Source organism: Eschrichtius robustus, chromosome 4, assembly GCF_028021215.1.
Source record: "Eschrichtius robustus isolate mEscRob2 chromosome 4, mEscRob2.pri, whole genome shotgun sequence".
In the NCBI taxonomy this organism is placed as follows: Eukaryota; Metazoa; Chordata; class Mammalia; order Artiodactyla; family Eschrichtiidae; genus Eschrichtius; species Eschrichtius robustus.
In genome coordinates this window covers 62,258,598-62,472,518 of record NC_090827.1, presented here as the reverse complement: position 1 = coordinate 62,472,518, position 213,921 = coordinate 62,258,598, and the positions used below count along the sequence as shown (strand labels likewise).

At 35.7% G+C, this 213,921-nt stretch overlaps 1 protein-coding gene, 1 long non-coding RNA gene and 1 other non-coding gene across 12 annotated transcripts; 2 read left to right on the top strand and 1 right to left on the bottom strand.

Moving 5' to 3' along the window:
* Positions 1–3,974: 3,974 nt before the first annotated feature.
* Positions 3,975–166,184, bottom strand: ANKRD17 (ankyrin repeat domain 17). 9 transcript variants are annotated; one of them, XM_068542828.1, is made up of 35 exons: positions 166,136–166,184; positions 165,420–166,025; positions 91,769–91,922; positions 85,481–85,637; positions 81,749–81,896; positions 81,339–81,486; positions 79,956–80,189; positions 77,028–77,122; positions 74,858–75,095; positions 73,305–73,496; positions 72,815–72,948; positions 70,559–70,646; positions 68,899–69,026; positions 68,505–68,648; positions 67,867–67,969; positions 65,620–66,372; positions 61,164–61,312; positions 52,932–53,043; positions 52,654–52,799; positions 48,694–48,836; positions 47,951–48,164; positions 47,266–47,441; positions 46,006–46,168; positions 43,593–43,688; positions 42,180–42,296; positions 32,092–32,263; positions 30,484–30,931; positions 29,884–30,039; positions 27,855–28,004; positions 24,856–26,492; positions 18,793–18,990; positions 7,327–7,575; positions 6,641–6,819; positions 5,758–5,922; positions 3,975–5,038 (listed from the first exon to the last, which is right to left on the bottom strand). In XM_068542828.1, the coding sequence occupies exons 2-35, from the start codon at positions 165,828–165,830 to the stop codon at positions 4,979–4,981; spliced, it is 7,857 nt and encodes a 2,618-aa protein (XP_068398929.1). In that variant the 5' UTR covers positions 165,831–166,025; positions 166,136–166,184; the 3' UTR covers positions 3,975–4,978. The 9 variants fall into 9 exon arrangements, with proteins under 9 accessions (XP_068398929.1, XP_068398928.1, XP_068398930.1 ...); XM_068542827.1 differs by lacking the exon at positions 166,136–166,184 and having other exon boundaries at positions 165,420–166,106; XM_068542829.1 differs by lacking the exon at positions 166,136–166,184 and having other exon boundaries at positions 61,164–61,309; positions 165,420–166,106.
* LOC137764515 (U6 spliceosomal RNA) lies at positions 16,384–16,490 on the top strand. Its single transcript, XR_011074017.1, has one exon. It is a non-coding gene; the product is annotated as a U6 spliceosomal RNA (small nuclear RNA).
* A 77-nt stretch (positions 166,185–166,261) lies between the features above and the next one.
* On the top strand, positions 166,262–211,290 carry LOC137764124 (uncharacterized). Of its 2 annotated transcripts, XR_011073918.1 has the most exons (5): positions 166,262–166,901; positions 170,554–170,799; positions 197,237–197,328; positions 207,048–207,104; positions 211,219–211,290. It is a non-coding gene; the product is annotated as an uncharacterized lncRNA (long non-coding RNA). The 2 variants fall into 2 exon arrangements; XR_011073917.1 differs by lacking the exons at positions 197,237–197,328; positions 207,048–207,104; positions 211,219–211,290 and adding an exon at positions 172,255–173,175.
* The last annotated feature ends 2,631 nt before the right edge of the window (positions 211,291–213,921 follow it).

Sequence of the window (213,921 nt, the reverse complement as noted above, 5' to 3'; positions counted from 1 at the left end):
AAAACGAAGGCTCCAACCAATGTTGGGGTAATGTCAAACTGAAGCTACTGTTCTTGCTTCATTATGCAGCTACCCAAAGGTACCAGATATACCCTTTCCTCTGGATTCTGGAAGTCATCTTCCTTCAAATTGGCTGATAAATCCATGCATGAATTTTTGAATGTTAACACACACATCCCAATATATGTTATACATAGAATTTCCTTTTTAAAAGTAAAAACCTATCAGTCTATCTCCCTATCCATTTGTCAAGTTAAAACAAGCAACCTGTTGCTACTGACTACTGATTTAAAGTGGAAAGGAATTTTAGAGGGAAATATCTTGGCCTAAAGATTGTGAGTAAAGAAGCAACTTCTATGCTGCTGCATTCCTCTCCTCCCAGAGAACTGATGACATTAGGAGTTGGCCCTTCCACAGTGGCACATAAGCTTAGGGAATCTGATCTTTTGATATCCAGGAGAAAAGGAGTTGATTAAAGGATAAAGATCCTAAAGTGAAAAATTCATATTTATGCATTCACTGTTCATATAATTTAAATCAAGAGTTTGTCAAGCTATTCCTCAAACTCCTAAGACTTCCTTCTGTTGAGCTGTATCAGTAGTCGGGACTGGGACCTCTTCAACCAGTGTAGGTCCACCCTTTCTGCTACATTTTGGGGTCACAAATTACATTCTCATTTACAAATGTTCCATTGTTTTAAGTTTGAATATTGTGAGGTAAATAAAATTTATGAATATTTAACTTGCTAATTTCATATACATAAACATACATTTTAAAATTTAGATAATGGGGATGATCAGAACTGGCTGCCTACTTGGTAGAGAATGTCAGGAAAAGTATGTCAATTATAAAGCCCAATGCAAAAGAAGTGTTAGCACTCATGTATATGTATGTACTGGTAACAAACATTGTGATACCTTGTATCTTTTGAGTTGCAGAGTACAGTACAAAATGACCATGCAAGTATTGGGCAAACCAACCAACTGAAATCACGTACTTTGCAAATGGACATACTAAACATATTTTTAAAGTTCAACATTATTAGCCTATTCCTGTCTTTTATTCTTACTACATCACACTTTTTTCTTAATTTTATTTAAACTCCTTAAAAACAAAGACTATATATTTTATTTACTTTCTAAAGTTTCTGAAATTCTTATCCATCGCTGTGCTGAACATAGGAATGGAGGTCAAAATATGAATGTAGGCTATTACACATAAACTGTATATATGTAAAGTCATTTAAATTTCTCATTTCCCATATATGCCTTCTGAAATGTTTGACTTTAAAGGATATTTTCACAAGGAATTGTTAAAGTGTTCCCTGGGAATCAGATTTAATTTCTTCTCTTTTTCCTACTTCTTTAATACATTACTTTTTAAAACCAAAGATACCTAATGTAGAATTAGCTCTTTTCTCTCATTAAAAAATATCCTCTCGTATTATCTTATCATTGATTTTTAACTATTGAGCATGCAAAATTGGCTTTTACTTTTCAAAAGTATGAATTCATTTAAAGGTAGAAGTCTAATATGAGACCCCTTGTAACACATCTATTAGTCCTACATTCCAAGTGTCACATAAAGAAATTCTTATTTCTAAGAATTTCTAAGCCACAGTGGCACACTTTTCTCTATATTCACTTACCCAAAATGGTAAGTGATGGTATTTTTGCAATCAAGGTGTGTAACACAGTAGATTAAGTATTAAAGCACTAATGGTGCTCTCACCCTAAATTCCAGTCACCTGGAATTAACACCAGTTGATTCACAAGAACACCAGTTAATTGAGTGTTGTGACTTGTTTAAGCATTTATCAATAGGATATATATATTTCTAAAGAGATTCAGGAGCATCCAGAATTTACAAAGTATAATGTAAGTGTCCCAAACGTTAATATTAAAAGACATCTGAATAGATACATTTATCTAAAGTAAAAATACATTGAGTACTGGAATACTGAATCTCCATATTAGCAATGAAAAACAGTGTAATGGTTTTCCTTTGATATTTTAATCATTTTGAAATAATCCTGATTTTAAAATTTGTTATTTGAAAGTTTTGTCATTCTTTAAATGTTCTGTTCTGTAATGCGAGATTTCCAGTTTAATCTAACACTGTTAAAACTAAAGTGAATAACATATTCACTATTGTGCAAACTATTGTGCAAAATAGTTTTTATGAAATGTGTATTAGGTCATTTGAATCAAAAGAAAAATGGAATAATACTTTCATGAAAAACAAGACAGGAACAGTTAGTGAACTATTTACCTCCTTCTTTTTCCTGAGAAGAAAAATGACTGTAAGGTAAGTATAGTAATTACCAAAAAAAATTAATTTTCAATTACTAATAAAATGATTTAACTTTACAGTAACAGGGAACAGAAGGGGAAAATATCTTTCACATGAACACTAAAATTACTTTTTTTGAATATATTGGTATATGTTGAAATATATGTTGAAAAGGCATAAAATGGGGATTCTCTTGGCACAAGTAAACAAAAGTATCTCTAAAATGGAATGGTTGGTATAAACAGATTACACAATAATTGGGATATTAACTATTTTGGGATTTAAGGTGCGAACTAACCTAACTGCTATGTCCAAGAGTTAAGCTGCTTCTTAATAAGAGAAAAGAAAGACCTTACATAGTCTGCAATTATACATACCACATACTTTCAAAAAGGGGGGGAAAAAAGACCTGCATGGTCTCAAAAGATTATGTTTTATTGTTCAAATAAAAGTGCACTGCATTACATCTGAAATATAAAAAATGTATTTGAAAAATTTTCCTACTACAGACTTCTAAAACCATGGTATTGTGTTTAACAAGCCTGAGCCCCAAAACTAAATAAGGAACATTCCAATCAGTACTCCCCTGTCCTGTAAAGTAAAAAATAAAGTAAAAAATATATATACAGGGTTTTTTTTCCTTTTCTTTTTTAGTAAGACACCCTATCTTAAGAAATTCACTTTTGTGAGTCAACACAAGTCATGTGTTTTGATAAATACTGGCTAGTATCTGTTATCTAGCAAGATTATTTTACTTAGAAAATAAACTCTAGTAAACAAAGAAATTAAGCAAAAAATTATAGGATGGTGGCAAAAGTCATACATAAAATACTCTTAAATAGCATTATACCCCTTTCTTAGTAAAGTGCAATCATTTTATGTCATAAGTGTATTTATTTGTAGGATATCATTTAGCTGTTCCTTTAAATTTGGTCATATCAATCAAGGACAGGTAGGAAAACAAATTTATATATTTTAAGACTACCTCCTAAAATAAAAGATATAAATGTGTTGTTTACAAACTTCTGGATATGTTTGAGAAATCCTCTTTTTACGCTTTACTCAGGCTAACAGAGTAAAGAAATCATTTCATTTACTTGAACAGCCAAGGAACCATATTAATATTGTCAATTGTGGGTGATCTATCTGAATTTTAGTTAATGTTTATGTTTCAACAGTGAGGAATTTAGGTCTAATTTTTTTAAAAAAAGACAGATTGATATATATATTACTTCACTTTTATGCTTACTTTCTTTTACATTTCAACCATATAATTTATTTTTCCACATGAGATGGTAGGACACATATTCTTCTTGGATATGTTACTGTTTATTGTTTCAAGTGAACTGAATAGATAAATTCCACTGAGTAGTTTAGTGTGGCCCTGTGTCTTATATAAACAGGTTAAATGGAGACTTTATTTTGTAACCTGTGTATTCCTGTCTACCATAAATTGTCTTAATGAAAAATGCAAAATGTATTTTATTACTTGCCCCAAGTTAGCTGTTGATCCCTTTCACTTTTAATATACAAGTGTAGAGATTACGAAGCCTTTAAAATTGAAAAAAAAAACCAAAAAAAAAAAAATCCAAACACCTTCCACTAAATTACTGAAAATTGGAATTTTTATGTTGACTCCTGATGACTAGAAAGCCAATGTTAAGAATCAATATTATCCAATATAAAATAGTACATTGAATTGTTTAATAATAAACAGTATATTAAGAGCTTATATATGCTGACTGGGAACCAGTGGTGGCTTTTTAAATTCTCAAAAAGACTGTATGTTTTATGGTTAGAAGAAACGACACGTGATGATGAAGATTCTCTATCTCTCTGTAGCAGCCATTAGAGTAAAAATCTTTACAGAATTATTTCACTATCAGCAAGAAAATTTTACCGGTATTAGTGGTAAGGGTGAGGAGAGAAAAAAGAATGAAGAGAGAAGTGTGTATTAGTTTTAAAAGTGTGACAAGGTAATAAAGAGACATGAAAAAGTGATAAATTTCTTAGTCTATATGTGCCTTGCTGCAAACAAACTCAAAAGAGAGAAGCATGGGTATTTTAAAAGCCAACGTCGGGAAGCATTCACTGATAATGCCCATTGTTTTACTTTATACTTAAATTACACAAGCAAAAAAGTTGTACTTATTAATAGTTTAATGTATGAAGGAAACATCCAGATTTCTGAATATGAAGGTACATATCTCACATTAATTTAAGTCTACATAAAGTAGAGCCTCTATACTGACATATTGAAATTTACTTTCTGCTTAGCCTTTTCTGTTATGTAAACAATTGTACATTTATTTGCCATTCTAAAACTTCAGGATCAAGTTTACATAATTTTGCTAAATTTCCGTGTTTGCTCAGAAGCAGTTTACAGTACTAAAACCAACCAGCCAAAGAACAGCTTCAACAGAAAGTTATGTCCAAAGGGGAAGAGGGAAAGAAAAAAAGAAAAATGATAAGAAAAATGCTAACTAAGGTAAAACAGATGATGATGGGGAATGGGCAGTCACAAATGTTCACAGAAAATAGGTCAGTTAGTAAGTTCTTCTGCAAAAAGCCTACACACTTCAGTCAAGCACATCAGTAGAATGATTTGGGAGCATAAATTTTTTTTCGGCCACTTGTGATTTCCTCTGAATGAAAAGGAATCTGCAGGCTAACAAGCTGATCCTCATCAGCCAAGCTGGTTCATATGCACACTGTTCATGTGAGGTGCCCAGGGTCCAGTCCACACCTATGAATACAGAGCACACATTTTATTAAATATGTATTGAACATATATTTGATTAAAACAAAACTCTTAAACACTAAGGAAGTGCTCCTAATATTTATGAACTAAAATAGCTAAGTCTCAATCAGTTTGCAACATGCTGGGAAACAATGAAGAAAAGCAGTGATAAACCACTTTTATCTGTCGTTTTCCTGCCTCTCCTCTTATTCCTCAAACAGGATCTGAATTATCATCGTTTTTTAAAAACCATTATCTGAGTACATACAGGTTGATGATTGTGGAAGGAAAATGCATCAGGTATTAAACATATACCATAATAAGCTAAAATATACAACCATTTCTGTGCATTTTCACAGTTATATACTGTTTTGACATTTATAATACTTTTAATAAATAACCTCTAGATGGCCCTTTTCACACCACTAGTAAATTTTGATACAGAAAATTACATTACAACACTTTGCAACTTAAAATCTTTTACTTACCACCCGCTACCCAACAGAATATATTATATTATGCCTTTCATAATTTTAGCCCCAAACCACTACCTTTAGTACCATTTTCCATATCACTCTGCTGTATTTCAGCTATATTAAACTTCCCTCAATTTCCTCAACTGCCCATATTCACCATACTCTCTCACAACAATGATTTATCTTTATCCCATTTGTCTTGGCAGCTCATAAACACTAAATAAAAGTTCACTGAATGGTCAGCCTTACCGTTTGAGGGCCATTATTTTCTGTGGAGCTTGAAACCATCTTTATCAGGGAATTCCAAGAGGGGTCCGCAGCATGAGGGCCATTAAATATGGGTCCTCCAGCACCATCAGGAATAGGTGCTACTGGAGGAATCATTGCATTCCCATACACAGAAAAAGGCATACCCTTAAAAGAGGAGAAAACAAAGATTATGGACATTCAAGTCACTGGTTACTTCTCCCAGTATAATCAATAGCCTTAAAATTGATATTTGAAACTTCACCTCATTTTGGAAAAGTGTAAGTTATCTAGGTGATGTAAAAATTATTTTCCATAATATGATTTCTTCTAGCACTAAACAGAAGATACTATAAGCCTAGTTATATGAAGTATTTTGTCAAAAAACATTTCTCTGGGGGCTTCCCTGGTGGCTCGGTGGTTAAGAATCTGCCTGCTAATGCAGGGGACACGGGTTCGAGCCCTGCTCCGGGAAGATCCCACATGCTGCAGAGCAACTAAGCCCGTGTGCCACGAGGACTGAAGCCCATGTCCCGTAGAGCCCGTGCTCTGCAACAAGAGAAGCCACCGCAATGAGAAGCCTGCGCACCACCACAAAGAGTAGCCCCCACTCGCTGCAACTAGAGAAAGCCCGCAGGCAGCAACGAAGACCCAATGCAGCCATAAATAAATAAATAAAAAAAAAACAAAAAAAAAACATTTCTCTGAACAACTGGGACAAAATCAGAATTTATAAATGTTTATATTTTAGCCAGATTTTGACCTATAATTCCAAGCCAAAGCTCCAGCCATCATTTCAGAAACGCTTATACACTGGTAAGTGAAATAAGGCTAATAATCAGAAAATCATTTCGAAATAATGAAAATGCTTTTAAATCACCATTACCCCAACTTTAGGAAAGTCCATGTATCCTGCAGGAACATGCTGATGGAATGTACCAGAAGGAGTTACAATTCCTGTACTCTCTCGCTCCATTGCTTGATGCTGTGAAAACACTCCTGGATCAGACATTGGCCTGTGCATCATAGGATTTCCCATCCCAGGGTTACACCAGTCTACTTTGTCTGAGGGAAAATGAAGAGGCAGAAAAAAACAATTGGTGATATTCAAAATCAGAAAACAGCAAAAAAAATTTATATATTTTGAATATTTTCCACATTGAATTGTGAATTCCTTCAGAATAATGACCTACTTTTATATATTTACCACAGTATTTCCATGTTTGTAGGTAGTGACATAATAGCCTAACAAAGTAACATAAACACTTTGTGTTACAAAACAAAAAAAGCTAAGATAAAAGCTTAAGAGACCCAAAAGAAATATTAATATTTCCTTAATATGAAGAAAATAATATGCTTGCATTAAACTATCTTCAGAAAGCAATGATAAATTCAGTAAGAGCTCACATGGGAACAAAAAAATGTTTCAAACTCTTAAATAAATTGATTAGTCAAAACAAAAAGATACGAATACAGATTTTTTAAGAATGCCTATGATAATTAAATACTGCTTACAATATTTTAGTTAAATGCATAAACTTACTTTCCAGTAAGCAGAATAGCATATCATACCTTGATTGCCACCAATCCCTTCAAAGGACCAGATGCCACTATGCCCTACTGATGTGGACAAATTACTCCCAATAACAGATGGAGCTGAAGTTCCAGTTTGCCTGATACGTGCAGAACGTTCCGTCCCAATAGGGACTGGAACTTTTCTATCCTGAGAGACGTTGCTGGGCTTTTCTGACCCTAAAGGTACTGATGATGGGGCAGGAGAAGGTGCACGAACTCCGGAGGATACCGACTGTGCAGGAGAATCTAGAGAAAAGATATTTTCAAATAATATACATGTCAACTATACAGCCTGTACTTTTGTAAAACAAAATCTTAAATTCTAAAGACACCTTAAATATGCATTCTTTGAGGAAAAAATGAAATTTCAGTATAATGCTTAGATAATAAATTATGTATATTAAAATTTGGTTAAAGTTCTATGACTTTGCAGTTTTTAATTTGGCTCACAATTTTCCCATTTAGTTTCATGATAGTAGAATGGGAAGATGTGAATGCTGCAACTACACACTAATTAATATTTAAATAAATTTACCCTTGACAGTGAGTAAAATATAACACCAGAGCAATGAGAAGACAATGTTTAAATTAAAAAAACAAACAACAATGACAACAACAAAATGGAGGTGGGGAAAACCACTGCCTGTATTGGCAATTCTCAAACTATTTTCCTTGGGAACATTTGTCCCTTGGTATGTTATGATGAAAAAACAAAGATATTCAGGTATCTAACAAATTTGGAAGATCAAGCTTAAGAAAAAAATAAGTTTCTTTAAATCAGGACTTCACAGAACTTTAATATGCTGATAAAATACCAACAGAAGGCTATGCTTCATAACCCAACTGTTTCACTGTATCTTGTGGGTATTCCACAGAACACTTTTAGAAATGACAGTTTAAGCTCTACTTATCAAAACACGGCTAGTTCTTAATATAGGCAATTTGGGAGCATTCATTAGTGATTTAATCTCTTTACACACTACAGAGAAGAAGGATAAACAAAAAAAAACAAACCTGTATTTCTTTTTTTTTTTTTTTTTAAAGATTTATTGATTGATTGATTGATTGTTATGTTGGGTCTTCATTTCTGTGCTAGGGCTTTCTCTAGTTGCGGCAAGCAGGGGCCACTCTTCATCGCGGTGCGCAGGCCTCTCACTATCGTGGCCTCTCTTGTTGCAGAGCACAGGCTCCAGACGCACAGGCTCAGTAGTTGTGGCTCACAGGCCTAGTTGCTCCGTGGCATGTGGGATCTTCCCAGACCAGGGCTCGAACCCGTGTCCCCTGCATTAGCAGGCAGATTCGCAACCGCTGCGCCACCAGGGAAGCCCCAAACCTGTATTTCTTATGAAAAGTTCAAATCTCAAGCACATTTAAATTTAAATAGAGTCTAAATTGTGGAGGAGCTTGAAGCTTAAAAGTCAAAACAGTTGGGCTTCCCTGGTGGCACAATGGTTAAGGATGCGCCTACCAGTGCAAGAGACACGGGTTCGAGCCCTGGTCCGGGAAGATCCCACATGCCGCAGAGCAACTAGCCCATGTGTCACAACTACTGAAGCCTGTGCTCTAGAGCTCGCGAGCCCCAAGTACTGAGCCCGTGTGCCACAACCACTGACGCCCACGAGCCTAGAGCCTGTGCTCCGCAACAAGAGAAGCCACCGCAATGAGAAGCCTGTGCAAACGAAGAGCAGCCCCCACTCGCCACAGCTAGAGAAAGCCTGTGTGCAGCAACGAAGACCCAATGTAGCCAAAAATGAATAAATTAATTTTTTAAAAAAAGTCAAAACAGTTACCTGCATAGATAAAATTTATTCATAACTGTCTAACTCTATGCCCTAGTGATAGTCATTAAATATTTTTTCATTTATCTTTGCATTTAAGTTTTCTATATGTATGTGTGTGCATGGGAATGTGTGTGTGTGTGTGTCTGTGTGTGTGTGTATGTGTATCTATCCAAAAGGACTCAGGTAGCTAATAAATTTACAAAACCAATCAATCTATCTATCTGTACACACAAACATAGTGATTCTATATCCTGAGGTACTTTTCAGGGAACTTGGAAGACAAAGAAAATTCAATAATAATATTGGCCTGAACATGTTTTTTAGAAGACTTCTCACATATATTTTAGAATCATACAAAATTGGAAAGTACTGTGGAGATCAATTCCATCTTACAAGTACTTGCAGAGGTCTATTTTGGTTAAATTGATAGTACCGTCACTCAATGAGATGTAGTGACTATTAACTAAAAGGAATGAATGCTAAAGTACCTTATAAATTATAATTTATTGTATGGATACTGATTTCATTGGGGAACAAAAACATGAAACATGGACTTAACTGTAAAAGTAAACCAAGAAAACTATTACCTTCTAAAAATTAAAATATATTTCCTGTGGTCACGGATCCATTAGCATTACTTGACAGCATTTACTTTTAACAAATGATAAGAAAATGGAAAAGCCACATGTGTCTTTAAAAAAATTATAAATATTTAAAAATTCATCTTACAGTGGTATAAGAAGGAATTCTAGGATGATGGAAGTAACAGTAGCACAGGTTTTGATTCTTCCCATTAAAAAAAGCCACTAAGTTAGCTAAGCCCAAAACCCATGGATAACATCTATAACAAAACAGACAAGATATCCAAATGAATCCAAAGATACAAGTGAATGGGGACAAATCACCGACAGCTGTAAGGCTCGTGTAGTAGCAGCATCTGTGTGGAAGGAAGCAATTCTCTAGACCTGAGAACAGGAGAGCCACAAAACAGTCAAAGGTATTCAAAGGAAAGCAGGGCACGCCAATCTGAGAACAGCAGGTGAAAGTGGGAGAGTTCTGCCTATGCATGGGTGATTTTAAGGGATTCACAGTAAGGTCTGAAAAAGCTGGAGCAACTTGGGCCCTATGACTTTTAAAAAATATTTATTTATTTATTTATTTATTCGGCTGCATTGGGTCTCAGTTGCGGCACGCAGAATCTTCGTTGCAGCATGTGGGATCTTTCATTGTGGTGCACGGGCTTCTCTCTAGTTGTGGCGTGTGGGCTCCAGAGCGCGCGAGCTCCAGGGCAGTGGTCCCCAACCTTTTTGGCACCAGGGACCAGTTTTGTGGAAGACAGTTTTTCCACAGGGTGGGGAATGTGTGTGGGGGTGGGGAATGGTTCAGGTGGCAATGGGGGTGATGATTCAGGTGGTAATGTGAGCAATGCGGAGCGATGGGGAGCTGCAGATGAAGCTTTGCTCGCTCGCCCGCCACTCACCTCCTGCTGTGAGGCCCGGTTCCTAACAGGCTGCAGACCGGGGGCTGGGAACCCCTGCTCTAGAGCGTGCAGGCTTAGTTGTCCCACAGCATATGGAATCTTAGTTCCCCGAGCAGGGATCGAACCCACGTCCCCTGCACTGGAAGGCAGATTCTTAACCACTGGACCATCAAGAAAGTCCCTGCTATGACCTCTTAAAGGTATCTGCTGATAAAGTCCTACACTGACAAGAAACTTCTGGCAACAGATTCTAAACTGAACAGGAAAGCGACAACAAAAGCAAAGTGAAGAGAATATCCAGTCAAGGGTAGGGCAGAGGTGGAAGTAGGTGGGTAGGTTGGATGGGTGGGTAGGGACAACAAAGCCAGGAGATTTAACAAAGTATAAGACCACATTTTTGCACACTTCCTTATAAGAGGAAATTCTAGAGTCTTTATGCCAGAGAAGATATCCTGATCCACTTATTCCTTCTAAATGTTCTGGAAAACTCACTTCATTAAAAAATGCAAAACAAAATAGAACTGCAGTCGAATTCCATGCAGAGCTATTATGTGAACTAAAGGAGATATGGACCCATAATAACTTGTAGACCAGAGGTCCCCAACCCCTGGGCCGCAGACCGGTACTGGTCCGCGGCCTGTTAGGAACCGGGCTGCACAGCAGGAGGTGAGCGGCGGGCAAGCGAGCGAAGCTTCATCTGCCGCTCCCCAGGGCTCCCGTTACCCCCGTCCATAGAAAACTGTCTTCCACGAAACCAGTCCCTGCTGCCAAAAAAACCAGTCCCTGCTGCTGTCCTTGGGGGCCGCTGCTGTAGACAATAAAAGCATGCCAGAAAGAAAGCTATAGTCTAGTCTAATATTCTAAAAGCACATCAGAAAGAGACTATAATCTAAAATTCCAAAGTGAGCTTAAAGAAATAAAAGCAAAAGATTTGAAAGAACAGCATAATTCAGAATTAGTAAAACTAGAAACAAGATGACAAAACCCAGGAAAGCATTAGAAATGAAAGAATATTCCAGAAAAGACTAAATCAAACTGCAAGGAACACAAGAAGTTGTAAATATGATACACAGAGTTCTATTTTTTGTTTTTTTAAACTACATATTGAAAGGGCACAATTATATACCTGAGAAAAATCAACCCAGAAAACTAACACGAAGACATAGTCAAAGGTGACCGGGAGGAAGGAAGCAGAGATGGAAGGCAAGCAGGAAGGACTGATGGAAGGAGGATGAATGAATCCTACCTTCCCTCAGACTCATCTCTGGGACCCTGCCCTAACTTCTACGTTAGTGCTAATTTTTCACTCTTTTACTGTATCCTTCAAAAAACAAAAGTAAAGCAAAATAACAGAAACCCTCCACATTCTGTTTTTTTTGTTTGTTTGTTTGTTTTATTTTTGGCTGCATTGCGTCTTCATTGCTGCAAGCGGACTTTTTCTAGTTGCGGCGAGCAAGGGCTACTCTTTGTTGCGGTGCGCGGGCTTCCCATTGCAGTGGCTTCTCTTGCTGTGGAGCACAGGCTCTAGGCGCGTGGGCTTCAGTAGTGTGGCATACGGGCTCAGTAGTTGTGGCGCACAGGATTAGTTGCTCTGTGGCATGTGGGATCTTCCCCGACCAGGGATCGAACCTGTGTGCCCTGCATTGGCAGGTGGATTCTTAATCACTGTGCCACTAGGGAGGTCCCAAGAAACCCTCCATATTCTGTTTAAATGAGCAGAATAACTAGGCTTGCCTGCTAACCCACCTCATTTAAGAAATTTGCCCTGGGACTTCCTTTGGCAGTCTGTTTTAGAAAAAGAATGCGAAACTACAAATACAAAATCAGGTACAGGACCTTGGCAGGGCCCCTTGCAAATAAGACTATCCTGAAACTGAAGCTTCAGTAAATCCACCTCAGTTCTGAAATGACAACAGGGTCCTGAATTCAAATTGAAAGAGCAGTGTGACTTACAAATGGAAAAAGTGCTCCTGCAGGAAAATTACACTGTACTTTCATGCTTCAGTTCAGTGTTGGTTAAACTATAGTAGATCATGAGATGAATGTGGTTGGTCATGACTAACGTAAAAAACTTTTTTAAAGGTTAAAGAAAACAGAATAGAAAATACCAGCATGCAACATATATTGTAAGGATAAGTATTGTTTTGTAAATATATTTCAATCACACACAGGTACATGTGTACTGAGTCACGATGTAAAATTAGTTTTTTCCTTAAAAAACTGTAATGCTTTTTTACTGCTTTTTGATCCGACAACAGCTTTGTAAGACTGAATGTCAAAATGGCCCACTGACTAAATTTGCCAAGTCCTGAAACTCACAGACCAGAGCCAGTAATCAGTGCTCAATGCATGGACTGGTTGAATGTTGGTAGGATAGACCTTAGCAGTTTGAGTGGGATAAGGGCCACAGTGATCTCTGCCCAGCCTGTATGCAGAAGGATCTCGGGCATCACCAATCTGCTGTTTGGGGGCCTCAAGGAAGGTTCTTTGCTTTCTTCCTTTTTTTTTTTTTTTTTTTTTTGAAGTAAGGGACCCATGTCCCCCACATCCCAACTTAATTTGCCAGAGTCCTAATACCATGTCCTGATGTCCTAAAGAGGGGGAGGGAAAAGAGAAGTGGAATGTATGGAGAAGTGTTGATAAAACCTGTTCACGTACAGAAACCAGATACATATATTGTGAAAAATAAGCCATGCTTCTGTGGTTAGTTCTACAACAGCACCCAGAATGGCAATTTTTAAGAAAAATATAAATACTAAAAACAAAATTTTAAAAGACTACCATAAATAAACAAAAATATGAAATTACACTCATGTGAACAGATTACCTAAAGAAGAGTTAGAAGTCAGATGAAACAAACTAAATGGTCATTAAAAAGTATTAAGATTTACATTAGGTAAGGAAAATGCAAACTAGTTAAAAACTCAGTATTAAAGGTAAAAGTCTGAGAGTCTTGCCTGAATCATCCTAACAGCTGCAAAATGATGACTCAAATTATAATTCCTCTACATTTATGAGTTGTCATTACACTGTAAGGAGCAACATTCCCTCTTCTGCATTTTAAAATTTTACTTACAATCATTATGTACACATGGGTTCTTGTTTTATTCAATGAGCTGACATTATTCATTTTGATGGTCAAATTGTCCGGAATTTGGCTAGTGGGAGCCCCTTTCAAGCCGCCTCCTGTGTCCTTCTGACATGTCCCAATCATCTGAGCACTGAATTACTTTCTGACACCATAAGACTTTTGCAGGCTCCCCTTATACTTTCCCTGCCCGAGCTCAGCTATTTCCCCAAGAAGACCTAGTTTCTTTTAGTGAACTAAAATATTTAAGAGACAGATCTGGACACTGAATATGCTTATCGCTACTGAAAATTCATTGCTTCTAGGCCCTTTCAGTAGGCAGTGCTGGGGGGGGTGGGGGTGGGGAAATGGCAATTTTATATGATTCAATGCAACACATAACGTCATTTTAAAATTATGAGTTCAGGGACTTCCCTGGTGGCACAGCGGTTAAGAATCCGCCTGCCAAAGCAGGGGACATGGGTTCAAGCCCTGGTCCGGGAAGATCCCACATGCCGCAGAGCTACTAAGCCCGTGCGCCACAGCTACTAAGCCTGCACTCCAGAGCCCGAGCTCCGCAATACAAGAAGCCACCACAATGAGAAGCCCGTGCACCTCAACGAAAAGTAGCCCCTACTCGCTGCAACTAGAGAAAGCCCGCTCGCAGCAAGACCCATCGCAGCCAAAAATAAATAAATAAATTTATTTTAAAAAATAATAATAAAAAAATAAAATAAAATAATGAGTTCATATTGATTCTTTAATTCCAATCCAATTCCATAGGGTTCTTCCTTGCCTTACTCTACTCTACATTTCTCTCTTCTTACAGTGAGAATCCTGGATCACATCATCATCAATATTTTTACTTATTCATTTGCTCAACCTTACAATACACCCCATATAGTTTTAAAATTGTTTATCCATAATATTATAAAAAAACAAATGTCCTAAGTAGAATTGCAGATTTGTCTGAAGTTTATTTGCCTTTAGACTGAAGGGTATACAAAATACTACTGTCTTCAAGAGTTTTTTGGATTGTTTTTCTTTTAGTAGGTTTATGTTAATAATCTAAAATACAGATAGGTTTACTTGTTTCTATTTGCATTCAATTTTAGTGTTTTTCCCTTCATCGAGGTTGGTTTTGTTTTAAATTTATAAACATTAACATGGTTACAAAAATAAAACTATTATTTCTACTGAGGTAAGTGCTACTTCTTCCCCCCCTTCCCTTATATTCTGCCTGAAAGTCTGATGAGGAATAAGAATTGTCTCAAAGCAACTCCCCGCAGATTAATTATAAACTACAAAGGGGAAAATGACAATTTGACAGTGTAGAAATCTGTGCAACCAAGTGATCAAAGTTAACAGCACCAATAATAGCACAACCTGACTTTTTATACCTTCTAATGTCAGTGAGAACGGTGCAATGGTGACTAATACTAATATTTGTGTCAAAAATATATAACTTAAACTTAATCATGAAGAAATATCAGAAAAACAAACTGAGGCATTTTACCAAACAACTGACCTATAATCTGAAAAAAAAAAAAAAAAAAGCTTTCTTTGAAAGATACAGAAAGGCTAAAGAAACAGTTCCAGATTGTCTGAGACTAAAAGACATGGGAATTAAAAGAAATTTGTGATACTGATTTGAATCTTGAATGAGAGGAAGTAATAAAGGCATTATTGGGACAAGTGATGAAATGTGAATATGGACTATACATTAGATAATAATAACGTATCAATGTAAAATTTGCTGAAATTGACAACTGCATTGTAGTTGTGGAAGAGAATGTTCTTGTTCTTCCAAAATATTATAATCTGGAGTATTTAGGGGAAATCAGCTTGATATGTGCAACTAACTCTAAAATGATTCAGGAAAAAAAAAAAACCCTACAATCCCTACACATACTCTACACACACACACATACACAAACACACACTCACTCACTCATACACACAGGGATACATGGTGGGGAAAGGGAGGAATGTGGCAACATGTTAACAATTAGTGAGTGGGGGTGGGGGGATATACACGGGTTTTCTGTGCTACTCTTTAAAGATCCTAGAGATATAATCAAATGCAACATGTTTACCTTGACTGGTTCACGGTTCAAAAGGGGAAAAAAAATCTCTAGTGTACTTCCTAAAGTAATAAACATTAATATCAGTAAGTATGTTTTATTTTATTTTAAAACATTCTCTGCTTCTGAGAATCCATTCTATTTTAAAGATTAACTACCAAAAAATTTCAGGTAACACATTTCAATAGCAATGATGTTACAACTTTAACACCTTTTCTCCCAATTCCTATTTTTTTATGAACATGAAAATCAAAGACTATCCTTATTTTTATATATAAATAGGTGAATATGAATCACCCATATGTAGATACTATAAGGAAGATGTTTTTATTCCTATAACGGTTTAGTTTGAGCTCAACATACTCAGAAGACACTGATCCACATCTGTTATATGCTTAGGAATAAAAACTAATTTTAAGAGGAGTCAAAGAAAAAACTAAGCAGGTAAAATCATTCAAAAATTATGTTTCAGACTTTTTAATCACTGGCTATTTATAAAAACGTTTGCTCTTCTGTTACCATTCCGTTAGTACATTTCTAAAACTATTAGAAAATGGGACTAGCACTTACTGTTCATTATCATCAAAAAGAAGAAAGACCAACAGTAATAGTAGATAATAGCAGATAATAGTAGTAATAGTAGTGCTCGCTTCGGCAGCACATATACTAAAATTGGAACGATACAGAGAAGATTAGCATGGCCTCTGCGCATGGATGACATGCAAATTCGTGAAGCGTTCCATATTTAAAAAAAAAAAAAAAATAGTAGTAATAGTAGATGATAGTAGACCAATAGTAATAGTAGATTATCCCATTTACTCCACATAAACCAATCCAGTGTGGTAGATATTAACAGATCAGAAAATTGAGGTTCACTGAAATGACTTGTCTAAGCTCACCTAACTGTTTATAATAGGATTTTGCTGACAAAGGCAATCTGGGGGGAAAATTACCTTGAAAAGTATCTAAACCTCAGTAAATTAACTGTTGTTACTGTTATTATTATTATCATTTAACATATGGTTATTAGCTACACTACAAACAGAGTTTGTTGGTAATCCTCAATATTTTACTTTTCTGGGTTTTTTTCCTTAATTGTTGTAACTTGCCCTAAAATCTCTTCAAATACACCTCCCTAAAGGGAGAGAATCCTGAATTAATTAGGATAAAGTACCAATTTTTTCTTTTTTTTGCTGCACCATGTGGCGCGGCTTGCAGGATCTCAGTTCCCTGACAAGGAATTGAACCCGTGCCCCTGGCAATGGAAACTCGGAGTCCTAACCACTGGACCGCCAGGGAATTCCCCCCCTTTTTTTGGGCCAACTTTTAAAATAAATTTATTTATTTATTTATTTATTTTTGGCTGCGTTGGGTCTTTGTTGCTGTGCGCAGGCTTTCTCTATTTCTCTAGCTGCAGCAAGTGGGGGCTACTCTTGGTTGCAGTGTGCAGGCTTCTCATTGCGTTGGCTTCTCTTGTTGCAGAGCATGGGCTCTAGGCACGTGGACTTCAGTAGTTGTGGCTCACGGGCTCTAGAGCACAGGCTCAGTAGTTGTGGTGCACGGGCTTAGTTGCTCCGCGGCACGTGGGATCTTCCCAGACCAGGGCTCGAACCCGAGTCCCCTGCATTGGCAGGCGGATTCTTAACCACTGTGCCACCAGGAAAGCCCAGGCCAATTTTTAATATAGAGTGAATTACCTTCCATTCAATACGTACCTATCAATCTTCCTTATAATAAACTAAATAAATAAAACAAATATCCATATTCCTCTAGTACACAGAAATTTATGTTGCATTGAATACAGCTTTAAATAACTGAGGTTATAACCTTTCCTTATAAGCCAGATAGTTAAGACTAAAACGTCATAATCAGTTATTCCTTAGAGTTATATTTAGTTTCAGTGTTCTGTTAATAGCTTATGTTTAGATAAGCCAGGCTAGGTAGCTATGTTATACTATATTCACTTTATCTCAATTATGATTCCTAAGAAATTTTCTAAAGCTTTTTCAATGATGGGTAAAGTATCCTCAATGAGAACTGCTGTAAACTTTTTTTCTTCTTACATTCGTACTTTATTTTCATACTTCTCACTTTGTTTCTGGCAATGTTTTTATCACAGTCACTTTGAATTCTTTCTTAAACCACTTCTTTTCACTTAGGGACACCTGTACAAAGGATAATTAATATTCCAAGTGACAGTCCTTGTTATTTGACAAACACAAGAAAAACTATAAATATGTAAATTCACTATATGCTACACCTTACTTCACGCTTTCACTGGCAATGTACTTTCATATGCATCTCTCAAATACTAATATTTTTTTACTCCTTCATTCAGTTAACCAGTCTCTGTTAACTGGGCTCTAACATTGTTAGAAGAAATTTGGTAGTTTAAAAGAAAATGGATTCTTATTAAAATTTCCTCAAGGTGAAAGCAATTTGATGCCTTTAGCCTCGCTAAATAAATAAATAACCACAAATAATAGCCTCACTATGGAATTCTCTTAATGTGAGTTGAATTCCCTAGTGATGAATGATCTTCCTTGGTTTGAAAAATCTGATCAATGCTTCAAAGTCTGACTACAGTTAAAAACACACATCTGGTAATGTGAAATCAGTTGTATTATTTATGTAATAGATGAGATTTAAAGGTAGACCAAAAGCACATGATATTTATACTACTTTTAAGGCTACAAATCTTTCTTCTTGGGAGCTATATTCTCAAACCTGAAAGTAAATGTAAATCAATAGATGATACAACAAGATTTTTTATTCTCAAAAAATGATCCCTCTTAGAAATTAACTTCAATATAATATGCTAGGTTTGATAGAGCCGAAGTTGATTCTAATACTTTAAAAACCTGGAAATTCTATTTAAATTCCTTCTGATTTCAGATTGCCATGAATACAAATTACATTTTTATAGAATTTAAATTATTAAGAGATTTAAAACTTAAAAATTCCAAACTTTGAAAAACTTAAAAACCTTTTGATTTTTAAGGGAACATACAGACAAACTCTTCCTCTGGAACTACAGTGTATATTACTCACCATTTGATGCTGATGAACATGGAGTCAACAAACTAAGTGGGGAAAAATGTTGTCTGTTAAAGTTAGCAGCTGTGGGTGCTCCTCCAAGGGGTGTCCCAGGTCCATACATCTGACCTCCTGAAAGGTTTGAGGCAAAGTTTCCCAAATGTGTAGAAGAAGGTGTTACAGAACCATATGGTGAGTCCATATTGACAATACCTATAATGTAGAAGATAATCATAATTTATAATAGTTACCCCTAGGAGATATAATTAGAAAAACCTAAAATTCCAAGAGGTCCCTAATGTATCCAAAAATATTTTAGATTATTAAAAAAATTTCTCCTTGCTTACTTCTTCCAGTCATTCCACTCATTATTCCACTCATTGTTTCCCCCTTTATTTTATAAAGATAGCTATAAAAAAGAAATTACCAAGGAAAACATTTTACATTTAATTTTAATTTTGACATTTTATTACTTATTATAGAATACGTATAGATTTAATATTAACACTAGAATTTAAATAGATTTGGTGGCCAAGGAGTTGTATAAAATTCTACCTTTAAAAAACGTATGGGGAAGGGAGGGATGAGTAGGCAAACCACAAAGGATTTTTAAGGCACTGAAAATACTCTGGATGATAGTATAATGGTTACTATACTAGACTTTCGTTCAAACCCACAGAATGTACAGCACCAAGAATGAACCCTCATGTAAACTACAGACTTTGATAAGGATGTGTGACTGTAGGTTCATCGACTGTAACAAAAATACCATTCTGGAGTGGGATGTTGGTAATAAAGGAGGCTATGCCTGTGTGAAGGCAGGGGGTATGTGGAAAACCCCTGTACTTTTCTCTCAATTTTGCTGTGAACTTAAGAGTGCTACTAAAATAAAAAAACAAAAACAAAACCGAAAAACCCCCACAAAACCAAAAACAAACCAGAAAAAAACTATAGGAGAAAAAAAAGATTGTAGCTATACTTTATAATAGAGAGATCTGACAATCAGCATCTTAACTAAGTGGCCATGCTTTCCATAGATAAGAGAAGGACAATCTGTCATTGACTGCCTCCTGATACAATACAGTGTGAGATTCAAACATTACCTATCTGATGTTCCTGCTAGAAATGTTTAACCAGAATGTAACCACAGATTGAGAAAACGGGTGAATCTGAAATGCAGGACATTCTTCAGTACAACTGGACTCTTCAAAGGATTCAATGTCAAGAAGAACAAAAGAAGGTGGTGAGATGTTTTAGACTGTGGGAGATCAAAGAGACATAATAGCCAAAAGCAATGTGTGAATCTTGATTGGTTGGATCAAAAGGAGAGAAAAAAGAAACATACAGGCATAAAGGGTATATTTGGGATGATGGTACTACATATTGGGTGCTATTACTGAGTTAATGTTAATTTCTAGGGTGTAGAAATAGTGGTATAGCTGTAAAGGCAAACATGCCTATGTTGACCTGAATCTAATACTTCCCTCTGATAAACTCTTAAGATAAACTTCATTGCTAATTTTGGCTCTAATCAACTGTACACCCCAAAACCTTACCTCCTGATGGAGCACATCTTTTTTCTATACTTTTCCACAAAACAAGAATTTACTTCTTTTTTCTCTAAATCTTAATTTTAGTCTTTCTTAACACATTACCTAGATTTCACATTTTTTGAAAAGTGAAGTATTTTCACTAAATTCCAACTTCACAAAAATGAAATATAAAAGCATTTCCAATTAATCCCCAAAATATACAAACAGCTCATGCAGCTCAATATCAAAAAAAACAAACAACCCAATCAAAAAATGGGCAGAAGATCTAAATAGACATTTCTTCAAAGAAGACATGCAGATGGCTAAAATCACATGAAAAAATGCTCAACATCACTAATTATTAGAGAAATGCAAATCAAAACTACAATGTGGTATCACCTCATACCGGTCAGAATGGTCATCATCAAAAAATCTACAAACAATAAATGCTGGAGAGGGTGTGGAGAAAAGGGAACTGGCCTACGCTGTTGGTGGGAATGTAAATTGGTACAGCCACTATGGAGAACAGTACGGAGGTTCCTTAAAAAACTAAAAGCAGAGCTACCATATGATCCAGCAATCCCACTCCTGGGCATATATCCAGAGAAAACCGTAATTCGAAAAGATACACGCACCCCAATGTTCACTGCAGCACTGTTTACAATAGCCAGGATATGGAAGCAACCTAAATGTCCATCAACGGAGGAATGGGCAAAGAAGATGTGGTATACATATACAATGGAATATTACTCAGCCATAAAAAAAGAACGAAATAATGCCATTTGCAGCAACATCAATGGACCTAGAGATTGTCATACTGAGTGAAGTCAGACAGAGAAAGACAAATATCATATATTGCTTATATGTGGAATCTAAAAAAAGAGTACAAATGAACTTATCTACGAAACAGAAATAGAGTTACAGATGTAGAGAACAAACTTATAGTTACCAAGGGGTAAGGGGCAGGGAGGGACAAATTGGGAGATTGGGATTGACATATACACACTACTAGACATAAAATAGATAACTAATAAGAACCTACTGTATAGCACAGGGAACTCTACTCAATGCTCTGTTATAGCCTATATGGGAAAAGAATCTAAAAAAGAGTGGATATATGTATATGTATAACTGATTCACTTTGCTGTACACCTGAAACTAACACAACACTGTAAATCAACTATACTCCAATAAAAATTTTTAAAAAATAAAAAAATGAAAAAAATAAAAGCATTTCCAATGTACTAATCAGCATATGAGAAGCTTTTACAACCAAATTATATTGATTCTATTTAGTATTCAAGAGAAAGTGTTTTTGAAAGTACATGAAAATATTTCAGTCAACCCCCAGCGAGGAAATATTTACTGACCATGTTCTTTACATTATATTTATGTTATAGAAATACGTAAAAATAACAATCAGTTCCCATTATATTTAGAAATTTTTGGTCCCAGAATGTCATCTCTTCAATAACAAATAACAAGTTGGCAACCTTTCTGTAAAGGGCTAAATAATAAATATTTTTAGGCTGTCAGCAGAGCATGGAAGCAGCCATAAGACAATATGTAAATGAATGGGCATAGATGTATTTCAATAAAACTTTTATTTATGAACACTGAAATTTGAATGCACTATTTTTTTAAAAAAATATTTATTTATTTATTTATTTTTGGCTGCATCGAGTCTTAGCTGCGGCACGCGGGCTTCTCCAGTTGTGGCACACGGGCTCCAGAGCAGGTGGGCTCTCTAGTTGCAACACCAGGACTTAGTTGCCCCGTGGCATGTGGGATCTTAGTTTCCCGACCAGGGACTGAACCCACATTCCCTGCACTGGAAGGCGGATTCTTAACCACTAGACCACCAGGGGAGTTCCGAATGTACTATTTTTTGTGTCACATATTATTCTTTTTAAAAATAAAAAAAAGTTTTTTTTAAAATCTTACACAATTGTTATGACTCAATTAAAAAAAAAACCACAAATGTAAAATCAGGTAGTATGCCATACTTGGCACATGGACCATAGTTTGTCTATCTCTAGCATGAAATTATCTTTATTTATTCTGATTTTATTATTGCTTTAATGGTAGACTTTTTTTTTTAACATCTTTATCGGAGTATATAACTGCTTTACATGGTGTGTTAGTTTCTGCTTTTTAACAAAGTGAATCAGCTATACATATACATATATCCCCGTATCTCTTTTCTCTTGCGTCTCCCTCCCACCCTCCCTATCCCACCGCTCTAGGTGGTCACAAAGCACCGAGCTGATCTCCCTGTGCTATGTGGCTGCTTCCCACTAGCCATCTATTTTACATTTGGTAGTGTATATATATGTCCATGCCACTCTCTCACTTCGTCCTAGCTTACCCTTCCCTCCTGCCCATGTCCTCAAGTCCATTCTCTACGTCTACGTCTTTATTCCTGTCCTGATCCTAGGTTCTACAGAATCATATTTTTTTTCCGATTCTATATATACGTGCTAGCATACAGTATTTGTTTTTCTCTTTCTAATTACTTCACTCTGTATGACAGACTCTAGGTCCATCCACCTCACTACAAATAACTCAATGAAATTATCTTTAATTATTTGAAATATTCATATTAAAACACAAAGCTCAAAATGCAACTTGGTATCCTGGACACTGCAACAGAAAAAGAACATTATTGGAAAAACTGTGGAATCTGAATAAAGTCTGTAGTCCAGTTAATTGTACTGTACCAATATTAATTTCTTAGTTTTAATAAACATATGGTGTTTATGTAAGAATGTTTAATTAGCGGAAATTGGGGTAATTATAGAAGAACTCTTCTATAAATCTAAAAATATTTCAAAGTAAAAAGTTAAAAAAGAAAAAGCAGTCACTCAAAACCAGATCTTTAGATCCTCTTTAGGTATCAGCACTGTCTAACAGAACTTTTTATGTTAATAGATGTGTTCAATATCTGGGCTCTCCAATATTGCAGCTACCAGCCATTATGTGCTTATTAAGGAAGCACTTGAAATATGACCAGCCTACAGCCACTATGAAAAGCAGTATGGGGGATCCTCAGAAAACTAAAAATAGAACTACCACATGATCCAGCAATTCCACTTCTGGAACTATATCCAAAAGAAACAAAAACACTAACTCGAAAAGATACCTACACTTCCATGTTCGTAACAGCATTATTTACAATAGCTAAGACATGGAAACAACCTAAGTATCCATCCATGGATGAATGGATAAAGAAGCTGTGGTATGTATACATATATGTATATATACCACACACATACACACACACAATGAGACATTATTTAGTCATAAAAAAAAACACACAAAAAAACACGAGGAAATCCTGCCATTTCTGACAAAATGGATGGGCCGTGAGGGCATTATGCTAAGTACAATAAGTCAGACAGAGAAAGACAAAAACTGTATGATCTCACTTATATGTGGAATCTCAAACAAACAAACTGATAGAAATCAGATTTGTGGTTACTAGAGATCAGATTTGTGGTTATACTAGAGGTGGAGGTGGGGTGGGGGGGAATTGGAGGAAGGTGGTCAAAAGGTACAAACTTCCAGTTACGAGATAAGTAAGTATTAGGGATGTAATGTGCAACATAGTAACGGTAGTTAACACTACTGTATGATACATAGGAAAGCTGTTAAGAGAGACTAAATCCTAAGAGCTCTCATCACAAGGAAAAATACTTTTTCCTTTTTCTTTTTTTTAAAAACTTGTATCTATAGGAGATGATGAATGCTAACTAAATTTACTGCCGTAATCATCTCACAATGTATGTAAGTCAAACCATTATGCTCTACACCTTAAACTCATATACAGTGATGTACGTCAATTATATCTCAACAAAACTGGGAAAAAATTTTAAAAATGGCCAGCTTGACTGAGATGAATTTTTAATTTTATTAAATTTAAATAGCACATATAGTTAGTGCCTACCCTATTGAACTATGTAGCTCTATATTTTTCCCGTTATTTTTAAAACAAAAAAGACAGTCGGAAGTGAAATCAAATTTTAAAAATCTTTGGTAATTATTTTTTATTTGAACTAAAAGCAAACTTTTGATGGCATTATCTTATTAAATTAAAATATGAGATTTTTCAAAATTTATTTATTTATTTATTTTAAAAAATTTATTTATTTATTTATTTGGCTGCTCCCGGTCTTAGTTGCGGCATGTGGGATTTATTTCCCTGACCAGGGATCGAACCCGGGCCCCCTGCATTGGGAGTGTGGAGTCTTAACCACTGGACTACCAGGGAAGTCCCCTTTTCTTTATTTTGAGAGAGAAAAATATACCTGATGAAGAAATTTATTTATAGTAAATTTAAGATAAAAATCCATTACAGCTTCTAAAAAGATTTAAAAAATAATAATGCCATACTAGACATACTCAATACTCACAATAGCATTTGAATTAGTACTACAATCTGTCTATCTGACCCAGTCACAGAGTAAAAATATTAGAAAATAACCAAGAGTTTCAACATCATTTGTAGAAATGAGCAGCTGCAGAATGTCAGAAACTACAAACTTACCTGAGGGACTTGGAGCAGGTCTCTGTAATGGTGGTCTAAAACCTGGAGCTTTGGAAGTATCAGACTGATGTAAAGGATCTGAATTTGGCAAATATGAGGATTTTCCTGATAGCATAGATTCTGGTGTTGACTGAGATGAAACAACAGATCCTCCCCAGAAGGCATGAGCAGAAGTAGGGCTATTTTCAAACAATGTGCTAAAGGGCCCAAATGGTAAGGGGGCACTGAAATTGGGAGCAATAGGCTTATTTGCTGGATGTACTGAATTTTGACAAGCACTTTGTGTACTTAAGGTCGAAGGTAGCTGGACAGAAGAGGGAACACTGTGAGGTCTTTTAATGTGATTGACACTGAGGACTGCAACAGATGAATTTTGCACAGGAGCCGGATTCTTGTGAGGGGCAGTTGTGCCATGAGAGGGTGGTCTAATAGTAGGGGGTTCCATTTTAGGCGGAGGCTGGGAGCATCCCATTTGTGTCTGAGGCATAGGGTAAGTCACTGGGGCAGTAGAAGGCACCGCCACTGGAGCAGAACTTGTTGTTACTAAAGGAGGAACAGTCATTCTAACTTCCGGGGGAGGAACCTGAGACTGCTGAAGAGGTGGTCTTGGCTCCTGAGAAACAGATCCCGGAGGTTGCTGCTGAGTAGAATGAACTGATGAACTCCCAGAAGAACTGCTGCTGTTTGGAGGTCTACTGTTTGTTGTTTCTACTACTGGTGGACTACCTGCTTCCTGTTCAGAGGAAGATGCCCCTTTATTTGGAGATGCTGTTCCACAATCCAAAGGGCTGTTTCTAGAAACCCCTCCTGGCTGGGCTGGTGGTGATGGGGAAGATGGGGATGATACTGGGTAGTGTTCTTTGGCAGTAGGCATAGGATATGTGGCATTTGTGGGTGCAGTGCTGTTGTTACTTGCTGTGGTTGTGACTGTTGTGGTGGTGGCATTGGATGTCTTCACAACTGTGACAAAAAGCTGCCTTCTAACAGAAGGTGAACTTGGACTGCCATTTGTAGATGTACCAGGCACCGTTGAAGCTGATGAACTGGTTGTAGTTGTTGGACTTGAAGTTAAAGAACCTGCTGAATTCACCTGAGAACCACTGCTATTCTGATTGCTATGGCGAGGCACCATGTGAGGCTTAGGCGAGTTAGTAGCTCTGGCAGGGCTCAAAGGCCTGACAGGAAAAGGACCCCAAGTGGATTGAGCTGGTGGAAAAGTACCTCCAAAGTGCGTCATGGGCAACCTTGGTGGACGGATCTGCTGGAAAGTCTGAGCAGCAAGCAAAGCATGTGCAAACTGTGGAGGAGGATATGCTAATGGAAGAGAAACTGGAAAACCAGGCCTCACATTATTCACTGGGTTCTTAATGGTTTTGTGAGTAGATGCAGAAGAAATTGCAGGCACAGTGAGTGCTGTGGCAGTCTGAGATGTTGATGACAGAGCTACAGTCGTCATTTTAATCCCCATTAAGGAACTGTTAGCAGCAGTGGTGGTAGGTGCTGATGACCCAATTTTGGAATTTGCTGAGGAGCTTTTCAAACGATTCTTTGGAATAAGTTCATCAATTTCTTTGTCTGGATCCTTGATCAGAGCATTGATCAACTGAGTTGCTTGTCTTGTTGATTCAGTGCCACCCCTATAAGTTGACAAAAAAAAAAAAAAATTAAGTCCAATTTCCCCTTTTCAATATGTAAAGCCTAAATTAATTCGTGTGTGTATGTGTATGTACACACATACAGAGAACAGATAAAAGTTAAGAAGCAATTTTCTGACTATTTTTGAGGTATTATGCAAACAAAGCAATAAACTGTCCTGACACTCCACTATATTTTCCAAAGGAAAAGTAAATGACTTCCTTTCCAAGAAATTTAATTTCACTATTGTTTCCTCAGACTAAGCAATCATCTTCCTACTGTGAAATACATTCTAGACAGAAAAACCATTGCACTTTAAAATCCTATGTAATCCATATTGTTACCATGAAGTTAAACAGCTGATCAATATTAAAAGCAGTACAAATAAGCAAGAAAAATAATACCACTGAGTAAGAAAATAGTATTTTATTTTAAATCCTGGTAGCTAAGATGACCCCATTTATATTTATTAGTGGTTTCTCTATTAGTAGAGTGATTATTATAACTCTTTTGGACAGATGTCTCAAAATGAGAGAAGAATCCTGATAATGACAACAATGGCCATAAGGTCAAACCCCAGTCTTGGATGTTCAGGAAAATATTTGATTGAAAGGAAAGCCTTATGGAGACCCTAAGGGGGAAATTACTTATAAAGGGTATATGCTTCCCCTCTTCTCTGGATAAGGCAAGTTGTGACTACACCTATCCCAGGGGAGGGATAAACAAGATAGGAGAAGTGGATAGGTGCAAAACAGAGCTGGTTAATTGCCTCCTTCCTCTTGAGGCAGGCTAAAAAACTATCTGCCCCTCCATCACTGGGAAGGGCACCTGTCTCTCACAACCAAATTTATGATTTCTTAGAATATCATCTTTACTCTAAGGGTATTCAGGCATAGACATGTTCAAATATTCAATTTAAAACAAACATCCACTTCAGATTTAAATCTATTACTGAGCTCATATTCTAAGGATACAATCTCAGAATAACAAATCTCAAATGCTAATTTAAGAGAAAGATGGAAAACTACAGATTAGAATGTGTTAGAAACCCATTTCTTCTTAAAAACAAGTTTTTAAGAATGTCATATTAAAATTTTATGTAAGGAAAAGATTATTCAAACCTTTGCCATACACACACACAAAAGAAAAATTCCTTTAAAGCCCTTTGAGATACTTCACAAGAGCATATAAATAAGAAAAAAAAACTGTAAAGGTTATCTTAAACATGAATCAAATTCCCATTTAAAAAAGTATGCTATTAAATACAAAGTTCCATTGAAAACTCAAATGCTTATATATATTGATAATTAAGCTCTAGTGCAATAAAATACAAAAGAAAAAAACCGTAAGAGACAAAATTTTGCCTTATAGTTATTATCCGGTCTCCTGTCTTGTCTTTCTGCTTATCAATATCTATGTGTGCACCAGTGAACTCCCGAATAGCGTTAATATTACAGCCTCCTCTTCCAATCACTCTGGATATCACAGTTGATGGAACAGATACTTTCTTTGACCTGTTTAACAGTTGCAAAAATAAATTAAGATAAATCATAAGTATCAGTGGTTGTACTTAAAATAAGAATTATTACTAAAATATGTGTCTGTAAATGCAGAATATTGTCGAATAAGCCTCTTCTACCTACTCTCACTCTAAGTGATAAAAGGCAACTAAGAGCCACAGAAAAAAAGAGAGACAGAGAGAGTGAGCTTTACCACAGCTTCTCATCTCATTACCAGAAACTGTTTGCTTTTTTGACTTTCGTCCTTCATTAATATCTGTGAAGCACATACATGTAGATATACACTGTGTTAATGCAAATACTAATGGCAAATAAGACAGACAGGGGTTCTTGCCCACATACACTGACTATGTAGAAACCAAGTAAGAAAACTACAACACGATGTTGTAAGTGCTCTAATAGGGTATCATAAGGACACATTGGTTGGGGCATCTAATCTACCCCAAGGAGTCAAGAAAGGCTTCTTGTGGGTACCTTTGGGTGTTTGACTCACATTATTGTTTTTATTCCCGAATACATAACTGAAAGGATGATACTACAAATTCATTGCTGCCCTGCATTCTTCTAGAGGCATTAAAATGATTATCCACAAATATGGAAACTTGCTAAGGGATGTTTAGTTGTGTGAGGAAAGAGAAAAGCCTGCTGGAATTCCAAAAAAAGCAAAACCCACCTAACACTTACAAAATTACAATTTTAAACACTCAGATTCAGGAAAGGTAGATATAAATTTCTGACAAGTCTAAATTAAAGAATACTTCTAAAAGAAAAACAGTATAACTCTCAATAAAAAGAAGGAGCCAATTGTGCTTCAATGAATAAGTAAATTATTTATTTAGACTAGATTAAATATGAAATTATACATTATTTTTTTAAATGGTAAGGTATGATCCCTGCCCTTTTGTATACATAACTAAGTTACTTGATAGTTCCTTTTTCCCTAAAGGACATAATAATCAGTCAGTGATCATTATTTTAAGTTAGTTAAGAATTTGCTTGCATACTACAATATAAAATACAAGCAGGAAAACTGAATTGTCTTACTTTTGTACAGAGAGTATTCTGATGTTGTGATTTCAGTTAGTTCAAAAGAATGTGTGTGAGACAGAGAAAGAGATAAAGATAGAGATGGGGGTTGAGGGGAAGTGTTGGCCCAAAATAAGATTAAAAAATGTACAGTACGTCTTGAGATTAACAGTAATAAGCTTGGTTCACTACAGATTTTGTTTTAAAACAATCAGAAGTTTAATTTTTTGATGGAATTTCTGGAGAGTTCCTTAAAATAGGTTATCAAAGATTTATAATGGATCACATCCTTTCTAGGTCTGTGGTATCTTACCACCTTTTAGTTTCTGGGATGTTGTTTTACTTTTTAACACATATTATTTAAAACTTCCAAGCAAAATACAGCAAACTATTTTAGTCCTAAAACCCTTGAAATAAAGGTATCCTATGATTTGAAGACAAGAATAGTTTAAAACCAATACTTAATTCATTCTCCAAATATTTACAAGTTTGTTGTAGACACTACATATTGGGCTCTGAGGTTACAAAGCTGAACAAGACAATCTATCACCTTAAATAAATTAGTTCACTACCAAATACCAATACCCATGGGGGTCAAGCAGACACCACAATGATCTAACTTTTTATGTAAAATTTCCCAATTTTAAAAGTGTTAACATATACTTTTTTTTTTCCGTCTAAAATATAGTATAGGTTGTCTCTGTTGGCCAGATGCAGCCTTGGGCCACCAGTTTGTTTGCAACCTTTGGAAGAGTTAGGAGAATTTAACTGTAAGGTAAACTATGCTTCATTGTGAAATAGAGCACATATAAAAATGAGAAAAACAATCAAAGAAATAATCAGTCACCTTCTTACAACTTCTTTCCATCCTTCTTCCCTCTTTTGTCCACGCTTAGGACTTGCTACTGTTAATTTCCCATTTGGAGAGGAAAGGGGAGATGGACCAGATTTTGTGCAAGTGGAGAGAGAATTACTGGTCACTTCACTGATAGTCTCTGACAATCTTAGACAGGGAGGAAAAACACATTAAATATAGAAGAGATGTAGAATTTTTTAATGATAAAGGCAAACTATTATATGATTTTATTCTTTATTTTAAGAATACTATGATGAATAAATGAGAAATTTATTTTTCACTTTTCAATACTTAGCATAATATGAAGGGCCAATTTTAAGAAGATAATATCTAGAGGTCAAATTTAGCAGAACTGAAATACAATAATAATCCCTGAGAAACCATAATCAATACTTTCCATGGGTTAAGTTTAACAACCAAAACGAAGAAATTATACAGTAATTCTTTAATTCAAATTAAATCATGCCTTCTTTAGAACAAAGACAAATCCTTATTTTGTCAGTTGTTCATCTGCCTGCTTTACTAAAAAATTCAGCAACAAAGTGTTTCATAATGATACTATAAATCATGAAAATGAAAATTGGAACTAACTTTATTGAAGCCTTGCCAGAAACAGATTTTCTCTCTTCCTTTGGAAATGTAACCAGAACTGATGGCTGCTTCTTGCTGGTCACAGTGGTGGTGACCATAGCAGGTGAATGATTGTCACTCTTTCGGCTGCTGTTGCTGTTACTACTTTCATCACTGCAACTGGAAATTCTCATGTTATCACTGTCTCCACTCTCGCTGGTACTGCTGCTCTTGGACTCTCCATTCACCTTCTCTGGCTGACTGTATGAGATTGGTAGTGGATCATCAAATATAATTTGAACATTGTCTGGAGTAATTTTATTTTTCCTGTTTTTCCTCTTTGAACTGGTTGTAGTTATGGTATTGTTTCTTTTACCATGGGAACCTGCCAAAGTGGTCCAGGTTGCAGATATACCTATGGTAGTAGTGGTTGTGGCACTTGGAGGCTCTGTCAAGACTTCAGGCTCATCTGTAGAAGTAGCAATACTGAATTAGCAAGTTCTAGCGTTCTTGGCATATATTTAGCTTTAAGCACTCGACAAAAATAAACGCTGAATTTACTTTACTACTACTATTAGATATAAAGTTATCAGTCATTCCAGCATTCACTGGTAATGAGATGGATATGACTGATCTATTCTCTCTGTCCCTAAGTTCTAAACAACGCATAGTAGGCAGTTATAAAAAATATTTCGGGGACACTTTGGGAAATATGAATATGTACTGTATATTACATATTATTACATAATTATTAAATGTCTTAAGTAATTAAATGTCTTAAATGTAATAATGTTATTGTGGTTATGTAAAATAATGTTCTTTTACTGGGAAACACTGCTCAAGTATTTAGGGGTAATTTCGTATGATGTGTACAACATATATAAGACTATTCAAAAAAAGAGAGAGGAAAAAAGATAAACAAATGTGCCAAAATGTTATATGAATCTAGGTGACTTACAGGTGTTCATTATACTAATCCTTAAACTTTTCTGTAGTTTGAAAGTTTTCAAAATAAAAGGCTGGAGGAGGGGGAAATTAACACACACACACAGCATAAATATTTGGTGGTTTAATGACAACGGTTCTTTCTAACAATATCCTCATCTCAAATAATTTTTTAGTTAGAACCTAGTTAAAAATAATTCCCTCATTTAAGAAAAATCTGAATATGGTCTTGACTGTAGATGAAATTATGGAATTACTGTTAATTTTTTAAGGTATTATAAATGGTATTGCAATTATGTAAGCAAATGTCATTCCTTGGATGTGTGCTGATATTTTATAGATGCAATGTCAGATGTCTGCAATTTATTTTCAGACGGCTTAGGAAAAAACTATGTATATATATTTAGAGAAAAAGATAAAGCAAATATAGTAAAATGTTTATTTTTAAATTAGGTGAAGGGTATTTCAGGTGTTTGTTTCATTATTCTTTCAACTTGTGTGTAGGTTTGAAACTCTTTATAATAAAAAGCTGGGAAGAAGTCAATAAATGAAAATAGCATATAAATACTTAAGGCTTTAGTAACGTAGAGATGTTTTTTCACCGTAAGTTACTGATATTTAAGGAAATATAATTTTGAGTAGAATGTATTACATGAAACAAATTAGATGGTTTAGAGAAAATACCTTCAACTTTATGCTTTTCTTTTTCTTGAGCAGCTTGGAGTTCAAAGTTTTCTTTATTTTTGGCTTCGATCTCTTCTAGTTTTCTTCTTTGTTCTTCTTTTTTCTTTCTTCTCTTCTCCTTTCTCTTTTCTCTTTTTGCAGCCAAAGCCAGCCTCCGGCTTTCTTCCCTTAACTGTTTAAGAATCAATAAAACAGAATTATAACACTGGAATTTACCTTGGAAAAAGGTTGTCATATAATGTTATTTTATCATTAAGGGTACTGGGCTATCATACAATTCAAAGTCATCTTAGTTCAATTCCTTGTTTGATCAAGATCATACTCAAATCACTGTAAAGAGAAAATAATATTTTTAAATGTCAAGATCAACTTAATGATAAAAGACAACCTAATCTCAAAATGGATGAATGATAAAGATATACATAACTTCACAATCACTATGGAAATATAAATTAAAATAACAAGTTACCATGTGTTGTTCATTAATTTGGGAAAATTAAAAAAGATATCAGGTAGCAAAAGTTTGGGAAAATTAATTCGTCCCTACACTGCTGTCAGTATAAACATTAACATTTTTAGAAAGGTAATTTGAAAGCGTCCTATGAAAATTACAAAGTGCTTATCCTAAGAATATATTCTATAAAATGACTACCTCTAGTGGAAAAATATAGGCTCAATACTTTCCATTGCAAAGCTGATTACAATAGTAGTAAATGGAAACTAGGTAAATCCATGGGGTGGGGTCAGGGGTGGGGATAAATTAACAACAGTATACATTCACAGAATACTAGGCAGCCATTAAAAGTTATAAATGTATACCTGGGAAAACGCTCACAATTTACATTTGCTAGGGAAAAAAAGGCAAATTGCAAATCAATGATCTCATTTATGGGGGGGGCAGTGCTTTATGTGAATCTATCGGTGGGAATTTAAAAGGCTAAGAGGATACAAATCAAAGGCTTACTAGTGATGACCTCTAGAGCATGGGCTTGGACAAGAAGTAGCAGAAAGATGGTGACTTTCAATGTTACTTTATATGACTGTACATTGTTTCTATTTGTTAAACTGGATACATATTACTTTCACAGTCAAAAAAACTAGGAATAAGTTTTAAAGTCCAATAACATCTCTTAATAAGCTATTTTAACTATTAAATTTTCCTCTTTGGCTCATAAAATGGTAAAATCATCTACAAACTCTTTTGTTTGCGTGTTCTCTAAATGACATTTTCAAAGTACATATTCCTTGATATAATCTAGCTTTCTATATATTTTATGTGTATTTTAAATATGTGTCAAAACAATGATACTCAGTTTATGGAAAATGTCACAATATCCTAACTACTGAAACCAGCCCTTAAAGACAAACTTATAAGCCAAATCAGACTTACTTTTCTTGAGAAAAAGTCTGACTTTTTAAGTCTTTAGCTTGTGCTAGACACTCCTCCTCCCTTTTGAAATAATCCCAGTTGGGTGCCTAAAAGGTTTTGCCCACCTTGAAAGTTTTCACACCCTGGGGCAATGCACCATAATTACATTCTCTTAGGTAAGAGATATGACCTTTGTTTCCAAAAAGGTAAATAATTAAGGAGAATCTACAGAACACCAGATACTTTCTCAAGCAGATGGATTTTAGGAAAGAACACAAATGGAAACTGGAGATATAAAAATTGTCTGCATAGTACCTACCCCCTAGAAATTTTTGCTGGTCTTCCAGAAGTACCCAAGTTTCCTCTGAAGACCAGTAAAGGAGGAGCTTTTGACCTTTCCAAAGGACTGAGAAGAAAACAGTAATTGGTGACCTTCACACCCTAGTTCACTACAAGGGAGGAGTACTACCTGATTGGTGAGTTTGAAAGAAGGGACTGAACGTGTATGACTCAGCTCATTCAGCCTTGCTTTAATGTAGCTAAGATGCCTGTCCTCAGGAACTGTACTTTCTACATCTTTGCCTGAGCTCCAGTGAGGGAGGCCTGGGGTTGATCTGTTTTGCTGACTTTCACAAAATAAATAGGTTAAGTGTAAAGGGAAGAGAAGGAGTAGAAAGGCGGGTGAAGGGTGTGCCAGAGACATTTTCAAAGCAACTGTGGCTATAGATAGATACTAACCTCTCCAATTTAGAATCAGGAATAATAAAACTGATATTTTATCTATATCACATCTGTATGGACAAAAAAGCCTTGAGAAAGGTACAGGAAATAGCTTTGGGGGGATAAAAATAACAAGTGAGGTTTAAGACTTTTGGCTCGGCCAGATGAGTTATTAATTTTGCTTGATTTTAAAAATGTGTCCAGTGGTAAGAAGTAATTGTGATTGGTATTCAAGGGGGGAAGAACGCTTAAAAATAGAAAAACTAGAAAGCAGGCTTTCCTCTAAAACCATCTGGCCTTAGGGGTGGGTAGAGGTGATGGGCTGGGATAGGCCTTAGTGTGTAGGTGTGGCTGGGTCCTTAGGTATGAATGTGCCTCAGGGCTTACAGAGTTCAGTCAGTGGAGGCTGGCCCGCTGGCAACAGTCTGAATTATGAAATTTTAGAGTTTAGCCCTAAGGGATAAGTAGTTACTCTTATTTCTAAATTTTGAAGTTATAAGGCTGGTATTTTGATAATTTCATAGATCTTACTAACCCTTTAGATGCACTAAAAAGTGAGACACAAATTCAGAGGTCCTAGGGAAACAATTTCTTTCTAGGGGAGAGATCTCAGACTATGGCTGCAAAAGGACCTACAAGGTATGGAGCTCTCTAAAACTAAGCAGAATTTGACAAGATAGATACAGACTTAAGAGGCATTACTAGTTTGCAGGTGGTAGCTGAAACTAATAAATTAAAGGAAATCACCAAAGGTAAAAGGCTATAACAATGTGTTTGTGTGTGTGTGTGTGTGTGTGTGTGTGTGTGTGTGTGTGTGTACACATAAAGAGGGGGAAGGTAGTGGGGAGGGAATATCCGTTATTAAAAGGAAGACCAAATGAGACTTTTAGAAAGGCATATATCAGGCAGAAGAAGACAATCAGGAGAAAGCAGCTTCAATGGGAGAAGAGTTTCATAAAGGAAGGCAAATCGACATTGGTAAGTATCACAAAGTATCAGTAAGGACACAAGTATGAGATGTCTAATCTTATTCTGGATTTGGCAGTAAAATGCCATTGGTGACTTCTGCCATAGTTAGTTCACTGAATTAGTGGAGAAGTAAACAAATGGTCCTGGACGGAGAATTAAAAAGAAAAGTAGAGTCAACAAGACATAGATTATTCCCTTAAAATATTTAGGTAAGGAAACAAAATACTAAATTTGAGGTAAGGTTTCATTAGGATAGTTAACTTCATGAAGTTGTAGAAAGAGGGTAGCAGTTAATGAAACAGCAGGCACTAAAGTATGGGAGAGGTGGTAATAACTGATACAAGATCCGAAAGAAAAACGATGAAAACAGAGTATTTAAACCATGAGACTCGAGTAAGTCTGGAGGTGCAGGTAAACAGGGTTAGAAATTCAGCCTACATTCTATATTTTCTCACAAGGTACATGCCTAGACCTCATTTCACTTACCGGGGAACTACTACATGTTTGTGAGCATATGTGGGGGAGGGTAGAGGTTTTGAAGAAAAGAGTCAAATTGCAGAATAAATAACCTCATTGTGGAAAAGGAAAGAAAGCACACTAGTCCAACTGATTTTTTTTTTTGGCTGCAGGATCTTACTTAGTTCCCCAACCCAGGCCCCAGCAGTAGTGAAAACACTGAGTCCTAACCACTGGACTGCCAGGGAATTCCCTAACTGGTGATTTCTAATTATAGATTCAGGAAACAAATTGATGTTTGAGAGTTAAGCTTTTTAAGATGAGAATTTAAGGATTTAGGGAGAGGCAGTCCAGACTGAAGAAATACCATGTGCAAATTTGTTTTTTTCTTTTTTTGGCCGCACCTCGAGGCATGTGGGATCTTAGATCCCTGACCAGAGATAGAACCCACGCCCCCTGCATTGGAAGCGAGGAGTCTTAACCACTGGACCGCCAGGGAAGTCCCCCATGCGCATATTTGGATGCAGTTATGTGAATGAGACATGTGAGTAGAAAACCATAGTGAGTGAGGAGCCTAGAGAAGACAGGAAGACCTGAATGTTTGAAATTTCCCATGCAGACAATGAAGACAGACTGAAGGATTTCGAGTAGGGAGTAAAGGCAATCTTATCTGTGTATCAGAAACTATGGGAACTGGAAAAGTTACATTGGAACAAAGAAGGATTAAACTGAAGGCAAAAGATGACAGAGGCAAAGGTATTTATTTATAGACAGACTGTTAAGAAGCCCACTGCAATACTTCAGGCGAGAAGTGATAATTTAGGAGAGGATGGAACAGAAGACATAAAGAGACTGCCAAAGCTCAATTAAAGGTGATGATGATGATACTGATACCATTAATATTTAGGGGGTTAATATGTGCCAGATACTGGATTAAGTTAATTTACTACACTAACTTATTTGATGGATATAGAGAATGCGGAGCAAAGATAATTGAGAATCTGAAAACGACATCAAGATTTCAGTTATTTCTGAATAATCAGTAGTGGTATCAATAACAGAAAAAGAGATCAAGGAGTACAGGGGAAGGGAAGGGCAGGATCCAGCGAACATTTTTTGATAACTATGTACTAAGCATGGTTCTAGTCTCTTAGGACTCAGCAGCAGACAAAATATCCCTGCCCTCATGAAGCTTATGAAGCTTACATTTAGTTGCTGGGGCGGGGGGTGGGGGCACACAGATAGCAAACATAATACATTATATAGTTTTTTTAAAAGGTGTTAAGTACAATGTAAAACAGGAATACTGGAGCAGAGGAAGAGAAGTGTGTATATGGGGACATGTAGGGGAACATGAAGGTGAAGTTTAAGTAAACATTTAAAAGATTTGAAGTATAGCAGGCAAAGAGAACAGTCAGTATATAAGCTGTATGTTCAAGTAGGCCTGGAATGTTTAAGTAGGCCAGTCTGGTTGAGAATAATAGAAAATGACTTTCAGAAAGCATATCAGGAGACTTCATCACCTAAGGTCCCACGGGGCATTTTAAAGACTTTTTATCTTTTGCTCTGAGGGAAATGGCACTGTAGGGTTTTGAGCAAAAGAGTGATTTGATTTAAGTGATATAGAGGATCACTCTAAGTGTTAAATAGAGCACAGACTGCAGAGCAATGATGGAATCAGGGAGACCAGTTAAATGACTACTGTGGAAATACAGGTAAAAGATGATATTAATGACTTGAATCAGGGTGAGAAGTGATAAACAGTGACTAGGATCCTAGATATAGTTCTAAGGCAAAGGTAACTAGATTTTCCAACACAATGGAGGACAGAGAGAAATCAAGCATGATATCAATATCTTTAGCCTGAGCAATTACAAGACAGAGCTGTGGGTTTGGAGTGGGCAAAGATCAGGAGTTCACATTTGAACGTAAGTATGAGATGTCTAATTAGGTATCCAAAAGGACATGTTGAGTAGCTAGCTAGATATAAGAGACTGGAATGTAGGGAAGAGGTCTGGGCTAAAGATATAAATTTGGGATCAGCTAGATTATATTTAAAGGTAAGAAGCAGGATGAGATGACCAGTGGATAAAGAAGATCATGTAATAAGCTAAATGACCTGCCAACTAAGAGGGGAGAAGAGGAGGAACTAGAGATACAGAAGGAACATTCAGAAAGATAAGAGAAAAACCAAGAGTGTGTAGTGTAACGGAGGCCAAGTAAATAGAGTATGTCAGGTGTTATTAGGCTTAGTACGATAAGGATAGAGACGTAATCACTGGATTTAGCTAGTGAGAGTCCCCAAAGACCGTAAAGGCATAGTTTTGGTGGAGCTGTAGGAGTGAGAACCTGGTAGGAGTAGATTCAAGACAAAAAAGAACTGGAATACCCAAAATAGACAAGTTTTGCTGCAAATGGGAGCAGGAATGGGCTTGTAGAAAGAAAAGAGTAAAGCCGGTGAAGGGTAGTACGATAAATGGATCCTACAATTTATTGGTAGACAGAATGTTTTTAGGATTGCTGGAGGTAGAATTCTAGAGGGAGTAAAGCTGAAAAGACAAGAGGTGATAATCACAGAATGAAATGTATGAAACTGAGATTGTGAGGTGGGCATATTAATAGCTTCAGTGGTGGCAAAAAACCCAACAGAAAACATCTATGAGGAATATTTTAAAAATATACCGTACATAGCTCCCTAAAAGATTATGAAAGTTTACAAAGAGAAAAAACAATAAGTGATAAAGTAGAGGGGTAAAACATTAAAAATGCAGACCAATAATACCCACTACAGATTCTAACAGCCTAAAATATAACCTAGTTGTTAATGTCCTAAGAGAAGAAGCAATCAACTGCCAGAGTATTCCACAGTTAGACCAGATGAACTGCTCTAAAGCATGGACTCTTCCACATAGTGTTTGCTGCATAAGGAGATAAGGGAATCTGCTGAATATAATGAGCAGTATTCTCAGCAGCAATTTTTACAAACCTGTTACCCAACATTTTCAAATTAGAAAGGTTGATCAAAGGAGCATTTTTACACAAGCAGTAAGTTACCCATGCAGAACATCCAAGTCAAACCAGACAAAACCACTCCAATGATACTTCTAAATCAGAAATGGTGGAGCCAGAATGTACTGAGCCTCAAAAGGCAAAACAGTATATTTTTCCAGATGTAAATCATACATAAAAAATAGTGAACCAAACCCTAACACATCTCAATCTGATAATTTTTCAAATAGAAATAGAAAGGGGCTGGAGTTCAGGAAAGAAGAGTCTCGTCCACAGTCTAGAATTCTATCTATGTACCATCCCCATTCAAAACTGTTTATAAAGTATCAGTGCATGCAGAAGAATTTGCATCTGATTAATTTATGATTAGGAATTAATACTGGAAAATATGCAATGACATTGAAAGAAGTTCCTTTTGAATCGCTTTAAATCTGAGGCTCTGAAAGCATGAACATCTAGGTTAAGAAAGACTGGTGAGAATTCAAGGAAACAACACTTATGTACTGCTGATGGTAGTAGGAAAATATTCTGAAAGTATCAAATTTAAAATATACTGACCCAAGTGAAGAAACTTACTCCATAAAAATAAAAGCACCGAAATATAAAGAAATATGTATAATGATGTTTATTGCAACATTATTTGTAGTGACAAAACTGGAAACAAACCTACTATGGAGTATATTATGCAGTTATAAATCACTATCAGTTGACAATATTCTTCACTTATTGAGAGAGGGAAAAGCAAGTATTAGAGTAATATGTTCCCATGATTCTAATTTTTAAAAAGTACAGTTTTCATATACATGGATATTTATTTGTTCAACAAATGTTTACTAACATGCCAGGCACCATTTTGTAGTTCATACAATCTCGTGGTAGAGAGAGACAAACAAGATAACTAAGTAAAATACAGTATTTAGAATATTAGAACATGAAAATAAAGAAGGGAAGAAGAGTAGGAAGAATGTAAAAGGGAGACTAAAATCTGAGGCAAGTGAAGTGACATTCAAGGCAGAAGGCATAGCAAGAGCAAAAAGGATGGTCATTATGGATAGAGCAAAGTGACCAAGAGAAAGTTGTAAAATAAGAGCAGACAGGCGTAAGAAGTGGTGTGAGTGCGCAGAACATGTAAGGTCTTAAAAGGCTTTAAAGGTTAGAAGTGAGGACTTTTAGTTAATTACCATACCAGGTTTTGAACTTCAGTTACCTTACAATGATGGCGTATGCTTTTCTTTTAGTTATCTTTGCATAGTTCACAGTTTAAACTGAACACATTATTGTAATAAAGAAAAAAGAAAAAAAATCATTGAAGTTGATTGAGAATAGACATGCACAATAGGACATTCCTAAAAGCTGCTTCTTGACTTTGTGATCCACAGGTATGCAGTAAATCTCTAAATGTATTTCATGTAACGTATAAACAACAAAGGTTTGAAACAATTAAAGATTTTATTTAAAAACAGATATCTATGTCTCAGCTATAGAAAGGATGCCTTCTAAGATTTATAAAAATGCAAAAAGAAACAATATTATGAAATAACTATTACTTAGAGATTCTAACATCTAAAAATGAGAGAGTAATGCAAAAACAGGATATTATAATATTATAAGGAGAAAGCACTAAAAGGTAGGTTGACTTCAATTAAGGGAGGAGAGGAAAGCAGGGAATTTAGAATAAAAAAAGTGGATTTAAATCTTAGCCTAGCTTTGGCAAGTTACTTAACTTCCCATAGATTCAGTTTCTCCATCTGTAATAGGAGGGTAATAATATTTCTTACAGAGAAGACTCAAATAATACATAATCTGTCAAACAACTTGGCCCTATTACATTGCCTGGTATTTAGTAAACATTAAATAAATATTTGATGAAACTGAATATTAAAAATAGGTAAAGTAACAGTTACAATAATTATAACAATATCTGTTCTCAATGTGTTCATATTCAATTAAAACTTCAAAGTGGCCAAAAAAGCTAATTTTCATTTGATCAGAATCTAAACTAGAAAGTTTTTAAAATGAAGAACCTCTGATTTTAAATATATTTTTCAGAAAATAATAGTGTATTTTCACATTGACTTTACAACAAAATGTTTAAAATAATTCATCTTTTCTTTATGTGAGATGAAATATATAGCTTAACAAAGTCAGTAAGTCTAATTAAAAAGAATGGACCTGACTCAAATGAAAAATGTTATACATACAATTGACCTGTGAACAACACTGTGCAGGCCCACTTTATGCAGATTCTTTAAAATAAATAAGTACTACAGTACCACATAATCTGTGGTTGGTTGAAATCCATAGACTTGAAACTGCAGATACGGAGGGCCCAAGTGTAAAGTTACACATTGATTTTCAACTGCATGGGGGTGGGGGGCCCCAGCCCCCACTATCACTGCATATCCTTTATAAATCTAAAAAGTATATGTTAAATTTCATAGCATTTTTAACCTTTTTAAAAAAGATGAAATATGGCAGAATATATATTCCATAATATTCAATACCAACCAATTCTTTTCCTACTATTACATTCTAGAGTACAGTTATTGATAGGAACAGAGAGTAAAGAAGCAGCTATGGGACTGCCCAAACTGTACATTGTTTGGAGTGTTTTACTCCCCACGGGAATAAATGGGAATGATACTGTAGTGTGCCTGAAAGAGAAAAATACAAGAGAAGTCATCCATTTAAAAAGGTACGCATTAAGGGGCAGGAAAGGAATAAAGACACAGACGTAGAGAATGGACTTGAGGACACGGGGAGGGGGAAAGGTAAGCTGGGACGAAGTGAGAGAGTGGCATGGACTTATATATACTAACAAATGTAAAATAGGTAGCTAGTGGGAAGCAGCTGCATAGCACAGGGAGATCAGCTCCGTTGCTTTGTGACCACCTAGAGGGGTGGGATAGGGATGGTGGGAGGGAGACGCAAGAGGGAGGAGATATGGGGATATATGTATATGTATAGCTGATTCACTTTGTTATAAAGCAGAAACTAACACACTATTGTAAAGCAATTATACTCTAATAAAGATGTTAAAAAAATAATAGATATACAATAAATTTCATGCATTTAAATTGTACAATTTTATAAAAATAAAATAAAATTAAAAGGTACGCATTAAACATTCCATCAACTGGTTGTATTTCACTAGTTGGTCATGGTTTGGTAGTGTATGCCTTCGTAGTGTATTTGGTACTTCTGATAAATCCGTTGGCAACAAATTACAAGGTCTAGGATCAATGAAGTACAGAGTTGGATGGGGATTAAGAGAACAGTTGAGATAACTGAGCATTAGAGGCTAGGTTCCCTGACTTGCAGATCAATGCAATTCCTACAATAACATTTTGTTAATTTGATTATAAAGAAAACTATTTTAACGATATAGTGATGTTTAAAATACTTATAATTCTCTCCACTATCTGAGCCAAACTTGGAGAGAAAACCATGTACATAATTTAAAGCAAAACCAAAACAAAACAAAAAACCACAGATTACAAATTAGGAGGAAGAGAAGCTGAAAGGAAAAAAGTAGGTATTTTTCATATGTAAAGGTTACCATTACCTTTTCCAAGTCTAACTCCTCTAATAAAATGCTGGCATTTTTGTTTGCTTCAGCAGCCTGTCTATCTTTGGCTTGTACTATCGACTCCATACAAAGGTGACACTTCTTCAGCATCTCCTAAAATGAAAAATTAAGATGTTTCCAGACTCAAAAAACTAACATTTAGAGATTCCTGAAAACATGAAAATATTAATTAAGGTACTTAAATGAACATAAGCAATAAAGATCAGTAGTAGGGCAAAAAAAGAGTGCAAATAAAAACATAATTTAAATGGTATATTTTTAAAAATACATAAGCAAAGAGCCTCTGTTGTTCTTCAAAATAATATCCATTTGACTGGTACTAAAATTATTTACTCCTGTAATTTAAATATGAGAAATCATACTGCAAATAGAGCTGCAATAATCTGTCAGCTGGTTAATGGACTAAAGGAAAAGGTCAGTGTTAACAAAAGAAAATGGGTTTAAAACAATTTAAAATACTTATTTGGCAAGAACTGTTCTCAAATATTTAAGCTTTGTTGCTATAACTTCTTGTGCTAGAATCATTCATAAAAAGCACGTATTTATAGACTTATCTCAGTGATTTCATTCTTAGAACATACACTTTTTGACAGGAAAGGGATGTTTCCCTATTAAGACAAAAGCTTTATTTTTAATCTCTGCCCCCCTTCCATAAGGGGTATCCAGTATTAATTGTCATAAATGAATCTAGAGGTAGGCAAGACAGTGGATTAGCTATGTTAAATAAAACTTATGGGAAAAAGCTGTTCACTATCATGTGATAACTGCTGAGAAAATGAAAGACATTTTTAGATTTTTCAGAGGCTTGTCTTAGGATTTTATTCAAATATTTTGATCTCAATTAGAATTCTAAAGGGATTTATTTTATTTTCCGTACTTTCCCTGCAAAAATCCTAGCAAATTCATTCTTAAACTGACAGTTACTCCAACTTTTATATTATGTTGAACATGTTAAGAGTTTTCTTGACCATAATTAAAAGTACTGTGTTAATTCTTGTTTAGGTATAAAAAAAATCCACTGACTTGTTCCTCTCAGAAGAGATATCTGTCTGGATAGATTATATAGCACTAATGAATAGTAACAATAATTTGCTTTAGATTATTTAGTATTTACATTAAAATTAAATTAGCTTAAGTACTATTTAAAAAGATAAAGTAATTCTAAAACAGAAAATGTTTTATTACTTCATGAGGTAAGTAAATCATCTGAAGAGTTTCTTAAATATTATACTTCATTCCCAAATACTAGATAAATGAAAATTGCTATGTACCACACATTATTGCTCAAACTAAGACTTTTTTTACCTTAGTGTGGAATATACATATATATAAAAAGCCAAATGGGATCCCAAGCTCATATAATGGGGATGAATTTAATCAGTATATTACCTTATCAGTGATCGTTGCTATGTATCTCATACATTCAGAATCTGATGGAAACTGATTGACTTCTTTGACTAAGTAGCGCACCACCTTCACATGACCCTAAAAAATAGATATCAATGTCAGACTGAAAACAGACTCTATCAGGATTCAGTGAATCTAGTCTGTCTTAACGAAGATTCCATTAACATTAGTGCCACAAAATAAAGACTTAAATTGGGTATTATTCGCACTTTAAATGAAAAAGAGACAGGCTTTGGTTCTAATAAGTTAGATAAATCTACATTGTTCATTTTCATCCTACCCTCCAAAAAAAAAAATACAGAATAACTGACTTAAAATTCTAAACCATTCTGAATTTAAAAAACAATAAAGTCAGTGTGAAGAAATGCAGGATATGTGTGAAAGAAAAGAAAAACCTCATCTTTTTTTTCTAGCTAATTCATTAGAATTGAGCATCCTGTTTCAATTTTAAGCATTAAAAGAGTAGAAATAATAATTTTGTTCTTTCTTTGAGATAAAAACTGAATGCATAGCACTATACTAGGTAGTGCAAAAGAAATAACATACACTTCCTTAAAGCTTGAGCGATGATATTATTCACTGTAACACAGTTCACTAAGTTCAAAATCTTTAGACCAGTCTTCAAGAGGCTCTCTACTTTCTCTAATCCACACTATTACTGATACAACACATATAAACAGATGAATAAACATGTTTATATTTAGTACATTTCCTCTATTGAATTTATTTCTTCCTTCTCATCTGCATCCTTTTGAACTATCCCTGTCTTTTAATGAATATCTTAAATGCCATTTGCACCTTTCCTTGATATCTCACCAACACCTCTACAGTATTTAAACTATTTATATGGGACAACTCATACAGCTACCTGACTTTATGTGTGGATCCCTGATTATTACATTTTGTACAAAATGCAACAGTTGGAATCTGTACAATGTAATATGCCAACAATTACAGTTGTATATGGTAGGTACTAAGAAAATAAATAATGGAATGAATACAAAGAGTATAAAAGATAAGTGCCTTTCTTAAGGAGCAAAGTCTATTTGGAAAGATGAGATATATGCATGTCAGATGTTAAGGTAATAACAATATATATTTGTCAAAATAAATGATAAAGATAATAATGAATTGTAGAATTTCTACAACCTTTAAGAGATTAGATATCTCAATGTGAGCTCAAATGGAATGGGAAGAGTTTCTGTAGAAGGGGAGATTTACAATGTACCCAAAGAATGAGTAATTTTGGAAGAATGAGGAAGGACATGGGCATTCCCAAGATGAGAACAAAGGTGCTATGAGAGACAATGAGAAAAGACCAAGCAAGGAGAAGACTCCACATTAGGGACTCAATGGGAGATGAGTTCTAAAAGCACTAGATTGGGCTTTGAATAACAAACTAAGAATGGATTTCAAAGGATTACAGAGACTGGGGAGACATGAAAAGGTACTTGAAGAGGATACTAACATAGTGAAATGGTTTGGATGATAAACTTGATATGCTAGCTTGCTTGGAGAAGAGGTAGGTAGCCACTGAGAATAAGTTTGATTAGCGAGGAAAAAAAAATTCAGAGAGTCAGTGGGAAGGTAGTCTAGAACTCCCAGGGAGGAGGTGGTATAAAGAACAAGAGTCAGAGAGAATAATAAGAGAAAAAGGAAAAGATGATTTTTTACAATTTATATATTAAAAAATTTCAATACAACAAAGTAATTTGGAATCTATAAGAGATTTTACCTACGTGAATGACAAAACTCAAAATTATACCTACAGAATGACAAAACTCAAAATTATAATCCCTGGAATAGTAGTCTGGCTTCCCCAATAACAAATCAGACCTGCATTTAAGAGATCAACCAAAACATTAAATCAAATTACTTATACACAGTTCTGTGCTATGCGTTACAGAAAGTTTCAATTTCACAAAATTTATTTCTACTTCTGAAGGTTTCAAATACTGGCAGCTGAATTTTCATTTTTCCTTTTTTCCTAGAAATTAAAGTGAATAATTAAAAATGAAATCAATTTAAGTTAAATTTTTCTCTGCTGTGCTAATACAAGAAAACACTCATTCATAAACAAGTAATTAATTACTCTTAGTTGGATTTATATTTTGTGAAAGATTAAGCTTGCAACTAGATTTTGAAAATACTACTTAGAACAACTTTTTAAAAGTTTACTTAGCTTTGACATCCAATATGGATACTATTAATGGCTTTTCTGGCATGCCTGTATCTACCTTTCAAAGTTGCCATCAGAGTGATTATTTGCTTATTATTTTACTGCTTTCATCAGTACTGTTAGATCCTAAAATGAGAGTCTTCAGTGGTAATTAAATTATGCACTTCCTAGCCTAAGTGAAAAATATCCAAGTGACTGAGGATGAAAGACTTCTACCTTTCTAAATGCTGCCATAAGAGGAGTTATCTTGCGGTTATCAGCTGCATCCACATCTGCACCTGCTTGCACCAGTAACTGAACCACGTCAAGGTGTCCACCATTTGCTGCCAGCCACAATGGAGTGTTCCCCTTCTTGTTACGTACATCAATGTGAGCACCCCTAAATGAATGACACAAATATCACTTTTAAATGAAATGACACAGATAATAATAAAAATCAACTATGAATTTTGTGAAAATATTTTGTAAAGGAAAAAGTTGTTTAAAATATATAGGACTGAAATATATTTCTCTCTCAGAATTACGTTACAAAGAATTTCCAGTCATCAAATTAAAATCCACTGAATCAAAACTAACGATACATCAATAATTGCTTTTGTTATTTTAAAAATAATGACTCTTTGTGCATAATTCTGAGCTTCAAATCCTGAGAAAATATAAAATTTTCTTTAGTGAAAAATAATGGTACATCCTGTTAATATCATAATATATTAAACAGTATCCTAGAGCATAAACAGTATCCTATGAGGCAATTATATCTTTCAGATTATTTGTATTCATGTATTTATATTATGTGGCTTCATAAAAGAATGAATCTTAAAATAACATGAAGGTTTAGCACTCAGTGGGCATCATGGTAGATAAGACTCATGGTAAATAACTAGTTGACAGTAGCTACTACTAATTACTACTGTTAGGACACCATGAAAAAGTCTTTCAGACTGTTAAAGTAGGAAATCCAATTCAGCATACAAGCAACTTTGAAAGATTGGCAAGTAACTCCTAAGTGACTGAAAACAAAAAATATCCTGGACTCTATCTTATATCTTGAACAGTTCCATAACTGTCTCTTAAAAGCCCTAATTACCATAAAGAACAAGAAAATCAACAATGAAGCCTTAGATTATTGCCAGACTTACAAGACTTAAGGTGATATCTTTGCAAAACTGTGTGGGAGATGTGAATATGGATGACAATAGCTGGATGTTCAAATAGCTTATTATAGTACTTTAAAAGTATACACACAGACAAAAAAGGAAGAAAAGAAGTATTTCAAGATGGTACTGAAATATATGAAACAAAGCAGCATAGCTCTGGATGGGTGGAAAATAATAGAGGTAGGTTTAAAACATAAAAAAAATACACTGCAGTTTATAGAAGTAATCACATTTAATTTTTTAATAGTTCAATTTGCACAGAGAATAGTAATCACTAGTAACACCATGTTCATATATGAAGGGTATGGTAGCATCATACCTGCCAATGAGAAGCTCACAGAATTTATAATGCCCTTTATCTGCTGCTATGGTTAAAGCTGTATCTCTCGAGGAGGGCACTGGAGGGGCATTAACATCAGCACCTTTATCCAAAAGAACTCGGCCCACCTCTGCATATCCACCAGAGGCAGCTTCCATTAGCGGTGTGAGGCCAGTCTAGGTTTAGTGAAAAACAAAAAACAACACATAAGAGACCAGAAAGTACTAAAATGTTAAAGAACAACGATCTGGGGGAGCAATACGGTATAGCTATTACAAAATTCACGACTAAATTTCAGCACTGACACTGCTAACCTCTCTCAGTTACAGTGAGGTCTACTGAAAGCAGACGATTCTACCTAATGTCCATTTGTTGGTAAAAATTTTAAGACACATGTACTTGGCATATAACTGGCACTTAATAAATGCTCCCTCTCTTCTCTTTCATAATACTACATAGTTTTCAGCTGATAACCCCAATGTCATTATTACCTATAAAAATCTATTGCTGAGGTATTTTCAAGAGTTAATGCTTAACTGAGTCATACAGAATGATTTCTGTTTAAATATATATGTAAGAGATAAATGTTACTACAAAGTACTAGAAGTATAATTAGCATATTGCTAATGTACACCTTAAATGTCAAAGCAATAAATCCATGGGTAAATCTCAGACTTTTTCTTACCTTAGCTCTGTGTTCCACATTTGCTTTTCTATCAAGCAGAAGACTAACCACTTCAGTTCTTCCTTGGAAGCAGGCTAAGGTAAGGGCAGTGTTCCGATTGGTTTCTATTTGAGCATTTATGTCAGAGCCCATGTCTAACAGGAGCTTAACGGCAGCTGTGTGCCCATTCATAGCTGCTAGCATCAGAGGAGAAATACCCAATTTGCTACCAGTTCTGGGGGTGGAAGTATGGGGAGAACAAAGGGAAAAATATATTTTTTAAATGTCCCAGAAAAACTAGATGATAATACAGAATTCTATCTTAGGATTTAAGATTCTTTATTTTGCAGAATTATTTAAAATAATCATTCTTCTCAGCCCTACTAAATCTTTGAGATATTACCAAGACTACACTACAAATCTTTTACTACCCAGAACTAGAATACTTTCTGTATCTCATTCAACATAATGACTTGGGCTGAAAAGTGATAAATTATTAAGTCATTATTAAAAATGAACTTTCCATTCTAAAGTATATACTTGCTTGCTTAATAAAAACATAAGACAGATGTGTTTATGTTTAGCATAAGAAATAAAGTAATTGATAATTTTTTCAAGTTCTATGTCAACAGTTTTAAACACTTAAATTTGAATTCTAAATTTGTAATGAAGGCATTTCCTAAATATGGCATTAAAAAAAGTGTTCTACAAATATCTTTAACATAACACTGTTAAGGGACTTGGAGAGAGAGAATAAAACTTGCCTAGAATTAATCTCAGCTCCTGCATTTAGTAATATTTTGATAATGTTCACATAGCCACCAGAAGCAGCCAGGCTTAGAGGTGTGTAATCAGAAACATTCCTGTGCTCTTTATTTGCCCCTCGAGCTAACAAAAGCTCCACCACCTGGAAAAAGAAAAGGAAAAAATGTGTTTTCTTCTTAGGGTGAGACAACTTGCAAGGTGTATATTTCTGATTTCTCTTTTTTTCTGCTTTATTGTATAACAAAAGAAGGGGAAAGTCATTCATCCTTTGCACAAAATCAGTCTCAAATGAAAGCAAAAGGTCTTAGAGGCCAATAAAGGGACAGTTTCTCAAGTAAAATCCATTTTGGAATCTGCTGAAATGGCACAGTGTTTTCATTGAAAGATCTTGACCTCATGTGTTCTTGTGCAATGCTGTTTTGGAAATTAGTATTTCTGTATTATTCTACCACATAGTGGTAAAATAGAATAAGATTTTTTCATTTATACATGTAAATGTCCTTAAAATATTTTTTAAACTTAAAATCAAAAACTAAATGTTAAAAACATTTTTGGAATAAAGCTAACACTTATCTTCCCCCAACATTTTACCATAAACATTTTTAAGCACACAGAAAAGTTGAAAAAAATTTACATACGATCATCACCTAGATTCTACCATTAACATTCTCCTCTACTTACTTTATCACATTTATTCGTCTGTCCATCATTTTTTGATGCATTTCATTTCTAAGTAAATTGCAGACACCTGCAATTTCCCTTAAACACATCAGCATGTGTACCATGAACTAAACTCTTATTTGTTTTTAAGCTTTTTAGGTTTTTCTTTAGGTGAAATTTGTAACTTTCAATAAAGGCACAAAACTTAAGTGTATATTCACTGAGTATCGACAAATGCATAAACCTAATTTAAATCTGTTATTTACTCACGTTCTTTCTCAGTCAATCCTACCCAAAGATTAGTTTCATTTACCATAGATCTTCATATAAATCAATCACACGTGTTTGAGAGTCATCTGTGTGTACTGCGTAGCATTCCATTATGTGAATATGCTGCTTTATTCTATTGATAAACATCTCTACTGTTTCTAGTTTTGGGTAATTCTGAATAAAGTTGCTATGAACATTTCTTGTGGAAATATATTTTCATTGCTCATGGGCTCCACCTAGTAGCAGAATTTCTGGGTGCATGTTTAGTTAAGAAATTGCCTGGGGCTTCCCTGGTGGCACAGTGGTTGAGAATCTGCCTGCCAATGCAGGGGACACGGGTTCGAGCCCTGGTCTGGGAAGATCCCACATGCCGCGGAGCAACTAGGCCCGTGAGCCACAACTACTGAGCCTGCGCGTCTGGAGCCTGTGCTCCGCATCAAGAGAGGCCGCGACAGTGAAAGGCCCGAGCACTGCAATGAAGAGTGGCCCCCACTTGCCGCCAACTAGAGAAAGCCCTCGCACAGAAACGAAGACCCAACACAGCCATAAATAAATAAATAAAAAATAAATTAAAAAAAAAAAACCAAAAAAAAACAGGCATATTATAAAAAAAAAAAAAAAAAGAGAAATTGCCAAACCTGTTCCTAAAGTGGTTGTACTATTTACACTCTCATCAACAAGGAGTTCTGGTTGCTCCACATCCTCAGCAAAACTTGGTATTGTCAATCTTTACAATTTTAGCCATTCTAGTGGATGTGGCTGGTGGTATCTCACTGGGGTCTTAATTTGCATTCCCTGATAGCTAAGAATATTTAGCATTTATTTAAGTGCCATTCATAGATCTTTCGTCCATTATGCCATTTAATGCACGAAACAACTCTTTGACACAGGTACTAGCATCTTCATCTTCATTTTACAAATGAGGCATAAGGAAGTTAAGGATTGTTCAAGATCACAGCACTTATCCTTGCTCTTACTGTTAAAAATATATCTAACTGGGAAACAAATAAATGTTAATGAACAGTGCTTTGCCTTACTACCAGCTAAAACTTTACTCGTTTGAATAAAGCTATGACCAATTTTATTTTTTTTTGTTTTTTGGGTTTTTTAAAGTTCACATTCATAAGCATTTTCTTTTTTAAATTTCATTAAAAAAATTTTTTTTTGAAGTACAGTTGATTTACAAAGTTGTGTTAGTTTCAGGTGTACAGCAAAGTGATTCAATTATACATACATATACATACTTTTTTTTTTTCAGATTCTTTTTCCTTAGAGGTTACTATAAAATATTGAGTCTAGTTCCCTGTGCTATACAGTAGGTCCTTGTTGGTCATCTATTCCATACACAGCAGTGGGTATATGTTAATCCCAACCTCCTAATTTATCCCTCCCCCACTCCTTTCCCCTTTGGTAACCATAAGTTTGTTTTCTGTGTCTGTGGGTCTCTTTCTGTTTTGTATATAAGTTCATTTGTATTTTTTTTTTTTTAAGATTCCATGTATAAGCGATATGATTCTTATCTTCCTCTGAAGCTATGACTAATCTTAGATGACTTTCTATCACATTTTTGCTTTTAGAGCCAGTAAGACTAACTGGCTTATGTAACAAGATCATAAAAACAAGCCCCCAAATTGGCATTAGGCTATTTTATTTTACAAAGAGTCCCTTAAGCAATAAAGTGGAAAACCCTAATCAAATTTCTAAAGTTTTCTTAATTCCTTTATACAAAGATAACTGACCCTAGTTATCTCTCAGAGGGAATGGTCTATTCCCCAAAAGTAATAAACATTCAATATAAAAGAATTATTTTGTGATTTTATAGTAAAATGACTTCCTAATATTTTATTAATTACTTCAAAATACTTTACTGTTCTAATGACACCAAATAAAAGCAAGAGTGTTATAGGCAAAATTATTACCCTAAAAGACTTCTATAATTATTATAACCTCATCTGTTACATTTTAGTAAGAATACATAAAGATTACAGTAGGCTTTAACATTGCTTTGAAAGGAAGAAAATCAACTGATTTCTTTTTGATTCAATATTGAAAAATATTATGAGACAAGTATTATTTCAAACCACACAGTGATTGAAAATTTCAGTTAAGTCAAAATTTTACTTTCATTATATGCCAAAAACAGAACATCTACATTTCTGACTGACAGAATCACCTCCACTGTGGAATACAGAAAATAATTAGAATGGTGAAATAAAAAAGAAAAAGATTTTTAAGCTGAGAGTAGGAAACTCACCTGGAATGACCTAGAGTGCTTCCTAAATATAAGATTCAACAACTCCCTAATTGAGAAGTTACCAATCCATAGAGACAGCACGACTGGTGAATAGAACTGGATTTAAAAAACTGATTTAAAATGAGGTTATCCAACTAATTATTAAATGCCAGAAGAATGAGGTTATCCAACTGATTATTTAATGTCCGAAGAAGACACACAATGGAGCAAAGCTATGACCTCTTGGGCCTACATCTAAGCACACCAGCTGTTCTACCTAAAGAAACTAAAAGGTCATATAACCGAGAACCTTTCCTCCAGAGTTGAGAAGGGCTGGGGAACAATTAAAAGACAAAAGTACTCAGGACAACTAAAAATTGAACACTCTTAATTCCCTACTAATCTTATACATAGAGAGCAACAGAGGCTGAGCTTAAGTACCTTTCACACTAAGTACTCTGGGACGGGAAAAGATGAGTGAATATAGGCCCCACTTATCAGGAACTTGCTGATTTGATTTGGGATGTCTTAATCATTCTCTTAGCCTGAATGCAATATAGAGGGATTCCTATGGCAGTTCGTACTTTTAGATGAGTAGGATAATAAACAATGTATGATTTTTCTGGCAAGACAGCTTATGCTAACACTAATTCTTATCCTTTTGCTAAAAGATTATAGTTTCAGTTACTGTGATAAATCTTAATGTCTGTCCACTGTTACCACAAAATCATATAAATTGAAGTGCACATCTGTTAAACAGAGAGAGAAAAAAAATTACACTTGGGGACAATAATACCTCCTGTCTTCCCCCAGAACAAGCCAAAGATAGTGGTGTGTCCTTGGTTCTTTCTGACTGGGCTTCAATGTCTGCACCATTGTCCAGCAATATTTCCACAACACCAACATGACCAGCTGTAGCAGCCAAGATGAGCGGAGTAAAACCTGGAGTAAAATAAAGATCTTCTTAGCTAAGCAAAGAAACAGTGCTGTTTTCCATCAAAATAGGGCTACAAGTGGTATTTCGTCACAGAACACAAATAATTCAGAAGAAAAGTTAACAAAAGTAGGCCTTACCTTTCTTGTCTCTGTGCTCAATACTAGCTCCTCTCTCTAGCAATGTCTGTACCAGTTCCTCATGACCACCAGCACAGGCAAGCGTTAGCGCCGTGTCATGATTACTCTCAGTCTGTAAAAAATTGTTGATTAGCTCATTAGACAATTAAAAATATTAACATCAATTACATAATATGTACATATACCAAATACACACACACACACACACACACATATACCATTCTACTATATCAAACATTTGGATAGTAAGTTTCTTTTTTTTTTCCACTAATGGTCAACTTGTGATTTTTTTAAAGACTACAAATAATATTTGAACTTTATGGGCAATTGTTAAAGCAAGCAAGAAGAAAAAAAAGTATGATTTTCAACATATGCTATTTTCAACTACATGCTTTAAGAAATACTACTGTGGACTCACTTTCCCTTCTACCCATAAATGGAGTAGCATAGACAAGATTTATCTTCCTATCCCAAATGACAAAAAAAGACAAACTATTTGAAATGATGTTAGTTAGACAGGCAACACATGACAGTGATCACTGAGGACAGAAATGAGTAACTTATTGTATTGCCTGGAGAGTTTCCAGGCTAAAGTGCAGGAAGAGGGTACCCAAACAGAGCCTGGCATTCTCCCTGAGTTGAAAAGAGAGTTTGGAGAAGTGAAGGTGGCTAGAATTCATGGGGTAGACTACTGGAGAGGAAGGCACTACATACAGAGAGTACTCCAGAGATCTGCAGAGGGCTCCCCTTGAGTCTTCAGCTGAGTTCTGATCAACACACGTGCGTAAGAAAAATTACTGGAGGCCGGGGAAAGACTACCAGAAGGGACTGAACAACACCAAGAGCTTACACAGAACTGGGAATAGTTTGGTTCCCACAGCCAGAGCAGAAAGACCCTCAAAACACACAGAATATCAAGAAAAATCCTCAGCCATTAGGCCAACTTAGCTACTCTGGACCCATCTAACAAAGCTGAAAAACAAGTCTTGAAATGAAAAAATTATTTCCAAGTAACTTAACTGCATTCGAGGAACAAAGCCCCTAAAAATTTAAAGGAACAAAAAAATATAATATACAATGTATTTTGAAAGACAAACACAATTATAATTGAGACATGACACTGTTTATATACAGTTTACTTCTGACTTATGCCAGTGATAGTGACCAATAATAGATTTAACCAGTGGTCACACTCTACCATAGTTTAAATACTTATTTAGTGAACTAAGTCCTCATGCTTTTAGTACTCTAAGCTTGTGCTATACAAAAAAGGTAACTACTAGCTACATGTGGCTATTAGTACTTGAAATATGGCTAGTGTGACTGAGTAACTAAATTTTATTTACTTTTAATTAATTTAAATTTAAAATGTGATACTCGATTTGGTTATTGGAAACCTTTCCTGTATGTCTGGAGCAAATTGAGTAATGAAATCTACTTTTTAGCCGTACATTTAATCAAATCTAAATGCAAAACAAGTATTTCCAATGAAGTCCAAGTTGAGATATATTTTAAATAGGGTGGCAAACCATCTGGATTTGCCCAGGATGGAAGGGATTACTGGGATGAGAGACTTTTGGTGCTAGAGTCAGGAAAGTCCTGGGAAAACCAGGATGATCTGACCACTCTAACCTGTAAGTGTAACATACACACTGAATTTTGTAGACTTTTAGTATGAAATAAAAATGAAAAACACCTTAGTAACTTTTTAGTTTTGATTACATGTTTAAACAATATTATGGATATATTAGGTTAAATAAAATATTCTTTAAATTAATTCCTATTTCTTTTTGCTTTTTATTAAAATAAATTTATTTATTTATTATGGCTGCGTTGGGTCTTCATTGCTGTGCGCGGGATTTCTCTAGTTGCGGTGAGCAGGAGCTACTCTTCGTTGCTGTGCGCGGGCTTCAGCAGTTGTGGTGCATCGGCTCAGTAGTTGTGACTCGCGGGCTCTAGAGCACAGGCTCAGTTGTTGTGGCACACGGGCTTCGATGATCCGCGGCATGTGGGATCTTCCTGGACCAGGGGTCGAACCTGTGTCTCCTGCATTGGCAGGCGATTCTTAACCACTGGGCCACCAGGGAGGTCCCTCTTTTTGCTTTTTTAAATGTGGCTACCAGAAAACATAAAATTATATGAGTCTTGCATTATTTTTTTATTGCATAGCTCTGTCTAAGCCAACTTCCCGCTTTTACATATTCACCTCTATTACAGCATTTATCACCAATCTTCCTTATGTTAATATTACTTATGTGTCTATCACCCTCAGGGGACTATAAATTCCTGGAAGGTAATGAACATGTCTTATTTATGTTTGCATTCTCTACCTATTAGTGATGTCTTGCCTAGGAAACAATAAATGATAGTTAAGTTGAATGAATGACAGTAGCTGTAAGGGTCATAGAATAAAAGACTATCACTAATAAAACAAAGGATTACATATATGAAATATATATTTACTGTGTTATATAATATTATATTTATTTCAGGTCTATAAGGAAGGAATTATTACATCTGATTTCAGAGAAAAGGAGACAAAGGTCAGAGAAATAACCTTCCGATGGTCACACATGCTAACAACTGGTAAAGACTGCTGTTAAAAAAAAAACAAGAGGATCATGGATAACAAAATGCTGTTTACCCTCTTACATCAGAGAGCAGCCCTAAGGCACAGCTGACTGAGGTGAACAGAATGCTAAGTCTGTCTGTATTATGTGCTCTCTATGTTAGCGTATAGACAATCAGTAGAAGAATAATCTTTATGATGAAGAGTCAACTTTATGATGAAGTTCATGAGGTTTCTAGAAGCCTTCTAGGGGTTAAAGAGTAATTTAGGAAACTGGTGCCAATCGTAATAGAGAATGAAGAGACAAACAAAACCTGTAAAAGGTAAGCATGGAAAATTTTAGAGGATCAGTAAAATTTGGGTTTTTTCCACATTATAAAACATCAATTCAATTGGCATTTATTAAGCACCTTTTATATTCAAAGTACTCTGCTAGATACTCTAGGGCTGACAAAGTTAAGTAAATATAGTCTCTGCTCACTAGGAGTTTACAGGTTACTTGTACAGGGCAAATTTAGGTTGAAACTAAGAGAGAAACAGGAACAATGTGAGAGTTGAAGGAAAAGATATTTAAAGCTGAAGAAGAGGGGGAGGTTAGTCAAATTCCCTGGGCAACTTGAAAGAAGGTAACTTCACTATATTTCTGCATCAAGGTGAAATTAAAGCAACTAATATTTTACAACAATCTTTTTAAAACAATAATGAAAGAATTTAAAGATTCTGAAGTGAGACTTTCACCACCCTCCCCCCAAATACATACTACACATTCCCAAAATGGTAAGAAATATCCTGATTTGCAATGTATCAAGAAACAATTTAACTGAAGTAGGAGTTTGGGTTAAAATTAACTACTGATAAGATACAGGTAGTTTTGAATTAAAGAAAACAGGTGTTTTGAATATTTCTAATCAAGGAAATGAAATGTAGGTGATGACTTTCTAGAAGGCAAAGTAACACTAAAGTTATGTTATTATACTGGTTACCAAGTCACATTCTTGGTCATATATCTAAGAGAAACCTGGAAAGGAAAAAGATGCCCAGAGCTTTGTTAAGAGCTTTCCAGGTTTATATTCTAAAGAAAATTTCCATTTAGCTCACAATATCATAAAGTATATCATTCTGTATCATAACATGTTATGATGATTCAGGCTTATAAAAAATGATAAAATTATATTCAATGTAAATTAATATTCTGTAAATTACCAGTATGACTATTCAATTTTACAAGATTAAAAAAAAAAGCAAGAATCATAAGACAAATGCAATATTAAAGGAAAAGGCAACTTTTAATGAGCTAGAATGTAAGTGAAAAAAACATATCTGAACTATAAAAAAGGAAGTATATCTATTAATTTCATTTGAAGTAATTAAATAAATTACTTTGAAAACTATTAGGATTTAAAGGGCTGAATATTTTTAGACCTCCGTAGTCCCAAATATCTCATCCTCTAACCATGTTAGGGGTCATATATAAGATTAAAAAGGATGGCACTTTAGGGCATTCAATAAATGAGAAAAATCAGTAAGATAGTAAATAACCTATTTAAAACACTTCATATAAACAAGTAGAATGCATGCATTTTAAAGTAGAATGCTTTAATGGCAGAGTATTTCATATTACTATTATGAGTTAAATGAGTTTTTTCCTGGTCTCCTTAATTTCTCATTAAATCGTGGTGAAACTGTTTTCCACGTTGCAAAAACAGAAGAAGAGAAATACCAATGATATTTATACCATTAAAGGTAAAACATAATTTTACATACTCTACAATTTCAGTCTTGATATGTAGGTTAAATTTAACATCTACCTTCTTTAAAAGATAACGGAGGGCTTCCCTGGTGGCGCAGTGGTTGAGAATCCACCTGCCAATGCAGGGGACCCGGGTTCGAGCCCTGGTCTGGGAAGATCCCACATGCCACGGAACAACTGGGCCCATGAGCCACAACTACTGAGCCTGCGCGTCTGGAGCCTGTGCTCCGCAACAAGAGAGGCCACGACAGTGAGAGGCCCGCGCACCGCGATGAAGAGTGGCCCCCGCTTGCCGCAACTAGAGAAAGCCCTCGCACAGAAACGAAGACCCAACACGGCCAAAAATAAATAGATAAATAAATAAATTTAAAAAAGAAAAGACGACTACTATCTTAAAAAAAAAAAAAAAGATAATGGATACATGTTAATTATTAAAAACAGGAAGAAAAGGCAAAATTACATGAGGAGGTATTTATTTTTCTCATTTATGAGATGTGCTAGAATAAGCTACTCCAAGTTCAAGGAAAGCCTTTAGAAATTTGAGAATAAAATGTCAAGCAGTTCAGAACTGGAACACAAGTTCAGTTCATGCCAGAACACAGGTTTTAGAACCTATGAACAGAACAACTAATTCTTTCTCACTTTTTGTGGCTAGTAGAGTTAATAAAAAGTTCACACTATAAAATACAGAAAATATTTAATTAATTCAGGGGATTCAACTCTAAACTTCAACCAGATTTATTGTTTCATATAAAACCACAGTTCTTAAAAATCTATATGTGATTCCTAATTTCCATATCTAGAGTACCCAGGTATAAGTTTTATTACACCACTCAAGCAAAATAAAAATAGAGATTAGAGCTATGTTATCAGAATGTATAGTAAAACAGTCCCAAATAATTACTTCAAACTATCATTTATTGATGTTTCCTAAAATAAATTTTGGTAACAGCACAGTGTGTAGTATTAATCTTAAAAGTTTTGATAGTATCCAGACAAACTTAATTCAATAAAACCATTACATGACAGGTGGAGAGCCTGTGGCACACAAACCAAGGGTGATTCCTAGTTATAGAACATAAGATTTGAGGAATGTTATAAAGAATGCAAACTCTTACCGTTAGCATTCTTTAAGGGCCAGAAATTACACATATGATTCCAGCTAATCCTTGTTTAAAATATTAGTTCCCTACTATAATGATCAACTAAAGGATCATTTTTCAAGAATCATTAGCATTATAAAAAAGAGACTTACACACTGAGGCATTAAAAAAATCACAATTCTTTTGTTCTTCCTTAAGTGAAGATTTGCGGGAAATATGCCGTATGGCCAAGGAAATATGCTAAACAGATGTAAAGATTAAACACACATGACCCTCTGCTATCTAGGCAGACCCATTTTCTAGATTTTAGACCCAGAGTCTTTTTTTCGTTTGTTTGAAAGCTGGCTCCACTAAAAATTGGCTGTTAGGCAAGGCCTCTTTCCTTACCTGTAAAATGGTAATAGTAACAGTACCTACACTTCATGGGATTGTTACAGAGATTAATTTAAAGAAGTAAGTATCTGTAAAGAGTTAAGAATGTACATGTTAAGTTTTGTTAACTAAACAAATGAAAGATCCAATTATTAGAGGATTTTTAATCTTTCAAAATAGAGGAAGAATATTAGTATTAACTTTTTCATCATATCACCTGTCTGTAATGGCACAGTATTGTCACACATAAACCAAAATATCCATTACGTAAAATCTCATGGAATTTGTATTGAGAACCTAGAAAAAACTTCAGGTGAATTAAGCATAAAAGAATCTTTGTATTTATCACTTTAAGTACCTTCTTGGTATCATAAAAACTAGTAAGTTAAAAAAACTAACACTAAAGGTTAAAGAAAAAATGGTGAACAATTATTTCCAAATAATTATTTTGTATTAAGTGTTCCAAAACAGGAAATTTCTAATTTCTAACTATGCAATTATGGTAAACTCCATGAAAAGTATTGTAACTCATATTAGGCTAACCCAACTGAAAAGCCTCAATGTAAAGACCGGATAAAGAAGCAGATTTTTAAGGAGCCACAGTCAAATCTTTTTACATAAGTATGTCTACTACATTTAAAATGTACATCATTTTTTCAAATTTACTTTTTAAAAGTATTTATATGTAACTTCTCAGAAATTAATTTATGGTTGGTGGAGTGGTATAGTCAGGTAAAATTTCATTATCACGATAATCTCAAATTCAATAAAATCATGATCATACTTGATGGAACCTTTTCTGTAGCTGATTGATTGATTGATTTAATTTTGGCTGCACCGTGCAGCATGCGGGATCTTAGTTCCCCAACCAGGGATCGAACCTGCCCCACTGCGGTGAAAGTGCAGAGTCTTAACCACTGGACCACCAGGGAAGTCCCTGTGGCTGTTCTATTTCAAAGCACTAAAAAAAAAAAAAAAAAAAGAAAGAAAGAAACCCTTTATATTTTGGTGAAGTTTTACTTTTGCTTATGGATCAATTCTTGATCCCACAAAATTAGAAAATATACTTCTGGTTAAAACATTAACAGACTCAGAGCAAAACAGATTAGAGGAAAATAATGCAAATTCAATAAAAAGTTCAATTCAATTCTATAATGCTATCAATATGAAATGTAAACTATTGTGGTTCACCAAATGAATGTCTAATTTTTTTTATGAGACTCAAAATGAAGCTCTATAGTATGGTATTTGGAAGGGTGCCTTTGAAGTCAAACCAACCTAAGTTTGACTCCCAGCCCCACCATTTCTTAGTTAAATGAAGTGATTGTAAGCCAAATGCTTACATTAATCTCTGCTTAATCTCTCTCTTAGCCTAGGTTTCTTCATCAGGAAAATGGGTGTTTAAGATTAGCTACCTTATATGTGTACTCTGAAGATTGAATAAAGTTATTCCTTAAAAAAAACCCCTAACTATTTTAGGTGCTCAAAAAAAAGTTAGCTCATATAAAATAAGGGAAGCAAGTAAGAACAGAAATGAAATTCCTTTTTCATAGTATTACCAAGAAACATCTTAATGAAAAGGAGGCTTTATTTCAATAGCTTAATAGTACAGGCCCTTAAGGATGCAATAATACAAACACATACACACACACGCACACACACACACACTCTCTCTCTCCCCCCATCCCCCCTCCCTAAAATTGATGCTTATAAAGAAGTGATCATTTATAAAACTGCAAGTTTTATAATGTACACCACCACCCTCACACTAGTCTCTCCATCAGGCATTAATCAAAACACAAAACTAAATAAACTGCAAACATTCCTCAGTCCTGAAGAAAGCCATATACCCTTACCTCATTCAACAGTCTTCTAAGCTAGGCTGCTTGGCATTTCTTCAGGACAAAACACAAGCTACCTTCTCTTTTCCAACCTCACTTTGCTCTGACATTTCATGGTAAACGAATTCTTTTAAAAAACTTTTTTTTTAAACTTAACAGTGTTATAGAAACAGACACATAGACTTACTACATATTTCAGTCAGCAAGATCAGAATTTTCAAAGACAATATAAATGCAACTGAGTATATATGCTATATAAATGGAATCCAATATGAATTTTAAAACACATCTTCTAATTTAAGTTTAGAAGAAAATACATAATCTTAAATAAGTTCTTTCTTTTTACATCCCTTTTGAAACTAAAGTTTAAGAAAAAAAGATTACTTGATGACATCAGAAACCAGATCTTCACAATAATTATCAGTAATAATCTGTATTTGGCATTTTATTTCTTTAAATGTGGATTCTAATTTATAACTGTGGTTCAGGTCTTTGCCCAGAGACAAAGCAGTCTAAGATGATTTAAATAACTGATTAATGTTTCTAATGATGATATAATTCCAGTTAAAAACTATCACTCCTGAGTTTGGAGCTTACCTGTGCATCAATATCAATGGCAGGGTAGATAGGAAGCATGGCTGAAGGAGAGATGATAGGACTTGGAGTTGGAGTCTGAGGTTGGGAAATGGAAGCAGCAATACTGTGGGTAGGAGTGTTTGACATTGCAGATGCTCTTCCACTGACTGCTGTTGAACAAAATAACTGTACTTAATGAGGATGAAACGTTGTTAGGTAACAGCAAGAAACAGTTGTCAGAAAATATTTAAATATCTTTAAAAACAAAATATCTACAGGTAGACTGCCATAGCACTAATAACTGATTTTCCTGGTTATTTCTGACACTGGACAACAGACCAAAATTTAAATATATATTGAGAGTAACCCATTTGCTAAACAATAAACCATATGAAAAACAAATTCCCCTCTTTCGGTATGTAATCACAAAACCTTAATTCAAAATAACCCTGAAAACAAAAATATTTTTATGAATTAAAATTAAATATATATGCAAATGGTTACTCATTATATCTTCTTAATCAGAAAAGGAATAAAAGTTAAAATAGTCAAGTTCAGAAGGAGAAAATGTGTCTTTTACCTGCCAATTTCACACCTTATTTTCTAGAACTAATGAAAGTAATATCACTGTTTGGGGACATTCGCTATTGAATATTTAAAATACTTCCTACTCTTTTATTAACTGCAGACAGGGGGTGGCCCTCAGTATAATAGCATATATATATAAAAATTTGATCCTCACACAGAAACAGTTTCTCACATACAGAATTATTCTGAAGGGCATAAAATGCTCACCAATCAATCTAGCAATCACACTGACTTAGGAGGACAAAATTAAAACATTAGGGTAGAAATAAATGCATGCAATCAGCCTTCAAATATAGACTACTGTTAGTTCTTCTAAGTATAATTTTGCCATGATATTATTTTCACCAAAATAAGCAAATTAAGAAGGGGCTAATTAGGTCAGTACTTGAGATGGGAGAAGTCCAAAGGTGGTAGCAGTTGAGGGTACTTTATTCCCTCATCAACTCACTTCTGGAGTTGACATGTGAACATCAATCCTTTTTCCCCCTTATTAAAAATGCTATAGCACTAGAGTCTGGGCATTAATCTTTGAATGATCAACAGTAGTGTGGATGTATGTTACCAACGTAGTTATCAACTACATCAGACAGAAAACAATCATGATTCACAACTGGATCTGAAACCAGGCAAAAGAGGTTATGCTCCTACCAAGAACAAAACTGAAATAGACCTTATCATAACAATTATAAACACAATTGTCAATTAAGAAATCTATTTTACATGAAATCCTTAGTTCAGGCACAAACATACACTATACATTATAGCAACACACATTCTATAATTATACATTTTTAAGTCCACTTAAAAGCCAAAGGAAGAACAAAGGAGGAAACAAAACAAAACAAAACAAAACAAAACAAAACAAAACAAAACAACACTATTTGAATCCTTAGGGATCCAGATCAATAGAAAAGGGCATGTATTCAACACTAGTATGTTAATCATCTAATGATCTTGATATTGTTACTCCACATTGATAGTTTTGTATGTTAAGAAAAAGAGCAAGACAATTCAAATTTACACATTCTAGATATAAATTTCAAAACCATATAAAATCTGTGGCTCTTAAAATGGGTTCCATATTCTCCTCTGATTAGACTGATTTTCACAAATGAAAATGCTAAACACAAAATTAGCTTAAACGGAATGAACACCAATCTGTCCGAAAAACTGAATTTTATTTCATGATACTGAACAAAAAAATCTACGCTTTATTGTTAAATGACTAAATTATAGTTTACATTTCAATTTGAATAAGTTCTTTTAAAGAACATTACTAGTTTTCTTATTTTTGGTCAAACTGGTTGTTCTTATCACCTCTTCTAGAAGGAGATAGGAAAAATCAAATCCCTCATTTAATTCCCTTGGGGTACCTATGAAATTGGTTTACTAAAACTAAATAGCTGCCTGTCACTCATCCATTCTCTACAATTAAAAGTAGCAATTGTAAATATGTAGGTACCTGAAGGAACCATGGTACAGACCAGATCTTTACATGTGGAACTTCATTTTAGGGTTAGAGTTCAGAGAGGGAAAACCAGACGCTCAAAGAAGTTTTAACATCCGGTAAGGAAAGAGGGAACTTGACAGCACAGCAAAGGCAAGTTGTTAAGACTGGTTAAATAGGGAACTGATTTTGCTTTGGCTAGTACAGAAAACAAGGAAGACAGAAGATTCTGACCAGCCAAGTACTAGAGAAAAAGAGACTGAATCTTATAAAAGCAGTCTAATAAATGGGGACTAAGGAATAAAGAACAGAGATTATGCTGAAGGAGAGAAGCAAGACTGAGCCTAATGAAGTTGTAAGATATTAAAAAACCCAAAGAAAGAAATGGAAATGGTCATTAGTCAACTGAAATAACAAGTACTACCATAGAAGAAGTTAAAAGGCTGTGGAAGTGAGTGTATATGTGTATGTTTGTGCACGTACACATGCATGATGCAGGAATGGGTTGCAGGGAGGTAGTTGGATGTTTTTAATCCTGTTCTTTCTTCTGGCCATCTCTCCTCTCCCCATATAAATGAGAATAAACAGGTAAAGTATTTTTATAATATGACAAGTATCTGTCATATTTCCTAAACAGTTATAAGCTTTAAAAAATAATTTTATATGAAAACACCTGGAACACATAGGGAGAATTTAATTGTTTTTGTTTGGTAAACAAATCAACAGAAAAACTACTTTACAAACCTCCGATAATTCTGATCAGCATAAAAATTATACAACTGGCAAATCATTATTGATAACTATGCCCAAGAACATCAGGTAAATTCTGATAGCATATCAAAATTTTTTAAATATTCATTGGTATGGAATGTCCATTCTTCATTTAACTGAATAAATAACACTTAATTCTACACATTCTTTGGTAGTTCAATTGACATAATATAAAGAACACCATTATGATCTAGATTAATGGCCATGAAAGTAATATCAAATTTGGCATTTGGAGCTACTGTGCTTCAATTTTCATAAGATATCTATTGTTTTTAAAATTACATTCCCAATTATTATAACCCACTAATGGTGATTAGTAGTAACTTTCAAATCTATCGGAAAAATGTATACTTCTTAATATAAGAAGCTTTATAGTTCTTACTAACAATTAATAGCATTTTTTCCGATGTAGTTACTGTACCCTCTAAGATTAGCAGAGACTTTCATTCCACATACTATTGTTGAGGTGATACTAAAAGAGGACTGGGAAACTTTAGAGCAATTTCTAAGTACAAAATCTGTCTCATTAGCTGGTTTCTTAGTTTCTGAATGTTAGCTAAATATCTCAACACTATACAATTTCATTTTCTTTTATTCTTTTAAAAGATTAAAGTTAAATTATGTATAATCTCATCATAATATATAATGCTACTTAAACATAGTTTCAAAATAAGAGAAAATTCAATCCACCTTTAAGTATAGACCAAAGAATTAAAAGGGGGGAAGAGAGCAGATGAAAATTATCAAAATTCACCTATTTACTCCCTTTGTTTTCCCTTGTTCCTTCTTTTTCTGGTTTTTTTTTTCTTTACTTTTTTTTTAAATGAAGAAAATTATTCTTTTCAGTACAGTATTCTTATGACTTATAATCCTGTAAAATCTCATTCTACTACTTTGTTACAGAACTCACAAAAGCTAAGTTCCCAAAACTAGAACCATCAAAACAACCCCTAAAGTATTTCTTTTTGCCAATGAAACTAATTAAAATGGAAAAAACTTTCTCTGCCTACCCATTTAAAGATATATCATTTATGATACTATCAGGGGACCACACCTTCTCATAATACAATTAGAAAGAAACTACACATTAACATTCACAGGGGATAAATCACTGACATACAGTATAATCAAACCTTATTTGGTTTGGTACTTTATTATTGTTGTAAAAGTATTTACGTTTTTTGTTTTTTTTAAATATCCATCAGGTTTGAAGTCTGACCCATTACAATATAAAGTATTTCTGTTCACAAATAAGCCTTCTGATATATCCTACTAGTTTTGCACTTCAACTTCTATCAATTTCCCGGTTTATTGGTGTGAATACAGAAGCAAAAAAGCCAAAATTCTATCAGTATTCTGAACTTAAAGGGAAAAAAACAAAAACAAAACAAAACAAAAAATCAAACATCAACCTGACTACTGAAAACCCTAGATTCCCAGCCTACCCACCTAAGTCAGAAAGTTTCAGCCACTTGCATTGAATGAGCTAATCTTTAATTTGACCTGTATCCATCTGAGAACGTCTGAGATTGAACTAATATTTCTAAAGATATACATGGTTCAAGAGTCCAGAAATAGTTCTCAAGTTGGGTAACGGCAAAAAATTCTGGCACACTCTTACTCGCCTTAAGCAAATCATATTTGATACCTGCTCATAACAATATAACCCACCTGCCATGATGTCATCCAGCGTGTCATTGAGGGTCTGAGCAGGGCTGGCTACCATTAACCCTTGTTGTGTTTCTGTCAGAATTCCTTGCCCCAGCCCTGCCAACTGTGCTTGGCCCAGTACTGGCTGTCCAACTATCACTCCTTGCAGTTCTGTAAGATTTGCGATGGACCCTGGAGGCAAGGGACCTGCCGCCAGAGGCAAAGCTTGAGGCATGGCCAGAGGCTGGACTGGTGCAAAACCCATCTGAGCAGCAGTTTGCTGGGGTTCATCTTTAAGCAAAACGGGATCCACTTGCTGTAACCGTGCATAGTCTCCCTCGGAAAGCTGTTCTCCAACCCCAACAGGAGTTAGCAGTCCCAGATGTTGGCAAGACTGTTGCTGCTGCTGCTGAAGTTGAATTCTTTGAGCTTTAACCTCTAGATACTGCTTTTTTAGCTGCTGCTGAGTTTTCAGTTGTAATTCTCGTTCTACTTTCTGTAGTTCCTCCAAAATCTTTTGTTTCTTCTGAATTTGTTCCTCCCTTGTTTTGTTCAGCTCCTCGATCTTCTCCTTGGTAAGTTGGTCAGCATGAGCCAGTTCCAAGGACTGCAGCTGTGCATTCTTTTCTATGGCTTCTTTTATCCTCTGTTCCAGTTCTGTTAACTTTCCCTGAGCCTCTTCTACAATGCTCTCTGGAGACTGATTGGTGATGTAACCCTGTACATCCTGGCTGTTTGCTGGCAAATGGCTGCTGGACTTTTGTTTAGAAGCAGCTGTGTGAAAAAGAAACCCCCTCAGAAGTGCACATGAATGGCATCCTCATTACAGAGTTACTGTTGGGAGGTTTAGTGCCAACAGTTATGCACCAAGTTATTATATCCATAGAAGGTGAAAATGCACTGTTAAGGAGTTAAAAACAAATCCACCTTCTTTATCATAAATATAAAATGTATGTATTTTATGTGCATAGAGTAATCTTTGGGAAATTAATTTCAGAATTTTAAAAATATCACATGGTTAAAATTAGACAATAGAGGGATGCAGGTTTGTGATATCTAAGTGGTACAATTAAAGTAAAATCTAAGGCTATGTGTAGATAGATACCTCATCTGGTCATAAAGATGTAAAAACTTATCATAAGAACAGAAAAATAATGCTAAATTATTAAGATGTAGGGAAAACTTAAACCTCTAAGTCAAGATTTTTCTACATTTAATAGTCTGTGCCTTTTAAACACACACACATACACACAAAGAGTACTCAAACCACTGAGAAGTACCAGGAAATTAAAATCCAACTAAAATATATGTCTTTGTTGGGGCCTACCATCTTCAAGACTGATAAAGGTTAAGATAGAAATTCACATATTCACAAAGCTACCTGGCCAGTAGAGAACTGGGATTCAGTTTCCCTGGAAGAAAAGATGCTGAACTATGACATCCACTGTATCTTCTGACAGCCAGGTGAATAAACATATCTGGCTATCGGTATAGCAATCATTTCCTTGCTATACCTACTGAAAAAGGTGCCAAGGCTCTAGATTGGTAGTGGTGATTGAAAAGAACTGGTGGAAATACTTAGTATTCTTGTTGGTAAAATAATATCGGTAGCCAAAAACCAAAAAATTAAAAAGACATTGGTTCCTCAGGTAAAACTTTCTAAAAGGAAAAACTGATTCAAACTGGTAGCTGTAATCTTTTGGGACATAACTTATGAACATGCATGATGTAACTTCCACAAATCAAATATGGACCTCAGAGTTCTAGAGCAACAAACAACCATATCTGAAGTAACTTTGAATTCTTGGTTGAGAAAAGGTATTCCAGATATAAAATCTACATTAAAACCAGTTATTGTAAAATAAAATTTAATTTTGATCTAGCTTATTAATCTTATGCCTCATATCACTACAGAAATTTTAGTAATTTACAAAAATGTCACCCAATTATACGCAGCCTAACATTTTAACATGAATAGAAATGACTAGTTATTAGAGGAAATCATGGATAATCAGAATTGCATCAAAGATGAGCATCTGAATTTCTACTGCTAATACTTCTGATTCCAGCACAAATTAGTGTTCTTAACTATGTTCTCTCCCAATAACATGGTTTTTTCATTGTTAAAAAAAAAAATCTTCAATTATGCCGACCTAGTAAAATTCATTTTTTGTGGAATAATAATTTTAAATGGCTAGTTTTTGGTTTTTTTTGCAATCTTATCATTTTTACTTGGACAACTTGTAAGTCTTTAGAAGTATAACTGACCTTTATTCCTGATGGGAAGAGTAGTGGCAACATTGGCAGGTGGTTTGTCAGGCTCCTGAGGTGGGACAACCATGGGCAGTGCTTGAACCGGTACACGAGGAGCCTAAGACAAATGAAACTGATTATATATCTGCTTTTCCTACACCTTCCATTATATAATTTGCTTTAAATGAAGAATAAGTTACAAAGATCCATTCAAAATATTTTTTCATATCAATCTCAGGTGACATATTTACTTAAAATGTGCTGGTATCAAATTATTTTCCATGACTTTTTTTTTCGGCCATGCCGCACAGCTTGCGGGATGGGATCTTAGTTCCCCGACCAAGAATTGAACCCAGGACCCAGCAGTGAAAGCGCTGAGTCCCAACCACTGGACACCAGGGAATTTCCTCCATGACATTTTTTTAATGAACTTTGAAATCAAAAGATTATTCTGGCCACAGTAAGAAAGCAAAGCAAAATCATATCAATCTAGAATCTGAATATTACACCAGATGTTCATTAACCATATCAAGTATGTTATCTATAAAAAGAACTACATATTATAACAAAAAACAATCTAGTTTAATCTTGAACTATGACCGAAAAAGGGAAAAAGATGATATAACATAAAATGCTTTAGTTTAGAAGCTTACCCTATTTAAATCGTGGGATGGGGGCGTTAACTGAGTGACATCTGGTGGAGGGGCTGAAAGCAAGTTATTAGGATAGTCCAAAAGATAGCAAACAACGCTTGTATGACCACCTTTTGCTGCTTCTATCAACATAGTTGAGCCATCCTAAAAGAGTGAATACGGAAGGGGAAAAATTTTTTTTTAAAGTTAATTTACAGAAACATAAGGAAGATATAGCCAACAGGCCCCAGACACATTAAAGTTTTAGGTTTAGTAAAGAACACTTTCCTCTAAAGACAGAAGAAAATGAACACATTTAGAATGCCAATACAAGTGGAACTTATAGATAATAATTTGTTATGCTCAAGAGTGAAGATTAATTCACAATGCTACCTGAAACATTTGAGTTACATACTTTTAAACGGTGAGTAGGATCTGCCCCATGAGCCAAAAGTAGTTCCACCACTGCCAGATGACCCCCTGCACAAGCCAGGGACAGTACAGTATGGTCATTGTTAGCTGTGGTTCTATTCACATTTGCTCCTAAAACAGACAAGGCATGAAAAATCATGTTAATAGAGTGTTGTTTCTTAAATTATGGTAAACTTCAAAATCGAAGAGTAGAGAGAACAGTATACTGAAGCCCCACATACCCATTACCCAGCTTCAATGATTATAAACATGGCCAATCTCATTTCACATATACCTACATCCATTCTCCTCTCCCATCTTGAATTATTCTAAAACAAATCCCAGACAAACATGATATAATTTCATCCATAAATGTTTCAGTATGTACCATTAAAAGATAATGATAAAAGTATATATTCCTAATATAATCACTGTTTTAAAAAAGTAAAATATAAAATTTTATCTACATTTTAGTATCTTCAGTGGGAAAGATGACTAAAAACCAATAAAAAATAAACCACACTGCCCTCTATGGGCCAAATATGGAAGGAATTAACAAAAAATAGTAAGTAATAGTAGTATAATCTTTTTTCATTGGGAAATATCTGAGAATGAAAACAGGTACATTTTCCCCTTAATATGAATTCATCCCTGATTTGGAGCACTGTGCTATGCATGTGGGAAATGGAAGTAAAATACCAGGAAGAAACTGGAATCAGATTCATTAAAATTAACCAAAGAAGAGAGAAGATGATAACTGAAAATAATTTCATTCTTGAGAATACTATGTCTTATTTATAAACGTATAACACAAGGAAGTGTTCAAATTGCCTAAAATAATTTGACCAGTAAGTTATTTCTGATTTATTTTCTCTACCTACAAATGATTTCAAACTTTAGTATTTTTGGTAAGAAGGAAATGGCATATGTTGCCTTTTTAATTGTATATGGTCTACACAGTCTCACTTTTACTAATGTTGAATCAAAAATAAAATCTTTAATCTCCTATACTTAAGAATATAATGAAATCTCTAATCTTCTATACTTAAGTTCATGAAAAACTTTCAACTTGAACTTATACAGTGAATACCTAAAAAGTAACTTAAAGGAAGTAATAATATGCTACTTTTGTTATTAAGGATTTTGGTATTCAAAGTAGAATAAATGACCATGAATGAAAATGCATTTTTGGCATATTTGTTCCATTTCAATTTTGATTTTTTTGGGGGGTGCTATATTTATGACCACCTCTCTATATTTTACAAAGAAGGAAACTTAGGCCCAAGGAAATAAAAGAAGAAAAGTGACTTGCCCTCAAATTAATCAGTGGCAGAAACAACATAAAAATCCAGGTTTCAAGATATATTATTACATGAACAGAAAAGACTTCAAGGTATCTAAACCCTCAAAGTTTTTTACATAGAGAAATTTTTCTGTATTGAAATGTTTTTTAACAAGGGTGGTATTCGGTATCAGAACTCTTCACAGTTTGGAATGGTTCTATGTGTTGCAGGATGTTTATCAACTACCCACTCACAAAAATCTCAGTAGCATCCCTCTACCACGTGACACCTCCAAAATGTCCTTTACCTGTAAATCTCTTAATACCCAAGGGCAGGGGATAGATACCTGTGGAAAAAAATTACTGCCTTACACAAACCTACCTTTACTAATTAGGAACTGAACGGTACAAACATGACCAGCTCTTGCAGCTTTCATTAAAGGAGTTCTTCCACCTTCAGATTCATGCTCCTGTTTAAAAAGCACAGACTTACTTGATATTTAATTTCTAATGAACAATTATTCTTTTTCATGAAAATCAAAAGGAAGAGAACTGAACAAATTTCAGAATCTAAATATATTAAATAACATGCTTTGAAGTAAATCAAGGAATACATTCTTTAATTTAAACAATCTCAAATTAGAAACATGTTCTATGGAAATATAGATAAATTAAGAACTGGGGTTATATTCATGTGATTGTTACACCCTCATCTAAATCCATCTGGGTAATTTTTCCTTCTCTCTACAAAAAGGACTGTGGAACTTGAACAATGAATGGCACTCTAGCACAGCCCTCTCCAAACAATCAACATTATCAACATTATCCTAATCCACTACAAGTGATTTTCTTTTCATAAGTTTGTATCCTACGTGTATGAGTTTCTCTAAGTATATCACTCTCTGCCTTTACAGACTTCCCATTATCTCTATTTTACTGTACATAAAAATAACAAGGCTAGTGATATTTAATACCATCAATTATAAGATATTACTAGAGATTTCTGGCTTTCAAAAGGATGGAGAACCAGCTGCATTTTTGCAATTCAGAATATCAGCATAGGAAAAATTTTCAGATCTTACGGTATAAAGGTTTGAGAAAAAAACACCTTTTATAAAGCATTTTATATGTCAATATTTTTTACACTTACATCTGATGATTTTTCTCTTAAGTCATACACTAAGTTGTTTTAATTGCAATTCACTAAGCAAGATTACATTGCTGTATGTTTCACAGTCACTGTAGTAAACACTGGAAATTTAGTTCCTAAGCTGAAGAAGCTCAAAACCTAGTAAGAGGAATATGCGCATGACTAGCTAGAATATAATGTGCGTCATAAGTTCTCCAAGAGTTGTACCAACACAGACAGAGTTGAAGGAGGCCACAACAGTAATCTAATTTAACCCTCTCCTTTCATAAATGAGGAAAGAGAAGTTAAGTAAATTTTAAGTTAAGAAACCAGTTAATTGAGGAGCCTGTTTCTGCCTGCATGTGAGGTTCTGTCATAAACTATGAACTTCTACAGGAAAACACATTTACTTATTAATCTCAGCCCCATGAACACACGGGTGCTTATGTTTTAACTAAAACCTACCTTTCTTACTCCCTCACAGGCTAAACTGGAAGAATGACTATTTTCCCCACACACAATTGCTTTATTCTTCCCTACCTCTCAGGCTGTACTCATACTATTTCTTCCAACTGGAGTATCTCTTTTGTAACAAGAGCACAGTATCTACCTTTCTAAACCTTACCCAGCCCCAAACATAACATCTTAGATGACGTCTTCACCTCTTCTGAGCTTTTTTACTGTCTGTCCTTTCCCTATGACATCTTTTTGTAATCTACCTTAAAATGACCTCAGTAGGGACTTCCCTGGTGGTGTAGTGGTTAAGAATCTGCCTGCCAATGCAGGGGACACGGGTTCGAGCCCTGGTCTGGGAAGATCCCCAATGCCGTGGAGCAACTAAGCCCGTGCGCCACAACTACTGAGCCTGAGTGCCACAACTACTGAAGCCCATGCACCTAGAGCCCATGCTCCACAACAAGAGAAGCCACCACAACTAGAGAAAGCCCGTGCACAGCAACGAAGACCCAACATGGCCCTAAATAAATAAATAAATATTTTTAAAAATGACCTCAGTATTTCACCCTTCTCACTAAATAAAAAGTTATTTGAGGGAAAAATATTATTTACTGAATACTTATCTTTTTAACTCCTTTATTTAATAATGCTTTGAATGGTATAGGTACAATTTATTTCCTAAACGACAGTGAAATGCCACCTGTAAGCCATATTTGCCTTTTTATGACAAATCAGAAAAGCTTCTAAAAATAGCTAAGTACTTAAGAGAAAATTTGTATTAATTATTACGATTAATTATTAACATATCAAACACAAAATTTTCCCTTTTTTGTAGGGGAAAAGGGGTAGTAGACTGGATAGTCCTGCTAACAAGGAAAATAAGAATGGACACCAAACAGCATAGGAAAAAAATATGACTAAATGAGATAAAAGAATGGCAAAAAGGCCAACATAAAATTAGAAGTAAAGAAATACCTTTTGTCTATAATCTCCTTTCAATTAATTTCTTCTCCTAGCTTTAAATATTAAGATTTAGAAAGTGACATAGCTTACCAGATCTGCTCCTGCCTGAAGTAAGACATCTGCTACATCGGTATGACCATTTTCACAGGCGTATGTTAGTGCTGTATCCCCTGTTGCTGTTGTTGCATGAACATTAGCTCCTGCAGTAGTGTTAGATACACAGCCTTAATAAAAGAATCATAAGACACAAATGTGGATACTGAAATTTCTTCTAGATAAGCCATATCTCCTCAAATTAGACAAAACAGCCTTATCCATTTCTAGAAATAGAGAATATTGTCAGCATCTTTAAAAGCAAAAAAGAAAAAAAATTAGAAATAGATTACTGCTTAAAATTAAAACTGCAGATATTTCAAACAGCAGTAAGGTAAATTATTTATTCAGAATACACTAAAAAATTTATCACATTATTTTTCTATACACATTCAGTGCATCATACATCAAAAAAAAGCTATTTGCATTGTAATATTTTTACTTAAATAAATCATGTAAAAAAACTCCCAAATGCAAAAATGCCTACCTGCAGCTAATAAGTATTTAACTAACTCCAAATGACCCTCTTGAGCAGCTTCCATTAAAGGGGTAGAACACCCTAGTTCTATATCAGCTCCTGCCTTAATTAGAAAGTCTGCCACTTCCAGAAAGCCTCCACAGCAAGCCAAAGTCAAGGCAGTTTCTTGAGTTTCTTCTGTCTGTGCATTGATATTTGCTCCTAAAATAAAGATTCTAATTATTTAAAGAAAGTCATTAACTTATTCCAGAGATAAGCAAAACATGATTATTTCCTAGTAAACTATACTTCAAAAATGAACATTTATATTAATTTACTAAATGATGAAGTACCTCTCCCCTATTCTAGGAGGCAGTTAAAAATAAAGAAAACTATCAAAACCACATCCACCAGTCCATATTTGATGTACACTGCTGGAATAAGATTTATTCAGCCAGAAGGTACAAGTCATGTGATTTAAGGCCTGAGAAAATAAACCACATTCCCTCGTTATAAAGATTCAAAATAATGATGATAAAGATGTTGATGAAAATGATAATAGATAATATTTAATATGCTGTTATTTGTCAGGCAATATTTAAAGCATTTTACATATTTTTGTTAGCTCCATTTTTACAGCTATGGAAATTGAGATTAACTAACTTGCCCAAGGTCACAACAACATTATCATCATCACTACTACCACCATCACCACAGTTAACACTTAACAGGCACTATATGACAAACAGTGTTCGAAAAGCTTTATACACATCTATAAACTCTCACAACAACCCTACAGACAACAAAATTGAGGCACAGAAGGTTAGAAACTTGCCTAAAGTTACAAAATCGGCAAGCAGTGGATTTGTGATTCGAACCTAAGAAGTCTGCTCCGAAAACTACGCTTTTAAAATTCTAGTCAATATTACCTCTCAGTAAAAGGTTTTTAAAACATGTGCCATTCCTCTTAAATTTGTACAAACAAAACCTTTACTACTAAAAGAGATATAAAACCAGGCTACCAATATGGATAGAGATGTGAGATTACTTCTAAACTTAAGGTATCTTAATACAGTCAAGTAACTGTTTCACTTTCCCCAAAAGAGAGGCCCACTGTGTACTGAGCTCCTTGACAGATTCTTATACATGCATTCTTGCATTCTCATCAAGTTAGCCCTTATGGCAAGATTTCCCATAGTGTACTTTATGAAACACTAGAAACATCAAATATTTATTAATAGGTATTCTGCCCTAAGAGGCATTCTCTCAATATATTAGCTGCAGAAATGCTGAATCTCATACATGCCCCCACATAACCTACAACCCTATCCCACCCTCACTTCTCTCTATTTTTATTCACACAGCACAAAATGGCTCTGAAAGCTCTTAAATACTAAAGAAGTCCATCTGATTTTATTTAGTACAGTATGAGAGCTGTTTTCAAAGAAAATATTTCATCTTTAATTTTTGTGATAGCAACTCATTACAAATCTACTAGAAAAATGAAATAAATTCAATTTTATAAAATCATAATCTTACATTTTACACATTTATGCGTTAGTGTCTTGATTGGTATTGGTTACCTTGGCCTAAAAGTAATGCCACCATTTCTTCATGTCCTTCACGAGCAGCTTCCATCAATGGTGTATAACCTTCATCATTGACCTCTTCCAGGCTAGCTCCTCTTTCAATAAGTAAAGCCGCAAGTTCCACGTGCCCACCACATGCAGCCAAAGTCAATGGTGATTCAAATGAATCAGCAGGCATGTTCACTTGGGCACCACTGTCAAGAAGTAACCTAGCTACTTCAACGTGGCCATCCTGATTACAATGCAATTAAAAAAACTGAATCAGTACCATTAAAAAATCTTTAAAAATACTTCTCAATTGCTATACAATGAAGTTTGCTGATCTCAATTCAAATAAGAACTAATAAATCTACATTTAACAGGTGAGTAAGCAAGCATTAATTAAGACATATCTACAGTTTACTCTAGTAGTAAATAGCAATTGAGGATATAAAATATGTAGAAAAATACCTTCAGTCAAAAAGCTTATTAACCGTCAGAAAAAAAAAAAACCAGTAAGCACATAAAATAAGAGATTACTGTGAGATAACATCAACACTGCATAGTATAAGCTTAAATGCTAAAAGGATAAAGTTTAGAAAGGGAAAGTAGGATTTTCATAGAAACCTTAAGGATAAGCAAAGTTTTGGCTAGGTAGAAAAAGAAAAATCCAATACTTTTTAGAGGAGTGGGGGAATTGAGCATGATGTGTTAGGGAAAAGGGAACACAATATGTATATGGTAATTCCTTTGTTGTTCGACAATCAAATGCCAGTGAAAATTAAGAAAAAGAGAAAGAAGTTCTCTCTTAATATCTTCCGTCTTCTTTACCGGTCTCCCTTTCTCAGTTTCCCTAAATATTGGCAACCCCAAGGCTCACTTTTCCATTCCTTCTTCCTTTGATACAATTTTTCCTTCTGTATTACCTCACAGACATTTCAACTTCTTTTGAACATGTCATGCCCATTTTTGCCTTGGTACTTGCCATATTACACAACTTTAAAGTCTTATCACTGTGGTTACTTTGCTGTTCCTTTAGCTCAGAATTTTCTCCCTCCATAAGGAGTCAACTCCTACATTTCCTTTAAAGTCCAGTTTAAAACCTCAGTCTCTTAGCAAGTCTCCAAACGTATGGCCCCTACTAGTATCTTTCATTTACTTATAACACTTCCATTGCATGCAGAGTAGGTCTACAGAATATTCCACTTTAATTTTTTAATCTACATACAGTTTGTTTCTCTAATGGGGGTGGCAAGGATGTTTTAAGTTCCTTACACACATTATGTCATTTAATCCTCACAACAACCCTAGAGAAGGATATTATTTTAACAGATGGGGAACTCAAAACACTCCCAGAAAACTTGTTTAATCAAAAGAATAATTTACTAAAGCAAACACTGGTATGGCAATAAGAAAAACAAAAAATAACTCAAGTCTTAAATGGCTACTTAATTTTTTTTTAAATTAGTAATTAAAATTTAACATCCTTTCAATAATTCTCTGAAGGGAAGTTGAGACAAGAAACTTAAAATTAATTTTGGGTCTGTTTTATCTTTGGTGTGTTTTTCTCATAAATCTGTCTATAATGTTATTCTGATTCATTTCTGTGCCACAAGTCATAGACTGAGATACAAAAGTTTAGAGTACTATTATTACGCATTCTCAAGTACAAATTTAAAAAAAAGTTCTTGAAAAAAGGAATTCAGGGCTGAGAAAAGACCACGATAGAGGATCTTTGGGAAGGGAGAATCTTTGGAAAGGGATCTTTGGGAAAGGAGAATGACAGAGGAAGAATTATGTAATGCAAATAATATTTTAATTTCAAATTTTTCATAAACTTTACATTACGGGTTTGATGAACATGTTTTACTTAGTAGTATTATGTGCATACTCTGTGGATTATGTTCTCATTTTTAATATCCTTGATCAATCTTTTAAAAAGTCACTTTTTGTGCCAATTACATAAAACCAGAAAATGAAGGTAGTGCTACAAAGCTTCAGAAAGCACCTCTGATAGAAGTTAATATTGCACAACTGGCTCTTATAACTCAGATAGCTGAGGTTCTGATCCACAAGTCATGATAAACAGAATCTTTCAACCCAAGGAAATGGCACTCACTATACACTGGCTCTGTCTCTACCTAATATATAAATATATTTCATGTATGTATTTCACCAATCTTACCATGCAAGCCTCCATTAAAGCAGTGTGCATTTCATCTGTTTTATGCTCTTGATCTGCGCCTGCTTCCAAAAGAAATCGCACCATCTCTAGATGTCCTAAAGCAAAAGTTTATAAGATTACTTAAAAATATTTTATTATTCCCTGAAAATAAAATTACAATATTTTGAAAAGTTATATTTAACTTAATAGCAATACATTTATTACCACAATACTAAAGTCAGCTACAAGCCACCCTCAACTGCCCAACACAAATTATACAAGTGATCTGTGCTGTTCTACTCCTTACCCTGTTACCCTAGAAACTGCTATTACTAAAATCCTTGCTGTAGGTGAGCAAAGGTGGCCCTAAAATGCAACACCCAGAATAACCCCTCTACAACCTTTTTAGGGCCCAGGCATGCCATAGTTATTTTATTTATACTATAGACTAAATTAGCTTTTGTGAACTAGTAGCCTGGGATGATAATCATCACTGAAGTTATTTCTATGAGGAAATGAGCTTTAAGTTTCAATAACTAACTCACAGACATCTTAGGAACAACCTGCTTGTAAGTTGGAAACCGTATATATAAAAATATTCTTGAAACAACACCATTTATATTTATTCATTTATTTAGATATAAATATATATATACACATACATATATATACACACACACATATATTTATGTAGTTTCAAATAAACCATATGCTTCAGTTCAGATAAAGATTACCTTGTGAGTAGTTACAATGAACATAAATTATATTTTAAAAAGGACTTCAGATACTATGTAAGAAACAGTAGAAAAGTGACTAATTTTTTTCCAACTTCATCTGGAATGAGCTGCAGTCAATTTTCAGTCAACTGGGAATGGAGGAAGGAGTGGATGGCGGAAGGAGTGGATGGCGGAAGGAGTGGATGGCGGAATCATGAACAGTTAAAATTAACTCTGGTGAATAAGTGTAGCACCTGCCATACCTTGTTTTTGCTAACAAACTATCTCTCCTTCCTGTCATTCTCCCTTCCCAAAGATCCACATCAATGTTTAGTCTCAGCCTGAATTCTATCCCTTCCCCATCTCCTCCTTGTCAATCTGTATCCTAAGAGACCTCACCAGAAATAGAGGAAAGTAAGAGTGTCCATGGATCCTTGGAAGTAGTAGAGATGTTCTCCACCAGCTCAGTTCTATATCCAGTTTCTCTAACGAAAGCCTGCAAGCCCCAACCTCAGCAGGGTGGGGCTACAAGCATAGGAGAGAGGTAAGAGTAGTTATACATTGCCCCATCTCAAAGCTCATTGGCCAGCTGGGTCTCAGTAGTAAAATGGAGCTAGTTCTGGTTTCAAAAGTATTTGCTGGAAAGATGAGAGAGAGCCACCCAATCAGCCTGCCCTGGAGAGGCTGCCCCAAGGCTTAATTTCTCCCCTCCCAATGAAGATCAACCTCTGCGTAACTACTAAACAGAACTGGAGAAGTAAGAGACCTCAGCTGTGCTTCCTAAGTACCCTTAATCTGAATTATCTGTAACACGAGATAATCAAAAGTCCTTTAGAGCACATTTTTACATTTAACTTAAATTTTAGTCATTTATGTGTCTAAGGAGTATTTTAGCCATGTTTTTTAAGTGAAGTTATTCCAAAAGACCTAACAAAACCCTGGCCACTCTGAAGTACTGATAGAATGAAACAAAACAACAGGAGGGCCAACGCAAGGGTGAAGGAATCAAAGCCCTGGGTGCAAAATTTAAGGAGACATTCGCTCACAAGCTAGTGTACGTGAAGATTCAGCCATTGAGAGTGAGTGCCTCCTTAACTTTTGTACCTTGCCTTGCAAGAGCTTTTTCTTGATGCCTCTGGGTCAAAAATGTATCACTTATTTTATGATACAATCATGACACAGCTGCAGATGGTAGAAAACATTGAAGTGAATGGCTATGCAGGTATAAAATTTCATGAAATTTTCTTTTTAAAAAGTTTCTTAGTTTATAGCAATTTATCTGTCAAAAAGGTTGATTCCAAAAACTGTCTGGCTCTGTGGCTGTCTTTTTAGAATCTAGAATCTAGATTAACCAGCTGAAGACCAAGTATCTTTCCAGACAATTATCTTGCTCCCCCCAAAAGAAGATATTTTACTCTATTATCAATATTTTCAGGTTGATCGACATCATTTAGAACACTATGTACCCCCTTTGTACAGCTATATATTGGTAGGTATTCTCAATTTCTACCAGCTCTTCCTTCTAACTTTATTAAACATGTTGATACTCTAAAGCTGTTCTTTTGAATACAAACTCCCTCCACACCACTTTTTATTTTTCTTTTCATATATCCTCCTTTCTCTTCAATTTTTTTCCTTTCTTCTTGGTATCATGAGAAATAGCTTAAGCACCTTCTTGTTAATAAATCATTCTAGCTTCTATTTATTTATTTCTTTACTGGCCATATTGCACGGCACGTGGGATCTTAGTTTCCCTACCAGGGATCTAACCCACGCCTCCTGCAGTGGAAGCGCGGAGTCTTAACCACTCGACTGCCAGGGAAGCCCCTCATTGTAGCTTTTATTGCATTTACTTTAAATTTACAGGCTAAATACTTCTGGATTCAATAGGATTCTTTTGTGTAAACCAGGCAAAATACTCTGACAAGCAAAATCATTAAAAAATACAGTGCATATTAAAATTAAATAACTGTTTCTAATAAAACAACTGGATCAATAGTCATTTTTCATTGACAATATTTATAATATTGAGTGTATATTTTAAAAGTTTAATATATAAAGTTTATATATTAAACTTTTAAACTCTAAAACACTTTAAACACTTACTTATAACGTACTATATACTATTACCATATTTTATTTTTTATTTTAAGTGACTAACCATTCTATATGAAGTAACTGTCATTTCATGAGTTTAAAAACTTTGTTTAAAAAAACAAGTTCTTTACTGTACCTTTGTAACAAGCTAACGTAAGGGCACTCTCTTTAAATTCATTGGAATGCGTATTAATGCCAGCCCCATTTTCTAGCAGCAATCTGGCTACTTCCACATGTCCAGCACTTCCAGCTTCCATAAGAGGAGTATGACCATTTTCATTATGGTCCTCAATACTAGCACCGGATTCCAAGAGCACCTTTACAACGTCTACATAACCTCCAGCACAAGCATATGTAAGTGCTGTATTGCCTATTTGAATGAAGAAAAACAAAGACATTAACATAAAATACCAAAATAAAACAGAGGTTTATTTAGTATCAAACACAAAACTGAAATAAGAGACTATAATCTTAATAAATTTAGCTATTACACTTATATATATAATTCTTTTCTTCATTACATTTTATCTTACTGAAATCAACTCCCTATTCTTTCCATTTAAAAATCAGGGTCAAACACAGATACACTTAACACAATTGTAGAGTTATAAAAGAACTGAGCAATTCTGAAACTAACTTCCCACATGAGGAAAAAGTTACAACGATTCTAACTTTAATCAGAGAAATGTTTCCCAAGCTTTATTTTTTCTTTGGATTATAATTATTCATCATATATAGATATACCTCATACCGTTACTTTTGATCATGTACTGTTTTCACTCCAACTTTACACATCAGTTAACTGGTGGCCAGTTAAAATAATTTCAAAAACATTCCCTCATAATGATAAAAATCTCCCATGTTACAGGGGAAAAAAAGTTAACTTTTGGGTAAAATAAGAATTCCTAAAACCCCCTCAAACCAGAACATGCAGACCTTTAAAATTATTTTAAATATTTAATAAATTTAAAAATCTTGCATGAAGGAAATGCACAAAATATATTTTCATATATTTTAGAGCTTTTACACAAATCCATCTATGCCCAAATTTGAAAGAAAAAAAAACTGATTTAGATTAACATTGTCTCTTGTGTAACACAACGTTTTCATAATACTTTCTTTTTCTATAGGCCACAATTTATTAACACTCGGCAATGACAGACCTGCCTTCTGTTGCATATCCTTCTTATTCTCCCTGCCCTCCCTTCCATTTTCCCCTGATAAATAGGAAACTTGGGTTTGAGAGGTGGAGACCATCCTCTCCACTTCCAAGAGGATGGTCCTTTTAACTGGGCCAGTGTTTAATATAAAAGAACCAAGGCCAGTTAATAGCACTCATACACAAAACAGGAGAAATTTCATTCAAAATACATGCTATGTATTTTAAGCCTAATGCACAGATATATACAAATGTGCAGCATTGATAATTGCAAAAGCATCACTAATGATCACTTTCATGTGAATTAATTACTATCAGAGGGTGTTAATATTTAAAAACTGAAAAAGAAGTATGCATAACCTGTTGAAGACTGTGCATTGACATCAGCTTTATGAGCTAGCAGCAACTTCACAATTTTGACATGTCCTCCATTAGCAGCAGCCATTAAAGGTGTAATGTCACCTTTGATCCCCCTATCTTCCACATTGGCATGCATTGCCAACAAAACCTTATGAAAGAAAAAGTTTAAAAGATATTAGAAAATGATATTTTCACCAAAATTTTTTGAACATATATTTATGTTAACACCTACCTAGTTATACTACAGAGCCAATAAGCAAAAGAGCCAATAAATTAAAAAAATGTATCTAACAAAACTATTTCTTGAAATGAGCCTGATGGTTGATTTTATTTTATTATTTCCTTAATACACAGTCCAAATTAAGACAAAACAATCAAAAAACTGTGAGCTTTATTTTGATAATACAAACCTGTGCAAGCTCATAATATCCAGCAGAACAAGCTAAACAAAGGAGGCTCTCCCCTTCCTCAGTGTGTTCATTTACACTTCGCCCTTCAATGAGTAACTTTCGCACAGCATTTACATCTCCTTCTGAACAGGCTTCTGCCAAACTGCGGCTATTGGGGGAAGAATATTGTAATATCAGGATATAAGAATATAAAAAATTGCCCAGCATAAGTGTTGATTTTTGAAATTAATCTGGACAGTAGTGCTAAAAAGAATGATTATTTCAATATGACTCATAACAAAAAGAAAATATAATGATTCAGTTCACTGAGTTTTTAAAATCTACATATAAAAGTCACTGAATTAAAATTATCCACATTACAAAATGTTTTCAGTCATGTAACTGAAAGATGAAGTCTAATTTACTATAAGTAGGGAAAAAATCCAAAATTTTAAAACATAAAATTGTATAGAAAAATCACATGAAGGAAATACAAGTTATAATTACACTTCTGTTTGTTTAGTCACTAGAAAAATTTTATAAGATTTAATGAAATGGGTAAAACTTTTACTAATTATAAATGCCTATCTGAGTTCTTCAATCAGGTAAAGGGAAATCAGATAGGAAAGTTGTGAACATGTAATTTTGACTAATCTATGAATAACTGAGAAGGAGATTCTTTTTTTGAAGTATTTACTTATGCCATCATGTTTTGGGGAAGTATGAAAAATATCCAGGTAAGGCAAAGGCTTAATTCAAGCAAAAGGAGAGTGGAAAAAGTGGTGGAACAACAGAAAGTTATATTTAGAGTAAAGCATTTGCCCTGTAAATCTTCCAAAAGAATTTCAACTATGGACATTTCTAAAGATTCCTTCACTTGCGGCCAAAATTCATTCTTAGAAAAACACTAAATCCAAGTCTCTTCATTAATATTCTCTTTATTTCAAATATACCTCAATTCTTACAACCTCCTCTTAAAACGTGGCCCTGTCACTTCAGGTATTAAAGCCATCATCCATGGATAACCTGTTTTCTACACCCATATTATCACTACCACCCAGTTTTAAGAACATCATCCTCAGCCAAGATTATGGCGAAGTCTCCTAAGCAGTCTCCCTGCTTTTACCCTTGCTCTCCCCTTCAGGCTCTTTTCAGTGAAGGAGCCAGAGAGATCTTGCTTAAAAGGAAGTAGACCTGTCACTCCTCTGCTCAGAATCCTCCACTGGCCTTTAACCTTACCCCCAGTAAAAGTCAGAATCCTTGTAAGACCTGTCCAGTGGTAGGATCTCAAACTCCTCCTTTTACTTCTCTGGTTTCATCAACTACTATTCTCACTTACTCTTTCCGCTTTAGCCAAATTGGTTTTCCCATTTTTCATCAAAAATGCTAATTAAGCTGCAACTCCAAGATTTATGTATCTGCTATCCCTCTGACAAAAAAGCTTCTCCCAGGCGCAGCTCACTGCCTTATCTATTTCAGGTCTTTGCTAAAAAGCCACCTTTTAAATGAGGGTTTCCCTGACTACCCTATTAAAAATGCAACATGATCCCTAACCCCAAACACTGCCTTAGCACTTCCCCATTCAATTTCTTCTGCCCATAATCGTTATCATTGTATGCCATACTATATATTTTGTCTACCTGTTAACTGTACTGTCCCCTGCCAAAGTGAAAGTCTCAAATAGCACTTAATAAGTTTGTCTCTTAATTTCCCATTTTATAGGCAAAGGCAGTCTCTAGACTCAATGTTCTCTATCACCTTTAAGTAAGTTCAGGACAAATCCCTCCCACAAGACATTTCATGTATAAGAACATACTTTTTCTCCCTTTCGGGTGGTCTCTCATTCTCTCTCTCCCCCTCAGGCACACATCCTCCTTTATTTCCCCATTTGAACTTTCATTCAATTTCCTTAGGTGTGTTAGCTTTAAAAGAGCCTTTCAGGAACTACTCTAGCAACAGTTGAACTTCACAACTTCTGAGCAAAGGGTATGTTAAATCTGGCACATGGCACCACACTTAACTAATGTAAAACCTGGCACATAACACCCACTGCGTGCCACTGTTTCTCAAGCTTTGCTGAACAAATATGACTGTCACAAACATGGTCTAGTGTTTTGCTGATCACTTTTAGTAGTGTCAGTGCCAAAGAATCTATGACTCTTTATTTTTCTATTCTATTTCCTGCTTGAACTAGCTTTAATATACTCTTCAAGGTGTCTTGCCAGTCCCAGAAGGCACATTAAAAAATATCTGGAGAATATCAATAATATCGTAGGCTAGAAAAACTGAACGTTAACTAAGGAATAGAACTGGAAGTTAACTAAAGAAGGAGAGTCAATCTATGAGAAGGATGGTAAAATAAATTAATAAAAACAGAAAACTTAGATGAATGAAGACAAACACAGAGTTAAGAGAAACAGCAAATTCACACTCTTGTTAATACTAAAAGATGTTGCATAAAAACACTATTATATAAAAGGCAATTCTTGAATGCTATTTTTTATTCTCTAAACTCATATATAAAAGAGTATTCTCATTTTTTCAACTATTTAAAGGTAACTGCTAAAATACAGTTGACCCTTGAACAACACGGGGGTTAGGGGTAACCACACTCCACTCAGCTGAAAATCTGCAAATAACTTAATCAGTCTGCCCTCCATAAATGCAGTTCCTCCATATCTCTATATCCACGTTTCTGCACCCATGGATTCAACCAACCACAGGCTGTGCAGCAATGTAGTATTCACCACTGAAAAAAACCTGTGCTGGGAGTTCGCTGGTAGTCTAGTGGTTAGAATTTGGCTTTCACTGCCGTGGCCTGGGTTTAATCCCTGGTCGGGAAACTGAGATCCACAAGCCACGTGGCATGGACAAAAGAAAAAAAAAAAAGAAAGAAGAAAAGAAAGAATAAAAACCTGTGTATAAGTGGACCTGTGCAGTTCAGACCTGTGTTGTTCAAGAGTCAACTGTAAATAAAATGGCTTAATGGCTTCTTTTCAGTTAAAGGAAAAAAAAAGAAGCCTCTGAAGGGTGAAGACAGTAACATGTATTAATGGTTCTTTTCCAGCTGCTTCCTTGGCATTGTATTTTTCATTATACTATCCATAATTGTTTTATATACAAGATGGTGTGATTGTTTTTTATTGCATAACATCATCAGAAAAACTTTAAAGGCCAAGTCAGAAAATATTTACTGAGTTCTTACTAAATGTGAAATATTATATAAAAGGAATTATAGGACAAATAAAAATAACATCCCTGGAACTCACTTACATTCAAGTTACGGAAACTAGATCTTTGACGTTTTTGAACATTCATAAAACAAATAAACAAATAAAAACCCTGCCCTTTAAAATGGTCAGAACTATGCACATGAAGTAGAAAATGGCATGACTAATTAGAAATCATTTACTTCTTTGTCACCAAAACATTAAAAGAAAACAAAATCTAAATAAGCAAAAGGTCTTTTATAACATATTGGCTAAGAAGTCAGCCTTGTAGTCAGACACTGGTGTCCTGCCTCTGCTACTTGTTACCTATTCAATCTTAAGTTGCTTCTTTTCAGCTTTTCATGAGTAAAATGGGAATAAAAACAAAATCCATGCCTAAGGCTTTTTGTGAGTATAAGTAAGATATCACAGGTAAAGTGGTTAGCATAGTGCCAGGCACAAAATACATGCTCAGTAAATGTTAGCTATTTTAATTATTTTTAAGAAAACGTTTTTATACCGATCACAGTGGAAACACACTTACTTGTCCGACTGCCCTGCATTTGCTGTGCTTTCAGCTCTCATACGGGTAAGTGCAGCAGCAGCTTCATCCAACGCACAACTAACAGATGATGTCAACCTCCGAAGCACTTCAGGATCTGCAAAGGCTTTACCATCAGCCGTAGATAATTTGCCTATTCCTATTATATTATTTTCACACCAATTCGGATATACCCAAAAGGAGAAACAAAGCAAAATTCAAGTTACTTAACTCTATTTATGTTAAACTCCAAATGATACACTGGACATATATATTGCCTGGCCAGAATCTTCTGGGAAATCACTGTTCTCCAGTTTTCTATTAGTCTTATTCCTTCCATGTGGTCCATAAGTGCTCAACTCTGTGACTCTCTGGTTCTAGAAATGGGTCGTTGGTCTATGCTGGGACAATCGGGTGTCCTCACTCAGACTTCTGCCGTACGTTTGCAAGAAGAACCTATGCTCAAAGATTGCTAAATTGTGAGTCATGAGCTATTTGGTCACTTTTATCACCACAAAGAGAAAAAGACTACCCAAAATAAGTCAACATAGAGGAGAGGAGAGCAGAGAAATAGGAAGGAGACAGTTCTGATAAAGTTATATTTGACTCATTGACACTAGTAGTGCCAGAAGCCAGCACCATCCCTATACCTTTGGTAAATGCCCATTTTCGTTTAAGAATGTTTAGTTGGGCTACTACCACTTGTGACCAAAAAAATGGCCATATAAGACATTATAGGTTATATAAAAGATAACCTATCTATGAGTACTTATTTGCTTCAAATTATGACTACAATTTACTACATACACCCAAAATCATGTCTAAAAACACCGTATCTAAAAAATATTCAGAATAGACAAATTTTTTTTAAATTTCAAAAGCAGAAATGGTTAGTTACCATGTACATGAAACACAACTTGTTGCTATTCTACATATCACTATAAAGCAAGCTGATCTCTAACCTTTATTATTCTAAACTCAGTGCTGCTTAATCCAGGCTGCCCATCAGTGGAGCCTTTCAAAAGTACAGATGCTGAACTCTCCTATATCTAAAGATATAATTCAGTAAGTAAAAGGAAGGCCTAGGGATCTACATACTTTAAAGGCTCTAAGGAGATTCTGATGCACAGCCAGGATTAAGAACCTTTGCTCTAACTTGAAGATAAAACATCTAATGTTATAATGGATATTACAGAACCCCACTACTCAACATGTGGTTCATGAACTACTGATAGAAGCATTACTGTCACTTGGGAGCTTGTTAGAAATGCAGAATCTGAGACCCTAAAATTTACTGATCAATAACCTGCATTTTTTTAAAAATTTTTTTTAATAGCTACTTTATTTATTTATTTATTTATTTATTTATGGCTGTGCTGGGTCTTCGGTTCGTGCGAGGGCTTTCTCCAGTTGCGGCAAGCGGGGGCCACTCTTCATCGCGGTGCGGGGACCGCTCTTCATCGCGGTGCGCGGGCCCCTCACCACCGCGGCCCTCCCCCCGCCGCGGGGCACAGGCTCCAGACGCGCAGGCTCAGCAGTCGTGGCCCACGGGCCCAGCCGCTCCGCGGCATGTGGGATCCTCCCAGACCAGGGCTCGAACCCGCGTCCCCTGCATTAGCAGGCAGACTCTCAACCACTGCGCCACCAGGGAAGCCCAATAACCTGCATTTTTAAAAAAGATCCCCAAGTGATTCAAACGCAATTAAGGTTTAAGAAACACTATTAGAGGTTTTAAAACAAACTATTTAACTAAGACAAAGACCATAAAGATCTCCCAAGTGATGATAAACATATCTGTACAGATTTCTTTTAATAGTGGAAGGACTCAATAATATCATATAAGTTTGTGTTTGAAGTTTATTTTAAAAAAACTTTATACGCATTTGCTTTTCCTTCTGACAAATCCAAGATATGAAATATTACATCTTATGGAATAAATATGGCAAAAAGCATTTCTGATTTTAGATATTTAGATATAACAAATGTTCAGAGCAGTCAAATTTAGTGTCTGCTACAATCAAGATGTACAAAGGATAAATAAAAGCAGTCTTAATCTGGTAAGACTGATACCTACTGCATAATTTGTGCCACTAATATTAAAAGCCAACTGTAGTCTGAACGTGCTATAGTAGTATTTATTCAATAAGATATCTGTGGTTAGTTAAGTATCCTAACATTATTGAGACCAATATCACAGATGCATTCTCACATGAGAGAATTAGCTCCAATATTTTAGCCAACTCAGATTGGCTATATAACAACTATTTGTCAGTGACAAAAAAGAACTAAACAAGAGGATACGTCCAGATCAGAAGAAAGTAATCTCTGTTTTTAAAAAAAATAACATTTAAAATAAAATATTCCATATTAAATTTTTATGAACTTCTCATATCTTCATAAGTAAAGGTAACTATTTTAGTAAAAATATCTAGGAAGTAACCTAAGAAATACATAGTAACCTTTCAAATAAATAAACAGTGATTGGAAATTAATTTATCTAGCTACTCTGGATTACGGTGATCTTTTTTACTAGTCTTATTCAATTATTAGATATTAATCAGTGAAGATCAGTAACAGAAAAGATACACGATGACCAAATTATTCTTTCCAAGTTATGACATTTAATCAATTGAACAGAACCATATAATTTCAGAGAAAAGGTGTATCAAATGATTATCTAGATTTCTGATTTCAAGATGATTTTAAGACAATTATTTCCCCCCTTTTTCTTCTCAGAACTTACTCAAAGGAGAACTAAAATACAACAGGAACTCCATCTGTGATAAAACTAGAAGAAATTTGTAAATCAAAGCTAATATTAATGAAGACATAGTAAAGAGGAGATTAACTGACTTAGCAGAACAGAATAAGCAGAAATATAGAAATCAGTGAGAAACAAAAGTGATCAGCCCAATAGGACTCAGGAGTTATATACAGGTTCCAGGTTCAGGGGTGAGGCTTGGGTTGGAAAACAGAGAGACTGGCTGAACACCTGTGAGGAGCGGTCAGACATTTAAGACTCCATCCCGAACTGCACAGCCAGATAATTATTCTCTAAGGAGACTAAACCAGAAAGACCCTGGGCTAGAAGATATTGGGTATAGATGAGGAAGAGATAATACTAAATTGAAAATGAGGATTAAGTGAACATATGCATGATAAACAGTGAGATCCTTAGCCCCTTTTCTACTCTCAGCTCCCAAAATGCTGGCAGCCAGCATTTATAATTCACTAGACAAAAACAGGCAGATGGGGCTTCCCTGGTGGCACAGTGGTTGAGAATCTGCCTGCCAATGCAGGGGACACGGGTTCGAGCCCTGGTCTGGGAAGATCCCACATGCCGCGGAGCAACTAGGCCCGTGAGCCACAATTACTGAGCCTGCGTGTCTGGAGCCTGTGCTCCGCAACAAGAGAGGCCGTGATACTGAGAGGCCCGCGCACCGCGATGAAGAGTGGCCCCCACTTGCCGCAACTAGAGAAAGCCCTCGCACAGAAACGAAGACCCAACACAGCCATAAATAAAAAATAAATAAATAAATAAATTAATTAATTAATTTTAAAAAAAAACCCCAAAGTTAAAAAAAAAAAAAAAGTTGTGCCATTTAAAAAACAAACAAACAAACAAAAAACAGGCAGATGTGTCTCTCAAGAAATTAAACAGCCACAGAGAAAAGACTTAAAGATATTGACATTTGGGGGTTCTCAAAGAAATGGAGAGGCTTCTGTCCAATCACTAGTATACTAGGAATTCTAAAATGTTCCCAAGATTACCCAGCTCTGGTGTACACACTCTATATAATCTTTGGGACTGTGAATTTGATAGATTCTATCCCCATGATTAGGTTATGCTGTATGGCATAGTTGACCTGAAGATAAGAAGGCTATCTGGGTGGGCCTGACCTTATCACATGACCGCAGGACGACCAAAGAGATCTCTTTGGCTGGTTGGAGAAAAGGAAATCAGAGATTCAAAGCACAAGGATTCCACATGCCATGCTGATGTGAAGATGGGGGGAATGTGGGCGACCTCAAAGAGGTGAGAGCAGTTTCAGCTGACAGTCTGTACGAATATCAGGATCTCAGTCCCACAATTCCAAGGAATTAAATTCTGCTGCCAACAATAATAAACTTGGAAATGGATTTTCTTCAACAGCCTACAGATGAGAACTCAGCTTAGCTGACACCTTGATTGATTGTTAGCTATTATAAAGAAAACGGGAAAAAAAAGGGAATAAACACAGAAATGAGAAAAATGAAGCAACTATTAGCATCCTATAAAAAGGAACTCTACCTCCAAAAGTAGCTCCTTTCAGCTGAAATCTACCTTCATGTAGCATCTTTAAGCCTGGTTCTGCCTCTTCGAACCACAGAAAACAAATATCCCTCTTATATTCAACTTGAGTCTTCTCATCTTCAGGAGAAACATTCCCTGTTCCTCTTATGACATGGTTTCAAATAATTTCACAATCCTCATTTCTCTCAGGTAAACTCCTAAAGCAACATCAAATTTCAGGCAAATGCTAAATTATATCACTGCTACCCTGTACGGTTTTCCATACTCAAGGAAAGAACCTTGCATGTGCCCCTACTATGTTTTCATCTGTATTTGGTCAAGATTCCCTTAATAATCCATTCTAGAATTTTACCCAGGATAGAAATCAAACTTAACCATGAGTCCTTCAAATATTTAGATGCTGTGTTATGAGATATTTATTGACAGAATTATCAAACAGCAATAGGTCAGTTTTATGCTATAATGAAATATCAGTTTATATGCATTGAATGTACAGAATCTAGCATTGGTTCAGGGTGCTCAAGCCATGAACAATTAATGTTCACCATATATTTATGTCCACTTTAGGAAAGTTAAGAAAATATGGTTATTTTAAATGATCACAGAGATTTAGAGTTACTGTTCCCTTATATTTAAGGCATATTACATATCATGATGCTTACTCTTGGTTATGTATATAAACTCTAATTAAAACACTTCCTGTGAGGACAATATAATGATGATTCACTTTACAAGGTTTTAAAAGACAATCTGTGACAAAAAAGTGGAGGGAATTATACACAGTCAATTCTTATTATTCATGGTAGTTATGTTCTGTAAAGTCACTGGGAACACTGAACTAATGAATACTGAACCACTGCTCCAAGGGGAAATACAGGGCTAGGTGCCTGGAAGTCTCTGGCCACAGCATTTGCATTAACCAGTCAATACATAAGCTTGTTTTATGTGTGTTTTTGTTTAAATACAATCTTATTTAATATATTATACTTGATTTATTAACATTGAACTCACAGCCAACAGCACTATAACTCATGCTGAAGAGGCTTATCTAATACACATATATTCTACAAAAGGCACATCACAGCCGTCTCACATTTAGTAACACTAGATAGCACTTCAGCATTATACTTGGAGGCCATTTGAAATCACCAACAAAAGGCACAAAAATGTGGAAAATGTGGCACTAAGTAGACCATGGAAAGGACACTTGTTTACAGGATGAGAGCTGAAACAAGAAGGCAGAGAGCATCACTTCAGCAGAAAACATGCACGCAGAACAACTCAAAATTTTCACCATTCTGTGCATTTCTATGAAAGACTGAGAAAGCACTATAATTTGGGGGTATAAATACATTTTATAAAGTAGGTGAATTTGCAAAGATGGAATTCAGGACTAATGAAAACTAACTGTATAAGAAGTCTCTGTTTGGACTTCCCTGGTGGCACAGTGGTTAAGAATCCGCCTGCCAATGCAGGGGACACAGGTTCGAGCCCTGGTCCAGGAAGATCCCACATGCCACGGAGCAACTAAGCCTGTGCACCACAACTACTGAGCCTGTGCTCTAGAGTCTGTGAGCCACAACTACTGAGCCCATGTGCCACAACTACTGAAGCCCGCACACCTAGAGCCCATGCTCCACAACAAGAGAAGCCACCACAATGAGGAGCCCACACACCACAACACAGTAGCCCTGCTCGCCGTAACTAGAGAAAGCCCACGCGGAGCAACGGAGACCCAACGCAGCCAAAATAAATAAAATTAAAAAAGAAGTCTCTGTTTATAAGGTTTACAACAACCTGTCAACTTTATTCTGGTAATGAAACTATGCTTATATGAAATGTTGCATGTAGTGCTCTAGAAAGTAATCCATTAACCTTTATGAACAGTCTTATACTAAATATACAACATCATACATTTATAATAACCGGAGTTTTTAAGAGTTATATAGAACTTTGGAAAATTAGGCTTATTATATATGTAGAGTTTGCAGACTTACCTGCAGCTTCTAGTAAAGCTTCCAGTCTAGCTTGTGTTTCTGGATCTACTGTCCTGAGGTCTGCACCATCAGCAGCACCTGACAAGAGTAACTTGGAAGCCGTTTCCAGCATTGGATTTTCCAAATCATCCTGATCCAAAATGAAAGACTCCACCTAGAAAACAAATACCAAAAAGAGAAGAAAGGGAGGAATGAAAGGAGAAAAGGAAAGTTGGAAGAGAAATAAACAGAAGAAAAAGGAAGAGAAGAGAAAAATATTTTAACATCAAAATCAATGATAAATACAATGCAATCCTGAATAATTTCAATGGGATAGATAAGCCCACAGTTTAAAGGAGAAAATTACATTTGTAGAATAATTTAAGAATGTATTATTCATATCATATGTAGTCTATTTTCTTTTCTTACTGAAATCATATGTATTCTTTTCTATTCTAATTTCATGGGGGAAGGGTAGTGGATGGGAGAGGTTATGAGGTTAATACTTAGACATGAAACCTCTGACTTTGGTAGAGGACCTAAATTAGCTGTTCTTAAATCTTTTGTTCTCAGGACACCTTTATACACCTATAAAGTACTGTGCTGCTCCCAAGGACTTCATATAAGGGTTATATTTATTAATATTTACCATATTCGAAATCAAACTACAATATCACAAAATCAAAACATTAATATCACTACTGGTTTCATTACAAAAGTTTTTAAGTACTGGAACGCTGTCAAGTCCAGGCAAATAAAATTTCCAAAATTCTAGTTTGTGCTTGAAAGCTTAATTTTATCATTGGTGACAAATACTGTTGATTGTTTCCCTTAAAGTAATAGGCTCACTTCGATCATTTCTGAGACCATTTGCCAAATGCCCAAGTTTGACAGGCATAGTACGTCTGTCTTTTATATTTTTCCAGCAAAAAAGACATTTCATGAAAAAAAAAGTGGACTATTCACCTCACATCTCAAAAAAGCCCAAGTGCTTTTCCCTCAAACACCACCATACTTCTATATGCATAAGTGCTTTATGTGTACTTCCCATTTTGTCACACAATAACATTAAAAGGACATGTATTCAAAAGTGGAAATTTCAAAAAATTAATATTTATTGCTCTATCAAGATTATTCTTCAGGTGAAACTGGCCTTTCATTTTATTTTTTTAACTGTGAGTATATGGCAGTGATAACTACAATGATACTAGCACAATTTGGTGCCATGGCCTTAAGAGGCCAGCAGTTTTACCTACCATTGCTTTTGTATCATCAGTGCAAATATCAACCCAGTAAAAAGGCAAATAACATATTAGTATTGTGATGAAAACATTTTTGACCTCTTGAACATCCTGAAATGATTTCTGGGAACTTGAGAGGGCTGCAGACCATACACTGAGAACCACTGATACAGTAACATATACCAGATTCAATTAAAAGAAATGTAAAGAATTAGAAAACAGCAACTCTTAAGAGATGGGGAAAAGTTTTGTTTTGACATCCCTTGTCATAGTGCTACTTACAAATAGGTATAAAGATATAATTCTTTACAGTTTGCTGATAAAAAGTTGATAATTATTATATAAAAATCACTAACATCAGGTGAAATTTATTTCACAAGTCTAAAGTACTTCTAACACTGTAATAACTAAAATAGATATAAAAGTTACTAATAACCTAGAACACAATTACCCTCATGCTTAGTATCTAGCTGTCAGAAATAAGATTTTAAAACTTCAGAAATAAAATTCTTAACCAACATCAGAAACTCTATTGTTCCATCTTTAAAAGTCACCTGTCTAGCAACCAGGCATAAATCCTCTATTTAATCAATATACATTTAATATTGAATGTTAAATTTAGGGGGAAATAATATGCTTCTTTCTAAATTTCCGTTAAGCTAATGCAGTTTAATATGAAATAACGTTTCAGATTTCTAGTATTTCAAATATAAATAGACACAGAACACTGAAAATAATCTCCGTAAATACTTGAAAATTTTCAAAAATTTTGCTATATATTAACCTTAAATATCTATATGATAGGAGGGAGTTAAGAAAAAGACAATAATTTTTTTTAAACTTTTATTTTTAAAGGCAGTAGTGAAAGCATAAGTGTTATACATTAGGAAGGGGACTTTTCAACATGGTTTGGTCATAGACACATGTGATTCAATATTATAGAGTGGTAAAAACTATGTCCTCCTATCTTTAACCATGGTCCAGACAATGAGTCTTTCTAGAGAAAAAGTTGCATCCCAATGAAATTTTCTGTTAAAATATCTACAATTTTTCAATCCAATGGGAAAAGACAAAAAAAAAAAAAAAAAAAAGAGAGAGGAAATAATCATGGAAAAGTGAAAACAGGTTAAAATGAACAGGTGAAAAATTAAATAATGTTTCAGATTAAGGTTTTAGAAAACAAAAGATATCAAAGAGCAGTGCCAAGTGCCAAACCAAAAGTACAGATCAAAGGTTCTAAAACTGTTTAAAGGAGACAATGCATGCAGAAAGAATATGAAAGGATTTTGACCAAAATAACTAATTGGTATAAGAAAAAAAGAGAAGAAGGAGTATAGCACTGGTAGACAAGCATAAAATTTCTATATGCTAGAATACAGGGTTTACTATAGGAAAAGTCAGAAAGTTACAAGTTAGATCACAGAAGGTATTAAATTTCAAACAAAAGTGATTTTCTGACACAAGGTCCCCTTATGCCACATTGTATCTTAACTAAGTTTGGTGAAAATTTACTAAGAAAAATGCATCTCAATCTTTTCATGAGGGATACTAAGTGCAGAAGAAATATGTTTTCTTATTGATTTAAAACGTCTCCATAAAAGTTCTTTTTCTTTGGCCACGCAGCACAACTTGTGGGATCTTCGATCTCTGATCAGGGATCCAACCCGTGCCCTCAGCAGTGAAAGCCCGGAGTCCTAACCACTGGACCGCCAGGGAATTCCCATCCATAAAAGTTTTCATATTGATTTTTAAAGCCCACTATTCTTGATATGTGAAAAACTTGATAACTTAAAAATCAGTAGATTCAAGTGACTATGAAATTCTATATATAGATTTTTAAAAAGACATAAGTATGAAAGAAAAGAATAGGAATGGATGTCTATTATAGTCTCTCCCACCTCCCAGTTTAAGATTAATGAAGAATAAACTAATTTCAAGGATACTGTTAGGATCTAAAGACCTAGGTACCATTACTGCTTCATCTGCTACCTGTGAGACCTAAGCAAGTCTCTCAGCCATCTCTAGATGCTTATTCTGCGTAATTTTTTCATGAATTTTTCACATGACTTATTATACATATTTACTGTCTTTCTAAACTCCATGGAAATAGGCACTTTGTTTGGAGCACTGATATATATACAGCAACTAGAACTATGCTCATCACATTGTCAGGACTCAAATGACTCTTGAATAAATAAAAAGATGGTTTGGGGACCCTTCCCTTTCAGATTCTAAAAGGTTGCAGTGTATTTGGAGAAGGGAGAGGTAGTTACAAAAAATAAATTTAAAGGTATATTTTATAGATATAGAAAAATCAAATATTAGGTAGCAGGTAGGGCAAAATGCTATCTTCACTGATTTATTAAACACACTTTTATTACAGTCTTTGTACAAGAGATATTGCTGTTTACTACTATGAGATGTGTAAAATTAAGCCTACTACCTAGGAGCTTATTTCTTTAATGTGAGAGTAAAAGTATACAATAACAATAATACAAAGTAGAAAGTGCATAAGACGAAGAGAGGAAAAAAAAAGAGCCATAGGAGTTCTGAAGAGGAAGCAGAAGAGGACTTCCTCCTTTAACACCAATTCCTCTTTTCCCACCTGGAAAAATTCTTGTGCTACATTACAGAACAAGTAGAGAGACTGATATAAGGAGATGCAGTCTTATAAAAATACAAAAATAAGTAACCCTTTATTCAAATGTCAACTAAGTTATGGGCATATACCTCTTTAACATATCCTTAGTTGAGGAAATTCAGATTAAAAACTAAAATGCATTTTCCCATTGAAACCTAACTCATTTTTATCATATTATTTCTATAGAAAAAAATTCATTTTGAATAATGGCCAAGTTCTGGAACATTAAAAATGGTCTGAATAAGAAATTCACATAAATATTCTGAAACATTTTCCTTAAATGAAATGTATAAATAACTTTCCTGAAGAGGGGAGAGACAGAAGGAAAGGGATGTCCTTATTAAGTTTATTCATCCCTAAGGGAAATAATCTGTCAAAATTATCAATATTCAAAGCATGACAATTTAAGTTATATCTAAGCTATTTTGGATGTGCTGTTTTGACTAGCTGGATATTTTATGAAATGGTATTTGTGCATCAAATTCTTGTCTAATACAAAGAACCATCAAAATGCAAGGGTCTTAGAAACCACCAGGTTCAATTCATTGCTACAGATGAGAAAACAGAAGCACAGGATCCTTATATAAATAGCAAGTTTCTAAAGATCTAACGCCAAGAGATCAGTTATCCAATTAACAAGTTCAATATTCTTTCCACCAGAAAAAGAGGCTGTTGTTTGACTCTACTCTAGAAAAGCTGACTTTAAATTCTATATTTAAGGGATAAAGCTGTCAACACCTGAACCCAATGTTTAATTACTAAAAGTGAGACAACTAAACATTATATGTCCCTGATTTATGCAACATAAAATACACAGTACCTCCTATGAAGTACTCTTGCCTCCCTGAAATAACCTGCAGTTTATAAAAATTATTAAGGCAAATATCAGGAAAAAGTTAAATCAGCGCTCCTCAATCTTGGCACCACTGACATTTTGAGCCAGATATTTCTTTATTGTTGGGAGCTGTCCTATATATACACTTCAAGACGTTTAGCAGCATCCCTGGCCTCTACCCACTACATGCCAGTAGCAACCCTATCACAGGTTGTGATACTAAAAATATCTCCAGACATTGCCAAATGTCCCCCTGGAGGAAAAAACAAAAAAACCCCCTGGGGGTGGGAAACTGGGAACCACTGAATTAAACAGAAGCACACAGACTAAACTAAAATCTAGAACATGTTTTAAAAGAGAGAGACAGTAAAAGGGAAGAACTGTTCTAAATTAAAGAAATTCCAGAGACATAACCATCAAAATAATATAGACCTTATTTGAAATTTTTAAGGAAAATGAAGAAATCTGAATATGAACTGTACATTAAGTAGTATAAAGGAATTACTCTGGTTAGGTAAGAAAATGCCCTTATCTTTTAGAGATGCATATTGTAGTATACAGAAATATTGTCAGGAATTTAAAACAAAGTGGTGTGGCAAATTTTTGATAATGGTGACCTGAAAAAGAGATTTATAGAGGCTTTATTTTACTAGTCTCTATACTTTTGTGCACATTAAATCCTTTTAGTTTTTAAAGATTAAAGGTGATGTTTTACTGCAGAGGTTGTTTTTGTTTAAAAAAAATTATTTAATGGTAATACTATTCGATTAACAAAGTATTTTTTAACCGGTTTGCAGGGCAGAAATAGAGACACAGATGTAGAGAACAAACGTATGGACACCAAGGGGGGAAAGTGGGGGTGGGGTGGTGGTGTGATGAACTGGGAGATTGGGATTGACATGTATACACTAATATATATAAAACAGATAACTAATAAGAACCTGCTGTATAAAAAATAAAATAAAATTCATAAAAAGTATTTTTTTACTTTCTCCCCAAAATAAACTTAACACAAATGCTTAATAATAAAAAGCAAGGTCTTTTAACAATGGTCAGAGCTGAATGAAGTTGTTTATGCTATTAATGGTATTCCCAATCCTTGTATACTCAAAACACAAAGTCACATGAAAATGTGGAAATGTAGCGTCATTTGGACCAACTGTGAAAATTAGCATAACATTTCAAACTAACTCCTCTTCAGAACAAATGTATTATCACTGCTATATAAGAGAAGAGCAGTCCATTTGGTAGTGTAATAAACTGGTATTCACTCCAAAGAATAAGGATACAGTATATTCTGATTAACTAGACATCATATATACAAACTCCATTCAATTTAACGAATAAATTCACTGTCAATTACATACTATGTGCTAAGCAGCAGGACAGCCACAGAAGAATGGTAATACAAGATGATTTTTTAAAATAATCAATGCCTTCCACAAATATAAATATAGAAAGGCAACTCTATGTACAAATAGCTAACTATATCAAACAAGATTGGAAAATAGTACAAAATAGATACTAATACAGTGATTGTACAGAGGAAGGAAAAGACAGTTCTGAATGAAAATAGTAAAAAGAATAATGCTTAAGTAAGATGGGGGTCTTCCAGTATCTTGCTGAGAAGTTCAGAATTTATATGGTGGCTTACTGAAGGGTTTAAGCATTAAAATAAATACTCAGAGTTCTAGAAAGATAGAGGCCACGTGAAAGAAGGTTTTGGATAGACAGGACAACAGAGACAAATAAACCAATTAGGAATTATCAATCATTTGATCAATATATCAAATGAAAGATTATGCAAGGTGGGGATAGGAAAAAGGGTCAGTCTTCGAAAGTAAACATACTTTAAAAAACGAGAATGCTAGCAACTACAGAATTTGGATTTCTTGACCTTTAACACTCCCCATCCTCCCATCTCATCACTATCCACCAATTTATTACTGCTTTTGTTGTTCTGGAAACCACCCTCCACTTATCATTGAATGTCAAGCTGGTAATCTGAATTTCAAGATGATAATAATATTAAAAGGCTGTATATAGAAAGGTAAATATTAAAAAAGAGATTAATTTGAATCTATGATAATTTTATAACACTGATTGAATAAATTCTTAATAGTTTACACTACGTCTCTCAAACAAGCCCAGAAAAATATGGTATGTGTTCTTCCTAGTTCTTTGAATACAAACACATATTTATTATTATAGGAAATAGTCATCATCATAGTCATCATAATTATTTTCTTCTGTACATCATAATTATTTTCTTCTATACATGGTCCTAAAATCTAATAAAAATTTCTTTGCTCTGTATTTTTTATAGTCTTTTTTTGGGGGGGCGTTGGGGGGTAGGGGGTATAGTTGTTTTACAATGTTCTATTAGTTTCTACTGCACAGCAAAGTGAAGTAGAGTTCCCTGTGCTATACAGCAGGTTCTCATTAGTTATCTATTTTATACATATTAGTGTATATACGTGAATCCCAGTCTCCCAATTCATCCCACTCTATATAGTCTTAAATAGGGTAAAATTCAGCTAAAATACTGCAACTCTTAATAAAGAGTAAATTATCCTAAAATTAATACATTTGGGGTATAATTTTTCTGTACTAGTGGAGTCCCTGAATACTGATTTATGTATACATTAAAATAAAATAAGAAAATAAAATAAAAGCCCACTTAAAGTCCTTGTAAAAAGAGTATCAATTAATAGTCTGACATTATGGTATTGGTATCCTGAGATTAAAGCAAATAAAACTAAAGTGAACCTGACTAAAATAAATTTAGCTTTCAAAAGTCTATTCATTAAGAAAACACTGATTTATACCTATATTCTTTCATTCATACTCATCTATCCATCTAATAAATTTTAGTTAAGATCTAGGAATGTGCTAAGCATCAGTGATATACTGGAAAACAAAGCAGTGTTCTCACAGAGCTAATACAAGACATGACGTCTTTTCTTATGCTTCAAAGTACTTACCTGCCTGCAACAACTCAGTATTAAATTATCAATACAATATGAAATTTTTGACATTAATTATAAACTTTATAAAGTGAACAAATTATTAATGTTTAAAATAAGTAAAAATTGTATGGAATTCTCAAATCTAGAGTTTTTAAGTAGATTTTTTGCTAACAGAATTAGTTATAGATTATTTCAAGGGTTTCCTTAAGTTCGGTATCAATAATACAATGCAATTTAATTATAAATTTAGCCTACTTCTGCTATTTATCATTATTCATCAATTATCATAAAAAGAGCCTCAAAATAAAACAATTTCCTGTAAGATGGCATTAAAATGCACATGCAGATATACACACACATACAGATTACACACCTACACACACACTCAGAGTCATGACCTGGTAAAATTTGAGAATTCCAAGGATATAAAGTCTAGAAAGATTCCAGGGGGGTGCTGTTAATAAGAGAATTAAAAATCAGATTGATATTAGACTTTTCAAATACAAAACTAGATGCTAGAAGATAATTTGCAATGAAAAGAAATGAAGCACAATTATTTCTAAAAAGTCTAAACTGTAGAACAAGGTAATTTTTTAGAGATGTAAGCACTCTGAAAATTTAAAAACCACAAACATGTCTCAATTTAGAGAATGTATACCTTAACAACAAAAATGAATCCAAGAAAAGGACAGCCTTGGAATAATAAGACTAAGGAGTTAGAAAAGAAATTAGTAGAATATAATCTTTCATTAACATTTCAGGTAGTTGTTAATAATTTCTTAAAGTTAAAAAAGTAAAAGCATATTAAAACAAATATATTACTAAAATTTCAAATTATTTAAAAAATAGTAAAGTCAAGTTTGAATGAAATAATGTCAAAAGCCTACGTTAAGGGAAAGGGAGCAACTAGTTACAAACAGTGTTTAATTCAATCCAATGCCTGCTGAAGAACAGGAAGAAAACATATTTTTCAAACTGGGAGGGAAACAGAATTTTAAAAACTCCAGTTCAGTTAAAGACAAGGGGGTGGGGTGTGGGATAATAAGAAAATACATCTTCGCCATAATCTTCAATGTTAGGAAAAAGAACAAAGACCAAAAGACCAAGTTAATATAAAAGTGAATGGGAAAATTCCTCTTATTTTAAAACTGACATGTAGATTAGGATTTAAAAAAAAAAAAAAAAAGGAAAAATCTCACCTATATGCTATTACAAGAGAGAGATCTAAATTTTTTTGTCATAAAAGTTGAAAACAGAGGTGTGAAAAAGCAATCCCAGTCAAAGGTGCCATTATTAATATCAGTCAAAGAAGAATTCAAGGCAAAAAGCATTATACAGAAAAAAACATTTCATAATAATAATAGATACAATACACCAGGAGTGTGTGATAGCTCAACTTCTATGTACCCTAACAATATAACAGAAACATATAAAGTAAAAATACTAGAAATTTAAGCAACTTGAAAATTCACACAACTTAGGGGGAACCTTTCCACACACCTTTCTCAGAAAATGAGGAAAGCAAGTAGATTATGCAAAGATATGGACAATTCAGAAATAGAATTAATGAACTACACTTATACTTCATAGTAAAATAGACCTGATCATATCTTAAGCAAAGGAAAATCTCAACAGATTTTTTTTAATTAATACATTTTTTAAATTAATTACATTCTTGGTCCATTAAGCTAAAGGAAACTAAAAATTATCAATAAAAGAATAACACTGTACTTGAAAATTTAAAAAGAAAAGAAAAAAAGCCTACTCATGAACTCTCAGAATATGGAGGAAAAGAAAATTAAAATTGTGAGCATATTATTTCCAATGGAATTTGGTCACAGCAACCCTTAAAGAAAAATTTAGAGCATAAATGTATTCAGAAGAGCACAAGAAAGGTTTAAAATACATAAAATCTTCAAAAATAAAATACAAATCAAAATATATCAACATAATTTATAGTGATAAATATAGAAATGAAGAAATTCAGAGAGATAAAAAAGTAATTAATAAAACCAAAAATTCCTTCTTGGGTAAGTCTAACAAGAAAGAAACAAGCCTTTGACAAGTCTGATTACAGAAAATCAGAGAAAGAAAAAAATATAAGGAGAAAACTGAGCACAACTATACATCAATAAATGTGAAAGTCTAAACAAAATGGATGGTTTTCTAAGAAAAGAAATCATCAAAATTACCTCAAGGAAAGGTAGAAATGTAATAGAATATATCCATAGAAGAAATCTTAAGGGTAGTCCTTTCAGAAGGAACAGAACATTATTATCTTATTTACGAAGTCCAGAAATCAGATGGTGAAACTCCCTAGCTCATAAGCATAAATAACCCTATTAGCAAACCTAAACAGAAAAAAAAAACCTAAATAAAACAAAAACTTAAATAAAACACCACTAGAAAATTCAGCAGTTGTGTAAAAAGTATAGCACACACACATATAGGAAAGGGGATCAAGAAGACATTAAGAAATACAGTTAGTGTGTGATCTTCCCCTACCTGGAATGTTTTTCCCAATGCTTTCATCATTCTTCAGGTCTTAGTTTATATTTTACCTTCTCAGATGATAATACCAAAGGAGGTACTCTCCTCATCTCTCTACCATACCATTCTCTTTATTTCCTCCACAGTACTACCACAGTCTAAAATTATCTTGTCCTTGGGTACTTGCTTATTATCTCTCTTCTCCATATAAAAAAGAGAGGAACCATTCAGACTTAGCACTATCACCAGTTTGTGGCAAAGTTCCTGGCACAATGCAATATCCGATATTGCAAGTATCCAAATACTTGCTGAATAAATACTAAAAATAAGAAACACCATTACCAATATTAGGTCAATGTATTAATGCAATTCACTACATTAAAATGTTAGAGGTGAAAAGAATATGTATCATCTCAACAAAAACACATGATAAAACACAGTATCTATTACCATGGAAATACCTGGTAAGCCAAGAAGGACACTTTTGTTCTTGACAATGTATTCTATCAGAAATCTAAGGCATATATAAAGTAGGAGTTTAAAAATTAGAAGCATTCCATTTAAATCAGAAAAGATGCCCAAATCAGAACTAGTAGGGAACAGATCTGGAAACCTAACCAATGCAACAAGACCAGAAAACAAAATAAAACAAACAAAAAAACAAAATAGAGAAGTAAATACTGAAAAAAGGAAACAACAAAATGCCATCATTTGCAGAAAACATAATAATCCTTCTAGAAATTTCAAGAGAATCAATTGAAAATTAAGTAAGTGGTAAGATCAACATACAAAAATCAATAGATTTCCTATACAGTAGCAATAACCAATTGAAAAATAAAGTGCAAAATGGAAGAAAAGATGTAATTCACAATAACAACAAAAACTACAAAATACCCAGGAGTAAACCTAACAAGAAAAATGTAAGACCTACATGAAAAAAAACGATAAAACTTTACTAAAGGACATAAAAGAACACCTGAAGAAATGGAGAGGCATACCATGTTCCTGGATGGGAAGATTCAATAGTGTAAAGATGTCAATTCTCCCCAAATTAATCTGTAAATTCAATGCACTTCCAATCAAAATCCCAAAGGGATTTTTAATGGAACTTGACATGTTGATTCTAAAGTTCATCTGGAAGAGAAAATACACAGAAATTGCCAAAATTTTTTTGAAAAAGACAATGGGGAGGGATGCCCTATCAGATGTCAAATATAAAATGACAATCATCAAAACAATGGAGTATTAAATCCAGAACAAATATATTTTGGACTTTTAAAATATGATACAGATTGTATATCAAGTCAGTGGGAAAAAAAGACATACTGTTCAATAAATTATTTTGGGAGAATGGTTACAAAACTGAAAAAATTAGGTCCCAACCACAGAATATATATTCTAAAAATTCCAGATGAATTAAAATCTACTAGAAACATATATAAAACTAAGAAGTAGTAGAAGAAAATATAAGAGACTAAATTACTATTAGAAGGCTTTTCTGGAAAGACACAAAACCTAGAAGCTAGGAAGGAAAAGACTGATAGATTTTGACAGTATAAAAATGAAAAATCCAAAGATTCCATAAAGTAAGACAATTGACAGGTTAGGAGAAAATGTTATAAAATATGATGAGTATATTATAAACAGAATTATAAAGAAATCCTAAAATTTCAGTAAGAAAAAGGCAAATCCCACAATGGGCAAAATGATATGAGTAGGCAATTTATACAAGACATAACAAATGACCAATAAATATGCTCAACTTCACTGGGAATCAGGTAAATACAAATTAAAATGTGGTACTATTTTTTATCCATTGACAGATAATGCCTGTTTTGGAGATTTGGCAGAATCTATAATCGATATTTAAAAATGCAGTTTTCCTTCTAAGAATTTAGTGTACAGAAATACTTGTACATGTAAGCAAAAAAATATGTACAAGGATGTTCATTAAAGTATTGATTATAACAAAAAAAAATCTAAGTAATCCATATGCCCAACAGAATAAGTTAAATAAATTATACTATGAAATAATAAATAACCATCTAAAGAATAAAGTAGCTCTACATATAAAAGCCTACACCACGACTATCTAAGGTACATATCCTGCTCATTCTGTCCCTTCACTTTTCATCTCTTTACACTTCATTATTTATCTTTATGAAACTTAACAATATAGTGACATTTTCCCCCCAACTTGTTTATTATCTTCTTCTTACTTGAATATAAATTCACTTAGGCAAGGACCATATTTGGTTCTTTGCTCTGTCCTTTGCAACTAGAACAGAGCCATAAACATAAAAATATTTCCTGAATAAATACATGAATACTGATGTAGAAAGATATCAACACTACATCAGGTGAAAAATGCCTCAGTAAAGCAGGCGTGGTATGTGTCTGCTTAAGTTGATTTTAAAAACAAAATGTATGTGTACAAGAACACAAACAAAAAATTTCAAGATATATAAACCCAAGCGATTAACAGTGTAATCAAAGAGTGAAATCAATGAGAGAATTTTACATTTTTACTTGTCTGTACCCTTCTATATTGCTTACCTTTAAAAACAACAACAACAAAAAAGACCACGTAGTTTCCTATTGTGTAATCTTCGCAAATAATTAAAAAAAAACCTTTATCTTCAAAGAAAAATATCAAGAATAACTTATTTCCATATTTCTAACAAAAATTCCAAAAGAACTACCATAATAATTTGTATTATTTTGAGGTATATAGGATTAACTTGCTGGTATATGTAATTCAGTCTGAAATGCACATGCAACCCAATCATTTTTAAATGAATGAAAGAAGTCTTGGCATCAAAATCAGTCATTGTAAGATTCAGTTAAAGCAACTGCTTGGTTTCCCAAGAGAAGAAAAATCAGGAGAATATTATATTCTTTCCCTTCATTCTTTTTCCTTCTGTATCCAATTAAATTTTTTTGAAAGTCAGGTTTATTGAAGTATAATTTCGAATATATTCACCCATTTTTAGTTGTATAAATCTGTGAATTTTGACAACTATATAGTTATGTAATTGCCACCATAAACAAGATAGACAATATTTCTTATATTCAAAAATTTCTCTTGTTCCTTTATAGGCAATCTCTTACCACTACCCTCTGCCCCTAGCAATCATGTTTTCTGTTACTTTCATTTTCTCTTTCACAGAATGAAATGGAATCATCCAGAGTTTTGAGTGCAGCTTCTTTCACAAATGCACAATGCCTTTAAGATTCATCCACCCTACAGCATGCGTTAGCAGTTCATTCCTTTTTATTGCTGAATAAAAGTTTTTTTAAACTTACCTGACTAGGATCTCTAGTACTATGTTGAGTAGGAATGATGAGAATGGGCAACTCTGCCTTGTTCTCAACCTTAGGGGAAAAGCATTCATTCTCACCATTAATTATGACATTAGTTCCAGGTTTTTCATAAATACCCTTTATGAGGTTAAAAAAATTCTCAGCAAACACAAGAATTCTCTGAAAATTTTGCTGAAAATTTTTTCAACAATGCATGTTGAATTTTGCCAAATTCTTTCTGTATATATAGTGAGATTATAAAATAATTTTTCTTGAGTATATAAATGTAGTGAATTACACTGATTGATTAGCAAATGTTAAATCAACTTTGCATTCCTAGAATATACACCATTTGTTCATGATGTATAATTTTGTTTATATATTGCTAGATTCTGTTTGCTAATATTTTGTTAGGATTTTACATCTAGGTTCATTGCATATTGGTCTATAATTTTCTTTTCTTATAATATCTTTGCTTGGGTTTTGGTATTAGGGTAATAATGCAGGTCTTATGAGTTGGGAAGTGACTCCTCATCACCTATTTTCTGGAAAAGTTTCTGCAGAATTTGAATTATGTCTTCCTTTAATGTTTCATATAATTCACAGATGAAGCCATTCAGATGTGGAGTTTTCTTTGCTGGAGGGTTTTTAATTAGAAATACTATTTCTCTGTTAGATATAATATTATTCTGGTTATTTATTTATCTTGAGTGAAATTTGATATTCTGTGTTTTTCACAGAATTGTTCATTTCATCTAAGTTAAATTAGCTGGCAAAGTAATTCATAATACTCCCTTATTAACCTTTTAATGTATATGGCTGGGATAGCTTGTCTTTTCTCTCTCTTTCTCTCAATCACTTTTAATGATTCTTTCAAAGAACCTACTTCCAACTTTCAGTTTTATTTTCTTTGTTGTTTTTATTTTCAATTTCATTAATTTCTAGTTATGTTTATTTATTTTTGTTAATTTATATTCTACTGTTATGTTTATTATTGCTTGCATTCTGCCTGCTTTGGTTTAATTTGCTCTTCTTTATCCAATTTCTTTTTTTTTTAATTTATTTTTAATTAATTATTTATTTATTTCTGGTTGCACTGGGTCTTCATTGCTGCGTGTGGACTTTCTCTAGTTGCATCGAGTGGGGGCTGTTCTTTGCTGTGGTGTGTGGGCTTCTCATTGTGATGTCTTCTCTTGTTTCGGAGCATGGGCTCCAAGCGCGTGGGTTTCAGTAGTTATGGCACGCGGGCTCAGTAGTTGTGGCTCGCAGGCTCTAGAGAACAGGCTCAGTAGTTGTGGTGCATTGGCTTCGTTGCTCCACGGCATGTGGGATCTTCCCAGACCAGGGCTCGAACCCATGTCCCCTGCATTGGCAGGTGGATTCTTAATCACTGCGCCACCAGGGAAGTCCTTCAATTTCTTAATGTAGAGCTTGAGGTCACTGACTTTACTCTTTTTTAATATAAGCATTTAGTGTTATAAATTTCCCTCTAAGCACTGCTTTAGCTGCATACCACAAATTCTGATATATATTCAATTCAAAATATTTTCTAATTTTCCATGTGGCTTCCTCTTTGACCTATGTATTATTTTTAAGGTATGTTATTTAATTTCTAGATATTTGGGGGTTTTCCAGAGATCTTTCCATTTTTTATTTTTAGTGTAATTCCATTAGTCAGAGAACACAGAATCTTTTAATCAAAGTCAAAATATTTTTGAAGTTTTATAGGAATTTTAAATAAAGTTAATGGAATGATAATTGACAGAAAGTCATACTGTACCAAAGCTGTATGCTTAAAAATGATAAAAATGATAAAATTTTACTACTCAATAAACATCAAATATGAGAAGTTTAAAAGTCAATTAAAAAGAAAGATTTCTAGTATCAATATTTCTTTTATATTTAACAACAAAAAAAAATGAATGCTCCATTCTAAGAATCCTAAATTTTTGAAGGTGGAAAGGATCTTAAACATCACCTAATCAATGATAACCTATTCTCATGGTTATACATTGAACATTTACACCTTTTTCTAACTCTGAAGTTTTACATTTTAATATCTAGCCTCTATAATTCTATCATTTTGTTCTTATCTATTAAATCTTATTTAACCGCATTCTAGGATCCTAAACCTTTCCTCTTTCGTTCAGTCTATCTGTTCCCTTCTGGATCATTTCTTTCCCGACCAATTCACAAATAAATGTGCCCACCATCTCAAGTATTTTATAATCATGCCCTTCTGAGCTTCTCTTCCTTGACTAACTCATTTAAATACTAATATGTCCCCTTCGTTTCATCTTGAGTCTTTTTGTCTGTTTAAGTTATGTTTAAGTTAGGTAAGTTAACAAGGTAACGTCATCCATAAACACGTTTTAACTGATAATTTAAAATACCAGTTTCCACTGATAATTTTCAAATATTTATCTCTCCCAAATAGACTTCTCTGCTGAGCTTCAGTTCTATTTTATCTAAACTGTTTGATATCTCTTCCTGGATGTGCTATAGACACCTCAATTAAACATATCTTAAATTGATATCTTTCTGTACTCTTTTCCCCATCTCCAAGAAAAGAAAGCTCTTCTTCCTCCTGTATTTCTTCTCAGAGGAACGTACAGAGCCTTGCCTTTACTATCTTCACTGTCTCACTGGCTCCACTGCTCAGAGATAATACTCTGCAATGGACAGCAACAGAGGAGGGGATAGACTATCATCCAAATAAATGATTGAACCCTATCTAAATTATATATGTTTTAGGTTTTATATATATATAAATAAATAATATATATATAAAACCTAAAACTTAATCAAGCACAAATAATTAAAAGTCAGATTTCTAAGTATTCCAATTCCTTTTAAAATGTAAATAAGATTTATGACTCTTTTGTTAAAAACTGGCCAATGGCTCCCGTTTCACTTAAAGCAATGCCAAAGTCTTTACAATGTCCCAAGGTAGGAAAAATTATTATATTTCAGTGACTTATGTAACCAAAGCTCTAAGAACACAATAGGTACTCAATAAAATAATTGCTGAATGAATAATTTCCAATATTTGGGTAAGATCTAAAAAAAAGAATATTCTTGGCATATCAAACAATGGTGAGCAGCAGCAACATTAGGACACTAGATACTTGCTCACTTAAATTCATAAGTATTTATGTACCATATTTGATACATTTCAGTAATAACTGGAACAGGTCACTGCTACCTATTATTAAAAATACTTTTCTTTATCCATTAATTTTACTTTATTTGAGTTGAGGTAGTATTTAAAAGGAGGTACATTTTTTATGCCATGTGATAAGAATAAAGACACTACTGCTCGCTTGTGACTTTCACTAAATTTTTAAATCCTGAAACTAGAAAAAATGGTAACCCTTTTCGTAGGTGAGGCTTTAGAACATTTGTATTATCAATCTCAATGAACTTACAAAAAGATACTTTTTAATTTTAAAATTAATTGTATTTTGCATAGAAATGAGTCCTAAAAATCTGAATTTATATATAGAAGCCAAATAGACTATACAACCAAATAAAGGGTAAAGCAATGCTTACCCTCCTCCACCCACACCAAAAAATGCTTCAGAAAACAGGCAATCACCTTTTCATGCTTCCTGGTTTGGGGAAGACACATTAGTCCAAAACAGTGCAAGACTAAGATATAAATGTATACAAAATTCACATGATAATTTTTTTAAGGCAAAGAAATATAACAAGGTTAAAAATTTATTCCCAGTCTTCAATTCTAAATGCTGGATGGATGTTATTATAAAGAAACCTTTCAAAGAGCACATTTTAAACTACTTAGTAAATGATTTCACTGTAGCAATCAAGAATGGATAGCTACAGAGAGGAAAAATGAAAACCCCAACTGTCTTAAGCTATAAAGAATAGGTGTTTTTGGCTTTAGATACAATCATTATAGACAGCTGTGAAAGTACTTTATCTCACTAATCTTAAACTGAAAGAAAGATGTATTTTGGCAAGCTGTGCTAATGACCCAAAACACTGTGTTAAAGACATGTATGTCAAGGTATATGGGAAGAATAATGAATAAAATTAATTCATAAAATTTTAGCGTGGACAAGAATCAATATTTTTCAAAATTACTTCATAAAGTAAGTAGACATTTAAGTAGATCCTCTATATCCTAAAGTTTATACTTAAGTAGCTATTATCAAGTAACTAGATTCCTTGCTTAGCACCGACCTCAAGAAACATTTCAAAGGACTGAAATACAGCAAGAGCTCTCCCTAACTAAGTTTGTGAGTATTTTTTGGCATGACCTGATAAAAGGTTCACAAAATTAGTCAAATGGCCCCTGGAAATTATACTGCTCTTTGCAAGCTGTCATTAAGTAACTCTTACTCTGGAATAATTTTACTAGACATACATAAAATCACAATCATGAAAATACATGCCTGGGAAAAAAACCTCAAACTTTGTCCTATCTTGGTTTCCCCAGTGAAATCTTACTTTTTAAATTCACTGATTTTGTTGTCTGCTGGCAGACAAGAAGTAGCAGGCATGCAGTCTGCATCACATAGTGTTTCCACAAAAGTTTTGTTTCCATCCTAGGAATACGACTATTTTGCAGTGAGTTAACGCAAATATGAAATTTAAATATATTAAATTGCAAAGATTAAAAACTAATTATCGTTTACATTATTAAAAGAAACTTCATGGCCAATTCAACTCAGTAGATTTTCTTAGCTAATTAATTTGGATGTGAGTCTTAATAATGGGATCAGTAACTCCTGGTTGGTAGGATCTATGTCTTTACTAATCTATTTCTACCATAGCACTTCACACATCAAATGTCACAGACATAGCATATTTTATTTACTACATTTAAAATGTTTGAAAGAAAGTAATACATTCAATTTTCAGAAAGAGCTTTGTAAGCATTCTCTAACTAAAATGTTCTATTTGTCTGCTGGTTATCAAGAACTCAGGATGCATTCTGAATAGCACCCTTTTAGCCTCCAACTCCCCACCAAACACTCTAAACTGAGAAGCTCTGAAATAGTTGTTAGCTCTTGTGTTGCTAATATATCCTACCCACAGTAAGAAGGGTTCTTGTGGTAGAAGGTGGAAAAGCAGTTATTATGTAAATACCACTTAAGTCTTATATTCCTATAGTCATATAGTAAATACCATTTACATTATGGAAATCAAGGTTTATGCAATGTTTATGGCATAGACAATTGTGCTATATAACACAATAAATGCATCCTGATGAACCTCACATTCTGCAAAATAGCACATTAAAAATAATATGACTTAGGGAAAAAATAGGACTGGGGACATTCCACTCAAAACTTAAGCAACTCTAATCAGAACACCACAAATAAAGAAATATGTCTTAACTTTTAAAAGAAAAGAGAACCCTGCTACAGCACTTTCAAGAAAGAACATTTAGCCAAACTAAGCCAAGACAAAGAAACTCAGGTGAATGAGAATCACATTAAATATATTATTTACTCTTTGACTTGGGGTATTCAAGTGTGTTAGTATACTTTACATTCAGCTCCTATTATCCCGTGGTACAAAACCTAAAAATATTGGGAAAAACCATGTATGAACCAAAGTACCCTCAGACTTATACTACTGCCATCATTCACCTTAGATATCCATATGTATAATCTAAATCAACACATTTTTGAAATTACCCCAGGAAAACAAATATAGACTAGAATTGTCCCAAGCAAACTGAAACATGGTCCCTGCATCTACTTAATAATTGTACATGAGCATTCATTTGCTTTAAATAAACATTCAATGGAGCAGAACAGTTTTACTAAAATATCACTGACTTTGATCCATTACATAGAGTCATGATAATAAAGTAATATAAATTATTATTTAATTAGCAATAAAATATTTAAGTCTATACACCGAACTCCTTAAATTACCCAAATACATCATTTACTTTAGTTTCTCTTTGCAAATGAAAATCCCATTTGTTGCATTGCAAATATACACCCAACAAATTAACTGAATAGCTATGGGCACTATGTTCCATTTGATAAAACGTTAGATTATTCAAGAATATGTCTACTTGACACTCAAAAGCTCAAGACTTCCTAAGATATGTGGCTAAGTTGTCTATAAGATATGCTGGCAAAATGGCTTTGAAATATATGCATATGCGAAATCTCATCCCAAATCCATATTTTTGTAAAAGAAAAAAGACAATTTGAATGTTGAAAGGCACATGATTTATAATTAATAACTTCAGACGTAATTCCTTAGTATAAATAGTCTAATACCGGAGAAAGAAAAAAAAAATTAAGGTAATTTACTTTAGCATACTACAGCTTCACCCCAAATCACAAAGGAGATTAAACCAAAATTATAAAACTCCTTTCACTGGACATCCGGCCCCCACCACATATCCCCCAACAAAATCAAAGCCATCCTTTCCCAAAATGATACCCAAATACGTTCTCCAATGAATTACATAATAAATGAGATGAGTCAGGAACAAAACAAATTACAAAGTTTTAAAACTGTGAAGGTAAAATATATTAGCTAAGGAAGGTGACCTAAAACTTACATAAAAATATATATAAGAATTTGAAGAGTTTGATATCAAAAATCTTAACAAACTCTTACTTCCTGTAAGCAAATCCAAGAGAAAGTAGCTATAGTACATTCTAAAAATTCCCCATTCTCTTCCCAACACACCTCCTTCTATTCATGGCTCCATTTGCCTCAAATTATGGCAACAGGACATCAGCAATTATACCACAGCTATAGAAATTATTTCCACACTTGCCCCGGGGCCCTTCCCCTGTAGGTCGCAAAAAAATGTAGCCTGCCTCTGCAGGTGCCCATGCATGTTGGTAGGGCAGGAAGAGGAGGGGTAGAAAGAGAGGGAGACAAGCAAAGTGGGAGGGGAAAAAAAAGGGGGGGGGAAATCCAGCAGGACAAAGAAATAGGCTCCCAGGCACTTTTCAGCAAGAAGTCATCTATTTACCTGAAGAAAACACTTTCTCAATTTTCCATTACCTTATATAAATATCCTCATTAAGTCTACCTCTTCTAATCCCCTTCGAAACATTAACTGTAGAGGCATACCCCAGAAATTTACAATTACAGTTCCCTCTGCCTAGAATTCACTAAGATTTTCAAATACCTAGTTTCTTCTGAACATTCAGGTTTCTATTTAAATTTGTCATTCCTTAGAGCAGTACTTTTTGACCCTATGAACCCTCCTCCTCTCTGTCATGGTCTACCCCCATCACCTTGACGTCATTTTTTAATAGTATTAATGATAATATTAAATTGTATTATTTATTTTCTAGTCAAATTATATACTGTCAGTCTTTTCAACTAAAATGTAAGTCCCAAGAAAGTAGGAACTTCATCTGTCTTTTTCACTGCTGTAGCCAAAGCAGTACACCTAGGAGGCAGTCAATAAATATTTGTTGAATGACTATTATATCATTAAAGATATTTAACTTTGACAAGTCCTTTACTTTGAGACCCTGAAATATGTCTCTATGCTTTTCATATTTTTTCATTGCCTTAAAAAAATTTCTGACAACAGAGTATATCCATGAAGTCTATCTTTTTCACCTAGAGGAGTATTATTGTAATGAAAACTCATACAGTTAGTATATATCCTTTTTTGAAGCTAGAAAAACATTAAACACTAAAAATGTTCTTGTGCTAACAGAGATTTACTTATATATATATATATTTTTTTTTTTGATGTGGACCATTTTTAAAGTCTTTATTGAATTTGTTATAATATTGCTTCTGTTTTACGTTTTGGTTTTTTGGCCCTGAGGCATGTGGGATCTTAGCTCCCTAACCAGGGATCGAACCCGCACCCCCTGCATTTGGAAGGTAAAGTCTTAACCACTGGACTGCCAGGGAAGTCCCTACTTATATTTTTAACCCATCATGAATTTCAGAATCCTAAAAAAGAACACAGAAGAGCTTTTGTCTCTTGTCTGCATTGATTACAGAACAAAATAGGTTTATACTATAAAATAAAATAAAGACAGGAGGAACATTTTTGTCCAGATTATTTAAATATTGAAAAAGTCTATCATAATAGACTACAGAATCTCCCCACCTGAATTTTTTTAGAAAGTGCCAGCCAATTCAAAGGTCTGCTTCCATTCAGCATTTAATAAAGAAGCAACTTTACTTCCTTGATGCTATGGACTAAAATGCTTGTGTCCCTTACAAAATCATATGTTGAAATCTACCTCACAATGTAATGGTATTAAGAGGTGAGGCCTTTGGGAAGTAATCAGGATTATATGTCATGAGAATGGAGCCCTCATGAATGGGATTAGTGCCCTTTTAAAAGTCATAAGAGAACTTGCTTCCTCTTTTTGCTCTCCACCACATGAGTACAAGAAATCGGCTGTCTGCAACCTGGAAGAGGGTCCTCACTAGAACCTGACACCACACTGGAACCCTGAGATCTCAGACTTCCAGCCTCCAGAACTATGAGATGTAAATTTCTGCTGTTGACAAACCACTCAGTCTATGGTACTTTGCTATAGCAGCCTGAATCAGCTAAGATATTTGGAGAGTTTGGGGGCATATCACTTCATATTTTCTTTATCCACACTCTTAGAGCAGTGGTTCTCAACTTTAGCTGTACACTAGAATTAACAGACAAAGTACTAATGCCTGGGCCACATCCTCAGATATTCTGATTTAATCATTCGGGGGTATGGCTTGGGCATAAGAATTTTGAAAAGCTCTCTAGGTAATACAAATGCAAGACCAAGGTTAAACCACTGCTTAAAAGATAAAGATTAATAATTCCATCATGAAAGTAGTTTACTATATGAAGACAAAAATAACTTCCCTTAATTGAAAGGCATTTAGTCATTCTAACTGCCATTAGCTTTTGTTTACATTCAAAAACAGCCAAACATTTTATAAATCACATAAAAGACATCAGAACCTTTCTTTCTCATGCTTTCTCTCCATTCACAGGTGGGCAGGGTCAGATTGTCTCCCTGTGAGCTGAACAAAGGCACTTTAGTTTAACATTCAGGCAGAGGGGCAGGGTTCTCTGAGGCAGGCCATTATGTATGATTATAATAACGAAAGCAATGAAAAGCAAAGGTTAAAGTAAAAGAAACAGATCCAACACAGAGTCAGATTTTGCTCTTCCCTGTTACACTCTCAGGAAAGCAGGTTGGTGCCCTGGGAGGTGTGTTGAGGGTGAAGCTCAGTTATTAAACAAACACATCAAAATACCTCTAATGTACTCAGCACTATGCTAGGCACTGATGAATAAACTGGATCACAGTAGTCTTGTAATCAGGCATCCACCTCTACCTTTCAGATGCGCCCACCTCAACCGACACCATGATCACTCTCTCCTTTCCATCAGGGGTTGGACTGTAACAGGAATACAACTGTAATGCCAAATGATTACCTTTGGGGAACTAGTGTTCAAGTTTAACTACAGGTCCGTTGAATGTCAAGCTCTGTTTTTACTCAAGGATTACTCATAGGATTTAGTCAATCCTAGTAAAAAAGAAATTGATTCTGTAAAGAACAGGTATCTTGGAATACAAAATGACCTCACTAATTAATCATCTGTTTAAATGGTGCTAGGGTAAAAAGTTAAGATTCTTATCTCATCACATCATGTATCACAATATAAAATAAATTCTACTAAGACTGGATTAAAAACCATATAGACTAATATTATCTGATCTCCAGAAGAGGAAAGATGTTTTTAAATATAAAATAAGAGAAATTATTCACAAAGAAAAAGATACACTTACATAAAAATTTTGCAAAAAAAAAAACCATACCAAAAAAATGTAAATAACTCAGAAAAAAATCATCACATTTGACAAAGATTCACATCAATACATAAAGATTCTCTCAAAAAATAAAGCCACATTTCCTTAGCAAAATGGCCAAAGGACATTTAAAAAATGTTTTTCCAGTAGAAAAACTAAAAATAACCCAGATATCCAACAATATAAATGCACAGTAAGTTATATTCTCAGGCTAGAATATTATGCAATCACCAAAAGAATTATTTTCAAGAAAAAGTAATAAAATAGAATAAAGCTCAAGGCATATATATTAAAAGGACATAAAATTCTAAAGTCTAGTAAAAATAAACCAGATGTGAGCAAAAAGACAGATACAAATATTAAAATATTTGTTTTTCCTTTATGCTTCAAAATCTTTACACTAAATACGTATTAATGTAATTAACAAAAAAGTTTCAAAATCCATATCCCTTGATCTAGAAATGTACAATAAGTTTTCCAAAATCTAAAGGAAAACACAGGAAAATACTCATTGCAGTATTATTTATAATAGCAAAAGAAGAAATAAAAGTAAATTTGACATATTTATTTAAATTGATACTTCCAGCAAATATTTAAGGACACAGCAAAATATAAATAATGTGTGAGGGGAAAAAGATAATCAAGACATATAATATTTTTAAATAATATGGTCCCAATTTGTTAAAAAGGTGCATATATCTGTATTTGCATAAAGAATGGACTGAAAGGAAACATACCAAAATATAACATTGTTCATTTTAACTTTCTTTGAACCATTTTATAATTTCCAAGTTTTCTATAAGATTTTATAATTCATAAAGTTTTCCACCTCATTCCTAAAGACCTGACAATAGAGTGTTTGCCGTTAGTAATAACCTGAAACAGTTTATTTTAAATTGCTTCAAAATGTATTTACTTTTCTAAACATAGGCAGCTGAGAGCAATTTTTAGAATTTTTCACTAAGTATGTTTAGGCCTCCTTAAAATGTACTATGAAACATAAGCATATTAGATGCTGGTATATAAACACAGTACGCTATCAACAGTTAACATTGGCAGTCGATTGTGTCCGAAGTATGTGCAATGGAACTGCTCGACACTGAGTAAATATTGCATGTATAAGATATGAAATGACTTTACAACTAAACAGATGAGGGCTAGAAAGACTATAAGATGTGGCACTCTATTAGCCATGAAAGATATTTCATTGCAAATTTGCCACAAGTTAGTCTATTTCAGTATAATTCTCTCCACAACCCAGAAGTTTAAATATAGTGACTATATGGTTTACAGTTACAACAAAATAACTGGCACTTGACTAAGCTTCCCATCTCTTTTCAGACAATGGACAACAGGTAAACAGGGGTATGATAACTGAAAAGAAAGAAGTGAACACTACTACTTCTCCATCTTTCTGCTATATCCAGCAGTATTTGAGGAAAACAAAGCTGAGAACTGAAGTCCTATTTAGTTCAGGAGACAAAGACCAGAGGTTGGAGAAGCTGAGAAAGCTAAAATTTGTAAGGCAGAAAACTGGAGAGAAGAACCGGGAACAGAACCACTACAGAACTATAATCTAACAACCACAGGGGCTCCCACAGGGCTGGGATACAAAAGATTCAACCAGCCAGAGGAGAGAGATTTCACTGAACACTTGGGGTACTCGGTAGAGAATCCAGAAAGGTCACACATACGAATGAGTAGGGCTTCTCTAACTTTAGAGCACAGAATACTAGATAAGAATGCTTCAAAACAAGCCTCAAAAGAACGAAGCTTATTTGCAAGTAACCTGCTAGCCAAAATTAACGTCAATACTTTTTAAAGGACAATAATATTTAGACATTTGAATGTTATATCACACTGTCCAACACCAAATAAAAATTACTAGACTTGCAAAGAAGCAAGAAAGTATGTCTTGTAACTGGGGGAAAAAAAACAGATAAACAGAAACAGACCTTAAAATGACAGGCATAGAATTAGCGAACAAGACTCTTAAGCTCTTTAAAATATTCTCAAAGACACAAAGAAAAATGTGAACATATTGAAGACAGAAATAAAAAATATAAAAGATCAAACAGAATTTCCATAGCTGAAAAACACAGTATTTGTTACTGAAAATTAACTGAATCACACTGCAGAATAAAGGACCAATGAACCTGAGACAGAGCAATAGAAACTATCCAAACTGAAGCTCAAAGAGAAAAAGACTGAAAAAATGTACAGAGGCAATGCTACCTTTAGCAGGATGTAACAGTGTGTAATTCCCAGGAAGAGAGAGGAAGAGGACAGAAAAAAAAATGCTTGAAGAAATACTGCTGAGAAATTCTTGAAATGAGAAAAATATAAACTCACAAATTCAACAGGCTCAACAAATTTCAAGCAGGATGAACTCAACAAATTTCAAGCAGGATAAACACAAAGCAAACTGCACCAAGGCATGTAACAATAAACCCACTGAAAATCAATAATAAAGGAAAAAATCTTACAACAGCTAGAACGCTACATGCAGTGAAAATATACTTCAAACCTAAGGGGAAATAGATATTTACAGACAAAATCTTAGAAAGTTTGTTGCCAGCAGACCTGCACCATAAGAAACATGAAGGAAAATTATTCAAGTGGATGTAAATTATTCAAGTAGATACCCAATAAAACTGAATTCGTGCAAAGTAATGAAGAACACCAGAAGTGATATAAAAATGGGTATCTTTTCCTCATTAAAAAAAAATCTTTAAATAATAGTAATCTATTCTGGAGATTCACAACATATGTAGAAATAAAATATATGGCAATAATTCCACAAGAGACACAGGACAGAAATAAAATCAACTGGTGTAAGGTTCCTAACATTATGTGTTAAGTGGTATATTATTATGTGAAGGCAGCTATGGGTTAAAATATGTATATTGCAAACCCTAAAACAACCACCTAAAAATAATAAAAAGAGGTATTAAGGCAACAGAGGTAATAAAATGGAATGCTAAAAATACTCAATCTAATAAAATGCATTAACAATGGAAAAAGGGGCAATAACAAATGGGACAAATAGAAAATAATTAGCAAGATGGTAGACTCAAACATAAAATATTGATAATTACATTAAGTAAAAATGGACCAAATACATTGACTAAAAGGCAAAATTGACAGTCTGGATAAAAAGGCAAGAGATAACTATATGCTGTCTATAAGAAACACACCTTAAATATAAAGACAGAGAGAGGTTAAAAGAATGGAGAAAGATATACCAACAAAGTAGAATCTAGACAAAACAAGGGATACTAACAAAGATAAAGAGGGACATTTAATTACATAAAAGGATCAATTTAGCAACAAGACATAATAATCCTAAATGTTTATGTACCTCATAACCGACCTCCAAAATATAATGGAGCAAAAACTGACAGATCAGAAAGAAAACACGAGACTCTCCATAATTATAGTTGAAAATTTCAAAACTCATCTCTTAGTAGTTGGTAGACAAGTAGACAGAAAATCAGTCAGGATATAAAAGACTTGAACATTATTAATTAACATAATCTAATTGACATTTATGGTACACTCACCCCAACAACTGCAGAGAATGTATTCTTTTTAGGTATGCATGGAATATTTACCAAAATGAACCATATTTTGGACCATAAAACAAGTTTCAATACATTTAAAAGAATTGAAATCAGAGTACAGTATATTCTCTGACCACACGTAATTGGAAACCTACAACACCCCAACATTTTAGAAATAAAATAAAACACTTTTAAATAATCCACAGAACCTTTCTCAAAAATAGTTCCTCATCTGAACCACAGATGACCAAAAATGACTTGAATGACTATTTTCTCAATTCTCCCAAGGATGTTATATAAACAGTATCATTATACAGGCACAGGAGAAAAGAGATGTCTTAAGCATTAAAGCGTAATTCTCCCATGAAACCCCAGCTGAGAAAGGCAGAATGAGTCAAAGAGGAAATCACAAGGAAAATTATAAAACATTTAGAACTAAGTAATAATGAAAACACAACACATAAAAATGTGTGGTATAACCAGTGCATGAAAAGGAAATTTATAGCTTTTGATACTCACAGTAGAAAAGAAGAAACATTAACAATGCAAATTATCAATATCAGGATTGAAAGAGGGAAGATTATTACAGATCTTACCGTCATTTAAAGAGTACAAGACTATTATGAACAACTCTATGTCAATTAATTCAACAACTTAGATTGAAATAGACAAATTCCTTACAATACTTAGAACTATCAAAACTGACAATGAAAAGCTAAATAGCTATATTTCTATCAAAGAAACTGAACTTTTCATTAAAAATTTTCCCACAAATAAAACACAAGGTATAGATGGCTTCACTGGTCAATTCAATCATTCAAACAAGCTTTCAGGAAATAGAAGAGAAAGATATACTTCCAATCACTTTATGAGGTTAACATTTCTCTAATACAAAAATGGTCAAAGGTTTTTTAAGAAAACTAAAGACCATAATGCCTTGTGAAGAACATTAATCTTTAATAACATACTAGTAAACCAAAGCCAGCCATATCCCAAAGGGGTCATACATCATGACCAAATGAAGTTTATCCCAAGAATACAAAGTTGGCTTAAAATCCAAGAGTCAATTAATATAATTTACACAGTAACAGAATAAAAGAGGAAAATCATAGGATCATCTTAATAAAAACAGATAGAACACCCGACAATTCAATATCTTTTGAACCTAGGCGCCAAGTTCAGCTCTCACTAACCCACCTTAGAGGTGCTCACAGTACATGTTTTGAGTACAGTTGACCCTTGAACAACACGGGGCGGGGGTGGGGGGGTGGGGCGCCATTAGCGGCGCTGACTCCCATGTAGCTGAAAGTCAGTAGCCTTACAGTAGGCCCTCTGTATCCACAGTTCTGCATCTGAGAACCAACTGTTCAACTGCTTGCGGATCACGTAGTATCAATACTTTAGTATGGATTTATTGAAAAAAAATCTATGTATAAGTGGACCTGCCCAGTTCAAGCCTGTGTTGTTCAAGGGTCAACTGTATTATAGTTACATTTTAACATGCTCTTTTTTGTCTCCATTGATTCTTTTTTTTATTTCATATGTATTTTTGTAAGCCACGTAAGTAACTTGGAACAAAGTAGAGAGTTATCAACAAATGTAAAATACCTTATTCAGTGAAATAAACTGAAATGCTTCAACTAAAAAAAAAAAAAAAATTATTGTTTTTGATAATAAAAATTCCTAGCAAACTAGGGATAGAAGGGAACATCTCAACCAGATAATCAAAAAAAGAGTATAGATAACATCATACTTAATTAGGAAAAACTGAACTTTTCCCCCTAAGATCAGGAACAAGGCAGTGTTGTCCACAGATCACCAGTTCTATTCAGCATTTTATTGGAGGTCCTACCTAGGGCAATAAAGGAAGAAATAAAAAATTAAAGGCATAAAAATAGGGGAGAAAAAACTGACTTAATTTGCAGTGGTGACCATGTATGTAGAAAATCCTACCATCAAACAAACAAACAATCCTGGTAGAACTAGTGAATTTAGCAAGCCAGTAGGATACAAGGTCAATATACAAATGTCCATTGCATTTCTATATATAAGCAACAAGCAACTGCCAAATAAAATATAAAGAATTACCAGTCACAATAATTTAAAAAAACATAAAACACTTAGGGGATAAAGGACATTAGAATATGCTACCCCAAAATATACCACTTTGGCATAAGGATTATTTTGACTGAAGGCAACTGAGAGGCAGATGCAGAGAAGGAACTCTATGCCCTACCCCTTTCTGCCTAAAAGTAGTACACAAATTTCCCCTTTGTGAAGTATACCCTCCTGCCCTCTCCCAAACCAGGAAGAGGAGAAAGACTCAATCACTGGAGATGACTCTTTTCACTGGTGATGGCTCCCACTTAAGTCTGCATAAGAAACTTCAATAAATAATCCTTATCTACCAATTAATTTTCCCATATAGTTACCTTCCTACAATTTACCACCCTAGAAGCCCAAATTCTTTTTCCTTTGTCTAGTCAGGACACAATTTATCACCCTTTGTTAAAATGGCATATAAGCTCCCAAGCCTAACTGCTTCTTTGGGTTTTCACTTCTTTTCCATGAGGCCCCACCATGTGCATGTGTAATAAATCTTCTCTCCTGCTAATCTGCTATCAGTTTAATTTGCAGGTCTCAGTCACTGAACCTAAGAGGGTAGAGAAGTTTTTCCTCCCCTAAAGGGACAAATTTAACAGAACATTTGCAAGGCCTGAACAGTGAAAACTACACAAAAGTCCTGAGATAATTAAAGAAAATGTAAATAAATGGCCATCATGTGGGCCAACATTATGTGAGCTATACAAAATACATTTCTAAATCTGATATAGCCAAGAAACCACGAGTTTGCAACCTCTGCTCCAGATGTTCTAAATTTTATCCTTGAAACAAACCAGACCACCAGAAAACTGAGTACTCAGGCTACAGTACTATTTTTTTTTAACCCAACTGAATTTTAACAGAAAACTCTTCGCTTACATTCTGTAGAAACAATATAAAGCTTGTTTACTTTTGGAATGATGAACTTATTTATTACAACAAGCAGTTCCTCCAATACAGGGGCCCAAAGAAAAAAATTTTTTGAGACCTTAATTGCACGAAATATATTAGTTATCCAGATCATGTAGTATGCTTATGGAGTTTATGAATAACACAAACCTCAAAACTCATCAAGTTTCTAATTTGGCTCTGGTTGCTAGTTAATTCAATCTAAGTCTAGTAATTATATATTGTATATGCATTTCTTTTTTTTTTTTAATTTTTATTTATTTATTTATTTATTTATTTATTTATTTATTTATTTATTTATTTATTTATTTATTTATTTATTTATTTATTTATTTATGGCTGTGTTGGGTCTTCGTTTCTGTGCGAGGGCTTTCTCTAGTTGTGGCAAGTGGGGGCCACTCTTCTTCACGGTGCGCGGGCCTCTCATTATCGCGGCCTCTCTTGTTGCGGAGCACAGGCTCCAGACGTGCAGGCTCAGTAATTCTGGCTCACGGGCCTAGTTGCTCCGTGGCATGTGGGATCTTCCCAGACCAGGGCTCGAACCCGTGTCCCCTGCATTGACAGGCAGATTCTCAACCACTGCGCCACCAGGGAAGCCCCTGTATATGCATTTCTGTGTACTACTTTTACCTCTGGTCTTCATTTACTAATTCTGCCTTTTGTATTTTTATTTTTTATAATATATACTTTTATAAGCTACTTCAAATTCTTTTGTGGGATGAAATATCTTTTACATAAATACAGAAGTAATTTTTTTAATTTAAAAAGAGCCAAGGTATCCATATTAAAGAATTTAACATTTACCAAGGACATTACAGAGACATTAAAATATTTTAAATGTACACAGTCTCGCATTACTTTTTAAGAGCAGAAAAGGGTAGGAGATAATCAACTTGAAAGGAAAGCTAGAGAGAGAAAACCCTAGGGAAGGAGTAGGACTTTGAATAATGAATAGATGTTGAAGAGGGTAGCAGGTAAACAATGTAAGCACTAACAGAATATTAGAATACAATGTAAAGGCAAACAATTCAGATTAAATATGGTAAAGATAAAGTTGGGTGGGTATAAGAATGTCAAATAAAAGATAGTTCAGGTGCAAAACTAAGCTTGGATTTGGTTCTTAAATGTGAAGTAACAAAGAAAAACAGGTTATAAAGCTTTTGAAATACATGAGAGATACACACCATCATCTCAAACTTTTTGTTTAGAAGTTACTGAAGCCACTGTCTTAAGAGTTCTAGTTAAGACTTTTATATCTAGAAGGGATCTTAGAGAAACTATATGGTACAATTTAACTTTAGAGATTAAGAAGCACGAGAATAAAAAAAAACTTATTTCAAGTAATATACGAAGACTCTAAGTCTTAGAACTCCAACCTACTGATCACCTGGGTTGATTTGAGTAATGTGATTAACTTTTAGTTCTTCCTCATTCCATGTATATACCTAACGGAAGCTAAGAGTTCAAAGAACTTCCCAAGAGAAAAAGATAGGAGGGTAATTCCTTCATTGCATAACTCAAATTAAAATGAGAAACAAGCATTTACTGTGTTCAAGATACAATGCTAAGTCATGGAAGACACCAAGAATAAAACTATTCACAGAAAATCATATAATAACACTATAAGCTCAAGACAATGAAAAAGGAAGCCTATTACATATACTCTAGAAATACTTAAAAATTAATGTCAACATAATTCAGCATTCTCACTTACCTATCACACTTTATAAAAGACATATTCTTTGTAATTCATAAAATATTTACAAAATGATGATCCACCTGACAAGATTTTTTTCAAATGACATTTATAGGGCTTAATCTTAATATTTTGGTTTTTTAAATAAAGTTTCATAGAAGAAAGCAGTTTTCCATCTACTATTATCTCCATTTACTTTATTTCATAGATAAAACCAAGAAAATCAGGAAAAAGAAACTGAGAAAGGTATTTTGGGAAGATAACAAATATTGTACAAATGTGACAAAATAATAAAAAGGAAAACTTTCCAATGTCTGTGAACACTTAAACACCAGCACAAGTTTTTGGAAAATCTTAACCAGTATTTCCTTATGGAACATAAGAATTTAGAAACTGTATTTCTCAAACTTGCTTAAACAGTTCATACAAATATATGTTGATCTTCTCATGATGACAGGGCATAAATTACAAATGTAGAACATGTGACAAAGACTAGGGAAATGGCAACAGGACAAATTCAAGGTTAGAACCAGTTAAGGATAAACACTAGTTAGACAAATGAGAAGGTCAACAAATGAGAAGGTCTGTAATCAAGGAGTTAGGCTGGTCACAATAGTCAAACATCAAGTAGAAGAGCAGAATCTAGACAATCTGTAGCAGGAATAAGAAATCAAAATAAAGTGGGCAGCAGGTATCAAAACTCAGAGAAAGAGGCTAAATGATAAAAGCTCTGAGACTAAAGAAGGAATTCAGAGAGCAGAAAACACCAACAAGCAGTTTAACACTGGCTCAACATTGCTCCTCATCTCAACAGTCCCTTGGAATTTGGAGGTTGGGAGAAGAGTTGCAGCACTTAAGAAGTGTAAAGACAGAGATGTGCAGATGTAACTGACCATCTTTTCCTATGGGACCACATGATTTCAGTGCCAATTTCAAAATTAAATTGTGGCAAAAACACAGTACATATAAATACAAGAGGAAAGTATGAAGTAGATTTTAAATGACTTAATTTGCTACTATGCAAAGGAATCTGAAACAGCTTAGTCTTTGGATAACCAAGATATATATTATCTTAATCTCATTTTTCATTTTCATAGACAATATAAAATAGAACTAGTCTCAAAAAAAGAACTTCTGTGACTGGATGAAAACCAGCTGGCACCTGTGACAGAATATAGAAAAGAAGCCTAAAACCTTCAAAAAGAAAAATATTCAAATTTGACAAATACTTCATATACTTGTTTCCACTTGCTAGGATAGGAATATTCAAATAGTTATAATTTATAAAGTCCTTTCCTAATCATTTAGAACTGTAACATATGACATTTGATGAAATTTATAACCCATTTAAGTTTTTAATTACCCTTACCAAAATCAAAAGTGTTACTTACGGAATGTTATTCCTCAAGCAAAACCACTTTCTACTTTCACTCAATATTTCACTCGGGAATCCTCAAAATCCTTTTTCATAAATTCTGAATGACTAATCTAGGGCTTATAATTGTAAAGCAGTATTTAAATTTTTTTCCACAAAACTTTTCCCATGTCTTAAATCTGCTACATTGTAGTTGAAGGAAAAAGAAACCTAGAGACAAAAGAGATTAGAGAAGTTGGGACTATGTGATAAATTAAGAAATTTGATAAAATGGTAAAAGAAAACATTTTAATCAAATAGACTTAAATCTAAATCTTAGTTTTATGCCATTACTGACTGTAAACTTGGGCAATATACTAAACCAGCGGTTATTCAGGTATGGTCCACAGGATCAATGGGGATCCTCAAGACTCTTTCAGAGGGTCTCTGAAGTTAAAACTATTTTTATAATACAGTACTAAAATGTTATTTGCCTGTTTCACTGTGTTGACACTTGTACTGATGATACAAAAGTAATGGTGGGTAAAACTGCTGGTCCCTTTACACGAATCATGGCCATATCACGAATCATCATATTCTTCGGTCATGCACTCATAATTAAATGAAAGAAAAAGAAAAAAAAAAGGTGAGTTTCCATTATGAAGCAGTAAAAAGTACTAATTTTAAAATTTTCAACCTTGGGTGTATTACTTTTTAATATTCTGTGTAACAAAATGGGAAACATTTCTGCTGCATACCAAGGTACTGTAGTTGTCTCAAGAAAACACTTATATAAATGTGAGCTAAACCAATAGTTTTTTTCACGAACACCAATATCATTTCAAGGAAAACAACTCACTTTCTTTGTCATCAGTGATAAAATCAAGCTTTCAAGTGTACATTAGAATTTTCGAAAACTTATATCTGTCACTGAATGTGACAGCTTCCCACTTTTTTACTTTTCTAAGGAGAACAGTGGTGATATTAGCAAATGTTATTATTGCAGAATAAAATGCAGCAATATTTGGAAGTCAGTAAATCAGTATTTTCCAATTGCCAATGTATGGTGCTACAAAATCATGCACCAAAAGATCTATTCAAAATGCACAAAAAACCAGTGGGTTTTAATTGAACAAAGTTCAGAAAATTCATTGATAATGTTTCAGATTCCACACTGCAACTGATCTCCAGGAAACCCCCATTTGAGTAGTTTTAGGAGTGGTATCAAAGAAGAATATCCACAATTATCAAAAGGGTTATTAAAATATCCTTCCCCTTTTTTTACCCTCATATAAACGTAAGACATTTTCTTCTTAGACTTCCTCCAAAATAATGTATTGCAACAGACTGAATATAAAAGCAGATATATGAGCCCAGTTATCTTCTATTAAGCCAGACTTAAAAGATATTTGTAAAAATGTAAAATAAGGCCATTCTTCTCAGTTGTTTTTCTTTTGGATAACAGTTATTTTTTTATAAAATTATGTTAACATGTAATGACACAATCTCTCTGTACAATAACTTAAATTTTCAACAAATTGTAACTAATGTGGTCAATTTCTATTGCCACCATAAAATTATGTGGGCATCCTATGTACCTATCTATCAACATATAGCCAGTTAGTTAGAAGCGTGATTCCATCCAAGACCAATATTAATGGCCAATATTAATCTAACCACTCATTAAACCAAAAGTTATCTCACATACATTTACAAACACCTCCTGAAAAACCTTTGTCTTGGCAAATCTGGAAGCTATGTATTAAAACCAAACCAACGATTAAGCAGGACTCTGATACTCATCAAGTTTGTAGTGATCAAGTCATTTCACGTCAGACTGAGTACTTCAGTAAAGGGTCAGAACAGGGCCCCTAATAATTCAGAACCAGGAAAGTGCCAATGTTGCTACATGTATATGCAGGTAATACATGATGTAGACTTTTCCTAATGCATGCTTCACAGCATCCTACACATTAACCACTGGACTATGTTGGATTAATGTGGGACCAGTGGCATTTGGATGACCCTGCCTTTACTCTCATGTGAGAGTAATAACAGATTAATTCACATACCTCTAGTTATACTATCTTTTTGCAAGCTGTTTGAAGTCTTTATACTCCACTAAAATATCCGTCTTCTTTAGAGGGATTATTAACTAACGTAAGTGTATCTCTTAGTCATCTTCTACTACTCCTATATGCATTCTCCCAAAGTTGATGTGTGAAAGCAATGTTGCAACTTCTGCTCCTCTGTTCAAGATAGACTCAACTTTCAAGTAAGAGTATTCATAAAACATAATATAGCAGGGACATGAATGTGTGTATGCAGAGTATATGTAAGCATATATGTAAGTGTGTTGCATGAACATACACATATATACATAAGAGTATTCATAAAGCATAAAGTAGCATGAACATGGATGTGTGTATACAGAGTATATGTAAGCATATATGTGAGTGTGTTGCATGAACATACACATATATACATACACATTATGTATAACAACATACTGACTGAATTGGTAATAGAAAAATCTTTACAGATAAAAAGATGAAAATGGGATCTAGGGGACTTTCTAGACAGCCTGACATTCATAAATATGCATAACAATTAGATAAGCACAAAAAAGATAACGTAAAGGTGCTTAAAGAAAAATATTTGTGTACTAAAAATTTCAGAATGCTAAAAACATGGGTTTCAAACTATTCAGATGAACAAATGAAGTAAAATACTAGTATTCAAATACAAATCTATACACATCCTGAATCCAAGAATGTTTAAATACCAATCACAGACATTCTATCTATCGAATTTTTACTTTTATGAAGCAAAGTTAGCTGGACTAATAAGCTCATTGAATTTCAAGTGCCTAGCATGTTAAAGATGCGCAACACTGGAGCGAAATTATATAAGATTCAATCTGCCCAAAATGTCTAATCTTCTTTTTTTTTTTTTTAATTAATTTATTTATTTATTGGCTGCGTTGGGTCTTCGTTGCTGCATGCGGGCTTTCTCTAGTTGCGGTGAGCGGGGGCTACGCTTAGTTGCGGTGCGCGGGCTTCTCATTGCGGTGGCTTCTCTTGTTGTGGAGCACAGGCTCTAGGCGCGTGGGCTTCAGTAGTTGTGGCACAAGGGCTCAGCAGTTATGGCTCCCGGGCTCTAGAGCACAGGCTCAGTAGTTGTGGCGCACGGGCTTAGTTGCTCCGCAGCATGTGGGATCTTCCCGGACCAGCGCTCAAACCCATGTTCCATGCATTGGCAGGCAGATTCTTAACCACTGCGCCACCAAGGAAGTCCCCTAAAATGTCTAATCCTTCCAAAGCCTCTTAATGAATAGAAAATGTTACTTACAGTAATTCAAATAATTTACATATTTAGCTAAACTCTTCTGTCTCCAGATCAAATTATATTTATGTCCTAAGAGTAACTCCAACTCTTCCTAGTGAAAAATGTCACCAGTATTATACTAACTATATAGATACAGAACTTTAGAAATCCATGGAAGACTTACTGATAAAATATATAAATGATGTGCATTACATAAGCCAATCTATTTTACAGACTAAAAAGAAATATAGGAAGTAACTGTCAAAAGAGTCTACTTCACAGAGACTTCATATCATTACTAAAAGTAATTTTTATGATAAATAGCAAATGGACTTACCCTGTTTAGATGAAAATACACTATTTACCACTAGTCCATAATGGTGACAAATCAAAAGGAAACAATAGTGTCCCTGTGACTCTTTCAAGCTTATTTTATTAAAAACCCTCTGATGTCAAGATAAATACAGAGCAAGAAATGGTTCCATAATAAACCTACTTAATATGTTTAAATCTGACCCTTAATTTAGTTACACCCTAAAGAGTTCAGCCAAATCCTCAACCACTGAATCTCTAAGGAACAACGACAGAGATTTAAGGCTTTTAGATTATGTATTACAACCTGTCAAATCAAGTACAGATGAAGCTAGAAACTGGCTCTAGCTGACAAAGGAACAAGATCGGGCATGAGAGTTATTATACTTAACACTGTAAATATTTTTATTTTCAAAAACTTGCTACTTTTTTAAAGCAAAAATATATCAAACACTATAACCTGAAGAAAGTATTTTGAATTAGATTAAAATTAAAAGATTTGCGAAAATTTCTCATTTCTAAAGCAATTCTTATAGAAAAACTACTAAACATGGTTCAAATAGAAACAATGAAACCAGAATATATAGTAATCAAGTTTCTGAAATGACCTCTCATATGTTTTATATTTTCATATTTAAAAAGCTTTTGTATAAACCTCAGGTTTATATACACAGCACTTGGTCACACAAATTTGGAATATACCCTTCCAAAAAAAAAGTTTGGAGGACTTTTTCTTCTTACTGATCTTTCTGAGTACTAAGATCCATTATTAATTATTATATATGACTTAGAGGAAGAACATCAAAATTCTAAAATTATAATCATGTCTCAGCAAAACTAACATAAGCAATACAAAAAAAGAGATATTTAAGAAGCCTCCCAGCCATTTTCCATCATCTGTATTTGGCTGTTTTCCTGAGTATTAGTTACGGTGGGCAAAAGGAACAGAAACACTTTGACTACTTTGGTTTGGAGAAGAAAATTACTGACTGGATTATTTGCATAATTAAAATAACCAAGTTATTCTATTAAATCCATTACCTTGGATAGCTGAGAAGCAATGATATAAGTTGAAATCAAGCTTTTCCAGTTTTACTATAAGTTTTAGAAACTTGCAGTATTTTACTCAAGATTTTGAAGATCATCTAAAAATTTAGGTTAAATACACAGGGATATATATAATAAGCAATCACAATTTAAAAGGTAAACCATAGCATTATGAGAATTAATCTGCACTAATTCACTGATGATATTTTGTTTTCTTTTTATTAAGACTTAAATAAAAGCACCTTTTAAAAATGTATGATTCATGCAGAAAATTATAAGATACTGATGAAAGAAATTAAAGATGATACAAATAGATGGAGAGATATACCATGTTCTTGGATTGGAAGAATCAACATTGTGAAAATGACTCTACTACCCAAAGCAATCTACAGATTCAATGCAATCCCTATCAAACTACCACTGGCATTTTTCACAGAACTAGAACAAAAAATTTCACAATTTGTATGGAAACACAAAAGACCCCGAATAGCCAAAGCAATCTTGAGAGCAAAAAATGGAGCTGGAGGAATCAGGCTCCCTGACTTCAGACTATACTACAAACCTACAGTAATCAAGACAGTATGGTACTGGCACAAAAACAGAAATATAGATCAATGGTACAGGATAGAAAGCCCAGAAATAAACCCATGTACATATGGTCACCGTATCTTTGATAAAGGAGGCAAGCATATACAGTGGAGAAAAGACAGCCTCTTCAATAAGTGGTGCTGGGAAAACTGAACAGGTACATGTAAAAGAAAGAAATTAGAACACTCCCTAACACCATACACAAAAATAAACTCAAAATGGATTAAAGACCTAAATGTAAGGCCAGACACTATCAAACTCTTAGAGGAAAACATAGGCAGAACACTCTATGACATAAATCATAGCAAGATCCTTCTTGACCCAGCTCCTAGAGAAATGGAAATAAAAACAAAAACAAATGGGACCTAATGAAACTTAAAAGCTTTTGCACAGCAAAGGAAACCATAAACAAGACCAAAAGACAACCCTCAGAATGGGAGAAAATATTTGCAAATGAAGCAACTGACAAAGGATTAATCTCCAAGATTTACAAGCAGCTCATGCAGCTCAATAACAAAATAACAAACAACCCAATCCAAAAATGGGCAGAAGACCTAAATAGACATTTCTCCAAAGAAGATATACAGATTGCCAACAGACACATGAAAGAATGCTCAACATCATTAATCATTAGAGAAATTCAAATCAAAACTACAATGAGATATCTCACACTGGTCAGAATGGCCATCATCAAAAAATCTACAAACAATAAATGCTGGAGAGGGGGTGGAGAAAAGGGAACACTCTTGCACTGTTGGTGGGAATGTAAATTGATACAGCCACTATGGAGAACAGTATGGAGGTTCCTTAAAAAACTAAAAATAGAACTAGCATACGACCCAGCAATCCCACTACTGGGCATATACCCTGAGAAAACCATAATTCAAAAAGAGTCATGTACCAAAATGTTCACTGCAGCTCTATTTACAATAGCCAGGACATGGAAGCAACCTAAGTGTCCATCATTGGATGAATGGATAAAGAAGATGTGGCACAAATATACAATGGAATACTACTCAGCCATAAAAAGAAACGAAATTGAGTTATTTGTAGTGAGGTGGATGGAGTTAGAGTCTGTCATACACAGTGAAGTCAGAAAGAGAAAAACAAATACAGTATGCTAACACATATATATGGAATCTAAGGAAAAAAAAAAAAAAAGGTCATGAAGAACCTAGTGGTAAGATGGGAATAAAGACACAGACCTACTAGAAAATGGACTTGAGGATATGGGGAGGGGGAAGGGTAAGCTGTGACAAAGTGAGAGAGTGGCATGGACATATATACACTACCAAACGTAAAATAGAGAGCTAGTGGGAAGCAGCCACATAGCACAGGAAGATGAGCTCGGTGCTTAGTGGCCACCTAGAGGGGTGGGATAGGGAGGGTGGGAGGGAGGGAGATGCAAGAGGGAAGAGATATGGGAACATATGTATATGTATAACTGATTCACTTTGTTATAAAGCAGAAACTAACACACCATTGTAAAACAATTATATTCCAATAAAGATGTTAAAAAAAAAAAAGTATGAGTCAAAAGACCAAGTTACATTCAAAGAAGAAAAAAAAATAGCAGGAATTCAATGTTTAATGTAAATAATCAGAAATCTATATAAAATTCCAGATAAACAGTCATAAAGATGAAAATTATGGTGACAAACTTCAAATATTAGAAGTTTGTTTGGCTCAGTATTAGATACAATAATAAAATTGTCACTGTGGCATACAGATGAACTTCATTATTCATTATTAGACATTTACACAAGGAGCTAACCCGTTAAAAAAATTTTTCTAGAAAGCTCACTGTATAAAATATATCTATTCACTTGCAATATGAGGTACTTTAGAAAATGGTATATTTAGCTTCAGAGTTAGCAAGTCTATTCTTTTTAAACTTTTATTTTTAGCATTAGGTCATTATGAGTACTTTTAATTTTGGAAAAGAATATTTTATGACTAGTTGGAAAATTTTCACTTCTAGTCTGCCAGTAATTGCCAAATAGTTAAATAAAATATTAAATAAAGAGAAAACTCACTTAGTATGGTTTAATGCAACAGGTGTATAGGAACCAAATTAAGAGAAACTGAAAATTAGGACAAACAATCAAAATTACAGAGGTAAAATAACCTCTGTAACTAACTAGTAACTATGAACAAATTAGGCAACATAAAATCTTTACATGATGTTAAACACTTTTGTGTTTTAGTGGGAATAATGAAAAGCCAATTTTTAAGATAGTATTAGAAAAACCTATACTTAAGGCATAAAACTATGCCAAAGTGGGTTTTCCCCAGAAAATAAGACTTCTAAAATCCATCATATGCTGAAATTTTAAATGACCAAAGAAAATGTCATATAAATTTACTGAAATCTATAAGGTACGATTCTTTTAAAATCCAAAGCAAAATTTTTAAAAAGCAAATAAAAATGTCCCACTAGAACTTTATAATTAGACTTGTTTAATCTGAACCACTAATAGTCATGTGACCACTGCTAATTATTGAAGTTCCCTGATGAAAGTATATATCACTATTTATAAGATTCACCATACCACTTCTAAGGAAACTCACTAGTTCTATCAAAATATAAAAAAGAAAAAGAAAGGAAAAGAATGGAAATTAACCAGAGAATTCAACTCAGACAATAGCTCTTAGGACAGGGGTAAAGAGTATGTTGGCAGGTGTCTGCAAGGAGCTAGATAATACAATGGAATCAGTTTTCACTCTGCAGAACAACCATGAGACTTGCTGCAATGTCAGTTCCAAGCATACACTGAGGGACTCCAGAAAATGCTCATTGATCATGCAGCACTTTATAATGCGCATAGGCTTTTTTCTCCTGTTAACCCCGCCTAGCTTCCCTTTGCAGCTTATTCTCCCAAGCCCTCTCCCCCTAACAAATTCTCTTCCTGAAGATAGTAAAATATTTAATGAATTATCTTAACATTCTAAGTATTAGGAATACCACTCACCATCATTACACCATCATGAAAATTAGCCAGTTTTTTTTAATGGGGGGGAACCCTACAACCCCCAAAATAAGAAAATGGGATTTAAATATCTATATATCTGTAAATACAAATATTTGATGGTGTATTACATCCAAGGCCAAAACCAATTATAGTTTCACTTTGACATGTATTTTCTTGAACTGATTTATACGCAAATAGGTTCTATAACACTGACACAAACAGGAAAAAAAAGAAAATATAATTTAAAATTCTCATGACTCAAAATGCAGATTTTTGTGAGCTCTCAAGCATTAGTTAAATTTTACTGTCCTTTAATTTTTAATTTAATAATTTATTTTATAATAAAGTCACATGAAAAACCTAGAAGCAGAATGTACCAGCTAAATTAAGCAATTAGATTAATATATATGCTTAATTTTACCCTAGAAACTAAAATAACCAGCTGTTTTTAATAGTTAACTGCAAGCGGAGTTTTGGGCTTAGATATGTAAATGAATTCTAAGACATATGATACTAAACCTACTCAAAGCTGCTTTGCAGACCCCACCTTCTAATGAGTTAATCTAAAGGTCACCACCAGCACAAGGCTTTTTATTAAGTCCGAGGCCCTTTCTTTCTTTTTCTTTTTTCCCCTATCAAACATATATCTACAATTTACAAAACATTAGGTTTAAACAAAATAAGGTTTTAGTAATCATGTGAACTAGATTGGCACATTCTCACACAGAATAAGGTCTGACCGTATCTTGCTTTTATGCTCTGCCTCTCTTTGCTCTCTCCTCTTATCTATTCATCTGTAAAATAATTCCGGCAGATAAGATTTCTTTGTTCAGATTTCAACTTTCATTTCATTTACAAACCTAGCCCTACCTCAAGAATGTCTTCTAGAACATATGCTTCCATTTCAGCCGCTGTCTCCACCATGTTTTATCAAACTGCCATGTTTCTTACTGCACTATGATTAGATCATTGCCAGCAGGAACACTCCTCTGTGTCAGCAAGGGAACAGGAAATGGAATGTTCTATTACATGCCTAAAGCAGCTTAGCTGTTCACTAGCCAGGCATCTACCAAAAGAGCAGGGGGTGACTCACTGTGTATTTTTTAAAGATACAGAAGCTCTATTCCAAAGCAAACTTCTGTCAAGTAATTTCAACAAGCAAAATAAAGTCTCTTATTTTACCATTTCAAATTTTAAAACTCTAAAATTTCAAAAAAGAAGTAATAATGTATTTTTTTAAAACCTATTTAAACACGTCTGGCTTTCTGGTTGAACAAAAGAGGTTGAAGTGGGTTACGTAGCAATTTATCCTTAGTAAAGCCTTGTAGTAAGATTAATGGCTGTATTAAATATGCAAAGGAGGCAAGGTAATACCAAATTAGGAATTTGTTACATCAGCCATATGTATTATTTAACACATATATTACAGGTGCTGACTTGAGGGTGCCAAAAATAATAATTTAATGTAGTTTTTTAATGGTAAACTGGTTTTCTATAAACTAATCTGTTTGGAAATATCTTAAGAGAAATGAGATTAACATTCAACAGATTTACAATCACTGAAGCAAGCCATAACACATCACGGTTATATGCATTTTCTAGGAATGTCTTTAACTTCATTTACTAACCAAAGAACTGGCCTCCTCCCACCTTATCATAAATACTACAAGAGACTAAAATATTTCAGATGAATGAAATTCAGAAACACTGTTTCTGGATTAAATAGCAAAGTGGGTGAGTAACAGTAGAGCTAATTTTATATTTATCACTGTAATTGAGCCTCAGTTTAGTAAAATTTTTTACTTTGTCAAATTTCTTCCTTATATATAATATAGAAAATGCAATGGGAGAGGAACAATGTTTTGTGCTCTGCAGTATTAACAAAATAACCCTGTACTTGTGAGAGTGCTATACAAACTGAAATTGAAGTGATCCCTCAATGAGGTTAACCAATCTAATTATAACTCTAAGGTGAACAGTTCTTCTAGTCTAAATTTTCCTAACCTAACTAGAGAAAGTGAATTTTTTAAAGGAAAGGAAAATGACAGGAAAGACCATTCACATATGGTCAAATCTAAGTGATGATATGAATGGCCTTTCCAGTAATGTCTCCTCAAAGTGATGCCATGTTTTAGTAGAAAGATTCTGTCATTCTCTTGGGCCTTAGTTTATTTATCTGTAAAAAGGGATAACATTCACTCAACAATGGATTTTCTATTGTATATCAGAAACTGTCCTGGGTACAGTCAACAAAACAGATAAAATTTCTTCTAAACAGGTTTATAAGAAGATTAAATGAGATAAAGTATCTACTACTCAGTTTCTGATATTTAGGAGACATCCTCACTGTGTCAGGCAATATACAAGTCATTGCTTTTCAAATAAACATGTTATTTAACCCTCACAATACCTTAGATGATAATAATTCAAAATAATAACATTAATAATTACCTTGTGCTTACTATATGTGATACACCATTTTAAGTGCCTTGTATATATGAACTCATTAAATCTCACAATAATCCTAAAAGAAAGGTAGCTACTATTATTATCTCCATTCTGGAAACTGAGGTACACAGAAGTTAAGCAACTTCCCCAACTTACTCACAACTAAGCTAATTAAGTTAAGAAGCTAAGATTTGGACCCAGGTACCTGACTCCAGAGTCTGTCCTCTGAACCATCTACTATACTTCCTCCAGATGATATGACCCTCATTTTACAGATGAGAAAATCAAGTCGCAGACAGTACACAGTTATATAGCAGAGTTGAGATTCAAACCCAGAATGGTCTGACTTCAAAGGATGTATGAAATTAATGGAAAACAAATGATATTAAAAATGTTTTCCCTCAGACCATATACAGTGCTTTCATTTATGTATGAGTGTGTCTGGTATTTGGAGGTTCTCAAACAAAATAATGTCCATTGTTAAGACACAGCTTATGAATAACTAGAAAACTGATCTTACTATTTTCCTCCTTCCAGCTCAATCCGTTCCATACTTCAAATAAACTGCTTCATCCTTAGGAGAAGTCATCAACGAAATTTCTGTTTCTCAAACCTTCTTCCAACAGAAGCAAGTAATGGTAGATTTGAGTTCAAGGAACTCATATGTTCATACATTCTTATTTCCCATAAGCCAAGAACAGGCTTTCCAACTTTGACAAGAAATCGGGCCCCCTAAGGTTCAAATCAATCAAACCATTCACTGTCTCCTTCCCTCCTGTTCTAGGATTATATGGTGCTTCCCTTATGTTTTCTGACATATACTGTTAACTTTTTACTAATAAAGATGTGATTATGGCTTTCTTACAGAATTACAGATATTTATATATCATTTATCATGTCTCTCCCTTACGGATCACAAGCTTGATGAAAGCAGGCAATGCTCTGTTTGCCAAGGTATACCCAGGGCCAGCACAGTCTCTGGCATAGAGCAAGGACTTAAGTATTTGTTGATTAAATAACAAATGCATGAATAGAGGAATCATCTGATATTCAGTTTTGTATCTTAATCCCTTTTAAATTATTGCTACCACTAGGAATTATTTCTGATGACAAGAACATGTGTTCTGTGACTATTATCTTTAGGTCACTGAAATAAGATATTAGAAATGTTAAATATAAACAGACTCTATATTTGAGAATTTCTATTGCTGTTTTTTTTAATAAATTTATTTATTTATTTTTGGCTGCGTTGGGTCTTCGTTGTTGAGCGCAGGTTTTCTCTAGTTGCGGTGATCGGGGGCTACTCTTCATTGTGGTGGGCGGGCTTCTCATTGCAGTGGCTTCTCTTGTGGAGGAGCACGGGCTCTAGGCGTGCGGGCTTCAGTAGTTGTGGCACGCAGACTCAGTAGTTGTGGCTTGCGGGCTCTAGAGCACAGGGTCAGTAGTTGTGGCGCACGGGCTTCGTTGCTCCATGGAATGTGGGATCTTCCCAGACCAGGGATTGAACCCGTATCCCTTGCACTGGCAGGCGGATTCTTAACCACTGCGCCACCAGGGAACTCCCTGTAATTCTTTGTTATACAGAAAAGTAATTATTTATTCTTAATTTTATTTTCTGGTTCTTTTGTTAATATGAGGACCTATGCCACAGCATAGGATACTTTGGGCAAAAGGGTGTGTGAAAGGAGATTCATATACATCTGCTATAAGACCCTACATCCTAATAGTAAGCCACTTTCTAGTTCAACCTCAATTTGTAGGCAAAAAAACCTGTTTTCCCATTTGCCTAAAATGGATTTCAAAATCTTTAATTTTCACCTATGGCAAAAGCATTAAAGCATAAATGACAGCTAACCTACTAACAGTTATGCAAACAAACACAAACTCACAGATGTAAGTAACTTAATTCATAAAGGAAAATACTTACTACTATAAGAAGATTCAAACGTCCAAAGTGAAGAGAAAAGCCTCCCATAAAAAGTGGGGGAAAGGACAGAAGAAGCTTAATAAATACCAAGACTGCATAAAGGAATCTTCTGAAAGTTACAATTTTATTTAGGACCAGCACTGATTTCTTTGAACAAGGAGCAAGAAAACCAAACACACACACACACACACACACACACACACACACACACACACACACACAGAGAAATATGTTGACAAGCAAACAACCCTACTTTGTATGGTTTAACATTTTGTTGATGTTTGTTCCTCCACATAAAACATTTTTTTTTCAATCAAATATTCCTTGTAAAGAAATTCTGCTCCCATCAAATATTTTTTTTCTATTTAGGGAAGGGCAAGACTTTTCAAAATCCACATTTTCAAACAAAACAAGGACAAATAATTGGTTGCGGCATAAATATAATTATTTCACCCACCTACATAAAAACAAACTACTAGAAAAACAAAATCTGAACCAACTTCACCCCTCAAAATGTGTGAAATGTAGTCATTACTTTATAACATCTCTATTTTTCTCTTTTCTACTCTGTAAGTTATATTTTATCAGAAGTGTAAAATAGCCTGGACCAAGCATAAGTGGCATACATACATTAAAGAGTTAAACAGAATTTAAATTAAAAGGCTAACAAAATCTGGTCAAATTTCTGATACCCTATATACATTATTAAAATAACTCTACCCCCATGAATTTACCTTATATTTCTCCTAAACCAAATCATGCCACAATATGACTGGGGGTTCTCGATATATGTCTTTTTTTTTTTTTAATTTATTTGTTTTATTTTAGTTTTGGCTGCGTTGGGTCTTTGTTGAGGTGCGTGGGCACGAGCTCTAGGCACGTGGGCTTCAGTAGTTGTGGCTCACAGGCTCTAGAGTGCAGATTCAGTAGTTGCCGTGCACGGGCTTAGTTGCTCCGTGGCATGTGGGATCTTCCCGGACCAGGGCTCGAACCCTTGTCCCCTGCATGGGCAGGCGGATTCTTAACAACTGCGCTACCAGGGAAGCCCTCGATATATGTCTAATGTAGCACAGTAATATTCTTTTCATTACCACCACAGATTACTTTCTTTTTTTTTTTTAAACTATGGTTTTTATCTGCAAAGTAATACATGTACATGGAAAACATTCCTATATAAAAGAGAACATAGGGAAAAGTAAACCTATCTCTCACCAACTCCTAAAAGCACAACTAGTGTATTCTTCCAGAAATAACCTACATATATAAAGCATATCTTAGTGTAGATTATTTTTTATACAAATGGAAGCATATTGTACATACTTTTCTTCATCTCCATTTTAAAAACGTAATACTCCATAATTGTTTCAGATTAGTATATGTATCTCTCTCTCTTTGATTGTGATAGTTGCTCAAATTTTCACTAAAAAACTGTACTATAATTTATTTAATCAGTTCCCTTTTGATGGGCATTTGTATTGCTTCAACATTTCACAATACTGCAATGAACATGCCCAACAAAAGGGCACACATACTCTGCACATACCTGAATATAACTGTACTGTAAATTTCTTGATGGGTACATGTATTTAAAACTTTATTTAAAACTTTATGTTACCAAATTGCCCTCTAAGGTTGAATTTACACTCTGACAGTGAATGAGACTGCTTGCTTCCCTACAAATAGTAAGTATTAATGATACAAAATCTATTAAGAGAAACCCAGATCAGAAATAAGCATGTTTTAAAACATGTATCTAGATTTATCCTTACTCCCTCATCATTTCCACTTTTCAAGGAATTGCAAATGCAAATTACATCTCCTCTCATCTAACTTCTGTCCCCTTAACAAAAAAATACATTCATTCCCTGACAGATTAAGAATTTATTTACCACAAAAAAAACCAAAAAACAAAATAAGGAGCCACAATGCAGATTCTATCTATATGTATGTACTTGGAGAAGAGAGAAGAATGGTGAGTCAAATGACACTTTTAAAAAATCTACTTCTGTTAAATACAAATTCCATCCAGGTTTAATGGACTCTTTAACTAAGTTGTGAAGTTTCTGCCGGAATTTAGTATTATAAAGATCCAGAATTCTTTGGGTATATTCTTATTAAACTAAATTAATAAAATACTGTTGGGTGTTCATTTGTTTGCCTTCCACATTTATTTCAAACTATTCATTTTTAAAGCACAAATTTCTAAAGTAATCCTTCCGTCATTATTGGAAAAAAAATCGAATGCAAACTAAGACGAAGAAGATAGGTTTTTGTTAACACAAAGAGCACTAAACAGCTTCTATCACAGTTTCTTGACATGTATCCCAGGTCTAATTTTGATGATAATGTTTAAAAATAAGAATGATTAAAACTTCACCAGAACCTCCAAAATAAATGTAAATAGTTGGACAGGCTTCTAGATATGTGAGGAACACCTAAAAGGCTTAGGTAACAAGGGATTAAGTAAGGATATATAAAATTATAACCTAATACATAAAATCATGCAAAGGCCATCCATTAGTATATTCTAAATGTGAGGAAGGATATTTATTGCTTAAATAAAATTTTTCTCAAGGCTAATGCTGTAACAAGGCCCTAGTAAACTTTCTTTTGAAAGATCATCATTACTATTTTGATCATTCATTTATGCAAATATTTACTGAGTGCTTACTAGGTGACAGGCTTTATACTACACAATGGATATAGAATGACAAATAGTTACTACACCTTCAAGAGTCTATAATCTAGAAAAACTTGATCCTGATTTTCAACAAAGTCTAAAATCAAAATCTGCAATGATTTTTTCATCTTCTCTGATATATAGTCCCTTTCCATTTTTCTTTAATCTAAGTAATAAATAAAACTCAAACCTCCATTCAGGACAGTACAGAAAGTATTATTATATTCAAACAAATATTTCATCCAGATGTGTCCCATGTATAGAATTAAATACAACCACAGTCTTGTCCAAATGTAAGTAACAGACTAAGCAAAGTAAGAAACAAAACAGCTTTCCCTCCTTTCACATCTCCAATTACAGTTGTGCCTGCTGGACACTTGCACTTGTCTCTACCGATGCTAGGTCACACCATGAATTCATTCTTTTCCTAGTATTTCACAATAGGTTCTATGTATACAAAATTGACAAGATTTTTATTGTTTTTAGACAGCATTCACCTCCCAAATTTCTCTGTACAACATTTCAAATAAAAATAAACAAGTACATATATAATAGGAATAACTTACTTCAATATTTTTTGGTTTTGTTTCAAATAGGCTAAATCTACTGATAGTACAGTGCTCTCAATTTCTTCTGTTCCAAAGCAACAAGTATCTACCAACAAAAATAAATATACCACACACACACACACACACACACACACACACACACAGCCTACCTCCCTACCCCAACCCCACAAGCACAGTAGTGGGGAGAGTAGAGAGACTGGGGATAAAAATGCAAATTACAACAAGACAAGTCCAAATCCAATTTTTTTGAGTAACCAATTTCTACCTTCCGGAAGGACGATTGTCCTACTCTAGGGCAGCGGTCCCCAATCTTTTTGGAACCAGGGACCGGTTTCGTGGAAGATGATTTTTCCAAGGACCTGGCAGTGTGTGGGGGGGATGGTTCAGGCGGTAATGTGAGCCATGGGGAGTGAAGGGAAGTGGCAGATGGAGCTCTGCTCCATCACCGCTGACCTCCTGCTGTGCGGCCTGGGTTCCTAACAGGCCAGGGACAGGTAGTGGTCCGCGGCCCAGGGACTGGGGACCCCTGCTCTGGGGGATACAAGAAACAGCTCTAGGTCACTTAAGACAGTATCAAAGGCACGGAAAATAATCAGGATGCAAAAACTACCCAAGGAACCTTGCAATCTCAACTCCTTCTCTGGTTGCTTGATGGCCTGGAGTTGCTGGCAGCAAGCTCCAATCAGTCTGGTTTCTCATGATGCCAATTACCACTCTGCTGTTTCTAGCCTAGTCTATTCATAACAAATCTGGAAAGGTTTGCCTGCAAGCAATTACTGCAAGTACTCTTTCAGACTCATAATTCCATCTCCTAAGAAATATATTACATTAAATTGTCTATATCCTCAAAAAACTAGGCCAAAAATTGTAAAATGGGGCCTCTTTTCCACTAACCTGATCCTGACCAGAGATCCCAACACAAACCCCATATATATATATATATATAAAGAAATACTGATTTCATTCAATGTAACTGTGACTCTTTGGTCATCATGAAGATATCTCACAACACAGCCACGTTAGAAGCAATGTTACCATTACTTTCAACTTCCCCCACAAATTTCAGATATTCAGTTTTACTACCAAATCTAACAAAAACTAACACCAGATAAGAAAACAGAAGTTAATATATAACAACTTTTCTGTGTGTAATAGATAAACACTAGCATGTTTTATGAAACCACTACTATGTTTTATGAAACCAAATTTAACTCACATTCATATCTTTCAATAGCTCTTTCATCAATTTCTTAACAGAGTCAACTATATTTACAATTACTTGACAATTCCCATCCTCTTCAAGAACATATATGCCAATGTCTCTCAGTGAAGGCAGTTAATATTCTTTAAAGGGTAGCCACTAAAAAACCAATAACTTACAAAATGTTTAAAAGCATAACTGAATTGCCAAATATAATTTCATACTTTAATATTCATTTTTGTACGCTCAGGTAAACCATCTCTCTCTAAAACAAATTCCACAATTTCCAGTAAAATGCTTAGTTTTTAAAGTATTTCTCATAAGTTATTTTAAGGGTATATGTTTGCATAATTTGATTTCTTTTTAAGCACTCCAGCTTGCCTAGAAAACTATGTATAATTTAAGTAGAATCATTATAGATAGTGTACTTAGGTCTTAGGGTCTTGGCAGTTTACACTTTCAGTACTTAAAGGCATATAACAGCATAATATTTTATGATTTTTAAAATCAAATATGAAAAACATACAATTAGCAATGTGCTTCCCAAAGGATGTTTCTGATGCAACACTCCTAAAATTAGGCTTTCAAAAAACATTTTACCTATGTACAGTAGAAACAGGATGCCAACCTACCTTTAAGTTGAAGTGGCATCAAAATAAATTCTTTCATTCAACAAATATTGTCCAGCTAGGGACATAAGATAAGCCCTATCTTTAGAAGGATAAGAAAGGCCATCTCTATTCCCATCTTTTCTTCCAGTTCTTCCAGAAGATATACCCTGCCTCCAGTAGCTGTAGCTCTCCTTGATCACATGACTTTCTTCTTATGGAAAAACCAGGCTTCTAATCCCAGTCTTCAGTATGTCAGAGAAAATGTCATCTTATTTAAAGGCACTGGTGGGAAGAAGGACTCAGAATTTTCCCATACATCCAAATTTTTAACAAACTTTTTTTTAAAAAGAATCATGGAAAGGACTCTGGAATTGACATACAAAATCAAGAGTGTAAGCCAGTCAAGAAATAATTACGCATCTTACATAAAAATATTCATATTTGTATTCTATGCAACTTTCCAATTTCCTGGAATTAATTTCCATATGCCCTCCATTTCTACCTCACAGAATTTCTAAAAACCATGTGGTCCTGGAATGGCCCTTTATAAATAAAGGTATTATCTAAGTAAGTAAATGCAACACATCTGCAATCTTTTTAATATTATAAATATGATGCATTAAAGTGCGATTTTTAAAAAATTCAAAGGCCACAAAGGCACAAGATGAACAGTAAGTCTTTTTGTTACTGGCCTGAAACAAAATGGCAATACACTGTTAACGCTGTTAACTGACTTCTAGTGCAGTTTCAAGCTTAACTTTAACACCATTTTACTTCTGTTTCTTGATTTACCAATTTTTTTTAAAATTAATTAATTTATTTATTTATTTTTGGCTGTGTTGGGTCTTCGTTTCTGTGCGAGGGCCTTCTCTAGTTGCGGCAAGTGGGGGCCACTCTTCATCACGGTGCGTGGGCCTTTCACTGTCGCGGCCTCTCTTGTTGCAGAGCACAGGCTCCAGACGCGCAGGCTCAGTAGTTGTGGCTCACAGGCCTGGTTGCTCCGCGGCATGTAGGATCTTCCCAGACCAGGGCTCAAACCCGTGTCCCTGCATTGGCAGGCAGATTCTCAACCACTGCGCCACCAGGGAAGCCCTGATTTACCAATGTTTATGTGCTATCTATTAACTGACTGTCCACTGAAGAAATGAGCACTAACCCTTCCTTTGTTGCCCTCTATCTCCCAATTTTATAGGTTATATTATTTTTATATTATAAAGGTTTATAACTATACTCCTTACCTATTCCATAACTATAATCAAGTCTATTTTATATATTTTCTAGGTTGATTCTAAAAACTAAAAATTAATTAATTGCATTTATAATGTGACTAAGTAAATACTAATCACTGAAGAGAATGTAATTTTATATCATTTAGACATTACTGGTTGAAATAGAATTGTCCATGTTTTCTAAGAGTGGCAGCAATTGAATTTTCTTCTAGCTCTCTTTGGTTCTTTTTGAAGGCCCAAGACTGCCACTGTAGCTACCAGTTTCCTCCCCCCCCGACACTGCCCTACCACCATATCCTCTATCGTGGATTATATTTTCCACTGTATTATAGTATCTCAAATATTTTCATATAAAGTACACAGTTTTTCTAAACATAAAAATATACTTGTCCTCATATGATAAATAATGTGGTTAAGTATAAAAAATTTAAGTTCAACATTTTCCCCCAAATGATGAAAACACTGCTTCACTATCTTCAAGCATTCAGCATGGCTGCTAAGAACTCAGTTATTTGATTTTCCATTTTTTATTCCCTATCTCTAGCAGTAACTGAGGATTTTCTTTTTATCCGTAGAGTTCTGAAATTTTGCCAGATGTGTCTAGATATAGGTCTTTTTCCATTCATCCTGTGTGGTACTAGATGGGTTCCTTTAATCTGAAATTCATCATCTTTCTCTGGCTCATGAAATTTCTTCAATTATTTCTTTCAATATTTTTCTCCTTTCCACCTTCCTGTTCTTTACTTCTAGAACTCATATTTACAGATATGAAAACTTTGTGATGTATTTTCCATACTCTTTTTCTCTCAATTTTTCCAGATTTTTTTTTTTTCTTCACATATACAGAGTTCCTCCTCTTTGGCTCCAAATCAACAACTCAGTCTTGATTCATGCTAAATTGTTATTTAACCCATCCATTAAAATTTATCTTCATAATTTTCAAAATCTTTTCTGGTTCTCTGCCACTTTTTCAATGAAACTATGATTAATCATTGCAACAGGTTCCTGAATCTTAGTAAAATACATATTACACTTTTTTTTCTTTGAAGTTTTCTTCTGAATTTTATCTGAGGTCAGCTGTTCTTTCTTTCATCTTAATCCTCTTCCATCTTTATTCTCCTCAATTGTCTGTCTGTTTACATTGGCATATAAAAGATTACTTTTAGCTCTCTCTGAGGTTGTTCGAATTTGTTTTCCCAAATGGTGTCTCCCTTAAATGGGAGGGTAGTACTATTTAAGCAGGTATCCCAGAAAGGTACCTAGACAGGAAGTTAAACTTGCTGGGATCCGCCAAAACTGCTTTTCTCTAAAGAGGCATGCCTCAGTGCCTCTGCTTCTCTCTCAGGTGCCAACACCTCAGATGTCCTACTGAATTGCTAATCTACTTTCTTAAAAGAGAACAGTTCTTAGACTTCAGGCCTGAGGGCAGGCATGACTGCCACGAGGGCTGTTAAGACTGGAGAAAGGGCAGGAAGGAGGTCCAACTAACACAGCACTTTGGAAAATAGTTCTTTAAAAAATTCTTGATTATTACCCAATTGCCCACTACTGTTCTCTGTACTTGCTGACTCCAAGCTTGGAGTCTTTCTGAGGTTCCCCTAGGAAAATCTGAGCTTACCTCTGGTATCCTGAGTTCCAGTTTCCTTTGAGATTTTGCTGTCAATCCAATCCCATGAACTTCCTATCTTCTTCATAATTTCTTGTCCTCTGATGGTACCTGTAGTGGACTGTCAACTGTAATTTTACTGTTCAACATGCTTTCTCCCCGGTCCCTTTTTCTAGTAATATAATCCCTCTTGTCCGTGGGGAAAATATTACATGTGATTTGGGTGGAGGTGAGTCTTCCCAGCTACCACTGGGGTGGCCACATGACCCAGGTCTGGCTAGAATATCCCATCCCCCCTCTCCTCTGGCAGCCATCTTTGCCTGGCTGAAAATAAAACTAATACAGAAGAAAAGAGAGACTAAAATGTTGAAAGAAAACCAGTACTGATGATATTATTCAAATATGGACTTATCCATGCCTAAAGATGGATCTTCTCCCCTCCTTCCCCACACACATCCGAGCACACATAAAGCTACAGAGCTAATGAGGTCCTTTTACTCCTCTCTAAGGTAGTTTGACCAATGTAATAACATTTGTTCCTTGCTTTTCAAAACTGTGGTTTAGTTCAATCTTTAAACAATATAAGTGGGATGTTGGGACGAAAGAAAGTTAAAGGAATGTGCTCAATGCACCATATTTAAAAGAAAAGTTAAGACAAAAATTGTAAAATAAGCCAGAAGAAATACAATTAAAGCTTTATAGTTTGGTGTAAAACACAGAATGAGGAAATAGCTATAAACTTTATTAAGTACATCCTATCATTCCCTAAGACTTCCTTCATACCTCTAGGGGACGAAAAGCATATATAGAAACCAATTATCTCTTAACTAGTTTTTTCTCTGAGTCAAGATTCCAATGGTTTCAAAAAGAACAAAGGAGGAAAGACTGGTAGTGATTTAAAATGTTCTAATCTATTATATATCCAAAGAAAACTCTCTGAAAGGTTATATAGTGTCAACTTCTGGAAGAAAAATTCTTTAGCTTTGATATGATTATTTGAGGAGAGGTATGGAAGGGGTTGTTTACTTTTTAATTTTAGAGGTGATAAAAAGCACAGAAGGTCATTGAACTCCTCAGTGGATGAAAGGTGAAATCCAGTACTCGTCACCTAAGGTAAATAATTCACGGTTCATAGACCTATGCCTCAAAAGTTCTATCCTCCTGAAACAATCTGCAAAATGCTGTATGTATATATTTAAGTACATCTGAGGGAGAAAGGGTCCTCAGTTTTCATCAGAATCTAACTAAAATCCATGACCTAAAAAAGGTAAAGAAAACTGCTCCTGACTGGAAAAGAACAATGACAACTTCATTCAAGAATTACATTTAACAATTAAATACAAAAAAACTAAGTAATGAATACCTCCAACATATAAGACAGTGTACTAGATATAGACATTATCTCAATTCTTTAGAAAAACTGTTAGAAAAAATTATTAGTCCCAACAGGGATGAAAAAAATGAGGTTAAACAGCAATTTTCCCAAAGTCACAAAGTATTAAAGCAGGATGCAAAAGTTTCCCAACTTGATTGTAAACTCTTTCCATATAATGTTTTTTTTCCAGGAGAAATGTTGGAAAACAAATACAAAGGCAATGGGTTATTTCATAATGGAATGTAATTTTACATCAGGCACAGAAATTGCCAAGTATTCACATGCCTGGGGTTCAATGAAATTGGAATCTGACCCTTCAATTAAGATTTTCAGGGAAACTTCTGCTTCTAGTAGTAAGGTCAGAAGCCCTCAGTACTTGATTAAGATTTATGAATCTTAACATTCAAGGCTGTCTAAGCCAATGATTGGCTCCCCTTGCTATTCTTCTGGGCTGCATGGGAAACAAAACCCAAAAGCTGCAATACCAAGCCCATGTTTTTTATGTCTTGGCATACAAGATAAGAGGAGCTGGTGATAAGGCTAAAGTAGGTAAGAACTTCTACATATGAAAACACCTCCCACATACCTAGAGCACATTAACAACTTAAAATATATTCCAGAACACTGCTCTGGCTAAGAGAACTCAGTACCAGAGTTTGGGTTGGAGCCAGAAACCTGGGTCGAATAGTGGAGAGGATCTTGGACTGAGAGGTGGTAATACTGGGTAGAGTAAGAAAAAAAAAGGAAGGGAAGGTACAAATGAAAGAACAATCCACAAAGTAAGTTAGGGATATGTTTTCAAAGTTCTGAGACTTAAGGGGCTTCCCTGGTGGCGCAGTGGTTAAGAATCCGCCTGCCAATGCAGGGGACACGGGTTCAAGCCCTGGTCCAGGAAGATCCCACATGTCGTGGAGCAACTAAGCCAGTGAGCCACAATTACTGAGCCTGCGCTCTAGGGCCCGCGAACCACAACTACTGAGCCCACGTGCCACAAATACTGAAGCCCATATGCCTAGAGCCCATGCTCCACAACGAGAAGCCACCGCAATGAGAAGCCCACGCAACACAACGAAGAGTAGCCCCCACTTGCCACAACTAGAGAAAGCCCGTGCGCAGCAACGAAGACCCAATGCAGCCAAAAATAAATAAATAAAATAAATAAATTTATTTTTAAAAAAAGTTCTGAGACTTAAGAAAACAGCATGGTCAGATCTTTGCTTTGATACTTTGCCTTTTATCTAGAACGACTGAATCACCTGCTAAGCCTACAGCAGAGAAGTCACCGAAATACGGTTTGCCTCATCATTCCCAGAAAAGGAGATAAAAGAGTAAGAAAAGGATGCTGACTTCCCCATTACTCTTATCTGTCCCTCTTTATTAACAGTATGATTAAATAGTAAAAAACTCTAAATTCTGGGGGAATTTAAGAATATATTCTATTTAAATACTAAAGATCTAATGAATCCAGAATATAATCCTAAAAGATCATCTAACCCACACAACTATTATTTGTGGAATCTTCATTACAGAATCCCACTTCCTATGCTAACAATGGCTCCACCTAAAATAAATTAACCCACATGCACAATTACAGCCGAAGAGTTTTACTGGCAGTCTATGAATTCAATAAAATAAACAAATTAAGTGGAGTCAGGAAAGAAAATAAAACAGTCAGATTTTTCTAACTTACAGATTTTAAATTGTATTTTTTAAAAACAGCCAAACATATTGCTAGTCAGTAACCCCATTTTTACAACACTCTCCATTCTTCCTCAAACTTCAGTTTTAAAAACTAGTATTTACGGAGACTGTTATAGTTCACAAATGTTTTCACACAATTAGCTCATCTGACCCCCACCAAAAGAAGGTATTATGATGTCCCTTTTATGTGAGGCTCTGAGAGATTTAGCTTGCATCTCACACTTACTTGACAGCATGAATTAAGAGATGTAGTAGGGTCTAAGACAGCATTCTTCTCACTTCACATTTTAAGAACTTACTATAAAAGAGGTCATCTACAAGGTATCTATTTTCATTTGATGTTCCAGAAAAGGGGAAGAATAGTATATGATTCACTCACAATCTATGAAATCCATCTCAAGATCAATCACATGAATTTTTCCCAAGATGGAGTTAGGGAAACAACAAGATGTAACAGAACAGAGCAACATTAACTACACTCCAATAAAGTTTTTTTTTTGAAAGGGGTGGGGTGCAGTTTTATAATCTGGTGTTCTAACCAACTCTTAAACGTACCAGGACTATTACTGCTTACATACAATGACCCAGGGTAGGTCATAAATTAGACAAAGATGTCATTCACACAGATCTGTAAAGATGACCAAAATGCAACATGTGACCAAAATGCAACATGAAATAAGCTAGTGAGTTCTACAATTTATACAAAACATCTCTGGAGCAATTACTAGGGAGACCATGAAAGAGTAGTAGGGAGGCAGTGAACTACAGGAGTTAAAAAAAGCAGACTTTGATGTGAGACTGCCCATGTTTATATCTTATTTCCATCATTTACTGTGACCTTGAGTAAGTTACTCATTTCCTTGATTTTTTTTTCAACTACAAACTGTGGATAATAATATTATCTACCTCTTAGAGTTGTGAGGGTTAAATGAGATACTATACATAAAGCAATTACAACTGTGCCTGGTATATAGTAAGCACTCATTAAAATACTAGTTATTAAAATATTAGTTATTGAGGTTATAATTACCCAATGTTCTAAGTGTTATGAATACTTTCAGGGAAGAGGTGATATTTTATCTGGCTCTTAATGGGTAAAGCAGCTAACAGAGTGACATCCACAGAGAACAGATATTAATGGGGCTTGAAAGCTGACATCTGACATAGCACATCCTAAAACATACTAAACCACTACAAAACCACTGTAGTTTAAAAAATACAGTGCTCATACAGATAATAAAATGAGAGTTACAGAAACAGACCCATGTACCCTTGGTCTAGCACTTTGACCATTGGAATACATCCTACCAAAATACAGACATACATACACAGAGATACATACCAAAAAGAGTCCACTGCAGTATTGTTTGTAGTAGAACACTGGACACAGCCAAAACACTGGCTATAAACACTCAATAAAACCAGGGGAGTCATGATACCTGACAAGGGAACACTCCACAGCCATTAAGAAGAATAAGATAAACGATAAGTGTATTTATATACACTTATATAAATGTATATATGTATGTGGTTTATTTGAAATATATTTTTAAAATATTGAAACAAAACTAAAGAACACTGGAATGATAATGCAAGAGAACTAAAACACATTTATAGTTTGTAGATCCTGCCCTAATAGTGTTATGGAGGTGTTCAAGCCCAAAGGCAGCCTAGTTAAGACTAATGACATCACAAATCAATAAGAACATGGTATAGATGCTGGTGCTAAAGGCACCTTTACTTCTTTAGTAGAAATCTGGAAAAGAGGGAGGGAAGAAAGGAAAGAAAGAAGCCAACCCTGCTTACAGGCTTAACAGGCAGTAAAAAAAAAATATATATATATATATTTCAAAAGACCACTGACTAAGTAAGATGAAAAATATGGAACATTATTTTGTTAACCATAAAACCCTACAGATGTTAGCTACTTATCAAAAAGCACAGGAAATTGCTTAGTACAAACAACTAATTTTAGTATGTGGGCCTTAAGGTTATACAAATGTAATACATATAAAGATGTACATACTGAGCAGATATAACCCAGTCTATTGTTCTATTGTCTAAATATATGAAATAAAGGTAGTACTTCAAATAGTGGGAAAGGATAGATGATGAAATAGCTAAATCAACTGATTAACTATTTGGAAACATAAGACTAAGTTCATGTCTTCCTCCAAAGCCAGTATAAATTCGAATTACAAGAATTGAGTGTAAAAATTCAGGCACAATAAGCCAAGAGGTGGAAGCAACCCGAATGTCCGTCGATGGATATATGGATAAAACAAAATGTGGTATATATACATACAACGGGATATTCAGTCTTAGAAGGGAAGGAAATCCTGTTACATGACACAACATGTATGAATCTTAGGATGTCATGTTAAGTGAAATAAGCCAGTCACAAAAAGACAAGTACTATATGATTCTACTTATATGAAGTATCTAAAGTAGTCAAATTCATAGAAACAGAAAGTAGAATGTTGGCTGCCAGGAGTTGGCAGAAAGGAGAATGGAAAATTGCTGTCTAATGAGTATAGAATTTCAGTTTTACCGGATGAAAAAGTTCTGAAGATCTGTTACACAACAATGTGAATACACTTAACATTACTGAACTATACACTTAAGTGGTTAACACAATAAAACTTTTGTTGTGTTGTTAACAATTAAATTGTTTTAATTATACAAAATTAAGAAGTACACACTAAATTACTTAAGCCACTTAAAAAATTACTTGACTATAAAGAGATCAAATAAAGCACTTGATCAAACTTCTAACAACTCAATGGCAAAAACAGTTAAAAATACAACATACGATTGAAAGGAAAAAGGACGCATATAAATTAAATCTATAAAACACAAATTTTATAAGACTGATGTAAGAAGGAAATTATCTATAGTTTCTCCCAATAAATTTGAAAATCTAATATGAAATGAATAAGCTCCATAGAAAATATAAATTAAAAGGTTAATGAAATCAAACCCAACAGTATGTTAAAAGAAAATTACATCATAATAAGTATCTCAAACACAGGTAATTAGGAAATTTATTATCGCAATTCATTATATGAAGAGATTGGAGGGAAAGGGAAGAAATGATCTTTTCAATAGATGCCAAAAAAGCATTTGATAAAATTCAGTATACATTTCTGCTAATATTTAGTAGGGTAAAAGAAAGAGATATACTAAATTGATAAAGGATTATACTTAATAGTGACCCAACAGCACTCCCATTAAAACAAGGGAAAGATAAGGATAGCCTATATTACCACTTCTATTCAACATTTTGGGCCTGTTCAAATCTGATGCAATAAGAGAAGAAAAACAAACGACAGATATAAATACTGAAAAAGAGACAAAAGACAATCATTTATTGGAGTCAATATAACATCCTAAGGCCAAGTTAGAAGTTTGGGCTTTATTCTAAGAGCGATGAGAAGTCAAATAACAATTTACATTTCAGAAAGATTAGCTTAGTTGTTGCATGAATAATAAATGGAGTATGGTGAGACCAGAAGAGAGAACTAGGAGATCAAATTAGGAGGCTGCTATGAAGTCTAAGTAAGATAATAGCCAGCGCTAGGGTAATGGCAGCAAAGATGGAGAGAGGTAGGACGTTTCAAGGTATAATTTGGAGGTCTTATGTCCAGTATCCTTTCCCTTCCCACTCTCCTACTTCACCTTTCTGGCAATAGAAACACTCTTTGGGAAACCATTCCATGAGGCTCAGGTGGGAATGACCTCTCCTAGTCCACCTCCAAGATGGAGCGGAAAGACATGATGTAGGCCTGAACAAAGAAATCTTCCGTAGTAGAAGTTGCTGACTCAGGAATGGACACATGACCCAAACTAGGCCAAAAAGAATATTTCAGGAACCAGAAGTGACTTTTTTTCTTATATTGTTGGCCATAAGGACAATGTAATCCTAGAATTATATTGGTGTAAGTCTTTAATTATCCCCCAATATCCACACTCCCCTTTTTCTTTTAGTAAAACACTTCTCCCACAAGTTATATCTGGGTATAATGGCCACAGAGCAAGAGCTAGGTCCTAGGTATGGACATATAACTAAGTTCTGGCCAACAGGATATAACAGGAAGTTAGGTTTGCAATTTCTTGGTCAACTCCTTAAAAGGAAGCTATCTGTGCTCACTTTTCTATTTCTTATTTCTCATGGGCTGTGTATTAGTTTGCTAGGGCTGCCTTGCAAAATACATAGACTGGGTGGCTTAAACAACAGCAAATTATTTTCTCACAGTTACTGAGGCTAGAAGTCTAAGATCAAGGTGTCAGCAGGTGTGGCCTCTCTCCTTGGCTTACAGATGGCCATCTTCTCATTGTGTCCTCACATGGCCTTTTCTCTCTGTGTACACATCCCTGGTGTCTCTTTTTATGTTCAAATTTCTTCTTATAAGGATGCCTCTCAGACTGGATTGGAGCACACCACATGACCTGATTTAACCTGTCACATTCTGAGATACTGGGGGTTAGGGCTTCAGCATGAATTGTGAGGAAACACAATTCAGCCCACAATAGGGTGAAACATGGACATAATGCTGGGAAGCCAGATTAGAACTTGTAGATGAAGTCAACACTCTAAGGCACAGCTATTCAATAAAACTTTCTGTGATGATTCTCCAATATGGTAGCCACTAGCCACATATGATTAAATTACATTAATTTGAAATTAAATAAAATTAAAAATCCAGACCCACATTTCAAGTGCTCAGTAGCCACATATGGCTAGTTACTACCATACTAGACAGCACAGATTAAGGGATGGTGTAACAAAACAGTAGAAACTTAGATCTACGAATGACCTGAAGGACTACCCCCAGATTACCACATAATCTATCCTGTTTGAACTTCATGTATTCTGGAGTCTCTTTTTTCAAATAACACATCCTATACCATAACTAATACAGTAAGTTAGTAGTGGAATGCTGCAATAATAAATTCCTAAAAATTCTGATAAGGCTTAGAAGACAGGTAGCAAGGAAGTGTATCAGGCTGGGAAGCCAGCAAGTCTTATGCAGTAGCAAACAATCCTGTAAAACTCTTGCCTGCAATAACGAGTAGGGCACATCACATGACTACCAGGTATGGAGCTCTAAGAAAAGCAATTAGAAAAACTCAAAATATTGATGTGTTAGCTGTTTAAAGAGTAACTAGAAAGATCAACTCAACTATGAATAAGGCAGTTTGTAAGCAGAGATAGACACAAAAATAGTGCCACTGAGAGAAGATCTCTCAGTAGCAAACCCTACTCTATAACAGTCCAGTAATTTGAGGTCTCTCAGGTTTGGGAAAGGCAGTTGTTTCTGCATTCCAAATACAAGGAGTTAACTTTGTGACCTCAAAGATTCTTTGTCAGACAGTAGCAAAGATCAGGTAAAGAGTGTTTCTTTCCCACCTATGATGATTTTTGATGTGTTAAGTTGGTTAGGGTAAACTAAGAGGAAAGAAGGGCAACAGCCATTTGGTAAATACTTTCTCTCAGTTTTTCAGACAGACACTAATCTAGGTGCTGCTGTTAGAGGTGGGGGGCAGGATTTGCAGATATAATTAAAGTCCCTAATAAGCTCGGGTGATCATCCTTAGTGAGCTGGACCTAGTCAGCTGAGCTCTTAAAAGAGACTGGGTTCTTCCTGACAAATGTGACTCCAAATACCAGCTGAGTCTATAACTGCTATCCCTTCACCAGATCTTCCTTTTCTAATTGCCTATGGAGAACAGCTTCAGCATATGCCCATGTGTTCCAGCCTGCCTGAGCTCTTACCTTTTCAACTGCTTACCTTACAAATTTCAGATTTGTTAGCCAGCCCCCAGAATTGTGTAAGCCAATTCCTTGTAATAAATTTCTTAATATATACCTATCTATCTATCTATCTATCTATCTATCTATCTATCTATCTAGCATAATTAAACCTCCTACTTGTCCTGCCTCTCTGGTTAAATCTTGACTGATATGTCATCCAAGCCTATTATTTCAGCTGCCCTCAAGGTAGCCAGGTAACACAGGGAGAAAGGAAAAGGCCTAGTAGAGAGAGAAGTAAGAGAATGAGTTGATTTCAAAAAAATATGACAAAAAGAGATCTTCTGCTGTAGTTAATATCACATGGTACTGACTTAAAGAAAACAGAATAGAAATCTATTAAATGTTTGAGACAGATTTACCATCAAACCACATTACTGGCCTATAAAACTCTATAACTGAACTTTAAGTAACCATGCAGCCCCTAAATGTATGCCAACTGGTACAGTGCTATAAAAGTTTTGCAATCTCAAATGCCTACTACTTCAGATGTGGCAAAGGAAGATAACAAGGAATAATCACCAAAGAACAAAGCCAAGGACACACACAATATTCAAAAGGGCATTCCTCCCAGAGAGCAAAATCAGAGTTTAACCAAGGATTTTACATAGTTGCCAGAGCAGTCTTCTCCTGTCCAGAAGGATTTCATTATTACTATGGACCAATGACTGCTGTCTACTTATTCCTTCCTTCTCCAAAGAAGCTATCATTATGATTATCCTATTCCTATTCACCACTGTACAATGGGTTGGGCAAACGATGGATAGATACATTTTTTATTATTTTACAGATTACTGGACTGAATTAAGAGGACAAGCATTATGTAGATATCCTACACTGTGAGCTATATGTAGTATCCAGATGGGACTGTGGATTGATTCTCTTGAGGAAGAAAGAAGACTATGTGTTGGAAGAAAGGTTTGTACAACTGTTGGGTGGCCAGAAGTTTTAGCCCGGTACTCAAGAAGAAGGTTTATATTGGAGATATAAACTTGAGAGTCATTAGCAAATGCATATATAAAGACACAATACTAGATAAAATCACCTAAGAAGTAAGCAGATAAGAGACCAAAAAGGGCCCAGGAATGAGCAACGATGTACTAAATAACCAAAGGATGCACAGTGAAGGGGGTGGAAGGAAGCAAAAAGACCAAAAAAAGCAGCTAGTAATGTAAAAACAGGAGAGGGTGGTATTACAGTAGCAAAGAGAATAGCACTTTTTAAGAGGCAAGGATTGGTCAGCAAGGTCAAATGCTAATGAAAAGAGTAAATAAGAACTGGATAAACAATTAAATACTATATCCAAAAAGATATCCATGTATCTTTGGGAAAAAAAGTATAGAAGTATCAAAAGAAAATATCTAAGAAATTTTGTTTAAATACTGGGGTAAAGAAGGAGTCATAAAAGAATAACTCATCTTACTACAAAAAAATAAAAAATTTTCTACATTGTGAAAATAATGTAAACAGATAGAGAATATGTTGCAACAACACCATGAAGGATTAATACCCATAAATATAAACAGCATCACAAATCGCTAAGAAACAAAAAACTCTAATAGAATAATAAGTAACAACTCTAATAATAGATAAAACAGGAAATTTTCAAAAGAAATCCAAATAAAAAATAAACAGGAAAATTTGCTCAATGTCAACAGTAATAAGGAAAACAAAAACAAAACACTATTTTTTGTTTAACAGATTTTTAAAACTAAGATGATCAAATCCAGTAGCATTCTTAAACACTGTTGATGGAAGTAAAACTTGGGAGCATTTATCAAATTAACACGTGAATAACCTCTGGCCCTTAAATTCCATTTCCAGGAATCCATTCCAAAGAAGTACTTTTGTACTCAAAAATAACTGTAAAAGGATGTTCACTTCAGCAATGTATATGTGATAGCAATGTACTGAAAACAATCTGTCTACCAACATAAAAGATCAAATAAATTATGAACATCATACTGTGAAACATTCATAAGTAAATGAGAATGAGCCAAATCCTAACATACTCTCTCAGACACACACCCCCCCCACACACACATACCCACACCTTCTCTCTCATTCCATTCACTCGCACCAACAAAGAAACTAGACCATTTGATATACACCAAGCTGTTAGCAGCATTTACTCTAAGAGTTGGATAAAACCTTCATGTATTAGAAGACTCCTTTTTTTTTTTTTTTTTTTTAACAAAACAAGCATCACTAGTTTTTACAGTTAAATAAATATGTAATCATTATCTGAGAAAAAAAAGAACGCAAAGATGATTTCAAATAATAATGATTAATTCTGGAAAAAAGATGAGGTGATTTTTGTATCCCTTAGATATTTTTTGATTTTGTCAAATTTTCTACAAATATGTGTAAGTTTCTACAAATATGTATGCTTAATTAATAATGTTTAATTACAGAAACACTGTATTTAAGATCTAATTTAAAAGATATTTAACATTGCACTTGATATTGTCCTGTAACTCAATTTTTCATACTTTAACCCATCTCTACCTGCAGCAACCATAAGTATACTAGTATAGCTACCTCTTTTCTGACTACAAAATCTTCAGGGTAAAATTAGAATCAATGTTTCTTTGGTGTAACTTAGTAGTCACGGACACTCTAAAAAAGTATCACATAACAGGCCTCCTTTTAAAAAAATTTTTTAAATAAAAAAAAATACCCAAAATTAGTGAGTATTCCAAGAGACACTCATAAAAGATGTAAAGTCTACACTATCAGTATGCAAAAACAGAACAATCCCTATAATGAGACCAATTCTAAAGGCACACAGATACATTGAAAACTGTTAGACTCCCAAGTAAAGTAATCATACAGGATTAAAATCATCCTCACAGTTTTAAATTATTATTAATTTTGTCTCAACAAGATTTAAATTTTATGAAGCTGGGAATAATGTCTCAATTTCTTCAAAATCCTCAAAATTCGTAAGTGATTATGCTAGGTCTCAATAATGCCTCTTAAATAAACTTAGTTAGAAAAATATACTAATAGTGATACTTACCTTCTAAAAATCATAAAAAACAGAATTCCATCACTGTGTTAAGTTTTCGTGTATGCAAGTTTAAAAGTTTTACTAACTATATAGAGCTATGATTTTAAATATAGCTAACTTTTTCATATTCCCTGAGAAGGAAATGTTTGAGATTATTATATAGTAAAAACAGCCACACATAGTAGATACAGAATAAATGTTTGGCAAGTAAAAGAATCAACTCCTATACCAAATCTCACACTAGTAAGAACTACACTAGAGGCTTTGCAACAGGACTATTTTTGTTATTAACTTCATATAAAAAACAAGAGGGAAATGTGGCACAGAGAAGGGAAAAGACAATAATGGGGTCAAAGACTGAACTGAAAACAGATTTGGTGTAACACAAACAGGAAGACTTCCTTTTCTTCTCAGGTTTCAGATTTAGGGCAATAGGAAAGAAGAAAAGGAAAACAGAACTTCATGTTAATATTTTTTTATTCCAAATTCAAAACTGACGAAACCAATTTTTCCACAGATCTCTCTGAAATATTTTTCATTCAAATGTTCTTTAATTAAAAAACACTCCACGAGGAAAGACCAAGCCAAGAATTAATTTTAGGATAGGTCTTTTATTTCTTCACTTTTCTTTTTTTATTTTCCGTTCCTTTCTTTTTTACTGGGGGGCAGGGAGGATTAAAATATTAAAGATTAAATGAGACCAAATGATAGCTCGGGAGGGGAATATGCCCTACTAGAGATGCACAGCTACAAACTAGTTTCATAAATTTGCCATGTCTAGTCTATACTTTCAAATAATCTCAAGAAATGAGAAATGAGGAGTTTACTTATTTTCAAAATTGAAATAACACTAATACACCTCACGTTTTTCTTCATGTTGTGACTCAGTTTGAGTAACTGGTTAATTTGAACATTAAATAATAAGAGCAATGAGAATATAATTAAGGATAATCAGCAGTCCTCCTTGATCATGGATTCCATCCCTCACCCTCCAATCATTTTTAAACTCTCTCTCTAGAACTTCCCTAGTTTTAGTCATCATTTTCATGGTACAGCAGGCAGAAATATATATAATCTATTTTTTGCAGATGTATCTTAGCATTGTTTAAAATTAGAATTATGACTTTGGTTATCTCTAATACCTTATTTAATCTTGTTTAACGTTATGTTGAACTTTTACTGAAAGAGCATGCTTTGTTTCAGACCATTTAATCAAAAAAGCACATTTTTTTACCCATGACTCATATAAACCTATTTAAAAATTTCAATCTATTCTCAATAATCTTGTTGTCCATTCCCATCAGTACAATTCAATATGATCTATCTGCATACTTTGAGAAAGATTTTATTATATATCAAAATTATCTATACGAACACTAATAATATTGGCTCCAAAAGGAATTCCTAAAGCACTGCGATAGTTACATGTTTTTCCACCTGACCCTCTTTTATCTCTAGTTTCACCCTGAAGTAAACATAAAAAGTCAACTCTAAAAAGATCAGGTAATGTTTACGAGTTTCATAGGATGACAGAAGTCAACCTAAGTTATGCTTTCAATAATTAAGTCTATATTGATTTTTGCATAGCATTCTTGGGGAAGATAAAATTTTCACCATGTCCCTTTTCAATAATTAAAACCCCAAATTACAAATCATGATAAAATGATACCTATAATGCTCTACAATTCCACTTCCCCTCATGACTGGATAAGAATAGTTTCTAAAGACAAAAGAAAAAAAAAGTTAAGAAGTAAAAACACCATTAAGTCAGGAAGGGTATTTTGCTTCTGGGTGGCAAATGGATAGGCATAACTCAACCAGAAAGGTAAGGCTCCAGGCACTAGAAGGAGTATTCGTATTTACCCTTCACCTTCTATTCCCTAATGACTTGTTTTTTTTTCCAAAAGGTGAAAGCTGAAGGAAGTTAGTCAGATTTGGCATAGGTTACCATGGATGTTGGTGCCCCCTATCGGTCCTAACAAAAATATAAGTGGTATCAGCAGGCACTAATTCACATACCATTAGGAAGTGAAAATTCCTTTTTGTCTATGGTCAAGTACAGAAAAATTATAAGGAAGCTCATTATATCCACATTTCCTAAGCCACTAAATTATCCTTACAAAAATGCAGAATATACTGTCATAAGTGCAAATACTCTCAAGGGCCTAAAAATCAACCTCCTAGTTAACTGATGGTCTAATTTGGATGCTAGTAGAAGCAGTCTAGCAAATAGTCTAGTGAATTTCTGGGACTCAAAATGTACTGCTTTGATGATTATTCAACAGTTAAAACTTTCACAATACTAACTCCAATTAGGTTGATGACGTTAATGACTAGACTAAACTGAGTAATTAGAATCCAATAAAAGCATCTGACAGGGGTCCACCATAAATAGCTGCAACCAAGTTCTGTTACCTTAAGACTTGAGGTCCAGGGACTTCCCTGGTGGCGCAGTGGATAAGACTCTGCGCTCCCAATGCAGGGCGCCCGGGTTCGATCCCTGGTCAGGGAACTAGATCCCACATGCACACTGCAACTAAGAGTTCGCATGCTACAACTAAGGAGACTACATGCTGCAACTAAAGAGCCGGCGAGCCACAATTAAGGAGCCCGCAAGCCACAACTAAGGGGCCTGCCTGCCACAACTAAGACCCAATGCAACCAAATAAATAAATACATAAATATTTTGAAAAAAGAAGAAAAGAAATCTTTAAAAAAATTAAAAAGACTTGAGGTCCCAAATATGTCCAAAGTAACTAAATAAGATATATTTATAAACTATTTTTACTTCAGAGATCTGACTGCACCAAATCCTAGCAAAGGTAAGACGCTATGACTTATTAATAACACACACGGTACGGTGCAGTAGGAGATAGAGAGATGTGTAAGACAAGGTTTCTTCTTTGGATCTGACAGAACATAGCAGACTAGATGAAAATGCTTCATCGATTAAAAGGCAAAATATGAGGATTTAAGAGAAGAGAGAGTAGGCATAGGGTTAATTTAACAGAAAGAACAGATAAATCTGCGACCCCCCTACTTCACAACACAAATATGCCTTCTTCATTACCACATTACCTTAGAAGCAAGTTTCCCAATTCTAAACAATCCATATAAATGCTCGCCTGATTTCCCACAACCATGGCAGTGAGAATGTTTCAAAATAACAAGGTAGGAAGGAGGGAGGAGGTGGTCACATACTTCTGAGTATGGTATCTAATGAAAGTTTTACACACATACTACAGGTTAAGGGAAGAAAAGAAAAACAACAACAACAACAACTTATAAGCACCTTCAACAAAATCTTGGGTTTAACTCCAGGGTATTCACAGCCTATCCAGACCCCAGGTTAACATCTCCTATTTAAAAGGAAATTTTTTTTTTCTAAGATAACCTTAAAAAGCATGTCTTGAAAGGCAGGGAGAAGCAAAAAGATTGCCTCTAGACAAGGTGGTTTTCACTATAAAGTTTCATTCTGTTAACAACTGTTAATTCTAAATGGTGGAAATATGAATATATTTATCTGTATTTCTTTTTTTTTCAATGAGCTTTTCAGAACAAGAAAAGAAAAGCTCAGCGTAGCTAATTTGTCTTCAATGGTTGTCCTACTGCCAAAAAGTATCTTCTCCTATGCCATCTGAGTTTGTTTTAACTTATCTGAAATGCCCACATCACTGATGTCGTACTCAACATCATATGGCATATCAGAGCATGTGAATGAGTGAATGAATAGGCAGGCTTTGAATCAAACAAACACAGGTTAAGTCCCGCTCTGCCACTTATCAGCTACGTGACCCTGATGAAGTTACCTAAAACCCTTCCAACCCAGTATCTTTGCCTTTAAAATGAGTATGAATATCCCCTCCAAACATTTGTATACTTCTCACATACTTTATTCAGGATATACATTTAACCATTTGCTTTCACTCTCATACTTCCTCAAACTTATATTTAATCATTGTCTTTTTTAAATCAATGTCTTAAAATAGTTTTGCTCACCGTTGCTTACTCAGTACAGCAAAATTCCTACCATATAGTAGAAACTCCAAACATTTATGACTAATGAAACAAATATGATGACACCACAGTGTAAGGGTGAAAATGGGAATACATGAAAACTGTATTAACTCATTTAATTCTCAAAACAATGCTATAAGATAGAATCTACTATTATCACCATTAACATATAAGGAAACTGGAGAGAGGTTATGTAACTTGCCCCAGATCACAAAAGTAGTGTGTGATGGACCAAAGATATGAATCCAAGCTCCATTCCTGCTCTTAACCATTATGTTAGACTTGACACACATTAGGCACGGATTAAGTAATTGTTTTTATTATGTTTTTAAAATGTAAATATATCTAGGATGCTTAAGGTACTTATCAGGCATTCAACAATCAATGTCTTGGTTTAAATGGCTTTCCCTCAATACCTATGAGAGATCACCATCACTAAAAGAAGTAATTAAGTAATTGAAAGATGCTAAAATCCAAACTTCAGTTATTCAGCAGCTGTGGATCCAAGAAGGACAGAACAAACTCTATGCCTCCTCCTGGTTTCCTAAATGAATTCTGGATCCTCCTTAGTTACTGAAAAAATTTTTATTAAGTACTATGCTTAAGCAGAATAGGAGACAAGATAATTATGACAGAACTATTGTTTCAAAGATCTTAACATCTTATTTACAAATACTGCTTCATCAATTAAGAGATGAAACTGGGGAACAAATAAGCTTCTCTGGGCTAATCTGGGATTCTACCATTACAGCAGAAGAACTTAGCATTTTTCTATTAAAAAACTAACAAAAAAAGGTTTGGAAGTGAACTTGAAGAAACGCAATCTACTTAAATAATTGTTCTTTCTCCTTCTTTTCTCAACCCTACCTCTTTCCTGTTTGTCTATAAACAGATTCTCCCTGGCCATGCAAATCCTTTCGAAAGTGAATGAATAAGTCAGTACTAACTTATTTACTGGCTCTCCTTGTCTGAAATTTCTTCACTAGGTTTGTTACTTAAATTTAAAGCCTCAAGTTACCTACCAAATATAGATGGAATTCTGATCAACTCCTACTGTACTTATATTTTATGCATCTTTAACAGAAATGTTACTTTTGAACATGAGTTCTACCTTCAATAGCAAGCTTTTTCCATTTTGAATTCTGCTTTAGCCAACACTGATGCCATTCAATTACATTTGAAAATAGATTCAATAGAATGCAACGTTGATTCTGAAATGGACTATCAACTCTTGCAATTTCAACATTTTTTTCTTGTAATATTTGAGCAAGCTATTTAATTAATTTAATCCACTAATCGGAAAAGATGTGCATTACAACTTTTACGTTAGGAAATACATTTCTATTTTCCATATTGGTTAGTCACCCATTGAAAGCTGAGAAAATTACTGCAATTTTCAATTTTTGATCTAAGGTTTTGCATCAGATTGGGGAGGTGGGTAAAGGAATATCTGAAGTTACACAAATTATCTAAAACATGATTATCCGTATTCTGAAATACTGAAGAGAAAATCCAATTCTCAATAACCTACGCTAACGTTTAGTAAAAATTAGATTCTTGTTCTTGAACATTCAAATAAAGCTTTTATTTAAATTGAATCTCCTTTCCTTCCAGTGTTCCCTCTTTCAGCAGATATACAAAATGTCCAGCTAGCGTTTCATCGAAGTAAACATATATATTGTTGTTAAATTATCCTCCACTTTTGTAGGTTAAATACCCCAAAACTATAACCTTTCTTATTCCTTCTTAACTTTTCAATGATTTTTATTGGAAGGATAATCTCAAAGACGTTATCCATATTTTCCATTGTGTAGCCAATAACAGAAAGGACGTAAGTACAATTAAGTATTAGCCACAAGATTTCCTAGCTCTAGAAAGTTAAACTTCTGCTAACATGTCAATAAAATGGTAATGAAATGAAAAACACTGCACAACTCATCCATTTAGCTTATAGTGTACAGTGACAATTATGTTCATTTATTTCTCTATTCTGGTCAAGGATGGAGGCAGGTGCAGAGACATACTGTCCTTCTGTCTGCTTATCCCTCATCATGTACCTGTATAGATTTACACAAATGGTTGTGCTTTCTTCCACTTATTTCTCCTGACTCAGCTCCATAACAAATGACGAACCCACTGTTTACATCACTGTACAGAAGACAAAATAAAGCATATTAAAAATAAAGAAAACACTCCCCTAGTTGATCAGTCAACATGTACCATTCCTATCTTCCAAGGAAAACAAACCCAACTCACAAAACTAACACACCTACAAACTTAAGCCTATTCTACATGATTTAATGAATTACTAAAAGTTTTGCTTATTAGGCTCAATTCCAATGGACAGAACTATCTAGGTATGTGAAGTTTAGAGAATAATATTTCAGTAAGTACTGCACTCAACTTCATATTGAGTTCCAAACCAGAGCGTGATACTTTATCTGAGAATTTTAAATCTTAATAAAATATTGGTATTTTGCCCATAGCTGCATGATTGTGTTACCTTGCAATTGACCGCCTAGTTTTTGAAAAATGTCAGAAGGGAGATACAGGGAATAAATTGTCATGAAAAGTATACTGGTCTGAACCATTAGAAAACTCTGATTTCCACTTTTGCTGCTACCACCACAACCAGTTTCCTTTAAAAAAAAAAAAAAACTCTCATTTTCCTCATTTTTAAAATAAAAGGGTTAGATGAGATTATCTCTAAAATGTTTCTCATCTCTGTAAAAATAATACAATTGAATGATTCTAACTACCATATAATAGATTTCACTGGAAATAAGGATCCTGTCACATCCTTCTCTTCACTGTTTCATATGCAGGCTGAGCAACACACTATCCTGAAACACCCAAGTAGGTCAATACAAAATCTATCAATACAAACCTCCCCTTGGAATTCAGTAGGCTAAATGAAATAGCAGGGAGTGTCCATCTTTTTGGTATACATACATGAACTATTTATTACATCTCTACCGATATAACTTCATCCAGTCTGAGGTAAAAGAGAATCTGGTCTTCTACTAACAGACAAGTCTCAAATTCTTTAAAAGGTATTTCCCTATTTGAAATTAGGGAACCCAAGTTCCAATAATGCAATTTTCGAAAAACCAGCCTTGTACCAAAATTAGCAGTGCTTGTGAAAAAGAATAAATGGCAAGTGGTACTTCTAGATAATTCAGTTGTTCTCTCTTATAAGTAAATTTATAATCAGCCTTTAAAGCTGCTTTCCTTCTGCTACCTTAAGTTACAACTTCTTTCTTCAGATCAAGATTTTCGAGCTTCCATTTCAGGGAGTGGACAAAAGAGTTACAAAAGAGCTGCTAACTAGTAAGGCTAACTCCTCTTCGCTTGTTCTCAGTATGGTTGGTACGTTTTACTGAGTTTTGGTTAAATGGTCTTCTTTGAAGAATGAGGTCCTGCAACGCCGCCTGTCTGTGGACCCAGGAAAAATTATAAACAGTTATTATGAAACCAGATCACTAGGACAAACCAAGAGGCCTTCCTATTCCAACTCACCACAACCAAGCCTGGCTCCAAAGCAGACTCTTCAGCTGCCTCACGTTATGTGGAAAGCAACAGGGCCTAGCTTAATTCTTCCTCACCAAGGAAGCATTTGAAAATGTAAGAGTATGACATGTCAGGATCAAACATAGTTTTCAACCACTGAGTTACATATAAATGTATATGGACATAAGATCAGTTCATCCAAAATCCTTGAGAGATTGAGGAAGTGAAGGTTACTTCAGCAGCCACAATAGTTGTGAAAAAAAAAAAAAAACTGCAGCAGAACAGTATGGAAAAGTACAGCTTCTCACGTGTCTCTCACATACACAAATACTTAGCTCCGAGTCCATTACAACCTTGCCTCCCCCCAAAACTGCTCCCCTCCAACCTCACAAGCGGGAGAAATTGACCAACCTCCTAGTCGTTCCTCACGAGACTCATCTACCTATTATCTTACCCCTCCCGCTTTGGTCCCGCCCCCGCCCCAGGAGTAACACGGCCCTACTGGCCCGAGGCCGACCCCGCCGGCTGTGCAAAGAGGGAATCTAAGCGATTCCCTCCATCCTAAACCGAGCGAACCATGCCAGGGTAACGTGCTGTTCACCAACTCTGTGCACTCCGTGGTCCTCCCACCCCCACGTGTCAGCTACCCTCCCCCACATGTCCACACCTCACAATTTCGGCCGGGGAAAGAAAGGGGGCAGTGGAAAGAAAGCCTGGCCCCTAAGACAGATCAAGCCCACAGGAATCTGTCCCACCGCAAGTCCCCTCCCACCTTTGGCCCCTACCCTTTACGCTCCCTTCCTCCCTCTTTCCCTTGAAACCAGGCCCTTGCCTCAGAAACCTCCTCTTCCTCGTCGTCGTCGTCCTCTTCTTCCTCGCTGTTGTTGCTGCTGGTGCCGCCGCCGCCGCCTCCGCCGCCACCGCCTCCACCGCCGCCGCTGTTGTCGCTGTCGCTGCTGCTTTCGCTGCTGCTGGGGGGTCGGCAAGTCCGGTTACGCTTGGCCTTGTGGTGTTGCTGCGGCGGCGGCTTCTTCTTCAGGAGCAGGTCGCAGACTCGCACCATCCCACGAGGAGACGAGGCCGAGAGAGCCCCGCTGCCGCCGCCGCCGCCAACGCCGCTGCCGACCTCCGCCGCCGGTGCAGCCGCGGGGGGGCCCACCACAGCCGCCACCGCCGGGGGGCTCCCTTCTCCCTCAGCTGCCGCCGCCGCCGCCGCCGCCACCGGAACCGTCGCCTTCTCCATCTCCGGGGAAAGAGGGAGGGCGCGGACGGGGGAGGGGCGTGGGGGCTACGCTCTACCGCGACTTCGGCCGCACCGGGGCCAACACAGCGTTCGGTGCCGCCTCCGCCGCCACCGCCTCGGTCACCTCTACTGCTGCTGCCGCCGCCGCCGCTCCGCCAGCTCTCACCTCGTCTCGCGATACTGAGGGCGGGGAGCCTGACGATGGGAGGGAGGGAGAGGGAGGGAGCGTGAGGGAGCTAGGAGGGGGTGGTTAGAGGCGAAGAGGGAGACCGGGGTGTCGGGAGATCAAGCGGAGGGGAGACTACCCGAAGTCGGGGGAAGTGTGCCTAGGGCGACTTCCGATGGGGGGACGCCGGGGACAGAGGAGGGCCGCGGTTACTGCCGTAGCGCCCGCTACACCCGGATTTCTTCTCTTTCCTCGCTATTTCCCCCGCACACAGCCCCTTCAGACCTCCCTTCTTCCTTCCTCGCTGGTGACTAGAACGCAGCCGCAGGCGGAAGTACGGGTGACGCCATCAGCCGTCGCCTGAGCGGTGGCGCGCGGGTGGCCGAAAGACGAAAGTGAGATTTCGAGGGTCGGGTCTTGGGCCCCCGCGGGCAGGCAGTGCTGCGGTGCGGGGGGCGGGCGGGCAGGCTGGAGAGGAGCAGCCCGGGCCGGGTGGGGAGCCCATACCGAAGCACGGACCAGACGCTTTGTTAGCTGGAGGCCCGGACTGCGTGATCCGGGAGGTGGAGCCTGGTTCTGGACTCTTGTACGTAGTTTCGTTTCTGGCCATTTTTTCTACCGCCAAATGGTGAGTTAGGGCTGTGGATCTTGAGAGATGGCGTCGTGTAAAGGAAAGAGCCTACTTTGACTAAGTCTTGGGTCAGACTTCCTGAACCTGAGCTTACACCTGTGTAACATAAAGGAGTTCGACTAAGTGAAGTCTGAGATCACTACAACTCTGAAGTTTCCAAAGGGGAGAAGACAGGAGAAGGAAGCAGAATCTGTGCCAGACTCTGCAGACGATTCAGTGAATGACCCCGATTTAGTCCTTCCACCCCTCACCTACTCAGCTTTTTATCTGTGAAGTAAGCATCATAAGTAATCATCCTTGTCTGTGAATCTCTTGAAAGGAATATTGTGATGGGGGTTGTGAGTTCAGTTGTAGGTGTCTGAAGAACTTTCAGGACTTTTGGAATAATAACGTAGCTTATTGAACTCAGAATTATCCCTTTCAGGTTCAGTAAGAACACAGTAGCATAAGGAAAATGAAGGAAACATCAAAGAAAGATGTACTGGCACAAGATAAAAAGTATGTCTCAGCTGACATAGTTGCCGTTTTAAGACTGCTAAGTTTAGCTGAGTATGCCTGAATTTTTTTAGCCTTTTTTTTTTTTTCTTTTTAACACTGGCATACCATATGAAATGTGGGCAGTTGCCAGTACTCTACAGAGTACTATGGCAGAATTGGCAATGATTGAATCAATTCATTCAGGCAAAAATTCATCATGTGCCTACTGTGTGCATAGTTTACAAAATCTAAGTCTCTGCTTCCTGGGGCTTTACAGTGTAATAAGTGTTATAGTAAATATACACACGAAGTGCTAATCATCTGCCTGTTCCTCTCCTACAGTGGTTGCTAAGTTCTGTGCAGAACAGTACACTACATTATGTATCTTAACATTACAGATTTAGGTCTTAACCTCAGCTGGATTCCTCCCTCCTTCTTATATATTCTTCAGCACCTTTTTCTCCCTTCCCACCAGAATACTTTTGCAGTCTTTAAATCCCAACCACATTTCATTATGTGACTTTACTTCAAACTTCACAAGAAGATCGATGCTGTTAGGCACAAACTCCTTCAATTTTCCAAATACTAGAAACTTAGGTACTTCTGGATCTTTCCTTTCCTCCAATATAAGAGGAATGAGACACTCCCTGCTCTTATATAAGATGAATTATCCGTCTGTACTCTAGTTCCAATCCCTGAGTTCTCTTCTATTATCCTTTCTGTCTTCAGTCCTCTACATTTGTGGTTCCACTCTGTTTCCTTTCCATCACAACCAAGCTTTAAAGAGTATTCTACATTCAATGTCTCTTTTTGTTATCTGAATTTCACTTATTAACCCTCTGCAATCTAACTTATGTACCTATCACACCATCACAAATACTCTGTTTGAAGTAATCCCATTATTTAGAAGAAAATGAATTCTTACTCTTTTATATAATAGGGAAATGATTATTTTGTTGGAACTATTAGAATAAGGTCACACCTATTAGAATGGACAAAGCCCCTGGAGTGACTTTCTGTTCTTTTTATGTAGCATTTTTTTTCCTTTTAGAACCTTGTAACAGAGACTTGATTAGTCATTCATGAAACTTATTTCTTCTTCCTGGGCATACAGCTAGACTAAATATACCAACTTCCCTTTACTTATTTGTGGTCATGTGAATGACTTTTAGCCAGTGAAATGTAAATGGAAGTGACATGCTCATTTCCAGGCTTAATGAAGTCCTTCCATCTTCACTCTTTGTCCATCAACTTGAAGCTAGTGAGTATGGTGATCTTAAAAACTGTATTCTGAAGATGCCAGAGCCAGAAGAGAGAAGGAGCATGAGTGGCTAAATTACTACTTGGAAGACAGACACCTCCAAATTAGAAACACTGCTTTTTGGACTTCTTGTAAGAGAGAAAATTGAGATTTGAGAATTCATATGTTACAGGAGCTAGAATGACCATGACTAACCCAGAAATTGGTGCTGGAAGTGGGGTACTGCTTAGACAGTACCCCATATTTTTATGTTATAAAATATGCTGTATTGGCTTACTGATGATGCAGCAGATGTTGGAGAAACTGGTATCAGAGGCTGGAAGGAGACCCATGTTTTGCAGTGGCAAAATGGGTGGTAAAACTATTACCTACCTATTGAGACTGTAGCTCAGTACAATCTCAAGAGGAAATAGTTCAAAAGAGTATAAGTAATACTGTATTTTGCATTTTAGCATTTTACTTTTAGCAAGACTTTGCTGAAGAGATAAGCTCAGGAAACAATTGCAGAAATGAAAGTGCATAGGAATATTTGGAATTCTTGACCAGGAACAGTAAAACAATGAAACTAGAAGAGGCCTTGAGTACAGTCCTCCCAAGATTTAGTCCCGGAACAAAAATCAGATCAAGGCTTTGGCCTTTCCATCCAAGGCCATTATTTTCGATGGCCTCAAGGAGGCTGGGATGAAGTTCTTGAGAAACTGACATGGGGGCAAGGAAGCAAAGGAATAAATTGGGTTAGAGAATTATGTAAGAACTTTGGGTGTAGTTACTAGAAGCAAATAGATCATAGGACTAAATTTTTGAAGGAATTTTATTACTGATCAAATCATGAACCTGATTCAAATAATGTTCAAGTGTTAAAACCTTGAGGCAGCTGTTCCACCCCAAACTTGCATAGGTAGAAAATAGAGCATAAATGCTTTACAGCTCCCCAGTACTCACATAGGATGTGGCCATGGGGAATAATGGGCAGAAAACATTTCAGAGGCCAGTATTGGGCCATACAGAAGACAGAGGACAAACAAATTCCTCTACAAAACTAGATTGCGATCTCATCAAAACTTCCTCCACTCTCACAGCAGATGGACCACAAAATGCCTGCTCAGTATTTCATCGTTGTTATGTATCTGTATTGCCTAGTGTCTTACAGTTTTCTCTTTTCCTAATGAGAGCATATTGTAGTTACCTGTTTCTGATCTACCACTGTACAATTTGTTTCCTGGAATTTGGGGTGATATTAGAGATAACTTGTGTTTTTTAATTCATAGGTTGTATCTGGATCTAATGAAGAGGACTGCACATTACCTAGAAACTAGACTTTAAGCCCAACCTAGTAACTGGATAGAACTTTTAGGTTGTCTTTATTTGGGTAGGATGTGTTCTTTATGTGGGAAGAGAGGTAAAATGGATATTTAGTGATCAGAATAGTGGACTCTTGCAGACACTAGATTCTTCTGAGCACACAGTTAGATTACATTTCCCAGCCTCCTTTGCAATTAGGCTTACCAGTTAGATGTGCCAATTAGATTCTAACCAGTGGAATGTGAGTATAAGTGACGTGCTCCTATGGCATCTCTGGTCCATAAAAAATATCACATGAAAAGTTCTCCAGTATCTCCCATTCCCCAGCAACTTAAGGCATTTGTATTGGAAGCCATGTGTTGAAGATGGCGAAGCCACAAGGTGTAAGGACTCTGGTTTCCTGAATCTTCACTTGGAGGATAGCTGCCTGCCTATTAACTTGTGTTAGAGTTCTTATGCGTTCTTTTGTGTGACCCACTGATATTTGAGAGTTTGTCCTAACTAGTATAGATCTACCCTTGTTTCTCCAGGTGCAACCATCCATTTCCTGGTCTTAACTCCCATACCACAGGAGTGGGCCCATGAATCAAGCCAACCAAAGTACCATAATTCCTCAGTCATAGGGATTGGTTTAGGAATGGGCAGGTTAACAAAAGGAGCCAATCAGAGACAACCTCACCATTTTGGCTAGCATTATTGAGAAAGAGGCACCTCACTCTGGCTGAAGTTAAGCAAAAACTTAAATTATCTGTGGCCTTTGGTCACCATGTGGCATGAACATGTCTGAGAAAGAAATCATTACAAGACAATAGAGGCAGTCTCGATGGTATTGCAAGAGGTAAAAAGTGCTCATGAATTGAGACATATTTCTTGGCTCTCTCCTCAGAGTTGAAACCCTAAGGGGTAAGGGATAGACACTGCCAGGAAGACTTCGGAATTCAAAAACAGGGAGCTTGTGGCTTGGGCCCTGTTTCCCACCTGGAACTTTGCCCAACACAGGCAACTACAATCAAGTAGAAATGGCAACATAATATGTTTAAGCAGATGGCCAGGCAGCATTGATAACCACTCCCACTCCTGCATGTTCCTTGACTACACTGAACTGAAAAGGAGATACAGAATTCCTTAAGAGGTATGTAAATTTGATTCACAGTAAGAGCGCAATTGCTTTACACAGGCTTGCTGCAGTACAGGGTGATTGAAACTCATGGCACAGGCTGTGGTATGAATCCATGGGTTGGATAGAGGATCCTATTGAGAAGACACACCCATAAATTCTAAAGTAAGGGCAGAGGAAAAACAATCACATTTTGAGAGAATAGATTGCAAATTGTATCAACAATAGACATTACAGCAACAAATTTAGTCAGCAAGCAGGCCAGATGCCCCTCCAACAATGCCATGATAGTGAAGGACTTACCTCCAGCAACCAGATAAACTCTTAGAGAGAGAGAAAAGCCTAATAATATGTTAAACTTTGAATTCTCTGAACTTGCATCCAAAATTAATGTGAAATTCAAAACGAACTATTAAACTGGAAAAGAGTAAGAAATCTCAAAATGGCAAGGTTTGGGTTTTTATTCCTGACTAGTACATAAAATAATAACCAGTGTCAACAAATGACACACCCTGAAATGCAAAACTGGTAAGTCTAGGTGGCATGCACAGTGATAACAGTTCCTTGGCCCTGGCTAGGAGGTTCGTTAATATTTACTATGTTGTAGCAAGCAAGCAAATTGTTAAATTTTAGATCTTAGACAATATCTATATCAAGGTTAACGTTTTAGGGGAATTGGTAGAAAAATGTCAGGATTTTGCAGTGTGTCCATTAGCAAGGTCCTACAAGAAAGGGATACATTTCAGTTCAAGCTGCCTCTATGAATGCAGGAGAAAGAATACAGTTGACCCTTAAACTGTGCGAATTTTTAAAAATAAATACAGTGGCCCTCAGTATTGGGGGACTGCACATACATGGTTAAATCTGCAAATGCAGAATCCACAGATCTGGAGGTTTGACTACTGGACCCAAGCATCCGCAGATTTTGCTATCTGTGGCAGGTGCTGGAACCAGTCCCCTTTGAGTACCGAGGAACAACTGTATATTTCTAAGACACCCCCTTTCTGCATGTACTCAGTAATCCATGTGACTGAGAATCAACTAAACCTGCAATTTACAGGTTTGGAAAACCCATATTCTCTGTCCTGAGCTAAAGTTAGTGCAAACACAGGTAAGGAGTTGAAAACTCAGTAAAAGATGTAATTGGAACCCTGAAAAAAGCCTGATTCTTGATCACCTCATGCATCTCTTGCTGTGTATATCCTATCTGACAAAGGTTGACAAATTAATCCCATTGTGAGGAACCATTCCCTGAGATACAACTTGGAGGCAAGTGGACAGAGATAAATTCTAGCTGCATTATCCCTAAACTCATTGCTCAGCTTATGATTTTGGATACAAAGGCCAAAATAGAAATACATAGTTAATTTAGTTGACTGGAGGATAGACATTGCATTCCAACTTTGTAACACATTGCTAAGGGACAGAAAACAGATAACACACCATGTCTGTTTTTGGTTTCTAAACCAGTTACCAAAGAGCAAGGTGACCAGCAGCCAACTAAGATTGTAAGAGACTTGTATAGACAAAAAATACCAAGTCTTGCAAACAAAGGCCTATGATTGCTTAATTCCAATACCCTCTTACATATGGGCAAGGGATCAGGGAGCACCTTCCAGAGCACAAACTCAAGACATATTAACTGGACTTCCCTGGTGGCGCAGTAGTTAAGAATCCACCTGCCAATGCAGGGGGCACGGGTTCGAGCCCTGGTCCAGGAAGATCCCACATGCTGTGGAGCAACTAAGCCCATGCACCACAACTACTGAGCCTGCGCTCTAGAGCCCACAAGCCACAACTACTGAGCCCACACGCCGCAACTACTGAAGCCTGCGCACCTAGAACCCCTGCTCTGCAAGAAGAGAAGCCACCGCAATGAGAAGCCCGCACACCGCAATAAAGAGTACCCCCACTCGCCTCAAGTAGAGAAAGCCTGCATGCAGCAACGAAGACCCAACACAGCCAAAAAAAAAAAAAAAAGGACGTATTAACTGACCAAGAACCTCATCTACTAGCTAATTAGAGTGCCCTTACTTTCCTTAAGTGTATACCAATATCTACTAAAATTATCTTTATCGTGCTGTACCATGATGTGCTACATTCAAACCTGGTTTAAGAAATGCATATCACCTAGAACTCTTGGTTTCCAAGAGCAAGATGGAAAAATTGGATGAGACTTTGGCATGTCTCCTGTTGGAGAAGAGAGTATTTCAGTTGTCCATGGTATAATTACATTGTCTTAGACTAGGGCATTTTTAAAATTCTGTGTACTGAAAAAAGCACAAGTATAGGTGCCGGGTAGCCAAGGGGTAGAATGTAGTGAAAAGCACTTTTGTATGTCCATCTTTTCAGGAGATTCCTATCCTTTATGTAATAAAGGTGTCAATTATGTGACTTTTCCCCTGTCATAAAGATAGGTACATGAGCCAAGCCAATCTCCAGAGTAATGTATAACAATTTTACTGAGGCTAGACCCCACTGACCATCTTTGGCACAACAGGGAGCAAACCTACCTTACCATATCATATACAGGTGTACCTTGGAGGTATTGCAGGTTCGGTTCCAGACTACCACAAGAAAGCAAATATCAATAAAGTGAGTCACGAATTTGTTGGTTTCCCAGTGTTTACAAAAGTTATTTTTACACTATAGTCTATTAAGTGTGCAATAGCATTATGTCTTAAACATATTAAAGCATTACGTCTTAAGCATGTTTAAGCATTATACCTTAAATAAAAATACTTTACTGCTAAAAAATGCTACCATCATCTGAGTCTTCAGCGAGTCGTAGTAGTAACATCAAAGTAGTTTCACAGATAACCAAATCATATATAGTAATAATGAAAAAGTTTGAAATGTGAGAATTACAAAATGTGACACAGAGATACAAAGGGAGCAAATGCTATTGGAAAAGTGGTGCCACTAGGTATGCTCAGTGCGGAGTTGCCACAAACCTTTTATTTAAAAAATGCAGTATCTGCAAAATGCAATAAAGTGAAATGTAACAAAACAAGGTATGCCTGTAGAAAAAACAGACCAAGGCATTATAAGTAGTAGAGAGTAGAGTCCAGATAGCATTTGAAATCCAGGATCGTAGACTAACCCATTGTCCGTTAATTAAGTGGCCAATAAGTTCTGTCTTTTTTCCCTCCCACACCTGCTGCTCTCATTTAAGCTATCAAGGTACGTTTTATACATGTGCAACTAAAATATCCCTGACTAATATAGTCCCCTGGGTGGCATAGTCCCATTCTTAGAGAATCTTACAAAACAAGGATTGGGGCAGTAGTTAACATTGTCCCACCAAAATCTCCATGGAGACCTTTCCTCAATTGCCTTCCTTGGAAAAACTGTTTGACTTTATTAAGGAAGATAGTGATTTATGATTACTTCCTAATTGCCAAAGTCATTAGCCTCTCCCAGTCTCTACCTTACCTGGTGTGGAATTTGGCATCAATTGTTGCCGTTTCCAAGTGGGTCCCAGTAAACTAATCCCCCTCTTCTTGCCTAGGTTCTGAACAATTTGGGAAATAAAGCAAAGAATAGAAATGGGGGCCAAAATATCACTTTATTACTGATAAAGTTAAGTTGGCTGATGTTGCATAGTGGGAAAACCAAATAGGCCTGCCAACTGATCCCCAGAATTAGGCAGATTTATACCTCCAATTCCTAGCAACAACACTTGACAGGGACAGCATGGAGGATCAAATGGGAATTCGGTCTCTGGACAACCTTGTTCTTTGAGGTTGGAAGACAAAGCTAAATCAGACATTCTTCACAAATTTACTAATTTTATAAGTCACTCAGTCTCCCCAAGTGTATAGGAAGACGCAGAACTAATTGAGGTCCTTTCACAGGGAGCAAACTTCAGAAGCAAGCAAGATGCTTTCTCTGCTAGCATCATTGACCAATTCCTACTTGAACCTTCCTTCCTTTAGTTTCCATGATAACCTAGTTGCTTTACCTTTTTAATCAATCCTGCTTATTCTTTATAGGCCTTTCTTCCTCTCTCTGGCTCTTAAATGTTAAGAGTTCCCCATGATTCTGGCCATTGCCCTATTTCTATTTTATATACTGTCCCTAAGGAATCTCATTTAAGTTCACAATTTCATTTACCATATATAAGACTAATGAATTCATATCCCTTATCTCCACCCCAACCCATATAGATCCAGGGTTACCAATGGAATTACAGTGTTAAATGTTTCCTTAGCCTTTATCTCCAACTTAAATGGATCCAAGATTACCAAATCCTATTCATTCGTTCTATGTTCTATGTTCTCACTACCTAATTACTTTCTTTGCCTCACAACCACTGCCTTAATTTGGCTTCTACCATCTTTCATCCATTCTGCTGCAAAAGTCTATTAATCTCTCTGCCTCTGATCCTACTATACTCCATTTTATCCTCTACATTGCCACCCAAGTTAATTCTCTACCTTGTAAAAACAATTTACTTCTGGATACAAAAACAATACATATTCATTGTACAGCGTTAACAAAATATAGAAAAGCACACACACAGGAACATATAATTCCATCAGCTAGAGATAGCCACTGATGACATTTTAGTCCAACTCTTTTCAGTGTTTTTTAGGTGTATTTTTAAATAAAACGAGAATGCTGCTGCTGCTTGTTTAGCATGCTTTTGTTTTTGTTTTACTTAATATATGTGAGCATATTCTCAGGGCATTAAATATCATTTGTATTGAATATATAATGGGTATATCAACTTAAGCATTGCAAACTGGCAGCCTGTATCCAATAGTGAATATACAATGGATATATCAATTTAAGAATTGTTTTAAAAAGTTCTTCAGAGAGAAGGAAAATAATATAAGTTAATAATATAGGTGGTTTCAACTTGGCAGGCACCTTTCTGGTTTTGGGAGGACCAGTAGCTCCTCTGGTGGCCCTATTCTGAGGTGTGGCTTTGGGTTGTAATTCTGGAAGGTCACCTAAAATCCATTTCATCTGTCCATCAAAATAATTCTATAAGCTATTTAATGTCCTATAATATATCCCTTTCTGCTTAAAGCACCGTATATTCTACTCTCTTCAACTTAACTCTGACCAATAGAGTAGTACCAGAGTGGCTATAGACAGCATCCTCAAGAAAATGTGAACTTGTGATCGGTTATCTGACCTGAGTGGGTTTTAAACAAGCAAGAATCCTTTTGGCGTCAGTAGGTGGGACTCAGGAAATCTGTTGCTTAAGTGCTCACTTGTGATTGCCTGGAATGAAGTGCCTACTGATGTCAAGACTTTGGCAAGCCCTGTGAATATAATGAGAATGAGGAACACAGGTTTGTGGAGTGGGTTGTCTGCTTTTAACTATACCAAACAAAGCTTAAATGAAGACCATGACAAATCCAGGATTTTAAATTCCAGGCTCCAGGCATGATTAGAGTTTTAGGGAGCTTCTATAATTGCCCTAAAAGAAACTTGCATCTTTAGGTCCAGAGCAATCATATCTGAAAATAAGATGTAGAGTCTGATCTTCAAAATTGCAGGATTAAAATGAAGGTTGAATTTACGGTATTTCTGGGGCTTATATATGAAAATCAGGGACTATTTGGGATACAGTGAGACCCTGAGAACATTTGGGTGAATTCAGATAACCCTGAGGTTCATAAAACATCAAACCTCACTGTGTATTCCTTACCAGCAGGCCCTCTTCCCTTTATGTTAAGACTGTCCTCTCCCTGCCTGAAATCTCTGTAGCAACCCCACTTGAAGGAGCTACCACATGCCATATCTCTACCACTTCTTGTATCCAGACCAGATCTATAACTAGAGTCATAATCCATTAAGAGGTCTATGTGTAACAGCGGCAAGCTTTTGATATGCTCCAGAAAACCGGAAATAGGTATAAAGATGAAAAAAGAATACAAGTTTAGATAGAGTCAAACTTATTGATATAGGATTCTCAATTCCACGTGGTTATAACTATTTTAGATGTAGTCATTTTGGAGTGATTATAATCATTTGTTTGCTTGAGTGACTGAAATGTATTTTTGTTGGTGGACAATGTTAAGTGGATTTGAGATATCAGAAGTTCCTTAGCAAAATGTAGAGGAAGGGATAGAAAGATTTAAGGAGAAAGGAAAACTTGAGTGATTTATCATGTTCACTCTTTCTCCTACTTTCCATGGTCTCCCAGAAGAGCCCAGAGGATACTCCCTTCATCAAGATATTGAGAAGGTAGTGACAAGTGTCAGTAGTCTTGAAAAGCTCAACACTCTAGTTTCCATCATCTAAAGGCTGGGGATAAAGTGGGGGGGGGGGGAAATGCTATTGAAAGAGGCTCTCTGATTTTAATAGAAATGGTGTAATCCTATAGTAGTACAGACCAATTTATTGCATTTAAGCAACAGAGGCAAGGTAGGTGTGATTGCCATAACTGTAAGACTACAGTGGAATTCAGAATGAGAGGTCTTTGGTAACGACAAATTGACCATGAAGCTCCTTAGGACTTAAATAGATAGGCAGCTTACAAGAATAGCCAGGGTTACCACATTGCATGTAGCTCTTAGCAACATTTACATTGTAGTCTATATAGATGGTATCTCCTGGAGTACAAGACCTACTACAGTGAGAATTGTACACCCTTGAATTGTGCAAAATGGTGGCCTGGATATAACTTAAAACATACTGAAAATTGCAGCTTCTTACCTAATCTCTAAACCTGAGTCATTTTAGAGTCCCTAAGAACCCCAAGAAATGTTCACATGAAGAAGATACATGCATCACAGGTACATGCTGCAAATGTTTCTCCTTACTTTCTATAAGGGTCCCATGGATACTTACTAATGCTTGGCCCCATTTCTTTAACCCTATCTCTAGCCACATCCTTGCTATGTCCTTACCATAGCCAGAGTGTATTTTCCTGCTTCCTCACTTTGGGCCCAGCAATATGATTTGTTTTAGCCAGGTCATATAGATGGAAGTAACGTTGTGTCGTTTGTACATGTCTGCTTGACTTCTTGCCTCTCTATCACTGTCATGAGAAAACATCCTAGCTAGTTCACATATTCAAGGAAAAAGAGATAGTGGAACAGACCCACACCAGCAAACTTGCACCTCAGCTAAACTTAAGATATGTGAATAAGCCCAGCTGAGATGAACAGAGCTACCAGTAAAAATGAAGAGCAACACCCAGTGGGCCTCTTTGGGTTTTTAAGGATAACATATGGCATTTGTGTATGCTTCTTCAACCTATCTAATCCTTTCTAGGGAAGCTGACCCACCAATGTGAACAAGAACAAATAATTGTTGTTAACCGCTGATTTTTGGGAAAATTTGTTATGTAGCAATAGCTGATCAATACTTGGAAGCTATTCATTGAGAAAAGGGAATACCCAGGAATTACTGGACGCTGACTCTTAGCATACTTGAATCCCCAGGACTTGGAGTGCCACTGTGATCCACCAACTAGAATTGTTGCTTATGGAAGTAAGGTAAAGCTGCATTCCTGGGAAAATTGCATGATTAGTGCTACCATAAAAGACTTGAAAGATGTAGTGGCAATGATTTCTTTCTATTCACATTTATGTGTCCTCTTTTGCCTATGTAGAACAGATGAGTCTTGGAGAATAGCAGTGGATTACTGTAAATATAATCAGGTAGTGACTCTAGTTACAGCTGCTGTTCCAGACATGCTCTCTTTAATAAAGCAAATCAACATAGCCTCTATCAGTTAGAATATAACTATTAATCTGGCAATTGTTTTTTTCCCTCTATCTCAGTAAGAAGAGGACTCCAAAAAAGTGTTTGTTTTTACCTTGAAGGAACACAAATATACTTTCATTGATCTATTTCAGCTCTCTAGCTCTGGGTTACAGTCTAGCCTGCAGAGACCTTTACCATCTCACCATCTCATAATCCTACATAACATCACACTGGCCAACTACTTTGATGATATACTCATGGTAATGGGTGACTGGATTTCAGGGAGTGGGAGGTAAATTCCAGTGAAAATACAGGTAACTGTGACCTCACTGAAATTTCTGAGGATCAGGTGGTCTCAGCATCTCAGGATATCCCTCCAGCACAATAGGAAAAGTGGTGCACCTTTTCCCCATATCACTAAGAAAGCACTTGATGAGCCTCTTCGAATTTTATAGGTAGAATATACTACATTTGGATACGCTACTCCAGTCTATTTAATGAGTTACCAACTTTGAAATATCCTCAAAGTAAGAGAACTTTCTAGCTGGTCTAGGCTGTAGATTAAGGTTCTATAACAGATTTAGAGTCTATAACAGATCAAGGTGCTGTTTGGAGCCAGGAGAAGAATCATGGTGTAGCCTACTAGGGCTTTGAATCAGTGCCATATAATCAACTCTTCTCCTTTTGGAATATTCCTGGGCTTGTCTTGTGAGCCTTAGCGGAGACTGAACACCTTACCATGAGAATTTAAGGCCGTGAAGTCTGGGATGACCATCACCAACTGGGTTTTATCTAACCTAACAAACCCAAACCATAAAGCTGTATATAACCAGAATCAGTTTAACATCAACTGGAAGTGACATATAGAAGATTGGAGTCACTGAAGCCACTGGTAAATGACATGACCTAGTAGGTGGTTCACATTACCAGGTGCCTACTCTGTCTACATTGCCACCATTCTATCAACCCACACTTGTGACCACATAGGGAATTCTCTATGACTAGTTGACTCAGGAAGAAAAAATTCAATCCTGGTTTGCAGATGGTTCTGGAAAATGAGCTGGCCCCTGCCACAAGCAGATTGCTATAGCATTACAATCTCACTCAAAGGTAACTCCAAGGGGGAAGAACTTTAATCAGTGTATGTCATTTTCAATTTGGAAAAACAGTGTACTTTGTCTATTTATGGGTAGTGGGTAATGGTCTGGCTGGACATACAGGGACATGGGAGAAATAAGACCAAAGGATTAAGGGATAAGTACATTTGGGGAAGTGATATGTAGATGGACCTCCTGTAATGTTAACAGAGTGTGAGCATATTTATATCTCATGTAAATGCTAACAACAGTAGCAGCAGCAGCAGCAAAAGAGGTCACCTCTGCAGGGGAGGCTTATCATTAATCAGGTAGCCAATGTGACCTCTTCTGTGGCTACTAGTTAGCCTCTTTCTCCAGCTAGTCATTGCTTGGTCAATGGTTCCCTGAACAAAGTATGATGACAGAGATGGAAGTCATTTATGATCTCAGAAAAACATGGACTTCTCTTCCAGAGGGCTGATCTATCTACTGCTATAGTTGAGAGCCTAATCTTCCAGCAGCAGAAAGCCAATGCTGAGCACTTGAAACAACGCCATACACCAGGGGGACCAGTCAGCCACCAGTCAGCCTTCGTCTATATATAGGTGGAATCAATTTGTCTTCATAGAATGGATCATTATTGTGCAGCTATATTTGTTCTTCTTGCCTGCCATACTTCCTGTAGCAATGCTATTTATAAAATGATGGAATGACTTATTCAGCATTAGAGAATCTCATACAACATTGCATCTGTCCAAAGAACTAATTTTAATGTAGATGAACTAAAGCAAAAGAATAACAACCATTAACAACCATGTGGTCACTGGTTTTAAATGGTTTATAAATCCATGTGATTACTGAACTATAAAGCAATGACTTTATAGAATGGTGGGATGGTCTACTGAAGAACTCAGTTATGATGTAAGAAGCAAGTTGGGAAGTACTGTCTTAAAGGATTCAGATACTCATTCTAATAACAGAACACATTTGTCTGAGAACAAAGTGGTGGCAGTGGAATGGCACAAGTCACTCTTAGACCTAATGACAACAAATTTATGTTGTCCAGACTGAGACACTTTTAATAATTGAAATGGAGGGACTTCCCTGGTGGTCCAGTGGTTAAGACTTCCCCTTCCAATGCAGGGGGTGCCGATTCAATCCCTGGTCGAGGAGCTGAGATCCCACATGCCTCGCGACCAAAAAACCAAAACATAAAACAGAAGCAATATTGTAACAAATTCAATAAAGACTTTAAAATTGGTCCACATCAAAAAAATCTTTAAAAAAAATTGAAATAGAGCGTTAAACAATTAAACTTACATAATATTTAAAAATATGTATTAAACAACAAATTGATTTTGTTATATTGGTGGGCCTATAAAATAGTCTGTTTGAAAACTATTTTCAAAAATAAATCTGGATACACTAGAGAAAACTAAAAATTGCTTAATGCTGATTATTAGTGCATTAAAAATAACAACCAATAATCTCGGCCTCCAGGAGGCCGAGAAGTTGATCTGTGAACTTAGTTCCCGATTCTCCAGAGCCTGTGCTGTGCTGTGCTGTGCTGGTCTCAGCTTTGGTTTTGTTATTTGCCACCCCAGATGGGGTGGGCCCTGGAGCAGATACTGTCTTTCCTGCTTCCACTCATTGTATCCTTTTTAAGACAAATCTCATCAAATAAATGATCTCTATTTATGATTCTTTGAATGTAATATCAAATATAGATGTTGCACAATAATACGTAAATTCTCAATTTCATTCTATTCTTGTACAGAATATAAATTTATTCAAGTAAAAATAGAAGCTCCACGAAAGAATCTCCTCATAAGTCAAGGGTATTTGTTTCTTACTGCTGTTGTATTAAATTACCACAAACATAGTGGCTTAAAACAACACAAATTTATCAGCTTACAATTCTGGGGGTCAGAAATCTGAAATGGATTTCTCTGGGCTAAAATGTGAAGGTGTTGTCAGGATTGCCTTCTTTTTGCATGCTCTAAGGGAAATTCTGTTTATTTGGCTTTTCTAGCTTCTAGAGTTTGCCTGCATTCCTTGGCATGTGGCCTCTTCCTCCACCTTAAAGTGCATTCCTCCAACTTCTGTTTCCATCATCACATCTTCTGGGACTGTTCTGCCTTCCTCTTTCATCTTTTAAGAACCCTTAGATTACATTGGGCTCACCTGGATAAGGCAGGATAGTCTCACCATCTCAGGAGCCTTAACTTAATCACACCTGTCAAGTCCCCTTTGCCATGTAAGGTTACGTATTGCCATGTACAGTTTCCTGAGATTAGGGCATGACCAGGAATATTTTCATATGACATGGAAATGGCTGGGTCATATTGTAGGTACATGTTTACCTTCTAATAATGGGTGAAATAATTGAATAAACAATTCACTAAGTAAGATACATGAGTGGCAAATAAGTGCATGAAATGATGCTCTGCTCTATATAGAAATATAATTGATTTTTGTATATGAATCTGATATCCTGAAACACTGCTAAACTTCCTTATTAATTCTAGTAACTTATTTGTACACATCATAGGATTTACTTCACAGAAATCATGTTGTCTGTGAATAAAGGGAGTTATACTTCTTTTCCAGTCTAGATGTTTTAAAATTCTTTTTCTTTCCTAATTCACTGGCTAGAACCAGCAGTACAATGTTGATTAAAAGTGGTAAGGTAAACATCCTTTCCCTGTTCCTGATTTTAGAAAGAAAGTATTCAGTCTTTCACTATAAGTATAATGTTAACTGTAGGTTTCGCATATATTTTGTCTATGAGTTTAAGGAAGTTCCCTTCTGTTTCTGGTTTTACGAGAGTTTTTACCAGGCATGTATTTTGTATTTCTCAAATGTTTTTTTCTGTATTTATTGAGATGATCATGTAGTTTTTCTTTCTTAGTCAGTTATTACCCAGAATTACATAGGTTGGTTTTTGAATATTAAAACAATTTTACATTCCTGGGATAAACCCCATTTATGATGTATTATCTGTTTGTATATTATTGTATTTTATTTGATAACATTTTGTTAAGAAGCTTTGCACATATAAGCATGAGATATATTGGTCTGTAGTTTTCTTTTCTTATAATGTAATTTTATGGTTTTGGTATTGAGTAATGTGGTCCTCACAGAATGATTTGGGAAGTATTCCCTCATCAATTTTCTGGAAGAGTTTGGTAGAATTGGTATTATTTCTTGTTTAAATATTTGGTAGAATTTGCCAGTGAAGCTATATGACCCTAGGATTTTCTTTGTGGGGAGGTTTTTAACTAAAAATTCAATGTCTTTAATAGCTATAGAGTTATTTAGATTATCTGTTTCTTTTTTTTAATTTATTTTTGTTTATTTATTTATTTTTGGCTGCATTGGGTCTTCATTGCTGCATGTGGGCTTTCTCTAGTTGAGGCAAAGCAGGCTACTCTTCGTTGCGGTGCGCGGGCTTCTCATTGTGGTGGCTTCTCTTGTTGCGGAGCACAGGTTCTAGGTGCGCAGGCTTCAGCAGTTGTGGCATGCAGACTCAGTAGTTGTGGCTCTCGGGCTCTAGAGCATAGGCTCAGTAGTTGTAGCACACGGGCTTAGTTGCTCCGCGGCGTGTGTAATCTTCCCGGACCAGAGCTCGAACCTGTGTCCCCTGCATTGGCAGGCAGATCCCTAACCACTGCGCCAGCAGGGAAGCCCCCTATCTGTTTCCTCTTGAATGAGCTTTGGTAGTTTGTGTATTTCAAGGAATTTGTTCATTTTATGTCCTTCTTCAACTCTGGTAATATTTGCTCTGAAATCTATTTTGTTTGATATTTATATAACCATCCCAGCTTTCTTTTGATTAGTCTTAGCATGGTGTGGTTTTTTCATCCTTTTTTTTTAAACCTATATGTTAACATAGCTGGATCTTGCTTTTTTTTTTTTTTTTTTGGATGGGCAGTTAATTGAACCCAGTGTTTATATTTTATTTATTTATTTATTTATGGCTGTGTTGGGTCTTTGTTCTGTGCAAGTTGTGGCAAGCGGGGGCCACTCTTCATCACGGTGCACGGGCCTTTCACTGTCGCAGCCTCTCTTGTTGCGGAGCACAGGCTCCAGACACACAGGCTCAGTAATTGTGGCTCACGGGCCTAGTTGCCCCGTGGCATGTGGGATCTTCCCAGACCAGCGCTCAAACCCGTGTCCCCTGCATTGGCGGGCAGATTCTCAACCACTGTGCCACCAGGGAAGCCCCTGGATCTTGCTTTTTGCCCAATCTTAGAATCTCCAGTTTTTAAATGAGACTATTTAGACCATTTACATTTAATATGATCATTGGTATGTTTAAATTTAAATATATGGTCTTGGTATTTGTTTTCTGTTTGTCCCATCTGTTCTTTGTTCCCATTTTCCTATTTTTCTACTTTTTTAGAGCAATTGTACAATTTTTATTTCATTTTATCTCCTTTGTCAGCTTATTAGCTATAACTCTTTATTATTCACAATAAAGAGATACAGAGTTTTAGTTGTTGATTTAGGGTTTATATTATACGTCTTTAACTTATCACATTGTACCTTCAAATGTTATTATATTCTTTAATGTATAGTGTAAAAATCTTTAATAGAAGTAATAGATAATAGGTGTTATAGAAGTATAATTGTATTTTCGCTTTCTGGACTTCTTACAATTTTTGCCTTACATTTTACTTCTACATATTTTATAAACCTCACAGGGACTTCCCTAGCAGTCCAGTGGTTAAGACTCCACACTTCCACTGTAGGGGGCATGGGTTCAATCCCTGGTCTGGGAACTAAGATCCCGCATACCATGCGGTGTGGCCAAAAATAAGTAAATAAATAACTAAACAAATAAACCTCACAATATGTTTTTTTAAGGAGTCAATTATCTATTAAAGGCATTTAAATAAGAAAATTCTTTTTTTTCTTTTTTGCAGCTTTACTGAGGTATGATTAACAAAAATTTCATATCCTTAAGATGTACAATATGTTTTTATATACATTTACATTGAAAGATGATTACCACAATCAAGCTAATTAACATATCCATTAACTCACACAGTTATCTTCTTTTGTGTGTGGTGAGAACACTTAAGAACTACTCTATTAGCAAATTTCAAGTATGTAATATATTATTATTAACTCTAGTCACCATGCTGAACATTAGGTCTCCAGAACTTATTTGTCTTATAACTAAAAGTTTGTATTCTTTGACCAACATCTTCCCTTTTCGCCCAACCCCTGCTAACTACCGTTCTACTCTTTATTACTATGAGTTCAACATTTTTTTAAGATTCCTTCTATAAGTGAGATCATGCAATATTTGTCTTTCTGTGTCTGGCTTATTTCATTTAGCATAATGTCCTCCAGGTTCATCCATGTTATTACAATGCAATTTCTATGCTTACTTCAGGCAGAAGGGTAAATCTAATACTGGTTACTTGTCTTGCCAAGGAGCAAAAGTCCAAAGTGACTTTTTTAAAAAGCAGAAAGCTTTCATATTATGTTCCTCACAAAATCTGTCAATAGCTTCTCGCTGTTCATAGGATAAAGTCCATAATCCTTGGCAAGGTCTTCAAAATCTGGCTGCTTCTAGCTCATCTTGTGCCATCTCCTTACTCTTTCTGTTTCAGCCACACAAGCCTTCTTTCAGTTGCGGAAACTCAGCAGCCACTTCTGTCTCTCCCCTAGGCTTTACCCTATATTTTGTGCACCCCTTTTTCACCTAGCTAATTCATACGTGTAGTTCAAAATTTGCTTTGAATGTCATTTTTTTTTGGGAAACTGTTCTTGGCTTCTATCAGTTAGTTATGTTTTTATTATTGTCCCCATAGGCATAGAGATCAAGATTAATATCAAGGAGATACTCTGTAATTCATCAAGGTGTATGTTAAATTACTTCTGAGGGTGTTTCTAATTGTAAGTTTCTATGATTGGATATAATACATGTTCTTTATTTCTTCCAGTTTTATTGAGATATAATTGACATACAACACTATATACATTTAAGGTGTTCAGCACAATGATTTGACTTGCATACATCATGAAATGATTACCACAGTTAAGTCTAGTGAACATCCATTATCTCACATAAATACAAAATAAAAGATAAAGAAAAAAATTTTCCTTGTGATAAGAATTCTTAGGATTTACTCTCTTGACAACTTTTCATATATCACATACAGCAGTGTTAATTATATTAATCATGTTGACATTGCATCCCTGGTACTTGTCTGTCTTATAACTGGGAGCTTGTAACTTTGACCGTCTTCATTCAATTTCCCCTCCCCCTCTGCCCCTAGTAACCATAAATCTAATTGCTTTTTCTATGAGCTTGTTTTATTTGTTTGTTTGCTTTGTGAAGTATAATTGACCCACAACACTGTGTGAGCTCCTGATGCACGCATAGTGATTCAGTATTTCTATACATTACAACATGATCACCATGATAAGCCTAGTTACCATCTGTCACCATACAAAAATACTGTATTATAATTGACTATATTCCCCACACTGCCCATTTCATCCCCATCACTCATTTCTTTGATAAGTGGAAGTTTGTACCATGCAATCTCCCTCACTTATTTCACTCATCCGCTCAGCCCCTCTGTTTGTTCTCTGTATCTATGACTCTGTTTCTTTTTGGTTATTGGTCCATTTATTTTGTTTTTTAGATTCCACATATAAGCGATAACATACCGTATTTGCCTTTCTTTGACTGACTTATTCCACTAAGCAAAATACCCTCCAGGTCCATCCATCTTGTTGCAAATGGCATAATTCATTTTTTAATGTCTGAGTAATATTCCATTGTATATAGATACCACATCTTTATCCATTCATCTATCAGTGGGCACTTAGATTGCTTCCATATCTTGGCTATTGAAAATAATGCAATGAACATAGGGATGCATATATCTTTTTGAATTAGTATTTTTGTTTTCTTCAAAAAAATACCCAGAAGGGGAATTGCTGTATTGTATGGTAGTTCTATTTTTAATTTTTTGAGGAAACTACATACTGTTTTCCATAGTGAATGTACCAATTTACATTCTCACCAACAGCGTACAAGGGTTCCCTTTTTTCAACATCCATGCCAACACTTGTTATTTGTTGTCTTTTTGATAATACCCATTCTGACAGGTGTGAGGTGATATCTTATTGTGGTTTTGATTTGCATTTCCCTAATGATTAGTGCTGTTGAGCATTTTTTCACATGTCTGTTGGCCAACTGTTTGTCTTCTTTGGAAAAATGACTATCAGGTCCTCTGCTTATTTTTTAATCAAATTGTTTGTTTTTTTGATGTTGAGTTGAATGAGTTCTTTTATACCTTGGATATTAACTACTCCTTACCAGATAACAGTTTGCAAATATCTTCTCCCATTCAGTAGGTGACCTTTTCATTTTGTTGATATTTTCCTTTGCTGTGCAAAAGTGTTTTAGTGATGTAGTGCCATTTGTTTTGTGTCCCTTGCCTGAGGAAACAAATCCAAAAAAAATGTATTCCTAAAACTGATGTCAGAGAATGTAATGCCTATGTTTTCCTGTAGGAGTTTTATGGTTTCCGGTCTTAAATTTAAGACTTTAATTTGTTTTGAATTTATTTTTCTATATGATGTGAGAAAGTAGTCCAGTTTGATTCTTTTGCATGTAGCTGTGCAGTTTTCCCAACACCACTTACTGAAGAGGCTGTCTATTCCCCATTGCATATTCTTGCTTCCTTTGTCATAGATTAATCACCCATATAACTGTGGGTTTATTTCTGGCCTCTCTATTCTGTTCTATTCATCTATGTGTCTCTTTTTGTGCCAGTATCATACTGTTTTGATTACTGTGGCTTTGTTGTATGGTTTGAAATCAGGGTGCATGATTACCTCCAGCTTTGTTCTTTCTCAAGATTGTTTTGGCTATCTGGAGGTCTTTTGTGGTTCTGTACTAATTTTAGAATTACTTGTTCTAGTTCTGTGAAAAACGTCATTGGTATTTTGGTAGAGATTGCACTGAATCTGTAGATTGCCTTGGGTATTATGGTCATTTTGACAATATTAATTCTTCCAATCCATGTTCATGGTATATCTTTCCACTTGTTTGTGTTGTCTATAATTTCTTTCATCAGTATCTTACAATTTTCAGAATATAGGTCTTCTGACTCCTTTGTTAAGTTTATTCCTAGGTATTTTATTCTTTTTGATGCAATAGTAAATGTGATTCTTTTCTTAATTTCTCTTTCTGACCGTTCATTGTTAGTGTACAGAAAGGCAACAGATTTTTGAATATCTAAATTTTGTATCCTGTAACTTTACTGAATTCATTTATTAGTTCTAATAGTTTTTAGGAGTTGGTTTAGGATTTTCTATATACAGTATCGTGTCACCTGCAAACAGTGACAGTCTAAATTCTTCCTTTCCAATTTGCATTCCTTTTGTTTGTTTGTTTGTTTTTTCTTGTCCAATTGCTGTGGCTAGGACTTCCAATACTATGTTGAATGAAAATGGCAAGAGTGGGCATCCTTGTCTTGTGCCTGATCTTAGAGAAAATTCTTTCTTTTTCACCACTGAGTATGATGTTGGCTGTAGGTTTGTCAAATATGGCCTTTATTATATTATATTCCCTCTATACCAACTTTTATGAGAGTTTTTTTATCATAAACGGACATTGAATTCTGTCAAAAGCTTTTCCTACATTTATTGAGGTGATCATATGATTTTTATTCCTCAATTTGTTAATGTGCTTTATCACATTGACTGATTTTTGGATATTGATCATTGTGTGTGATACTTTCAATGTATGGTTGAATTCGATTTGCTAATATTTTGTTTAGGATTTTTGAATCTATGTTCATCAGTGTCATTGGGCTGTAATTTTCTTTTTTGTGGTGACTGGTTTTGGTATCAGGGTGATGCTGGCTTTATAGAATAAGTTTGGAAGTGTTCCTTTCTCTTCGATTTTTTTGGAATAGTTTGGAAAAATAGGTGTTAAATCTTTTGTAAATATTTGGTAGAACTCGGACTGCCCTGGTGGAACAGTGGTTAAGAATTCGCCTCCCAATGCAGGGGACATGGGTTCGAGCCCTGGTCCGGGAAGATCCCACACCCGTGGAGCAAGTAAGCCCGTGCGCCACAACTACTGAGCCTGTGCTGTAAAGCCCACGAACCACAACTACTGAGCCCACATGACACAACTACTGAAGCCCACATGCCTAAAAGCCTGTGCTCCAACCAAAAAAAGCCACCACAACAAGAAGCCCATGCACCGCAACGAAGAGTAGCCCATGCTCGACACAACTAGAGAGAGGCCGCGTGCAGCAACAAAGACCCAATGCAGCCATAAATAAATAAATAAATAGATAGATAGATAGATAGATAGATAGATAGATAGATAAATTTATAAAAAAACAATTGGTAGAACTCACCTGTAGAGCCATCTCATTCTGGACTTATGTTTGTTAACAGTTTTTTGATTACTGATTCAGTATCATTACTGGTAATTTGTTTGTATCTTGTATTTCTTTCTGATTCAGTCTTGGGAGATTTTATGTTGCTTGGAATTCACCCATTTTTTTTTAGGTTATCCATTTTAATGGCTTGTAATTGTTCATAGTAATCTCTTATGAGCCTTTGTATTTCTGTGCTGTTGGTGGTAACTTCTTTTATTTTTATTTATTTTTAATTTATTTTATTTTTTTTACACAGCATGTTCTTATAAGTTATCTATTTCATACATATTAGTGTATATATGTCAATCCCAATCTCCCAATTCATCCCACCACCACCACCACCGCCCCCCGCCCCTCTGTCTCCCCACTTGGTGTCCATACGTTTGTTCTCTACATTTGTGTCTCTATTTCTGCCTTGCAAACCAGTTCATCTGTACCATTTTTCTAGATTCCACATATATGTGTTAATATACAATATTTGTTTTTCTCTTTCCACTTACTTCACTCTGTATGACAGTCTCTAGGTCCATCTACGTCTCTACAAATGACCCACTTTCGTTCCTTTTTATGGCTGAGTAATATTCCATTGTATATATGTACCACATCTTCTTTATCCATTCATCTGTCAATGGGCATTTAGGTTGCTTCCATGACCTGGCTATTGTAAAGAGTGATGCAATGAACATTGGGGTGCGTGTGTCTTTTTGAATTATGGTTTTCTCTGGGTATATGCCCAGTAGTGGGATTGCTGGGTCATATGGTAATTCTATTTTTAGTTTTTTAAGGAACCTCCATACTGTTCTCCATAGTGGCTGTATCAATTTACATTCCCACCAACAGTGCAAGAGGGTTCCCTTTTCTCCACAGCCTCTCCAGCATCTGTTGTTTGTAGATTTTCTGATGATGCCCATTCTACCCGTTGTGAGGTGATACCTCATTATAGTTTTGATTTGCATTTCTCTAATAATTAGTGATGTTGAGCAGCTATTCATGTGCCTTTTGGCCATCTGTATGTCTCTGGAGAAATGTCTATTTAGGTCTTCTGCCCATTTTTTGATTGAGTTGTTTGTTTTTTTAATATTGAGCTGCATGAGCAGTTTATATATTTTGGAGATTAATCCTTTGTCCGTTGATTCGTTTGCAAATATTTTCTCCCATTCTGAGGGTTGTCTTTTCATCGTGTTTATAGTTTCCTTTGCTGTGCAAAAGCTTTTAAGTTTCATTAGGTCCCATTTGTTTATTTTTGTTTTCATTTCCATTACTCTAGAAGGTGGGTCAAAAAAGATCTTGCTGTGATTTATGTCAAAGAGTGTTCTTCCTAAGTTTCTCTCTAAGAGTTTTATAGTGTCCAGTCTTACATTTAGGTCTTTAATCTATTTTGAGTTTATTTTTGTGTATGGTGTTAGGGAGTGTTCTAATTTCATTCTTTTACATGTAGCTGTCCAGTTTTCCCAGTACCACTTATTGAAGAGACTGTCTTTTCTCCATTGTATATCCTTGCTTCCTTTGTCATAGGTTAGTTGACCATAGGTGTGTGGGTTTATCTCTGGGCTTTCTATCCTGTTCCACTGATCTATATTTCTGTTTTTGTGCCTGTAGCATATTGTCTTGATTACTGTAGCTTTGTAGTATAGTCTGATGTCAGGGAGTCTGATTCTTCCAGCTCCATTTTTTCCCCTCAACCAACATTGCTTTGGCTATTCGGGGTCTTTTGTGTCTCCATACAAATTTTAATATTTTTTTGTTCTAGTTCTGTAAAAAATGCCATTGGTAATTTGATAGGGATTGCATTGAATCTGTAGATTGCTTTGGGGAGTATAGTCATTCTCACAATATTTATTCTTCCAACCCAAGAACATGGTATATCTCTCCATCTGTTTGTGTCATCTTTGATTTCTTTCATCAGTGTCTTATAGTTTTCAGAGTACAGGTCTTTTACTACCTTAGGTAGGTTTATTCCTAGGTATCTTATTCTTTTTGTTGCAATGGTGAATGGGATTGTTTTCTTAATTTCTGTTTCTGGTCTTTCATTGTTAGTGTATAGGAACGCAAGAGATTTCTGTGCATTAATTCTGTATCCTGCAACTTTACCAAATTCATTGATTAGCTCTAGTAGTTTTCTGGTGGCATCTTTAGGATTCTCTATGTATAGTATCATGTCATCTGCTAATAGTGACAGTTTTACTTCTTTTACAATTTGTATTCCTTTTATTTCTTTTTCTTCTCTGATTGTCGTGGCTAGGACTTCCAAAACTATGTTGAATAATAGTGGTGAGAGTGGACATCCTTGTCTTGTTTCTGATCTTAGAGGAAATGCTTTCAGTTTTTCACCATTGAGAATGATGTTTGCTGTGGCTATTTATTATGTTGAGGTAGTTCCCTCTATGCCCACTTTCTGGAGAGTTTTTATCATAAATGGGTGTTGCATTTTGTCAAAAGCTTTTTCTGCATCTATTGAGATGATCATATGGTTTTTATTCTTCAATTTATTAATATGGTGTATCACATTGATTGATTTGTGTATACTGAAGAGTCCTTGCATCTCTGGGGTAAATCCCACTTGATCATCGTGTATGATCCTTTTAATGTGTTGTTGGATTCTGTTTGATAGTATTTTGTTGAGGATTTTTGCATCTATATTCATCAGGGATATTGGTCTGTAATTTTCTCTTTTTGTAGTATCTTTGTCTGGTTTTGGTATAAGGGTGATGATGGTCTTGTAAAATGAGTTTGGGAGTGTTCCTTCCTCTGAAATGTTTTGGAAGAGTTTGAGAACGGTGGGTGTTAGCTCTTCTCTAAATGTTTGTTAGAATTCACCTGTGAAGCCATCTAGTCCTGGACTTTTGTTTGTTGGAAGATTTTTAATCACAGTTTCAAGTTCATTACTTGTGATTTGTCTCTTCATATTTTCTATTTCTTCCTGGTTCAGTCTTGGAAGGTTATACCTTTCTAAGAATTTGTCCATTTCTTCCAGGTTGTCCATTTTATTGGCATAGAGTTGTAGTAGTCTCTTATGATGCTTTCATTTCTAATTTTATTGATTTGAGTCCTCTCCCTCATTTTCTTCATGAGTCTGGCTAAAGGTTTATCAGTTTTGTTTATTTTCTCAAAGAACCAGCTTTTAGTTTCATTGATCTTTGCTATTGTTTGTTTCTATTACATTTATTTGTGCTCTGATCTTTATGATTTCTTTCATTCTACTAACTTTGTGTTTTCTTTATTTTTCTTTCTCTAGTTCCTTTAGGTGTAAGGTTAGATTGTTTATTTGAGATTTTTCTTGTTTCTTGAGGTAGGATTGTATTGCTATAAACTTCCCTTTTAGAACTGCTTTTGCTGCATCCCATAGGTTTTGGATCGTCATGTTTCTGTTGTCATTTGTCTCTAGGTATTTTTGATTTCCTTCAGTGATCTCTTGGTAATTTAGTAATGTATTGTTTACCCTCCATGTGTTTGTGTTTTATACATTTTTTCCCTGTGAATTATTTCTAATCTCATAGCGTTGTGGTCAGAAAAGATGCTTGATATGATTTCAATTCTCTGAAATTTACCGAGGCTTGATCTGTGACCCAAGATGTGATCTATCCTGGAAAATGTTCCGTGTGCACTTGAGAAGAAAGTGTAATCTGCTGTTTTTGGATGGAATGTCCTATAAATATCAATTCAATCTATCTGGTCTCTTGTGTCATTTAAAGCTTGTGTTTCCTTATTAAATTACTGTCTGGCTGATCTGTCAATTGGTGTAAGTGAGGTGTTAAAGTCCCGCATTATTACTGTGTTACCATTGATTTCCTCTTTTATACCTGTTAGCGTTTGCCTTATGTATTGAGGTGCTCATATGTTGGATGCATATATATTTATAATTTTTATATCCTCTTCTTGGATTGATCCCTTCAGCATTACGTAGTGTCCTTCCTTGTCTCTTGTAACATTCTTTATTTTAAAATCGATTTTATCTGATATGAGTATTGCTACTCCAGCTTTCTTTTGATTTCCATTTGCATGGAATATCTTTTTCTATCCCCTCACTTTCAGTCTGTATGTGTCCCTAGGTCTGAAGAGGGTCTCTTGTAGATAGCATATATATGGGTCTTGTTTTTGTATCCATTCAGCAAGCCTGTGTCTTTTGGTTGGAGTATTTAATCCATTCACATTTAAGGTAATTATTGATATGTATGTTCCTATTACCATTTTCTCTGTTGTTTTGGGTTTGTTTTTGTAGGTCCTTTTCTTCTCTTGTGTTTCCTGCTTAGAGAAGTTCCTTTAGCATTTGCTGCAGAGCTGGTTTGGTTGTTGTGAATTCTCTTAGCTTTTGCTTATCTTTCAAGTTTTGATTTCTCTGTCAAATCTGAATGAGACCCTTGCTGGGTAGAGTAATCTTGGCTGTAGGTTCTTCCCTTTCATCACTTTAAATATATCATGCCACTTCCATCTGGCTTGTAGAGTTTCTGCTGAGAAATCAGCTGTTAACCTTACGGGAGTTCCCTTGTATGTTATATGTCATTTTTCCTTTGTTGCTTTTAATAATTTTTCTTTGTCTTTAATTTTTGTCAGTTTGATTACTATGTGTCTTGGCGTGTTTCTCCTTGGGTTTATCCTGCCTGGGACTCTCTGTGCTTCCTGGACGTGGGTGGCTAGTTCCTTTCCCATGTTAGGGAAGTTTTCAACTATAATCTCTTCAAATATTTTCTCGGGTCATTTCTCTCTCTCTTCTCCTTCTGGGACCCCTATAATGTGAATGTTGTTGCATTTAATGTTGTCCCAGAGGTCTCTTAGGCTGTCTTCATTTCTTTTCATTCTTTTTTCTTTATTCTGTTCCTCAGCAGTGAATTCCACCATTCTGTCTTCCAGGTCACTTATCCGTTCTTCTGCCTCAGTTATTCTGCTATTGATTCCTTCTAGTGTATTTTTCATTTCAGTTATTGTATTCTTCATCTCTGTTTGTTTGTTCTTTAATTCTTTGAGGTGTTTGTTCTTTAATTCTTCTGGGTCTTTCTTAAACATTTCTTGCATCTTCTTGATCTTTGCCTCCATTGTTTTTCCGAGGTCCTGTATCATCTTCACTATCATTATTCTGAATTACTTTTCTGGAAGGTTGCCTATCTCCACTTGATTTAGTTGTTTTTCTGGGGTTTTATCTTGTTCCTTCATCTGGTACATAGTCCTCTGCCTTTTCATTTTGTCTATCTTTCTGTAAATGTGCTTTTCATTCCACAGGCTGCAGGATTGTAGTTCTTCTTGATTCTGCTGTCTGCCCTCTGTTGGATGAGGCTATCTAAGAGGCTTGTGCAAGCTTCCTGATTGGAAGGACTGGTGGTGGGTAGAGCTGGCAGTTGCTCTGGTGGGTAGAGCTCAGTAAAACTTTAATCTGCTTGTCTGCTGATGGGTGGGGCTGAGTTCCCTCCCTGTTGGTTGTTTGGCCTGAGGCAACTCAGCACTGGAGGCTACAGGCTTTTTGGTGGAGCTAATGGCAGACTCTGGGAGGGCTCATGGCAAGGAGTACTTCCCAGAGCTTCTGCTGCCAGCGTCCTTGTCCCTGCAGTGAGCCACAGCCACCCTCCGCCTCTGCAGGAGACCCTCCAACACTAGGTGGTAGGTCTGGTTCAGTCTCCTATGGGGTCACTGCTCCTTCCCCCTGAGTCCTGATGAACACACTACTTTGTGTGTGCCCTCCAAGAGTGGAGTCTCTGTTTCCCCCAGTCCTGTCGAAGTCCTGCAATCAAATCCCACTAGCCTTCAAAGTCTGATTCTCTCGGAATTCCTCCTCCTGTTGCCGGACCCCCAGGTTGGGAAGCCTGACGTGGGACTCAGAACCTTCACTCCAGTGGGTGGACTTCTGTGGTATAATTGTTCTCCAGTTTGTGAGTTAGCCACCCAGCAGTTATGGGATTTGATTTTATTGTTATTGACTCCCTCCTACCATCTCATTGCAGCTTCTCCTTTGTCTTTGGATGTGGGGTATGTTTTTTGGTGAATTCCAGTGTCTTCCTGCCGTTGATTGTTCAGCAGTTGTGATTCTGGTGCTCTCACAAGAGGGAGTCTCCAGAGCTCTGCTTTTCCAAATGTGGTGAGATGGAAAAAATGGGTCAAATGACTTGAACTGACATTTCACAAAAGAAGGTCTCAAAGTTGTTTTTATGAAGATCAAATGACATCTTAGTGCTTAAAATGGTACCTTCACTTTTCTTTGGCCAGCTCTTGGATTCTTTCCTGCGTCGTGAAGCCAAGAACCCTCACTTGGTAGTCAGTCCATCCTAAGGACTCTTGCAGGTCTCAGGACATGGCATCTCCCTCTCCTGCCACAGAGCAACACTCCACTGTGTGCAGCAGGCAGTGGGCAGGACATGGCAGGCTGTTGTAACTTCTTTTGAATTCTGATTTTATTCATTTGGGTCCTCTCTTTTTCTTGATCAGTCTGGCTAAAGGTTTATCAATGTTTTTATCTTTTTAAAGAACCAGCTCTTAGTTTTTTTGGCCTTTTCTATTTTTTTTTTGTTTGTTTTTTTACTGGTTTCTTTAAGTGTAAGGTTAGGTTTTTTGTTTGAGATTTTTCTTATTTCCCAAAGTAGGCTTGTATCGCTATAAACTTCCCTCTTAGAACTGCTTTTGTTACATTCCATAGATTTTGGATTGTTTTATTTTCATTTTCATTTGTCTCCAGGTATTACTTAATCTCTTCTTTGATTTCTTTAGTGACCTATTGGTTGTTTAGCAGTGTATTGTTTTGCCTCCACATTTTTTTTTGTTTTGTTTTGTTTTTTGCATTTTCTTGTAGTGATTTCTAGTCTCATATCTTTGTGGTCAGAAGAGATGTTTCATATTATTTCAGTCTCCTTAAATTTACTGAGACTTGTTTTGTGGTCTAGGATGTGATCTATCCTGGTGAATATGCCCTGTGCACTTGGAAAGAATGTCTGTCTCACTGATTTTGGATAGAATGTTCTATATATATCTATGAAGTCCATCTGGTCTAATGGGTCATTTAAGGCCAGTGTTTCCTTATTGATTTTCTGTCTGGATGGTCTGTCCATTGAGGTAAGTGGAGTAGTAAAGTCCCCTACTATTATTAGATTACTCTCAATTTTTCCCTTTATGTTTGTTAATATTTGCTGTATGTATTTAGGTGCTCCTATGTGGGGTTCATTTACATTTATAATTGTTATAGCTTCTTGTTGGATAGATCTCTTTATCATTATGTAGTGTTCTTCTTTGTCTCTTGTTACACTTACACTCTTTGTTTTAAAGTCAGTTTCATCTAATGTAAGTATTGCTACTCAAGCTTCCCTTTCCTTTTGTTTCCCCTCAGTTTTAGCCTGTGTATGTGTTTAGACTTGAAGGCAGCATATATGTGGGTCTTGTTTTTTTGTTTGTCTGTTTTTTTAATCCATTCAGCCACTCTATGTCTTTTGACTGGAGCATTTAGTCCATTTACATTTATAATAATTATTGATAGGTATGAACTTGTTATCATCTTGTTAATTGTTTTGGGGTTGTTTTTGTAGTTCTTTTCTGCTCCTTTCTTCTTTTGGTGTCTTGCCTTGTTATTTGATGACTACCTTTAGTGCTGTGTTTGGATTTCTTTCTCTTTTGTGTGTGTGAATCTGTTACAGATTTTTGGTTTGTAGTTACTATGAGGTTGATATATAGCAGTCTATATATATATACATGATTATTTTGATGATGATGATGATCAAACTTAAGTTGATGATCACTTAAGTTCAAACACATTCTAACAACCCTGCATTCTTTTGCCCCCCCACATGTTTAATGTTTTTGACATCATATTTTACATATTTTTATTTTTTTAATCCCTTAAATACTTACTGTGGATACAGATGATTTTACTACTTTTGTCTTTAACCTTCCTACTAGATTTGTATGTGATTGATCCACTACCTTTACTGCATATTTGCCTTTACTAATGAGATTTTTTATTTCATAATTTTCATATTTCTAGTTATGATCTTTTCCACTTAGAGAAGTACTTTTAATTTTTTTGTAAAACTAGTTTGGTGGTGCTGGACTCTTTTAGCTTTTGCTGTCTGTAAAACTCTTTATCTCTCCTTCAAATCTGAATGATAGCCTTGCTGGGTAGAGTATTCTTGGTTGTAGTTTTTCCTTTTATTACTTTAAATATATCGTGCAACTCCCTTTTGGCCTGCAAAATTTCTGCTGAAAAGTCAGGTGACAATCTTATGGGAATTCCCTTGTACATTACTAGTTGCTTTGCCTTTGATGCTTTTAGCATTCTCTCTTTAATTTTTGCTATTTTAATTACAGTGTGTCTTGGTGTGGACCTCTTTGAGTTATCTTATTTGGGACTCTCTGATCTTATTTGCTTCCTGTACCTGAATGTCTGTTTCATTTTGCAGGTAAGGGAATTTTTCAGATATTATATCTTCAAATATGTTCTCTGCCCCTTTCTCTCTCTCTTCTCCTTCTGGGAACCCTATAATGTGAATGTTAGTACACTTGATGTTCTCAAGAGGTCTCTTAAACTGTCTTCATTTTTAAAATTTATTATTTTCTTTTTTCTCTTCAGCTTGGGTGATTTTCACTGTTCCATCATCCAGTTCACTGATTTGTTCCTTTGTATCATCTAATCTACTGTGATTCCTTCTAGCATATTTTTAATTTCAGTTATTGTACTCTTCAGTTCTGTTTGGTTCTTCTTTACATTTTCTAACTCTTTGTTAAACTTCTCACTGTGTTCATCCATTCTTCTCCCAAGTTTGATGAGCGTCTTTATTATCATTACCTTGAATTGTTTATTGGGTAGATTATCTCCACTTCACTTAGTTCTTCCTCTGTGGTTTTATCTTGTTCTTTCATTTGTTACATATTCCTTTGTCACCTCATTTAGCCTAATTCTCTGTGTTTATTTGTGTATATTAGGTAAGTCAGTTACATTTCCCAATCTTGTGGAAGTGGCCTTATATAGGACACATCTTATGGGACCCAACAGCATACTCCCTTCTTGTCACCAGAGCTATATGCTGTAGGGGTGCCTCCTATGTGGGCTGAGTGGGCCCTTCTGTTGTGGTGAGGCTGCCTATTGTGGGCGAGCTGGTAGGCAGGGCTGGTCCTTGGCTCTGTTGGTTGCCAGGCCTGCCTCATGTGGAGGCTGCCAGCTACTGGTGGGCAAACCCATGGCATACCTGGCTGTCCCATGACTCTTGCCAGCTCACTGGTAAGTGGGTAAGCACCTGTCACTAATAGCCTAGAGGGAAGACTCAAAAATGGCACTTGCTAGCACCAGTCCTCATGGTAGAATGAGCACCCCCAAATGGATGTCACCAGTGTCTGTGTCCCCAGGGGTAGTCCCAGTTTCCTGTTGCCTCTCTGGGAGGCTCTCCAAGATCAGCAAGTGGATCTAACTCAGGATACTTTCAAATTACTGTCTCTACGCTAGGTCTCAGAGCATGTGAGAATTTGTATGAGCCCTTTAAGAGCAGAGTCTGTTTCCTACAGCCCTCTGGCTCTCCTGTATGAAAGCCCTGCTGGCCTTCAAAACCAGATGTTCTGGTGGCTCATGTTCTTGGTCTACGACCCCCTTCTGAGGATCCCAGTGTGGGGCTCAGTCCCCTCACTCCTTGGGGAGAACCTCTGCAACTGTTATTATCCTCCCATTTGTGGCTCACCTACCCAGGAATGTGGGTCTTGACTATATAGTATCTCCACCCCTCCTACCTGTCTCATTGTGGTTCCTTCTTTATATTTTTATTGTGAAAAATCTTTTTTTGTGTGTGTGCTAATCTTTAGATCATTCTTATTGATAGTTTCTCTGTAATTAGTTGTAATTTTGGTGTGCCCATAGGAGGAGGTGAGCTCAGGGTCTTCCTACTCCACCATCTTGACCACTCCCGAATATAACACACATTCTTTAAAAACAAATGAACACATTATTTTTAAAACTATCTTACTTATTAAGACTATTAGTATTTCATCAAATTTGTTTGTAGAAATGTTAAATGGGATCTGGTAACATTTAACTTCTCAGAATGGCTTCTTTGAATGAGGCTAAACATTGCCATACCCATTGTACCTCATCTACAATTTGTTTTTATTTGCAACCTCAATATATTGATTAGGTGCTCAGCATTATAAGCACTAGAGAGGTAGTATAAAATCAATCCTATTCCTCAAGAAATTTATTTAGTGAGATATGGCCTATATACAGGAAACAGCAAGGAATTGCACAATTATTTATAAGATAATAACTATATGCACATTAAGTTGTATATTCTATAAATCCTGTTCTTGCTACTCTGAGAGTGGGAAGGTTTAGGACAGGTTGGATAGAGACATCAGCCATTAAAGTTTAAGCCAGATAAAGGACTCCAGAGACAGTATCAAGTAGGTTAATTAATTATCTGGAGTAGCTAGAAGAAATAAGAGATAAAAAATAAGTATAAAGCATTGTCTAAGTCAAAAACCTGGAGAATGTTACTGAAACTGAATCTGTTGTCAGATGCAAGGAATGAATGTTTAGCTAAAAGCCAGAAGACAAATCGGAGTTCATGATTTTGTCAACACAAGAAAACAGTGGGAGAAAGGAATAACATGGCAATGAGGTTAACGGATTTGTCACTCTCAGTGTGAGAAGGGCTGGATTACTTGAAGCTCCCTGTTAGTTACCAGAGACGTTTACCTATTTCTGAAGCTTAATTGTTATTGGGTGTGGGTCACATGCTGAATATGTGAGGGGGCCTGAATTAAAGGAAATTGATTACGGGGTGATTTTCCTTCTGACTACTACACAAACACCCAGGCTTGGCCTTTCAAGGAAGGGAAGACTTTCCAAGGATTGCCTTTGAAGGAGTCAGTTTTCTTTAGTAGGAGGTTCTATTCCATCTCTGTGCCTTATGGCCCCGGGCATTTGCCTGCTCTGATCTGTTCACTATGATTATTGTGTAGACACCTCCCAGGTTCCTGATGTGCAATCATTCATTCCATAGTCCATCTGGCCTTTGACTGTGGCTCCATTCCCAATTTATAGTTCTGCTCCTGTCCTTTGAACTAGACTTTGGTGTTTGGTTTCTTCTTTTTGATTCTTGGCCTGCTCTCAAAAGAGTGTTCTAATAATCATTCCCACTTCAAATCATTCCCACTTCAAACTGCTTCACTTTAATTTTTCTGTAAGGACTCAATCCCCATTTCTGTAGGGACCATACCCCCCATTTTTGATCATGGAGTAATGCCTCAACCCAAATCACTGGACCTTACATGAGGGATTCACATCAGTGGTTGTTCACTTGTGTTTTCCTCTACTATATACCAGACAAAGTACCAGGACTAGCTATAATAATGGCAAAGTCCAGATCATTCCCTACTGTGTATTTTGGCTCCTTGTCTTTGGCAGTTGGGATAAGTTGCAAAGGAATTGGGTTCTGAGTGAAGTTCTAGGGACATGTGCACAGGGATTAGTGAAAATGAATTTGGGATGCAGGGATGGAAAACCTGGAAGTGGAAGACCCCCATTTTATGGGTCAGGAAGCTTGTTCTTGTGTAGGTTAGAAAGTAGTAATAGGAGTAATAGGTGGCACACATCTGTTATGAGAAGAGCCACAGAGCCTTCTCTTTGTATTGCCTCCCTAAGTGTTCAAGACTGTCAATTTAAGCTTTCATTTATTTAACAGATACTCACTGAGCACCTACCATATATGTATTAGGCAGCAGGCTAGAGCTTGAGGATACAATAGTGAACAAAAACAGACATGGTCCCTATTGTTATTAAGCTTACAAGCTAAGTGGGAGAAAGACATCATACATTAAACCAAAAATTACATAATGGAAATTAATGCTAGATATAACATAATAATATAACTATCCCACTTAAGCAAATATAAATATAATAATATAACTATAATTAATGGAAAGCTATAACTATGTTTAGTGCTATGAGGATGAAGTACATAATACTATAAGAGAGTATAAAAGTGCTTCCCTGAGAAATTATGGCTGATCTGAGATCTTAAGGGAAAAGGGGAATTAACCCCTGTAAAGGAGGGATGAAGTACATCCAATCTTAGTCCCTGTAGTAAAAGGAATTATCGTGGCTTCAAGTAGTTGAAAGAAGGCTATCGTTACCATTGTGTCAGAAAGCTATGAAAAACATTTTGCCAGATGAGTCTAAGAAGCAGGTAACGTCCAAGGAAGTAAAGGAGGGCTATGGTAAGAATTTCTGTCTTTAACCAAAGAAAGATGGGTTGCCATTGAAGTGTATTAAGCCAGAGAGTGCGATGATTTGTGTTTTGAAAAGATCATCCTACTTGCTTATGTGGAGGAGACCAAAAAGATATAGGGAGACCGGTCAGAATGCTGATTTGGTAGGTTCAGCAAGATACAATGCTGGCTTAGACTGCCATGTTAGTGGTGGAGGTAACTGGAAGGAGTTGGATTTAAGACAGATTTTGAAGTCAGAGCCAAAAGGACTTGCTGATGAATTGGTCCAATCTCTGACCCCTCCAATTGTTCCTTGATCTTTTAGAAGATCATCTTTTTGATGATCTCATCTCCTATTTTATGAAGAAAATAGAAGCCATTAGACAAGAACTCTCTCTTATACCTGCCAACAAACGTGTACTAGAGAGGGTCTTAGAGGAAGGGGTATCTTCAGGGGACAAATTTCAATTAAAGAAAGGGAATAAAGTGAGAGCTCAAGAGAAGCTTCTAAGGATACAGAGGAGTTTTCTGGATAAGTCCTGGTTATTGTATTGGGCTCTTTACTAAAGTTTGGAATTGGAGTAAAAGGTGAGGACTGATCTGAAGAAAGGAGGTGAAAAGTGTTATGGTTATGATGGTGAAATAGAGGATGGATGACCGTACAATTTGTCTTATAATGCAAGGCATGGTGAATTTCTTTGAGGCAGATGGACAGTGGGAAGTGGACCAGAGGATTTGACCAGGGTTGTCATAAACATAGCAATTGCCAACCCACATGTTAGGTCTGGACAATGCTGACTGTAGAAACTGAAGATTCACGTGCTGTAGTGACTGGGTAATGGTGGATATTAAAACCATCTCTCTTGTGTCAGGAGATGTCCATAACTCATTTGGGGTATTTTGGATTTCTTCCAGGAATTGACTTGTGGCAAAGGTTATGGTGATGCTAGGCCTAAAGGAAAGCAGTGGGCATGAAACCCATATTTGTTGAAGAAGGGATATAAAAACTGCTAAAGGCCAACTTCTCTGTTATGAGATGAGTGACCTAGTCATATTGCTTATTTGATATGTAGCCGTGGACTTTTCTTTCTTTCTGTATCTGGTGGATCATTCTTTTTCATCTTCATCTGTGGATAATGAGTAGGAGAGGGATGAATTCAGATATTGCACTCTAGAAACACGATAATTGCAATACATGGTATCACTCTAAATTGTCAGATAGTTTATGGATTTGGAACACCTCCTTAATTAGCAGGGCCACAGGATCTGAAGCAGAATGTGATTAATGTAAAGGATACTTTGTGCCCCATCTTGGTGGAAGCACTAAGAATTATACTAAATCTATATGAAGGGGAAGGGTTATGATGAACCATGGTAACAGTTTTTTAATGAGCTCTGAGGATCAGGTGTAATTTTTCCTAGGGTATTTTGAACCTGCTTTGATTCTAGATGCAAGTCTTATAAGCAGTGGTACGCATCAGAACATTTTGTCAGAAAAGAGGATTACCATATATACTTATGGGTCATGTTTGGGGTCTTGAATGGACCCCAGCATCTAGCCAGGTCAACATTTGTCTTTGATTCACTTTTGTAAAAACAACTCCTTGATTCTTCAAGGCTGCTTCCAGTCATTCTGGAGATCCCTCGGATGCTGTTTGGCCCAAATGTCTGCCTCTTGCTGCCCTCTGATAAAGTCTTTCTCTTCTAGCTGTGGTTCTAGGGCCATGTCAACCTTCGAGCAAAGAGTCTCAGACGTGATTAACCTTGTCCATCAATAAAGTCATAAATTTCTTTTGCCTTATATGTACCTGATATATACATGATATAAAATTTGACTTCCCAGAAGAATATGAAACACAGCACCTGACATATGCTTAGCTCTCTTTTCATTTGTGCTGTTCTTTGTTAAGAACATCAGGTTATGGAGCAATTTTATGCCCTCTCAATACGTGTATTCGCACCTTAAAGACAGTGTTTACAGTGAGCAAATCAGTTTCATATATTGCGTAATTAATTATTGTCACAGATAACTTTCTCTAGAAAGTTAAGAACAGGCAGAGTTCATCTCAGCCTGAGGTACCCTTAAGGCAGCGATTCCTCCATGGAGATGATGGAGGCCTCTCTTTATGATGAGAGGAGGAGATGGATGGTAGGGTGTGATTGAGACTGAGGTGAAGAGGATCTTCCACTCTTGAAAGGTAATTACCATTTCTACATCACTGACATCTTCTCTCTTTCCTCTAACTTACATGGCTGGAAAGGGTATCATTCAGGGTTCTTTCAGGATAATAGAATCGCTATAAAATTTTGGGGAATAAGGGATTTATTAAAAGTGAAAGGAGCTGTGAAAATGAAATTTTGGAAGAGTGGAGTCAGAGACCCAGAGAAATCATCACCAATCAGAACCTTCTAAATATCTGCCTGGTAGACAAGTTGAAGTTTGCAGGGAAAAGCAAGAAGCCAAGTACTTCAGGCTGCCAAAGTGCAGCAGTGAAGGGGAAACTTGAGGTGGGATCTATGGAAATTGCTGCCTCTGGGAAGTTATTGCCTTCATGTAGCTACTGCCTCTGTGGGTCCACAGTCAAGTACTTGGTGGAGAGCCTGGGGTCACTGTTGGCCAGCAGGGCCAGCAGCTGTGAGGATGAGCCAAATGCAGGGGAGGATAAGGTGGGACTTGCTAATATTCTGTGTCTGTTGTCACCATGTCTGACAACAATGACTTTCTGACAGCGATGGCCTCTGCTTCACTTTTGCCTTTTATTTTATTTTATTTTTTTTAAACATCTTTATTGGAGTATAATTGCTTTACAATGTTGTGTTAGTTTCTGCTTTATAACAAAGTGAATCAGTTATACATATACATATGTTCCCATATCTCTTCCCTCTTGCATCTCCCTCCCTCCCACCCTCCCTATCCCACCCCTCTAGGTGGTCACAAAGCACAGAGCTGACCTCCCTGTGCTATGCGGCTGCTTCCCACTAGCTATCTATTTTACATTTGGTAGTGTATATATGTCCATGCCACTCTCTCACCCTGTCACATCTTACTCCTCCCCCTCCCCATATCCTCAAGTCCATTCTCTAGTAGGTCTGTGTCTTTATTCCCGTCTTGCCACTAGGTTCTTCATGACCTTTTTTTTTTTTTCCTTAGATTCCATATATATGTGTTAGCATACTGTATTTGCTTTTCTCCTTCTGACTTACTTCACTCTGTATGACAGACTCTAACTCCATCCACCTCACTACAAATACCTCCATTTCATTTCTTTTTATGCCTGAGTAATATTCCATTGTATATATGTGCCACATCTTCTTTATGCATTCATCCGATGATGGACACTTAGGTTGCTTCCATGTCCTGGCTATTGTAAATAGAGCTGCAATGAACATTTTGGTACATGACTCTTTTTGAATTATGGTTTTCTCAGGGTATATGCCCAGTAGTGGGATTGCTGGGTCGTATGGTATTTCTATTTTTAGTTTTTTAAGGAACCTCCATACTGTTCTCCATAGTGGCTGTATCAATTTACATTCCCACCAACAGTGCAAGAGGGTTCCCTTTTCCCCACACCCTCATGCAGTTCCTCTTTTGGTCAACTCTAACCTAGTAACACAGAGAGAAAAGAATTTTGAATAATGTAGTTTTCAGCATTAGCTAAATTCACACAATCCAGCATAGACATTCAAACCCAAAGGTCTCAGAGATACATTTACTGGAGTTTCCTCAGAGGTGAAGATGGTATAGTGGTCCTAGGGCCACAAAACCCAGGCAATCATATAAGGCCATATTTTTTGACATATCTAGATCATGGAGAATCAAATCAAAATAAAACACCAGAGTATTCTAATGGCTAAAGAGTATCACCAAATACTTAAATTCCTCCAAGTGTATACAAAAGACCATTTCCCTAATAATGCTCCCTTGAATGTGGATTAGATTTCATGCTCCTTCTGAGTTGGTCTAAAGCCTTGGGGGTGGACAGCCTCATACCGGCGCAGCTTTGGAGTTGCAATAGATCCTGGCAGAATTGGGGTTTCTCATTCTTCTCTTTAAAGAGTACCAGGGCCCCAGCAAAGGAATAAAGAGGGTTGAGAGATTGCCATAGAGATTTCATCTATGGAATTCTAAAGGGCAGAAATCTTCTAAGAGTGAAGTACATTCCCTTTACTTTTTTGGATTTGAGCCACAGATGCAAAATAGATCATGCAGTCAACTGTAAATGTACAGTTATTTTCTGCTCCCTGTTTTAAACACACCATTTAATAGGCCAAATATTTTATATATATATATATCCTCAAGAATGAGAGCATCAGGTAAAACTGTTCAATGGCCTGTGGGAATGCTACACTCAAGTGAAGTTCAGTGTCTAAGTGCTCCAGGAGTTCACAGCATTGTGTGTCTCTAGTTAGTTGATGATAATAGCCCTCTAACAGCATATACCTAGCTAACGTATATGCCCGGACATGTTCCCCCTAATGTTCTAGCTTTTTCTTTGTCTTATTCTTCTCTTCCACAGTCTTCCTCTCCACTTGTCTGTCTACACTGAAAACTCCTTCTTCTGTGAAGGAGATCATAGCTACAAGGAGGTATAGACAACTGTGTATGGAAGTCTGATGAAGATTTTTGGTCAAGTTTCTTGGATAAGCAGTCCAGGCTATCTTATCCCAGTGTGGTGACATTGTGATACACCACCTGGATCCCTTCAACGAAGGCCTGATGCCTCAGCTGCTGAAGGAGCTATCTACAGATAGCCATCAGGTTTCAGCACCTTCAGAGATTGCCTCAGTTCCAGAGACCCACATGGGAAGTCCTATATCCAGTAGTGGATTGAGTATAAAGGCCTTGCCATCTGAAAGACCATTCTAGCTCCAAAGCTTCTAACGGGGTTGGGTGGAGCTTTACTCGCTTCTCCCTCTCCCCTCTCCTGCTTCCTCTTCTCCCTTCCACAGGTGTCAATCCCATGGGTACTCCTTAGTCCCAAGAGTACTCACTGTACACTAAACTCAATCTCAGAATCTGCTTTCTAGGAATCCAAGCTGCAAGACCTGAAGAGCTTGTGAGTCTTTTTTGGAGCTGTGCTTGAAAAGACAGATGACTAATCCTCCCCTCTGCCTTCCTCCCCTCAGATAATAGCCTTGTAGTGAGGTTATGGATTAAAGGTGCATTGTCACAGTAAAAAAAAGTGCTACTGGAGTTTAGAAGGAAGAAAATGATCAGTGAGAGTTCAAGAAGTGAAGAAAGGCTTTCCAAAGACTATGGTGTTTATATGGTCTATGAAAGATGATAGAGCATGTCATGACAGTAAGACACAAGAGACTATCCTGTTCTCCTTTTCCTCTCCAATTTATTCTCCACTCTGCTACTACCTATTTTGATGCCCGAATAGGGTCAGATTGCCATTCTTCTTAAAATCCCCAAATTCCTTTTATTACTCTTGGTATGGAGTTGAAACTCAAAGAATCTGTGACCTGGATCCTCCCTCACTTCTCTGACCTCATCTCTCATTCCTCAGCTCTACTGAATTTCATTTAGTTTCACCAAAGTACCATGCTAATGCATTCCTGGGCCTTTTCACATATAGTTCTTCTTGCTTAGACTACTGTTTTCTTCTATTACCAAGCTGACTCCAACTTATATTTCAGGACTCAGCTTCAATGTCGCTTCCCTGGGAAACCTTTACTGTCAATGCAGTTGCCTTTTTTGCCGCCCCCCCCCTCCCCATAACACCCTGTACTTCCCTGGGAATAACACTTAGAAAATTTTGTTTTAATTTTTGTTTTCCTTGAACACTATACACTACCTAATAACACATAATGTTTGTTGAGGGCTTACTATGTGTCAGGAACTGTTCTATGCACTTGATATGTATTATTTCCTTTAATCTTTACAATAAAATTATGATACTATATTACCCCTTTTTGACAGATAAGGAAATAGAGGCAAATGGAAGTTAAGGAACCTCACACAGTAAGAAACCTCACAGTAAGTGGTATTTTAACCTGTGTTTTAACTTGATCTGTCTGGTTCTGGAGCCTGTGCCACCACTACATTGTGGTTTGGTGTCTACTACATGGTAAACACTAAACAAATATTTATTGAATGAATGAGTTTAATAGGCCCAACCAGAAGAGAAGAAGAATACTCAGGATTATTGGGAATAAAGCAGGAAAGTTAGGTCCAGATTATGGAAGCTCTAGGACCCTGAGATATAGTTTAGATCTTAGGTGGTTGGGAATAAGGACTTACTGTTGAAATCACTTTAAAAAGGAGATTCGGTTGGCAACAGTTTATGCAACTTCTATTCTCTGCCTTCTACCTCAACCTTCAACTTGAAATTAGAACAAGTAGAAAGGAGTATGATGAAGCATTAATGGAAAAATTCAATAGTGCATAAGATCTAAAGGCTGAATTTTCTGTTTTCTTTAACCGAAGGTCATATATATTTAAAGAAGCAGAAAGTATCTTTTTCAGATAATTTTATGGCATGACTATTAGGATTTTATATTTTAAAAACATGAATAGATTTTTGAAAAATCAGTTACTTTCTATAGGATGTTTAGGGGAAAACCATATTTTTTTGAGAATTAAGTTATATGTCTTTACCAAAGCTTGTATTATATACATATATATGTATATTTTTTGACAGATTCCTTTTCTTAAAAAAACTTCTTTTTCCAGTTAGGATTTTAGGGTTCATGTTAAACCCAAAATATTAAAATCAACTGTGACAATCTATAACTTTTAATACTTTCTGTTCATTCCATGTTCACAAGGTAAATAATACTTTTTGTTGCAAACAAAGCCATCTATTGGACCAAGTGTCTTAACTAGAAAACTTTGCTGTTAATCTCTAAGTGCGAAATTCCACCCTCAAGTATGTTTGTTGAGGGTGGTAAAGACTTAAAAATCATTGTCCTCCAAAGTGATCTGACTACATTGGATGAATAGTCATGGGGCTTACCCAGGAATAGTGTTAAGTATCATAACATTCCACTTTTTTCTCCACCCCATCCCCATTACCCCACCCCTCATTTTTACTCATATTACAGAGTGAGAAATTGTAACAATATTTCCCTCTTATAATTCTAGTTGTTCTCACTCCAAAATGCCTTGATTATTTCAAAGCTGTTAATCCAGGGTCTTCTGTTCTAAATTTTTATTTTTTCATTTTGTTTCCCCATACATGTACTATGTTACTGATGTACATTGTGACAATCTAGGGATACACATTAGAGTTTTAGTGAAACAGACATGACTAGACTAACAGGAGAGGACTTGTCTTTGCATAGTTGAAAGGCTCTCTTTGTTGCCTTTGGCAGTATATATCTAAATCTGTACATTCCTGTTTTTAGAATTTGGGAATACAAAGGTTGGAAGATATATAGTCATACCTTACATCACAGAATGTCTAAGTGTGATCAGAACCTAGCATAGTATTTATTATCAAGAATGGTAGAGAGCCTTGCATCTTGGAAGTGAAAACTGCAGTCATTTACAAATAATAAAGGAATGTTTCCATTTATATGCTGTAAAAAGTTATATGACTATAACTGTAAATTCTATTCTCATTCTCTCTTGCTCCCTCTCTTCTTCCCTCCTTCCCTTCATTCTTCTATCTGTAGAGTTTGATAGCTGATGTAAGTAACAGAGAAAATTTACCATACTTTGAAGAATATTATCTTTAATGTATTTCAATATGTGTAACTATTAGTTTTAGGACACACTTAGACTACTGAGTTGCAAATCAAAATGCAAAAGAATTTAAGCGACTGGAAACGTAATGTAATATATAGTATAACGTGATATAATAATATATTACGATATGATATGTACTCAGAAAAAGAAGCCCAGAAAGACCCAATCTAAGTAAATCACTTTGGAGGTCTTGTGGAGAGCACTTCGAAAAGGTAGGCAGTAATTCTTTGGAACAACTGAAATTGAGGCCCATGCTACTTCAATTGTGAGAGACAAGTCATAAATATTAAAACATAATGAATAAAGAAAACAGACAGGAGTTTTTAATATGAGCCTCAATCAAAATTCACAAAGAAAGAAGTTTTAATTTTTGGCATTGATTTGCGATTGAGCTGTTTCTTTCATGGGCAACTCTATGTAGTGCAGGGTGAAATGTGGGGCTCTTGGGATTTATTCATTATTAAAGATGGTTGATAAATCTTGTAAGCAATGTTGAAAAGCAAAACTAGCTATATGTAATCATTTATTTTAACATATGACAAATGAGGTATTTTGAAACAATAGGGAAGTGAATGAGGAAGATTTTATCAAAAAAGTAAATATCAAAATACATTAAATGGGCTGAACACAATTTGAAGAGATTTATAAAACACAGAAGAGCATATCTGGACATCTTAAATTAAAATAATAATTGGGAAAATATTAGGCTCTATATTGACAGAAACAATATCTATGTCATAAACTGTTATCTATGTCATAAACTGTCATAAACTGTTTATACAAAGTGATAAGCTAAATACCAAATTCTCAAAAAAAGAATGGAAAGTATAATTTGACTCAGTTAACAAGAAAAGATTAATAATGAGACATGAAAATGACCAGTTTCAGTAGTAATTAAAATGTGATTTGAAATAGCAACATATTATAATTTTGTTCCTATGTTTAATTTCAGAGAAATAAAAATGGTGAGATTATTTTGAAATTGTTATATGTTGCTGGTATCAGTATAAATTGCTCAAACCATTTTATGAAGTTATTAGGCAATAAATGTAAAAATGTAAGCAATGTATTCTCCCTTTGATTCTCTAATTCTCATAGGAATTTATTCTTGTGAAAAATGCCAAAGAAGAAAAAAGGATATGCATTATGATTTCATAGGGTGGGGAAGGGAAAAATACAAAATGGCCGTTGATAGGGAATTGCTTAAATAAATTACGGTGCAGGAACTCAATGGAATACTATGTTGCCATTTATAAGGGATATTTGGGGTATATGGGAACCATAGGTGTTTCTCAATAACTAATATTTAAGAAAAATAATTTGTTTGCAAGAGGTAGGCAGTAAAATCAAAGCATAATAGATCAGGGCAAAAGAAGGAGAATGGCTTTCAAGTCCAAAGTATATAATTGTAACCTGAATGAACTTACTGGCACATTTAATGAAAGAATGTGCCAACTGAGGATAGGGTTGTTCAGCAATGGAAACAACAACAAAAAAGGAGAGGTCCTGAAGACAAAACAGGTGCGTGCCCATTCAGCACTGATTAGGACATTATTATCTTGCTTAGAAGTACTTAAAGCAGTTATGGGGACAGACATTCAAATTACTCAGGGATTCTTTTCTTATCTGTAGTCCATTCTAATCAGGCTACCTCCCCATCATTAGACATCTCATGGAGTTTGCCTAGACGGATAGAATGCGATAGGCAGGTCAAAGCAAACACAGGACGGTAGGCTTGCATCTTTACTTCTTTACTTCTCATTGTAAATTAATAAATGGCTATTCTAGTTTCATCATATGTCAGTCTCTTTAAGGTTTGTTGGAATGAATGAGGCCCCGTACTCAATCAATTCTGGGACAGGGAAAAAATTGGGTGTCCCAGTCTGTAAAATGAGGGGATAGAGAAGAATTTACCAAGGTAAGTGGTACCTTGTGGACATGACTAATCACCTGGAGTTCCACAGGTGGCACCCTATTTCATTTTACGAAGTCTTTGAGCATCACCACATTAAGAAGATCATTATGAATCCATGCAGCAGGGAGAAAAACTGTTTTGCTATAATTTTAAATAAAAAGTTAAAGCATAACATTTTGTCTATCACAAAAGCAACAATTTAAAATATAGATGAATATGGGCACAATAATAAGGGAACAAGGGAAAAGAAACAGTGACTGTGTTAGAGGGACATGCCAATAATACACATTTTTTTCTACTGCCATTTTGTTTGTTTACTTAATAAAAATCAGGAGAAAAAGTTCTGCATTATATAAATATAAAATGTTATAATAATAACAATATTAGTAATACAAATAATAGCATATTTAATAATAATTAAATGATAGAGGGGAGGAGAGAAGATGGCGGAAGAGTAAGACGCGGAGATCACCTTCCTTCCCACAGATACAGTAGAAATACATCTACACGTGGAACTGCTCCTACAGAACACCCACTGAACGCTGGCAGAAAACGTCCGACCTCCAAAAAGGCAAGAAACTCCCCCCGTACTTGGGTAGGGCAAAAGAGAAAAAAGAAATAACAGAGACAAAAGAATAGGGACGGCACCTGCGCCAGTGGGAGGGAGCTGTGAAGGAGGAAAGATTTCCACGCACTAGGAAGCCCCTTCGCGGGCGCAGAGACTGCGGGTGGCAGAAGGGGGAAGCTTCGGAGCCACGGAGGAGAGCGCAGCCACAGGGGTGCGGAGGGCAAAGCGGAGAGGCTCCCGCACGGAGGAGCGGTGCCGACCGGCACTCACCAGCCCGAGAGGCTTGTCTGCTCCCCCGCCGGGGCGGGCGGGGGCTGGGAGCTGAGGCTCAGGCTTCAGTCGGATTGCAGGGAGAGGACTGGGATTGGCGGCGTGAACACAGCCTGAAGGGGTTAGCGCACCACAGCTAGCTGGGAGGGAGTCCGAGAAAAAGTCTGCAGCTGCCGAAGAGGCAAGAGACTTTTTCTTCCCTCTTTGTTTCCTGGTGCGCGAGGAGAGGGGATTCAGAGCGCCGCCTAAACGAACTTCAGAGACGGGCGCGAGCCGCAGCTAACAGCGCGGATCCCACAGAAACAGGGGCGCAGAGGAAAAAGCGGAGAGACTCCCGCACAGAGGCTCGGCGCCGAGCAGCGCTCACCAGCCCGAGAGGCTTGTCTGCTCCCCCGCCGGGGCGGGCGGGGGCTGGGAGCTGAGGCTCGGGCTTCGGTCGGATCGCAGGGAGAGGACTGGGGTTGGCGGCGTGAACACAGCCTGAAGGGTTTAGCGCACCACAGCTGGCTGGGAGGGAGGCCGGGAAAAAGTCTGCAGCTGCCGAAGAGGCAAGAGGCTTTTTCTTGCCTCTTTGTTTCGCTGCGCGCAAGGAGAGGGGATTCAGAGCGCCGCCTAAACGAACTCCAGAGAAAGGCGCGAGCCGCGGCGATCAGCGCGGACCCCAGAGACAGGCGTGAGACGCTGGGGCTGCTGCTGCCGCCTCCAAAAAGCCTGTGTGTGAGCACAGGTCACTCTCCACACCGCCCCTCCCGGGAGCCGGTGCAGCCCGCCACTGCCAGGGTCCCGTGATCCCCGGACAAATTCCCCGGGAGAACGCACTGCGCGCCTCAGGCTGGTGCAACGTCATGCCGGCCTCTGACGCCGCAGGCTCGCCCCGCCTCCTCCGTACCCCTCCCTCCCCGCGGCCTGAGTGAGCCAGCGCCCCCGAAGCAGCTGCTCCTTTAACCCCGTTCTGTCTGGGCGGGGAATAGACACCCTCAGGTGACCTACACGCAGAGGCGGGTCCAAATCCAAAGCTGAACCCCAGGAGCTGTGTGAACAGGGAAGAGAAGGGGAAATCTCTCCCAGCAGCCTCAGAAGTAGCGGATTAAAACTCCACAAACAACTTGATGTGCCTGCATCTGCTGAATACCTGAATAGACAACGAATCATCCCAAATTCAGGAGGTGGACTTTGGGAGCAGGATATATTAATTTTTCCCCTGTTCCTTTTTTTTTTGTGTGTGAGTGTATATGTATATGCTTCTGGGTGAGATTTTGTCTGTATAGCTTTGCTTTACAATAGCTTTATTTTGCTTCACTATATTATAGCCTCTTTCTTTCTTTCTTTCTTTCTTTCTTTCTTTCTTTCTTTCTTTCTTTCTTTCTTTCTTTCTTTCTTTCTTTCCTTCCTCCCTCCCTCCCTCCCTCCCTCCCTCCCTCCTTTCTTTCTTTTTTCTTTCTTTCTTTCTTTCTTTCTTTCTTTCTTTCTTTCTTTCTTTCTTTCTTTCTTTCTTTCTTCCTTCCTTTCTTCCTTTCTTACTTTCTTTCTTTCTTTCTTTCTATTTTTTCTCCCTTTTACTCTGAGCCGTGTGGACGAAAGGCTCTTGGTGCTCCAGCCAGGCATCAGGGCCGTGCCTCTGAGGTGGGAGAGCCAACTTCAGGACACTGGTCCACAAGAGACCTCCCAGCTCCACGTAATACCAAACGGCAAAAATCTCTCAGAGATCTCCATCTCAACATCAAGACCCAGCATCACTCAATGACCAGCAAGCTACAGTGCTGAACACCCTATGCCAAACAACTAGCAAGACAGGAACACAGCCCCATCCATTAGCAGAGAGGCTGCCTAAAATCATAATAAGGCCACAGACACCCCCAAAATACACCACCAGACGTGGATGTGCCCACCAGAAAGACAAGATCCAGCCTCATCCACCAGAGCTCAGGCACTAGTTCCCTACACCAGGAAGCCTACACAACCCACTGAACCAAACTTAGCCACTGGGGACAGATACCAAAAACAACGGGAACTACAAACCTGCAGTCTGTGAAAAGGAGACCCCAAACACAGTAAGATAAGCAAAATGAGACGACAAAAAAACACACAGCAGATGAAGGAGCAGGGTCAAAGCACACTAGACTTAACAAATGAAGAGGAAATAGGTAGTCTACCTGAAAAAGAATTCAGAATAATGATAGTAAGGATGATCCAAAATCTTGGCAATAGAATAGACAAAATGCAAGAAACATTTAACAAGGACGTAGAAGAACTAAAGAGGAACCAAGCAATGATGAAAAACACAATAAATGAAATTAAAAATACTCTAGATGGGATCAATAGCAGAATAACTGAGGCAGAAGAAAGGATAA

Coding starts and splice junctions, on each gene's coding strand:
- ANKRD17 (XM_068542828.1), bottom strand. CDS start 165,830: ATGGAGAAGGCGACGGTTCCGGTGGCGGCGGCGGCGGCGGCGGCAGCT. Junction 69,027..70,558: donor TCAGTTCCTAATTAGTAAAG/GTAGGTTTGTGT, acceptor TGTCTGTTTTAG/GAGCAAATGTGAATAGAACC. Junction 43,689..46,005: donor TTATGGCAGCATTTAGAAAG/GTAGAAGTCTTT, acceptor TCTATTTTTTAG/GGTCATGTGAAGGTGGTGCG.